The sequence below is a fragment of the Pithys albifrons genome, chromosome 6, assembly GCF_047495875.1.
Source record: "Pithys albifrons albifrons isolate INPA30051 chromosome 6, PitAlb_v1, whole genome shotgun sequence".
NCBI lineage: Eukaryota > Metazoa > Chordata > Aves > Passeriformes > Thamnophilidae > Pithys > Pithys albifrons.
Window position 1 is genome coordinate 35891201 of NC_092463.1, and position 245976 is coordinate 36137176.

At 42.2% G+C, this 245976-nt stretch overlaps 6 protein-coding genes and 1 pseudogene across 11 annotated transcripts; 1 reads left to right on the forward strand and 6 right to left on the reverse strand.

Moving 5' to 3' along the window:
- Nucleotides 1–14617: 14617 nt before the first annotated feature.
- COX16 (cytochrome c oxidase assembly factor COX16) lies at nt 14618–60563 on the reverse strand. 5 transcript variants are annotated; one of them, XM_071558207.1, is made up of 5 exons: nt 60133–60563; nt 48799–48876; nt 29508–29576; nt 17295–17363; nt 14985–15262 (listed from the first exon to the last, which is right to left on the reverse strand). In XM_071558207.1, the coding sequence occupies exons 1-4, from the start codon at nt 60295–60297 to the stop codon at nt 17295–17297; spliced, it is 381 nt and encodes a 126-aa protein (XP_071414308.1). In that variant the 5' UTR covers nt 60298–60563; the 3' UTR covers nt 14985–15262. The 5 variants fall into 5 exon arrangements, with proteins under 5 accessions (XP_071414305.1, XP_071414310.1, XP_071414308.1 ...); XM_071558205.1 differs by having other exon boundaries at nt 14985–15336; XM_071558204.1 differs by lacking the exons at nt 14985–15262; nt 17295–17363 and adding an exon at nt 14618–14978.
- Nucleotides 60564–61800: 1237 nt separating this feature from the next.
- Nucleotides 61801–129248, reverse strand: LOC139673139 (deubiquitinase DESI2-like). Its single transcript, XM_071558210.1, has 6 exons — nt 128755–129248; nt 116502–117849; nt 82540–82612; nt 81090–81183; nt 79950–80091; nt 61801–64816 (listed from the first exon to the last, which is right to left on the reverse strand). Exons 2-6 carry the CDS (start codon nt 116538–116540, stop codon nt 64574–64576), a joined length of 591 nt encoding a protein of 196 aa, XP_071414311.1. The 5' UTR covers nt 116541–117849; nt 128755–129248; the 3' UTR covers nt 61801–64573.
- A 12442-nt stretch (nt 129249–141690) lies between these two features.
- Nucleotides 141691–149501, reverse strand: SYNJ2BP (synaptojanin 2 binding protein). Its single transcript, XM_071558211.1, has 4 exons — nt 149092–149501; nt 145352–145488; nt 143750–143845; nt 141691–142300 (listed from the first exon to the last, which is right to left on the reverse strand). Exons 1-4 carry the CDS (start codon nt 149156–149158, stop codon nt 142160–142162), a joined length of 441 nt encoding a protein of 146 aa, XP_071414312.1. The 5' UTR covers nt 149159–149501; the 3' UTR covers nt 141691–142159.
- A 4370-nt stretch (nt 149502–153871) lies between these two features.
- Nucleotides 153872–156463, reverse strand: LOC139673667 (disintegrin and metalloproteinase domain-containing protein 20-like). Its single transcript, XM_071559446.1, has one exon. The coding sequence runs from the start codon at nt 156448–156450 to the stop codon at nt 154216–154218; it is 2235 nt and encodes a 744-aa protein (XP_071415547.1). The 5' UTR covers nt 156451–156463; the 3' UTR covers nt 153872–154215.
- Nucleotides 156464–162416: 5953 nt separating this feature from the next.
- MED6 (mediator complex subunit 6) lies at nt 162417–176118 on the reverse strand. 2 transcript variants are annotated; one of them, XM_071558213.1, is made up of 8 exons: nt 176074–176118; nt 169650–169809; nt 168527–168618; nt 166275–166357; nt 165451–165559; nt 164255–164370; nt 163476–163503; nt 162417–162923 (listed from the first exon to the last, which is right to left on the reverse strand). In XM_071558213.1, the coding sequence occupies exons 1-8, from the start codon at nt 176093–176095 to the stop codon at nt 162793–162795; spliced, it is 741 nt and encodes a 246-aa protein (XP_071414314.1). In that variant the 5' UTR covers nt 176096–176118; the 3' UTR covers nt 162417–162792. The 2 variants fall into 2 exon arrangements, with proteins under 2 accessions (XP_071414314.1, XP_071414313.1); XM_071558212.1 differs by lacking the exon at nt 176074–176118 and adding an exon at nt 175694–175937.
- Nucleotides 176119–193966: 17848 nt separating this feature from the next.
- TTC9 (tetratricopeptide repeat domain 9) lies at nt 193967–230721 on the forward strand. The gene is made up of 3 exons (XM_071558214.1): nt 193967–194473; nt 220401–220583; nt 225332–230721. Exons 1-3 carry the CDS (start codon nt 194107–194109, stop codon nt 225409–225411), a joined length of 630 nt encoding a protein of 209 aa, XP_071414315.1. The 5' UTR covers nt 193967–194106; the 3' UTR covers nt 225412–230721.
- Nucleotides 198795–198913, reverse strand: LOC139673784 (5S ribosomal RNA; annotated as a pseudogene).
- Nucleotides 230722–245976: the final 15255 nt, after the last annotated feature.

Sequence of the window (245976 nt, forward strand, 5' to 3'; positions counted from 1 at the left end):
TGTCAAAGCTAGGGCCAAAATTTGTACCATGACTCCAAGCCACCAAGAGAACAACTCTGGATGAAAATAACCCACTTGTACTGGGAGCAAAGGAAATGGGGGGACAGATGCAGGCTCAGGAAGCCTATCCAGCCCGATTCATACACTGCTGCAGGCAGCCCTAAAGCCTCCCCAGCAAGTGTGCACCTCTCCAGCTGCCAGCATGGCTCCAGCAGCCAGACAGCTCACCTCTGCTCACCTCAGCACAGTTGTGCTGCTAGAAGGTTGTTGCACAAACACATCTACTTCTTAGTTTCACCATCTATAAAATTAGGTTAAAACCAGATATCCACTGTTGGAAAACTATCTGGAAACCTTTAGGTGAGTGGTGTGCAAATAGAAATTGTTGTCACTAACAACTAGGTAAGATGAAAAAAGAAACAAAATGGAAGACACATGCTGATCCTTCTGATAGGCCTTCTGCCTGGGAAGAAAGAATAAATTAGCCATTAAAGTGACATTTACTGTTTGAAAAATGTCTTCATCCTTCATCAGGCTAAAAAAAACAAAACACCCCACAACTAGGCAGGCAGCCTCTATGTGGCTACCTATGAACCCACATTCCTCCCCAGGGGCCAGTGAAGCATCACCTTACCTTGGGAGACGGGGGCAAAACCACATCTTGACTCAGGAGCTCCAAGGGCAGCACAGTGGCTGCAGGACCATGCTGCTGCTCAGCCCAGTCCAGCTCCTTCCACTGGTGCCCACTTGCTGGACTTGTGGCCTGGCTGCCCTCAGGGAGTCCCCATACTCTTAGCATGAAGCTGTCCATTTCTACCTTCAGTCACATCATGAAGCTGTATATCAAGTGAACATACACAAGAAAGAGGAGAAAGTTAGCACCATAGCTTAATTAAATCATATAGGTGGCTGCCATGCAGCAGGAGGTAGTGTAAACATGAGACCAAAGTCATGGCACACAAAGAAACATCACATTTCTGATGCCAGTACAATGGAGAATGGATTTAATATAATGCTCAAGGGAAGAAGTGGAGGGAGAAAGGAGGAAAAGATGAGGGTTGCCTGACTCTTTTGGGCACATAAAGGAGGGTCTGTGACAACAGAACCTGTTTAAAGGAGTTGAGCACTAATTTCACATCCACATTGTTCAGTAAGGAAGGTCACTTGAGCCCCAGATGACACCTTCATCAAAGCACAGAGAGCTGCAGTGAATGGCCTGGCCATGCAATAGCCAACCCTCCTCAAGCACTTATATCTCTCCTGTTTACCTTCCAGGGGTGAAAGCATCCCACTCAGCACTGAATAATGGGCTAAAACCCAGTGTAAGCTACTCTTCTAATTTTCACAACTGGTACCCACATATCCCTGCAAGAGCTGAGCCAGAGGGCACAGAGCGAACAGCTACAAGTGACCTCTAACCACTTGATCTGCCTGCTAACAGTGCCAAGGAATTTATCCACTGCAGAGGATTGTTGTTTTGGATATTGTGAACTAGGTTTTGCTTTCTTACCAGTGTATGAAGGCAAGGCAAAGGGTAGGAACAATGGGGAATTATTGCCTTTTTCTGGATGTCGCAGAACAATGACATGATGTGTCTGTGATTACAAAGGGAGACACTGATTTTCTACCTCCTTAGAAAGTAAGGGACAATTTCATTCAAGAGCAGCATCAGTAATTTCTCCAAGGCCAATAGTCAGTTCAAACTAGAAACACAAATGCTCATTGACATTTCAGAGGTGAACAGCAAATAAACATTCATAGTTGAACAGATACCCTGCTCTCTTCCTTGTGTTAGATACACTTTCTTCATAGGCAAAAAAAGATAAAAGAAAATGGCATTGCCAAGTGGCTTCCATTAAAGCATGTGACGTCACCTTGTCAGAGCTGCCAACCCTCTGGGCAGGAAACTGGGTGAACATCCCAAAGCATGTTGTATGTGCTGGGTTTTATTCCAGATGATTATAGTTTGGAGGGTAGAATCATCTGAGAAGAGATGTGTGAGGAGACAACCAGCAGAGATGCGTGAAGGAGAAAACCAAATAAAACTGAGGAGATGGGAGGGGGAGGAAGTGTGCAGCAGGGGGAAGATGGGTCTGTCCTGGCCAGCACAAATATCACTCAGACAATGAGTGACTCAGTCAATCCACTCTGAGCATGACATTTGTCTTGGTAGAAGATGTCCTCTCCCCAGTTTCTACACTCCAATGCACTGATGCTTTCATTTCAAAAGGTGACATGATTACAAGGGATGCTAAAAATACACATGGGCTTTCATTCCACTCCCCCGTCCCTGGTGGAACAGAATTTTCAACTTTCCTGATAGTCACAGTGATTTAATCTGAAAGGCATTTGGGGGGACAAGACCTTTGCTTTATTTTCATTATCTCTTCCCCTTATACAACACTAAGAACCAAGGCTCAGTCTTACAGCCCAGTCTAGTTCTTTGGATGACCATTAGTTAGCACTCTCTCAGTCTAGCCAAAGGAAAGAGAGCCTTTTTCCTGCCCATCCTTCATTCTTCCAGCCCTTCGGCATGATTAAAGGTCTAGCCCAGTAGTGCCCAAATTTCCCATGCTATTGTCCACCCTTGCTACTCTCCAAGGTCCTCACAGCCCCTTTCTTGCCATAAAACTGAAGATACAGCAGACACACAGAGCTAGGGGTCATCACTGTGCAGCAGCCAGATATGCCCCAGAAAATACAACCCTCCCAGTAGACAGGCACCACAGAAGTCCTGTCCACTGCCTGCCACTCCTAAGAGGCCCTGGGGACCAGTTCACAGGCTGAGTAAGTTGAGCTTCTTGAAGGAATACAGCTCATGGATGCAGAGATCAGGTGCTCCATTACTCATTCTAGACAAGAGATGAATGCCCAATCAGTCTCTATTGCAAAAAGCCAGCTGAGCATTTAAAACCAAAAGAGTTTAGGAAAACAAGGAGTTAATTATAGGAACATTAAACTTTCCTTGCTCCAAATGCTCAATGAACTTACAATTCTGCTTTAAAAAAAAAAATTAGCCTATGGATGACATCAGACAGACTCCCTACAGGGGAACTCTCCAAAATTATGGGAAAATATTTAATAAAATTACAGTTTATTCATATAACATTAGGTCACTATAAACCTTATGTAGCTTTAAATGCTTTTATGTCACATCAGAAACAAGTTATTTTCTGCTGTGGTTTGAAAGACATATCCAAATACTAAGTTACGGTAATTCCTGCTTATGCACTAGGTATTCAAAATAGAAGCCTTAATTGCAAGTTGTAAATGCTACAAATGGCAGGCAATAAATCTCAACAACAGAGGATCAAAACAAAAGAATGCTCAGTAACATGCTTGCTTTTATCTAAAACCAGGCCGCATTAGTCTGTACAAGACCTCAGTTGTCAGAAGGGAAATTTTCCCTCAAGCGACAGATTCTACAAAATACTTCTGTACTAGGACAATTAAGAAAATACAAACATTTCTACTCAGAATCACTGTCAGTATCCCACAACTCAGGGACTGACATTGGCTTTTGTTTGTCTTTTCAAAAGAAGATGTCTTTATGTCTCCAATTTGTACAGACAAAAGCATGGGACTATTGAAAGACACTTCTTATAATAAGCACTCCAAATTTTTAATTTCAAAATTTCATAGAAGAAATGGATGACTGAAAGCATTCTTACCACACATTTTGTTGTCCCCAAATTTTTGATTCTTTTAAAATCAGACGTTTACTCTTACATATCAGAAAACCCTTTTGAAGTTGACATTTAGTAGCAGCATGCAAGCCTCATATAACTTCATAGCGACGGTAGAGGAAGAGGACATCTTTATGCACAAATTCAGCACATTCACTTTATGTTGTTGTAGTTATTGATCACGAGATGGTTTACATATAGAATTTGTATTAAGGGTTAAGGAATAACTCCTTTGGGAACATGGAAGTGAGTTCCTTACTAAAGTCAGAAACTTGAGTTATCTCTGCATAAAAATGAAGCAGAGGGAAGATGACCTTTTCTTTCAACTACAGTATATGAGACTTCATTATTTTTTTAAGAGATGGCTTTAATTTACTTTTACATGTGCTTGAACTGACTGAAAGAGTTTTTCAGCTCCTATGAAGCAAAGTCAAAAGTCAGTTGCTCATATAATATGTGTGTGCGTGTGTGTAGATGGAGAGATGGAGGAGAGATGAGATTGGAGGAGGGATGGAGGAGGGATGGAGGAGGGATGGAGGAGGGATGGATGAAGAAAATCTATAAGAGTTTCAAAAAGCTCCAAAGGCACTCTGCAGAGCTGCTGCCACAGGGGTAGCACAGCCTGCATCCCCTCCAGCCCCTGAACAGACTGTTTGCTCGTGGAGAAGGATCACAGCCAGGGCCAAGGCACCGAGCTGCAGCACCTGTGAGGGACTGACAGCAAGGCTGCCAGGCTCTTGCTGCATGGTGTATTCAATTTCTGCAGAAATGGAATGTTCCTCTGCCACTGAGCAGCAGCAGGGCTGTGTCAAGCCCACCCACAACACAAGGCCTCTCTGTTCTACCCCCATACCCACTCTGGCCACCCTTGCTTACCCCAGCCAGCCCACAGCTCTACACCAAGCCAGCAGCACAAGGCAGCAGCTTCCCTGCTCAGCACTGATTTCTGACACAAAAACATCCCCAGCTCAAGACTTCAGTAGGAGCAAGAGGGCCAGAGGCTAATGTGACACTTCTCTAGTTCAGCTTCTAATGGGATAATGAAGTGCGATTTCAGGTAGTAACAGCTTCTACTCCACATCACAGGCCTGAGGCCATGTATTCACAGGGAGAAAGAAGATATCCTCAGTAAACAGATTTTACTTGGACTGAAAATTTTCAGTGCTTATTCACCGATTTGTTTCGGGAAAGCTGTTTCAGTGGCTTCCCTGACACTATTGATTCAAATACTTTTGCTAATTATTTGGAACACAGCTGAGATTTGCCCAGCTGCTGCAGTTATCTGGGACACACCTAACAAGAGTCACCAACGGGTAAATGAGGCTCCTCCATGAGAGAACTCATCGGATTACTTACACAGGAGCAAGGCTCGCTGCCATGTACAGAAATGAGGGCTTTGCTGTCCCCTAAGGAGAGTACAAATGCTCCTAGGCCTGTTCAAAGCTCTTCAAAGAGACAGAGATTGCCTTCAAATTAACTGTGGTTTATTATTTATTTCTACCTTTTCCTTTTTTAGTAACAAATCAGTCATAATTATTAATCATGATCGTTTCGAGTGCATCTAATTGCAGTGTTCCCTAAAGCATAGCAACACTACCTCCACACCCGGTCACCCGAAATAGAAAAATCACATCCTGAGAAAAACAGCAAGAGACAGCGAACAAAAACCTGGCCTCCCACAACTTGTGTCGTTAGACCAGACAGCATTTTGAGACAAATTAGATGGGAGACTAACATTTTGGAAGACACTTCTGCCTTCCCATAAAAGCCAGTTAGAGGTTTTCTGCAGCAGAAGTCTCCTACATCCCTCCCAATGGCAAGGGATAGAGAACTGGTTGGTGCTGCCCCAAAATGTGACTTTTAAGGATACATGGCCAGCCCTCTCTAAGTGAAACACAAATTCCCATCATCCTTCATGTACCTCCTCTCCAAAGGACAGCTGAAGAGACAAAGGTGGAGTTTTTGAGTGACCTCTGCCAACACAAAGACTGGAAGATACCCTGTAGTTACTGTGTTTGATGTATGGAGTGGAAGTCCTTTAATTGAGTTACACACCAGGTTCCACTGTATCATTTTATGGTCTCTTCCAGAAATAACACATGATTTCCTGTTCCACAACTGACTTAGGAAAAAAAATCACAAAGCAAAACAAATGACCCAGATCAAGTTAATAGATCTGTGTATAAGCCCCAGGATTAGATAAGATCTTCAGGCAATAAGTCTGGATGGCAGCTATGGTGTCCCTTGTGGATACTTAGCTCTGGATTTATAAAGTTTACAAATCTAGACAAATATAAACATATTATCACAGCATTTTAAGGTCTTCTTATGTCAGATGTTTTTGCCTGGCCCCAGAACCCTATTCATGCAGGGGTGCAAAGCTCTCAGAGGACTTACCAGTATTGTCTTCTTTCAAAAATTTTGGGGTTGTATTTCCTCTAAGCATTACAACAATTTTTAAAAAGTGTGTTTATTGGCTTTCAACAGAAGGGAATCAAGCTACACTGCAATTTCTCCCACTCTAGAACACAGAGTCCCACCTGCCTTTTGAAACAGAAGTAATTCAGGGCAATGCATCTCAGCTGTACTTGCAAGGCATGTTGAACAGGATTTGATTTCTAAAAGCTGCCTGGTCTCTCAAAGAGCAGGAATAATAGTAGTTACAGATGGATAGGAGCTAGGAGGTCACTGAGCCCAGCCTGCTGCCAGGGCAGAATAGAGTCCCCAAAGACAGCACAGGCCAAGACTTCAACTGATACTACACTTGATCTTAGCCAGAAGGTCAAGAAGCGATGATGGGAAGGGGGCTGAGGACAAAAGTGACTGGCAGCTGCCTCTATGTACTCTGCAGAGGAGATTCAGGCAAACCTCTTTGGAATAATACTCAGAATTTATCACATTAGGCAGATGGTATTTGACTTGCTGCTCTCAATACATAATCCTGAAAGGTCTGTGCCAGTTCTCTACTGTAATAATAATGCTGTTTTGCATGTTACAAGAAACCTGAAGCAGCATCAATAAAGTGGTCTCACAGGGCCAGTTTACTGACACTGTTTGTGCCCTTGCTGCACACAAGGTTATCTTTAATGGCAGAAAGTATCTTTTTATTGCTCCCTAATGACTTAGAGGAGACTATGGATCCTTTGACCTTATTGCCCACACAACATGAGCTTTGGCTGAAGGATGGTCAAAGAAAAGCTTCGCTTTTGAAGTAGGAAAGATGTATTTCCTTACATTATTTAATCATTATTTCAGATGGAACTGCGTTCAGTCCTGCCTAAAGGACTTGTCCATGCCATGATTTGCCAGATTTTCTCAGAAACAACTTACATGCATTACCTCTGTAGTAGGCAATGCTGGCATTGCAATTTCTATCTAAACACCACTGTGACATACTCCGATATTTATTGATCTTTGTAATAATAATTTACTGAGAGAATATTTATTTAAGCTGTCAAGAAACTCATCATCTTTTCAAGAGAAAGAAGAAATAATAAATAAAAAAACATGGTAGCATCAGAGCTGCCCTAATTTTCAAGCTCTGTATCAGAGTGTTCAGGGAGAGAGGCCAAGGGCATTTTCAGAGGAACACACAGGTGGTTTGGCAAGCACTCATCACAAGGTTTTGTCTTAACATCCATGAAAGCTTAATAAGACTTCTTGGGATCAAGCTCACTCAAAACTAGACTCACAGAAGCAAAGTGATCAAAACTCATAATCTAAGTGTTTTCCAAGATCAGCGGAAGGGGACAGCAGAGCACAACTCAACACCCACCTTGGCAGACATCTACCTTCAAATGAGATGATTGTTGCATGTGACTGGATGTTAATGTTTGCATAGACACTTGACTTCTCTGGAGATACCATCTGTGTCAGTGAGAAAATTAATTCTCTCCTGTGTAACCTGGGCAGGCAATCACTGTACAGAGCTAGTTCCTGCTAAGGCAACCATCCTCATTCCTCAGAGGTGATCCCTGCATGTCCCCACCTTGGCAGGGCAGTGACTGTGAAGGGCACTATGCTCCAGCTCTCCCCTATGTGTACACAGAGCGGGAAATACAGTCTTTGGGGCTGCCTAAAATATGTGTATTTCTATCTATACCTATGACCCTGAAATTAGCTCAGTTGGTTAGAACATGATGTTAGTAACACCAAGGTCACAGATTTGATCCCTGTACAGACCATTCACTTAAGAGTTGGGCTTGACAATCTTTGTGGGTCCCTTTCAATTTTCAGAATATTCTGTGAAATATTTGGTATATAATGCACACCTCCTAAAATACAGCTTTACAGTCATACAACAACATTTAAGATACCCTAAGGTATTATGTGTTTTCCAGGTTTCAGATTTTCTGCTACATCTCTCATGCAAAGAAAGCAGAGTGGTGAATCCTCTGACAGCAAAAGAGACTTCCCCAAGGACAAAAGAACAAGGCACAGAGATACCTTCATCAACTGCTGCAGCAGTTCCTAGATCACAGCATCTCCATGCAGAGAGCACAGGAGAGAACTAGTATCTGTTCTACTGCTAGTTTCTTGGCATTACCTGAACACACAAAATACTGTACACAATACGTGGCTTTTAAAGTGGACAGTGAATGCCAGTGATAGAACTGTTAAGATCATGTGCAGTACGTGTGAGAAAAATGGACCTGTCAGGTAACATTGCACAATCCTGTGTAGCTTCAAGGGACGAAGACTTCTCAATTTTTAATTTCTGCTGTGAATAATTCATTATAGGGGTAAGAAATCTTCTTGAATAGATGAAAGATAAGAGATAAGGGTCTCCTGCTCCTATTCATATTCAACATCACTGCCTGGCCAACTGGGTCTGTCAATACAAAGTACAAGTTTCCATATCCAGCTTTCTCTTGTTAAATTGGAGTAACTTGGATTAGTCAGAAACGTGTTCTATGCTGGTCATGAAAGTACATTAAAATTCAAACATTCAAGTAAGTATTTAAGACATTTATAGTTCTCAGTATTTAAAATATAGGTGGTTTTACCCAAACTGAAACATACTCTGAATATTCCCAGCTGTTCCTCCCTAAGCCAAGCTGAAAAAAACATAACTCTGTTTTAAATCTTAAACTCAACACCATATCAGGGTGAGGGTGAAATTTTAAAAATTTGATCAATCTGTACTCAAGTTAATCTTGATTTAAAGGATGATAAAAATAAAACATTCAATTTTTGCTGTCTATTATTCCAGCACACTTTACAGGGAGCACTCAGCCCAAAAGGTCTGTTATAAGAAATGTGCAATCTCAGATTTTGGTACTGAAAATATGTTTATCTTTAATCACATCTTTAATCACATTTGAGTCAGGATTGCAAGGCAAGAAAGCATCTGCACTGGTGGGGTGGATAACCAAGTAATGGTAAGACCCAACTCCTAAACTGTAAGGATTATAGTGTTACTTCAAATACATATGAACATGAGTAGGACTGAAGTATTTCCAGCACTGATTGCCAGTTTGTTGCTAGACAGGTAACTTAAAATGATGGAAACTCTGAATCCAGCACTTAAGCAAGGGCGATGCTTTTTTTTAGACTGGGTTTCTTCTTAATATATTATGACAGATGAGCATGCTGTTTGAATATCTAATAAAAGATTATTTAACAAGAACTAAACAGAAGTAAATTTAGGTTGTAGAGTCAGAAAAAGCAAGGAGAAAAAGGAATTAATTTTTTTTTTGAGGAAACTCAATTAGTTCATGTAAATCTTACAGCGTGATTACCTGGGATAGCAGAATATTGGAGGCAGTAAGGGGTAGGTCTTTTCTTACTTGTTACTGAGTAGCAAAATCCTCTGTTAAATTGCAAGCATGCCATTTTCTGAATGCAGGTGTGCACATCTGGTGGGGAGAAGGCTTGACACATGCAGCCACAGAGGTGTGCAGTCATATCATTGCCAGTAAGCAGCATCAGCACTTGTCAATTAATCAGAGGAACTGACCGGTGAACACTTTTTGCAAAAAGACCTTTGACGATTTCTTTTTCTTTTTTTTTTTTTTAATCTGGTTGATTGACATTTTGCAATCTGTTCACTGAGAAAGATATATTTTGGTAGATTTTACTCTTATTGAGAACATTTTTTGTGAAAAGTTTTGGAAACTATGGCAGCATTCTGTGCCCTCAATCTTTTAAGTGAAAACTACACTTTTAAGGTCAGTGGTGGTCTTTCATTTCCAGAGTTAAGGTACCTAAGGAAAAAGAATCAAGAATGGAAAAACATGAAACACAAAATAAAACATTGCACTTCACCCAAATAAAAGTATTTCTAAACCAATTAGCTTGCAAAATATTGATTTTTCCCTCAAACTTGACTATTTTTTGAGCTCAGAAGTTTTTCCTGAGACAGAAACAATTTTCCTTCTTATTCCATTCAGAGAGACCAATCATAAAAAATACCCCATGTCCTAAGACTATTTTTGTCCCTAAGCTTTTTTCTTACCAAAATTTCTTCTCTCATTTCCTTTTTTGTTCCACTTTTCTTCTTTTCCTTAAAATGCCCTATCTACTGCAAAGCAGGAAAGAAACCTGAGTCTGGAACCCAAGATTCTTTACTCTTGCTCTCCTTTTTCCCTCTGTTTATTCTGAAGAAGTAAGAAAAGAGCTATATTAAGCTGAAGTTCTATTCTGCTATCCTCTGTTGAACAAAAGATAGTCCACTAAAGCTACTAAATCACAGATAACACTCCTCTGAGCAACATTATTAGGAACTGACAGCTGAAGATAAATGAAGATCTCATCTTTTAAAGAAATAAGTACATTTAATTTCCTTTGTACATAAAATAGAGAGCATAACATTGCGCATCGAAGACAAAAAGAGACCCAGTGTATGCTGGGTGCCATCCTTAAGGGGATATAACACTGGGTCTGTGTTGCTGAGCTTACATTTACAGGGTATATTCAAATTCATTCAGAAACCACTGTTCTTCAATTCTTGGTAGACAATGACATTTAAAAAAGAGGGTGGCATTTTACAGCCAGCTCCATTAGAAAAGAGCAGCTCAGAGACTGAACTGTTACTTTTCAAGAGGGACACTGGAAGACAGAAGAGAAGGAGGAGGGAGAATGGATCTGTAGAGCAGAGAGATGGGTTTACCCCTGATGGTGCGTGGGATTGACCCACACTGCTGGGAGCCACTGGGCCTCCTTGAGGTTGATACCATAGTGGATTTGGTACTGAACACACAGAAAGGAGCTGGGATCGAACATCAAGGATCTCATCAACTGCCTTGACACAGACATACTAAAATGGTATGATCATTACTGTGAAGGCACATCATGCCAGACTCCAAGGATGCCAGGTGAAAGTGCATAATTTCTTCTATAGAGGCACAGGCAATGCACAGTACTTCCTTATTTCTGGGGGCTTTTTTCGTGGATTTTATTTTTCCTTCTCAAGTGCTTATTGCACACACACTACTCACATTTGCAATGTGTAACCATATTTTACATGTCCGTTCTGCAGCACGACCAGCTGCTGCCTTGGTTGAATTTAAGCAGCATGGAAACAGTGAGGGTGAAACTAATTGCCTGTGTTAGGCAAGACAGCTAAACATGCAGTTAAAGCACATGTTCAACACGACAATATGGTCGGCCTGATTCCAGTGGTATGAAAGACTGCTCTGGGCTCCTAGGGAGAGTACAAGTTTTAAGAAAAACATCAGTATGGAGTTTTTGTTTCTAAGTCTAGAGACTGTTTGTGTGTTGGCTGAGTCTGGTTGCAAGTCCTTGTAGAAAATGAAGGCCTAACAGTCAGCAATTACCTTCCTTTGATTAAAACCTTCTAGTTAGCCAGTCTAACATAAGAGTGGAAATTTTTTTGTGAACCTTACTCCACTGAAGGATGAAAGTGGTTTTCCACTGCAAACACTGACAATAAGCAGCCTTTATAACCACAAAAGCTTAAGGAAAATTCTTTGAACATATTTATGTAAAAATTGTTATTCTACTTTCCTAAGACTTTAGATAATTTCCTTCTTTTCTGTTTCTTCATTCTTTTCTTTTCTTTTTTTCTTTTTCCAAGTGGATGTAAAGTAGTTAGTAGCAAAGGATAATATTAGGCTTTCACATTTCTTGCAGAAATAAACCCCTCTGGAAAATACAGAATATAAAATGAATCTTGTCCTGGACTTGTGCTGGAAATTCAAACACAGCAACACAGAGCAAATGCAAGATCATCAGGAGTGCAAGGGTCTGTGTAGTTATTTCAATTGGTAAAACCTACTGTTTTAAGTTTCACCTACACACATGCATGTACAGTGAAACAAGAAGTGCCTGTGTAAAACATCTAACAAAGTGACCTTTAAATCACTCCAAGTTGCTGCTCCTCTGTGAAGAAATGGATTTCTTCCTCTGCTTTTTGGGACTGGTCCCCAGGTGACAGGATAGGTTTAAGCTGTTTTTCAGACTTTTCTGATTCTATATTCTGGTCTAAGACTCCCATCACTCATGTTCTATTACACCATGACCTACCTTTTTTGGGTAGCTGGACCTGTCTTCAAGACCTTGGAGGATCACTGTTACAGCAAGATTGTTCTCTGCATTTTGGTTCTGTAAGGTTTTAACACTGAACTGCTCATTCATCCAGGTGTATTGAGGAGCCTTGAAATTCAGCTGCTGTGCTATTCAGTAGTTTTGAAACCTTTTGCTCCACAGTAGCTACAGCTTTTGCATCTGTTAGAGATAAATTAAGATACTGAGCATTTTCTCTTTTGGGTCATCCATGCATCTGCACAGTCAGAGTGCCATAGGAAAACCACACTCAATAAGCAGGATCCACAGGGCTGATCTCACACAAACATCTGGCCAGCATTTTGAGTTGCAGACAGCTACCAGTGGGAACCATCCAGACAGACACCCATGTATCTGTGGTGCTATGCTGACCTCTCCCTACCCCTGGGGACAGGTGCTCCAAATTCCCTTCACTTCCATGTCCTACTGCTTTTCTTGTTATGGAAGATCCCAAAGAACAACCTTGCTAGTTTTTTTGAGAGATAAACACTTTTTCTTTTATTGTCAAAACACGGATTTTGGAACTGATTTTACAGCCCACATACATACAGACACCTAGCCAGATTTTCTTACTTTGTTTCTAATTTCAGCAACTCTGATTAGAAGATCTGGCTTCTTCAGTCCTTCTACCCTTGTAATACTTAACACCTCTCACTAAAGCCTTGTTTTCATTCCCCTCAGACCTGTACATGCCAGTTACCAAAGAGAATGCAAAAATGTCAAGCAGTGGCTCAGATTGACAATTGCATTTAATTACCCCTGACACCCTCCAGCCACAGATGTTTAGAATTACAATTCAGGAACTGAACAAGGCTGTCTCTGAGTGCCTTGGAGATAACCAGAATTGCTATAACTGGCTTTCAGAAGGATAATTCAAATAAGCAGCCAAACTAAGCATGAATTTTGAACCCACTGAAGTTTACCTCTTCTGCTAGTGTTATGAACTATAATTGTCCACATTTCTGGAGTGCCTTCTACTCTAGGTTGCATGACAACTTAAGAGACTTAATTGGCTTTCAACAAGCCTTTCAAAAGTATTACTTCCAATTCAACGGCAAAGAAAAGCATAGCATAAAACACGAAGCCGTTGTTCCAAGTGCATGGCAATAAAGATGAATTACTGAAATGGCTCTTCTCATTTTATGAAAAGTACAGCTTCTGTACCAGTTATTGTTGGTTTGTTTGGGGTTTTTAATTCATAAATGAGCCAACAGCATTAATAAAAATGGTGGAATTTTATTTTAGTAGACTATCAGTAGATATGGTTTGTCTTTTAAAAAAGAAGTTGAAGTGAAGGAGAAGTTGGAAAGTTTTCCAACTGCATGTCACTGTTTCTCAGAGGCGCCAAGATAAATCCATCACTTTCCAGAGATGCTGCTTCAAAGATAGATGCAAATATGTCCTCAGAAACTACAAGATTTAGTGCCTATGAAAAAAGGACAGGTGGGGGGACCCCACAATCAGCAAACAATCATCTAAAACTGGGTCCTAAGTTATGACATAAGAAATGTCATTCATGTAAGAAATTTTTTACAATTGTGTTCATAAACTGCTGAAATAAGATGACCATTCCCAAAACAGTCTTTTCAGAGTATCAAATTACTAAAAATACACAAGATATTTCAGTGAATGTTTTGTTCATCAATAAAACTGATAAGCTTAAGGGCTTCATGCAAGAGAATATCTTTGCTTCTTCCCAGAAGTCAATTTGAAAAATTGACTAGATGCTTCTTCATTGAACTCTTTCAGTAGAAGGGTCCTGAATGCTGGCATGATGTCCTCTAATTAACACTTAGCACACAAAGACAAATAGAGAAGCATTTCAGAAGAATCCACTGAAAGATAAAAAAATTCTGTGCCGATGCAAATGCACGTGCAATAATACATTTAAGATAAGCTTTGCTACTATATAGTTGTTCCAGAAGATTCTGCTACAATATTTACTCACAGAGAAACAGCACAGTTCTTAGTGAGGAAGAGTGCTTCCAACTCAAATCGAGAAGTTTCAGTGCAGAGGTCCTGCCTGCACAAAGGTATTGATAAACTAATCACAAAAATCTAACCACAGCTAAACAAATGTTATTAACCAATCACCAGCTGACATGCTGTATATGCCTTTATACAGTCAAGTCCCTGGAAATGAAACACAAGAGTATTATTTAGCCAAAAATGGACTCACTGTTTCAAACAGCTCATATGCCTGTGGAGTCCTTTCCAAGCTTAAGAGCCTGAAGTCATGCAGGGGCTCCCTGAAGCAGCATTTATCTGGTAACACACATCTAGATGACACTGTTGTTCTCATTAGGATGACAACTTCTGGTACTGACAAGTGATTCTTGAAATGTTATTCCTTGCTGAAGCAGTTTTGAATGTTAAGAGATTGAAAAACAATGGGATTTTGCAAGTAGAATAATCAGGTTTTTTTTAATTGAAAATTCACATATACAGCCTGTGGTACTCTGTGCAAATGGATGCAAACATAGAGCTTCATATAATACAGTGCCTTTTTGACCAATCTCACCGTTACTTCTATATACACCAACACGAATTACTCAGTGCAATTGCTCCCATGTCTGTTCCTGACACTTGCGTAAAAACTAAGTCCAACCAGAGACTTTTTTTTTTTGAGGCACCACAAAGGCTTGTTCAGTCACTCTGCTTGAGACGGAGAGCCTCCCGTTGTTGCTTCTGAACAGTTCTGGAATCTTCCCACAGACTGGGGCCTCTGATGTTCTCCCAGTTATTCAAGTCAGATTTTTCCAGCTTCTGCAGACAAACAGCAAAAATAACAGTGTCACCTTGACAGATTCATGATTTTAAGTACTTTCATCTACCTTGCACGAGAAGTTCAACTAGAAGGAAAAAAACACTAGTAATTACCCACACAGCTACATAAATGACTAGGATGGGCATTACAGCATCTGCTTATCAACAGATAAATAATATTTAAGGTCAGGAAGCACAGCAGCATCTGAACACCACTGAAGATACCTTGTATTCCCTTTTTCTCCTCTCACCTTGTTTTCCAGATCTGTTCTTCAACTGCAAGTCTGCCAAGCATTGAAGAGTGATAATCATTAGTATAGCTCAAACAGAAGAATAGTAATTAGTGACCTGAAGTATCCTGTCAGCACAAATACAAAGCAGAGACAAATATGAAGAGAGACAGCAACAGTGCAAATCCCTTCAATCCTTGTGGTTTTAACTTGAGAAAGGTATGCAATGCTTTCTGCTGACTAGTTTCTCATGGTGCCCAGCCATCGCAGAAGGGTCTAAGTCACACATGAGATATGACAACTGACTGAACTGTAAGATACTTAAAAACTCTAGCTTTAATTACCTGCTTGCCTATTACTATCATACCCACTCAGAACTTCCAATAACTGCAGTATTTATCTCCACTTACAGTCACACACAAGCAAAGCACAGGAGCCCTCCTGACCTCACCTACCAAGTGCTGCAGTTGAAGAACACAAACACATTGCATCTTCACAGTCCTACTGGCAGAGGCAGAGAAGTCTCTTCCCAGCAGACAGAGACCTCAAGTCTCACATACCAACCTGTGGCATAGCACACTGGACATCATGGGGAGACTGAGGAGAGGATCTGCCTCACAGAGTGGCAAACACCGAGGGACCTGAATAGTACTTGCAGAAAAATTCAACAGCTATAACAGAATAGACTTGCTGCTATTAGTTCATGTTATGTAAAAGTTTCCTGCCACTTCTACAACTGAGGAAACTGAAATGAGGTTAGTCAGATATCAAAAGAAATTAAGCAACACTCTATAGAAGATATAGGAGGACACATGCCCAAACACAGCAGACTTTCACAAGGTAGGACCAAGTGAGTATTTTGTACAGTAGAGTTGGCATAGGTCTTTCTGAAGAATTGTCTTTGCTACTTCGTGTATTTTGTGTGTAGCTGGTACTTCCATTTCAACTGAAAAGGATCGGAGCTGACATGGAAGGAGGGACAAGGAGAAAGGTACTCATCATCCCATGCAACAGTGACTATCCCTTCTGACTGCAAATTCAGAATTTAAAATCTGAGTCTAATGAAGTTTCAAGGAAACTACACTGAAAATAACACCATGCTTTAACAGAAGGGAAGCATACTGATTTTGTTAAATACAAAGGTATCACACAGCTGTGAGGATCTAAACTATCCCCAAAGGTGTTCAGCTCCCATAGCCCGAACAAGAATCAACTTTTAAAATAAGTACAACAAAACTTGTGGTATCTAAAAATAGGCTACATAAAGAAGTCTATCAAAAAAGACATGCATACTGGAGATCTCTACCAAAAGCTCATATTATTTTGCCTCTGAAACTTCACAAAGGTTTTTCAGAGAGGAGGTTTGTTCAAAACATGAAGCATTTAAAAACTATACTATCTAAACAAACCAGTACCAGAAAGTATCTTGGCAGATTCCAACAGAAACCGTAGAAGTATCTAAAAACCACACTGTGAGATACTGATAAAACAACCAAGGATTATGTACAGTGAATGGCTGTCCTAGTTCAGCAGGAGGGACCAGCTAACACTGTGTGGGGGTGATCAAAGCTGTGTATTCTACCCCCTCTATTCATTCCCCAAGGACAATGGGCCATTAGCAGCAGCTGCCCAGGGAGCCATTATCACCTTCACACCCAGCCTGAGGGGGGCAGAGCTGCTAAGGGGCCATCAACAGTTCAATACCCCCTGGCTCCCAGAGTTAATCACCCACTGTGTGAGTCCCCGCCCAGGGGGAGGGACTGGGTGCTCCCTGAGGGTACATAAGTGGTGGGTAAGAAGACTTTGGTAACTTCTCGTTGGATCCAGAGGAGCAGCAGGACCTCGACAGGAGGAGATCACTGCTCTCACCCAGACCACAGCCCTTGCCTGCACCAACAGGTTTTTCATTTCCTTTTGCTCTGGACTGGGGGGAGCCACAGGGGTCTCAGCACAAGGGCAAACAAACCCCCTTGGGTTTGTGCCCCAGGACACTGGGTTATACTGCTGGGGTTTTGTGAGTTGAAAGCAATTTCCCTTGTGTGTCAGTGTTTTTAGTGTAATATTATTATTAAATTTTAGCTCTGACCTATAATCTCTCTCGTGGTGAGTTCATTTCCCCTGCTGATTCGCCTTTAAACCAGCACAATGGCATTTCCTGAAAAGACAGATAAAACCTATCAATCAATTAAAATATAAAGAAATAAAGATTCCAATGCATACACAGAAAAACTGTGTTTTTATTTTTTATTTTCATTATATTTATAGAGATAATTCAAATTTTGTGTCATGTATAAATGCTGTGTAATGTCTTTCTGTAATTCAAGATGAAAGCAGCTTCCTTACTGGCATGCGGCAGCATCTACAAAAATTAGTATCTTATAGGACAGGTATAAGTCCTATGGCAGAATGATTAGACATTCCAATTTTCTGAACTGGTGCTATCCAATTTTGGAACAATAGAGGACTCTTGTTGTATGTGTTTAAGCTCAAGAAGGAGTATCACTGCTGAAAGAGGACCTGAAATTCTGGTCTGCAATGCTCTCCTACTGTATAGCTATTTTCACATCCATTTGCCTGCAGTGGTTTTGCCTGTAGCAGAGTTAATTTTCTTTATAGTAGCTAGGATGGGGCCATGGTTTGAATTTGTGCTGACAACAGCGTTAGTACCACAGGGATGTTCTCATTACTGTTGAGCAGTGCTCATACAGGGCCGAGGCCTTTTCTGCTTCTCACCTCACCCCATATGCCAGTGTGCCAGGGGTGACAGGAGGGGACACAGCTGACTGGCATTAAACCAGGACAGCACCTCAGTGGAATGAAGTCTTTCTTCCCTGGTCACTGACATGAAAATTCTTACAACAGTATCACTCCAGGAAAAATGGCTTCATTAAATATAGGCTAAAGACATGAGTTGGTACAAAGAAATGAAACGTGAGCAATTCAGATCTATATAGACCCTGTGAGACTGAAGCAGCTACCAGCTAAGAATCAACAAGGCCACAGCTGCTGTTGACTGGTAATGGAGAAATCACTTCCCAGGAGTTCTCAGCGACTCCCCAGAAGTTTCTCATGAGAACACTTCAACTTTCTCACAGGACCCCGGAGATGTACCTGAAAATAGCCAGGATGAGTTCATCAAAACACTGGACTTGTGAGATATGGATTATAACCAATTAGAATGTGTAGTTTGATGGTGTGAGGTTCAATTTAGCCAACAGAATGTAGCCTTAACCCTATATAAACCGTGTGCAGTGTGTAACAAAGGTCTTTCACCATAAACCACAATGGTTTGTCGGGTGAAGTCCTTTTCCTTTGCATAAAATTGTTTACTTTAGACATGTACATAGCTACATTTTAAATTCATCTTAGTGCTGAGAGTAAGACCAGATTGACAGTCCTTCTATCAACGAGGTGCAGCACAAACTGCAAAGTTACACAGCTCCTTCAGATTGCCTAAACTGTACAGTGAGAATTGAGGCAAACAGCTAGTTCTACTCTCGGATGAAGGGAACTTTCATTCTGTCTGGCTTGGACTTTTTAATTTATAGGGTTTTCTTTTTTTCATTTTAGCCACCTGGACTCTGCCTATCTAACTTTATAACAATATCATATAAAGATGTTTAACTACTTCCAGCTTTTACTAAACTGAAATTCATATAAACTGGACGTCTAAAAACCAAAAAACTTTTTCTCTCAATTTAAATGTACTTAATAGTCAATCACTGGAGACTACAATGAAATGTAATCAGGTCAGATCAGCACCACTTTTCCTGCTTGTCTCAAATAGCCCAAAGGTTATTGAAAATTAGCTGTTTAAAGTAAGATCAGTACAGTCCATTAAATCTACTGATTCACTCCTTAAATCAGCTAAACTGCTTCTTAAGAGTACAGGACTGACAGAAGCTGTAAATTCAAGAAAAAAAAATGCAGTTATGCAGACAAGCACCAAGAAAAATATGTTCAACTGTTTGCAGCACTTGACTTTTAAGACTTCTGTTTCACACTTTGACTTGTAGAAAGGTAACAATAAGGACATAAAGAGACCTTCACTTCTTAATTGCTGGTTCAAATGCCTGGCTTAGGTGGAAGTCATAATCCTCTGTCAGCCTTAAAATAAAATAAAATTTACAAAGGAGTTTGAATGCTACTCTTGCAGGATAGCTATTACTGCTCAGGCAGAGTTAATTCAAGGTAGCCACGTGAAAAACACATTTGGCTCTATTCTCAGTTTCTCACATGTGGAAGGAGGGATAAGAGAATCTTACTTACTTTACAGCTTGATGAAATAAATACTGTGATGAGCACCACAGAAAGCAACAGCTCTAATTCAGAGAGACAGTTACTTCCCATCATTATAGTAAGCAAACTTATTTGTAGTCAAAGATGAGCCAGAGAGAAATATCCTCATGGCTGAAAGAGGCAGTGTCCCTTCCAACTCAGAATATTCTGTGATTCTGTAAAGAATTAAAACAATTGTATAGTCTATTTTTGCAAAGCTGTCAAAACAGCTTGAAGAGACTGAGGAGCTCTGTGATGATACATATATATAGATGCAGAGGTACAGAATTAAGGCTAACACTGAATTGGCTGATCTGCTGTCTTGTGCACGACTGAAAATCTTAACTTCATCATCACATTGATATGGTCTTACTGGTTTTTTAATTTTGCAACTCTTTCCAGAGGCACCTTTTTGACATCTCACTTTCTTAATATAAACTTGGTGTTAATGTACTTTGTTTAGGAAATGACTTAATTTAGACTTAATGAGTGATTTAATAATCCGTGATTTAATAGCCCATGATTAGTGATTTAATCCTCAGATTAAAAAGAAGTGTTTTTTTTCAATCAGAAAATGTTTATTTTTTATGATGTTCCTATACAAGCAAGTTAGCAAGCAGCATACTATGACCAGAGTAAGAATTTTTTTTGTTTATTAAGGGAACAAACCGGGGGTGGGGGTTGAATGGAAGCAACCAGGGAGCTGCTTCTCTTTTTGGCTTTGCTGAAGACTGGCAAAAACCACAGCGATGAAACCAACAGAGGTTTTGTTGCTTACTTCAATGGGATCCACTTCCACTCATCTCTATGGCACAATTAATTAACCTGTGATGAACTGGTTTAAGAGATTCTTTCCCCTGGGTTTCTTCCCTTTAATTATGCCAGTTCTACACTATGTGGGGCTGTACTCCAAACATAAAACCAAAATAATTTAGGAAAATAAATTTATATGGTTTATGAACGAATCCAATATAAGGACAGGACTACACAACCACTTGAACTGGCACAGCTGAAGGAATCATGGGGTGGAGAGAGAAGGCAAACATCTTTGAATGACTATGTTGTAAAAGACATGTATCAAAGAACTGCACCACCAGTTTTTCTAGGCAAAGTTTTCCCAACCTGAAGCATGAGAGCAGAACTTGCCTCTGTTTCAGAGGTGTCAAAGTTTGCTTAATGTTTACAGAGTGCTCTCATAGTTTTCTGTGAAGGTGTTATGGTGATACAAATTGCTCAGTAAACTAAACAATTATATCACTCAGTTAAAATGACATGATTATACTGCCTTGAATTTTAAATGTAGCAGAAAATAACAATAGACAGAAAGACTTGCTTTAGGAATTAGGCTTCACTGTGATCTCCTCCTAATTTATAAGCAGTTTTTCTTCTTACAATTAAGAATCTCTTAGAAGTCACATTAAATCTCAGAGAATAACCCAGTGCCATTTACAGATTACACCTGCAGATCACCCAAGATGGATTTCTCAGTCCAAAAGATTCACAAGCTTTATGGGTAAAGTCAGGAGAACTCATGCATGCATCACTTATGTTCAGTGTACCTTGTTTCCTTAAGCAAAAATAACACTCAGGCTATTATATTATATTGGATAGAAAAACTTCAAGATCAAACATCCAAAATTCTGCAAATTCCACTTTTAATTAAGAATTAAGTACATTTTGGATAGTTTCCATTTCCCTTGTAAACAAAAGTTCTAGTAAGCTATGGTTACTGTGCCCCTGAAAGAGAAGTGCTGCTTACTAAGATTTATGTCTAAATTTACAAACTTGGGAGACACAGCCAACTCAACAGGAACAAGGAATTTCCCAAGTCTGACTGCTTGACCTTGGTAACTTTGTATCATACTAAACACTATAAAGGTATGTCCCAGTTACTGCAGCACAACTCTTTAAAAGAGGAGCAGCTAGGGCCAGTCTTTTGGGATGTTTGCAGTATTTTTTTCAACTAGATAAAGGTGAACTTGACTGAAGGAGAGGTGTGATCTTTAACAGTGCAGGAGAGCAGTAAGAGCGAAAAATGGCAGTCCTGTTGCTGCTAGAAAGAGCATAGATTTGCACAGTATGTCCCTTATCTGTAGCCCATAAAAACCCTCCCAAAAACAAGAAAAGGTTTACTTCAAAAGGATACTGGGAAGTGTGGGCAATTTTTTCACTTCCTGTATATAAAATCTGGCACATTGTCCTTCTAAAAAAGATTAAAAGATACTCTAATAAAAAAAAGAATGAGGTGTACCAGGATCAAAAAGTATTAGATCCACGAGTCACACATGGTGTTTTTTCTTCTGAAGAGATCTGAAAAACAAGCTTTTGCAGGTTTCTTACATGAGAGGAAAAAGTTGAGATGAATGCCATAGTGAAGGGCCAAGAATTACTACAATAAGAAATTATCAGTTTCCACTGAGGAATTATTAACAGTATTGTGTGGGTATAAGAAAAGAAACAACTAGAGAAGGTTTTCAACAACAGTGTCAAATTAAACTTAAATCCAGGCCAGTAAATAACCACTTCAAAGTAACCACACCTCTTCAAATCAGCAGTCAACCTTATTAAGCAGCAGATTCTGCTGAATTGGTGAGTTAAATCTTCTGCCTCTCATATGCTTCCCTCTGTCCTGGTCTCAGTTAGTTTAGGTAACACTCACAGAGAGTTAGTGTAGTTTAGGACTTTTGTTTCTCATCTACACTTTCCTGCTGATTTCCCACTCATCTCTTCCAGAACTTGCTTATCAATTTATATGCTGAAACAGAATGCTTTTCCCTGTGGTGGAACTATGATTTTGGCAAAATGTTAACAGGGCAACTTCAAACCTTTCAGCCTTGAGTATTTTTTCACTTACATCAATGCCTACTGCTAGATTTGTGCTGTCAGGCAAATTTCTCATAGGAAAAAATACCCCCCTGTTTCTTCTCTGTGGCTAACATTCCCTGTCCATTTGGTGAGGGTGGTAATAGGAGTGTTAATGCCCCACTATATTGCCAGTGACAGTAAAGCTACTTCTCAGCAATACTGCTGAATGTGCAGTCCACAAATAACTTGTGAATAACTCTACCTTGCATTCTATCAGAACCAAGAGGTCTTCAAGTCAAATTAGAAAGACTTCCATCTGAGAAAGACCTATCTAAATTTTTACAAGAATGAAGAGGAAGTTTTAGAAGGCAAGGTCTGGGTTTTTTCTAGAGTTGGAAGGCATTTTGGTTTTGAACTGTATTGTGCTTGAAGACTGTGTTAAAGCTGTAAAATGGCACAGAGGGACACGGGCTCTCCAGTGACTTAAGGGGAAGATGCTACGAACAAGATGCATTATTACATAGTGAATTGCCAACAGCATTTCCCTCAGCCTTTGAACTGTTCAAGGATGTCTCCCACCTATACCTGGACAAAACTGAAGCCTTACCAGACACATGATGAAGTCTGGGGTTGAATTTGGTAACTTTTCTACTCAATTTTTAAAAGATTGATTATTTAGCTAAAAAGTATGCAAACTCCATGGCCAGACTTCACCAGCATCTTGCACCTTATTTTTCTCTATGATCAGTAAGCCTGTTAGGACAGGCAGCAACCCACTCTCTGACAGTAACTTGCTATAGCAGAGTACAATTTGAATAATGTTAGGTCACAATCATTTGAGAAGCAAGGAACATGCAAGAATTGTATAAGAATCTTTTAAAGCATTTCATATTGAGACTTGATTGTCCATGTGGGCATCATCTGGAACTACACTAGCAGGCACAAAATTTTCCAGCTGGTGTTTATGAAATTGGCCAAGAGAAAAAAAAAGCTAAAAGCCAAAGAAACCAAACAAGGTTTGAAAAAAGGCATTTTGTCTGGTTGCTGAGACAAGACTTTCTTTTAAAACTATCTGTTTTGCTGTTTCCTCTTCAGAGGCAGCCAGTGAGAGGAAAGTATACAGACTCAACTGTGAGTGAAATTCCCACACACTATACTAAAGTTACTTCAGATATTTCACACCAAAGATCCAAAAATTCTCCAGTGGGGACCCATTTGTATGACAGAAGTGCTTAACATTTCCACCTAGTCGGCTGTCTACGATAATGTTCCTCATACTACCTGGAAGAAGCTAGCAACATCCTTTAGGACAATAAATGAAAGAATTCAGCCATCCTGAGTGGATGCAACTCCCTATTCAAACTTTTGGGCTTTTTGTGAATGAGACAACAATGTGTTGGCCCTAACATTGTAACAGTTGATCAGTTCCTCTGGGATTAAAAAAACCCCAAACATACAGGCAACAAAGGTTTCTATTTTGCAGAGAGCAGAAAGGGTGATGAGATTATTTATAACAGGCATTTTTATGTCCTGCCCATGTTTGCTGTCTGACTGCACTGCTAATCACATCACCGTGGGGTTTTTTCCATCTATGAAAAATCAGTCTCTTCTTATGGGGTACGAAAAGTGCAAATGCAACACGTATGAAAGAAACAGCTCACAGTTAAGGAAAATCCTGTGCAAAGAGATGACCAGGAAAGAATTTACAGGACTATTTAATAAAGATGAATTTCAGAAGTAAGAGCAGGAAAAAGCAATACTCTATGAACCTTCCTCTGGAGGATAAGTGTCTTTTTCCATGCAAGAAGGCTTTTCTACCAGAGTTCTTCCTGTGCTATCCCCATCACCAAATTCCACCTTCTTGTCTCTACAAAAATCTATGAACATAGTTTATAGTTCAAACATATTGAACACTACGGCACACAAAACTTTTGAGATGTCAAGATGAAAAGGTCCAAACTGTCTCTTGGCTCTGGATTATACATCTACTCATAATAAAGTGTGTAACACAAACTGTTTTAGCTAAAATCCTTTCCCATGGCAATTTCCATTAACGATACAATAACACCACTTGGTCCTTCTCTACAAAACATTAAGTGTTGAAGACTCAAAGTGAAATAAAAACAATCAAGACCATTTTACATAGGAATAAACTGAAATGCAAGAAACTCAGCTTGTCCCAGACACAACCTGGTGGGCAGTTGGAATCTGACGTCTAGACTGGACAATGCAACAAGAAAGAAGAGAGCAGAGAAGGAACAGAGTGACTAAAGTGGGAAGAACAGTTTCTCAACTTCCTTTAGTGTCCTAACAGGAGAGATGTTTTCCCAACATCTTTGTCAGCTCTCAAACAGCTCAAGGCATTTAGCCACTAATATCTTCACAGACACTGAAGCAAATCAATTCAATACACTAATCTCTTAACAACAAAATCAGTAAACCTCAGTTACTGATAACTACAAGAAGATACTTGCAGATTTCAACTACTGGCATTCAGGAGTTATTTTCTTTCTAGAGTAGTCCTGATGTCCACACACTTGGATGCACCTGTTTGCTAACAAAAATTACTATGTTAATACACTGTCACTCCTTGAAAAAAAAATTCATCCATTCTGCTGGCACCACAATCTCTGGAGTCAAATGAGCATTAAGTGGCTTGAATCTTTTTAAGAAGAGCTTATTTAAATTCTTCTTTTAAGACAGTAAATATAGAGGCTATATTCCTAAGAAACCCCTCCATATACCTGTTTTTAATTTTTTATCTGACCTCAATACATATTTTAACACTGCAATTACAATACTTTTGCTGTAATTCTCAGGACAAACCGTTACAAAGCTTCTGTCCAGAGCTAGTGTTGAACTTTTGTGATGCAACAAATTATAAGGAATAAAACCTGCTCAATATTTATACACTAAGTCAAGAAAGCAGCATTCTCCAGTGTGACCATTCAGAGTCAATTATGTCATTCTGAGTCCAACAGCTTGCAAGTAGTTGAAAGAAAAACTTTAGAACTTTTATGGTCTTGATATTCTGAAAGACAGAGGACCCTTGCTGTTGTGTTCAAATTATGTTCCCATCTATCAATAATGGACCTTACTCCTAATTTTAGTATCATTTCTGCAACAAAAAGTCTTCAAGAGCTAGAACTTTCTTCTTATGAAGGTATTTACATGTAAGCAACATTTTTTTTGGTACCTTTAAAATTATTTAAATATTTAAGCTTCTTTTAAGGCCCTCTCTCTAGCCCTAAGTTAATACAGTCAGCCTGTTCTGCAGCCTAATCCATTCTGAAAGCCCTGTTCAAAGTATGGATACCAAAGTAGAACCAGTGTTTCAGTTCCAGCCTCATCAGTGCCACAATCAGAAGTAAAATCTACAATTCCCTTTTATATTCATACACTGAATTTCACAGGAGAAGATCAAGCTGAATTATCTGTTTAGAGACTCCTAAATATTTTCCATAATTGCTGCTTTTCATAATGCAGTCCAAGCTGGCCTGCATTTTCAGTTTTTAAAATAAATAACTTTGGCTACTTTGCACATTTAATGGGCCCAGCTTACCATGTTATATGAACAACTCAATGTCCCTGCCTTGCCATACTTTTACTGTTGCAATACTTTTGTGTCACTTGCACATTAGCAATGATTTTACAATTTCTTTAATATCTTTATACGGTAAAGAATACTCAATATTGCCTACATATATTGCCGAGATACACCTCAAATCTCACAGAACACTTAATAAAACCTTCCAGCCCAGTAATGATTCCCAGAGCACTACCCTTCCCAGACTGAAATTTTCAGCAGCCACTGAAGCCTTCCAAGCATAGTCTTGGGGACTCTCAGCTATAAACCACCAGATTTTGGTAGATATTAAGTAATATCTTGTTTGGTTATTAAGGGGCTTGGAAGTACATCTGATTAAAATACAAAGGACTTTTTTCTATTAAAAAAAATATAGATACATTTTTTGAATGTTGCTACCTTACCAACATGGTTTACTCATGATTTTACATGCTCATTATTTTATATTTGGTTTGCTGCAACACCATCCTCTTACCCATATCCTTGTCAGCTTACTTATCAGACACCTCTGACTCCCTTAGCATCCTTTGTCGACCTTCTCTGCTTTGTAACTTCTCGTTCACTGTTTCCAAAGCAATCCTTTGCATGGTTATTTACTGTGATATTTTCTCTTCTACTTTCACTTGCTACTGGTTCCCACCAGATAGCACATATTTGATTCAAACTTAAATGATTTTTCCATTGTAAAATGTTAATCAATTCTTAAGGATGTTTTTGTTTGCTAGAAAACCCTTAAACAACAGGTGTGTATTTTGGGGTTGGATGGAACTGAGGACAGATTTTCTAGTGTTCACCCCATTAATTTCACAGAAGTACAGAAACTAAGTGCTAGAATAAAGAATGTTATTTTAAGGCTGCATTAAACTAATGAAGAGGAAGGTATTGTGATTGTTAAACAACTACAAGAATGTTTTTCACTCATTAATCGGCTTCTCTATCTCCCTTTTTCAAATAGTGGGTTTGTGTTTTCAAATAAAATACTCTATGCTTTTGTCATAGGTCAAACACCTGACATTTTTTCAGTGTCTTCTACAAGACCCAGCTCAGAAGCAGAACTACATTTACATTAGTACTAGTGTCGCTACTGGACAGAGCCATGATTTATTGGGCAAAGGGAAGCAGCAAGGGCTAATTGGTCATCTGAGGACACATTTATCTGTGAAAGGAATGCATAAACAATGGAGAATGCATGCAAAGATGCTCTGCTCCTCTGGCATGTCCCAATGCACAAGATCAATGGCATCATTAACAGATCTGAGATACAAGAAATGCAGTATGAATTACACATGTAAATTCTTCCTTCCTCAAAATAGTATCCTGAGCAGAAACACTCCTGTATGAAGTAAGGTGAATTTTATACTTATCTCTTGAGAAGAGATAACTCAATAAATCAGAAGGTAAGAAAATATCTTTCTGTTGATTTCCTCACAGTAAACTGATTAAATCTGTGATTACAACTTTTTGCATCACCACCACCACCACACTGGGGACAAAAAGTAGACTTCAGCATGTCTGAAATATTGGAAATATCTTTGTCTTTTGCAATACACCCATTAGAGCATATGCACATACAAGAAATTATGACATGTTAGAGAAATTCAGTATGTAATCAATATGCACTTTTCTGTAAGGACAGTAAGATATTTTAAGAAGTCTTAGGGCCAAAGGACATTTGCATGTATCTGGCAACCAAGATTCAAAAGAGCTGGTGTGGTATCCTCAGTAACACTTGCAGATAAAATGCTAATAATATTTTAAAATAAGGCTTTACATATCAAAACAGGGACTTCTTTTTTAACTGTCCTTGATCTCTTATCACACCATATTTAGTAACAGCCACCAGCGTAACCCTTCAGTGTGACCTATATATTGAATTAGATGTTCTTAAGAAGCGGACAAGTCAAAAAAATAAAGAAAGGAGAAAGAGTCCACTCCAAGCCCCCTTGTCTGGAACAGGTGGAGTCCACAAAAAACTACCCTCCTAAATGTCTGCTGTAATTCAGAGATTGGTTAGATTTGACTGAAGCTAGAAATTAATATGCCTAGTGCTTGCAAGTTGGTTCCCATAGTATATATTGATAATAAGAGTTCAAAACAAAAATCCAAATGTATTTTCATTATGGGGAAATGCAAATCCAATTGATTTGTTGAACTGGTCTGCTCTCTATAACATCCAAGCACTACTCTAGCAGAATCTCAGTCTGCAAACTCTCAGCAGTTTAGATTAAGAAAAAAATATGATTGTTTCTCTTATTTCTGTCTATCAGAAAGGACTCTCATTATCCAAGTAGGCTTGTAATATATTGTTATGTCAGATCTCTTTTATTACCATTGATTTATCCCTAAAGCTAATGCAATTATGGCTATTTAAATATTATCCTTCAACTATTATCTTCTGAAGAGAAAGTAAGGCATATCTGAATACAGATCGGTTGATTTTGATGTGAAGTATTGAGTTTGAGATGTGCTTCTTTTTACTGCTTGTAGTTGTATTTTACTTTTTCTTCCACATAAATAAATCAGAGCAGCCTTACAGTATACTGACTGGGAAGTGAGAGACACAATAATCCCAGAGGCAATCACAACGTAATGGATTTGTAAGATTTTCATATCCATTGGATCTTTCAATCTTTTTATTCCCTACACCACGAACCATAGTTCTTCATAGCAGGGGGACAGCCCAAAACTGTTTGCAATAATGGTAAAAACTAGCAAGTGGGCAGATATTTTGTGAAATTAGGCATGTGAAAATACAAAAGGTAACTTTTATTTTTACTTCAGACAAATCACAAAAGAGTAATATAATAGAAAAGTTTTATTATCAAGACCATGTTCTGCCATTTGGACACCTAAGTACAAGAGCAATGGGTGCAATCAAGATCTTCAAAGGCTTGTGACAAGAATGTGGTATGTGAAGAAAACAAAAACCTGTGCTCAGCATAAAGACCATAGAGATAGATGAAGTGTTATTAGAACATTAAAAATTATCTTAAATAGCTTTATCCTTTGTTTCTGGTTTAAGGGAGGCTTTTTCCAGTTTTTCTAACATTGCTTTTTGTAGGCCTGATTATTTATGGAACTCTGGATATTAAACCGGTCAGAACAGCCATTCTGGAGTTCAGTAATGTTTGAAGAAAAATCAGTGTTAAGGAAAGAGTGAAATATTTCTCTATAAAATTTTCTGAAACCATATAAAAGGAATGACAGTTGTTTGAAAGACACACATAAACATCAAAGAAGTATCAGGAAGCACATCATGCACATTGTTCTGTAATTTGGTCTAAAGATCACCCCAACTCATGCAGTACAAGTGTTCCCGTATGCGCACACACATTCCATCTAAGGCAAACACCAGCTCTACATTTATAAACCAGGTTAACCACAGAAGTAGTGGAATTTATTTGTACCACTGTACTTGGCATCTGGACATCAAAGTAAAGCTCTGTTCAGAAAGAAGCACTGTGTGTTCAAAAACCTTTCTTTACATAAAAACCTTGTTTTTATTGAACATCAGTGAGTCAAAGGCAGATGGCTGATCTAATTTTAGTTAGGGACAGATACAACCCACCAGCGGCCAGGGTAACCAAGGGTAGCCAAGGTTATAAGCCCCAAGGAACAAATTTATTTTACCTCATATTCAGATTCCAGTGTCACAGTGTTCTGTTTTAATTTTAATTTTTCTTTCAAAGCTGGATCAACCTGAAAGACAAACAAAAACACAGCAAAAATGCTTGATTTTGAGAATATTTTTTAAAGAAATCTTAAAAGAACTAAATATTGGTACATGCAAACCCTCCTCTTCTCTAAATGAGTTTATGTGCCATTTGTTCAGATACCAGGATAATGAACAGAGCACACGAATTGGGCTGAAAAGAGACAGGTCAACAGCGAAACTTTTAAACTCAAAAAGGAAGCACATTTTAAACTATAGCCCTGCACTTACCTTACCTTAGATACTCAAATTTGTATTTGTTTACTTTGAAACTCAAAGTAAACAAAGCTTAAATAAATTAAACAAGTGCAAGAAAGAGAAAATTGTGATCACATTATAGATTTTACTCCTGAATGCTGAGTTCAGTGAATAGATATAAAATATATTCTGGTTTTCAAAGTCCAAGCATGAGTTGAATTTCCAGTTTTCTGGTGAACGCACAGCTCTTTCCTCGTTTTGATTCTGTCCCGCCCGTGCTGGTGACTCCTGCCATCTTCCAGAGAAGTTTATTCAAACAACAAATCTAAGGACAGATATGTCAGTGAACCACAGTACATGCATTTCCTGGTTTAACTTCTGAGCCCAGAAGAAGTGATGTTCATCCCTCCCTCTGTGCTCAGTAACATCTGTCTCCCACAGGCCCAAGAGTAGAAGCAAAGAGAAAAAAAATAATCAGCATCTTCACGCTTAGAGAAAGTGTTTTATGTTCTTTTCGAAGAGACATCAGCCACATACACAGTATTCAGATATAGTCTTTAGGCAAATTAATTAAAATACTGAATAAATCCACCATGAGAGAACAATCTCATTTTTAGACCTTAAAAACCAAAATAGATGTTTAAGGAGATTGGTAATTTGTGTAGTTGTACATCCCTGGTACACTAGTCCAACTATGACTAATTCAGTGAAGAAAAGTTATGATTATTAATTTGCTGCTTCTTGACTTAAATGAAAAGGGCTCAGTTACCCTCATCACAACCAACATCTATAAGCAGTCTAGAAAATAGAAAGGAGGGAATACACGCAACAGAATCTGCCTGGTCAGAATCTGCCTAGTCAGTGAGAAGATTCACCTACAGAGTCTCCCCTAACACAAGCTCCTAATCATCAGAGGTACTTAAAATACACACCTACTATCTGTGTTGATGGGAACTGCTCTGAAATTTCCGTAGGCCATAACGTTCCCCTTGATCACAGACACTGCCTGCTGGTTAGCATGCAGCCGGTGAGACCTCAGTTCCTAAGGATGGATGCTCAGATAAGCAAGTCTAACACCATCTGTGCATGGCCAGAGGTTTGATTTCCCCATCTCATCAGTGATCTGGCCATAGAAATATACACATTTGCAACCTCCAGACTTATTACACTTAGGAAGTAAGCCAAAATATCTAAAATGGTTAATGTTTGTACCAGATACAGCTCCCACCTTCTTTGTAATTAAAAAAAATTGTAAAGCAAGATAAGTGTCTCTGCACTGGCCCTCTACATCAAATAAAAACCCGAAACGCTACATCCTCTGTCTTGGCATTCAAGGCCTCTGTAGAACTTCCCCTCTTTAAAGATGGACTGTCTTTCTACTGTGACCATGAACTCCAACAACAGCCATGCTTCATTAGAACAATGAACCCAACCATCACAAGTTCAGGAATGCAAAGTCTTTGGGCAGCCAGAAGATAGGCTTTGAAGCTTGCTTTCTAAGAGAAGAGGGATTGTGGACCTCACTATGTTCAGAACTAAATGCAAACACTATTTGTTCTGCTTCGTGTTCTCGCAATACACATATGAAAAGGGGAAATAAATGCTTCAGCAAGTAAAGGAGCAAAAGGGTTTGATTTCATCCTACATCTTCATTTTGAAATGAAGCATCCCAAACTAACATGGTTGGAGCAGCATATTTAGCTAATTAACCACAGCCAGAACTCAACTTACAAAGACAGTTCAATATCCCCATTATCAAGCTTTGTTTTAGCAATTTTTAGTGTGTTTGTTTCATGTGTAGTGTTTGCATGGCCACATTTGCGCAAGGTAAAGGCAAACAAGCAGTGAAGTTACTGCTGCTTCTCCCAGTCCCTTCTGTCCTCAGACATTCTCATGTCTTCATTCTCCTCTGCCTGCACAAAGGGACAAGACTAGCAAAACTCAGACACTGCATTCCAGTTTGATGCTGTAGGTTTAGTATTAATAAAAATGCAGAAATGAAGGAGGCCTGCTGAATTTTCCTTTAAAAATGCCCTGTAAATGCGAAAGGAACAGAAACCGCTGCTTCTGTAGAAGCAAGAATTGTATTCAGCAAATTAACTTACCAAAGACTCGTTAAACCCTGATTTGAGGGCAAACTATATACACATCTTAAGTACACTCTGCAGAACATGTTCTTTTGTTCCAAGTTCACAAAAAAAAAAAGAGCAAGTATGTATTTTCTCTTACTTTTACCTTTTTAGTTCCCTCCATACATACTTCACCAAACAGAGTAATTCAAACATACTTGACTCTGCACACCCATTGAGTCACCTGCACATTCTAATGCCTTCATTGCAAATCCATGCTTTTCAGCCACCAAATTGAGATAGATGGATTACAAACTGTTTCAGGAACCACTATAGCAGTGAAGAAAAAAATGCATTATAAAGTTCTATTTCCACTGTGTTTGTAAGATGCTGCACTATCTTTGAAACATCACAAGAACAAAAAAAAGGAAAGGGGAATGATATTATTTTCATTCTGAAAAGGCAGATAAAAATCAGTATGAGCTACAATCACAGATTATAACCAGGGAACACTTAAATAGGGGCAGAGCCAGTAAACTGCTCATGCCAAAGCTCCTTTGTATTACACATCTGCCACAAGGTCCAAATACAAACACACACATTTTGCTGCCATGATGACTGCTATGCCAACACACATGGCCAAATGAGCTACAAGTATTCACCTATGTACTGGCAAATGAATCATAAACTAAATTATGGATACAAATCCCTATTAGTGAATATGACAGCAGCAGACAAAGCCCAAACACTGAAACAGCCTGACAGTGTCCTCTGCACCGTTATTTAGGAGGCAGGAAGGAACAGAAAACATCCCTTTAGAGGACTCCTCCTTGTTCAGCAAAATCTCAGATGGTCCTTAAAGATCCATTTCAATTCAAACTTTGCCTCAAAATATAGATTTCGAAGATGCATGCAACTGTGATTATAGCATAACTTCACATTAAATTCTTACTGAAAGACTACTGAAATACTTGATGCAAGTATTTAGACAGCTTTCAAGAGATGCTGCCTGCAAGGCTTTGAAAACAATACTGTACATACAATTATTCAACTTTTTTTTCCTGAGGTGAAGGTTTGGTTTTTTTCCTTTGTATCACCTGTATCAAAAATGAATGAAACACTCTCCAAGTTATTTTGCATTATACAGCCTTATTTCATATTACATCAACTGAAAGGGCAAGGGCAAGTTCAATATAGAAAAATCTCAAAAAGAGTTTAAGAATACAGCTTTCACATTAGAATTTTGTCCCATTTCACACTGCCATTGCTCCTTCAGACCTACCCTTACTTAACTTCAAAAAGTTCCCAAAGAAACAGACTTTAAAAAAATTCTTAGATGGCAGAAAGTAATAGAGGCTAAGCACAGGTACTTTCTTAGAGATCTTAGCAGGCAGCTACTTGAGGCTGTAACTACCTAAAAACCTTCTAAAATGTGGCTGCTGCTTCATTTTAGGGCTGACATTTCAGTTTTTCAATTAGAACTTGGACAGAATTTCTCGGTGGAAAAAATGGTGCACCTTGGGGTGCAGACAATGGGCATCGTTACACAGCAAAGCAGAAATACTTGGTGCTCGCAGCCCCTACCAAACCAGGTACTCCTGCAGTGCACTGGGAGGAAGTATGCACACATTTCAAAAAAGGGAATTTTTTGTCTGTGACACAAGTATTTCTGGCACAGTTATAAACCTAAATGTGCTGCTACTAAGAAAAATTCTCCAACTGACATTTTTTGTCGATTCTCAGCGACCACAGTTCATTTTGTCTCAGAAGCAAATAATACAGTCAGAGAGTGACTGTGAAATTTGTAAGTGTCACTAACTTTACTTCCAGGATAAGGAAAGGATAGCTCTTCCACAGGGGAACACAAAGAATGCCATCACTATTCCTTTTTGAAGTTTAGAGGGATGGAATACCTCTCCTTACAGAGATGGACTGAGGGCACTGGGCTTGATTCAGCCTAGAGAAGAGAAAGCTCTGGGGAAACCCACTGTAGCCTTTCAATACTTAAAGTGGTCTTACAAGAACGACAGGGACAAACTTCTTAGCAAAGTCTGCAGCAATAGGACAGGGGCTAATGGTTTTAAACTAAAAGAGATTTAGACTAGGGATAAGAAACAAATTTTTTACAGTGAAGATTGTGAGATACTGGCACCGGTTGCCCCGAGAGGTGGTGGGTGCTCCAGACCTGAAAACATTCAAGTCATGTTGGACTGAGCTCTGAGCACCCTGATCTAGTTGAAGATGTCCCTGCTCACTGCAGAGGGTTGATCTAGATGACCTTTAGAAGTCTATTCCAACTCAAATTATTCTGTGAAACACAGGAATACAAAGCAGATTAGCAGTGTCACTCCTGTTCAGCACTCAGAGAGGAGGAGCAAGTTGGTTCACATTCTCATTTTCAGGGTAACATACCAGTTGTCCACACACGTATGCCTGGACCTGTAACTTAAGCAGCCCACTTTCACAAGCAGTCTTTCTGTGCTGTAGCCATCATTGTTTATTCATCCATGTACTATTTGTGGCCATGGGCTTTAGAGCAAACCACGTCTTGAATATATCTTCTAAAATTATGGCCTCAGTTACTACACAAGGAAACTGTCAGGACACAACCACATAATGAGAAGAGGATTGTGCTTTTAACAGTCTCCTCTCACACAAGTCTGAGCAGTACCTTGTACACTTGTGTCCAGAGACTTGCATGTACTGACCAAATATTTGTATGCCAAAGTCTTACAGAACTTTCCCTCTAGTAAGCATTTCCAGTAGATGTTTCTATTTTAAAACTAAAACATGAGTTTCTGTTTCTACTCTATCCTCCACAAAATAATAACCCACTGAGAAAGATTTCAGCTTTCACTTTGGAAATGGGAGAAGATGATGGCTTAAATTTAATGAACATGAATTAAGCTTTTTTTCTTTTTTTCATCTGTTCCCACCAGCATAAATACATGGGACACAATTTTCCTGCAGTATTCACAATACAGAGTAGACAAAATGACTGCTACACGAAATTCTTCAATTTGTTCTCCCCACTCATTTTTTAAACTTTGAGTAAACCAGAATCACAAGTTCTAGCTCTCCCAATAGAGTATCTTACTTGAAAACATTTATCATATGCCTAACTCCTCTAAATGGAAAATCAGCAACCTTGCGTGGATCAGTCAACTTTAATCTTCCTTGAGAAGACTTCCATAAATTGCTACAAAAGTCTGTGTCATAAATATTCTAAGCTGTGGTTTATGAACAGAGTGAGAAGCTGTAGACTGGAGAGGATAAATCCCAGGACTCAGGAAATGCAGTATAAACTAGAGCCAAACTGAGTGTGGTTCTACTTAAGAAATTAAAGGAACGAAGCTTGCAAAGGTTGTAGTATACAATGAAGACTGTACTTATGCCAAGCTCTTCGGCATACAGTCTTAGATGACAGAGAACAAACCATTTTTGTGCAAATTCATTCACAATAACTCATTAACTACATTACTTAAAATATATAATACACCAAACTCACTTACATAGGACTACCTTCTTCCCTGTGAGGGTGGTGAGACACTGGAACAGGTCGCCCAGAGAAGTTGTGCATGCCCCATTCCTGCAAGTGTTTTCAAAGCCAGGTTGGATGGGACTTTGAGTGACCTGGTCTAACAGAAACTGTTCCTGCCCATGGCAGGGGCTTGGAACGGGATGAACCGTAAGGTCCCTTTCAGCCCAAATGATTCTATGACTGTGATTCTGTATCACAGAGAATAGAACCAAAGGATATCACCTGGATAGGAATACTTATGAAGAGTGGAGAGACAGCTCAGTCTACATGTAAACCCTAGCTTTGCATCCTTTTACCCCTTCCTGTGATCTGCATAGAATACAGACAGTTAAACAAAATATTTCATCCAGCCTCTGACAGAAATCGATGCAGACATTTCCAAAGGAACAATATAAAATGTTGTTATAGCAGCAGTTCCCAGAGTTACAGTACACGGTGCACCACTGACCTCTCAAAATCCAAATCTTGTACTAGCTTCCAGATTGACCAAAAAAAGACCTACACTCCAAAACTCTGGACCATCCTTTTTCACATAATAATGCCATGGGAAATCCAAGGAAGTTAAAGCCTATTATGATGAACTAACTATCCCATACTTCAGCAAGTATTCAAGAAGATCTAGATTTCTCACATATAAGATCATCAAAACTAACAAGGATTCTAGAATTTTAAGTTCTCAGAAGAAAGTACTCAATCATTTAATCAATTTGCTTATGTTTCCACATCCACCTTGATTTTCAGGTACACATTTATTTATTTGATTCATAAAACATAAATTAGTGCCATAAACCTTGGCTCTAAGTATGCTAGCATAAATTTAATTTCACAGTAAAATTCAGTACCAAAAAAATTCCTTTTCATATTAAAAAGATGTGAATTTGTGATGCCAGTATTTAGAAAAAAAAACAAACACCTTTTTGCCTCTAAGTAGAAGATACTTAATAGCTAGAAATAATCTAAAATACAACTTTTGAATGCAACTCCAGCAGAGTCAACACTTTTTTTATCATCGTTTTCAAAGATTGCTTTTTTAATGGCTATGCACCTATTATGCAAGCTAAAGCTGGAAAATTAGTTCAAATACACTTTAACATTTCCTTATGGCTCCCTTAGTGCTATCCTAACTTTGCACAGAATCAACCTCTTTGTGTTAACTCTAAAAAACAGAAAGGTCACTTAAATGTCTGTTCAAAGCAAGTAACTTCAAGAGAGAAATGGTGAATTGGCAGCTGAAGCTCCAGCACGCAAGCAGCCTGTGCTCCTCTCCTCCACATTCCTTCACTGCTGTACCAGCACACAGAAGAGCACTGGAGAGGGTGTTTCCTTTAGTTCTGTACTGCAGCAGAAATACCTGTGCTCAGGTGCTCACTGACTGTTCAATTAGGCTTGTCTGCAAACTCTTCCTCCCTGCAGCCTCCCTTTAACAACACAGTGAAAGCAAAGGCACCGCCCAGCAGCTACACCAGCATCTTTCACTTGGTGTGTCAGTTCAGGAACACAAAGAAATTCATTTGAAGGGAAAGGTCTAACCATCTCATAGGAGGCTAAACCTTCAATAAAAGCATTGATGATTCAATAAAATAACACCAAAAAATGCTAAAAAAACCCCTAAACAATCAACTTTCTCAAGCAGGAACAGAATAGTCTGATTCTTCAAATTCAGTATAAAAGAATGCGCAAGCACACTTACAGATTAGGAATGCTTTCCTTAATCAAACATATATAAATATAGATGCACTTTTTTCTTCTCTAAGTATGTAAGTTAATGCCTAAGCCCTGTCTTGAGCCATGCAAATATATACCTGCTACTCTTATAAAAACAACCTCAGTTTCCACAAACCAACTGGAAGAAAATATACACTACACCATCTTTTCTCACTAACATTTTTTCTCACTGAAAATATAAAACAAAAAGCAAATGTCTTCTGCTTTTAACCCTAAAAATTATTTATGTTTTAAAATTTGATTTTGATTTACAGTATATATCTCAGAAATTTACTGAATACTGAAACAATTTTGACTTTTTAATTGCTTTTTGAACAGCAACAGTTTTTAGAATTCAGTGTAAACTTATTAAAATTGTTTTCAGTGCTCGGAAACTGCATTTCTACAAATAAATTACTACCAAAATCTAGCAAGTTTCATCCTAAATCTGCATGTGTCAAAGAAATTAACACTTGTTATTCTACAGTTCACAACACATTTAAGAAAAAATACTTTCCACACTGACATCTAGTGAAGTTTTACAGCAAGAAGAAAAAGCTTATTCTACTACTTTGTACTTACAGAAAGCTTTTAATCTTCCAAATTACTTGTATTTTAAATTACTAGAGTTTGCAACACACTTGTGCATCATGCACTACTTTCTTTTGAAAAATATTTTGCCAATATTTTTAATAAATAATGTGTTTACCTGCCAAAGGATCAGACATTCTGATGGGTATATTAGAGAAATTTATAATGGTAAGATCTGGTGTAAATAAGTTTAAAACATGAATATAAAAGTTACTGTTTTCCTTATAAGGGCTAAACAGCCAACATGAACAAAACAATTCTACTAAAATCAGTGGGAATTATGAAGGCAAAATATTTCAATTCATACATTTTAGGTACTAAAAGACAAGTCACCTCTCTTCTCAATGCAGTAGGCAGAAAGCTTATATCCTACATTCTCCCTGTAATCAGTGAAGAAAGAAAGGTTCCTCTGGGAACACCTAATTAGCCCCTACTCTGAATTATCCCAGAGCTCGTGCTCGATAGGTTTTATGGCAGCACACACTGTTTGACAGTGCAGAAGTGGAGAGGCTGTTTGGAAGTGTGTGGGAATGTCCTGACCCCACAGCTGCCCATCTCACACAGGGACAACATCCAACACCAGACACCATCCACCCTCCTTGAGCTGCGTTCCAGGGGGCAAGACATGATATGGTACCAGCTCCAACATTCATTTCAGAACTCATTAACATTCTAAAGGCAAAGTTTCCATTTTATGCCTCATCAAAAAAAAGCAGTTAAGCACTGCTTGATTCAACATACAGGAGGTTCAGTGCCAACTCTGGGGAAAATGCATCACCTACTGAATGACAAGCAAACCTAGAAATGCATTCGGTAGTGACAGATGTCTGAAGAGAGCCTTTCACCCCTCCCATACGAGTTTGGACTCGGCTTTTTCAGACTGCCCCATAACTGTAGTTTGCAACAGCACCAGTTGATTTGAGTCTTTTAAGCCTCAAAACATAAGGGAGAAGAAAGGGAAGGTACATTTAGACAAAGATTGCACTTAGAATGGTCTGGGCAAAAGGTTTTCCAACACTTTCATGGTAAAAATGGTAGTGGATATTAAATCATGTTTCGGCTAAAAGCTGCTTGAAGCAAAGTTACACACTTGTAACCACTTCAACTGCAAGGCACAAATACCACTAAATTAATTGTGGCAATGTGACAGGATTTAAATAAACCAAACAGAATTCTTGGTAGTATATAAAATGTAAATATCTGAAAGCTATCAACATTTTATAGACTGAAATTAGTTCCACTTGCAATGGCATCAGAATGAGTTTCTCCAGTTAATACCCTTCTCTTCATCTGAATCTGATCTTGACAACAGAAACACCATAAAGAATTAAAAAGGGGGAAACCGGCTTCTTTTTAAAACATGCAACTCAATACTTGAACTCTATTTTGTGTTTCATCACAGAGAAGCTCAATAATCTGAGGTAAAGCTGCCAGATATTCAGATTTCTCCAGACAAATCCCTACTTCCTCCCTGCACTCCTCCTACCCTCCTCAAAATTCTGCCCTGGAAAAAGGAAAAAAAACCAAAGAGGACAAATTTGGCCATTTGCCTGCAATTTCCAGATGCTGGGCAACATAGTCAGGTGGTAGCTCTAATGTGGCTGCTTGATGCTTGGAAATCCTGGACAATGTATATCCACCATTTAGGACTGATCGTCTTCAGCCATCTCAGAGTGAGGTGGACCAAGTTTTGTTTGTTTGTTTTAAAGAAAAAGAACAAGTCTTACAAGTTGTACTCAACAGCTCACTCGGCAACACTCACATCCCAGCTAACACAAATTGAGGAACACTCATTTCAGGGGGCCTAAAAGACTCTCTGTGTATTTAACAGATGCCAAGCTATGCAGCACCATGAACACCATCGTACTAGAGAGCTTGGCCAAATGCAGAAACTTAGGTACACAAAGGACTTTCAGTCCAAAAGCAATACACATCCAGGTAGTTGCAGAATGAAAGTTTTTAAGAATGAAAACTCTGGGATCTAGTCAGCTATTAAGCTCATAAAACTTTAAGTCAGTTTTCCCAATCTTTATAAAAGGCACAACACCTCTCTGCCTCTTAGAGGCATGACATTTTTGATTATTATTATTAATTCATCCTCACAGAGAATAGAGCATGACATCCCAGCACAGATGGCAAAAACCCCTGTGATTTCTACAGTAGTTGTAACCACTGCATGCAGGGAAACTGATAGGAAAGGGCTTTTCTTCATTAGATCTCAAACTCATTAAAAAAGCTTCACAGGGATTCAGTGAAACACTTACCAATGGAAACCCTGAATATTGTTATGGTCTCTAGGCAAACTTAGTACCATTAACAATACATGTTCATATTTATTGCCAAAAATTATGCCGGCACACTATTACAAGATTGAAAGTCAAGGTTCATTTAAAAACCAGATATTGCAAAGTTAAAAACTAGTACAGCCTTAATCCTTCATCAGTGAACAAACAGATTACCAAAATAATCTGTATTAATAACATCATCACATCCTGATTTAATGAGACTGTCCCAACTATTGTGATTTTGAGAGTCCAAACCTGTTTCAGGTTATTAATAGAGATCTTTTGCTACTGACAGGTTTCCCTGGTTTCATCAGAACGGGCTAGATGGCCTCAGTCTCATTTTTTTCAACTTCATACAGGATGGTATGAAAGAGCACATACAGTCAATTCCTTAACTCCAAGTTGTCCTACAGTGCGCTAAGAAGTTTGTGGTGACAGTAAGAAGTGGATCTAGGTGGATCCAATCACTAGAAACCACCCAAAGGTATACACAGTGTCAGCCTCAGAATCAGGCAACAAAAATCTGACTGAATCCAAGACTGAATCTGTTTGCCTTCTACAGAAAAATGGTGGTTTATATGCTAAACAGAAAGCATGTCTGAAAAATGAAAACATACACCTTTGAGTGGTATCATAGCAAATTCAATAATCAACTCTTCACAGACAAAGGGGAGAAGTCATTTGAGCTCAAGTAAAATGGGTTAGTTTTTGCTGAAATCAATGCAAAAACATGAACTGAACACTAGAGCAGCTGAACCTCAAAATCTTCAAGAGTAGCAAGGATAAAGAGCTCATTTCCATATAATCCCTCTGGACTAAACAAAAAAAAGAAAGAAAACTGACATCTGATCATCTGGTACCACCACCACAATACAGAGATTGAAAAGCTCTTGATACCCTTTCATTTCTGTGCCTCATTTTGCAGGACTGAAATTACTACCTGGATTAGTTCTGAACCATGGTCAAAAGATATAAAAAGTTCCAAATCCCCCGTGCCAATAGAAACAAAGACACTGTAAGGGTACCTTAGCCATGAATCAGCCAAGCTGTCTCACTTACCATACAATTCCAAAACCCTGCACTGAGCAGGCCACACTTGAAAGCAAGCAGGGTGTGCTTTAATCTAGTAAAATGTACTTCGTGACATAAAGAAAATTGACTGACAAAGATCTTTTTGTTTCTCCTACGAGCTCTCATAAATGTACGTGTTTCACATTCTCTAAGCACCAAATGACAGTCAGTGTATTATTTTCTTAATTTTTCGAGGACCTAGGGCCAAGCTCATTAATGAGTTTAGTCTTTGAAAATCAACTAAATCTACTTACACATGGAAATTAGCCGAAGTTTGTCATTAGACTTGAGACTCAGGCCAATCTGACCTGCTTAAGGAAAATAAAAAGAAAACAATAATTATCAACATCAATTCCTTGAGATATTGTGCTTGTGTAATTAGCTTCCTGAAGCCAATTAAAGACATGAAGATGCATTTATAAATAAATAGATAAATAAATGCTAAAATGCTAGATGAGAAGACTTAATTATTCTGCCAAACTCAGTGAGAGACACTAAAATAATTCCACATTCCCTTGGCTGACAGGTTTAGAAAGGAGACCTTTCGCATCCAAAATATTCCACCAGACAGCAACTAAAGATATTCTGATTTAGTTCACACTCTCATCAAGCAGGATGTTTGTAATATAAACTCCTATGAAATCAGATTCTCCAGAATACAAGAACACCTCAGGCACAAACAACAGATTAAATAAGAATTCCTCTCCCTTCAAGCCATCTGCTAGTTTGCCAATGAAGCTCTAGGGAAAGAATATTTAGGGCAGGCTTCATCTCACCTAATTTTACTCATCTAAACTTTTGACTTGGAACATAAAAGTCTCTATTTAGTATCTTCCTATAGTCAGCTGTAGACAGGCATTCCTAGCGAAAATAAATCCCACTACAAAATACATATCCAAAAATCTAACTTGTCTGTACCTTGAAGTTACATAGAGGTTTATCTCCCCTATCATTCATTGGTCAAATTTAATATAAATATATTCATACAGTAAGGAAGGTAAAGTAATCATCTCACTGCAATAGGGTAATAATAAAATGTTGAGCACAATCTCTCTACTTCTCAATCCATCAAAAGAGAATAACATACTTCTCAATCATCTATTTTAATATTTAATGAAGCCTATTACGGGGGCATTTCCTCTCAAACCACCTTTATGGACTATCTGGATAGCTATCTCAAAGTAGGCATTTCAGACAATGGAAAAATGAGCAAGACAAAAAGCCGACTTAGTGGACACCACAAACATACATTTAGATTTAGCTGAGCAGATACTGAAATTTCACTTCCCTAGCTTTAATAACACAAATAACCCATTTAGAGTCTTTTGAGTATTAACAGTGTTAATTTAAATTGCCCTCAGCATTGGTAGGGGGTGTTGGCTAAATCCATCTAACTCCATTTGGAATAAAATGAAACAGAAAGCATGCAGAACACAGAGGATAACTGAGCACACAGAACAACCTGGGCTGGCAGCAGTAGCGTTAAGTCCATTAGTTGTCATTAGAACAAACCACACCACGTGGACTTTGCCAGCCCAGTCCAATCACAATGACTTGGCCCATACAGATTACTCCTTGAAGTGATAAAGTCGGTCAGATTTTGGTCAGACTTTGGGAACATCAAGGAGTAATATGATTTCAAGAATGGATGTTTACCCTCTAAGAACTGTAATAAAAACGCTGAGCAGTTTTCAGTCAATTCAACAGTTTGTGGAAGAAAATTAAAACCAAGTATTTCCATCCTGTGACCTATGTCAGTTAAATTCTTACTATCTTTGATAGCTTTGCAAATAGAAAAAATACTGGTTTCTAACACAGACGCAGGTCCTCAAATAAGTCAAACTAGTCAGCTTGCAGTAAAGCAGCTTTATCTATTAGCTCGCAGCATGTTTAGTGATGGGGACAATCTGGTGACATTCCATAACTCTAGGTAAAAAGTTGCATTATTTGTGTAGTTTTAAATGCTACAGACATATCCAGAGGTTTAAACAAATTTGTTTTAAAATATTCACCTCATACGAAATACATTATTTAAAAGGGAAAAAAAGATGGGAGATATAGAAATATGACAGACTGTTCATAAACCACATGAAAACTACCCTAACCTTTTAAATTCCATTTGATTCTATAACACTTCGTTTTTTGGAAAAAAAAATAAACAACAGAACAAACCAAAGAAAGAAATCAGGCTTCTTCTGGGGCACAGATATCTCAACCAGGTGGAGTTCATAGGGAGGTAAAATAGAAGCAATAACCAATAGACAAATTTTGTTGCAATACTTCAGGACATACCCATGTGTGCAACTGCTGCAGACATACCTGAGGTATCTTACATAAGGACAGCAGTATGAATGTACCAGCTAGCAACGAGGCACAGTCCTCTCCAGTCACTCACAGCTGTATTCCCTTGCTAGGTGGATGTTTAACCTCATTTAAACACTGTGCTCCTGCAGTTGCAACCATCTCAACTGTTTGAAACACACTATGGTTCGTGTATGAACCAGAGCAATGTTTTGACAGCAGAACAAAAGCATTCCAATAGGCAGATACCACTCACTTCTCATCTATCCACTTATAACAACGGGACAATGCTGGACTGACTTCCTAGACCTTTCTGAAGCAAATGTCAGATATGCCCCTGGTCACAATGGCCTCACAGAAACTGGTCATTCTTTGTCCCTATTTCTTCCTAGCTATTTCACCCTGACCCAGAACACTTGAATTAATGGATCTCATCTGAGGACACTTTTTTAAAATACTCATATGAATTTAAATAACTCCCTTTATTTGAATTAATTAATTTTCCTATTTCCTATGTAAAGTAGAGCAGCATTAGTTACCTACCTTTTACAGACTAAGACAGGCAGAGGAGAGCTCTGTGGTAGAGAAGGTAAAAGATGCAAGATGAAAATAAAATTTCCAATGAGAGCAGTGGGGGCTATTTAAATCACATGCTGCTGTGGGTCTCCTGACAGCCATTCACGAGCTTCAAGACACGATGTTAAACACTAGGGACCAACTAACAACATTCTAAAACTGTAATAATTAGTACAACCAACCCGTCAATGCACTTAAATCATTACCAAGCCCAATCATGAGAACCACTGTAAACCAGTAAAAGTCAGAGTATCCTAAGTGATCACATTAGTCTTCTTGTCTCTTCCACTCCTCATTCTTTCATTTTTCAAAGAACAGCAAGGTTTCCAGAATAATCCTCTACATATCATATGTGCTCTTCTTCCCAGTTCCAAGGTTTAGGATTATAAAATGAAAGCTGAGATCCCCACAGTTATAAGATTTCATGAGTTAGGACCTCAAGATACCAATTAAATGCAATAAATGAGAAATGACAATGGCAACACTAACATCCTGCAGGTGTCTTTAAGCAATGTTTCATGTGTAATTACATGCCAGTCAATCAGTCAAAAACATTAGCTAAGGAGCTCAAAATCCTGCCATTCCCTTTAAAGACTTTTTAAAGACAATCTAATTGGTCTGCATAAAGCAGACTTTACACTCTTAGTACACTTACTAATGTTTCCAACTACCACCATCACTCCTTTAATGCTCTGAGTTTACAGTTTTGTTGCTCATAGAGGATGGTGAAAGAACAGGTCAGGTATTTTCATTTTCTTCTGGATTTTAACTCCTGAAATGCCATACAACAGTCATGCATATCTTAAGGTACAACAACTGATTCAAGAGTGACACTCATGGAAGAGAAAAGACTGAAATTCTGTCATTTTGACTCTTTACTACCTCTACTTTCTGTCTCCATAAGACAGAAAACTCTGTTATTATTTCTTAGCATTCTACCTTTGGGGTACAATCACTTCATATAGCACAAAAGAAACCTAAACAGGATCCACACAGTTTGTAAACACTACAGGGGTCAGTATATAACACTGCCATAGGCAATCCACAGTAGGAAATATTTGCAATTTCAAAGGCTAATTGATGTTTTGTTTCCTGACAAAATTACATACATTTCATGTCTCCTGGAAGTGCTTTTGCTGCACTGAGGAAGAACTCAGTCTTATCCCATCCCAACAGTTTGAGAACCTGACTCGCAATAGTACTTCTTCAACAGTCAGTTTTGACCTTAAAAACTCTCTTACTCTAAAAAGTTTGCTGATGGGGGAAGCCTAGATTTTTCCAGGTAGTTCATATGTTGCTTCCTTTCAACTCTCCACAGCAGCTATTAGCCAACAGTACAGATCATACCCTATGTTCCAATATCCTTATATCCAAAACTAAATCTGAACCAACATGTCTCTACTACACCTTGGCACAGAGTAAATAAAATAATTAATTGTTATATAGTTGAAAAAACATTTTCTATATATTTAATACAAGTCACATTTACTTAAAAAATACTTAAGCATCTCCAATTACATACGCAATCAAGAAATAAAACAAAGAAAAGGTCTAGTTTATCACTGAGAATAAAAACATTTGGAACAATGCCTTTACAAACCTATTCGTTTCTTCTCTGTTAATTCTACATGATTTTCCTGTAAGCATACCTGGTTTTCTGTAACCAATTTTGATTTCCATAAATTCTTCCCAGAAAAGAAACAATTATCTACCTGAATGATTCTTCATTAATGGACATTTTGGCAACAAGAGATAATGGAGAAATCCTCGATTAGTTTCTGACTAGCATAAACACGCATTACATCAGTAAGAGCCTCAGTGCAAGTTTCCTTTAAATGTAGGACATTAAGCATGCTGAGAGTTTATGACTGATCTGGGTATCCTGAGAACACAGAAGTGTAGCCAAAATGGTTTTTTGCTTTTTCAAGTGAGAGGCATATCCAAGGTCTTATATCCAAATATGTTATACTAAATGGATGAAGTATTTTGTCTTGAGAAGCTAATAACCCCTCTTCAACTGCAGCTCTAGGCTCTGTCTCTCTATCCCATACAGGGGCTGAGCCACAGTCTGAGATACAGCCCAAATTAACAGAGGGACATAATTCCTTCTGCGGCCTCTTCCCAGCCCCACTCCATCTACAGCTCTAGGCTCTGTCTCTCTCCCAACCCTAATGCCTAAAGCCCCAGCCCAATGCATCACCATCAAACCATACTCCCTCAAGACTGCAAACCACGATCTTCTCTTGAATTTTAATTCCTTGATCAGGGAATGTTCTTCAAACACCAGTTCGACATTAGTAACACAATCATTATTAGTAATGCAGCTTTTAGTCATTAAGGCACAAGAACACAAAGTGGCAGTTAACCCCTTAGTCACTGAAACATGACTATAAAGCAGCAGTTCTACCATAATGCTGCCTTTGAAATATCACTGCTGACTGAGAACTGGCTTACTATTGCATTTTCCCTCTCAGCACAATGAGAAGTTAGAGTGTAAAAGGACAAATACTCTTCAAGGGAAAGGATCACAGTTTAACATTTGAAATGTATTACAGACTTACCATAAAAGGATTGTCTAAGTTCTGTCTTTTTAGCAGCTGAATTAGCAAGAAAACAAGTTCAGGAGTCATACTTACAAAACAGGACATACTGGAGTTTGCACATCCTTAAAACAGAATCAGAAAAGATAGGCACTTGGGTGTTATGAATCCCAGACTAGTTTTGGATGGGTTGCTTAAATTTTTGCAACCTCCATTTTTTTCAGCAGTAAAATGTAAACAATCCTAGGTTTTCAAACAATAGGACTATGAAGCTTAATTAATTTAAATTCTGTGGAAGTCTTTTGAGCTCCTTGGATGGAAAGTGTTATTTAATTAAATATTCATGTTATTCCAGAGGAGCAGCTGTAACAAAAAAAAATCCTGTTTATTTTATTGTTTATTTCCATTTGCATATAACTGTACAAGCCCCTGAAAGGAGCACTTGTCCATTTGTCCCAGTTCTGATAGGGACCTACAGCAGTCAAATTGTGTCATATTAGAAAAGCATATTCTAGCCCAACACAAAAACATTTTCACCAGTGTCAGAAAACCCCAGATGTTCTGACCATCAGGATTTTAACAACACTTTTAAATTACTTCATGTTCTTTTCCTGCATTTTATTTACATCTTAAAATAGATTTGTGTATCCATTAAAATACATTCTAATCTCTTTTACTGTCTTATTTATGAATTAGAAAGGCTTTCAGCTCTTTTCTTGAACATAGAAACAGAAATTAATGGAAAACATTGCTTTGATTTGTCCACTTACAAATAAGTCCAGAGCTGTTGCTAGTTCTCAGCCACTACTGTACCATCTTCATTTAAGTTTCATCTACTCCTTAATAAAATGCCAATAAACAGAAGAAAAAACCACAGGAGAAATTCTGCAGTCTTAAGCAATACCAGTTAGAGCAGAACTCTTCTAGCTTTTCAGAGTTTAAAAACTCCAGGGTGAGGTAGATTCCACTGAGCTTTCATGTAGCACTGACTAATTCAGTGATGTTTGCCTTGAGTACAAATGCTGGGGCAAAGAGCCTCATAGATCCGAAGGAGCACAACAGAGTTTTCATCAGGTTGTGGTCACAGTGCAGATCATGGAGTCAAATGCAATTCACTGAGTATGAATCTGACCACAAAACTGACCAAAACACAAGTGGCAAATTCTTGTCCCTGTTGTGTTCCTCATCTGGCTGGAGAAAAACTTAAAGGCTCCAACCGGTCCTAGAAGACTGGAACTGATAGAAAATAGTTACCCAAAAGACAACGCTGGAGAAAAGACTTGTAAGATTACTCTCCCCTGTCTACAGGCTACGTCACACACAGGACTGAGCAGGAGCAGGCCGCATGGTGCAGGCAAGGCCACAGTCTGTAAGGCATGCAACACAAGGATCAATGAGGAATGATTAAAGTAATTTAGATGGCCCACAACAAGAGTCTAAGACAAAACAAAGCAGTCTCCAAACTTTCAGCATCTCAGGATCCCACAAAAAAGCCACAGCATCTGGAGTCCTGCACAATTTTTTTTATATAAAGTACCATACAGTCTTTAAAAAGGCTTCATGCAACCTGCAAGTCAGCAGCACTGAGACCAGAAAGTCTTTCTGTCTTGCAAAGGCAGTCCTGTGCATTACCAAGCTATGGAAATCAAGCCAATAATTACTTTCTGCTGAACCAACATGCTCCTTTCAGATCATTTCCTATGCAATTTGGAACTAGTGTTAACACTTGGAGGTGTAAGTAGCACTAGTAAACATGCTATTTCCTTCAGACAGAAGGTTTCAGGATCGTTTAAAGGAAGGCTTCTCCTATATAGTATATTCTGACATACTGGGTAAAGAGTAGCTCCTGTTTCTTTCACAGAGCTTAAAGAGCAGGATGTAGAACAATGTCAAAGGTATCTGCTTCTCTCAGTCAACACAAAGTCAAGCCCCGGAAACCATCTAACATTATATACTCACTGTTAAGTACTGTTTGAAAACTGAACCTTTTAAAATATCGTTTTCTTAGTCTAAATTGGATACAGTATCTTTGTAATAACCTCCTTCCAGATCTGCTACACTTCTTTCTGAGAATTCAGAACTGCCACTTAAAATCAACGAAAGGAACAAAATGCTTCTATTACTTAGGTTGATTCTTTTCATGGACAGTAAAAGGACTCAACAACATGTCAGCCCCTTTATTCTACCAACTCTGCCTACCACCTGAAAGCCTCAGCTGTACCCCAGCGGACAAAAGCAAATCCCCCACACCAAGTTTGTTTGTCCTAGCAACTCTTTAGAAAACAGTATGTGGGCAAAATGAAATGAAAAGCAAATAAAACCATTTCAAGTACCTTGCCATGTAGGTTGTGGACATCATATCTTATTTGAGCAAATTCGCGGAGTCCAAAAGATCCTCCAATGAGATACAGCTGAAAACAAAATGTAAACACGTGTGTTAGGACTATTATGAAAGGGATCACTTTGCATACTGACCCGAATCATTTACCAAGGGACCCTACTATTCTTCCACCAGAAACACCAGGAGCTGAAGAAAATAATATATTGGAAGACAAGTATAGGAGCAGGAGCCTTCTTCCAGGCTCTGGGCCTGGATTTCACACATTTCCTCCTTCTTAGAGACACCTGCTACATGATTCACACTTTCTAGGGACTTACTCTCCTTTTAACCCTTCCTTTCCCTCCCCATGTGGTTTCCCGACATAACTGTAGCAAAGGAACCTTTACCTCACTGCCACAGGATTTATTCTCATACATCTTCAAACTCTACTGGGAAGTAACAATGTCACATTGACTTACTCTGGTATCTGTGGGTAAGAGATCTAATTAAGCTTCTGAACAGACCATGATGGTAACTGAAGTTCAATAATATATTATCACACATGCTAAAAAATTATATCCAGCACACCTGCCCTTTTATTATTGCTTTCTTAGTTGCCCTGCCATTCCCTTCACACCTGTGAAGCTTATGAATAAAAATAATGAAGGGAGAAATGGGGGGAGGCTTCATACCCACATATGAAATCATTAAATTATTCTTTCCTATGACAGAGTGATATCACAAAACTGTCTATATATTTTTACCACTAAAAACAAACAGACCAACCAAAGACCAAGTACTGTCAAACAAAAAAAAAAAAAAAAAAAAGAAAAATACCCTTGAAAATTATCTTAGAAATCTAGCTCCTTGGTGGAAAAATTGCTATTGCTCTGACCTGACAGACTCTCTGCTATTCTCTGTTCAAGGCAGATGCACAGGAAGACAAAAGGCTTCACAGCTAGTCTAAGGAAGGTGGAAGCATGAGGAAGATCTAAGAACCTGAGCAAAAGGAAAAAAAACCCAAACCAAACCCATCACCACATTCAGCTGCAAGGCCAAAGAACTCTGATTTCAGAAAATCATCAGAAGGTAGCAAGTTAACTTCCAGCAACTAGAAATATAAATGACCAAAACCTGCATGGCACTATACTTATGTCATAACTGTTTCAAAGAATTAATGGTGATCTTGCAAATATTGACTCATCAAAACAGTCAATGGAAAAAAAGACAGGAAAAAAGTCTTCCTCGTGTCAGTATTTTGGTAAGAAATAATAAAAGGAAGTAGAAAATAGTGTTCAAAATCATTAAAAAGAACCTGAACATTATTCAGTATTTATTCAATCAAATCAGAAGATTTGTCAGCTGAAGATATGGTAACACATAATGCTGAAAGTCTTAAGGATCAGACTATAATCGAATTCTAACATGGCTGACACCTCAGCATAACTTTTCATTAGCTGATCTTCTTTAAGTCCTAACCAGCATTATGTTAATTAACAGCCAATGAGTTAAGCGAATAAACTTTAAGTCCTAATAAACAGAAATCAGAAATGCTATAGACAAGTTTATGGCTGTTACAAACCACAATGTATTGCCTTTATGTATATAAGTATGTTGTCAAAGAGAGTCTGTGGCAGGGTAAAAGCAACTGCATTAGAAATGGTTCAGTCGTTAAAACAGGCAGAAAGTAGCAAATACTTGTGACATCAATTAAAAATTAATTTGCCTAACAATAAACTTGCATGGAGTATACACCATTATGAGATGCAATAAAAACAAGCAGAACACTTTCAACTGGAATGTTCCTCATAACCTGACTGTTATTTAACATAATGAAAAGGTACCCTATGGCTTACAAGGGTGCTTCAAGACAAAAAAAGAAATATCACATTCTTTAGCTTTGATCATTTAAAACTATGTAATGGACACCACAACTAAGGGAACTCAAGTAGAAAGTTCTAGCACAAAGTCATGTGCTACTCCTTTTCTCTCATCACGTTCTATCACTTGTTTGACAGCAACCATCCATTACACAGTGCACCTTACATGTGTAGCAATACATGATAAAGAAGTTCATACACACACACCTCTCGGTTCCTGCAGACAGGTTTTGGCCTGACACTGCAGTTTGACTCACACCACTTTTATACTATTAAGGGGAAAAAGCCCACTTGTTTCCTGATGTCCTTTTGCTCTTCATCCAGCATAAGCAGCATAACTAGCCTGGCAAACTGGCACATTTCCCTTATCAGGTATTACCACTACAGTCACCTTTACATTTCCAATACTGCAGTGGTTGATGCATCTTCTGCTGAAACATCAGTTAAGCTGCATCAGAGATAAAGCACATTGATGCTGTAAGGAAGTACAAATGCTGCTCAAATATTACATAATGCAGTGCTGGAAGATTAGAATTATGATTGAATAATTTTGCAAAGCACAGAATTATTCACACAAAAAATATAAAATAGTATGTCTGTAAGTTTACTCGACCAATGCTCTAAATAATCAAATATGATGTCTGACTTCATTGCAAAACCAGACCAGAATCAGTCATATTTAACATTTACTTAATCAACAGACAGCATGTCCATATAGTCAGCTGAGAGATGCAGGAAGTGTCACAAGTCAAAATAATTATAAGTGGGATAAGACTCAAGTTAAAATTTCCAGAAATATTATCAGCTTGTTAGCCTTGCATATTCTGTACGTCTCACACACATTTCCAGTTCCCCACTCTGTAAAACAGATAATCTCTACATTCCTTGCAAAACACTCTTCAGGTAAAAAAGCACCCCAAAGGACAAATCTCTTCAATGTAAGCCAAGGGCAACAGCGAAGTCCGGCATATTCCATCCACTAGTCCAGGCATAAAGACAACAGTAGAAGCTATTCAGGATGCCACATAAATAAAAAAGTTAGGCTGGCAACATCCTAATGAAGTCAAGCTCAAGTTCACTCTCCAGTTAATTGAAAGGGAAAAATGCCACATATAATGAAAATATGTATTTTTCTTCATTACAATTTTAGAATCATACAGATACTTAATGTACATCATAAAATATTAAGGCACTGGCACCTGAAAGATACTCAAGCTGGAAAGTTCATATATACTTGCATTCTTTTATGTAAAGGAACTATTAATTTTATTTGCTTCACAATGCAGAGGAAAAACAATGTTTTGTGAACATCATCTAATTACTTGACTGCTTTCAGAAGATGAAGTAATTTCTCACTTTTTCCTTTACACCTAAAGTTTAACGTAGGAAGCCAAAATTACAAACCATGCTAGTTAGCCAGCACTTAACACCAAAGCAAACAGCTTAACAGCACTGCTACCACAACCTCCCAGTAAAGATACCACATTGGATTAATCCTTTATGTTTCAGTGAGTACACAAAGAACCCCCTACAATGTTGTAATGCAATTATGCATGCATGGAAGACTTGCATGTTCCAAAACAAAACGAAAGATAGGATGTGACATAAGAGCACCATCTGTCACATACACTCAGCAACCTCAATAAACATTTTATGTAAAAAAATGACACAAAATTCTCTTTAATAACATTCTTTTACAAATTCTGTTTGTTCACTGCTCCATTGGGAAGCATGTTATGCAATCAGTTACGGATGGCATCAGACTGATCCCTTGAACTACATCTTAGAATGGGAAATACTTTTATTTGTCACCAACTACAATGGACGGTCACTGAGGGCTCATAACAGCAGAACTCAGGATTTACAACAGATCCCCACTTTTTTAGTTTCCTACATAATCTAAAGCAGTCCACTTCACTGGGTTAACAAAGTAACAATAAACTATTTCTCTGGCAGCACCAGTAATTTGCCATGTTATAGACAGCTCCGTTGTTGGACAAGGCCATTCCTACTACAATACCAATTGTGAAAGTCAGATTATTACTAAATCATAAATCCCTAAATTAACCAAATCATCATGTTTAGTGCTGGCAACACTGATCATGTAGTAGAAATGTTATGATACATATTACTGGAGAAAGAACATAGAAATTTTCAATCCCTTTCTTCAAGACTGCTGCTGTAACACTCTCCAGCTATTCATCAGGAGCTTCAAAAGTAGAGAAGTGGTGAATTATTTTAATTTAGTTTGCAGTGATTGCCGCAAAAGAGTTTTGGGGCTTCCTTTTTAAAGAACTGTAATATATGCAGTGGAAGACTGGTGAAATATGGCAATCTGGCAGTCCAGAAGACTGAAGCCTCTACTGTTCCCTAAAGTAAAAGGGCAAACTGCCAGTCCCAGAATAGATCCAGGCAAGTCATCCTAACCTGAAGCGCCCCCCTCTGCCAGCTCTAGCTCTCTAGAATGTATTTCCCGCAACCATTCCTGCACTTGGGTCTAACACTGAAAGTACAAAGATTGAGAGGAAGCCAGTGCAAATTCTCAGAAACGTACCAAATCCTCTCCACACCCTCAATGGAAGCAGAAGTGGGCCTACCTTTACTTCTTGTCTACAAAAAATGGAAATAATCCTTAGTTCACATCAGAGGCCTCCTTTGGGGGAAAACAGAAACCAAAACTATGCATCCATTAGTAGTTATTTCATTAAAAAGCACATCAAGTAGAGAATGTTCTGACTTAATGTACGTACTAAAATTCACAATCTGTAGAAAGACTGAACTGCACTACGTTCCAAAATGGATGAACTATGCCAGTAGATGACCACATGGACACCAGGCTGGCAATGCAGGACAGCAGCTAGTGGAAACTGGAGCCAATTGTAACTGATGGATAAATCAGAAGAGTGTAGTTTTCACCGCATGCAGAACATGTGCAGAGTACTAAACTCGGCCCAAGGTATCAGGTTAATTGGCTCAGTGTAAGACCATGTTCAAAGCAATGATTTTGAAGATTGCAAATATGAATGGCTACAGGCCAGAGTACAAAACCAGAAAAAACTGTTCATAACCTTTCAATGTTACTATTCAATGTCTTGGGAGAAAACAAAGCCTTTTTTTATTAGAATGTTTGACTAATAACAGGTTTTAAAACACAGAAAATGCAAGTAATAGAAACCAATTTAAGAATAATGCAGAAGAGATACAAACACTTCTGTTCCTTAAAGTGACCATGAGCAAAAAAAGGCATTTTTGCCCACAGCATTGTCATTTTGCAATATACACATTGCTTGGGCTGGTCAGATAACAAGGGAATTTCACTCTGCAGCCGTGTGAAACCAAGTCTGCCCTGGTGGTCAATCTACAGTTTCTGAACACCACCTTCATTTTCTCCATAAGCTTCTAAAACCCCAAATTTCAACTCCTTGTTAAAATTATCCTTCCCACTACTCCCAGGTTCAAATCTAGCCAAGGTAACGATGCACAACAAGGAACTGTTTACATCTCATGGCAAGCTGGTGCTCCTGTGATGTCTTAGGCCCAGCTCAAAACAGCAATGCACTGAAACTTGCATTAAAGAACATAAAAGGCAACCACAACTAGTAATATTTCCCTAAGGACAATCCTGGACAGGGAATGAAGATTAAATGTTCTATAGAGTAAAAATTAATCATATATTGTTACCATCATCACCCTTGAAGAAGTTGGGAGACTTAGAGCAGAACTAAACACACGAAGTGAAAACAGGTAAGCCTGTACTTGTGTTTCTGTCCCGAGGCTCCATAGATAACCTCCATTCCCCTAAGTGCCAGATTAGACCATTCTAACATCATTAAACAATGCAAATAAACTGTGTTTTCAAATGAAACAGAGGGGAAATCTCAAGTACTAACAAGTATTTTATCTGTTTGCACATATCTGGAAAATAGTTCTCAAATATTAAGAATGAAAAGTTTACTGTGGTGATTCAAAAGGTGAACTCAGAAGTTCTAAGACCAGACAAGTCAGCTGAAAGATTGAAGTCAACTAATTCAGACTGCACAAACTGCAGTCCACAGAAGCCCACTCAGCTTGAACATCTGCACAAACAGTTTCAGCGGGTGGTTTTGTCTCAAACAGCTCCACACTGTGGATTTAAACACACATAGATGAACAGGAGATGCTAAGCAGAAGCACAGTAGAAGTTGAAGACATATCATAGGCTCAGAGACCCAATATTTATAATATGAGTCACTGAAGCACAAAGGCAACACTTTATTATTCCCTGACTGGGGGCAACCACTTGAAAATTCTAAAAACAGTTTTGTATTTATTGCTTTTCTAGGCTGCAAATGTAATAATGGTGATAATTTATCTACAAATATTAGAAATCAGAATTATCTTCTCACAGGGAAATGTTAACCTCTATTCATCTATCAAAAGTGCATTAACATTTAAATCAACTGGTCCATGTATGTCACGTTTTATTGTAAAGTTACATGAAGTAATAGATATTAATAAAACTCCTGCAATTCAGCATTATGAATTGTTCAAGGCAAAATGTGAAAGATGTTAACAATAACAGTGACATTATCTAAAAGTGAAAAATGCTGATTGCAGTAATGCTTCTTCAAACAGTATCAGAAGATAACGCAATACAGTTTCTACTCATAGACACCAATAGCAGTGATAGATCTCAGAAACATCATTACTCCTGAGAGGAATTTTCCATATATCTCAGTATTCATAACATCTTTTTACAGGCAGATCCTCCAGAATCTGTGGGGGAAAGTGTGCCTTGCATTCATTCAGTGTACCCCAGGACTCAGAATTCAACAGTTTTTTATGAAATGAACTAGGAATGCTGTAGCTAAAGAAATCTTTGAAAACTTAGCTATTTAAATTATAAAAACACCATTTCCCTACCCAGTAATGCTGTAAAACATTCACTGACTCACAGCACAATAAAATATAATTTCACAGTATTTGCAAAACATTTCTGGGCATCAATCCTTGCTCCCAGATGACTCTGACTTCACCAGTGAACAGAACTAATCCATAGACATGTAATTTCATGTCCTGGTATCTCAAAAGGTGTTTTGTCAAAACAATTGGCTCATCAACAACAGCCTGAGATGCCACTGACCTTCTCCTCTGGTGCCTGAAAGCACTGACATTGCTGCAGCATCATTAGGGACTCGCTCAAATCTGACCTTTTTTCTTGTCCTGTACATGACATGCATTCTTGGTGTCTCTTGACATAGTGTTTATCAAAGTAAACTTGCACTGTTCAAGGCAGCAATGTAGATGGCATTGTGGTACAGTCTGTGTTCATCAACACTGATGAAAGTAGATTTTAGATATGTATTTATTCATAGAAAAATCTTCCACTATTCCAAGCTACCCTACCTTCTCCTTTGGCAACACGAGACACATCATGTAAAATGCCCAAAGACACGATCCAGAAGGAGAAACAAAGTACTTGTAGAAGTAGTCATGAAAGGATGAGGGCAAAAAAAACAAACCCCAAAGAGAAAAATGAAGACAAAATCTACAGCTATACATAATGGAGAATGTTGCAACACAATGCAAATCTGAAAATATGCCTTACTACATACATAGTGTAATATACTTATTTTAGATGTGCAATACAAATCACCAAATGAGCCATGGACTATAATTTTCTTTCTGCTTAGATGTCACTTCACATACTCAAATGGAATTTGTCCCTTGCAACATGTTGACAGAACTGGAACTGCATCTATGCATTCATTTTGCAAATTAGAGGATTTGAAAAATCCTTGCCTGGAATCACATGGAGACACATGGGGAGACAGAACCACAAAGGTAAGCCTTGGGAAGGGGTGTAAGCACATGAAACAATGGGGGTTTTAAACATGTGTTTTACATTTGTTACTGCTGTGCAACTTTGAGATCCAAACATGTTTCCTCAATGATCTAGAATCACCAGAAAAAACAGAAAAACAACTGTCAGAAAAAACAACTGTCAATAACCTTCAAATGTTCTAAGTGCACTAAAGAAGGCATCGTACATACATGTTTGGTGTCTCAAGAGAAAGGTCTGACACCAGATCTACTGGCTGTAAGACCCAAGAGCCTCACACTCTCAGGATCTTACAGAAGCATCACTGCAGCAATACAACATTGGCAGACACATCCTTTGTTTTGGTCAGGTAGAGCTGGCTGTGGAATCTAAAGCAGCAGAGACTGAAGCTCTTCCTGTGTAATAGAACTACACTGAAGACTTGTAAGTTAAGCTTCATGCAATAAGGAAAGTGTTCTCATTACCATGAGAGGAAACAGAGATGACAATATAGGTGACAAAGATGTTTAAGTTACCACAGAGGTAGCACAGCCCTCCATCATCATAACAACAAATTTGACCTGTGAGGTCACTGGAGTTCATCCCAACATCTACACACATGCGTCTTCAGAAATGCTTTGGGACTACATACTTGGTAGCACTGAAGCTGTTAAAATATTCCAGACTAGGTTACATCACTCTCCCTACATGCTTACTGTTTTATACCATGCAGAGATATTTTATTCACAAAGTTTACAGAGTTAAGGAAAATTCACAAATCAAGGTTTCCTACAGGTTTAAGTCCTACCCCCTACAGTCCTGTTGGTGCTCACAAAGAAACACTTTTAGCTACTGAGAAAGTATAACTGAAAACCGTGATTTACACATTTTACTCTGAAATCTGCTGTCATTATGGGGTTTAAAGATCAACCAAGAGAATTCCTTCTCCACCAAATATTCCAACAGTCCCAAGCCCAAAAGAACAAATGAAAAACTATCAAGATAATTTACACTAAAAAGAAACATTTAAAAGATATATTTGTGTGCGTAGGCGTACACTGAGACACTCATCTGTCTTTGAATTATGATTCCCTCACCCTAGAAGCCTTTAGAAAAACTGGCACAGGGATTTTTCATTCAAATATGCAGTGCAAAAAGGCAATATATGAAAGCCATTTGGTTATTTTTTTCCCATCAAAAAAGCAAATATGGTACTGATGAAAACTCTGGTAGTACTGAAGAACAGTCCTGCATCCTGTCTAGTGAAAAAAAAATTATGTATAGAATGCAAGAATCTAACAGAAACCTTTGGTTTCAGTATTATTAACAAATTCAGCATAATTAAAAGAGCTGCAAAGGCATGCTCCTTCTAATTCTGTGCCTAGATTCACTGCCATTTTTGCTGTAATTCATCTTTTAGCACAATTCGGTTTAGCTTCAGAAATGCCTTCAGAGTTCAGTAGATAGCTGGGGAACTGACAATTGCATGGATTTTTCCTTTCTCTTACTTTCTGGGAAGTCTTTGGGCAGCAATACAGAAACATTCTGAAATATTCACAAGGGAGAAGAATTTTAAGGCAGTGAGACATGAAACCCTGGAATGAAATATAATAGAATATTTTTCTATATAATATTGTGTCTGGAGGAAAGAGCTCTGTGGTAACAGGAAAGGAAGGAAATTAGGCAGCACAAAGTCAAAGGAACCAGTCTAAACAATTTCTGCTATGACCTATTGCAAATCATGAAAAACACTAGGATGGCCAGGACAACCACGGGCTACCTTGGCCTGGTAAGCTGAAGTCCTGGCTCTGGCTCTGAAGCAGAACTGAGACAATCTACACCACTGCAGCCAGATGGTTGTTCAACCTCTTCTTGAAAACGCAAGTATCACAAGTGCTTTTTCCTAACAAAGAGTAACATCTGATTATTTCCCAAATTATGAAAAAACAATAACCACTCTCAATATATGATGTAAGAACTTCTCAGACTTTTCTAAAATAAAGCCAATTCCTTCAAGCATTCCTTAAAGATGGAATGTCTGCTTTCCATTCTACATGGCTCTCCTCTGTGAAGGAGATGAACTCATCTTCAATATCTCCAGCCTTTCAGAATTACATGCATGTAGCAGGATATCTAAACAGCTTAACACTGTGCTTGACCACTTTAAGAAAGGTGCTATAGGAAGAGGTTGCCTGCAACAACAGGGAGTGGAGTTGCTGATGCTGATGATTCACAGCTGTAGTATTATCACACTATGTTGTTGGTTTGTTTAACTGCTTCCATTTCTTAAAATGCCTTCACCAATATTTTGAGAAAAGATACTTCAGTGTATTTAACTGCATTAATAATTTCCACTAAAAGTCCTTACTCTAGAGCCTGTAAAATAAATGGCCTTAAACTTTAACTCTAACAAATGTCACTGACCACTCCATTTTTCTTAGGCACGCTGCTGAGTATTTGGGAAAAATGACACATTTCTCTAGCAGCATTATAAGAGTTTTGGAATAATCCTTTGCCGTATTCTTTATCCACTTTGAAATGCACTTACTTCTTCCAAACCAACTGCATACTTGGGAAATGAAACCTGAATTGCACAGATGGAAATCACACTGGCCTTGGTGCTGCTTTTGTCTTCCTTCCTGGGTTCTTATCCATAAGTGATATGAACTGTTTCATTTTTCCTTTAATGAACACAGGTAGTTTGGACAGGCAAGTGCCACCTAATGTTCACTAATTACAGAAGTAATGTGTGTAAGAGAGTCTTGTAATTCTGTTTTATTCCTTTGACATTGATTTTCGTCTAACCTCGACTACTCCAAAAAGTTAAGCCTCACTTACCACTTTCAGCACAATTTTAACTATAATCCACCAACTCATTTCACTCAATTCTTTCCATTCATTTAGATGTACAAATTATCAGACCTACAGTGACGCTGCAGGGTAAAACCCACTGAAAAGCTAAGGAGAGAAAAAACACCCATAAGCGATGTTTGAAATCTAAAACAAAACAAACACAATAACCCAAAACAAACAAAAAACACCAAAACAAAACACAAAACTACAAAACCAACACCAGGATCCATTCTTCTCAGCTTCCAGTTAAAAAAATCCTTAGGGGTACACTTTACAACCCTTTCCCTGAGCTCCGCAGGCACAGCCTGTCCCGCACAAGGCGGGGACCGCAGCAGGGCCATCAGCCGCACGCCATCTCCTCCTCCTCCTCCATAGCAGGGATCCACCGGCGCCCCGCGGTGCCCCCGCACCGGCAGCGCCCTCCCCGCGCCGTGCCGGCTCCGCCGCCCCCGGCGCGGCGCTCACCAGCAGGGGCAGCCCGAAGGTCACGGTACGGCCCCTCCACAGCCTGCGCAGCCGCTCCATCCCCATCCCCATGCCGCTCCCGCCCCGCGGGCCGTACCGACCTCCCGCTTCCGGCGGGGCGCGGCCCTCACAGCGGCCCGTCCGCTGGCAGAGCCCAGGGACGGTGGTTCCGCTGCGGAGTGCGGGGGGTGTACGGGGTGCGGGTTGTGCGGGGTGCGGGGTCTGCGGGGGGTGCGCGATCCTGGGAGTGCACGGGGTGCAGACTGCGGGGGGTGCGCGGTGCGGGGCTCGCCGCGGGAGCTGCGCTGGCAGAGCCGCCACAGCGCTGCGGGCGTCGGGCACGGCTCACCTCTCTTCCTCCGCACACACCCCCGTACAGCCCCGCACGCTTTCCACGGAAGGCCATGGATCGGAGCAGCTGTGAAGGCCTCGCCACTGGCCGTGTCGTCCCTTCTGTAAAATGGTTTCCTAAGGAAGGAACATTGCCGTGGTCACGTTGTCTGTTTTTCTGCATTGTTATCCCTTAGCCCAGTCAAAGTGAACAAAAAACCCGTTTTTGTAGCCTTCTCAAAATAAAGGTGGCTGCAGCAGCGCTGATGGACAGCCTCACTCAGAGGAGATTTAGAGACAATAGTCAGTGATTCGTCCCTGACGGGAATTAACTGTGCCCTGCCATCCGCTCAGACACCCCTCGGATACAGCCACAGGGACACCGGTGCTGCAGCGCTGCTCGGGGACAAGAACTCGTGTTCTCCAGGCACAGGCTGCAATGCTTTCATGTTACCACAGCCAGAGGTTCTGCCGTGTTGTGGTAGCCTGTGGTAATGGCACAGTGGAGATAGAATGACAGCTCCTCTTTTTCATGCTCCCTGAGTCACACTGCACAGCCTTTTCACAACCCAAGGCATTGCCTGATGGCAAGCAGGGCAAGGACAAAGTGGAACAGGGCACCTGCTGCCTCGACTCATAAAGTAATTTAAAAACATTCGAAAATGAAACTCTGATGATCACTTCTTTGGTTTCCTCCATTAATCACATCAAGGAATTGGTGGAGATACTTAAGTTTTCTGAACATGTCAATGACAGAATATGTATACAAACTAAAATGAGAAGAAAATCAAATAAATATAAGAAGAAGATAAACTAATATTATTGCAATCCTGTGTCCACTAGCCTTATCAGCCTATAGACAAATAAAAGAACTGAAGAATAAAAAAAAATAGCAGAAAATGATTGCTTCTTGAGTACCTTCATAACACAACGGCAACCTGGTCTGAATTCCAGAGATGCTTACTGTCATCTGGGAGCAATGAGAGCAAGAGAACAGGTCTGTGTCCATGGCACGTTATGCTGAGCTTGTGATGAACTCGTCACAGAGCAGTTTCGGTGCTGGGGAACCAGCTCACCTAGGGCCTCACAACTGTCCCTTCTAAAACTTCCTAAGAGTTTGAGACATACAGGCCTCAAATCACAGACTCAAGAAGAAGGGCGCAGTTAACCAAAAAGAAATCAGTAAAAATAATCTGAAATTTGGAAAGTTGCTCCTATAGATAAAGACATGTTGAGAAAAGAGGTTATTACTTACTTCCCTCCTCTCTTACTTTCCCTAGAAACAGTTTGTTTTGTACCTCTAATATTCCAGTGTTAGAGTAACCTCACCTTCAGTCTTAGTGAAGTCCCACCTGAATACTATTCGGTCACTGCTAGAGACATAACCCACAGCTGCTGATGTCCATGTGCAGAATTAGTGGCCTCTCATCCCAACTTTTAAAAGGGCATCAAAAGTTCTGACAGTAAGAAGGAGGGTTAAGGGTTTGTTACAGTGTCATGGGGTACTCTTGTTAAGATTCATATGATGTTCTTTTGTTTTCCTTGATAACTGTTGGTATCTAAAATTCTCCCATGATGTTATGCAGAGAAAGCAACAAGAGAAAGCAAGTGTGTAACTAAATACAAATATGATATATAGTAACAGCACTACTTTTGTAAAAATTGGAACAGTAAATTAGGATTTTAAAATGTCTTCATGTTTAATAATCTAAAATGCTGTTAAATTACAGAGGTAAAACTATCATCGATATATATTTTATTTCCACAGTGTCCCTTTGTTCTTGTCATTGTTGGTTTGTTGATCACCTTGAACAGAGAGGGGTGGAGAGAAACACTTTTGAAGATTGTAATATATTCTGGTTTTGATTTACAGCAGAGGTTTGTTGCCTCCTTAATATGACCCTTACTGTCATACAAAGACAAACATAAAAGTAGGTAAACAAACATCTGGGGGTTTTATGACATTCACAGCTCTCCCCAGGTGTTGTTCCCAGTACCTCAAGCACATATTCATGTCCCCAAGAAGGCTGAATGCAGTTTTCTTGTCCAGGTTACCATACAGCCAGTTAAGCATTTTTTTGCTTTGTTAAATGCTGTGAGAGGGTTTTATGTGTGAAATGTGCCTCTGGAGCCCTAGTTCTCTCAAAGATGTATACATATCTGGAGCTTAGGTGCAGAGCAGAAACACAAGGGTGATGGATGGATGGATGGTTTCTGTCACAACAGCTGGCCTAGACAAAAGCTCTGGGGAAGCCACTTCTCACTTTCCCCACCTGGAGAAAGACCTTTAAAATTCATTGCACATAATGTGCTGCTGGCTATTGGCAGAAACTCAGGGAATTTCAGATAAATGAACCTTACACTGCTGGTTTAGGCTGCAATGACCACGACTGCAGGGGAATAGAGAGTGAAACAGTACATTGTGTAATATGGTTTCTGGGCAGTGGCATGGAGATCAGAATGGAAATCTTATTAAACACCCCTGGACACACCAGAGTAATCAAGATTGGTGTTGGACTGGTTCCTAGGAGCTGCAAAATTGCTCACAATGCAGCATTGGCTGTGAGCAGCCAAGGTTAATAGGGAACATGACTTTTGTTCAGTATAGAACTTGCAGCAATTTGTACAGAGGACAAAAGGGAGAGAGGCATGTTGTAACAGTTTTGTTTTCCAAACATGCATCACTTCAGGAGGCAGTGGCATGAGACCATCCTGTGAGTTACATTGCCATACAGCAAATCTCTTCAGAGCCTCCTACTTCACTAAGGCCATGCACATGTAACAAACCATTAAGCACTGTCTGTGATGTACATCATAGCCAAGACCTTCAGCCCTGAAAGCGCACACTTCTATATACCTGAGCTAAAGAAACAGCTGATTGGACTTAGCATGCTATTTCGTCAAAAAAAGAGCCTGTAGTTCCTTCTTGGTGGAGAGTGGAAGTCCTGACTTGTCAGTAGCTGTTGAGAACAACATTTCTAAAATGGCAACCCCCTCTCAACATGGTGCCTGTTCATTTTTCATCCTTCCTTGTGTAGTCAAGAGTAGATGCAAGGGAGAGAGGGGCCTTGGATTTCCCCTTTGATTCTTTCCTACACCTCCTGTCTAGAATTTTTAGTGAGGTAATTGAGTGGAAGAGTTAAGAGTACTTGTCCTCTGCTCCTCTGCTTTCTCATTAGTTCTCAGAATTAGCATAAATACATGCAAGGACCAGATTCTTGTCAGGAGCCAGCCTGGAGAGGCCAGTGAGCCAGCTGTGCCCATTTTTATGCCACTGAAATTGTGCACACAATGGAAGGCACCATGGTGGCCCATGCATTGGAAGGGTCATCTGTGCTTTCCAGATGTGGCCTTGAGTTTCCCCCTCCACCTTCAAAAAGGAAGGAGAAAGGAACAGGCTGACATTCTTTGGGTTCACCACTTATTTTTTACCTTTTGGGTTGCCTCAAAAATAGGCCAGAGAAGGATGGCTCTGAAGCCATGTTTTAGGGCTGTGAGCACAGGAGGAAAATCTGAAGAAAATACTGACTCTCCCAACAGATTTACTCCCCTTTTTGTTGTGCTCAGGAGGGCCATTCCCCAAAATACAGCCAGCAAATGTCAGCTAGGAGAGAGATTCCCCAGGGAATTGGGAAAAAAAGGAAACCAGGCACTTTGCCTAGAATTAGGAGAACTGAGAGGGGTCTGTGCCAAAAAGCACGAACGTGGTCAACAGTCATCTCTGCATCTACTTAGCAGCTGTCTCTAACCACCACAGCCCCATCCTCTTTTTGACCCCAAAGAAAAGCCACAGTAACACATTCATTTTCTAAGTTCTTTGTTATTATTTTCAAGAGCCGGACAATCATTTGAGCTCTTAAATTTGTGTACTGAAAATCAGTGGTTGTAGAACAGAAGCACCTTTCACTTGTCCTTCACATGAGTTAGAAACCTGATAATTACAAAAGGGATGGGGCTGACTGGAGTTTGTTGCTGGTCTAAGAAATGAGAAGGTTGAGTTCTGGCTCTGGTTCCTTCACTGGGTGTGGGCAGAAGATTTGTCGTAGGGGAAGGGGAAACCCAGCCAAAATGGAGAAGAAACTGCTGGGCTTACATGGGTGGGGGAAGAGATAAAAAGATAAAACAGTTCCAGAGAAGGAACATCACAGTTATGTGCACTCTGCTCATACACATGCTCTCATGCCTGAGAGAGTCAGCAGTTCTCTGTGGATCGAGGCCCATGGGGGCTCTGGAAGGAGCATCCATTTTAGTCATCACACTCCTCAGTTCCATGCTGGGGTTCACAGTCATTTTGCCAAGCAACTGTAGTGCAGCCCTTGGAAAAGGGACTGATGTAGAAAGGGTCCTCCCTCCCCTGTGTTGTTCATTGAAGAAGAGAGAAACCAATGTGTGCAAAAAGCTGTGAGAAATAAACAGAACAAGAGAGTGTGGATGTTATTTGGGGGCAAACTGGGCACAGTTTAGACCCGGGTATGTCTACAGGATCGTGATGTGCCTGAAGCTGAGGGGGCTGCAGAGGTGGAGGGTGATTCCTCATCTGTTGTGTCCCCTTGCTCTTCCTTGTGAAGGCCAAGGCTGATGTGGCTCTGCAGGGCTGCTGGGGTCAGCCATTCCTTGGGGAGGCAGCTCTGGAGAAAGGGGATGCATGAGCTGAAGTAGGCCAGGCGGTTTACCCAACGGGGTATCTCTCTCCCACATAATATCTGTGGAGCAAACCAAAAAGGAACATGGTTAATAGTACCAGGACGTATGCATAGAGGCCATGTCATCCCCATCCTTACCACCACCATAACGGAGAATTCTCCGTTGCTCAGAAGAGAAGTATTTCCTGCAGTCAGAAGCAGCTATAACTGCAAATGTCTACACAACTGCTGCTCAACATGCACAGTGACCTCTGTCAACCATAGCCCTCGTCAGCAGCACAGCAGAGACCAGGGAAAACAGTTCATGGCTCAATGGCTTTAGTAACACTGTTCTCCTGTCAGTCCCTGGGTAAAGGGTCTGGCCTGCTGGTGCGTCTTGACCAAAACAATGACATTCATTTTCCAAGTAGCTCAAAAAGTTTGGAGAAATATTTTGGCTGTTGCTGGCCAGACCTTGAGGAGCCCAGAAGCTGAGCCTGACTAGGGGGATAAAGATGCTGAGAAGCTGTTTTTGCTGTTCCCTTTTTCTCCTTGGGCTGACACATTGGATCAGTCAAATTACAGTGTTTGGGGGACCTTTCCCTATCCCAGTACACCATTCTTTAATTTCTCCTCACACCTCTTTTCTAAATATAGGAAAAAAGCAACAAACAAAGAATACTGGGTTCTCACTACGTCTGTTCCATCATTGATGCTCTTGGCACTCATCTGGGTTACATTTTGCTAACACAGGTATTGTTTTCCAAGGTCATATCCAATTCAGCATAATCAAACAACTTCCTGCATGCAGCAGATCATTTCTTCTGTAGCATTTAACCACACATACGAACTGGTGCCAGATTTTAATAGCTGTATCTGGCTTAGACCACATAAAGAATGTTTGCCTTTACATTTTACCATATCCCTTACCGGACACAAAAGATGCACATAGAACCGATCGGCAGGCAGGCCTTGAGAGCCTGTCTTTAGCAAATATAATGCCTGTGTGGCCCTACACCAATATACTAGAGCCTGAAGTCTGTGGCAGGTTCAGTAGTCATAATATCCAAATTCTCCTTCCCTTCCTTTGTTGTCTCCCATGGAGCAAGAGAGACAAAGAAGAAACTCCACTCTGCAGATCTTATTCCACAATTCACATAGATTAGTGCTTGCAGGGTTGTCCATACAGCACCTTTTGCCAATACAAAATTCCTCTGCTGACCTCCCACCCTCTTTCTGACTAAAACTACACTTAATTTAATACTAATTACTGCAAAAAACAAGAGGGTGATTGGGACAGGGCAACCATGGTTGTGTGTACAGTCTGGGAAACGAGGGGCTGGAAAGCAGTGCCACAGAATCCTGGTCCACGGCAAGTTGAATATGAGCTAGCAAGTGCCCTGGCAGCCAGGGGTGCCAACCATGTCCTGGGGGGCATCAGGCACAGCATCACCAGCCGGTTGAGGAAGTGGATTGTCCCACTCTGCTCTGCACTGGGGTGGCCTCACCTTGAACATTGTGTGCAGTTTTGGGCACTGCAATATGAAAAAGATGTTAAGCCATTAGATAGTGTCCAAAGGAGGGCCATGAAGATGGTGAAGGATCTTGAGGGGAAGCCGTATGAAGAGCAGCTGAGATCACATGGTCTGTTGAGCCTGGAGAAGAGAAGACTGAGGAGAGACCTCGCTGCGGTCTTCAGTACCCTCACTAGGGCGAGTAGAGGGGTAGGCACCAATCTCTTTACTCTTTTGACCAGGACTCAAGGAAACAGTGTGAAGCTGAGTAAGGAAAGGTTTAGGTTGGATATTAGAAAAAGGTTCTTCACCCAGAGGGTGGTTGGGCTGGAACAGGCTCCCCAGGGAAATGGTGACAGCACCAAGTCTGACAGAGTTCAAGAAGTGATTGGACAACACTCTCAGGCACATGCTGTGACTCTTGGGGTGTCCTATGCAGGGCCAGGGGTTGGACTCAATGATCCCGATGTGTCCCTTCCAACTTGGCATATTCTACGATTCTATTCATAAGGGAGTTACCGTGCTTAGAATTTTCAAGAAATTGTCAGGGAGAATGACTGAAACATTTTCCAAGGATGGGCTGTACCACATTAGAGCTGTTATGGCTGATGAGCAGAGCTGGTTCTTCATGTGTAAGGCCAGGGCAGAATGATCTAAGCCCCACTCCAATAGTCACCTTGAGCATAAGGGAATTGCTTGCTCCAACAGCATGGAGTTTACAATGAGGTGTGGAGAAGGCAGCAAACCTGTGACTGTGCTAATTTGACTATGGAACTCACTTGATTTTGAGATGCATTTTTAAAAAATCAATATGTGAAATTGGAGACATCATCATTAAGTATCAGAGAATGAGCAGAGCCATTTAGCTGCTAAAATTACTTGCAAGCATAGACTGTTCTTTACCTAATACACTCCAAGGACTATTATTGCAGTTCTTACCAATGCTGCATTCTACTTAACCTCAGATACAGCTATTTGAATCTGTATTTTTGAAATTTTTAATCTGGGAACAATTACTTTATTAGCAATTTTTTATTTCCATCCAGATTCCCTGGTGTCTCTTGCTAGAGCTATTGCCTGAGCCTGTAAGTGGATGTCCTTTGCACATGTGCTTAAAACTCATTCATAGAAAAAATCTGCTGATCTGTTTCATTTTCTTACCAGACATATCTGACCACTTGTACAAGAATACTGTTGAATTTTTAAAACTGTATTCAATATGTTCTACTCGAACACTTTGACCTACACTACACTACTTTGACCATGAGTCAAAGTCACAAACTGTAGTACAATTACCTCTAGATTTTGTAGCATTTCTCTTTCTTCCTCTCCAGCAACTTAGGCAACATATTGCCAAGTGTAAAAAGTGACTCAGTTTAGGCTCCTTGTGATGTATGCACACATGTGAGTTTAGTTCTGAAGCAGTTTTAAGTTTTAATAAAGACTTCCTCCCAGATATTAATAGAAGAACTAAACCATGCTATGATTCTTCAGAAAAATAGCTGAAACAACAGAACAGCATAAGGTAAGATGCCCTAAAACAGAAATACTATTTTTTAAGAGTTGGCTTTATTTTCTAAGCAGATTCCCTAGCAACTGAAATAGAACTTCCCAATGCAGAAGCAATGCTGCGGTATTTGTCTTTTGGTTATGGGAGCTTCCTCACCCAGAATGAATCAGAGAATGGAGATGTGTGGGCATCAGGCCATCAAGCAACAAAGGGCAAGTTGTGATCTTAAGGGTAATTATAAAGTCAAAGTGGTTTCCCTTTCCTCAGCTATGCTTGTCAAGTCACCTCATTACTGTTGTAGTGTAGCCTCATTACTATTCCACAGAACACAATAGGAGCAAAATGGCAGTGCCAGGGAATGCCACCAACACTACATTCTGCTTCTGTGTTTCTCACTACTTGCCATAAAGCATATTGTGCTGGAACATCCAGCAGTCCTTCGGTAATGGAGAAGCATCAAATAAGCCTGGTTGTTATGGGATTAAGTCAATTGAGTTTAAATTAAACAGCACAAGCAAGATGAAGTGGGTGTTTTCCAATTGTGGGTGAGGTTACAGAAAAATCTACCTACTGAAGCTCTTCAGGACAATTCTTCACTGAAAACCACACACTGAAATGAAAAACTTACAGAACCCTGTTACCTTCCATTATTTCCAACATCCTTTTTCAGATGTTTTTAGAGTTTAAGATTTCCTATGTTTGTTTTTTTCTTCCTTACCAAGCAAGTGGGGTTTTCTCTTTTGAAAGGAGCAAACTTCTCTGTGATAGGTCAGGTGCTGACTCTGACAGGAGTTGTAAATAAGTAATAAACTGTTATGGGTCAGAAATGCTGGTTCTGACTATCATCCAAATCGTCCTGCTACCTTTCCTTTAGGAAACTTAACACATCTGTAGTGGACCCTGAGCTTGACATTGGACAAGAAAGCAGCTGAGCCTTTTGATACGTAGCTGACCAGAAAGGGGCTAAGAAACATAACAGTCACAGAAGGGCTAAACCTACATGAGATACAAGCTCGCTTGTCTGAGGCATAAAAGTGTTTGGGATGGAAACCCTGTGGAGCACATGAGAGGCTGGACAACTGGCATGCCTGAAACACCTCAGCTCACATATGGCTTCGCTAAGCTTTGCAGACCTTCAGTGAACAGTAGCCAGCTCTGATGGCCAATCACATCCCTTTCTCATCTTTTCCTCACTTTCAGGTCCTGAAGGTGTGAGTTATTCTCAACCCTCAGAAATGCCCAGTCCCTATCACAGACAGAAATCCACTGAGAGGGACAGCGAGCACAACTTCTGATTGCGCACCGAGACCAGTCCCCACTTCAGGAAGAAACCTGGGAGAAGGCTGCATGTACTTGCAACTTCCACTGAGTGGCACCTGGTGACAGAAAGCCAAGTGAGTCTCCCATAGCTGCTGGGGACTCAGTAAGAACTGGGAATGACCCGTTGGCATCTGAAGAAACAGCTGTTCAAAGTGTGTGGCTGAAGCCAAATGCACAGGAGAAATGGGACCCGACAGTTCTGGTGCTATTTCTAGGCAACTGTCAAATCCACACCAGGATTTCAACTCATCAAGGAACAACTCATTTGGGATACAAAAATATCCTCTAAGCATCTTAAGCTGTATCATTTTGCACTATTATCACTGTTTAAAATGTACAAACTGCCCTGCACCCCTTTCCTCCATGCTAAGCATCCTAAGAGATAGGTGTCCCTGCTGGGCAAGCCTTAACACCTCCCTGTACAGCTTTCCTGTGGGCAGGGGAACAGCCTTGAGCTGGGAAACATGGGCTGAAATGCCATTCAGTAATTGACGATCCTGCCTTCTAGAACACAGTGGTGTCAATGTGCTGCATTTTGAGAGGGCTTGAGTATATGGGCATATGACAGACACTATCTGAGATAGTGACATGCTGAGCCCCTTTCAAAACAAAGAGAAGGGCTGATCAGTTGTAGATCCTAAGAGAGTGCTCTCAAATGTAATAGGTTATATGCTGTGCTGCATGATACAATTGGGGTGATTCAGGTCATGCATAGAATTATAACTCAAGGCACTGAGGATTTTTTTTAAGCAAACCCTCCCAAAGGCACCATGTAGTGCTCCAATCCATGAAAACCAGGATGAACAGAGGCAACATAACGTTCCTCAAACAATACAAACTAATCACTTCAATTCTTGTTTTCAAACTGAAGCTTGCAGAGTTCAGCACTGAACACCTGCTGAACCACCCACTGCCTCTTCCACTTAGCAGCCTTGCTAAAAATGAGGTGGCATCCATATGGGACATGTATCCATTTGAGCTACTGTACAGTATTCCCCTTGGTGTCTCTTAAAGAATGCAAAGGGCTTTTATTGGCACCCAAGAACTCTAACACACACCCCAAAGCAATTTAAGAGAAAAGCCTTTAGAGCCCAAGGGGAACCATTGCAGTGTTTGCATGAGCTGGCTCATAAAAGGCTTACACAATATAACATAGATGATGCCTATCAGAATTTCAGAACAAGGCCATTAGATACAAACAAGCACAGCTGCCCAGGCAAAGCCCGCAGGCTATGTTAGGACAGCCAAAACCATATATAGAAAGAGAAATCTGGCAATTTGATTGAAGCAGTTCTTGGACACATCCAGAATAAACCATGCATCCAATGCACAGAGACATCTTTTTTGCCACCTCACAAAAACCAACCTAGTAGCATAACTGCCCAGTGCTGGCAGGGCTAAGGGAGTTTGGGTGCCTCATCAGGGAACTCCTGATTGGCTGTTGCACATAGTGTGTATGCTGAAAATAATATTTCTGATGAAGAATGGACATACAGCCTTCACAAAACACCTGAAGGCACAGTCTCACATTGGGGGAGTTGGCATGCTAAGTGCAATTGCTTGAAACAGACTTATTGTATAGTTACTGTTTAAAAATGACAATTTCTACTCTAGGGAATATAACTAGCCTGTGGGGATCAACAGAACACCTGAGGTGTCACAGGGCCATGAGGCTGCATGCAGCCCACATTCAGCAGAGCCAGGAATGGCCTGTGACTTAGAAAGGAAAGAGTATAGCTGAGAAACTGTAGATGAGGATAAATGAGCTCAGTAATGAGGCTGTGTTCTGGGAGGTAGCAACCTGAGTCAAAGGCAGGAAGGTAGAAGCCAAGTCAAAAGTATTTAAAATTATTTTAAGCAACTGTCTGAAATGCCCCCATTCTCCTGTGCAACGTTTTTTTGTTCCAGAGCAGGCAGTGAACTGCAACTCCTATGCGACTTCCCTAAGGCTGCAGGTGTTGTAAAGCACCTGCACTGTCTGCCTGAGACTAATCAGGAGTGAAGAAAAAATGAAAATATTGAAAGGAGAGCCTAACATCTACAGTCTTGCTCACCTTATGATGCTAGCTGGAACATGTTGGTCACCTCTGTGGACGTGTGGTAGAAGCAGAGAGTTGCCTTTATGCAGAAGCGTGCAAGCAGAAGACGATGGAGTAGGTAGCTCTGGGTCAAATGAGACATCTGGCTTTATAGCACCTCAGCACGGAACTGTTTCAGCTTCATGGGATAGGCCACGAGTGGAGACACAGTGGCTGCAAATGTGACATCTTGTTCAGCCATATTCGGAGTTGAGTTCTGAGTGGCATCAGTGATTAGTCATGTACCAACACATGGCAATACCCTCTTGAGCATGAAGGTCCCTGTCACAAGCACTTACAAGTACAGACAACAGCTGCAGGGTGATAGGGCAGGCAGCAAGTTGCCTCATAACAGATGACCGTTTGGTGAAAGCTGAGTATAATTAACTCTGGGCTTGTTAATGGCATTTAAAATAAAGAACCTCCTACCAAATGAATTAACAACTGCAATTCATTCATATTATCATGATGCCATGAAGAGGAGTTTTGTTCTTCTAGCAGGTGCTGCTTTGGCCAGTGGCTGAGAAGAGCTGTTGCCTAATGGAGTCATCCTTTCAAATGTTATGGATACGCTGAACATGACCAGGCCAATCCATATGCATGGAGAGGTGGGGATCAAGGACACCTATTTTTCCTGCACAGCTAACCATAAAATTCCTGTGTTTCAGTCTCAAGCCTTGTTTCCTAATATTAGCGAGAGGCAGGTGGCTGCAGATGGACATACAGTGAGAAGGGAGAATACAAGAACTCATAGGAACAGGGAAAGACCTTCTGTTTGACAGTGTTGGCAGGACTCCTAAGCGAAAAGTGCCAGTCTCAAAAGCCTATCAACACACTCAGGCAGTTCATTTGCACTGCTGGCACTTTTCATTTATCAACAGGCAGTGGTGAAAAGGGCAAGTGTTTTTCTTGCCATCTTCATTTGTGGAAATGAGGCATGCTTGGAAGGCCTTTGCACAGAGACTCGAAGGTTCCATGATGGTGTGACTAGAAATTAATTCCCCTGATAGCGTCAACTAACTTAGCTCCAAGGTATCATGCTTATTTATAACAGGCAAGAAACACTGATTTCAGTTTGCTAAGGCAAATGCAAAAGGCAGAGAAAATAAATTAGATGGATAAAACCACCCACATTTACAAGAATGTTTTTAAAATTTCTTAAAATATATTCAGTTTTAATCTTTTTTGCTAGATAGATCCCATTAAAAGGAAAACCTAAAGTAACTGCAGAGGTATATGTGGCAAAATGAGCCCTTTTTCAAAAAATTGAAATGTGCTAAAAACTTGCCACTTAGGAGGCATTGATTTCTGTTTCAAATTACTTGCCTCCTCATATTGTTCCCCTGCAAAAGTAGATAGACAGGGGAAAGAAGATGAACTGAGAGCTGAAAGGCCCATGTAAGAGTTATTCCAGTAATAATTTTTGTTGGGCTAGAGGACTCATTCTTGATAGCAAGGCTAGAGAGGTTAATGATGGGGGGAAATATTTTTATAGCAGCCTTCATTCTAAAAAATTCCCCAAAACTTCATAAATCTCATCTAATAGACAAACTACACATAGAAATGTCATTTTACCATAGAGACACCACATTGGGAATGCAATATAGCAGTTAATTAACTCCATGCAGTCAAAATTCTGCATACATACAGGAAGAATCAATAGGAAAAATCTAAAACCATGAGGATAAATTTATGGGAGCAGGACATCTTTATAAATAAGCTTCTTCTAAACACACATGGCAGCTAAAAAACAGAAAACAAACACAGCCTGTTCTCCATAGAGCTAACAGTGTTCAAAGACTGCTGCAATGAAGCAAGGCTTTCCATCAGATTCAGTGAGGACTGGCTTGGGCACCAGGAAATAAAGCTTTCCTAATGTTCTTTCACGACCTGTATCTAAGGTGACTCAAACCACTGCCTCTCAATTAATTTCCTAATTATGATAAGCATCAACTTCATATATTAGCAAAAGAGCCCATAAGACCCACTGACTTGATTGCTATTCCATCACTAGCAAGGCTGTTGGGAACTAAAAAGGGATGCCTTCCCTGGTGCTCAGAAGCCACCCTTCTTCGGTAATTATGTGCAATATGTCCTGTAGCAAGGTGCTGAAGAGTTTCCTTAAACAGGGATCATTCCATTTGCTTGGCAGTAATCACATTAATGAAAGGAGAAGGAGTGGTTTCCTTGAAGCATTCCACTTATCTTTCAGTCATGGTTCTGATTCACAGGTGTTTTTCTCACTTCCCATGGCAGTTTGTCCTTTTCTGAAATGTGCTGCAGCAACTGTCATCAGTCTGGGAAGAACAGAGCTCCATAGTTTATTTAGGAAACTTGAGAAGCATAGAAAATTGCTGGTGGGAAGTCAAATGAGTTGTCTTCTGTTCATGAATGGGCTAAGCAGCAAAAGGTTTATTAGAGTCTAAGATTCAGTGACACAGTGTGATCCTTACACTTAACACTGAGGAAAACTGTCAGACTGGAAAAGAACCTCACAGCAGAAAATCTTCATCCTCCCTCTGATCCCCTAGTTACTGCTATCTCCTCTACAGAAGCTGTCTTCAGGCACTGTAAACTCACCATATGCCCACGCGTCAGCAGGGCTCGGATCCCCATATCATAGGCCCACATTTGAACCCTGTCAATCAACTTTTCACCTTTTTGTGTGTTCAGAAGCACAAGATGTGCCAAGTATGCCTTTCCCTCACCAAACATCTGCCTTCTACAAGTCTAAATTGTATTGTATATTTGCAAGGAACTCATGAGCCACGCTCTTGCACTGAAAAAAAGAGCCGTCTGACAGCAATTTCACAATTCCTGGTATCTGCGTGTTCCTACCCATATCTATACCCAAAGAACAGTTTTGGTAACAAAGTCTATAACTGCAAGTCTTTCTTGGCACCTCACATCATACTTCCTCGTGGTTCACTGCTGCAGTGATGACTGCTTCTGCAAAGCAGTGGCAAGACTGTGACCTCAGACTTGTAGGTCCTTGCAGGGGAACTTATAATCCAGGAATTTCTTTGAGTTTGGCTTTTCCCTGAAACCACAAATGTATTCCTCTTCCTTTATGTCTGCTTTACAGCAGTTTGTAACTTCTGTCCTTTTGCTATATCTCACATCTCCATAATCTGAAAGAATCTGGAAAACCAACAACTCACATTATGAAAGAAATAATTATTTTAGCCTTTGTTTTTGTTTTGTAGTGGTTTTCTAATGCTCAAAACCCAATATTTCTTTCCATCTGGAAGAGTTTAAATAGCCTTTTTCATCAGCCAGGACAACTCATAAAAAACATAAATATTTTGCAATTCTTTGAAAGGCCTTTTGATAATATTGAACATATTGCTCTAACTATACATGGGGGCTTGTTTGGAACAAAGTGACTTAAAAACACATGATCAAAGAGAAGGGTTTTATCCAGTGCTGATGTGTCCTAACTGAATTCCCCATTAATGTATAACTTCATCAGAATGAAATGCCACTGGAGCACCGTAACACAGAAAGGTACATAAGCTCACAACAGAATGGGAAGTTTCGGATCTGCTGCTGATGGTTTGACTGATTTTAATTTGCAGAAATTGCAAGTGTAAGTCCTCCATAAGGATTGCCATACTGTTGGACAGTTTATTTAGGGAGTATGGTATGGTTACTACTTGATTTTTGAGACTGTCAGCATAAGCAACATGAAAGTAGTAAGCTTCTTGTAGGCAAATTGTTAATCCCAGTTTAATGAACTTTAACCCACAAACAATTTGCTTAAGTGGTTTATAAATACAGGTATCATGACTCCATGTTGCACGAGTCAGAGTGGCTGAGGCAACCCTGTCTAGATTGTCACTGCTTAAAACAAACTCCTCTTCGTCTTTCCTCAGTGACACAGATGGTCAGGGTAAAGGGAGAATGCAAAGGGATATTACGTTATATGTGTACCAGTGACCTTAAATTGAAGCTGGGCAAATGCACAGGGAGTGCATCTGATTTCTTTCTCATGATTATGCACTAGGAAATTCTGCCCTGCTTTACATCAGAACTTCTTTCAAAATTAATTAGCATGGTGTATGGCACTTACTAGGCAGACACGCTTTCTGGTAGTTCTTCACTTCTTAAATAACCCACAGTTCCTGATGAAGAATAATCCACAGGAAGAGACTCCTATGCAACATATTCACTGAATCACTTACTGAGAAGGCTGCCATGAAATGGCATTGGAGAAGATGGAAGCCTGAACTGCTGCTGCTGAAACTGGAGCATTCTGTTTTCTTTCCAGAGGATCTGCCTTGTGAGCAGACCCAGTCATGCTTCTTTGATCCAGTCACTGCTCATTAGAAGTCCATAGGGAACTGGCAAAGCAGGGAGAGAGCTAAGTCTTGAGTAAGTGGAATATGCCTGGCAGTCTGCAGTAGGGAGTAAGGAAAAGTCAGAGCTAAGTGTCAATTAGAAAGTAACAAAGCCCCTCACAGCTTACAAGTGAATGTGGGCAGGAAGATCAGAAGGCTCAGAAGAGATGCATGGCATTGCAGGGAGAGGCTCAATGCCACAGCAGCACAAAGTGTGCAACACAGCTGCACTGCAAAGTGAGTTTTCCAGTAGGTCAAATGCATGCCCAGTGATTAAGCAGAGTTTATCTGCATGTTCTGGACTTCCTATAGTCTATGGATTTTTCAAGATGCATGGCCAAATGGCAGAGTCATGATCATAGGTTTAGACATGCCCCTAACCATTAGCAGGCAGCCTGCACATAACTGTTACAGGTTACAGGTAGCAGTTACCATGGTGGGACCCAAAGCATCATTGTATTAAATGGGAATTTCACAGAAAAATCTTTCTTAAACAGACATAGATGGAGAATTTCTGAATGGGTGTTTTATTTGCTGAGAAAACACTGGTAAAGGAAAGGAAAATAAAAAATCTGAAAATAAAGCCTGACTCCTGTGGTTCAGCAGTCCTTCTGAGGATGAGGAACCTGTCCTACAGTCCTGGCAATTGGACATGTGACTGTTGTCTCACAGTGTGATCCTGAGGAAGCTTACACAGCAAGGAGAGCCAATCTTACACCTCCTTTCCCCTCTCTCTGACAAATCATGACCTCAGCCAGAAGCACATATGGCAACATTTACCCTCAGTCTATGTCACCAGATGGTATTATCCTCTCAGCCCATGGCCCTTTCACCAGGGTAACATCTGTATGGACTAATTAGCAAGCCCAAAGCCAGATGATGAAATTAAGGTTACTGAACAGAGCTACCTAGCACAGGCCTACAACCAAATCTCAAGTCCTGCCAGATGGATTTGTGTAAACATGCATTAACTCATACATCACCACTTGGCTATAAAGCTTTATCTCTGGTTTTGCATGCTGAAAACAGAACAATACAAACCATAAATCAGATAATTAACATTGGCAGATGAGAGAGCTGTAATCAAAAGATTTCAGAGCCCTTTCTGAAGGCAGAAAATAACTCAGTATACAAGAGGGGGATACTTAGCTGCAGAGTAGGAAAGTGACCTGCCTGGCATCATCCACAAAGGCTCAGAACAACCATCTCTTTGACTGCTCACAACTGCCTACGCCTGTGAGCAGAAAAGCCTAAGAGACTGTTTGGAAGCACAGCGTCATTCTCTCCTTCCAACTAAAAAGTATCCTCCACCCTGACCCCTCTCTGGGGTGAAAGGGCACTGCAGTACAGATTGCATCACCTTTCAGTTGAGCTACAGCAACAGGGAGACCAAGAATTTACACTTCCTTAAAATTCTTGGCTGCTTTTATTCATGGCTTGATTTAAATTCCAGTTCCTGTGCACAACTCTATTATGTTGAGTAAAATTTCTATATATTTTCTTTAAATTATTTGCATACTTTTCCCATTTACTGTCTTTAACTGCCAAATATGGAGGACCTGAAAAAAAGAGCAATACAAACACTAAAGAGACTCATCTCAGAATTAATTTTAGGGCACAAGTATCATTCTTGCTTTTTGCCCTCTGTGGTGACACATATCTACACAGGCTTGTGGGTCAGTCATCATCTGGCCAGCATGTTCTGCACACATGAGGCTGCATCTTATAGCTCTACATGGAAGGGACTGGAGCTTCCCAGTGAGGTGAGTTTTGGTTTGTTTAGTTTTAATGGAAACTACAGCAAGAAGAAAAAAAAAATCACTTAAGCTGTAAAGTTAAGCAAGCAATCAGATGTTGTGAAATGAGAATAGAAACTCCTATTGCTTTCAGTTCAAGCAGGTTCTGCCTCAACAGATTTCAAGTAGTCTTTCCTCCAAGAGGTCAGCAAAATCCCAAGATAAGCAGTGCTACTTCTCACTCAGCTCTGAAACACGGTGATTGCCAAATTACTGTGTTTACCAGAACGGATGGAGATATCTACTGTAAGGCTGCCACACGTTCCTCATGCTGACTGAGGCATATTGAATGGCTAGAACTTTTGCTTAGTGTCTTACCACCAGCAACTTTTATAACAATTTCAGCTAACATTTTCTGTATCCCCATAGTAGTGACTATCTAGGCCACTCGACTCCTGGCCCTGCTGTTCAGTTCCTCTGGGTTTGCATTTGTAATGCTTTAGAGAGGGTTGATAAACACAGGCATATGTGAAGAGCAACAGCAACAAAAAGTCCTGCTTGCCTATGAAGAGTTTATTTAAACTGACATAAATCCTGAATAAATTCTGCTTCTGGGAGCAGAAGTGTCAGAACTAGCCATTTAGGCTTTTGTTTATTATCTAGACAGGTTATGGAGCAGTGAATGAGCACTCAGAATCCACCAAGAAAACTCTTGCAGGAAAACTTAACCCTGAATTCCTCTTCTAGAAAGATGGTCACTGAAGATATATTGAAAGCAAAATTTAAAATACCTTACTATTTTTTTTATAAGATCTCTTACTTGACTTGTGTTTGGAAGGCTGGACAAGGAAGGGGTGGTGAGGGATTCACTGATATGTAGCAGTAGAATCAAGGAAAAGTGGCTTTGAACTTATGGCTTGGACACAGAAACACAAAATATGCTGAGTTGGAAGGGACCCACAACGATCATTGACTCCAGCTCTCAGCCCTGCACAGATCCAGCCCCCAGCGTCACACCAGGTGCCTGAGAGTATCCTCCAAATGGTTCTTGAACTCTGTCAGGTTTGGCACTGTGACCACTTTCCTGAGGAGTCTGTTCCAGTGCCCAACTTTCACCAAGGGTGAAGAACCTTTATCTAACATCCAACCCAAACCTCCCCTGAGACAACTTCAGACCATTCCCTCAGGTCCTGTCACTGGTCACCACAGAGAAGAGATCAGTGTCTGCCCCTCTTCTTCCCCTCACAAGGAAGTTTTATCTATCAAAGCACATAATAAGCAATGACTTAATTTCATGGCTGCAGGTAAAGGGTTTTTTTAATCTTTTCCTGATAATCACATACGTTTCTCCTGGGTTTCGTTCATAATTTTTACAATTTCTGCTTTCTGTTGTAGTAATTTGATTGACTACAAATTAGTGTGGCTAAGACTGATTTGCTCTGTATTGCTTGAAACTTCATTCTCTGTTTGTACCAATTCAATTCCTTCCTGTTTGTTTTAATTTGCTAACATTTACAGAAAGGACTAAGTAATTTTCTCTATATATAATTAGTAAGGATGAAACCAATGGAGAATTGGTGTCCCTAAGAGCCTAATCAGATCACTTGTAAATTAATTGATGATTTTTAGATTCACTAGGGAATTTCTTACAAAATCATATAGTATTTTTTCTACACATCTCAGTTGGGATCCATGATGGGCTTGTTTGGGGCTGAATGGACACTTGTGGCAAAAGAAGTTATTGGCATAGGACTCTTGCTCCATATGATGAAGAGAGGCAAGAGATGCGTAATGAATGAGAACGGGGACTCCAAAAGGAGAAATGAAAGTTTCACTGTCACAGCAGTCATACTCTATTGTGACAAATGATACTGTCTCCTTGTGTTTGCTGTAAAACAACTATGGAAAGCACCGAAACAGTTTTTATGGAGGGTCACTTGTGCTTTTCCCACCTTTTTCTGGCACTGGATCAAGATCTGGAATTCAGATTTACAGAAATGCTGAATACTCACACATTAATTGAAATACACTTCAAACATCTCATCTACGGTGTGAGGAGGAAGGCAGCTTTTCCCCAAAATAATCAGAACTTTGGGAATAAAAGATCAGATACCCCAAATCAGCAGATAGGTAGGGAAAATTTATGCTTCTCTGTGCTTCAATTGTCTCTGAAGAGAAATAACAGCTCTGTTTTAACAAACAGTAGTTTTGAGAACATGGAAATGAATAAGCACCAAAGATGTCTATGATAAAATCATTTTTGTTTATAACAGGTTTTGGATGGTACACATTAAATGAACAAAAAGGACACCTGCTTCCTGAATTCTGCCGATTTTTGTTTCCAGAACACTAATAAACCAGTTTTATGCCTTTGCAGATCATGAAAGGTTATTTATGTTACTAAAAGGCACATTTGCATGCTAACCAGGTTTGTCCTTCCAATTCCTTCTCAGTGCCTGTTCAGTGAACCAAATTACAGGCACTCCTAATTTCTCATAAAGTTTAAACCAAACATGTGATAAACCTGCCACATCTCCACCTCCTGATCCCATCCCTTTCAACAGCAAAGGCTTCAAAAACATGAAGGGCAGAGACAGGAGGTTTGACTATGTACTCCAACCTGGCAGCCTGTGCTGACCCCGGTTCCCTTTCTGTGAGCATTACTACAGAAATGAAGCAATAAAAAATAAATAAACCCCCCCCCATCTGTGCCCACCTCAGCCAGAGCAGCAGAAAAGTGATTACAGTTCTTGTGCATCAAGTGGTATGCGTTTCCTTTGTATTCCTTGCCCAGCTCTTCCATAATCTTATCCACATCCTCTTCTGTGAAGTCTGTGGTGCCCAAGGCAATGGATTCTCTAGTTAAAAACAAAACACACAACAGGAAACATGGAAAGGTACAGCGAAGACTGTGATACATACCAAGGGAAAAGGAAATTATTAGACACTGGCAAGAAGGACAGGCTTAAAACATTATGGACATGCATATCTGAGGCTATCAGAGACTCTCACTAACAGAATTGCAGAACAGTATTCTCAGTTTTTCCACAAAGCAGGTTATTGCACAGGCAACAGCCCTGAGAACTTCCTACTCACCACCTGGGAAGTCTCAGCTCTGGGGGTCTGCTCCCACTGCCTATCACCTCACAACAGAAATTTCCATTATGACAGAGGAGATTCTTTTTTTCACAATTGAGAGGGTTCCCCCAGGGTAGGCCAGGAAGGATCAGACTGAAAACATGCAGAAACCTATTGCTTCTCCCAATAGTCACTCAATAGTGCTTATTCTAAAAGTCCCCAACAACCTTCAGCATAAACTGGTGGCCTGGGAAGGTCAAGCCCCATGTGCCATGGGCATTTCCTTGACTCACAGTCCCACAGACTGAGCACCTTGAACAACATATGCAGCATTCTCCCAGACTCCTCCAGCAGCCAGTCTATCTCTTGTGACAGAGCAGCAACAAACACAGGAGATGACTTCAGGTAACTCTTTGCAGTATCCACAAATAGGTGGTACTCATACAAAGACAAGTTTTATTTTTTTTTCCTGTGCATTGGCTCTCTGTGTTAGGTGAAACTGGGAGCACAGAAAACAAAAAAAATGGGAAAAGAGAACTGCATTCATTTGTAAACATGCTTTTAATTCCTGACAAACACATTTCAGTACTGTTCCCTGTCTGATGTACATGCTCTTTTTATCCACCTCCAAAATCCCTGCAGGGCTGCCTTTGTATTGGGATCTTGTAAAGGATGCAGTGAGGGAGCTAAAGGGGGACCCAGAGGACAGGACTTCCCTGTTCCTCCTACATTGATGGCTACCAGGGACAGAGGAGAGGATGTAGAGAAGAGCCCTTACTTGAATTTAAAGGTCTCGCCAAGTTCTACCGCACTGCCAGGTGTGATCTCGAATATCCCACTGAAAGGGTAGGGATGCCCTCCATAGGCAAACTCTGACAAGGAAAGAAACAGACCGTGAGTAATTGAATTAATGTCATGTCAGGATAAAGTCTATGGCAGCTGTCTGCACAGCTCAACATCAGCACCAGGGGCTTGGCTGTTGCCAAAATCTGTTTAAGTCAGACTCTGAAAGCCGTTTTCACTCTCTGGTTACCTACCAAACTGAGGATGCCCTCACAGCCTCCCTCCATGCTAACACTGCTGCTTTCCTTCAGCACCAGGAAAGCTCTCCAGTCTGCCTCTGTGCCCATCCAGGTGGCTTCTCCTCAGTGCAAAGTTCTGCACTGAAGGCATCTGGATAAACTATGAGAGGCTGCCAATGGTGCCACTGAGCTGGAAGTCTTTTCTAGAGTAGGAAGAAGTCAAATCTTATGGAGGGATTTACAGGTAGTGAGTGGGAAGTCTTTGCAAAAAGCCAGGCTGATTGCACATTGCTGCCTCAGCACACAGGTCAGGCCAGGGAGTCCCTCTGTGTCATACAGGCCACCTTGTATGGCCTGTGAAACACAGTTTGTGGTACTCGTAGTATCACACAGGCCATCTCACAGGGCCTGTGAAAGCCTCTGTGCTTGAGATGGAAATGGCACCTCAGGGGTTCTGCCTACTGCATGGCACTGACTACAAACACCCTGACTGAGTAGCCCAAGTCATTCCCATTTAATGCTGAAGAAGGGAACAAGAAGTCTGTGCTGTTAGTCCATCCTTTGCTGCATTACAGCTGTTTCCCCAGATCCATTGGCTGTGCCTTTTGCAATGGGTGGCTCTAATCAGCTTTAGCCCCATCCAGACAATTTCAAAAGTCTCACAAGACATTTTTTTTCTCTGTATGTAACTCTGCTGTTTCAAATGAACAGTTTCCAAAATCTGGAAATCCAGATTCCAAGATTTCTACACCATAGGCATTCATTAAAACAAAATGGAAAACAGATTTACTCTGACAGGAAATTAGCACAAGCACATATGCAGGTATTAAAACAGCACTGCTCTTGAAACATCACTGATCTGCCGGTCTTCCCCCTCCTTCATTTCTCTCATTCTCTATGCCCTCCTTCACTACTGTCAGAATGGCTTTCCAGCATTCCTCCTCCTATCTGCCACCCTGCTACAAACCTGCACAAGCTATAGAGGCTGCAGTTACATGCTGAAAATAAGGGCTACAGGGTTCATAACAGAACTGCACAAGTTCTTCTTGGACTGCACAATGGACTCTAAAAAGAGAACTGGCTGAGTTTTTCATTCCTCAAAACATTCCTTGCCAAAAGCTGTAAGTTTGGAGTGCTTTTCCGTGTCAGGCTAGCCATACACTTGTCCCCATGTTCTGCAAGTAGCGAAAAGGAAATACTTCGTACCTCTGCCGTAGATCTCGATGCCAGAGTGGAAAACACCAATCCCCAAGGTGGAGGTGTATTCATTTATCCAGTACTACAGTAAGAGAAAAGCCACATTGGGAAGGATTAGTGGAAAAGAAACACATGATCTTGGTCTAGGGTATTTCCCCCATCTCCCCAACTCCTCTTAAGGGGAAGAGTGATTCTGAAGTTATCTAGAGACAAACAAATTTAGGCTCCTTACAGACCAACAGAAGTGGGCACTGTGTTTATACAGCTAGCTAGGATTAGGTCTCAAAAATTGCTCATCTAATCCTTTCCACAAAAGGCACTAACCTGTATTAAGACAAAACTGGACCTGAACCTGCCTAAACCCAGCTGCTACAGGATGTGTGGTCATCTTCTCCCTTAAGTACCTGACACTGAGCCAGTTTTATCAATTCACTTGTCTTATTTGATTTTCAAAATCTGGAGTAAGAGAATCCCCAATTATTTTCCACACACCTTTTTACATCACCTCCCAACATCTACTTATTATTATTTTGGTTTTAGGCAAAAAGATCATAAAGACAGAGGTCTGTTCCCCAAACAGGTCAGAGGAGCACCATTTAGTAACGATCTAACATTGATAACTGCTCTAAAGAAAAAAACAGAAATTCAGAGCATGCTAGACAACATTTTGCTCAGAGGCATCATAACTATCAAGCACTGATCTCAGAAGAGACAAGTGCTTGATGTTCCAAAATTAGGTCCAAGATACTAACAGTTCACTCAAGCCAAAGACAAATTTTCAAAAGAAGCTCTTAGGTGACTTTGTTGCTCTGGAGCCCAGCACTTCCCCATTCCATTTAGAGCAGAGGAATACTGCAGTCCAGTGCATGCATGTGACGCTCCTCCACCAAGCACTGCGCAGGCCCATTCCCACCATGCCGTGAAGGACAGTGCAGACACCCAGAAAAGTCCCTGCTAAGCTAATTCTGGAGTGGGAAGCTGTACAGCAGCAGGGCAATGCTGCACTGGAGATAATTAGTCCTGCCCAGCACCAGTATTTATTAGGTCAGCTGCAGAGCTCTGGTGCTACAGAAATGATGTTTCCAGGCTCTGAAAAAACTGCCTATGCCTGGTATATTTACAGTTCACTTATGGCTGCTGTGCAGTGAAGATACATCTCTAGTAACTCAGAGCAACTGAGTTCTTGTTTTAATAAAGCACTGCAAGGAAAGTGGGTGTTGTTCACTTGTTCCTGTACAAGGACATGACAGATTCATTAAACTAAAACTCTCTTTTGGGTCTGGTGGCAGCTTCTCGTGGAGCCAGAGTAAGCTGCACCTTCTCTGTGTCTGGTGTCACTGAGCTGTCATGGTATGAGTAAGAACCCCTCTGCTGTCAAGTAACCAGAGGTCTGGCATACTCCAACTACTGTGCCCACATTGCTTGCTTATGTATTTATGATGGCTGCAGTAGTTCTGTAAATCACCTGAAAATTTTTCTACAAGACCACTGCTACTGTGAAAAAACACAGTAGCTTTAATATGAAAAGTGTAGTTCTGGGCTTGACTGAATGTATGGCCAGTCTTGATACCTTAAACCATGTCCCCAAAAATGCTTGCCTCTGGCAGTACAGCATTTCCCTCCAAAAAATGCTACAATGCTACTTGTTCTTTGTGAGTTTTGTTATTACAAATGATGTATATGCTGCTGGAGGGCAGTAAACCACCTGACCCCAGCTGGACCCCTGCCCATTGCTCTCTGCAGACCTTGTATAACTTCTATTCACCTCTTCACTTGAATCATGCAAGCTCTTGTTTTTAGAATACATCAGAGTATTAGACTGGAGCTGGGTCAGGTATAGCTCTCAGCCTCTGCCAGCTGGGACAGCACATCAGCAGTGACCCCTCTGGTGAACACCTGGCTTAGTATTTAGGTGCCCTTGCCTTCTGCTGCCCTCCTCCACAGTTCTCTGCTGCCCTGTCCACCTCACCAGGAATATCCATACTCCAACTAGAGAAGAACATACAGAGATGAAGGTCACACATGACACCAGGGGACAAAAGCCTGTCACTCCTGAACACATAACTCTGAGTTCAGTTCTTTGATATCCCAGTTCTCATAGAATCATGAAATTGTTAAGATTGGAAAATGCCTCTAAGATGATCAAGTCCAGCCATGAACCTATCACCCCGCCATGTTCACCACTAAACCATGTCCTCAGGTGCCATACCCACACATTTTTTAATATTTCCAGGGATGGTGACTCCATCACTTCCTTGTCAACACATTCCAATGCTTGACAACCCTTTCTGTGAGGATATTTTTCCTAATATCTGTTCTAAACCTCCCTTGACACAACTTGAGACAATTTCCCCTTGTTCTGTCACTTGTTACCTGGAGAAGAGGCCAACTGTCACCTCACTACAACTTTTAGGTAGTTGTAGAGAGCAATGAAGTCTCCCCTCAACCTCCTTCTCTCCAGGTTAGACAACCCCAGTTCCTTCAGCTGCTACTCATAAGATTTGTGCTCCAGACCCTTCACCAGCTTCATTGCCCTTCTCTGGACATGCTCCAGCACTTCAATGTCTTTTTTGTAGTGAGGGGTCCAAAACTGAACACAGGATTTGAGGTCTCACCTTACCAGCACCCACGTACAGGAGAATAGTCATCTCCCTGGTCCTGCTGGTCACACTATTACTGATGCAAGCCAAGACTCCATTGGCCTTCTTGGCTTCCTGGGAACATTGCTGGCTAATGTTCAGCTGCTGTTGACCAACACCCCTGTGTCCTTTACTCCTGGACAGCTTTCCAGCCAGTCTTCCCTAAGCCTGTAGCACTGCATTGGGTTGTTGTGACTCAAGTGCAGGACTCAGCACTTCTCCCCACTGCACCTCATACAGTTTGCCTCAGTCCATCAATCCAGCCTCCCCAGATCCCTCTGCAGAGCTTTTCTACCCTCAAGCACATCAACACTCCTGCCCATCTTGGTGTTGCCTGCAAACTGACTGAGGATGCAGTTTTAACTATCTGGGTTAACTCCTCAGGTAGTCTCAGGCAGTCTCAGCAAGCTTCAGAGAAACACTGGTTTCTCAAGTCCTGCTGAAACAACTCCCAGATGATATGGTAAGTAGGTTGTCTTCTTACCTCAGGCTAAGCTACTGTCTCACAGCAACAATACAAGCAAAACATGTCCAGGTCCCGCCAGCAGCTTTGCTTAGAGAGGTAACTAATAGGAAGAGAAGGGACACTTTTTAAATTAGAAATGCTCTTTCTAGTCACCAAAATCAAGGCTATCTGCAGAGCCTCATCTCCACCAGGCTTTGTATCTCTTAGAGTAATGTGCTGAGACCTGATCACCTCACACATGCAGAACACTAGCAGACCACAAGCCTGCCCTGTGCCTTGATCACTGTAGTTCCCAGCACAAAACTTCAATCCCTGGAACCCACCTGCCCCAATTGCAGGAGCAGAGAGCCAGGCTGTGGGACAGTCCTGGAAGCACAAGTGATGAGGAGGATCCACCAGAGTTAAAGGAGTGTTTCTCTGGCTGATTCCTGGTGTTGCAAGATTACAACCATCACATGACATCTCTGTATTTAAATCGTGTATTTTTCAGTATTAATTCCTTTAATAAACTATGCACTACTATGGCAAGAACCTCAGCCATACCTAAATTCGAACTGAAGCTACTCTGATTTAGAACTTTCTTTCAAATCATTTCAATAACACAAGGGTGAAACTGAAAAGGGGTCTGATTTACATCTTGGTTCTTTTGATATGATACTGATACGACCTACTAGCAAGACCAAAGTGCAAGGCAGCTCTGAATCATGACTGTACTGTCCTCATCTCACCCATGCCTCCAGGGTGCTGTAGAATCTCCCTCCGGTGTGTCACTGAACACACAGTGAACGCCTCACAGCACTTCAGCACAGCCCCCAGCTTGTCTTGGAAGCAAGCTATGCCAAAGTGAACATGTCAGTCACTTGATGATTCGGAAGAGAGAATCCCAGCCAGATTTGAAACCAGGCTGGTACACACATGCACGAGCTGGCCTCATTTTTCCAAGGGGTTTGCAGTTCTGAGAATAATAACAGCACCAACAGTCAACAAATACTCATCTCTGGAGTAAACTGGTTATTGCTTAGATTAAAAACAAAAATCTGCGGCCTGTTCAGTCAGATGAAAAGAGCCAGGAAATTGAATACAGCAATATCTTCAACGGAGTTGTGATTCATGTCTTCATTTCACAGTGCCTGGAAAATCATGCCCTAAACCCTACACAGAGGGACTTGGAGCATTCTGTCTCATTTCCATCTTCAGCAGAGACAGAGAGCTGCTCAGAAGATAAGAGAGGCAGGGAGGAAAGCTAACCAGACTGTAATAGCTTCATAAAGGTAGCAGATAGCCCAGGACTCAAAATTCAAACCCAGAAATGAAATTCTGCATTTACAGTTTGTAGTGTATCAGTTAATAGCTTTTAGTGAAGATCCCTGATGAAGTAGAATTTGAAAATTTTGAGGTTTTATTCAAGTTTTCCCTGATTTCCTGCTGGTTTGGAGATCAGAATATCTGGTGAGATGGTTTAGATTCTGGGAGATACTCTCAGTCAGTTTCTTGTGTTATTCATTTATTCATCACACAGTTATAAGTGAGAATCTTACTGGAACAGTGAACCATGTCCTAACTTCACAGAAAGGACAGAAACTAAGAAGCTTTATTATACTGATATGCTTCTGTTAGGTCTAGGATGGAGAAGTAAATGATATGACACTAGCAGATTATATCAGCCTGGGACTTTTCAGAGCAGGAGTTACTAGGAACTCTTACCAGGTAGAAGAGGCCCATCCATGTAACCACTAACTTCTACAATCAGTTATGATCATACTGTAACACTGAAATTTGTGTCACTAAGTTTCTCTTTAGTTCCCTACTTCAGACCTTTATTTTCCACAGTGTGTCACCAAAGTCTTCCCTGCATCAATGTGCTAAGCAGTTTAACTAAACAGCTCCCTCAATGCAGGAGACAAGAGCTCTTCTGTATCTCTGATACTACTTTCTCTGAACAGACAACACACTAAGCAATATTACATTTATCATGCCAGTACAGACTGGATATTCCACTCTGCCTATTCCATCCACTCCTGAACAGACACTAAGCCATCCTTTCTTATGGTCTGTATGAACATATAGAAAGAAGTCCACCAGAAATTGCTAAATAAATCTGATTTCAGCAAATAGCTACAAACTCAGAGTACTGAGTGTCGTAGATCCTTGCTGTGAGTTTCTTCTCAAAGCATCATCTGCAAATAATTCAACAGGATTACTTCCTTTTCTCTGCGAGTTCACTGGCAGATCTTAACTTCTAGGAGAAAGAAGAAAAGAACAGTAAAGGAGGATGAGACATATTCTGACATTGTTAGCAAGCAAGGAGCATTTTAAGAGACTTCTTGTCAACACAGGTCCAATAACAGACTGCCTGTCCTACTACTTGGGCTTGATTTTAACCCTTTCCACTTTGAGGACCAAGTCACACAGTGTAGCATGAAGCTTTCCTTTGCAAAGATGTCTCCTGCCTGTAGGATGGGGAACTGGCTCACTGCAGAAGAGCCCCTTGGCTCAGCAAATACAAGTGGAGGACACTCAGGGCAGTGCTTGGTCCCTGCAGTCAACTTACATAAGCAGCCTCGTGAAAATATGCAAAGAAGTGTGTGCACTAATAAATGCACTGATCAGTCATATGTCAAATACCAGGAGAATCCTCTACAGTGTTAAAGCTCAATACAAAAGCCATTCTTGTAAAGGCAATGTCAGACTGATGCAGGAGACCAGCCAGGGAACATTAAAGTAATATCTCATTATATAATTCTATTACATTTATATTTATAATTTTTAATATATATATAATATGTATGAAGTAATATATGCTCGTATCAGTGTTGTGTCCTGAGATGTGTTGATCCAGATGTGAAATTTGAGAGTACAAAAGACAAAACCTGAGGGAAAAGCGAGAGGACAGCATTTCAGGAAATCAGTGAGTAAAATCCAAGCTCTATATGGTCAGCAAGTTCAGAAGACTTTCAGTTTCCCCCCATACAAGATCACCAAGACCCAGAATCTTGGGCCCATAAAGGTGGAAGGAGAGAGCCCCAAAAAGATCACATATTCCCCAAGTAATGCTTGCAGAGGTGAAGGAAGCATTATTTCAACTACAGACTTGCAGGACAGGGAGCTTCCTGCAGATTTTTGCCAAGGGGCTTCAGTCATATTGCAGCAGCACTCACTTCTGTTCCACGGCCCCAGGCATGCACACAGTTCTGCCAGTATGTCTCAGTCCTCTGCTGTTCACCCCTTCTGGCCTGGAGTTCTAGTATTAAAAACTCACGATCATGTGGGATGACATCAAATTATACATCATGACTACTATTAGGAAGTTTTCTTTAGCAACTGAATGAGACTCAAGCTCACTTGAGTGTTACCTGTGTCTCTTACACTTAATTCTCCAGAGGTCCAAGGCTTGTATATTCACCAAGTCTAAAATGCTATTTTCCTAGTATACTGTAAATACAGATTAACCAGGTAAGGATTTAAATGCATGTCAGCAGAACAGCAAGAAAATAAAGAAGCTTAACAGAGTATTGAGAAGAGGACTGATGACACAGACCTGTCTTTGGTACTTCACATCTGGGAAAAACTACCTGGGTTGGTTCTCATGCCAGTACACAGAGGACATGACTCTTTCTGCCTGGACGATCACCTCCTGTCAGGTCCTCATCACTGTTGACAAAAGCTGCAACTCATGGACCAGGGTGTGACAGGCCAGCAGATCACTCGAAATCCAACTAGCCAAAAGCGCTGCTTTAGTCAGGTATGCTAACTTTCACCTAAAATGCCAGACAGCGTTAAAGAAACAAAATCCTGCAGTAAGCAGGTCTGTGTTTACAAACAAGCTCAGCCTCCAGCTGCAATAGGCAATAACTTTCAAGTCTCAAGAAAAACAGTTCCCAGAGTGTAGGCACTGGCCTGTTTGCAAATAACCCAACTACCAGAACTGATCAAAGCTTGGGAACTACAGGTTTTCTTCTGGGAGAGCATTCGAGTACTGAGAAATCTGCAGCTTAAATGCAGCCAGACAGCTTGACATAGCTCTGGCGAAGGAGGGATACAGGGCTAAGCAAGGACCCCATGCAAGGACCCCACTTCACATTTGGACTGAGACAGGAGCATTGGCTGAAGAATAGGCATCTGAGGAGCAGTTACATTAGAGAAAGAAGAAAAAGACCCAGCATCCTTTGGCCTCTTCCCTGCTGTTTTCTGAACAAAAGGAGTTCCATTCCTCAGGTTAACACTCTCATAGAGAAGGAATTTCCTGGGAAATGACAGCCTGATGCTTAAAACTTAGACTGCTAAACATATTCCCTCGTGCAAACCCACAGATTCCAAGAGACACAAGACAAGATGCTCAACTTCACCCTTTAAAGCAATGATAGGCCAATCCCCTGTGGGACTGCAACAACAAACTCTGTTTCAGCAGCTCTTCTATTTCAGACAAGTTCTGCTCTTTTCTTTTCCTTTCAGGTTGGGCTAGATACATTCCTTAGCTGTCTCTTTAGGAGGAATTTCTTTGGAGTTTACTTTGGCTTTTCAAACATTATAATATGCTTCTGAATTGCCTGATGCATGAGCCAACATTAAAACCTTTACAATCATGGAGCATAAAGAGCTTATTTCAGAGGCTTCTAAAATGCTGCATGTGGATTAAAAACTGATGCTGCTGCTGAAAGAGATTGGAAATCTACTTACGCTTCAATGTTGTGACGCAATGCGATTTTACTGGAAGAATAGCAGGACAGAAGAAAGTATTAATCATGCTATGGAAAGGAAACAGCAAGCACTTCAGCAGTTAACTTTTGGGTGTATCCAGAATATTTTAAATTAAAAATCACAAACAAGATTTAGCTGTGAGAATGGGATACCTCCAGTGTTTCCACTTACAGCCTCACTCTATAAATGTGAAGGCACAGTTCTGGCTCAGTATGCTGGTATTACTTGAAGTCTCTTACAATTTCCTGCTTTCTCCATTACTATTCCACCTGCTACCCTGTTACACTGATGGCAGGAGTCCTGAGCAGAGCTTCCTTCTTGCAGCTACACCCATGAGAAAGTTTACACTTTACCACTGTGTACCTTTGGCCTCAAGCCACGCACATTTGTAGCTGTTGTTCAGAAGGTGGCTGACCCAGTGTGCTCTACATCAAATACAGTTAACTCTTCTTGAGAACAGTGAACACCCATCCAACTTACATTTCAGCGCTTGAGTGGGAACCTGCCTTACCAATGGAAACACAGGGCAACTAGCTGGATAAATAAAGCAACTATCTTCTGTCCCTGCAGAAGGACCATCCCTGTGTCTCCTGTTTGAAGGTTCACACAAAACAGAAATCACTGAGGGGAAGTTGCTGGAGCATATGCCAGTGCCAAGAGCCTGTCTCACACAGTGGTCTCATAAGCAGCCTTGAAGAAGGACTACCCATGCTATTTCACACCACTTCACAGGCTGTATCTCTTTAGTTTTGACAACTTTCATGTACAATCCTAATCTCAAATATATGAAGCCAGAAGAAAGCAGGTCCATTGCAGGATTACATTGAAATGTACCTGAGAAACCTCATGGAATATACTTGAGAAACTCACAGATGTTAGAAACTTAGGAAAGGGATAATACTTTTGCCTTAAATGCATTCACAATGACAAATTGAGAGGTATTCAGAAAGAACAGCAGCAAAATAATCAGGGCAATGACGAGACTGACATAAAAGATTTAATTCAGAAGAGCTAATACCTTGGCAAAGCAATGAGTGCAGATGACAAATTTGCAACATCTTAAGGGCTGACATGAATTATGGGTAGAAGACTTAAGAACGACACAAAATACTCAAGCAGGAGCAACATACTCAGCTTAAAAATAGGATGGACTTTGACTAAGTGCTTAGAAGTTTCCTGGCAGCAAAAAAGAAAAAGAAAACATTTGTAAGACTGAAAGTCAGATATTGAGAAAGCCTTAGTGTGCCTGTGCATGACAGAGTCTGAAATGTTTTCCTCTGCTAAAGTCAAGCACGGTGTTAACATCCTCAGCTGAGTGTATTTCAGACCCTGCACACCTATCTGCATTGTGAGCCCTGAGCGCAGACTTCAAAGTGTGTCAGGAAGTAAGCTTCGCATTAAAGAGGATTCAGGTGACTTGGAAAACAAAACCCAAAATGAAAGGAAGGTAAATACCCTATACCTTGGCTCACTGGGAGGTATCTAAAGCACAGTGCAGGTGCTTTGGCTCTGGAACTAGCTTGGCCCTGACATAAGCTGGTCAGCGACACGGCCTCAGGGCTCTCTTTCCTTCATCTTGCAGGAAGAATGTAACTTAGAACTGTAATAAAAAATAGGGCTGTTAAATGATTTCTCAGATGTGGAGTAATGCTGTGGCTAAGCCCTGCTCAGACCAAGAAACACTAACATCTCCTTTTCCTTGTTGGTAAGGATACTTTGCTGTCTTCTATGGCCCTCTACCAGTCTTTATCTCCTAAGAAGAGACTAGCCCCATCCTGGTGAGAAAACAAGATATTCAGTGCATCCTTTGAAAATGCACTCCAGTCTATGTATCAATCTTGCCTTGGCCAAAGTGGTAAGACAAGGGAGGATCATGTCCAAAATTTCCAGGCTGTCACCACTCTGAAGGGTTGGGATGCAATAGGCTAACAAAAAAGCCCCTTTTGTCAGATATACAACCTTGAAAATTTTGGTCAGTTGCACATAGGCCACTTCCAGCTTTCCTTTGGCAGGAACATTCTCTTAAGTGACTGTGATAGACTGAAATGTTGTTAATGTCTCAAACACTGTCAAAATCATAGAAAGACTTTCTGTCAAACTGCAGAGAACCACTGAAGCACACCCCACCTTCCCATCCCCACCCCAACTATGCCTCCTAACTGGAATTTGGGCAGTGATAGGAACTTGAGGTAAGACTATTGTCCGGTTATCTCAGGTCTAAGGAGAAGTAAACAAGGCTCAGGGAAGAAGAATTTATCCACAAAGAAAGCCAAACCCAGCAGCTGTGCTAAGAATCAGCTCTACCTGGGCTCAGTGGGTGGAGAAGGAGCAGGAGAAGGATTTGGCGGGGGGGGGGGCGGTGATGGCTAAATCTCTCCATACAGAAGAAAAGGAGTAAACTCCCCCTCCAGGCAGACTGCATACATACAGGACATTCAAGTGAGAGGCAGCTGAGAAGGGCTCATAAAACATCAAAGACCCCCCAAAACACTTCCACACTCATTCCTGAGGCCTTCCACCACCAGAGGACTGCACGTGATCCGAGTGATGCAACAAATCCAGAGTCTGTCACAAGAGACTGTAAAAATTCGTTCCCACAGAAGGTGTCTGGACATCTTCTGAACCTATCTTAGTCCACTGGACAGTGTTTTGTGGGACCTTCACCACTAAGAAGACCAGAAGAGAACTCATGGGACCCTGTGGGGTTCCATGGAATGGTGACATATTTTCTATTTCATCTCTCTGTCACTCTCTTTCTCCCTGACCCCTCCTTTTTCCTATTTCTTTCTCTCTCTCTCTGCCTCACATTTACTGTTAAATAAAATCCATACTATTTACTTTGGCAGGTGGCCTCATTTGCACCTTAATTCAGTGTCCTGGGGTTGAGCTGGCAAAACGCCAACTGTCCAACACAGAGTGAAAAGTGTTCCTCCTCCCCCCAACCAGCTAAGGGCAAAAGAAGAGGAAGAGGAAAGAAAAACTTTCAAACCAGGTTTATGCTGAAACTAACTACATGTATTTATACAGAAAAGAGAAAATTAAGAGGATACTACAATATAACACACACTTACACAAGTTACATATATATAACAAGGAATAACTTCCCACTCCCCAATTAATACAAAGCCCATTACTCCAAATTCATAAGCACTCCAAAAGACACTCAGCAAGAAAGAGAAAGTATAACAGCAAAATATTTCTACTTCCCTGAATGCAAACAAAATGCAAGCAGAGGCAACAGGAGCAGAGCCTAGCATAGTAGAGGAGCTGCTAGATGTCTTCCTCTTAGTGCAGCCATGATGGAACTAACCAAGCCACTCCCACACACTGGATTTTACACCCTTTGAGATGATGTAGTATGGTATGGAATACAATATTATTGGCTGGAAGAAGTCAGCTGTTAGCTAGCTCAGCCCAGCTTAAATCAGCTGACAATCCTAGGCCTAGTTGAACTTTGAAACCTAAGTTTAGGCCCACCTGGCTAAACCCATAACATTCAGGCAGAGGCATCTCTAATAATTTTAATAACCATGCCATAACAGGAATACCATCTGAAGGCATCTAAGGTAGGAGTGAGGAGAAAAACTCTCAGAGATGGCTACCAAGTGGAAGGAATACCCATATTTGCATTAGAATCCAATTCATTAATGCTTTCACCAAGGACAACAGCCTGCTAGATACACGAGGCATAAACATCTACTCTCTTTATACCAAAAAAGTACAAGAAAGTGGTTAAACCAAATTCTGACTTCTGTCAAGTTTCTGCATGCATAACTACTTGGAGAAGACTGAAGTAACAGCAAAGTAATTGAAACTATTGCCGTCAGAAAGGGATAAGAAGTCCCTTTATGATATCACAGAAGGACCATGAACACCACAGGCAATGGAATAAATAGTTCCTTTTGTTCCATTCCATTAATGCAAAGCACAATAACATATTGAACATATTGTTTTCAGCCTGTTGTATAGAGACCCAAGGGAGACAGCAAAAGACTTCAAAGGAATCTGCAGGCTGGCAGGGTTACATTTGTTAGACAAAAGCTGACATCTTCAGTAGGAACAAAAAAGAGGCATACTGACGTTAAAGGAAATAAAATTACTGCCTGGAAAAAAAAATCTTGTGTTCAAACAAGAGGTAAAAGCAAATTTGAACAACTATAGAAAAACCAATGAAGGATAGTCCTCTAGCCAGGATGTCAAACAAGGACTTGAGAGGTTCATATTCCCTGCTCTGCTATGGACATACTACAGATTTACTCCAGACTAGGTCAAAACTAAAATTTCACCTGCATGATACTAGATTCAAAATCAAAACTGTGATCCTACATATTCTTCTTCAAATTCCCATTTACCCTTAAGTGTTTAACACCATCATTATCAGCAAATCTGAATGGAAGACCTTCCCACTCCACTGCAGTGTGAGCTTTATATTCAGATAAAGAGAATCCCAGAGAGAGATGGAGACCCCAGCTCTCCTTTCAAACACTGAATGTTTGCTGCTGGAAGTCCACAAACTTAGGCCTCACCCTGAGATTCCTAATGGCAGCATTAGCACCTCAGAGCCGGGAGTTAAACCTACCCACAGGTGAATCTGAGTCCTTACAGAAAAATAAAAATAGAATGTAATATCCTTCAGATCTCTTCTTCAGACAAGGGCTATATAAGGTCAAAATTACATGTTGAATCATTCCCATTCACTTGCCAAAAACAGTTGTGCCTGTCCTGCGAGCCAAGAACAGATCAGAAAAGATCAGGAAAGAGCAGGGTGGGGGCTGTTTGCACCTAAGGAATCTATATCCCATACTGACTTTAGTGGTGTTCAAAATACCTCATAGCGCCCATGACAGAAATTGACTGTGTGCCACTAACATTAGTTTGTTATTGCAAAAAAAATCAATATTTACCTCTAAGCTTCTGAGAAGGGAATCTTATTCTCCAGCATAGATGGGGGAAATCCTTTCACAATGTGAGTGCAGTTTTTTCCTGGAGATGTTCCAGAGGCCATGCCTGGCTGGCAGGGTGCCTAACCGGCTTAGCTTAGAAAAATACTGGGAAAAACAAATTCCTGCAGCTAGCTGCTTGTCATTTTACCCTACAGTGCTTTGTCCTGTCTTGGATAAAATGCTTAAAATACAGTTCCAATTTCATACAATGCCTCATCTCTCTTCATTATCTTTTCCTATAAGTAAAAGGATATGTGTGCATTTTCCATAATTTCTCTCTCTGCTCTTCCAGCACAACTACTGAAGAATCGCATTGCAGTGGTATCTCCAGATTAGAATTTAAGGGATAAAACAGAAAGGAAGGAGCTTGAACATAGCAATGATAAAATGCTGCATCTTCCCTCAAAACCCTAGTTTCTGCTGGTTTGAAGAAGAAAAAAAAATAGAACAGTAAAGCAATGAATATTTCCTTGAGAAGGGAACTGTCTCAAGAGGGGGTAGCTCTGTAATCTAGTCCAATGCCAAACTGGGTTTTTGGAATATACTATCTTCTACAAAGCATAAAACTGATACAGAAAAGGTGATCAGGGAAGTTCAGATAAAAACTTGTTTATAACCCATGATCTGAGGGCTTTTATGCTGAGAGATTATAGCCCTGTTTAAAAAGATACTAGACATTAATAGCTTTGGAAATGAGTAACCATTTCTTACTGTTTGCATTGACCTATTAGATGCTGACAAAGTGCTGTAAGGATACTTTTGCCCCATCCCTCCCCCCCACTTCAAATGAAGATGCAACAGAATGATTAATACATGCAGCACACCACTATGGCTGAGAAAAAAAATTAAAAAGCTGTAGGAGTATTTTAACAACTCTGATGTAATGTGCTCTGCTTTGGTTTGTCTGGGGGCTACAGGGATTTTATTATTTTTTCCCAAGGATTCCCTTTGTCTTTATTTAACAAGCAAGTTTGGACGTGCAACTCTAAAAGCATTTAATAGCCATGCCTTGCTGACAGAGTTCACTCTTAGCAGCAGTGCCTGGCAACAAATCATCAGTGTTTAGTACTATGAAAACACTGGTTTGGGTGAAAATCATTTCAGCTTAAAGTGTGGGTGTTTGTTCCTTCAAAGGAACAGCCTCTGTGCTTGCTTCTCCCAGGAGTCACACACACACCATTGCAAAGGGAGGGGCACAAACATGGCAGGGAAGCTGCTCTGGAAAACACTAAATTATCCTTTCTTCTCCTTGCCTCCACCTCCTAAACAGTACCGTATGTGTTGCACTAGCATTCAAGCTGCCCTATTTCCTTTCTGTTGGGCACAATAATAATTTTACACTTGTGCTAAAGCAAATCTTCTCTGCTAGTCTGCTGTGTGTTGAAACAGACCTGAAATGAGCTGAGTGATTCAGGCAACTGCTTCCTTCGTGGACTTGCATCTTAAGATATCTCTGCATCTAAAATGTACCCAGTAAGATCAGGGACTGAAGGGAAAGAGGGAAATTAAGGAAATACTTCAGTAAGACCAAGGAGGAGATATTGCAGGTTTCCCTGGAAATATTCCTCCCTCTCCCTTCACCCCACTGTCCCCAGCTCCATTTGCAATTATTTCTGTCAAAATCCATTAGATACTGCAACTATATCTTGGCTCCTATTTATTTTAGTGAAAAGAGAAAGGGTTGTATATTTGTACCATGGTGGGCAAACGATGTTGTCTGTCAGATCCTTCAGAGAACTGCCAAAATGTTTTCCAGCATGTACAGCAGGCCTCTAATTAGAATTGTGGCCAGGCTGAACTGTAATGTAGGAGAAAGAGGTAAGGACTGTAATGCCTCATCTGGCTCCCAACATCTAATATAAAAGACATCTGCTCTCGGATTAAATTATCTCTCTAGACTGGCCCATTTAAGAAGCTTCTAGATGTCCAGGTATCTGGGCATCAGTCTTATTCAGCATTAGCTGAAAATGTCCCACCACCCTTCTCAAAAGCAGACTGTAATTCATTTCTAGGAGTGAAGAAGCACACCCCCATTTTGATTAGCATCTAAAACAAGAGCTCACACTCTTAATAGGACGATATACACAACCCGTATTCCATATTGACCTAAAATGCTCCCTAGAGAACCAGAGAGGTAAAAAAAATCACCACACTATTTCCAGAGTGATCCATAGGGCAGGAGAACAAGGGCATGACCCCATACAGCTGGGCTTAGCTTGGATAGGGACATGATTTGCACAAGATGTGAAGGGCATTGTACAAGAGATGTGGGTTTCAGTTCTCCTGAGCTGCCTTTTCTTTAATTTCACTCATGCAAACTGGGGAATTCGAGTGGTCATAAACCTATAAATTAAGCTAATTATCCAGTAAACAAAGAGAAAAAAGGTTTCTATTTCTATATAACAGGGAAGTAATCCTGACACTCTAGCCATGAAAGTCATGCATCATGCAGGTGATGAATGAATAGGTCTGAGAAGTTCAGTACCCACTCTGTATATCTGCCTTCTTCTGAGTTAGATGGATGCATGCAAGAAGTAAACAAATTCATCAAACAAATAAGATCAGCAGCTCAACCAGATATATTTCATCCTATGTGAAAGTTCCAATTACTCTATGAAGTACGAGTTCCATAGGATATATATAATTCATTTTACTGTGCTTCCCTTTAACACCACAATAACCTTACTTAGTCTTTCTCACTGAAAGGGACCAAAAAAGGGATAAAACCCTCAAAATATTCAGTATTAAACTGGGCATCATAACCAAAGGAATGCTTGCATGATTTGGAGATCTCATCTTTGGAGGTGTTAGTGTCACCAGATAGAGTCCATAAACCAAATTCTGTTTGCATGCTTCCTATCAGATCTAGACGAAAAGTAGCTTGTAATCTCATTGGAGCCAGAACTCTTTCTCTGGTTCCCATTTATAAAGTGTCTTCATGAAATATGGTGGAATCCCAGTTCATATCTGAGGTTCATGTTTGGTATCACAAATAAAACATTCACAGCACAACAAGGCAAATATCAGCATGCTGTAAGCAGAAGAGCATTACTTCCTTCTGGAGAACATAGATAAAACTTTCACAAGCAAATACGACATATTTGCTCATGAATCACATGTGCAAATATAAGTATAGTCTGTATGTAAGTAATGAGACCTTAGAGAACATGGTCACTTGCACAGTTGTGCTATGAATCCCTAGGAATATCTTTGCTTTCTGTAGCACTAGCTGTCAGCCTGCTCAGAGGACAGCCTTCTTCAGCAATAAACTACAGAAGGTGCAAATATTTTAACTCTCAGCTTACTTTATCCTCCAAGGTGCATTTGCACATTGTGAACAATGAGAGTAAATACACAGCTGTGTTTGGTACCCTGCAGCAGCAATAATGTCCAGGTAACCAAGCATGAAAACAGTGCTGGATAGAGAAATACTACCCACCAATGCATCTTGCTTCCTCTCTTTTTGAAAAAACGACCACCCACTGTGACATGAGCTTCATTCTTACTTTGTATAATTGCATAGCCATGGTTTCTACCTCACTTGAACACTTAATACCATCGGGGTTTGTACGTCCATGTTTGCAAATACCTTCTTTGTTTTCCCTTCCAACTCAGTCCTAGGAAGGCACATGTTCCTTTTCATTCATTTGATCAGATGGCAATACACAACGGATGTGAGCAAGACCAGCGTGATGCTGAATCGCTGTGTTGATGCCAGTTCTAAAGAAAAACACTCTGAGAGAAGGAACACCAGCTAGGTTCAGCAGAGATATGGGATGGAGAAAAACGTGCTTCACATCACAAGTGAGCCTTTGGAAGGCAGTTGAAGAAAACAGGAATCAGTCTTGAGTCTTAAAGCCTTAAGAATAGCCAAGACTTTTGAAGCATCCAGATGGTCTGTAACTTTGGAGTATGGAACTGCTTGGCATTGTGGCACTCAATCTTAGCTCAGGAGCAGTCAAATAAAAGATTTAGAAACATGAACACAAAAATTAGCAGTGGGAAAGCCACAAGGTATCCAGCAGAGAGCACTCTGATTGATCATTCCTCATTCAAATGGCCTCAGCACCCTGTGCTTTCAAAAGCAGACGAAAACATTGCCACTTCTAGCTTCTAGCTAGACCAAAAAAAATATAAGTATATCCTCCCCAGTAACAATCCTTCCTCCAACATGTCAGCAGAAAAGTCTTTAGGGGCAAGTGATAAGCAAAGCTGTAGAAGGAGAACTCAAACCTGACACCCACTATTGCAGAGAAAAGAAATTCAATCTTTTCATCAGAGGTTTCTTGTTTCCACCATAATAAAATTGCTGAGATTCTCATGCCTGAACCTCCCACTTTTATTTTTGTAGAAGGAGTAGGAAGAGTGAGGAAATCAGAAGAGGCTGTATTAAATGTTGACACGGATGGGTGTACAACACAGACTGAATTGGCCCTGGAGGATTCCAGGGGCGGAACGACACTTACCCAAGAGGAACCACAGGGACAGAATAGCTGAATTACTGATGATTGTGGGCAGCCTTTCATGTAAAATGTCCCTGGGACCTGAACACCAGAATATAGCAACCATAATGCTAATCTTCAGAGGTCCAAGTGAGAGCCAAGGAAAAACAAGTCTGCAAACCTGGAATCCAAACTGGATTAATTAGTAGAAGCATAACTAACTACAGCATTAATGGGCAATAAATTTGACCTTTTGGGTAAGGATCAACATGACTTCTTCAAGGGGATGTTCTGTGCCACTCACTTCTTGATATTTTTTTGAGAAACCAGTGATTTCATTGACATAGATAACATATTTAAAAAATAGATTTGATTACAATTTTCAGAAAATGTCTGTAAGGATTGAACTAGTCATGAGACAAAGAGTTATGGTGAGGTTCTGCAGGTGGTGTGAAAAAAACAGATAAGAATTAAGTATTCTGTCAGATCCCAAACCTATCAAAATGAAACCATTATTAAAAAAAACCCAAACAAAATAACAAAGGCAAAACAAAACAACAAAAACAAGTAAACAAACAAAACACCAAAAAACCTCACCAAACACAACAACAAGCAGAAAAGGACTTAGCTCTTCACTATAAAGTACACCAGGAAACTCCCGGCAAAGCTGTTGATACAGAAGGTTACAGTTATACAGGAAACTGAATGGAAGAAAGAGCCATAGCTGGCTAAAGAGCCAAAGGTCAAGCTCAGAGAAGCCCCAGAAAATGTGTGAACGTGTTAGAAAGAAGTCATATATCCTTGTACTGCTCCATCTCCACAAGCAGGCATGGAGGGAAGAATAATCAGATTGGACTAGATGGATCCTTGGTCTCAGCCAGAATTAGAAAGAGGGGAGCTGTTTCAAAGATGAGCTTTCACCCATCTGAAAGACTCTGGGCAAGCCTTATGAACCCCTGAAAGAGAATCTGCCTCATGCTTTGATAGTCAGGATACAGTTTAGGTAAAAGTTTTCAGATTATGCTGTAATTGCCCAATTAGCTCTTGCGTGCAAAAGGGATTCTCTTCCATTTATCCATATCCAGCAGGGCAGAAATCCAAAGCTTTCTGCCCACTGTGGATTTGCTCTTCCAATTCATTAGGATTAATTTCTTCACCACCCACACAATTCTCTGAATCTCTTCCTCCTCTCCTGCCCCATTGCCACCTGTCAAAGTTAGAGATGATTGGTGCTTCTTAAAAACAGCACAGGGCATCTTTATCCATCTATTTACTGGCAGATGCTTTCCCCCCTCACCCCACCCTTTGCTAGACTATTTCTTTCCAAAAGCCTTCAGTCTGTCAAGCTGTCCCCAGAGCACATATGTGCATGCAGTGTTTAACCACATCACCTCCTGTAACCCCAGTGTGTAACATCCTCCTATCCACCCAAAATCCTAGGTAGAATTTTATTCTGACAAATACAAAGTAAAACACAAGAATACTTTACAAATCTATTGGCCACCAAATTAAATTATAACCTGTGTAGACTGGTCAGCATAAAGACTTCAGGCTGGTCCAGAGCAATTGTTTTTATTTCTAAAGCAGAGGATAAATTTTGGTGGATTAACATGTATATAATCCTGTTGCTGAGTCATTGGGCAGAACTAGGACTGACTGTTACTCCTCCTTTACCTCTTCCTACCTCAGTCCAAAGCTTATACAGTGTCAGGGGAAACAAGGGAGGCATTAATCATTCATGTTCTGACTCATCTACCCCTATTTACACCCCTGTTTACTGAGTGACATATTTTCAGAAAGCCTTTTGAATTATATTAGCAGTGACACTCTGTAAATAAACTGGTTTGGGAAGAACCATCTCTGATCCTGCTGGCATCACAGTATGACAGGAAATCCGAGTTTTCTTTCAAACTGGAAATCATGATAGCAAGAGAATGCCTGCACTTTCATTTTGAAAAGACTGAGTGCTGGAAGAGTGCTTCTGACCCACAGTTCCTTTCAGTACTGGAAGCCATGGGAACTCCATCAAAGGGGAGCACAGGTAAACTGGGAAGCCTCAATTAAGCACTTTGAAAAATCTATCACAGTCCTTAAAAAGAAACCAGAGCATTTTCAGTAGTCACAGCTGGAGAAGAGTAAGAACAGTCTCACAGTTGTAACTCCACTTCAAAACCCAAGGGACTGCATAGCAACAAGTCACCTAATCACAGTGTCATAGAATACCTGAAGCTGGGTGGGACCCATAAGGATCATTAAGTCCAACTCCCTGCTTCTCCCAGGACTACCTAAAGTAAACTCCAGAAACTCCTTGAACTGTGTCAGGTTCATGCTGTGACCACTTCCCTGGAAGCCTGTTCCAATGATCAACCACCAACTCAGTAAAAAACCTTTTCTAACATCCAATCTGAACTTCTCCTGACACACTTTCATTCCATTTCCTCATGTCCTAGAACCAGACAAGTCAGCCTCCTGCATGCCAGTGCCTCAGCTGCAGAGTGAGAATAACAACCTTTTCCTTCTCCAGGGAAATACTGGGAAATACACTAGAGAAGACTAAGAAAGCATCATGCACTGGAGTGGAGAAGGCTAAGCAGATCCCTTGGGTATTCTGTTCCAGCACCTGCAACGTCAGCACAACATGGAGATAATCACATTTGCTTTAAACTGTCAGGTACCATCAGCAGGGTACAGAGTACAGAACTGCTCAGTGGGAGCTAATGTATCCTGTCAGAAAGCACAGCCCCCTCATGCTGCATTGTTTTCTCACCCACTGCTTCTGCATCTTCAATCCCTTGAACAATATCCACCACACTGCAGCATGTGGGTCTGCAATTTGTGTGCCGTCATCTTGAGTTGCTTGGGCTTTCCTGAATTAAATCAATAGCAAATTGAGCACTGTCTTTTCCTCCCCCTTACTTCACTCTCCCTTTGCTTTTGTACATACTGAAGTAAAAAGCTTCCTCTGACTCAGATTTCAGCTGTCACAGATTTCAGCAGTTTTCTCCTAGGAAGTCTGGATGCTAATGACAGAAATAGCAGCTGTCTCTAAATATTTCATCTGCTATCTATGGTCAAAGAGGAATAAAGGCCAAGGCCAGGAGCAGGGGTAGTGGCTGACTATGTGTAGAAAATCCCCATCCTTGCGAGGCAGACTCTGGTGAGAAGGGAGTGGAACCACCACCCCTGACTGACAGGAGTGCCAGGAGCAGTTGCCAATGTAACCAGGAGCGAGGTGGCAACAGGGCATGTGCTCACCTGGGCACAGATCAGGCAGCCAGCAAGATGCAGGGCTGCTGCCCCCAGCTCACTGCCCAGAAACCCTGCTGTTGCCTACCATTCCTATGCAAGTCACATCAACCTAGGCAGCTACATCCTGATGCCAAAAAGCAGCTAGCGTTTTAACCTCCCAAACATCCCACAAGTATCTCCTCCCACCCCAACGAGAGCATCTTACAGGTGAGATGTATGTATGGCTCAGCTTCGCAAAGAAGATTTGGGAAGGGCTCTCCCCACGTGGGTGTGCCCTTCCAGCCTGCGCAGTGTATTTTTTAGGTGAGGCACAGCGTGCACAGAACTGGCCCCACCCTTTAAGTCCTCAGGTTCATCTGCCACGGCCGAGCGAGCTTGGATGGTGACAGTGAAGTCCTCAGGAGTAGAACCTACAGCACTCAAGGCAAAGAGATTGAAGTGACATGACAGAAATGCAATTGAGATGGGAACCAAGACTAAAGCTCTGGTATTTCTTTCTCAACATCCAGTGCTTTACTCAAAATGAAGGTTTGGTTGTTCTCGGCTAGGGTCCAAGGATACACTTTGTTGGCAGCACGACACAATCTGTTTAGAGCTTTTTGATTCCCACATGTTCAAAGCACTTGTACTTTCCACAAAACATTGTGGTGTCATTGAACACAATGTTATGTTTGAACTGAAAGGAGATAAAAACATCTTCATCTATTATTACATGTGAATGAGAGTTGGTGTTCTACAATCACAGTATCTTAGTAGACAATGAAGTGAGTTTGACCCCTGCTGTGCTAACAAGTGACAATCTACCATCAATTTTCTGAGATAAAAAAGCACCCTGTCAGATCCACCACAATTTCTTTCACTCTGCATGAAGGCATCCTGGGACAGAAGGAAGGGTGGAGGAAAACACAGAAGTACCTGATCATGTCCTAGAGATCCTAAAGAGCACAATTTAAGCCATATGTATCATCCTGTCTTAATGGGTTCACTTATCTGCAACATCCAAGACTTCCCACACCAGGATTTTAAATGGTGGCAGGAAAGCGCAATGTTGCCTGAACTAGAAATAAAGTGCTGATGCCATTCCATTTCCACTAGAATTGTCCCTGCTAGAAGGAGTCGGGCATCAGGTTCTCACGTCTGAATATTCCAATCAGTAAGAAGTACCTTGAAACAAGCTTAGTGATTTTCTTCTTCTTTCATGCCTACTCTTTGGTCTGTCTGCTCTCAACCTCTCTTTAAAATAGCATATAAGCTGAGTCAGAAAGCAGGAAAGCCCTAAAGCTCCACAAAACCTCATGTGTCTCTCTGTTTCTAGAGTAATGGTAAGCATCAGCATACCAAAGAGAGGCACAACAGCCAGCCAAGTCACAGAAAACTAGTTGTTCCCCTCACAGGATTTACTAGCCTGTAAAGTATCTTTCAATGGAGCTAAATACTGAGGTTTTTGTCCTAGCAGGTGGGTGGTCATACAGGACAATATACCTATAACTGCAGTAGCATTACAGTTCTAAACATATCCAATGGTACAGCACCAGTTCTGTTGCAGGATCCATAATACAAGTTTAACTTTTTCCTCTGGTTTCCCAATTCACACATTTATTGCCCTTGCTAGTACCAGGTCATCTGGTGTGGGACTCAGGTAAGATAATTCTGAGTGCTTAAGTTCTTTGACAGAACAACACCTTTACAATAATGAGTGGCAGAACAGTAAAACCATTCTGACTTGACTGAGAAAACAGTTCTCCATGCTTCATGGGTAGTGCAGATGCTTGACATACGGGATATTGTGATGATTAATAATTAACTGGCTGCAGGGACTGAGAGCTCAAGGACAGATGTCTCCCATCTGCAATCTTCGGGAGCTGAGACTGCACTTTTCAGGAGGGAAGGAAGGAAGCTGGTAGGGTGAGAAGGTGACAAGGTTGGTGTGCCCCTGAAACTCAACAGCCTTTTCAAGACACTTTGCCTTTTATCTCCCAACATAGAAGGGATTATGCTGTATTTCTCTTGGTGGCTTTTGCTATCCCAGCCCCTGGGGGACCAGAGCAGCAAAGATCCCTGCAAATTCCTGGTGCCAACTCACCAAAATGAGATGCATTAGTGGGAGTTACATTCATGTAGCTTTAATGACATCAGCTTTAATGAGACACCTCTGAGACCTCAAGAGAGGCAACAGACAGTTAGAAACATGCTTCAAAGTCCTGTGGTTATGAGAAGCAGAATTCAAGTTCAGAGGTACCAAGTACAGGAATTTTAAGTACCTGATGTGTTAGAGACTATTAATTTTGTTCTTTACACTAGCTTTAAAATTTCATCTGCATAAATTTCTTTGATCCACCAACAGCTTTAACTGTATTAAAATTAGCTAGAACAGCAGCTGCAATAGGCACTGAACTGCATATCTCAGAGTAATTACACATTACAAAGGAAATCCTTGAAGCATTTCAATAACATACCATATTACAAATAGCACTTAAAAAGCCACAGATGGGTAGCATAACTTTACTGCAGAGATAGATTTGCAAGGTAGGATGTCGCTTTTACTTGCTTCCTGCTTCTTTGCCTTTCTCTCAGAGGGTGTTTCAAAGAGCATTGAAAAAGTTTGCGTTCATCCTGTGGGGGTGAAAACTGTGAGAGAGAGATATGCAAGGAGTCTTTCCCTTCCCATCCCCCTTTTCTCTTACCTCGCAATTCAGCTCTCAGGTGATGTGTCCCTTCCTATTAGCTCTGCCTGAATACAAGCGACAGAAGAGTACACACTCAGCAGTCAGAGGGATGTATGACCAACCCAATTAACAGGGTGCTGGGATGAACACCCTTCTGTCCTCCCTTGCCCCCCAGGGGGTGTCCTGCCTGCTTGCCAAGACCTCTAAATACCATGATGCAGAGCCTCTCCTGCCAGCAGCATTCTGCCCCAGGCAGGAGACAGTTTGACCCAGACAATAAAAACAACTGAAATTTTCATGGATTCCATGTGCTTTGCATTTTTTTTATCCTTCCAGAGGCTTTTGCTCAGCAGAAATCACAGCTCTTTTTCTTATTATGAGACACATAAGGAAAAAAGGATTTGTAGTACTTCTTTTTTTCTGGTCCCAAGAACACCTGAGCTTGAAATGGACCCATTTCATTTGCCCCTGTTTCTTCTTAGCTTACACTGGATTTAATCTGTTCTCTTTCAATTTAGTACAACCCATTTCTCAATGTCCTGGCCCCAGATTTTCTTCCAGTAGCAAGCACAAGAGGCACAGTGCTCCAGCAGCACAAAGTAGGTCTATTCCACATCCCAAAGAACTGCCAAAAGAGAAGATAGCCAGCTGTCTTGGATAACGAGCAGCCATAGAAATTAGAGTGAACTAAAGTACAGCAAATGGCAATGCAATCAAGAACAATGAATGTTAGAACTGGGGACAGGTGGTGGGTGGATTTCAGCTTGGGACATGCATTTTTAGCTCTGGCCTCCACAGGTATGGAAACCTCCAACACTGCCTTCCCACCTTTCCACAATGTCTCCAGGTTACTCTAAAAATGTACTAGCCTGCTGGGACAGACTCAGAAAAAAAGCTGTACAGGCAACTGACTCTCCAGGTGAAGTAGACAGGTAAGGAGGAAAGGGCAGAAGAGATCCTCTCAGGGCAACAAAGGCTGACATCTGTCTCAAAATGCCCTGATTGAAAACAAGCCAATAGGAGGAGGAAAGAGAAAGGTTGTCCTCTATTTCCCAGAAAGAACAAGTGCTTTCTGATAACCAGGAGCCTAAACACTTGCCTGGGAGGGTACAGACCAAATTTCTAACCACCTCAGCCTACCAGAGGGGATTTGACTCTTCACCTGCCTCAGAGGGAAGCAATCTGACCATCCCATCATAATGTGTCTGGAGTCAGGCTTTCTCATTCCTTCATGCAGAAGTAGTTTTAGAATCATATAAAGTAGAGAATAGATTTCTTTCATATAAAATATATGTTCAGTGGGCCAGAGAACAAGTGTGAGTAGCACTATTGTTTGGCTCCAGCCTGGACAACCCCCTGGAACAGCCAGGATCCACTGGAAACATCCACTTTTCTGCTAAGTGAGAATTTCAAACAAAACCTAAATGTTTTCACACAGAACCCAGAACAATCAAATCCAAAATTTCCTGCTGTCTGCTTCTCTGGCAGACCTGTGTGAAGGGTCAGTTGTGTTTGAGTTCCTCAAGGATTTTAACCTGGTTTCTGTCACTCCAGATGCATCAGCACACTAAGTGGTAGCAGTCAGATGCAGAACTAGTACTGTTATTCCCTCAGCATATAAGCAGCACTCATGTCAGAACCTCTGGGTATGTCATGCCATCTCAAATGCCCTAAAATAATCAAGACATCTCTACAAAGTCAATAGATATGAAACAGGATCAATGAGGGAAAATACCTTGACCTTTCATGAGAGGAATCCAGAGATCAGATGGATACTCTAAAATGTCTTTTGAGATCTGTGTTTAGGCAGCTAGTAGAGCCTTTCATTTTTTAGTTAAGTGATTTGCTAAGAAAGCACCTCAGCCTTGCCTTAAAATACCTATAAACCTTGGCCTCTTATGCAACTCAAAGAAGACTGTTTTGCCCCAGGTGCTGCCCAAGAGTACAGGTTACCGACAGAGGTAATGACTTCTCAGATTAGTCCCATGCTTAACCTCAGTCCCCTCTTTTTGTCACCTCTCACATTCACCAGGCTAAGGCAGAGCTGGGGGAAATGACAAATATGGGGCAATTATAAAATCACCAGCTCCAAGCAGTCCCAAACAGATCAAGACACACAGATGAACCAAGAATGGATGCCTAGAACATTGTGTACTCAGGGAAAGCTAACCTATGGCAAAGCCTGTAGTTCACTCTGGAAGTCTACAATGCACTCCTCAGGCACTCTAAACCCTGAGGCAGCAATCAGCATCTAGGAAGCCTTTTTTCTTACATCAGTATCCAGTATAAATAAAACACTAGTAGAAGATATTGAAGAGAACAGGAAAGGAGTTGACAGTTTCTTGTGGGTTAAGTATGACCGTATAGAAAGCACAATAACAGATCCATAGTTGAAGTTTCAGCAAACCATGTTATCAACAGAGCTTATACTGTGCCAGGTCTTCCCTTTCCCAGAGATGTGGATCTATCAGGAGTCACATGGCTCTTGACCCATGTGTTGACACATGCACTGAAGGCACTAAAGAATCTGAAAGGCTTTCAGCATTTCTAGGATTAGACACTTGTTTTTGAAGAACACCATTGTTACCTATTAGAGATCATTTGTAACTCCCACCATTTCTTCTTCTCTTATGATTACTTTTCCAGATACCTTAAGATTAGTTGCTTAAAAATTAAGCTACCAATTAAACCCATTTTCCAATCTTAGGATGTAGCCTCATGTTTTTGTCTGAGATGAGAAGTCTCACAGATTCTCATGCTGATAGATAAAGCTCTGAGGTGAGGAAATAACTACTTTCTCTGCTCTGGATCTTTCACACTCAAGAACATCCAGTGGTTTTTTTCTTTCCTAACAGTTTGAGTTCATTTGTTAGAGAAAGAACCATTAGACTTGTGAATTTTGTTTCTTTTCTTCCCCAACAGAAATATAAATGTTAGGTATTGATTGGTCTCTGCCTCCCTCCCCAGCTTCATCTATGTCATCTTGGCATAATGACAGGAACAAGAGAAACTGAAACAAACAGAGAATTAGAATAAGGGCAACTCAGGTCACTAACACAGCTTTCAGCCCTAAGACACCCATTTAAATTCAGTTCATTGCACTAATGCACAACTATATACCTGTCTATCACCACACTTAGAAATGGATCTGACATCTGCTCCAACTTAGTAGCTCTGCTTCTACTGCTAATGCTCAGCTCTCCCCCGCAGAAGTGCTCACTGCATGTATAACTTAGTCCCTGTGGGCTGTCTGAGTAGGACACTGGATGACCAGCTGAGCCACAACACCAGAGCAGCTCAATCTATACAGCAGGGATGAAGTACAAAAGCTAGAAGGGTCTGCTTTGCTACTGCTAGCATAAACTTATTTGTTAGGAGTGTGACAGTCTCCAGTTCTGTCAATATATCAGCCTTCATTAATCCTAAAAGGGGTTTGTTTGCTTTTTTTTAAAGAATAGACAAGTAACATTAGGAACCTTGACAGGCAAGGGAGCCACAGGCTAAGTCTTACTGACAGAAGTGTCATGTACTAAAAGGAGTCTGCCTTGCTGTAAGGGGAAAGCCCAAAAAGCACCACAGAAAAATCTCTGGAAACCAGCTTCCATATGCTTTCAAGAGGAAACAATCATTTCTCTCAATGCTGCTCAGAGCCAGGCCAGGGCATTGTGACTTTACCTGTAGATGGGGTTAAAGGACAACCTCCAGGAGAAGCAGAAGTATCTCTGTATCTTCTGTATCTCTGGGTTAGAGCTGACCTTACTTTGAGCAGCTAGGCTTATAACCTGAAATCCTGCCCATAAGACTTCTGACTCCACAGGAGTTCAGGCTGCCTTGAAATGAGTGCTTTAGAGACATCAAGTCAGATTGTCATTTGCAGGAACCAACTCAAGAGTACTGATGTGGGAACTGTGAGCTAATGACAGGATCTGTGAAGTTTTGCCCCAGAAGCACAGTTCACGCATTTTCTTACACTGTGTTAGCTTCCCTAGGTTCTCCTCACTCTTACAGGCTTCTTGTATTTCCTAAAGTAAAGGAGAGCACGTTGTGGAGCAGTTTTCTTAAGCCATGCAGGACCAGCAGAAGTGACAACTCCTGTGTTGCCCTGAATGAGTCAGTTCAACTCAGTCTACTGGACAAGAGAGCACTGGTTCAGTGAGCTCACTGAGAGGATAAATGCCACAGCTGGAGATAGCAATGCCCTGTGTACAGTCAAGAGACAGCTCTTAAAACATCTCATGCGTAAGCACAGAGTAGCCAGCTACAGGACTGCAGTGCTGGAGAAGATCTGCAGTAACACGGACAGGTAGCCAGCTTGTCACCCTGACAACATCAAAACAGACTGTTTGCTGATGGATAGTACATCTCCAGGCTGTTGCTAAGACAACAAAAATCCACTTATTATACATAAATGAGCACAATTCATTGCAGGATTTATTAAGAGAGGCCATGCCACTTACTCTTTAGCTTCTTAGTTTAAATCAGTTGGCATATTTGGATTCTTTTTTCTTGAAGGAATGGACTCAGCTACAGCTCAGTGTATTAGTTTTTTTTAATCTTTCCTTCCTCCAATTGATTTCCTCTGTCCAAAGACACAAGAGAAGAGGGTTGTCTAGTTGCATTTCATCATCTTCTCACAGGCTTGAAGCAGCCACTGATGATAACAAAGTTCACCAAACAGCATCACCAAACTGCTCTCCTTTTCCTTCTGCTCCTGACTTCAAGCAGGGCAAGGGAGCAATCCCTATCTATGACTAGCCTGCCTGAGGTCAGCCTGTTGTGACTCCAAATTAATTGATGCAGTCTAGGAGGAAAAGAGAAGCACAAACAAAGCCTAGTTTTCCTCACTGGAACACACTGCCAGGCATCTCACTCTGACTTATTTCAAACTTCTAATGTACTGCCATCAGATTCGCCATAACACCTTTTTCTTTCAATTATTCATATTTTTTTTCCAAAGTCTAGAGCATTTGCACCCAGAAATGTTGCATTCAAGAAAACTGAATCAGTCTGGACAGACCCCTTATATCTTGGGCTCAGGACTCTGTTAACATCCAGTGAAATCAGCTTTCTGTCTCCTCTTTCATTTGCAGCAGTGGTCTATGTAGTCCCTCTGACCTTTAACCAAGAGTTTTCTCAGAGAATTTTTGGGCCCACAAGAGAAAGTATCATAGTATGATACCTGAGTGATTATGAATCCTGAACTGATTGTGCAACATATGCATAGTTGAACAGTCTAAACTCAGTCCTTCAAACAAACAAACTCAACAAAACAAAATACACCACAGAAGGCCAACTCAAAGCTCTAGAAGGTGCATAAAACCAGCATTTGAGGTCCACCTGATCACCTACCCCTACCACCTTTGAGTAGCACTATGTTTGACTACTCTTAGAAAAAAAGACTGTTTAGCACTCATGTAGGACATGCTACAGCACTGTGGGGAACACATTTCTCGACACCAGGCACCTGTTATCTCACCATTCTGTTTTGTTATCAGTACCATGTACTTGATGTGCCTTGCAGACAGCAGAATGAATAAGGTTCTGGATAAATGAAGAGTCAGTGATGTAGCAAAACTCCAAGGACAAAGTCTTCCCCTTTTCTTTCAGGAATTTAAGGATTTATCTTTGAGCTTACACCCACAACAAGTCTGTGAAGAAGATTAAAACACCCCAGATCTTCCTTAGCCAGTTCTCATTCATGGAAAAGGAAACTCTTGAGTTTTGTGACTGGCCACAGAATAAATGAGAATGTAATACACTTACCAAGCCCTTCCAAGAACATGACAAACTTTTGAGTGAACAGTGTGTTTTGGAGAACTAAAATGATTCAGGTTTGGCAAATAATTTTGTCCAGGGATGACTGGCAAATATTTTAAGGAGATCCAAAACATTTCATTTAATGTGTATACATGTATATACACATTTATTTATTTACTTATATAAAAGGAGTTGCCAGACTTCAATTAAAATCTCCCAAAAGCATTATTTTGGTTTTTGCTCTCTATTTGTAAAACACATTCACTTCAGCCAACATATGAAGAAAGAAAAAGAAAGAAGAAATCCTAGTGATGCTTGATAACCTAATCTTTCAAGACCAAAAGTTCTTATATTGACTTAGAGCATCTCTTCAGCTCATCACAGCAAGAAACTTCACAGCTACCAACCTACTTGACAAAATAATCCCCTGTTTTTCCATGTGGCTTCTTGGAATACCAGAGAGTCAGGTGATGTTGTGCTTCTCCACAAACAGCAGCTCACTAACAAGTAGCACAGAGATGGGGCGACCACCTGCACTAGGATTTTTCACTCTTCTGACTAAGCCAGCTGAGAGCATCTGAGAGCTTTACCTACAGTAATCACAAACATGTTGACATTTTGCTGAGTAACTAGACTTACTCTTTGCTTCAGAGAGATAATAACATACTCTATGATCTAGTCAGTGCTTAAAACAATAATTTCACAGACTGAAGTGCTATTGCTTGCAATTCTGTTGCTGCTTCTATAACAGACTCAAAGGTTCCTTATATAGTGAAGCAAGAGGTACAAAACATTTCTATTCCTTCAGTCCCAAAGCATTTTGCTATAGAGGCCAAGTCTCACTCTCTCTTTTCCACTGCATAGGAAGCCCTAAAGGGATGCTAAGATGTAGGTCTGATCTGCTTTTCAGTGGCACATACAGGTCATTACCTCAAATCACCTATGACCAAAGTCTCAAAATGATAGAGCAAAAAAGTGCAAAGGGAAAAGTAACTCCTACCACCATAATACTATTTTGTATCAAACAAGTTGGCTTTAAATACTGAAGTTTTATGCAATTATTCTGTGGCCATACAGACCCTCTAGTTTTATGCCTTTCCTCACAGACAGCTAGTGTGTCCTCTTCTCTGCAGAAACTATATGCATACCTTTTAGCTTTTACATCCTCAGCCCAAAATGTTACCCCTACTTCAAACACAGGCTGCTTGCCATAATATCACAAAACCAAAACAGAGGCCTTTATCATTGCTGTGGGTTTAAGAATGCAATTGTGTTTGTTTTTCTGTCAAGGACACTTGGATGATCCACTCAGTGGTGAGATGGAGAAATCAAGTCAATGGCACCATCACCCACTGATCAGTGAAGCAAGAGACCCACCAGTCAGTCACCTGCAGGGCCATCCTTTGCCATCAGCCACCAGGCTTTGGCCATTTAGGTGACAAATGATATACAAAACAAACTGGAAAAACATGAGAGGACCACTAAAAATATTTACATCTTCGTTACCTTTCTTAAATTGGAAGTGACAGGTGAAAATCTCAGAGCTAGTCCATCTACAGTGACCTGAATCTTATTTTCTTCTCATTCCCTTCAGAGGGGATGACAAGTAATGTCAGTGGAATCAACGGAATAGCAGTGGGACAAAGCTGAGAAAGATATCCTACATTATTGCTCCCTGCTGACCAGGGCTCTCATTCTCATCTACAGCACATCTCAGGGGCTAATTTTCCCCAGCAGAAAGAGTAAGCAAAAAAAATACCAGTAGATGAAAACAGCAGTTTTGTATGTTATCAGCTGCAAAGACAGTGGAAATTCAGGACAACCTCAGCTGTAATAAGAGAGGGACATCAGTGATATATCTTTGCTTTTAATATGATAGCATAAATGTGCTATGCAATAAGCTGAAAATATTATGAGAGCCCCCAACCTGAATCTCTGCCAAGCATGCTATTTTTAGTGGAATATGTTTAGCTTGCTTGTTAAAGATTTCAACCCAGGCAATAGTTGCAGTTACTCTTCTGCCAGATTAAATAGGCAACATTTACTAATGGACAGTGATTAAGACAAATATTTCAAAGTAAGCCACAAAGACTTAAAGTGATGAGGATATAAAATGATATCCTGACTAAAGGAAGTCAGCTCTGTAATCTAAGTAAGATCTGTTCCTTGATTAACAGCTTATTGATGCAGACTGGAGAGAAGAAAGCTGCAAGTTAAGAAAGGGAATTTGATTTGTCCTTCTGAAGGCAAAGTGATAACTGATCAGAGCAAGCTCTGCCACAATTTTTATAGATTCAGTTTTTTCTTGCAGATCTCCAACCAGCAATTGTCTTAGAGTAAGTCCACGCAAGAGCTGGATTCAGATTAGGAAAGAGACTCATCCATGATCAAACCCCTGATACATATTATGTGTTCACACTGACACCTTAAATCAGAGTTCAGCATCCTGCACATCTGCTCTTTAAAATGTTCTAGTTGAGCAGCAAAGTTCTCCTGCCCTCTCCGTTTTGCAAGTGTACAAGTGACAAGTGAGTACAAGCTTGTACAAGATCTTTGGCAAGAGACAGAACAGGATCTAACCACCCAGCATGCTGGGGGGGAGAGAAGTCTGGTTTTGATGACAATATTCTGAACACTAGGAATACTCAGTGATTTTTTCTCTATTATTTTATGCTGAAGAAAATAAGTCCACAAACAGATCTACCTGCTTCAGCTATTTGTGCAAAACAGCTCATTAAATAGCAGCACTTTTTTCCCTAAAGAAGCCTAGTACATATCCAATGAGTAAAAGGATAAATGGCTATGATCTTTGAATACACAAGGCTACACAGAGTGGGTATTTCAGAGCTGCACAAAGTCCATAATTGAATTTCTGCCCTAGGGATACGCTTTCCTGCAGTGTAAGTGCTTCCAGATCCCATAGAGGGGTCCTGTTCTTTGTCAGGAATGTAGAGCTTTACATCAAGTTAATTGTTGTCTCCAGCTGTCTTTTTCATTGTTGTTGGTTTTTCTCCCATCGAGGCCAGTTTTCCAACAGTCATTCAAGCAAATGTGATCATTTCCCAAATTCGCTGTAACTCCCCACCACAGTGTAATAAAGTGCAGATTTTGCATGGTTATATTCCACACTTCATGGTGTTAAAATCATAGCACCAATGCAAAAGTATGTCACCTCAATAATCATAATGTAGAACTTGAGCTACAGGTGATTCGGTGATAGTCAAACATACGCTATATGAAAATAGAAGAGTTTCTGTGTACAGACTGGTTAACCCAAGGGGTAAGTACTCACACATTAAGGTTTTCATGGTTTGCTAAGCAGCAAAAATTATGACCACAATTCAGTTCATTGTGTCCCATCTCAGAACACAGTAACCATGAGCAGCAAGTCCCTTCTCCCATAATTCTTTTGGGCTTCATCTTTGGCATCAATCAAACATAAAAAGGCAAAAATTATGTCCATCCAGTATTTCAGTCTCTTCAGCTCAGTGGTGAATATTCACTGACTTGGGACAGATCAACCATGGCTGAGAAAGGAAAGTTCAGACCATAGTCTGTTGCAGAACAAACTAAAAAAACTGCAAAGAAAACAGAGGACGTTGTAGAAGGACAATAAAACTCCTTTATTTTCCTCGAAGTATTAACAATACACTCATGTCAGTGTATTTGTAATGTCAGTGCCTTGTTACCAAGTACTAGCTACCACCTACTAGGGTTACCAGACCTGTTGGTTGAAGAACAACCTGGGGGAGTTCACAGTTCAGGCTGCCAAGCAACAGATCTTTAAACACTTAAGACCAAATTCTAGGGAAGGATTTTGTACCAGCTTGCTTGATTTTGCCAATAATAGCGCTAGAAGAGGTAGCTTCAGTACACTGTGCTTGTGCTTTTTGGACTGTCCATCAATGCACATACAGTCTTACTTTAATAGGCCTTACCACTCACTCTCTCCCCTCAGAAAACAACCCACCTGTTTTAGACCACAAAAGATCCCTTAATCTTTGTGATAAGAGGTTTGACTTTTACAGCAACCCACTCTTAATCTCTTTGGTATCTATTCCCCCCAGAAGGAAACCCACACTATTCTGTGGGCTTCTTGATAAAAGTTGTCACTGCCTGATGGTAAAAAGCAAGTGTATGCTGTAATCTTAAAGGTCTGAAGCTGTATCTTTAGAGCTCAGTCAACACTTGGGCCTTTTAAGTTGTATTTTCCCCAGAAAAGTTCACTAAATTTGTGGAAGATCTGAAAACTACTTTTTTTTACTTTTAAAATCATTAGTTGGTAAACAAAAAACAAAGGTGAAGTACATGACCATCAAAACACTCCTCATCTGAACATGTCTCTCCTGAACTTCTGTTAGACCAGCAAGAAAATAGGTTGTGCCCAGCCTTCTTCTCTTTGGAGTCTTACACCAAGATTTGAACCTTCTGGTTTGTTAGCACAGATAACACCCACTCACATTCACCCTTGCAGGGAGAGGTCATGAAAAACCACTTGCTACCTTCTGAACTTTCAGGAAATATTGCTGAGGAGCATGTGCCCATGCTTCTCCCTGTGCTGAAACTTTACCAGGTAATTTTTTACTCCTGTTGTTGCAATTAACCTTCAGAGAAAATTATTAACTAGAATGTCACACATTTGAGGGATTGATACAGATTATTAGCCTAGAAATTATGTCCTTACTGCAATTCTACAGCTATTTCTCCTCCCTAGATGAAATCCTGACCCCTTCCCCACAGCCTGGTACTGCTTGCTCATTCAAAGTCAAAGGACAATTATCTCAACGACAAAGGTGATCACACTTCCTGCCTTAACTGGGGCATTGAAAATTAAAAAGTCCTCTCCTCACCCAGTGCTGTTCCTGAAAGATTCTGCAGGAAATCGGGCCCATTATGCTAAACACTTAAAAAACCCAGAAAAACTGGTGTCAGCATCATCTCTGATATGATATGCTTGGATGAGGAGTTTGGGCCAGGAGAGGGGAAGGGGAGGCAGGGAATCAGCTCTCTGGGGATTGGTGCTTGGCTACTCTTTGTACAATGCCTGCCTCCAAGCATGAACTTCCACCCGGCCCCACTGTCCCTTCAACCAGTAACAGTTTCATACTCACCATGTCATAAACATTCAGAATCACTGGTTCATTTGCCATTGTTGACTGCAGTAGAGGCTGGATTAAAACCTTTCAGTCCCTGCCAGTTGTGTGTTGATGCCTCCAGGGTATGCTTTTACCCTGAGTCAGACAGAGGGAAATGCCTCATCCCACAGCTGCTGAAGGAAGAAGACTGGAGAAAGGAGAAAAGAAGAGAATTCTCGTGGTTGAGTGTGAGTGTGTGTGTGTGTAAAGTTGACTGCAGGGAGGCAGGAAAGGTTGAGTTGGGTTTTCTGGCTGTGTAGTGCTTATTTTAGCTCTCCACAGCAGGACAGATCCAATGTTTCTTTCTAACCCCGTAGCGCACTTTGGGGTCTGTAAACTCATTCACCACTGTAGCCAGGCACCGTCCAAGCTTGTATATCCCGATCCACAGAAGACAGGTTCTGAGCCCAAAGGTAAGCCCTCTTCTGGCACCGCGAGCAAGGCGGGTGGCAGTGTGTGCGGGAGGATTCCCCGGCGGACGCTACCGCAGAGGGCTGCCGGCACTACGCAACCAAGCGGAGCTCCAAGGCACGGAGCGGGGCCGGAGAGGGCGCCGAGGTCGCTCCCTCCCGCCGGCGGAGCCCGGAGGCACCCCGGGATCTGTCCGAGGTGCTGGGGTCGGGCCGTCTGGGGCCGGGATCTGTCCGCGGTGCTGGGCTGAGTCTCCCGGAGCCGGGATCTGTTCAAGGCGCAGAGGGTCGGTCCCTGCTCAGACTCTCCGTTGTGGTCTCTCCGCCCCCGGCAGGACATGGTGAAGAGATTGTGCCAAAGGGGCTCCAGCGCGGGGCTCGGCGGTGGGAGGAGGGAGAGGAGGGGGCTGGCTGCCCTCGGGGCAGAGAGGGGATGCCGCAACCCCCATCCTGCCCTCGCCGTGCAGGCAAACCTGGCGTCGGCGCCGAAGTTAGCAAGCAGCTCTCCCCGGGAGATGACGCGGGATTACCCGGCGCTGGGGTTGTAGGAAGGAAGACACCGAGCGGGCGATGCTTCCAGGCAGGCTGCGAGAGCGGGGCTGGGCACTCCAGCTCTGTGTGCCCTGCTCTCCGCAGGCCAGTCCTTATTTCGCGATCAGCTCGTCCCGAGCCGGACAGTCCCTACTGACTGACAGCCGAGGAGACCTACCCCGTCCTCTGCTGGCTGGATGCATGGATGCATGGCTGCATGGTACACGGTGGGAGGGCGGGGAAGGGACGAGACGACTGGGCAGGGAGAGAGTCACTTCTGGCAACAGCAGGATCTGGAGTTTCTTCCGTCCTGGGGCTCCTTTACACTCGTGTTAGGACCGGGCAACTCTGCAATGTCGTGCCAGCAAACACTCCCCTCTGACCTGGATGCGAGAATGAATTATAAAATGCACTGCGGTAAATTCATCTTCCATTTGCTCCTCCTCTCTCTTTAAAGGGAGAACAGGGTTTGTGATGGTGCTGGGAAAGGGTGTAGCACAGAGGGAGACAAGGGGGTTCCTGCATCCAGAGATTTGCAGTGGTGTGAAAATGAACACTGTGACCTTAAACGTTCATACACCAGACTTCTGAAGCAGGAAAAAAAAAAAAAGGCAGGGATGACCTCATCAGAGTTGGAGGCGTATCTGAGGCTGAGGCTCTCTGCCAGCTCACAGCCAACCAGATCTGAATGAAAATTGCAGGGAGCCCGTTACATCAGCAATGCCCAGCATGCCTCAGCCCTGTCTTCAGCCACATGGGAACCATCCCAGTCCGGAGCAGGGCTCACCTGCCTTTGTCAGGAGTGGAAGGACAAGACCATAGAGCTGCAGTCTTGTAAAAAAGACTTGTTATACAGTGCACAGGAGGATTTCTTGTGAAGGCAGGCAGCATAAACGGGAAGTGAGTCCATGTTCTGCAAGGCTGAGTTCCAGCCCAACAGTCAGACATAAAACTTTTCCTCCAGACAGTGCCAAAGGAGATCCAGAACTGCTTTGCCCTAACAGTATGGATTTGCATTTTGAAAGAGCATAGCCACAGCTCAGGCCTGGGCATGAAGGCATGCAGGGTGGCAGGGATTCCAGCACAGTAATTTCATCTGGACTAGTCATTCCATGATTGGGTTAGGGCAATTCCACACACATGACACAGGAGACGGACCAAAACCCTGACTTTCACACACACACCCCCACCCCCCCACACTGCCCCCAGCTCTCCAGTCCACTAACTCAAACTGTTGGGTGCCATTAACCATCTGATTCAGCAGCCTGGGGCTGATGGAGCAGTTTGTGCAGGTGGGAAAAGGTGCTTCCTCCTCCCTACCATCTCAGAGCCCAGATATTCCTCAGAGGACAGACTGAGCCCCCAATTCTTTTCACAGATTATGGAACAATGAAAAGCTCCTTCTGCAAGAGGATCAGCACCATCATTCAAGCCCTAACTTGTAAGACAAACCTCCTACTGAATCCCAGAGGATTCTTGCTAAACTCTCACACATACCCTGACATTGTCACTTTGGGGTATGTGTCCTGCTCTAGTGATTATAATGCTTTAAGTAGACTTGAAAGAAGAGGGAATGGCTGATACTAGACCAAGTGATGTAACTGGAAAAGCAGCACTACAACCTCTTTCCACACTTGACAACATACTTACTCACTAAATTAACTCCAGTGACTGCTGTGCCCAGAGTTCACTAAAATTAATTAGAGATTTAAACCAGATACACCTACCAGATACAGACACTTATAAATATTTAGGATTTGAGAAAGGTGACAGGCAGCCACAAGCTTAGATGTTTTACCTATAGATATTTCAAAAATAAGCACCTGGGGGGGAAAACAAACAAATAGATAAACAAACAAATAAATGATGACGAGAATTCCACTTTGAAATTTTAGAGATAGAAGAGGGGGTGTGGAAATTAAAGCCAGAGCATGTCTTTAAACTAATTATATTGCTTCAAGAGATCAAAGCCACTCTAAATATGCATTTGTTATTTAAAGGACTTTTGCTGTAGGAGAGACAGTAAATGTCACTTGCACATTAAGATCTGGATTCACTCCCTCTGTCTTGAAACAACTGGAAGAGTTACATACCAAATGTCATTGCTCCAGGCTCTCTTTTCTTCCCCTTCACAAAAAGAAGTTGTTCCACATGGTCACTTAGCCTCACCAACATTTCAGTGATCCACTGAAAATTCCTTTTTTACCCCATTCTATTCTAGGTGACTTATTCTAACTCCAGATAGAAGGGATCAGCTCATTAATATTAGTTCTTTAATGGTCACATACACTCCACAAGTCTTGGTTTGCTTTGGGCTCTGTTGAAGCATTTCATCAACAGCTCAGGCTGATACCAGTCAAGAACGTGAACAGCTCTATTTCAGGTGCAGTACAGTTCTGCAGATAACCCCACTGTCTACAGGCACCAGAGTCTATATGTCTTGCCCTGTAAAAACTTTAAAATTTAAATGAATTGCAAATACAGAGGAAAAGGGAGATACTTCTTACTACTGGTTAAAGCAGCTGAAACTAGAGCTTTGGATTCTGCTTTGAATTCCTCTTTTAACTACTTATGCTGCTTTTAGGACATAGGAGACACATACACTTTTTCCATACATATGCCTAAAGCTAGACAAGACCCTTATTCACATTTAAGCAGCCTATTGCAAGCCTGAATTTTCTCAAAGTCTCCACATTCTTAGCCCTCCCTTAAAAGGGATTTATGTATTTAACTGTGGTCATCCCCACTTACTAATTGTAGCATGTGTGAATCATCAAGGATCGATGTCTAAAGGAGATAAAGTGATCTTACATGAGTTCTCTGTAAGAGAACCACCCAACATGGACTAAAAAAAAACAAGAATCAGGTACAACCTTCAGGAATTACCCGGCACATTAACCAAGGCAGTCAGTAGCTGTAAACTTCAGCCACCTCCTCCAGGTCCCAGTCACAAAAGTAGCATCGCTGGGCACTGTAAACAGAGCTGTGACATTCCACTGGGGGCAAGAACAAAAGAACAGCAGTGCAAGAGAAATAATGCCTGGATTAGAGGTGATGGTCTATCTTTGAGTTTGTCTATCTGTGCTGCTATTCAGGAATTCTAGTTTAAATAAACACCTTTCCTTAATTTACTCTCATGCGCTTTCAAAGGCTCAGTGGGAACCCAGCAGACAACAGGGCTTTCAAGCATGTTTCACAGCAGGGCTGTCCAGTTTAAACTTCAAGACACTTAATGGTCTTGTCTCCACATTAGGTACACCACCTCTGGGTGTCCATTATATTTTTTGACAACTTGTCGTTTTGAATTGTATAAAGCGCTTCTACCCATGTCAAGTTATTATTATCCCATTCTGAGTACATTACTCAAGACTATCGTTTTTAAAGGAAATATAAAATTGCCTTTTAAAAACTAGAGACAATATTTTTTCAGGTCCTCGAGAATGGTGGAGAGTATTCAAGAATGTAAAGGGAGTTACAATGCCCTTTTTCCATCTACAGCACTAAATCACCTTCTAGACAGGTGCTGGAGCTTTGTAGCCTCATTCTGAGAGTGTGATAGGAGGTATTTTGATTGAAAGAGTTTTATTTCACTTCTATCCAAGACACTTGCATATACCAAGACCTGACTGATTCTGGTCTGACTTGAGTGTGGGCTATGGGAAAAAATGGGGAGAGAAAATCAGCACAGGATGCCAGCAATGTGCTTTGCCCTATGTAAGGCAATATGTGAGATATTTAACTTTATATTGCACCAAAAAGGAAAAGAACAACAGTCAAATTGGATGATTTCAATAATTTAAAAGATTTCATGCAAGATTGTAGGACTTTGTAGCTGAAAGCTGGGTGTGCGTTAGCAGATGGAATAATTAATATTTCCATTGAATTCCTCATTGAGTCGATCCTAACTTTGCATTTCATCTTCCTTCTCATTGCAGCTACACTTCTCAACATTTTAATATAAAGCCATTTGTCAGGAAGCAACAAAGACTGACAGCTCCTAGCATGGTTGGCAACGCAGGGACTTCACTATCCAGGGCTCTGTCCTACAGCAAGGTGTGCAGGGCAGGCCTGGAGATGGCCACCAAATTCAGCCAAGAGTCCAGATCATGAGGCAAATTCATATGATAAGGCAAGACTAAGGACAAAGCAGGACATCAGCCCATGGGTTGGGCCCAGCAGGACAGAGCTGGAGACCAACATCTGACCTGCATCACCAGGGCAGGAACTTACAGCCCCAGGCTGAGCTGAAATGGTGCTCCTGAGACATGGAGAGGCCCCAGCAGAGTACAGGACTATCCCCTCTGTTTACATAAAGCAACACTCTCAACTGAGAGCCAAGCAATGTACATGGAAACTTTCAAAATAGAAACTGAGATTAAAAAGCTGTTCATGTTCATTCTTATGCTAAGGGTTAGACAAGTAGTTGTTATTATCACTATTAAAAATTCACAGCACAAACAATCATGGGTCAAAAGCAGCCAACAGATGCAGCTAAAAGGGACAGAATGCAGTAACAGGAATTTGGGGTTTATATCTGAGGAGCAAAGCAGGCTTAGTTTCAGAGGGTTTTTCAACCAGCAACATCTTCAGGTTATTTATTTGCACTATATTATACTAATGTTCAGAAGCCGCAGGGCAGGGGACAAGGACCCATGTATCTGACACTATAGGAACACATAAGAGGCCAGTGCACCTACTCAGTGAAAGGTGGTAGTTTAAGAGATGTGATAAGTGTAATAGATGAATTAATTAATTTGCTAGAAACCAAATCAAATAGTATTTTTAATTTTGTTTTAAATGTAAAATTAAATATGCCTGAAAATTTGGAGGATTGTAAAAACCAGAAAGACAGCTTCCCAGCAGAAAGAACAATGCCTTATCGGAGAATGGCTCGGTGCTTAACAAGGAATGTAGAGTACTCACTCTAGAGAAAAGGAAAGATTCCCCAGTTTCGATACCTCTCAGCCCGGTGCCTTCCCCCCTCCTTCCCCTACAGGTTTTTCTAGCCCCAAACAGTTTCGCCCTGCTAAGAAAAATACCTCCCTGCCTTTTTTTACCGTTTCTAGCCCTAAGAATTCCCTTCTTCTCCTCAGCCACATTGTCACACCGAGACCCTGCTAGCCAAAACCCCCCCCACTGAATCTCCGGGGAAGACCCGTGCCCTGCAAACCCCCCCGGTTCATCCCATTCCCCTCCTAAGCCAGCACCCGGGAAAAACTCCCACTTCCTCTCAGCCTCTCCATCTTTCCCGGTACAAGCCTTTCCTGGCCATACATGCCCGGTTTCACTCCCAAAACACCCAAAACTCAGAGCCACCAGTTTTTCTCTTTTCCCCTACGGCCCCGGTCAATCCCGACTCCCACGCCAGCCGTGCTAGAAAGCCCTGGCTGTCTCCATATTCTGCCAAGGTGCCTGCCAGCCGTGTCGCTGGAAACCAGGTCCCACAGAGCACCCCCAAAAGTCCCAGTACCACGGTCACCCACAGCGCAAGCCCTGCCAAGCTCCCCGCCAGTCCCCCCCCCAAAGGAAGGCTGTGCAGCCCCCACACCTGGCCCCAGCTACCCCATGCCAAGGCAGGAGCACAGTGGAGATGGACCACCGGGGAAGTCCCGCCGCCCATGCTAAAAGCTGAACCAGCGTGGGGAGCCTGCGACCAAGCATGCCAGCGGGCGCCGGCTCGGCACGAGCCGACCCCCGTCTGAACGTACAGCATTGCAACCCTTCCTGCTGTGTACGACCGAACAGGACATCATGCCAAAGCCTGCAGTTTGTCCCTTGCCAAGTACCCCGGACTGTACAGCCACATGGAAACCCCCCCACTCCTGGGCACCATGAAGCAAAAGGTATTGCGAAACACAGCCGGACCTGGTTGAGGACTGCAACTGTTACAACGCACAGAACTGAGCCTGCGCAAACGAGAAGCAATTGCGAAACTGTTATGTAACACATGGAAACTGCGCCTGCGCAAAGGGGGCGTGGCCTACGCCAGAAAAAGTGAATATAAGCAGAGCCCTGGACGAGAGCCAGATGTGAACCTTTGGGAGCTGGTCTCCTGAGTCACCCGGTGCTCTGCTATCCTGCAAGCACTGTGTTGCTCCTCTCCTTGCCTTCACAAAGAGCTGTAATCACTGAGGCTAAGGCCTACAGAGCTGGACGCTGCAATCACTGAGGCTAAGGCCTACAGAGCTGGATACTGAAATCACTTAATAAAATCACTACCTTTTTTTAATAAATGCTATTAACCTTTTTTTCCTTATAAAATAAAATAAACGTTGATTTATCTAGCCAACGCCTCGGTATCTATAACAATAAGTAAGTGGTAAGAGAAAAGATACATCATTTAACCCCATGTCACAGAGATATGGTGAAAAAAGTGACCAGAGTTCAGCCAAACAGCATATCTGCTGTACGGCAAGGACTAAAGAGAACTCGAGGTGCAATGTCACACTTGTAAAGAAGATAGGAACCTACATCATAAGATGGGATCCAAAAAAACAGGTATTACTTAATCCTGCACGTGTCTATGGGGCCTCCCTCTTGGACCAGGACAATATTTGTCCCACTGCTCAGTATGCCCAAAACTACCCCAAACAAGGTACTGTGGTTCTTCACTCCTGCTGCAGTCTGACAGAGATCCAGTCTGGGTGAAGATAATCCACATAAAAGGAGATGGGAGCTCCAGCACTTGTACCTAAACATGTTCCCTAGCTACTAAGCTACACTTTTCCAGCACTCTCAAGCTGCCTATTGATTAGTGTCCAGGGTCTCTTTCTCAGTAAAGCTGAGTATTATATTCTGCAGCTGCATCATAGTTGCATTCCAGTCATTCTAGAAAAATTATCAAAGCCTGTGGTACAGGACATTGACTAATGAGATGCATATACACATCACAACTTATTCACAGAATTTAGGTATTCCTTATTCTATATCTGAACCTTTCTTTGCAGTCCTTTCATAGAACCTGAATATAAAGAAAATTTAAAAAATCACAAAAACTATTGAAAGGTGTGTCAAAACTGGTCCAAATTTTTAATTCTTGCATCAATTTTTTAAAGTTGTATGTTCAAAGTAGGATAAAATGCAATTTGCAAGCTAGTCTTTACAGCTTGATAACAGTGGCTAGTAATTACAGGTGTTCTACTGTCTTCTTTGTGCAAAATTTCCCTACAAATTGTTGTGGTTGGTTGCTTTTGTTTTTTTTCCCCCTGAATACTAAAATTTAATCCCTTTTCTTATTTTGCCATTCATGTCAGATGGTTAGCCAGCAGATACAATAAGTATGCTGCGCTTCTCTGGGGCTATTATAGAACCCCAACAATACAAGGAAACTTTCAGCTTCTAGAATAACACACCAAACACCACACCTGATGGCAGGTGCATCCACAAATACCTTTTGATAGCTTCAAGACTACTTATTAGCACCATAGGTACCACCATACCAGTGCTGTTGATTTTTAAGAGTGAGCCATTGATCTATGCCTAAGCAAATATGTAGTTCTCTAGCTCTCCAGGAGTACCTCATCCCTTGTTTGATTAGATACAGAGACTGGGCAGCTCATTCCCTCAGAACAACAAGAGGGTAGCTGTTACTGTTAGATGTTTCAGTCGATTCATTGGATCCCTGAATCTGGATAGCCTTTCACAGCTTTACAAAGCTTAGTGATGTGTTTTGTTTAACCCATTATATTCTGCAAGACATACCTGGAGGGCTCTAATAGGTCCCTTCATGTAATCTCTACAAACAAACAGGCTGTGCCTAACCATTAGACGTGTAGACTGCTCAAATGACTCTTTCAGTCAAGCCAAAGTCCACTGCAGTGCATTCTCAAACAAAACTGTTCATGTATAAAAGGATAATCAAACAGTGAAGAAAAGTCCTCTGAAAAAGAAAAAACCTGTCAGGATTTGGAGATGAAAAATTTTTTCCTCTCATTACTCCCACCCTCAAATTATCATCAGCCTTCTGTGGTACACACAGCATAATCTGGCTACCAATGTTTTTGAATACTGTTGTAATGTAAGCTGAAATCCATAACAAAGAAGACCAATAGCAGCATCCCATCCCACCTACATTCGTTGAGCTTAGCTGGTACTCTTACTTGGCAATGCCAAATGAGCCCACCACACAAAGGCAGCCCGTGGCAGTGCACGCTTTCCATTTTCTGCCTATTTTTGTTATCATCATGAGAGTGGCTCCATGTTTAGTTACCATTTGCAGATTTTCACAAAGGATATGTCTGCTAATCTTTTTGAAGTCTAATGAAGCGAGGTTCTGTTTAACTGTGCCAAAGCAAAAAGCTGTGTTTGTTTCTACAGAGCTACTGAAATCCAAAGATTCAGATTAAATACATTTGTTATTTAGGAAGGCAGAAGTTATCACAGATGTCTTGGAAGTGTATTGGTCAGAAATGGATTATTTTAATATATTTTCCCCATCTTACATTTATTAACAATCCTGTAACACAGAATTCAGATCATCTGAACAGCAAGCAAACCATGAGGAGAAAACAATTCTGTTCTGCAACAGTGATGGAGAAGATTCAGCTGGCAGGTAGAGCAGAGAGGCTGGGAGAGGCACAAAGGCCTCTTGCAAAGTTCATGGAGTTCATGGATGTAAGGACATGTTTCTTACCCTTCACTAAGCTGCTTCATCCAACTGAATTTTGGGATGCTGTTCCCACTCTGCATCCTTGCTAATGTCTCAATCTCTTCCTCCAGTTCCAGGAAGATGGCTCCCCATGAAACACAGCCAAATGGCTATCCTGCAGTAGCCACTCTCCAAACCCAAACCCCTCTCGCTCAGTAAAGAATCAGGGAGGGAGGAACGGGAAAGCAGCAGCCCTGGCTCCTCAAGGCATTCATGGGCAGGGTAGGCAGCAGCCTTGGTTCCCCTTTCCCAGGGCCATTTTTCTTCTCATCAATCTGCCCTGTGACCCACCCATGGAGAGAAGACAACTCTGCATGACTTCTTCAGGTAGCAGAGATGCTAACCCCAGCATTCCAGCAGAACTCCATCTGCTGCCTTCATTACTCCACATACTTTTAACTCGTGAATGCTATGAAATGTCACAAAGCACTAGTGATATGTCACTAACCACTCCAACTTCACCACTGAGAAGGCAACTCCTGACAGGATTACTATCAATAGTCTCTGAATCATTTTGAGATGAATCAGACTGCTAAAAAATTTAATAGTCATGCACCAGCTTTCTGCTTCCTTACCAAGCTCAAACCTTACAAATTGTGAGTAATACTTGCATTTTGAAGAGAAAGAATCTCTAATTCTCCCCTCACTGGCTAATGTCAGGACAGCAATTTTCAGACTGCTGATTAAAATCTTCTGATGAGATTAAATTATTATATCTTAAAATGAAGGGGGGGAAAAGATCATTACATGTATGTTTTCTAAGCAGTTTTTATCTCTCTAAATATTCATGCCATACTGCTTGCTCCCCAAGAGAGGGGAAGGCTAGGTGGCACTGCAGGCTAATGGACTAATTTATTATTATGGTAATTAATTACATGAATTTGGTGATGTTCTCAACAAGCTTCATAGCTAACATAGATTTCTTCAATGCTCAATCACTGAAAAATTCAAAGGCAATGGGCCTAAGTACATAATTTTGCAAGGTCAGTCCAGGAATGAGCAGCCAATGGGAGAAAATCCCCTGATCATCCTCAATAACTTCACTCGAAATAATGGAATAAGTATATAAAATTCTCAATATTGCTTCAGACCTATATCAGAGTTCACCTGTTCTGCCAGTTCCTCACACAGATATCATGAACACTAAAACACACACATTCCCACCTTCAGCCACAACCTAGCCTAACAGACAGTGATATCTGCTTCTTTCTAGTTAAAAAATACCATTAAAAAGGTAAAATAACCTTAAATAAAGTTAAAATAATTAGTAAGCAGCATGCCAGTATCAGAGGACTATCTATGTTCCTATTAGGAGAAAACCTATTCTATCAGTAAAGGTTATGCATGTATGGTCCTGCTGGCTCACAAAAATATACACAAGGTCCTATTTCCACCAACAAAGTAAAAACCCATAGCAGGCTTGGTCCTCCCAGTGAACTCTGTGCCTTTCTCTGACAGGTAATTTCTAACACCTTCTCTCTCAGTGTCACATCCTCTGTGCACACACCTACCTGTGCCTCTTCGGTTCTCTGCATTTTCAAACTCCTCCAGACCACATATATTAGCTTTGTTCAGGCCCTATCCTGGAGTCCATTTCCCGTTCACTCCCACTGTCTCTGATTATTTTATTTCACCAAGATATTTCACTTGTCTTTCTGTGTGTCTTGAAAAAATACAGAGTGGTGGCCTTGCCCTTACTTGCATCTTTGCACAGCAGTAATCACAGTCACCTTCTATAACAACAATAATATTCATGTATAAAATATCAGCAAGAAAGGATCTCCAGATCTTAATTAGAGTGAAAACACTGATTTGAAGGACAGGCATTTCCAGAATAAAAGCTCCTACATGATTATTCCTTAGAAAATTACTCCTTATTGAAAAGTAAAAAACACCCTTAGCAGGGTGTATTTTTTCTTCCCTGCTTTATGACTTACATTTTGTTTGTCGCTTGTTAAACTGAACATTATGACATGTCTTACAATTATATGAGGATTGTACCTTTCAGTCTTCAATAGACCTTCTCTGAAGAACCTGGGGACTTAAATTATGCCATCTGCTCTTTCATCTTCTCCAACAGGGTAATGCCATGATCCTTACAGCACATCACACCTGCTACCTTGATTTCATATGCACTTTTGTTGCAGAGACACCAGCACTCCAGAATACATAGCAAAAACTTAGAATCATTGCACTTAACTAAAGAGATAAAATGTCCTTATGCTGAGACTCCAAAGATTCCAGTTATACTCAGTCTACACTTGTGTAATTCATATGTCTTACTGGAGCAGAAAGGTACTAATATCCACATCAGCCCTCTCCCTTTGTCCTACCAGGGGTCGGTGAATTCCCAGACCAGTACCTCTCTTCCTTTCTAACTCCTAATCACACCCACCAGATGTTGGGAATGGCAGAAAAAAGTGACAGTGCTGGGGCAGGTAAAAGGCAGTGAGCAAAACACCCTTCACATACAGAATTTGCAGGGTAGGAGACAGGCTAATGTGGCTCCCACAGAGTCAGTAAGAATCCTGTGGTAAGAAGTGTGCAGTAAGAAATAGCCTCTACATATCATCCCTGTCCCCAGCCAGTACCACTGTCCTTTCTCACCAAGAGGACAATATCTTATGCCTTCTAGTCTTACCCATTTTCCTCCCAGGTTCCTCTTGCCATAGAAGATGTCTTTGAGTCCAAAAGGAAATACTGGCCAGGGAGCTCATGCTGACATGATGATCTCAACATCTTCTCGGCAAGGACAGAAAGCAGCCCCTCTGCTTCAGTAACCCTGAAAGAGCCAGAAGAGGGAGATGATTTAGACATAAGCTGATGGGAAAAGCAGAAGAGGGAAAACAGGGAAGGCAGCTGCTAAAAACTGACCCTTTTTGAACCCATCCTATCAGAGTTTTTGCACCTGTGTGTCACAGGTTTTCAGAGGCAACGACACACCTGGCTCAGCTTCTGGTCTGTTCACAACCTCTCTCTTGATTTGCATTAAGAACTCCACTTAGTCCTTGTTATCTACTATTTGATGAAGGGCCGGGAATTAACCAAGTTGCTGGCAGAATTTCTTTTTATTTTTAGAAGTGGTAAAAAATTTGGTAACAAAATAAACTGTGATGCAAATCAATTGAGCTAAATGGACAGTCTTTGCTGATCTAGAAACCAAGCATGTCAAAATAGTCATAGAAATGGCAACTGCTTTTGGTACTCTTCTACAGCTAAAAATCTCAGTTAAAGCACTGCAGCACCTTTTCCATGCTCTGTGAAAATAAAGCTTTATGGGATACATAGACTCAAATGTTGAACCTATAGATTTCCTTCCCACCATTAAATGAGAAAGATGACAATGGCTGGCAGGCAGCAATGGCCCAGCACAAACCCTCTTTTGGCTAAGACATGTCAAAGTAGTAGACGAGAACTACACCAACTTGGCACTACCATCCGAGGGCCCTGGCAGGCAGACACACCAGCCTGCTATTGCATGGGACACAGCTCTTCAAGTGGGAATCAATAAAGACTGCAATTAATCTATTTATTCCAAGGGGAAACTTTATTATCTGAGTGAAAAAGAAGAGACAGTTCTCCCAGTGCCAAAGCAGCATAACTAAGCAATGCAAGCTCTGCTGTAACACAGACATGCTTCTGGCACAGAATGCACTGTGGAGTGACTAAGCCAAGGCTATGGCCTCAATAAAAAGAAAACAAAGGAAAAGTTTTAAAAGATACCATGGGAAGATATGTGGAATAGGTGCATGCAGGGTAATGAAAGAGAAGCATGTGATTAAAATTCATCAGGCCTCCCCATCCTGTCCTGGAGTTACCATCTGTAATGCTCTGGAGGTCCCTCTGGGATGCCTGAGACTGTACCAATTGCAACACACAAGGATGTAGAGACTACAGACCCAATGCATCACAGGAAAATAAGGGAGAGGGCAGTTAGATGATAATTGAGTTTAATCCAATACAGAGACTAAAGCTAACTGAAGGGTAAAGTCACAGGTACAGACTTTGATCATCCTCAAAGCAACCTGGATTATTAGAACTGAAAAACAAAGTCTAATGAAACTGAAAATATTGGTATGGACATTTTTCCACAAAGGTGCTCAGGGTTTCATTAAATATATATGGTGTATATTCATGTGCACACATAGAATCACATACATATAACAAAGCTAACTTTTGACAAGAGTTCAGTGCATCATTATTCTCCCTTCACTGAAATCCCTTTACTCACTCCCCCGAGTGTCTCCCTAGAAAATGGAGAAGAAGGGAATTAGCTTCTTTGGTAAATCCCACTGAAGCGGAGTGGAAAATCAGTGTTGTCTGGAAAAGAAAAACAAACAAGAAAAAACCCCCCAAACAACTAGACTTTTGGATAAAAAGACAGTTTTTGATAAAAACACATTGCAGTAGAACAACTCCTGTCAATATAAAGAAAGCAACTGCTTGCAAAATACAATTTCAGTAGGAGCTCAACCTTTCTCCTTCCCCAGCTTAAAAGCATCCCAGCCTCATCAAGCATCAAGGTGTCAATGAATTAATCCTTAGAAATTTAAGCAGTGCAACTCCACTTTTAGCCACCAAGTCACACACATCCACATCACCCGCTCAGGGAGACATCATGCTAATAAATGCAAGGGTTTTGGCTGTATTCTTTATTCTGGGCATACTCCAGAGGGGCTCTTGAAATCTCAGATGCTAATGGAATTCAGCTTGGCCTCATTTTCAGCTGCTATGGAGATCCTAGATAGAATTAGATACAGGTCAGGTGTTGAAGTGCATCACTTTTGAAATCTCTCTGCTAATCACATCTCTTGTACCTAGTATGAGAAGAGATTCAGAAGCCAGATTCCAAAAATTGTTTAAATGAAAATTCTTAAAACCTGGTTAGTATAATCCCCTGTCTCTGCCACTCAGTTAAACTCACCCAACCCAAAAATTGATTCAGACCCCATCCTTTGCACCAGTTCAGCTCTGTATTATCCCATCACATTTCTAGGAATCCGTGAGTGAGGCAGCATCCAGAAAGTATAAAGTAGGATAGTTCAAAATCACCATTCAGCACAGTGCCTCAGTTTACAGAGATCAGCTCAGGACCACAACTTCATTGTGGTACACAACAGCAGAGAAGTGGCAATTAGTGACTTAAAGTAGAGTAAATAGGCAAGTGGTGAGGATCTAGGAGAAAGAGACAGAATTTGGAGCTACAGGAATCAAGGTGCAGCCATCAGTTTAGCTCAGATGGTTAAAACTTGGTTGTAATAATGCCAAGGTCATGGGTTCAATCCCCTATGTGGGCCATTGACTTAAAAGTTAGACTCAGTGATCCTTGTGGGTCCCTTCCAACTCAGAATAGTCTGATTCTGTGATCAGAGGCATGCTTCATATGTACACAATGGCATCTCCAACCACCCAGGACTAGTGGGGACACACCTTTGTACAGGTGCTTGACACAACTTGAAGCTCCACTCTTCTTTCGTGTGTGTTCTACTGGAACACTTACAGAGTTAAAATACTTTTTTAGTCTCACCTTTAAATATACTCAAAAAGAGTCATACCCTATCCAATGTCTGACTTGCTCAAGCTAAGCTATAAGGAGACCAACACAATTGCTCTCATTCATACCAGCCATGTCCTTCCATCATGCTGGCCCAAAGCACACCTTGTTTTTTCATAGAGTCAGTAAAACGCTAGATGGTCCCTGTATTTGGAGTCTCCCAATCTCACTGAGTTACACTAGTTTCTCAGGTGAAGGGAGAACATGCATAGACTCAACAGGAAACACTCTGCTGTGTTTCTGGTGGATATAGGATATGCCTTGGAAAGTGCTCCACTATCAGCGCTGGAAGCATGATGCTATTTTCCATCATCTTTACATTTCCCCTTAGGCCAGCTCACACTCACACAAACACTTCTGGAGAAGAACAGAACTCATTTTTGAGCAAAGTCTGCAGATTGCAACTGTTGCTGCCCAAAAGTGGAGAGGGAGGCACTTCCCTCCTCTCTTAAAAGTCAGCACCAGAGCAGCTAAATTTATCCCCAGAATAAGCTGAGTCGATAAAAGTGAAGAAGCTAGAAGAGACCAGATGTGAAAACTCTCCAGGGAACCTTTCCAAGAGCCAGGTCTTCCAGGAAAGCTTTCAGCTCTCTCAGAGAAGCCTGGGAAGGTCAGGAGAAATAAGCTTTGCATCAGATGTCCTTTGCTCAGCATGAATGTCTGAAGCCTCTTGTGTTTGCTGGAAAAAGGCCAGGCCAGAGCTCTGAACACTGGTGGGAGAAACCTGATCCCACTCAGGCAGGAAGACAAAGTCATCAAGAGCAGAGGACACGGCCACAAATGTTTTGCCTTATGGCAACTCAATTCCAACCCAGCTCACATTGTGTCTCCAGACCACAGAGGTGACAGATGTGTTCCACTTACTAGAAGAGTGCCAAAGAGAAAGGAGTAACTTTCTCCACTATCAAAGAAAATTCTATTTACCTACATGAGGAGGTATTCAGACACACAAGACAGCTACAGGATGGGTGTTCAAAGAACTGATACACTCAACTGAGCAATGTAGAGTATGTACACAACAGAAGCCTATTTCCTGAATAAGCCATACCTGCCAAGCAAAATATCTTGTTCTAACACATGGTGTCTTTGACATTTACCTTCATTCATGACAAGACTTACAATGCACAAGTACCACAACCCTGTATAATTCATGAACTGTCTCCACAAGGACTGAAAAATAAATCATATCAAAACCATAATCAATTTCATAGATGCTTATTAATATGTTATATAATGTGACTAATTTGTTTTGCTTAGTGTAATTGAAGGATCTTTTTTTAGGGTTTTTCTTTGTTTTCAAAAGCACTTTGCCACGAAATAAATTACATCTTTGTTGAAAGATGGCTAGGGGTAAAAATTAAGAGGAAATTAAGAAGTTATATTCACATCATAACAGAAGTTACAACAGTACAGAAATTACAGGGTAAAATGCAGCTGGTACTCCCTGGATGGAATGCAGTTGGCAGCGCCACAATGATTCCCATACAACAGTAAGCAACTGCTATGGGGAATGGAACAGAGGGTAGAGCAGAGTGGAGACGCTGTGGCCAGGCCCTGTGGAAATCCTTGCGAGGAGGGGAATTCAGTGATACTTTTTCAAATATACTGGCACCACACCTGGCAACCAAGGAAGACAGGAGATGTTCTGCTGCTGAGGCAGCAACTGTGGCAGAATCTCTCTCCTCAGATGATCATGGCTCATTAAAGCCTAGTTGCAATATTAACACACACTTCCATCCCAAAGTTACATGCCTCCAAGGTACAAGCACCCCACACTGGGCATGCGCTCTGTAATTTTTTTACTGTCTTTTTAAAAGTGAGAGAATTTTACACCAAACAGCAACAAAGGTATGTATGACTAAAGTCACTCAAGCTCCACCTAAAGTATAAAGGTAAGTCAAGAATAGGGGAAAAGTTAGGGAATATTTCATCATAATGGCTGGGATCAGTTGATGGGCTGAACCTGTCTTCTCTCCCATAGAGACGGCTGGTGGATAAGAGCCATGCTCTGTGTACACTTCATAATTTTACTGGGATTAGACCTTGTCTGTGTATTGCTTTAAATACGTTTTTGCAGTAAGATACTGTCACTGACAATCCTCAAACCCTACCCTGTCACAATTTTATATTAATAAAGAGTGTTATTCCGTAAACTGTTAGTGGTGGTCCTCCCTGTGTGCTGGCTGTTGCCAGCAATGGGTTACACACTCGAATAAAGTGGAAAAACCTGCTGAGGGCCTCCCTTATGCTGTTGGTGTAGTTCCCTGAAAAGGACAGTTGAATCACCCTCCAATGCAGCAGGACAGAGCAGTGGAGAGCTCCCATAAAAGGAAACTGATTGACTGGTCAGGCACAAGGGTCTCAGCTTTCCTGGGGCACTGACAGACAATCAAACACTAAGGGCTGAGGAAATCTTCCTTTCTCACATGACAACCTTAAAAAGCCCTTCCTGCTCAGAATTCATGTTGTTTGCTTTGCTTTCTAAAAACAGTGTCCCTCTCCCAATATATTGAAATTATGGAAAAAAGCCTCACTTAATTCAGGAGCAAAATTAGACCCAAAAGACACAGGGAGTAAACCAGATTTCAGTGCTAAAATCACAGGTTTAGAAATCATGGCATGGGGAAAAAGGAAGTGTCCTACCACACTCAGAGAGCAAGGCAAGTTGTAGGGAAAGAAGCAAGAGTCCATGTGCCAGTCCAACGTGGGTGATAAAGGGCAGTCTAATTCTGCAAAGTGCTGAGGGCCTCAGACAGTGATGAGAACTTGTGGTGCTTAGTCTCTGATCACTGAAGCCTAAATGGCCCTCTAATATAATGCTCTTAAAACAGGAATTGCCAATTATTCCTCTCAGAAAAAAAAAAGGATACTCCTCCTCTTCCTGCTACTGGGCTTTCTTACAGTTTTCAGCATATGCCCACTGGCCGGTGCCCACTTGGTCTAGATGAACTCACTCTGCTCTTTATAGACAGTAGCAAAGTCCGGATGAGTAGGCCCTGGGCAGCAGCCCCTCTGACGTGAAACAAAGACTGCATCACTGCACGTGCTGCTACATAGAGGAGATCCCTGTCACTGCCTCTACCAATCCCCAAATTGCAAACATGCTTCCCATGAGGCTTAGATTCACAGGCTGTATGTGAGCAGCACGACTACACTTTCTAGATGAGTTTGTAAAGACTGTAATTCCTTTTCATGTCCTGAAAAGCTGGGGCACAGTGACAACCTGCTCTGAGCACTGCAAAAATTCATGTAGTACATTTTCACTGGCACATGGTTCCAGACAGCCCCAGGCTCTGCTTCCTCTGCTCTTCCAACCCCTTAGTGCTGTAATGACTCTGATTCCTTCTGCTCAGCTTCAAGATGGCTGGGTACCAAGACCCAGGGGCCACAGATGTCATTGGCATTGCATGGCCATTGCATCATAGGGGAGGAATAAGAGATCCCAGGAGCAGAATCTAGCAGAGGCCAAAGTAAAGCTTTAAGCATCTCAGTGCAAGAGGCCGCAGCTGCAGTATTCTGGGATGTCCCAGCATTAAAAATAGTTATGACTGCAGAAGAGCTGTTGATACATACCACCATATAACTTGACACAAGCTGAGCTGGCCATACCCACTTACAACAGTTGTGTTTATACATACAACCTGGAAGGTATTTTAGGATTAAATCCAAAATCTGCCACAAAATGCAGACACAGACACACACTCTCATACCTTGCATAGGTAAACATTGACTTTTGAATAGTTCTCAAACAAATGGATTTTGTAGGTGGCTCAAATACAATACAGGCATGCAGAAGTCTGGATGTTTAAGCTGTACCTTTGCCAGGGATGTTTATAAACATAAAGCTGAGAACATGAAAAAGGAGATGGAGTAGTTGTCAGTTAGAAGTGACAGCCTTCAAATACTATCACTCCTGGTTTAACTTCCATTAAAGATGGCAAGATAAAAAGGCTCTCACAACTGTGGTGCCATGAGAAGGAACCACTGCCAGTGTAGGTATCTCCTAATAGACAGCATTAGTCTCAAGAGGAACTCAGATTATCAAACTTGTCTAGCTCTACTCCACTTAATTAAAACACTGCTAGTAATTAAGGAACCCCACTGGCTTTCCTCCTGTCTACCTCCTTGATGCTTCCACTCCTTGATGCTTCCACTCTTTGAAATTCAAATTGGTTTTGCAACCCAAATCACATTCTACCATTTTGTTCTGACTCTTTCTCAGTGCTGTTGTCTGTAGAGGACTGACTGACCACTATACCACTCCAGAGCTTGTGGGAGTCAGAAAAACCCACTCAGTGACTCTTAAACGAGCTGAGCACTGACAGCTGCCCAGATGACTCCTTAAAGAGAAACTTCTTCCAGAGGGCGTCTTTTGGGTTGGCACTCTTATGACCTGAAAAATAGCAGCAAAAGGACTAGAGAGTTAATGTAGTTTTCCTTTGGCATTCAATTAAAAGTCAGACTAGCTGTAAAGATCAGCCTCGCTCTGAAGGACAGGAGCATAGAAAACACCGTAGTGATGTTCCAAAAAGGCACAGGAAATTATCTGAAGAACTGTAAGCATAAAGAATCTCACTTTTCCTTCTGGTAAATTTGAGTGGTGAAAGAATAGGAAAAACTGAAGCTCATGGAGGAGTGAAGCAACTACAAGTCCCTGCCCAGAGCTCACCTGCAGAAGGAGAGACTGGAGTTCTCTCTTTGGAACAATCTTTGCATCCAATGACACGTCACCAGCCACATCAGCACCCTGAAGTCTATCTCCATGTGTGAAAGGTTAGCTGACTTGAAGTTTGATAAGAAGGGTAAGAATCTAACATAATCAACATAATACATACTGAAACTAGTATTATGTAATAAATTATTATGTACATAGGAACTAAAAATATAATGTATTAAATTATTATGTATGAAACCAGTATTAAAAACTTGGGACTTATTATTTAATATTCTATCTGAAAGACTTTAGCAGTCTTCACTCCAAACATGACTGTCCAAAACAAAGGCATTCCTGGGGTTGCCCAGGGGCTCTAGAAAAGGGCTAAGGCATACATTACTTTTGGTAGAGGGCTGCACATACACAGCTGCCAAAGAGCGAGAGAGTCATGAGAAACATGAGGAACCAGCACACAGTACAAGAGAGCAAAAACCCTGACAGAACAAGCTGACCTGGCCTGGAGAACAATTCAGGAAGGAAGTTTTGGGGTGAGATCTGAGTAGCTCCTTGAAAAAGACAAGGAGAAAGCACAGATGCTACCACTCTAGATGACAAAATGACCTTGAACAAATTTTTTAAACTGGAAGGTAACATCAAAGATTCCTCATTCTATCATCACCTTCTTTAGTATAAACAATCTGAAGGAAACTGGGCTGTGTGCAGCAAAGCATGAGGCCTAGATTTTGAACTTTCAAATGACTCGATACAGTGTAAAAACATGAAGCCTTATTAGCAACTCTTCCACAGCAGTGCACTGGGGAGCTGGTAACAAGAAAACTTTTAGAATTAAGTGGAAAAAGGTCACACAGGTTTCATTTACAGCCCATCAAAAAAGCAATATATTTCAGACATTGAAAAAAAATCCAGACCATATTCTGATGTCATCTCAACCATAAAAAGAATGGGGAGGAGGAGCCTCTCTCTCTCCTGACCATGGCCGTAGTACTGACAGGACGCTGCTGCCATCCTCTTCACTGCTATGTTATCTACAGGAAAGTAAAATGTTTATTCTTAGTTTTCTCTCTGCTTGGGTCTGTCCCTTGGGGGGTTGAGTTCTCTTGGGTGATTGTGTAGCCGTGTGTTTGGAGAGGTTCAGTTTTCTGTTGGGTGGGGAGGTGAAGGAATTATTTGGTATATTGTGTGGGTGTGTGTTACATTGTAGTCTACTCTTAACTTTCCCTTTTTCATGTAAATACATAACCCAGTTTTCTGTTTCACGTTTTAGGGATTTTTATTTCTTTCCCTTTTCCCTTGGGTGGGGGGAACTTCTGACTGCGTTTGGGTAGTTGGCATTTTGCCAACTCAGTGGAACACACCATGCTAACAACTTTTAAAACCAGATTGCAGGTGTCAGACACTCTAGATTTACAAAACATCTTAAGGATACTGAGAGGTGGTGAAGAGAGATGAGAAGAAAGAAAACATTACCAAATGGAAACATAGCTGGAAGGCTTGGACACAAAAACAAGAATGAAAGCTTGGTGAATTATCCTAAATCATTCACATACCACTTTGAACAATTACCCTGCATACTCAGCACAGTTACTCTTCTTTACTAAAAGTTTCAGCACAGGAAAGTTGGGTTTGGCAGTCAGGTAAGAGATATATAGTCACTCTACAGTGAATTTTGCCTGTGACCAGTTACAACTGCATCAGCAAGCACAAAAGCTTTCAAATTTGAAAGGGAAAGCCATTTTGAGCCTGCACAACACTGCTCTTCATTTAAACCTGTATATAATCTATTTAGCACTATGCAACATGCTGATAAATGTATTGGTAAAAAGTCAATTATCAAAATGCATTCATTAAACAAAGAATCCAACAATCAGGAGATACCAAACATTACTGAAAAATTGTAATGATTTGGGGAAGGTGCCCCTGTACCAAACTCTATTTGGTATTTTTCCAGATGATTGAGAAGAATGCAAAACCAGTACTGCTGAAGGTAGTGGACTAGTAAGTAATACAGCAGACAAGGCACAGAGAGTCATCTGGGCTGGTCAGTGCACACAGCCAATGCAAACAGGAGGTTCAGTCTTTCAACAAAATGCAAAGTCAGACACCTTCCCCCACACCGTGCAGGTCACATCAGGTACTGGCAAGCATTTAGAAGCTGGAAGACACAGACACTTAACACTCATGACAAAGCAGAATTGCTCTTTTGACCTACGAACTGGAATTAGGAGAATTTACCCCTCATTTTGCAATGGTGTTTTTCCTGTGGTTTACAGATTCCTTAGGGCACTTGAGACAGCAAATGAAGAATAGGAAAGCTGTATGCCACTTCTAAGAGACTTGCAAAAGTTATTTAAGAAAAGCAAGCTCTTAAGAATTGGTGTCTAAATTTGCTTTGCACTTATCTGTACCTTAAAATGCTTCTAAAGGTTTGCAGATAAAAATTATATTAAAAACATATTAGAAACTCCTAGTATAGGGCACTGGCATGGTGAATAGTTGTTGGGGTGTCTGGGTTTCACAAAGCAATACAGAAACTGGAAACAGTACCCAGACACAGGAAATAGTACCCTACACTGAGAATCTTTAAGGGCTCAGATGGCTTCATTTCTTAAAATACTGTGAGAGGTAAGGCAACTACAGCACACGAATCCTCTCAAAGGGAGGGACTCAGTTATTAGAGGCCTCTTTAATCTAGCACAGAACAACCTAACAAACCAGTTGTTGGAACCTAAAGGCAAACTGAAAGCAAGGCACCACTCCCTCCCACACACTCCTTTCTAGTCTGTGTTAATTAAAAAGTGCCAGAAGTAATGCATCTACCAATCTTCAGATCAAGTCTGCTGCTTTTTCTCACTGTTATGCCCTAGTAAAATATGTATTACTAGCACATACAGTTATGAAGACTCAGACAAATGCCTAGAATGAACTAGACAGATTTGCCTTTAAACTATGGATATGAAAATCCAGTCTTCGGAAGGTCTGTAAGTTCACAATACGTTTGAGAGACCCAGATGTGACTGGATGAGAAACATGGGAATTTAAGAGTTTCAGCTGCCCTCAGTATTCATGGCAAATGAGTTCTTAAAAAAGCCCAAATTACAGTGAGGATGCTTTTCACATTTGTCTTAAAGATCTAAACTTACCTTTCTTTCAAAAGCCAGAGATTTAAGTTGCAACAAAAGCTAAAACTCTCTCTGATCAGTCACAAGCTGCCCTCACTAGATTGCTTTTGTAATTCACTTCTTCCACAATGATAAAAAAATGTATATACAGCATTTTGTACAAAGATTAAACTCAAGGCTACAGAAACCACATGGTGGAAAAGAATGGAAAAAATGAAAGTTTAGATGACACTGTCAAGCTGATGAGAGAAAGTAAAAGGTGCCACAGTTCCATAGGAGAGTTTGCAGCTGAGATATTTTCCACTTTGATTTTGTCAATAAATGGGACAAGACATGGCTGGGCATTGGAAGAGCGATTATTTGGTACTCCTTAGGCACTCGTTTGAGAAGGCAGACACAGAAAGGTGTTCCTGACTGTTAGACTGGATGGTTTAAATTCTGAGTAAAAACTACTATTCAAATTTCTGGAAAAGTTACTGAGTGAACACTGTGGTACTAAAATTATTCAGTAATTGTGAAAAGAAATCCAAAGGAACGCTATGCACTGGAAGTGTCTTTTCTTTTTCAATAAGCCACGTCAATCATCTGGGCATTGGATATAACCCTCTCACTATAATAAATTGCTGCAACACAGAGGGCAATCATGTCTGAACAGTAGCGAAGTCCCAAAGCTGAAAGGGCAAACAAAACAAATAAACAAACAATAAAAAACCAAAACCAAACAAACAAAACAAAGACTGTGCTTTCTCTTAATCAGTAAAGCTAACAACTCCCTTCTGCAAATTCTTATCCTCCTACGCCTGTTCCACATACTCCTTCTTATCACAAAAACTCAAATCAGGGTTAACAAGACATTTGTTTCCTTACTGTCTGCATCTTTATTCTGAAGGCTGTGACAAAACACCATCAACTGCTAAACACATGCCTTAATATGCACGTGTGCTCCACATGGACACCATAGCCAAATATTCAGAGCAGGTCACAGACAAATAAGCTGGTTCACGCTGTATCTGCAATGATCTGTCTGAACAGCAGCCCTGCTGCTATCAGGCATAACTGGTTTGCAGGCCAATACAAGTCACTGCTTGCACCAGCCCAGGCCATCCAACACCAATATACATTCACCCAGTCACCTCAAGTCTGTTCCCAAGGTCCCCTAAGAACATGGAGCAAAAGTCCCCCCATTTCCTCGTCCTGTTACACTAGAGCAGTTTATAAACCAAAGCAGAATTTCATGAGGTCTAAATGCACTGAGACTCCACCATGATTTAGGAATGCCATGCATAACAACATACTGATTCTATGGCCACAAGACAGAAGGACAAGCCTTGAGCAAACATCACAATTTCAAGCACATCAGCAATGTCCTGCTAGAATAATAGAGATAATTAAAGCACCAAGACACCTTTTTTTTTTGTTTGAACACATATATTGCATACGTGATTCTTTTTTGGCATCATATAGACCAGATCATGCATTTGCTTTTCTTTTACAAAAACAACAAAATATGTTGATTTCTTGGAGACAAATGAAAAAGGTCTTATCCCACAGAGCTCATATCAACTGGGGCATTTAAAACTATTCAAATCACAGTGAGATGAGACTCTGCAGATAAATTCAGCAATGTGTTTTCCAGAGCGAGTTTTACCTGCCAAGCTTTACCCTGACTTAAAGCTGTCAGTCTATTTCCCGAACATCGTATAACACAAACAGGCAATAGCCAGCATGAGCCCAATCTGCTCTCAGTTTGTTTCTCCCTTTCAACCATCATGAGATGTTCTGACTGCAGAGAGCTTTATCTGAAGTATTCCCCATGAAAAAAATAACCCCCAAAACAGACCTTCGACCTGATGAATGGAGGGACTGTTGCTTCATTACTAATTTAAAGGCTCCTCTGCAGTTTCAGCATACCCAAATCTCTTGCCTCCACTTACCCTTGTGAATCAATTGTCTGCCTGTCTCTTGCTCCAGTATGCTATCCTTTTGTGGAAAGCTTTCCCTTACAACCCTGACCCAAGAATGAGCAGTAATTCTGACAAACAAACCATTTTCCTAGTGGCAAGCTATCTTCTATCTTTCCACAACTGGCAAAACAACCCACCAATGTGCATTACTACAGTTAAATCAGCAGCTACACCGATGATTTTACCTGCAAAGCCATGTATTAGATTTTACACATTTTTCTTAAGGCATTTATTTAGCAACAACCAACAAAAATTCAATGGAAAAAATATTATACCCTCTGCATTGTTTCTCTTTATTCATGGTTCAGACAAGGGATCATTAGATTCAAGAAACCGTTCTGTGGAAACAAGGCAAAGCCTCTAGTAAATGTCTTTGATTTAAAACCACCCTCACTCCCATGCCCTTTAACCAATAGTTACATCTTAAAACGTGGAACAGATGAGTGTGTTTTAAAGTTCATGGTGCAAAATAGAGGAGGATAGCAAAACCTCCTCAATTTGTCCAAAAAACAGCTATCCCACTCTTAACATAAATGCAGTCTTCTCCCTTCCCCTTCTCCTCTCTGTTTCCATCCACCCTGCAACAAAATCAATATATAAGAACAACAGCAGCAGTTTTGATGATCGGCAATGATCCTTTTTGACATCAGTCTGTGATAGAATCGTCGATTCTCTATCTTTAAATTACATCATAGCTGTGTAAAATACGCAGTGATAGGCCAGACGTGAACTCTTCACATCCGCTGTCGATACCTCAGCAAGATCCAGACTGCTGTTGCAGCAAGCGCCAGGCCTGGCACAAGAATGGCTGCTAGAGGAAGCCCACCTGATTCTCCATCGCCTTGATGATCCACAGGGCCATTTTGTGGCTGCAACTACAAGGAAAAAAAAAGTTATTTGTGTCAGAATCCATCACAGGAGAGCCCTCAGTTGTCTGGACCAGGTGGTTCTGTAAGGATGTTTAAGATAGTTTCCCCAGTACCTGACAACTCCATGTACAGAAGGGACAAAATAGCTTTGGATAGACTGAGATTAACTGCAGAGTGCCCAGCCACTACCAAGCATCTTCATGTTTCTCTGCCACTTTGTAAACTAGGACTCTTAACAACTGAAGTAGGATACAGCAGATGCAATGACACACACATACCCAGTCATCCAATTATGCACTTCCAATCACACTACTTCCTGCTCTCACTATCAGGAAAAGGTTATCTATCACATTCTCTCTGTTTTTCCTATCTGCCTTGTGCACCGGTCCTAAAGACTCACTCCTCTCCCCACCAACATGCTTCAGGTTGATCAGCATTTCCTTTGTCAATTTCAATGCTAGCCAGTAATTAAGGATTCAATACTAACAGAGGATTAACGATGCCTCTCTTTTTATATCTCAAATGTTGCCAGTATATTTAAACTACAGCAGTTCACATTTCATATTATTTAAAATCATTTAGGTTGGAAAAGACCTCTAAGATCACCAACTCCAGCCACTAAACCAGCACTGCCAAGTCCACCATTAAATTAAGGCCCACACTGACACATTTTTTAAATGCCTCCAGGGATTGTGATTCAACCACATCCTTCAACAGTCTGTTCCAATGTTTGACAATCTTTTCGGTGAAGAAATGCTTCCTAAGAGCTAATCTAAACTTCCCCTGGTGCAACTTGAGGACATCTCCTGTTATCCCACCATTTCTTATTTGGAAGAAGAGACTGATACCCACCTCCCTACAACCTCCTTTCAGGTAGCTGTCAAATTCATTAAGGCTATTATAGGGTTATTTCTCCAGGCTAAACGACCCCAGCATCCCCAGCCACATCTCATAAGACTTGTACTCCAGACTCTTCACCAGCTTCACTGCCCTTCTCTGGACACACTCCAGCACCTCAATGTCTTTGCTGTAGTAGTGGGCTGCACACATCTCAATACTAACATGAGTGATGACCTCTGAAACAACAGAGGAGTTCTGTCTCCAGGAAGATTTTGGACACTGAAACAAAACTGGAGAACTTGAGATTCTGTCTTCACAGACAAACCTTTATCTCTGAGAGAGGAGATCTGTGAGCAAACACACCACACTCCAGAAAAACAAAGACCTGAGGATGTCTCCAAACTCGTCTCTTCACTGACACTGTTAAAAAGCAATGCACAGACAATTACAGCCATGGCAACTAGAGAAGGCCATAGGTCAAAGAAGATCTTTTATGCACGTCATACTGAGCACCTGGACATAGTACTTTTCTCCCTTTTGAAACAGACAGCTACCAGTCATAAAGCCCAGTCTAAACTGAGCCAGAAATAACCCTAAGAAACAGGTAAAACATACCCTGTGCTGAACTTTCAGAGACACGTCATAGCCTGCGTTCCTGAACAGTTCCACAGCATCCTTGTGCCGCAAATCCTTCAAGTCTTTGCCATTGATCTAGCAAAAAAGGAAAAGGAGAACCAGATGCTGAAGGCAAAAAAAATAAATTTTTAATGATGCAGGCTAACATAGCAAGGATAAGACATAAAAATCTTAATCTTTCACAAAATTCTGCATTTGGGGCATGACCCATGATCAGCAATATCCATATTCATCCATTCATATTATAGACAATTTTTATATGTTAAGGCAGAACATGAGAAACTCCAAGTCAAAACATTGAAAGTACCAGAAAAAACTACCTAGAAGCAAAATCAGAATATAAGATGACAGTTGTGTCAGTAGCAGCTTCTGATGCTGTTGCTTTACTAGAAACAAATCAAAGATATGATTCTGACAGATAATGAAAACAAAAGAGCAGCTACAGCACAATCATTATTATGAATCTCTTCTCCACATTGTTCCCTCTACTGGTGTACCTTTGAAACCCCACTGTTTGAGAGAGTGTTGTCAACACACATTTAAAGGTACATCGATGTAACAAAACAAAAATCAAATCACTTCTTGGCATCCACTTGAAAGTAGCAGCATTTTTCTTAATTTGAAATAATGTATCATCACAGAAGGTTTTATAACCTCCTTGATTTCATTCACGAACTGATTGTATTAATCCTAATTTTGTTTTCATCTCTATTACCCATAATTGTATCCCCTAAAATCACATCCAGTGCTTCCCTTCTCTTCATATTTAGACACTCCAAACACAAGTATATAAATATTAAACTGTCAAGAAAAGATAGGATAATATTCTCTGTTTAACTTAATGTCACTTTCTGGATCAATAATAGGCTCCAACTAGTGCAAGACAGGCTATAGAGGCTAAAAAGATTGCATGTGGAACATAATAAGCAAGTGCAAAATAAAATCAGCAAGTATTAAGACTGTGTACCACACTAGAAGAGACTACTTCACCTATCACTTTGCAAAACATATTGTCTTGTATGACTGCCAGCTGTCTGAAGAACCAGTGGGACTGAACATCAGTATTTTTATAATATTTTCCTAAAAGGAGAAGCAGTCTGTATTACTCCTGAGGAGCTGAAATGAAGAGAAGAATTTTATGGCCTATAGATTTTATAGTCTAAAAATCCCCCTGAGCAAATGGATCAGTAATCATGGATTACCAGTTAAAAAATGGAAATTTACAGGTGGAAAACCTTTGTTTACACGTGTGTCAATGATGATCCACTGTGAGCAAAAGAAGGTCTGATGGATTCTATAACCTTAGGGAGGCAAGTCACAGAGGAAACAGAAATGCAGCACCATACAGTGCTTCTGAGACAAATTAAGAAGGCCAAAGAGATGAGCCCATGTGTAGAGGCAGCACTCAAAGCTCTCCCCAGGTGTCCAAGGTAGCTCCTCCATGGAGATGGGTGGGCGTCATCTAGTTGCATTCACCGCATCATTCCCCTCTGTGCACTGTGATGACAAACCTGCTTCTCACATCACATCACCCATCATGGCACTTCAAGAACACACAGGATGACAGAGGAAAGGACTTACCGCTAAAATTTTATCTCCTTCTTGCAATCGGCCATCAAGGTAAGCTGCCCCATCCTTTTTGATCCGGCTGACATAGATGCTGCTGTCATTGGAAATGTACTGCTGATCTGTCCCACCAACAATGTTGAAGCCCAGCCCTAAGGTAAGCCAAAGAGAAAACTGATGAGAAAAAGCTCAAAGCTTCAGACATTCTTGCTGTCTTGCTTGTTGGAACTGCATCTTTCCATGCTGTCCTCTTTCTCCACCATACTAAAACTCATAGCACACGAATCTACATCATCCTTTTCAACTATTACTGTCTAGAAATGTTACTCTCATGAAACTGGTCTTGAAAGCGGAGTAGAGACACTAAATGACTGAGGACCCCAAACATTTGTGAGCCATATTCAGGCAGTGTTGGGGAATAGGACATGCCATCATTTCTGAGATGCCGATTCGGCCTCAGCAGGAATTCTCTTCTTCAGCACAGCACGAATCCTGCATTTCACATGGGGCTATAGTAACTCAGCACCACTGAGCAACAGGAAATCGTGCCAGATGAGTGTTTTGTGAGCTAGGAAACAGTGTAAGGAAAGGCAAGAAACATCAGACCCTGTCTACAGATGAGGAAACAGGAAAGGAGAACTGTGATAGGGCTCAGAAGGCTCCCCTTCCACATCCCAGGAGATGCAACTGGTGTGCTTCACCTCCAAGAATAAGACTAGTCTGCATGAAGCTACTTCAAATTGTAAGGAATCACTTTGCTCTGTTTCAAAACATGACAGGAAATAAACACAAAGTTCACAGATTTGAAGCCAAACAAAAAAGAATTGCACATACATTAAACAGAACTAATGTCCACATCATATTTTTGCCATTTTGGGTTGTTCTTTAAAGTAAGCCTCAGTTACAGATATCTAGCTGGATCCAGCTTCTGGATTGAAGTTAAAATTTCTTGTTGCATCAAAACCCAGAAGAAGAAACTGAATTCAGAATCTGGAAAACCAGAGGTTACAAGAGCACATTCCTTACTGCACACAGAGCTAAGTTTCTCTATAGATAATACCGTACGACAGGAAAGATTCCCTATGAAGACACTTGAAATGAAAAAAGGGAAAGAAAAACCAAGGAAAAATAAGGAAAATCAAATACACAATCAAAGTAAATGAAAAAAACACAACTTGTTTTTTTTTCATCCAAAAGCTATTGTCAAGAACAGCTGAAGGTAAATTCTGCCCATGTTCAACTAGGCTGATTTACTTGTTTTCACTTTCTTTCTTATCTTCTCTCAAAGTTGGGATTAGAAACCTGGAGAAGGGGAGCTGCAAATGAAAGTGAAACCACTTGTGCCTGCTGGGAAGCAGAATTTTAAATCAGCCATAGGAGATCAAAGGACTTACAAAATGAGTAGTTATTTCAAGTGTGCATCCACAGCTGGGAAGTAAAAAAATATTAACTGAAATCTTGCCACACTTTTTTTTTTGACTTCTCTTCCTTGCAGCTTCAGACGAGTGAGGAAGAAAATGAAAGTGAGAGTAAATTGAATAAACACTGACATTTTAACTAGACTAATATCTGTTCCAAGAAGGGCAGTTGAGCAAAATAACACAGCCTTCAATGGAAATTAAAAAAAATAAAAAAATAAAAATACACAAACCTGAAAATTATTTGCCGTAAAGCCAATAACCTGGGAACAGTCAATACTACAGAAAGCATAAGGTTTAATCAGCACTTATTAAAAAGCCAGAAAGAAGTAGTCAGTTTCAGAACACACTAATTTCTTTCACACATACAAAAACACCCAAATACATATATATGAAAAAAACGTGTATTTTGCAACTTTTCGTTCATGATCGGAGAAATAATCAAAAGTCACAGCTTCCCTCCAGCACTTAAAACTTCCACTCTGGCTAAAAATATCTTCCCTATCATTCCTTGTGCTCTCTGCTATTCTGTCTCTTCCAGTTCACGCAGCCATAGAAAGAGACACAGCACAGACAGAAGAAAAGGAGGTAGGGGAGGAAGGGAGCACATGGCACTAATTCTCTTGTGTACAAGGCACCAGAAGCAGCAAGGGAAAGCTTTAAAAGCATGCTCTGGGGTAAGCTGCTGACCCTCCCTGAGGCTGCAGACCTCCCTATGCCTCATTTACCCTCCCTGAAACTAAAGAAGTCCCTCAAAAAGACATTAAAAAATTCTGATTGCCAGGATTAGGAAAAGAGAAAGTGAATACCAAAAAAAAAGAAAAAAAAAAAAGAAAAAGAGATATATACATAGTGTTTTGGCACTGGAAATACATTCAACACCTCAGCAAACTTTTGCCAGAGATGTTTAGCATCAGACCCAGTTTAACAAGTTACAGTCAAAATTCTGACTATTCAGGAGACAACAGTATTACATTGTGATTCACAGATTTTGTGTTTTGTTCCTTCCCCAGAAATGAATAATATTTCATATGGTAACTGTATCAAGGCTGTAAGGACCTTCAAATCAAGTAACAGAGTAGCCCATCTTAATAAGCACACAAATACTGTTCATGGTAATCAGACTCAAATCACCGTGGCCACACTGAAGACCATTCGCAACTCTGCCCTTCAACATTCCCTTCCACCTCCTTCAAAACTTTAGGTTCCCAAATGTATAGCAACAGTTTTCCCACTAGAACCGGCTTTGTTTAGCAAATAGTTTTCCCTGACAAGCATGACTTCATCAGCTTGAGCTCACGGCTGTACAGGCAGGGCTATGCAGCTTTCAGAGCAGTGGTCGTTCTGGCGAGCAGGTGAGGCAGAGGGCTGCACCAGGGGCTCACTCTCTGGGTTCTGACTACCAGCATGGGGGCCAGGGCCAACTCCAGCCCTGCACGGGAACTACCTTCCCCCAGCGAAAGGAAAACGGCACATATGCCAGCACGGTGTGTGCTGCGGGTCCCTGGGGTCCCATGGAGGCAGGGACGGCCAGCAGCCGCACCCAGCACTTGTGCAGACAGACAGAAGGGCTGCCGCCTTTTCTTTCGTGCTCATTTTAATTAAAGAGAAGGCCTCATGTACAGAAGTACTGCTCCGCCTCCAAAACCTCCCTGGAGCCTACGGTTCTTTAGAGCCAGCATTTTGCTCCAGAGCTGTACACTTGGTGCCAACTTGTCTCACTTCTGAAAGTATGATTTGAATGGCACCATAAATCTTGTAAAATATAAGGTTTCCAGGAGAGCACACGCTACTTTGACAAGAAAAGTAAAGCTAAAACACTGCTCCACGGCCTGCCCAGCTCCCTGTCCCATCCAGCCTGTGCTCCACTCCCTCCGCACCCCGCAGCCCCTCAGCTGCGCCGCACGAGGCGGCCACGCTGACACTGCAGGGCATGGTCACCGGGACACACGACTTTGAAATGGCCCCTGACTCAGGGTACCCGGCGCGGCTGGACGCTCAGCGCCTGCCCCTCACTCGGCAGCAACAGGCGCTCCACCGGAGATGGCAGCTTCCCGGCAAAACCAAAGACGTGTTGTGTTATTCGCAGGGACACCGGACGGGGCTTCCACAGAGGAACAAGCCTGACCCTGGCAGGGCTCTCACGGGCCGCCCTCCCTCCCGTCCTCGCCGGCCGCTCTTCTCCGGGACCCTCCCGCCTCCGTCCGGTGCCCTCCGCGGCGGCGCCGCCACCCCGCGCTCCGCTCCGGCCTCCCGGGGGCTGCGCGGGCCTCGACGCGGCTGCCCCGGCTCAGAAGGCGCCGCGGGCCCAACGCGGAGCGGCCGCCCCTGCCTTACCTGAGGGTCTGCGGGTGAGGGTGATTATCTCCTCGATGTAGCCGCCGCCCGTCACACTGCCGTTCATGCTGCGGCCTGAAGGAGAACTTGGCTCCCGGGACAGCCCTCTCGTGTCCTCGGCCGCCGCCGGGCCGCGCCGCGGGAGCGCTGGGAGTTGTAGTCCGGCGGGGAGCGGAGCCAGCGCGTCCCACCCGCCGCGGGCCCGGGAGCTCCGGCCGCTCCCGCCGGGCCCCTCGGGCCGCCCGCCCGCCACTGGCGGGAGCGGAACGCGCCCTGGGGAGCCCAGCACGGCGTCCTCCTGCACCCCGCACCTGCCCGTCTCCTACGGGCCTGGCCCTGCTTTGCTCCTCAGGCTGGGGCAGCTTCCTCGGAAAGGCTAAGGAGTAGGTGATAGCCCTGGGAGGTCACCGTAGCACAGGAAGAGAGAGATGTGTGACCTGTTCCCAGCCCTTTTAACTGGCCTCTCAGCAAACTGAAAAGCAGATCAGACAGTTATGGGCAGGAGCAAAAGCCCAATGCAGGCAAGTTGCAGAAAGTGTCCATGCTAATGCCTCGTTATCCTGTGATGTAATAAAGTGGTGATCTAGATTCAGAAACACAAAGGGTACATATAATTACCCTGCTGACTGCCACTGCTGGGACAGTAAGTATCTAATTATGCCCTGTAGAAGGCGTTTGGTTTGAGGATTTGAGAAATTGACTCAAAACTCAACAGATAATTACCTAGCAATAAAGGGCAAAATAGTGCAACTTGCTGTCTAACAGAGAAGCCACTTGAACTTGGCACTCTGTACCACAGAGATTTCCTGAACCAACACATTATTGGGAAGTAAACAGCAAGGCAAATTTGTCCTTACTTATTTCCTTGTTAAACATTATCCTTATCGATTTCAGCACATGCTACAATTGTGTCAATACAGACAATGACAACAGGGAACAATGAATAGGCCTGATCCAATTTAATTGCCTGCCTGCTTGGAACTATGAGGACAGTTACATGGACATGCTGCAGGAAGTTCTCTGATAAAAATGAGAACAAACTGCTCTGGTCTTCAGTGTTACACTACCAATTGGTTTGTTTGGTATTCCAGTACAGGTAACAAATATTTCTGATCGCATTCATTCCCAGATGATCTGCACTTTTGGATTCCTAAATTTAATAGGGAGATGCAATCTGGGTGATGAATCTCTGAACTAGAGAAAGAGTGTGCTACATACCTTAATGCTACAACATGAATGCTTAATGCCAAACTGAGTGTTAGAATACCTGCCTCAGAGGTGGGAGACAAGCATTCAAGGTCCAATTACACCTGTAATGATGAGAAAAAGCATAACTTGTCTATCACAGGAAGACTTCTTAAACCACTGAGCACAGTATTCAGTTTCACATCTGTTTCAGTCCAGTTCCCAGAGATATGTTGTCCTGCATGTCTTTATTTACTTGTTGCCATTGAATAAGAACACTGGAAAACAAAACTTGCACAATAGCCATAAATTATTTTTCCCTGTGTCCGGTTTCAGTGGGGACAGAGTTCATTTTCTCCTCGGTAGCTGGCACTGTGCTATGTTTTTTGGATTTAGTATGAGAATAATGTTGATATCACAGTGATGGTTTTGTTCTTGCTAAGTAGTGTTAACTCAAAGTGTAGGAGTACAGGACTTTTCAGCATCTCATGCTCTGCCAGTGAGGAGGTGCACAAAAGCTGGAAGGGAGCAGAGCCAGAACAGGTAACCTAAACTGGACAAAGGCATAGTCCATACCATAGAACAGTCTAGTTCTAGACATATACGTGATAAAATGAGGGAGTTACGTGGAAGGGGGCCAATCACATTCTGTGATGGGATGAGTACCGGTTAGCAGGTGGTCAGCAATTTTATTGTGCATCACTTGTTTCTCTTACGTTCTGTTACTCTCGCCTTTTTTTGGTTTGGGTTTGTTTTGTTTCAACTATTAAACTGTTTTTATCTCAACCTACAAGGTTTACCTTTTCTCAATCTCCTTCCCACTGGGGAGGGGTGGAAGGAGAGTGAGTGAGCAGCTGCGAGGTATTTGGCAAACCCCTTGAAGATACATTCTGTTCCTTAGCAGCAGTTTAATGTATTTTAGAGATGACAGTCCAATTTTATCTTGATCTAACTGCAATATTAAGTGTTTTTAAAAGTCTTCTTCAGCCAGTAAGAAATTTCAAACAAGAAACATGGGTATATGTTGTATGTTTTATAGATATATGTTGTATATTATTGCAGTAACTTACTCCTAGGCAGCTCCAGGCTTCACTTATCACTAGTAGTCTGCCACATGTTAACACCTATCTAAGACTTAATACCTTACTGCACTGACACAGACCATTTCACAGAACCATAGAATGGTCTGGGTTGGGAGGAACCTTAAAGAGCATCTGTTTCCAACCCCCCTGCCACAAGCAGGGACACCTTCCACTGCACGAGGTTGTGTCTTCCTATTTCCTCTGGCACCATTTCATCTGCTCCACTGACCCATGTCTCCTGGGAGATGGTGCAGCAGCATTTGTAGGCTGCCTCTTCCATCTTCAAGTGACTTATACATTAACCAAATTCTACCATCCATTTAAAGCATTTTAAAAGGCAATTAAAACTATGAGGGGAACCAGAAATATTAGGACTGAACTTAGATTTGCACCTTCCTAGCACCTTCAGAGTAGTGGGACATTTCTAACAAACTACCACAAGAATCAAGTTATTCATTGCTATGTCAAAATCAGAAACAACAGTATTTTCAAGAAGAAAACCTTAGCAAGGCAGCTCACACTTTTTATAAAACATAGACTAGGTTTGCTGGGATATGTGTTTGTCTTGCTCATATAGCCTGAGCAAAAATAGGAGAAGAGTGTACAGAAATACTCCTGTCCAAAGCTCATGGAAAGCCTCCTCCCAATTCAGTCATGTTTTTTTTAGATTAATCTTTAACCATAGAGAAAAATGGAAACTACAGTATTTTATTGCTTTGTCTTTTCCAAAACTATATTTGCAAGTAGCCTAAATTGTGGTTTTGTTTACACTTCTGTATCTTCCGTATGCAGATCTGTAACTAAGAACTCCCTGACTCTCTAAGTGTTTCTCTGGTCTCAGCATGGATCTATACTTGGCAATTTATGGTATGGTATCAATCAGCAATAGGCAGCCATCAAGGTGGCAGCCTGAAACTTCTGCCACTCTTTATCTATTTAAAAAGCAAAATATAAAAAAGTCTGCCAGTACTTAACACTTGTGCATAGCTATTTAGAAGGTGCTAGGTGTAGTGCTTGTATTACTTTTTATCTCTGTCTGTCAACTAATCCATACCCCCTTTGTTTGTCAAGTATCCCTCGTTTGCAACACCTGCATCATGATGGTTATTTCTCAGAGGACACCTCCCCCATGTTCCCCCAGAAAAAGGTCTCTGTTACAAGGAATAAATTTGGGGTCTTAGTCAAGAGGCAGTTGTCTTGTCTTTTGACATACATGCAGAATTCAATTTTCTTTATCTAATCAAAACCATCCACATTTTATCAGTACAATAAGCAGAGCCTGCTGACCAGGTAACAATGTGTTACCTCATCTCCCCAGATAAATACAGATAACTATTTAAGGATCCATTTGCTCTAGACGAAAGACCATGAAAAACTATGAATCACATCCTTTGTATTTCACATCCAATCATAATGTAACCATCCTTTTTTGGATACAGAACACAATCAAGGAAAGAAAAAGTATTACAGGAAAATGTGTATTCTGAAAATGCAAATGTCCTACTTGGGAAGCAGCAAGAGTTGACCATCATCTTTTGTAGAGTCACCAACATTTCTTCCCAAGTGTTGCAAGTGTTGGGGTACTTATCCTGTTTTTATAGAATGTTTCCTAAAAACATCATCTTTGCTTTCTAAATATAAATAATTGTTTTGTTAGCAGACAAGTGCATTGTAGCCCTTACTCCAGAAACACTAGACCTTTAGGAAAAAGCTTTCACTGTAATCTGGACTACAGAATCCTATTCACGCTGATCTGATAGAAAAATCTAGTCACTGATATAATAAAAATAATAAAAATAAAATGTACTGAATGGCATTTCCATGTCCCTCATATTTTTTCAGAAATTAAAAAAGTGAAAAATACAGTGATTCCGTGTGGCACTCCATAGAGCTGCAAGGACACATTCAGTTATAGCTTAAAAAACAATCACATAGTAGACCAAGAGAAATTCTCTGAGAAAGTCAGATAAAATATCTATCAAATATTGCAGGAATTCTGCATGGGGGAGACTTGCAGATAGTTCCAAATACTTCAAAAATTCAGTTAACTTGTGCAACCCCACAGACAGATCCTCTTAGTGACAATAAAATACAGAGCACAACTCAGAAGAAGCCATCAGTCAAGGCACTGGAACATTTCCAGAAAATAAAGCCAATTTGTTCTCATGCAATGTCAGATTTGGTGTCACGACACTGTTGATGGTGGTTCAAAAACTTAATGCTTACTGGTGTGATCTGGATAATACTTTCTCTACTGTCTCACAAAATGAAGACCATGCTCCCTCTGATCTACCTCCCTCCTGAAGGGCTGCTCCCTGTAAACAGTTGGAAACACTTATGAAACAGACATCTGCATCTCACTGCAATCCCTGTTTCTTGCCTGTTTCCGTGTCACAGATGTGAATTAAATCACAGAATCACAGAATGGTTTGTGCTGGAAGGAACCCAGTGGAGACTGTGAAAGCAATTTTTTCACTTTGTTTTTTAATGAATGATAGAAGCAAGACATTCACAAATCTCTCTCCCCGGATCAAAGAAAACATTAGATGGAGTAAATCAAAGCAAATAATTTATCTACACCTGTTTTAAGAAGTTTGCATTTTTAAACTGTTGATATGAAGCATAAACACTGTACCAACAGTTTACCTGATGATGTCAGTTTAAGAGCTTGGGGTACAAAGAATAGCATACCTTACTGCCTACATTTACTAACTTAAAATAAAATAAACAAAGGTAATGTTTACTCTGCATTTAATGGTATCACATGAGATTAGAGCTATTCAGAACATGTTGAACTATTTTGGTGAGTTACCAGATGGGTCTGCTAAAGGGGAGCTTTCTGCAGGAGCATCCAAAGCTACTGTTGTTGGTCTTCGGTGGATTTAGGAACTTCTGTGGTTTTCAGTCTTTGAAAGAACTGCAATATTCTGTGGAATTGAGCCTTTATCCTGCTAAGCCATCCCGCTATTTCCTGTCTATAATGCTTGGTAAGGTGTACTCCAAGGACACAGAGACAAAAGAAGATAAGTAGTCTTAGTCTTACGTGTGCTCTCTGAGAAGTCTTCCTGGCTGGAGGGGGTCCACTGTCAATGCTACCTCCAAACCCTTCCAAATCACAATATGGAGGAGCCCAGCCATACTCGCAGTGACAGTTCTTACGATTGTTACACACTCCTCTGTCATGACACTTTGTCATGTTACAGTCATAGTTCAGCACTGATACATTCATACATGTCCTGTTGATACAAAGCATATCACCGCCACAGGGTGTGCCATCTTCCACAGCTCCCACATCAGCTCCCGGCATCCCTATGTGATAGTCAAGACCCCAACAAGTTTCATCTCCAACAGGAGTTTGGATTAGTGTTACATGGTTCTGCAAGGGAGGTAATTTGACTATGTTTTCACATTGAATCCTACCACATAAGATATTCTCAGTACTGCACTTTGTAAAATGGATACTGTTAAGAATACCACAATTCCCAAATCGATCACCTTGAGTATTCACTGCTTTGAAGCAATCTAAAGGAGCAGCCCTGGCTTGTTTGCCAAAGAGATCCTGACACTGTTTATTGTGGGAAGAACATTTTCCTTGATAGCAGTAAGCACCATCAAGGCAAGAGGTTCCATCTTGTAGGTACACATCCAGTGGGCACTGAGGGGAAATCCCATTGCAATACTCTGGCAGGTCACAGCTCCCAGTACTTTCTCTGCAGAGTGTTCCTGCTGGAAGGATCTTACAGTTCTTGCAACATTTTCCAGATGCACAGGCTGAACCTGTAGTAAGTGTACAGTTTGGGTGGCAACAAGGATCGCTTCTGCAGATTGACTCTGAACCACAGTCACATTGCTCTCCACTTTCTACGATCTTATTCCCACAGTATTCATGCTTTGAGGTGTAGAAAGTGCCAAGTGCTGGTGGTTGACGAAGGCAGTCAGCGCCCCTTCCCATCAGGTCAAAGAAGTTTTTGTAACTGCAGTCACTGAACGAATCAGTGTCAGTATTGCTTTCGTACATAATGCAATGCTTTCGTTTGCATTTACAGTCTGGTTTATCATGGCTCATCCCAAGATTATGGCCTAGCTCATGGACAAATGTGATAAAAAATGTTGACAACTTTCTCTCAGTGAAGGAATCGACAGCTGCTGACCAGTGTTTATCGCATGCTGTCCCTAAATATGCCAATCCCAGTATGCTTCCAAAGCTCTGAAATGCAAATAAGTGAGCAACATCATGGCTTATCCGTTGCAACAGGTTTGCCTTTCGCCACTTGTTAAAGTCACTAAGTGTCTTGCCGATAGAACGAGTAATATTTATAAGGTTCCTTTTGGTCCAAATCTCCAATCCCATAAGAAACAGCCGGACAGAAAGCTGTTTGTACAGAATGTCCCCGATGTTGATGACTTCCATGACTTGCCTCAAGACTTCAGATTCGTTCCTGTCCGACCTCACAAACCTCACGTTGTCCACAACCACTACTATCTTCAGATACCTGATGTGTGTCCACCAGCCCTCCACCAGTTCCTCGTTCTCCTCCTCTGCCCTGGGAGCCTTGAACCAGGGCAGCACAGCCTTTTGGTGCTGCAGCACCTCAGGGGTCAGTCCGCAGGTGGGGCCCACGGGGCTGTTGGCCTCCTGCATGTGGTGGAGGATGTGCCGAAAGGCCGGATCGTTGGGGATGGGCTCTATCTGGAAGGTGTCGTGCTCCACCCAGAGCACGCCGTGGAGGCCCCTGTCGCAGGCGCTGAGGGCCACCAGGGAGCCGGGGCTCCCCAGCACCTCGCCCTGGTAGAAGCAGTTGTCCCGCACGAAGGGGTGCTGCTCCCGGCGGGTCCCGTCCTTGCCGTAGGTGACCAAGGTGAAGGGCCGGGACACCAGGCCCCGCCGGGACTGCAGGCGCAGCACCCGCGGCCGCCCCGCCACCTTCAGCCAGTAGGTCAGAGCCGGGGGGTCGGTGCCGGCCCGGGGGCTCAGCTGCCGCGGTACCGTCACCCACGAGGCGCGGGGCTCTGCGGGCCGGGCCCCCTGTGCCGCAGGGCACCCCGACAGCCCCAGACCCAGCAGCAGCAGCAGCCCCGGCAGCGTCCTCATCGCTGCCGCCCGGCACCGGCCGCGCCCGCCCGAGCGGGCATGGAACCCGGCACGGCGCGGGGAACCGCCCGAGCTGCAACTGACGCCGTGCGGCCCCGTGGAACGGCACCGGCACGGCACCCCCGGGCACGGCCACCCTGCCCTCTGAGCACCGACACAGGCTCTTGTCGGGAGGAACCCGTGAATTATCCTTCCACAAGCACGTTCCCAGCTTTTTATAAGCTTCATCTCAAATTAATTGGTGCTCCTCCTTCTAAGAAGACAGAGCGAGGCAGGCCCCCGGCTCAGCTTCGCACTCCTTGTCACAGGTGTTTGAGTTGAGCAAAGGGATTGTTTGGATAGACCACAGGTGGGAAAATCTGTTTTAAAATCTCGAAGGCTGGCTTTTGCTTTTTTCACTGTTTCTGCTAAAGAATAACTTGTATCAGAAACTGGTTATTTCAGCTCAAAAGAATACCTGGAAAAGCTGAGAGTCTGAAATGAAAAAGTACAGAAATACTCTGTGTTAACCTTTCTTACTGTAGCTACTACAGCTATACACACCCCTCCAAAAAAAAGACAGAACACGGGGTAATTCACTTCCACTACATTCAATAATATAGAGGCAAACTAATAGCACCAAGTATATAACCTCAAGCCTATCTGCACCACAGGTTTTGTAGGTGATAGATACCTATAACAATATGCTTTAATTACAGACATAGCTGATGCAGCAGCTGTTTCCTGCATCATTTCTGAAGGCTTGTGCTTGCACAGCACTGGAAAGAGAATGCTTACAGTTACATCTACCACTTGGCTGCCATCCCCGTTTTGGGATACAGCTCCATCAAGGCACAGCTAGAAGACAGTGATCTGGATTGTGGTAAGACAGGATGTCCTGTGCAACAGATTTATGCACACTGGGGTTTTTGGCATATAGTGCTGGGATTCAGCATAGCCACAGCTGTTATCTTTTGGGAATTATTCACAACTTTCATTTCAGCACTGAAAGCACAGCTGGGATAAAGTCCAACCTGCTATGGCCCTTACCTTTCTCAGCTGCAGGAGGTGCACCCTCCCACTACCCCCTATCTATCTCAGCAATCCTGCTTTTTGGCACCAGTTTCTGCATGCTGGCCATCACTCTGGTTGAGGCAACAACATTTAAATCTCAAACTACCAAAGACAGGCACTGCCCCTCAGAAGGCTGAGCAGTGAAATAAGCAGCTGGCAGAATGCTCAGAGCCTCCTCCTGCTGCCTCATGCTCCAGGGTCCCCGGAGGGCTGGTCCACTAACCTGGACACATGGCAGGCCTAACCAACAGCTGTGGAGGTTACCAACAGCTGATCAAAGGAACCTCAGGTTCTGTGAATTGGCACCTTGCTCACTCCTTGGCAGCATAGCAGCACACACCTTGTAATACAGGACCTCAAATTAAAGAAAACAAGATGCCTGCTTCTATTAGGATCCATCTAGAAGAATCTTTCAAGATATACATCCAAACTCATGACCTGTGTTAGCCTTAGATTTATTTTCTTAGTTTTAAAATTATAGAAACTGGGGGTGTTTGTGAAGTCTTTTATGTGCAGCTAGTTGCTAAATAATTGTCCACTATTTTTCAATTATTTATTTTGCATTCCAGCACTGTGAACTAGATCAGATTATATCTTTTGAAACAGATATAACTCAGACCACAATAATAGAAAAATCCTGTTACATAATCTGCGTGCCGTCTGTAGTGCTATTTTTAAATACGCACTTCTGCTGTGTGATCACTCCTTAAGTTATACAAAAGGCCCTATTAAATCCCTCTGCCAATTTGCTAGAGCCATCTCTTGCCACCTGTACAACCCCCTGATCTGAAGTTGCCTAATACTTTCTTTCTCTTTTAATATAAACACAGCTATATAGTTAGGACTAAAAAATACACTGGTTCCATTGTTGAGCTCACAGCAGATTATCCTCGTGGGCTAGTGTGAATGTAAGTTGTGAGACTGCATTTAGTACCTAAGCAAGTCATTCAGCATTGAGGTTACATAAAAAGGGATCACACTGTTACGTTCAAGTTAGCAGAACCTTGCACTTCTGTATTCTGACCACACAAACATCAAAGGGCAGAGAGGGAAAGATTCCCATTGTATGACAATCAAGAGGTTGGAAGCTAAAAATTACAGACCTTAGAGTAGAGCAGGGAAAAAAATATCACCACAATCTTTGCTAGTTCAACTGCAGAAACATTTGTTTGGCAGGTGTCATCGGATTTTCATGAGCAATTTTAAATTTTTTTTCAATTTTGTAGCCCCTTAAATTTCCAGTGAAGGTCCAAGTACCCAGGAAATTGAATCCTATCAACAAGATGTCTTTAGGAACAAAACCTCAGCAGCCCTGTGGACCACAGGTTGAAATCCCCTGTCCTGCCAGAAAGAAATTAACCCTTCTGATTGCTGGGAAATCAATAATACATCATAACTCATCTCACTGGGAAAATTACTCCCCACTACCCATTCATCTATGATCCACATTAGGTTACAGAAGGACACTTGTCATGTAAGTGACCATTTGTTTGGTCCGTGCATGATTACAGGACCAATAATTCACCTTCCTCTGTCTTGAATCTTGAATTCCTAGTTATCATTTTCTTTGCTATTGAAAAAAATATTTAAAACGACCCTGAAAAAGTGTATCACATCAGCTTTTGTTCAGAAACCATCTGTTGGTTCAGTGAAACCACAATGTATTTGCATAACGTATCTTCACCATTTTTCTCAGAGGAAACCTCTATGTCTCAAAATAAAGCTCATCTACCCCCTTTGCCTTGTCACTCCTTTTGCCTATACCCTTCTAACCTGTCTGCAAGCACAGCTTGCTTTGGCAAACAACACGTACTGACTGTCCAGATGGCAGCTAACTTTCTTTGCTGGGAAAAGGTTACCAAAATATGAAGTAGGGGCAGAGTAGCAAAGAATGGGCAAGAGCAACACAGAGCCTGGTCAGACCTTACTTAGTGAAAAGTTTAAAAAGACAGTATTTTCTGCTGCACCTGAGACACCATTAGCTTTACAAAGTAAATTGAGGTAGCTAGACAGCCCCTCTTTCTACAGTCTGGCTGAATTTTTACATGTATGTGTATATATACACACATACATACAATACATGCAGAACTTCATGGGCATACATGCACTTATATGTACTTTCAGACTCTAAGAAGAATTGTTTCTATTAGAGTTCAAGGTAATTTTTAGCTCCTGCTACCCCGTGACTTAGGCCACAAAAAGCCCTTTTGAAGTCTGCATGGTTATTATCTAAGAGCAAAAAATAGATACAATTCTCTTGTACAACCAAATCTCTTCTTCATGCAAAAGAAAGTGACACATGGGAAAGTTTCAGAACTGCTTATTTCCCCTTCATCCATAAGCTTTACAAATATTGAAGGTCCTTTAGAAGGACTTTGGACTTTGGCAGTCAGGCTCTAAACCAGAAGTGTATAAATACCAGAGAATGCATATAAACACCAGAGAGAAAAGGCTTAGATTTTCATGCACTGAAAAAAAATACTGACTACAAGATAGCTGTTTAACATCTTTTTGACAGTAAATTACTTGGAGTTTAACAGTAATATGTGATATAATGTCACTTCAGTAAGTAAATATAGCTCACTTAAGTGATAAAATTATTTTAGAATATCTGGTCAGCAATTAACAGGATCAGAAGATATTTCAGTCCCTTCTAAGGCAAACGTTCAGCATGGACAGCTACTAAGAAATTGACACACTCACTGGTAACATCCCTTACTGCTTTCTAATCTAATTCTGTTGGGAAAAGATCATTTCCCTGGAAGAGGCTTAACACCTTCAAAGGCATTGTTTCCTGAATGGAAGCCATTTTCTGTCTTCTCTACAGTTTAGATGCTGGTCCTTTAACTCAGAAGCGATAAGATTAGAAGTCCATCCTTTTTAACACCCTTTAACACCAGCCTGTACCAGACAGTTCTGCAGAAAGCAAAAAGGCTGCTAAGAGATGTAGATGTGAGAACAGTCTGCCTCCCTTCAGGTTTCCAACCTTATCTCTGAATTGGCTTGAATTCTGAGCATGGAATATAATGATTCAGTCTAAATGTAACTCCAATTCAGCTTCATTGTCTCTCTATTCCTTACTTTCCTACTTGCTTCACTGCTCAGTTTTACAGACTCAATATTGTCTTTTCTTTCCTAAGACATTAAAGTCTTGGTCCTCCCAGTGCCATCACAGAAGAAACTTTCTCCTCCTCATTTTACTGGCCTTCTTCAAATCCCTCAACTTTAGAGGAATTCTCTTTCAGCCACTGAGCTGTACAATATATTTTAGTTCAGGTGAAGTCCAGTGACTGGTAGAATACTTTGCTCATACTATGCTATAGCATCCATTTCTTACCACAGGTGTATGTATCTTCATCAATAAGCAAGATACCTTTCCTCTGCTAGTAGCATTAAGTATTTCTTTGGTGTACGAATAGATGATTTTTCTCCATTTAAACCAAACCAAAAAAACCACCCAAACCCAAAACAACCAAAACCACCCACACAACCAAAGCCCAATACCCTAGATCTTCGTTACAGTACATTCTTTCTTAAGTTTTTCCAAATTACATACAGGTTTCTCAGCTCCTTAAATGGACATTTCCAAGGACTTTATTCTGAACATCAACAGCAAGGGCTCCTGAGGTTCCTCACCATTCATGTCTCATTTCTGGAAATCACCCCCTTTCCATCACGGGGGTGGATAAGACAATGGCTTGGGTGCTTCTTCAGCTACTTGCTTTCAGAGGAATTTCTTTAATAAAAGGAATCAACACCCTTTTGTTCTAACAATATTCACATCACCTTGTAATTATTCAGTTCTGAATTAATAGCTGTCTTTTTTTAAGCATCCCAGGTTTTTTTTAAGCTTTATATTTTCCCTCGATCTAACAGTTTACACTAATTTATTATCTACTCCTATCAACACTTGAAGAAATACCTGTTCAAACCTGACCCATGTATGAAATAAACCTAATACACACTTAGGTACACCAATTTATGAATTTCAGATCTGTATCTACTTCAACAGAGAACAGCTATTGGCTTATCTACATCTTCAACATTACAGCTTTGGATTACAGGACAAAAATTACATAGGTCTATCATTCAATAATAAATAGTTCTGATAGGGCTTTCTATTATTCAGTAATAAACAGCTCTGACTGGGTATCTAAGTTACGGAAATAGAAAAAGAGCGTCTTGTAACCTGAAAATAAATTTAGCAGAGCTATCTATGTGTGTCTTAGTCTTTCATCCTGTCTGCATTTTGGTTGCTATGTACAAACCTTCTTCTTGTGTACTACAGTTTACTGCAGGAAAGCAGGTAACAGTTGTGGAAAGAAAGCACACTATTTCAAGGATTGCTCCATTACTTCAATGGGAAAAAAAAGTTTGTGTAATAAACACGCTTCAGTAAGCATAAAGCTGTCAGTGATGTTTCTCTTTCACTGCTCTGCCTCCTCAGGTCTAAAAGGCTGATGTCTAATCAAGGATTAAGGAAGTGCTAGGAGCACAGAGGACGAGATGCAAGTGATATATTTGAGTTACAGTGAAAAATTAGAAATATAAACAGCTTCACTAAATGTGCAACAGTAAGAAATCTTACCCTGTTTTATGTTCTAAACCTCTCTCACTAACTTTTATAATAAAGTATCAGTTTAGCCATTAGGTAAAATGAGTGCTCAAGAACATATAGAGATTGAGAGCAGTCTGAAACCTAATTACATGGATTTGAGACTCCAGTTATCAAATCTTTTATCTTTATCCCAAGGATACTAAAGACATAACAATGTATAGCAGGCAGCCTCAATCCTTTAGATGAACCTTTCCTCCTCAAAACAGAACACAGTTTATTCCAATAGTCAAGCAAAAATGCTGCCCACATGATAAGGCATATTGGCTTCTAACAAAGTATGCATTTAAGAAAGGCATTCCAGCAGCCAGAAGTTTTATTTGCCAAGAATTTCTATTTTTATATATACATATATTTATAAAGTTTTTTCTTTTCACATAGGAAACCTAGACACAAAGGATGCTAGAGTTTGTAAAGTTTTCAAAAGGCTACTAAATATGTCCATGTAAAAACCTGGACTGAAAACCAGACAAGGACTGAAAACACCTTCTTTGAGGCAGCTCACATCCTGACAGTGACATCTGCATGAGGGGTCTCTACAGAAAAAGCTGTTACAGGGACTTCAGTTCCTGAATTGTCAGTCTCAGTGGAAGAGCTTAAATATACAGAAAGGGGAACAAGAATCTCCTGTTTTCCAGGTAATGACTAATCCAAAACCGCAACAACTTCTCCCTTCACTGGAGTCTCATGCGTTTCTCGGGTGGTCCTTTAGCAGCAGCACTCTGCTGAGCATTCTTTACAGTCTCTTTTTCCTCTGGCTTGACAGCTTCGGGGGCTGGTTCTGGTTCCTTCTTGATTTGATCCACTAAAGATGTACCAGCAAAAAGAAAGTTAAACCTCTGATTTTTATTGCTAAAATATTGTTCGGAGTATGCAGAAAATACTGTTGATGCTAGAGGAACAAAACTGATTTCAAATGTGTAAGAATAAGCAGGGAGTAAATTCAGACTTACATGGGTTAAAAAGTGGAATAGATTGAAGAGATATAGTACATGCCTTTCCTGCTTTGAGGTTGCTTAAGATCAAGTCAAAGTCTTCAGAGGCTTTCCAGAGCTTGTAGTACAGTGCACAATCACTAATGTGCTGGATGGACTAAACTGTTCCCTCATTCACCTTTTCACCCTTCTACTTTCAAAGACCATTTCCCGCATTTGGACCTTCTGGCAATCCAGATTTACAGTGAGAGCATTTTCACTCTGGCTCTCACAGAGAGCTCTTATCCAGTATTTTGCACAACTAGGCAATGCCACAATTCCAAACCACCTCAGTAGCAGCAGCAAGGACCTTACATGGCAACTGGAAGATACTGCCCTATAGAGCTTATTTTTTATGTCTTTTGAGACTATTAGAGTTTTACCTGGGACAGGCTTTTCTCCGGGTTTTTGCTGTGGGGGAAGAAGAAAAAATAAAATAACACATCAGTGGAACCAAAGTCATAATTCTTAACCCTTCCAACTATTCATTTAGGAATAAAATCCAGGCAATGTATTCTTATACATAAGAATGGAGGGTAGAATGGATCACTAAATACACATATTAAACAAAATTCAATTAACATTTTATAACATCAAGTTTTAACTCTTACAACTGAAAAACACTAAAGCAAAAAATATGTAGTTAGCCAGTCCTTTCCACATCTGAGGAGCAAATGATTTTGTGAGATGCTGTAAACATAATTTCCTTTGCTCCCCAGGAGACCACACGGTGGAACAAATGGCTACACCAAAACCAATCAGAGGTAATCACAACAACTTCACAGAATGCCAAGAATTCCATGCTAATTAATGAGTCTCCAGAACAATGGAGTAACTAAAACAAAATCTTGTGGTGGCTTGATTGAGCTCACAAAGCAGGAAAAGGGAAGCAGCAGCAAAATCTGATAGCTGAGACTCTCTGAGATTAAATAAGGAATTTGTATAATAAAATTCGCTCTGATAGTTTTGCCAAGGTCTTAATGACTCCTGCAATTACAAAGGCAAATGCTTCACTCCAATCAGACCCTTCCATTTCAAATTTATTATCTAATCCATGTTACCATTGCAGAAATATACAAAATTCCCATTCGGTTTCAGCTATTCAAGTACTTATGACTGTCTTTTAATTTCTAAGTTATATTGCGGCTTATAAGTGTCATACCTGAACAAATCTGGGTGGAAACTTTTGTCTTAGGTCTAAAAGCAAAGCATCTACTCGTTGCCTTTGGAAAATAGAACTTGGTTCTTCTTTCTTCTTGGCTTTTGGTTTAGCTTTCTCTGCAAGTCACAGAAATGTTAGAGAAAGATGTATTAAAAATTCTTTTAGCATTTCTTTGTTGTATGACACACTGGTATTTCTCTCATCTCTATAAACTTCACTTGTATTTTCTCACTGACATCAGTTATTTTTTTTGTGGAAGATCAGTTAGAGAGAATTTTTACCACTTGACAAACTAGTTTGGCTTCTGAAAATGCACTTTTGTCTCCAGTGGGCTGAAGAGTTGCCCATTTTGTTGAAACACAGCTCACCATTTTTATCTCACACCTATTCCTTGATGTTCATCCCCACCAGCAGAGAAGAACAAGATTCCTTTCCCCTGGTAGAAAGCTCTCACTCACCCTTCAGTCTTCACCTCACCTCTACACCATCACTGTGCATTGCCTCAAGCTTTTCCTTACATAACCTTTTGTCCTAGTTGAGCAAGAGGGACCAGTTGACACTGTGTGGGGGATGATCAAAGCTGTGTATTCTACCCCCTCTATTCATTCCCCAAGGACAATGGGCCATTAGCAGCAGCTGCCCAGGGAGCCATTATCACTTCACACTCAGCCTGAGGGGGCGGAGCTGCTAATGGGCCATCAACAGTTCAATACCCCCTGGCTCCCAGAGTTAATCACCCACTGTGTGAGTCCCCGCCCAGGGGGAGGGACTGGGTGGTCCCTGAGGGTACATAAGTGGTGGGTAAGAAGACTTTGGTAATTTCTCGTCGGATCCAGAGGAGCAGCAGGACCTTGACAGGAGGAGATTACCACTCTCCCCCAGACCACAGCCCTCGCCTGCACCAACAGGTTTTTCATTTCCTTTTGCTCTGGACTTGGGGGAGCCACAGGGGTCTCAGCACAAGGGCAAACAAACCCCCTTGGGTTTGTGCCCCAGGACACTGGGTTATACTGCTGGGGTTTTGTGAGTTGAAAAAATTTCCCTTTTGTGTCAGTGTTTTTATTGTAATATTATTATTAAATTTTAGGTCTGACTTTTAATCTCTCTCGTAGTGAGTTCATTTCCCCTGCTGGTTTACCTTTAAACCAGCACACCTTTCCTCTTCCAAAATACACAGGAGCAACTGGGCATCATACCTCGTTCTTCTTGATCTTTAAAATGCCACCAGTAGCCCTTGGATGGGTGATAGCGACAGTAAGACATAGCTTCCTCAAAAGCAGACTGAATTCCATGCACTGCAGTGAGCTGTCAGGACAGAATATAAGGCAGTGTTCAGAATTTAAGGACAAAACGCAGTACAAATTTTGGAAAGTGGGGATGTTAAAAGTATTATTTTATATTCATTTTTATTCTGGGAAGGGAATTTGGAACATCTACTTTTGGACGAAAAATAAACTTTCTTTAACAGTTTCTCACAAGGCATTTTCTGAAGTGCTTTTCTAAAGTGACAAACTTGCAAAAGCAGTAGTTTACAAGGACAGAAGGAATCAAAGCAAACCCAAGCATTCAATTTTAAAAGAAGTACTGCTACATCAGCTTCAAAACCTAAGCCTCATTTAAAAAATAAACATTACGTTAGTTTAACGTTAACATTCACATTCCAAAGCAAGCTTCAATGAATATGTATTAGTTACTATTTCACATGTATTTGTCAAGTAATTTTTCCTTAGATTATTCAAACCTCATGCTGTTTTGGAAATTGTGTAGCTTCAGTTATTCTGATCCTTCATCCTTAAACAATGTATCCCACTTTTGGGGCAATACTGCACTATCACACCATCTTTCATTTCCATGTGGGATGCACCCAATATTAACCAGTGGGGTTTGTTTGAACATATTGCACTGTTACTACAGAGAATCTTTCCTCAAAACAGTGAAGGACAGATTTAAATAGCTTGGGGAACAAGCAAAAGTACAATCAGATACAAATCAGGATGCATTAAATGCACAGAACACTTACAACTCTGGAGTTAATGACAGACCCTAAGTCAGGTGCTTGATAAATCACTCCTGCAATAATATAGTAGTCAGCCAATGGAATAACTGTGGGGGGAAAAAAGATAAAAAAGCAGGGTCAATTTAAAGCTCTGGCTAAAGACTATGTATTCAGTAGTAACAGTAGAAATTGCAATATTTATCTTACCATAAAATTTTCTATTAACCTTTTCCTTCAAGGTGCTTTATTTGCACCTTAGCCACACACTGATAAGGAGAAAAAAACCCCAAAGAGAAGAGCATGAGCATTAAGTGTCATCCTGCTGCAAACAGATAATTGGCCTCACAAGAGCTGGGGTTTTCAGAGCTACACTAGTGGAGTCAAGTGAACTGCACTGGAAGTAATTTCACTTGCCTTGGCTACCAGTAGAAACACAACAATGTAAGATCTCATTCTTCTGGTCTCAGCTTTCTCCAACTTGCACAGTCCTCTCAGATAAACTTCCCAGACCCAACGGAGTTAAGCACACACAGAGCATGCCTTTCTAAATTAATAACACTTTGCCAAAAAAAGACTACCTTGAAAAGGCATTTGCTAAATCAGATTTGTAACCTGTACTGAAGGTTCATTAGAGCTTCAGTGCAGCAGAACGTGCAATTGCCTCCATAATACTGTGCCAAACATTCTTCAATTGAGCAACAATCACAATGCTATCAGCTCTGCATTCCTAAGGACTTTACCTTTGCACACCTTTGTTCCAGTTCCTCCATCTGTATTAACAATTCATCCAGTACTTACATTCTCTGAAGCTTAGACACCCCCCTAAATTAACAGTCCAAGACAGCTGGATGCATAGTACAGCCAGTACCCATTTATCCTCAAAAGAAAAAAGATTTTCAGCACTTCCTTACAAGGGAAGCAAGATACGGAAAAGCAGCTTCACTGTCTCAGAGCTCTGTACCAGAACAGCCTACTTTCTTAGGCAGGTAACTCTCCCTCACCATTGGATCCAAATATTTTTCTAAAATCACATCAAACAGGGAAAAACTTGTCTTAAAGAATTTAAAATATAAATACATGTTTTTTAAAAACACACAGAAGTCATAAGATAGGCCTGCACCAGTTCTATTTCAGTACTCTACACCAGCAGTGAACTCATTAAATTTTAGTTTTCCATCCCTGTTCCCACATCTTAAATACACTAATATTTGTACCATTGTAAAGTGGAACACATGGGTAACATCTGAGCTGGGGAACTATGTGACTCAGTCAAGGTACCCAGCACAAACCACAGGCACAGGGAGAAAAAATGTTACCAAACAAGTCCCAGTTAAATTCTACCAAACACACATTTGCCTTTCAGCACAAGTCTGAACATGCATACTATAGAAGTTTCAACTCCACTCTTGATCTAAAAAGTGTCACACCCAGAAATTAAGGGCTGCATGGTATTTCCACACTCACCTTTTGGGAGCTAGATTCAAAACTTTTAATAAGGAAATAACTCCAAAAATCTACTAAAGAATCAATCATATGTGTACTTTTTCAATACAGAACTGCAACATAGAGGCCATTACGTGATATAAGAAAATAAGAAGGACTGCAAGACAAGGCAAATCCTGTAAAGACCAAAATGCACATGCAGAGCCTAAATCCCTAACGAAAGAAGTTAAGAAATAACTAGCACTAACCCTGCCTTTCTTTTCTGTAAAGCTTACCCTGAGATAACCTATATTATTTTATATAAACATCCAGTAAACAGAGAAGACAGTCCAATTATTGAATTGTGACTATTTTTTGATTAATCACACACAAACAAATTCAAGGTTAAAAAGGAATAATTATGTCAGTTGCATGCAGATGGGGGAAAAAAAGCTAAGGTAATTTATTTAAAACTTAGATCATCAGTGAGACTGTAAGACAGAGTGGTGCTGTTGTCGTAAGACTCCATCCCGATAAGAAATCAACATGTCTGCATAGCCTAACAGAGAAATGCGACATGGAATGGATGCTATCACCAATTTCCCGTAGCAAAATGTACCACAGAGCAGCACTTTCTCATTCCTCTTCTCCTTTCACCACCAGGTGGCAGTCCCTACTGCTGGCACACCGCAAATCGTGCTGGAGAAGGACCTCCCCCCCACCACAAAGCCCCACACCCTTCCGGGTACATTTGCGATAACGACAGAAGAATGGAAACAGAAGTGCTTAGACACAAATCAAGAATTGATAAACTCATTGGACTTCTCAACAGTGCAAGAACTGAGTGACTGTACCTTGTGTTGGAGATTGCCTTTGCTGCTTTCGGATAATGAAGAGAATGGGCTCTTGAGCATGAAGAAGGATGTACTCCACTCCAACCATCTGGCTGAAAAAGAAGCAGAGTAAGTATCTTCCTCTAAGTAAAATCTATAGGACGTGAAGAGCAGCCAATCAGTCCAGCAGTAAAGTGAGGAAGGTCTGATGATTTGAAAGCTCTTCTATATAACGTGCAGTAAATAAAGGCATAAGATTTCCTGAGTTAGCTATCAAACCCTGGGTGCATACACAAAGGGAGTTACAACAATCTGACACAATATCAAGGCAGAACATATTAGCAACAAAGAAATGGCACGAAAGATAACAATCTACCATCACCGAAAAGTCATTTAAACACAGCAACAAAGAATCACTGTATGATGGAACCAACTGCATGGCTGGTGTAAAAGCCTCTCCTCAAGCACAACTGAGCACAAGGGACTTTTTCAATGAACTTGTAGCTCTGCTTGCACACTCTCTATCATACCGTGGAGTCTTTAAATAGTTCTCAAACAACTCACTTGTGCTCAGCGTTAACAGATGGAGAACTGCAAAGAAAGTTAACTTCCACATGCTGCAATCTCATTACACAACCATATGCAATCAGTTTATTTACAACACTTGCTACTCCTATTATCCATACTAAAAAGCCAGCTCTTCTGAGGAATTATGTACAGATTATGGCATAAAGTCAGCAGGATATGGAAACACAAACTAGTTATGAACTCAAAGTATTCCCTAACATAAACCCTATTCTCCACAGAGGAACATTTAAACTCCATTGCCATTACTCAGGTTTTGTCCAGCTGGGAGGATGAGAGAAGACAGCTCTTCTATCTCAAAGAAATATCTAAAAGGTGATTTACTGGAACCTCAAAAGATACACAGAATTTTTCACGCTTAACACCTCCTTGAAATAGCACAAAACCAAGTAGAAGAAATCTAAATATAAAAAAAGCTGGGTTTCCTGGCTAGTGGTGGGACTGAAAAGCACCGAACAGAAGAACAGAAGGTTTCCAGCATCCTTCCACTCAACCATCAAACCTGTGGATGGAGGGACAAGAGACACTGCACAGGAAGCAGCTGCAAATTACAACTTACTTCAAATGGTCCAAGGTCATCCGCTGCATTTTGACAACTTCATTGTTACACGTTCGGTCATAGAATGGGTTACTTCGCTCTGAGAAATAGTCCAACACGCTCCCATTGTTTAATATTGGAATCCATGAGCTGTCAACCCAGGAAATTCCTAAGAGGTTATCTGGGAAGATAAATCTACACTGAGTACCAAAGCAGTCAGAAACACTACAAATACATCCAAGAGTAAATTGCCACCAGTTAATGATTATAGCAGAGAAAGGAGATGGAAAACAGCCTCACAGAAGCCAGTTATAATTCAAAGTGTCTCACAGCATACAAATAATAATTGATAACCTTTAACCTCCAGCAGTTCTCTTGGAAATACACAAAAGAAACAGTCTCTTTTTATGAGTGCATTTTTCTTTCCTTGACCATTAGCTGTTGGTAACTTTGTATCTCAAGAATGCGAGCAGGGTGTGTGTGCACATGTGTGTGCCCCGTGCTGCGGCTGGGAGTTAATTGGCTCTGTATGCAGTACTATCACACTACATCCACTCACCAGTGTTACACACAAGGTTACTTTCTGAACACAGCATTAGCTGAGTAGAAAGCCAATAAAAGCAGGGTTCCTTTTGAATACTAGGTCTCTGCTAACCTAGTTGAATTTACTAAACTAAGGTAGAATCAGTTAAGGAGGAGGGGGTGAAGACGAAGTGATGCAGTGCACACTAAATCTGAAACTGGTCATGTTTAGAACAATTTATTTCTTACAAAAGTCGTTTACAAGGTGTAAGCTGTGATACTGAAAAACAGGTAAACAGTACAGATTAAACCAAGAGTTTTCTATTGATAAAGCCAATGTTTAAACTACTGAGTGAAACAAAATAGTGTTATTAGAAACAGGTCTAATATGTTTTGTTACTAAAACATGTATGACCATGATGTTTCAAAGATTTTTATTACACATAAAAAGAAAACCAACCCCAAAAAACAACAGCAGATAAAAGATGTTGTCTTTGGGCAGATGTTGTCCAGTCGTCTTGAACAAGAGATGCTATTCCTGGTTATGTAATTAATCTGCCATATTGCCTGCAGAAAATTATTATTCCATAGCTCAGTGGATATTACAGAAATCAAATTACAGAACATTAACAATTATATAAAAACTCCAAGCTTTTAAAATGAAACATATTCAATAAGCCACAAGTCATTATATGCCAGTTAAATTCCTACAGATATAGGGAAATTTGCATTACAGTCCCTGGATTTTACTACCACACGCAGCAAAACAATATTCCTCAAGCAGACCAAAGAAATCAGTGTCAACAATCAGTTCCAGAGCCAACAAATCTGCTAACAGTGGAAATCCATGAGACACCTTGAAAAACACACTCAGATTCAACCATTTTAAATCGCAGAAGCAGCAAACAGAATTTCCAAGACACAAGAAAGCAGAAAGACATGCACTGATTATATTTAAAACAATGTAAGTGATGAGAAGTCATCAAAGACTGACTGAAGAACAGAAATTCCCTCCTCACAGGAACCACTCCCTAAAGTTCACACATTATATACATGCAGAGAACTCCCACTTATCTTTTTACTTCTGTGCAATTCTGTGACAATTCAGCACACTCAAGGATGACTGGATCAGTTCCAAAAATGTCAATTCATACACTATTAGCAGCTTCTCTGAGGAACAGTTAATTAACACTACCTGCTTAGCAAACCAGGAAAAATGCAGCATAAATAGCTACATATAAACCATTTTTCCTCTTTAATCTCCGAATTACCAGCCTAATTACTCTTTTTTTTGGGGGGGGGGGGGCAGGGAGAAGTCTAGAGGCATTCATGTTACTTCATATATGCTCCCTCCTCACTATAAAAAAGGAAATCTCAGAAACACAGCACTAAGATCCATTACTAAGCACTTAAGTTGTGGTAGTGCTGATTATTCCAAATGCCTTTTAAAACCAAAAAAGCTTTCATTTCAAAAAAACCCGCTTAAGTACTTGCATTCTTGTCATAATAAATTCTCACATTATATTTCAAATACAAACTTTTCTTGTTTGTATGATTCACAGTAACTGTATTTCTCAGGGGAATGTCAGGTGAGATTTTTATATACATATATAGCTATAATGCTGTGTATGGACTGATAAATGAATCGTAAAATGGAATTGAGCTCTAAGGCTCAATTATCCATAGATGTTTAGTGCCAGTATTTATAATCGCCTCTATAACTAGCAAGATTGTTTTCCTAAACTATTCTTGGAAAGGGGAGGAAGAATAAAACCAACCATGAACCTGACATGCCTGTTATATCGAAAGGAGTACTGTTTATTTTGGGTGTGAGAAAGAAAGGATGGTGTTCCTGCTTCCCTGTTCCTTTCAAAAATAGGACATCTTGTTCAAAGCATTTCTTGTGAAATTTGCATCACAGATGCAAAAGTAAAGTGCTTGTGACAATACTGCCAACCTGTCACGAATTTCAAGACAATTTGGGAGACAAACCAGCAAACCATAGCAAAAAAGAAGAGAAATTCACACAGGGGGTAGGTTGTACTTGGCCTTGTTGGCTGGATAGCACAGCACGAGGCTTTGACAAACCAAGAGAACAGCAAAATAGCCTGATAGGGTATTGGATTTGCGTGACCAGGTTTTGATAGCGGGGGTGCTACAGGGGTGGCTTCTGTGAGAAGCCGCCAGAAGCTTCCCCCATGTCCCACAGAACCAATGCCAGCTGGCTCAAAGGCAGGCCTGCCACAGGCCAAGGCCGAGCCAGTCAGCAATGCTGGTTGCACCTCTGCAATAATGTATTTTAAGAAAAGGGGAAAAAGCTGCACAACAGCAATTTCATCTGGAGAGCACAGAGAGAAACAACTCTGGAGTCAGTGAAGAAGGAGGAGCAGGAGGTGCTCCAGGCACCAGAGTAGAGATTCTCCTGCAGTCTGTGGTGCAGACCATGGTGAGGCAGCTGTCCCCATGCAGCCCATGCAGATCCACAGTGCAGCAGAGATCCACTTGCAGCCCCTGGAGGATCCCACACCAGAGCAGGTGGATGCCTAAAGGAGGCTGCAACCCCACTGGGAAACCAGGACTGAAGCAGCTCCTGGCAGGACCTGTGGCCCCTGGAGAGAGGAGCCCAGGACGGAGCAGGTTTGCTGGCAGGACTTGTGACCCTGTGGAGGACCCAGCTGGAGCACTTGGTTCACATTTCTCCAGAGGGCAATACAAGCCATGCCAAGCAGCTCCATGGGTTGCCAGGTCTTGCAGAACTTGCAGGTCCTGTACACCTCACTCCCAAATCAGGCCCAGAGGACAGCACAGGTCAGAGGTCATGCTCTCTGTGACAACTGGCTGTTGCTTCAGTCCCTCAGGGGGTGATGTCCATGACCCAGCTCTGGGGGCTGCAAAGGTCTTGGTCATTTTGGAAAACCGAGGGAGCACTTAGTGTAACCAGGCTACCCATACTGCATAAGTAGTACTTAAAACTGTGAGCAGGTTGGTTCAAGTGCAGAATGCTAATCTGCATTATTAATTCCACTAGTTTAAGAGACCCAGCTGGATTAAGCAATTCATTGCTGACCTGTATTTTAGATGACACATGGTTCAATTTCAAAAACTCATGGAGATAAAACTTTTCTCATTCTCCATGATTGGTGAAAACACAGTTGTTTTAGTGTCAGCAACATCTATTTTAAATTTAAATGATACTCCCACATTATGGTGGGCCCAAAGGCATACCATAGAAGCAAACATGTGTTAGCTAAGGTAAAATTATACCAACATATCCATTTTCAGAGGTGCAAAATTTCAGATTTTTTAATGCTGGTTTTGCTGTATTATGCACAGAAATCTGGGATGCCTTTTTATAAGTAGACCCATTGATCATCCAGCATCCTACCTTAATTTCTAACCTTTCATCCTGAATTCAGGGAATATCATTATCAGCTTCACCCTTATCTCAGCTCCATTCATTTTTCAAATATATAACCAGTGGCTAGACTTAGATTTGTTTTCCTGGAATGTATCAGCTTTTGGAAACTACCCTGCTGATAGATAACCCTAACTGGGGAGTTATGCAGGCTGGCTATACCGAATACCTTTTTGCTGTGAAAGACAACAGACTGGTATTAAAGAAGATGAAAGGAGAGCAACAGGCAGGCAGCTTAGGCTCTGAAAGGGCTCCCTCTTTCGGCCTGAAGCAATGTAGTCTTTGTAGGCAGGAAGGGTCAATTAGAAGATGCAAACATTATGATGCTAGACAACTTCTGACGATGAAGGGGACCAAGGGAAAATATCAGGACATTTCCAGCATATTTCCTGGTTCCAGTACAATCAGAGAATGAAATAATATATTTCTGATCGACAGCAGAGCCACACATTCAGTAATAAGTAGCTGCAAGGGTCTGCTAAGTAAAGTTACAATATTGATTGTTGGTGCAATGGCAAAAAGAGCTTTTCTACCATTCTTGATATGCACAGAATGTTCAGTTGGACTAAACTGACTCACACCAGAATGTTCCCTTCTACTGTTGTTGAGCTAAATGCTCAAATAACTGTTTTTGAGAACTGTACAGCTGTACATTGCACAGGAAAAGCCATGGAAAGCTCAAATCTGTTTACCACGAACAAGACTTCAGAGGAACGCGAAAATGCCATCCCAGATGCAGTACTGAATGCTACTTACAGAGTGCCACTCTGAATTTAACCAGTAAAGAAACCTCATTCTCAGGAGTATAGGCTGGTACAGGACTTATGAGCAATCAATCTATACCTCGGCTCTGTGTGTGGATGGGCTTCTTGCACACTGGGTGAAAGAACCCATTTTGGGACAACATTGGAGAAGTTCATGGAGGGCATTCTCCTGTGGGAGGGACCACACACTGGAGCAGGGGCAGAATGTGAGGGATCCCCCTACCGAGGAGGACGGAGTGGCAGCGACACATGTGTGAACTGATCACAACCCCATTCCCTGTCCCCCTTTGCTGCTCGGGGGAGAGGAGGTAGAGAGTTTGGAAGTAAAGTCCAGAAAGAAGGGAGGGGTAGAGGGGAGATTTGGTTTTATTTCTTGTTACCCTCTTCTGATTTGATAGGTAATAAACTCAATTCATTTTCCCAAGCTGAGTCTGTTTTTCCCATGAGAGTAACTGGTGAGGGATCTTTCCCTGTCCTGTATCTTGACCTACAAGCCTCTCATTATAATCCCTCTGCCCTGTCCTGTTGAGGAGAAGGGTGACAGAGTGGCTTTGGTGGGCACTTGTCATTCAGCCAGGGTTAACCCACAGCAGACACCATAAAACCAGAAGTATGCCTCAAAGTCTACTTAATATATTGAACCATATCAGATAAAAGACTCTGATGGAGCTTAAATGATCTGGATTAAGACAGAAGGTCCTCACACCAGCTAATAACACAGCACTCACCCATTAATTGTCCATATAGTTCCTTTCTGTAATCTCAAACAAGACAGTCAGAAAAACACACAGGACTACACATATCATTAAGAATTTGAAGAAAAAAGGAGAGAACCTCTGTGGCATTATCCAAATTGACTCTTCACAAGCTTTCCACAAATATCTGCTCTTGATCACTCTGAGACTCCACCACACTGGCTGCTGATGTGATTCCACTCAGACACCCTTACAGAGAAAAGCAATTCCCTTTCTTGGGCCCTCTCAATCCCTGAGTCCTCTCTCAAAGTTCAAATTCTTCACACTAATTTAATTTACATTTTGTTTAAAATGTAAACATTCTTTAATGCTTTATTCAAATACCACCCCTTCTTCAAAACATCATTTCTTTTTATCTCTGAAATCTCATGCACATGTTTCTTGACCTGTTACTTCAGCTTGCTTCCGGTCTCTGTAACACCTGGCCTGCCTCACAACACCCACCTGAAGTGCTTTTAAGAGTACCAGCCTCCCTCACTGCTCTGGTCTCATGCAAGTCCCATACAGGCGCCAATGATTCCCACTTTCCTCCACACTTCAGAGCTGAAATTCTCTTTTGTTGGCTATTCCATTATGTCACCCTCTCACCCCAGGACCTTCTCAACACACCTGAAAGGGCAGAGGGAGGCTTGTTTTCCCCAGGCCTGGGGCACACCCTTCCAGCCTGCCGCATAGCCAAGAGGGCTGTTTTTCTGGACAGCTTTTCATCCCAGCGGTTCCATCCCATTACACGGACAGGCGGACGCACTGGCAACGCCACTTGTGCACAGTTTCCAAGGACTGTCACATCATCACACCGACCCCCGCCTCAGGTCGCCCCGCTGCGCTCTGCCCCACGGAGAGGAGGGACGGCTCTGCCCCGCGGAGGGCCTGCTCTGCCCCACGGAGGGCGCTCCTCGCCCACGGGCGGAGCGCGGCCCAGGGCGGCGGGCAGCGCCCCCGGAGCCGTGGGGAGCGAGCCCCGAGCGGCCACGATCGGCCGGGCCTACCTCTGATATCCACAGCTGCCATGGCCGCGCCGCGCTCTTCCTGGGCGGGGCACCCGCAGGAAGCGGGTCTGGAGCGGGGAGGTGGCACCGGGGGGACGGGATGGGATGGGACGGGACGGGGTAGGGTGAGATGAGATCGGATCGGATCGGGTCGGATCGGATCGGAGGAGGTTCCTCGCTGGCCAGGGCAGCACCCGCGTGAAGCGAAGGGTCGTGCTGCCCCAGCGTCCCAGCGCAAGCCAAAGTGACCTGCGCTTCACCCATGAGTGATGCATAACCAGAGCGGCGGCACCAGTGCCGAAAATCGGAATGTTAATTCCGGGCTGTTTGTTCAAAAACGGAGTTACAAGTGTTTTGCGGTCGTTTTCTCCTGATGTTGACCTTGTGGTAGTTGCCGGTCAGTTGCAAAGTGAAGGATAGGACTGCAGGTGCTGCTCAGCTGCACCCTCGTCCTGGTTGAGCTGGCGGAGCATCTCTGGTTCTGCCATGTGGGAATAATACGGGATGTTTGAGATCACATTGTCAGGAACACTGCATGGTTCCTGTCCTGAGGTTTGGTCCTTGGCATTTCGGCTCTAAAGTGACACCGGTCATTTATTTACAGGGTAAAGAACAACACTCAGCGGGTGGAAGAATATACATACACTAAAGATTAGCGAGGGTTTTGTTTAGATTGACAACTACAATCTACCAATCTGCTGTCCAGTGTCCAACACCCCTGCGTCCCCCTAGCGTGGTTCCAGGCGCTAATCCTGCCAAGCCCTTGCGGGATCAGCACTTCCCTTTCTGGCAGCAGCGGGACCCGAGTGAGTCGGGGCGTTACCAGCTTGGTAATTGCTCATGGAATTTCTTCGTCTTCCATTAGAGACCTGTGTGAATAAAGTACCAAAGCAATTCAAAAGTTAGACCGAACAAGAGCTGATGCTGTTTATTTACTCTTTGTTCAGTCCTCTCACACCAATGCATTAGGAGACAGACTGGAACTGCAAAATCACACACTCTTCCCCCCAACCCCTCTAGTTTCCTGTCTCATTTAATATGTCAAAGTCATTATCTGGCTTGTGAATATTCTAGGCTTGTTTTCTGGGAGGGAGAGCTGCCTGCAGAACACTTGCTTTATGTGTTTCAGGTGTTGAAAGATGAGAAGGTACCAAGAGAAGGTTACAGAAAGTGAGAAGATGAGGCAGAATAATGCTGCTTTGGACAACTGGACTCTAGACTTGCCAGTGATGTAGTCATACATTACATTAATGAAGGTTTTTTTCAGCCTAACATCTGATGTATAGATGTGCTGAGCCCTTGATGCAAATACAGTATAGGTGGTCATGCTTCGTGTGTTCTATAATTCTTTGCACACTGAGAAGTTGAGTTCTCTGAAATCTCTCACAGTTTAATAACCCCAAATAAGATTTTTGTAATCTCAGTGCCTCAAGCTGGCATCTTTAAAAGGGGGTGATAACAGGCCTCAGCTCAGAGTGATTCATAAAAATAAATTTAATAATTGTCTGCAAAATTATGAGGCTGGGGTGGTAAGTATTCTGAATAAATTGATCTCCTCTTCAAAAAAGGTCTTCTTACTGTGCAAAATATAAGTAAAAAAAGATTGAAGAGTGGAAAAAAACAGACTACTGAACAGAATAGCACTTTGCAACTGTAACACTGAATTCAGAAGAAAGCTATAAAAACATGACAGTTGGTAGTCTTTATTGGCACAAATACGTTAGAAATTGAATCTAACATTAATTTTTCAATTTTATGATACCCGAGTGTTCATTTCTGTTACTGAGATAATATTCCGTGTAACATATACTTTGCCATGGAGTAATTCCCATGTGTGTATACTCCAGAACTCCATTCATTAGGTAGCTGCTACTTGGCAGCAATTTCTACCTTTGCCAAACACATCTCTCTAGTGTTGTCTGCAACAGAGCATTTCCAAATAACACTATGATAGGTTGCCATTCTAAGCCAAATACTTCAATATTCCTGTCATGAACAATCCTTCTGAAGGGCAAAAATGCCAACAGACATAACAGCCACCCTTCTGGCGCATCTCTGATGCCCTGTCTCATTCTATTTTTGTGCAAACCATTTCTCTTCAGTAGTAAATGGGAACTCAACCTCTATTTTAATTATTCATGTTGTCCATCTTTCCTGCTGACTCTGCACCTCTTCTCAGCAAGTATGTATGTCTTTGGATGAGTAAGGGACTGGAAAGTAAAGATTGCTGGATGGGAAATAATGGGGTTTGATGGTTTATAATAAATTTTCAATTACATGTGAGACTAGCCAAAACACTGCTGGAGAGAATTGTTCATGTGGTAACATTTTCACCCTCTGCTGTAGCATAAAAGACTAGGGCTTTTTCACTCGACTTCCTCTAAAGGGAGAGTCCTAATGAGCATTGCGGTTCTGTCCTTCTCAGCAGGAGGTGTGGATTACAGATGGAGAGCTAATGAAAGCTATCAGGTAAAATGAGAAATTTATGCGGACTGCTTTTGATGCCAAAGAAAGGCACCTTAAGCAATGACTGTTTAGACATAATCATTCCATTTGTGTGCTTTAAAAATGCATAAAATACTTGGATAAAAAGTGACACATTTTCAAGCCTCAGTGTTTAGATGTTATTTAGTGTCAGTGGAATTATTTTGTATATTTCTCTGGTCAGAGTTAATGAGGAATCTCATCCTACTATGCCCTCCTCTACACATATATATAAAACAGAAGAGACTGCCTCTAATTTACAATGTTATCTCCAGTGGATGCAAGATTTGTAAACCACATTATGGGTACAGCAGGGAGACTACCAAGGAGTCCCTTTATAGTCTCACATAAACACAACTAAATTGAGAGGACTACCTCTAAAAAAGGATGAAAGACTATCACTGTGCATATCTCTAGCAGTGCACAGGGACTGAACAATAAACTAGCTATATGCCATCAGGTGAAAAGTAATGTACATATATCCTTATCATTATACTCTGGGCAGTTTCCAAAACATATTAGAGGCTGTTGAAGAAGCAGATCATCACGGCACTTTGGATTCTGTCAACTTGCATTTGAACTCACAGATTAGTAGTAAAAGGCTCCAAGTCCCATTCTGTGGTCTAGTAAATCCAGTTCTGCAGTGAAGCACAAGGGAAATTTAAATTCCTGTGCTAATGAAAAATTGCTGGGCTTGAATTACTTGGGAAATTGGCAATTTGCTACTGGTTTTGTAGTAAATAGGAATGGGCAAATCTTCTTTTAAATCCTTATCTTATGGTTTAAGGGAAAGATAACAACAAGGCACTGACAGAAAGTTATGGGCAAAGCAAGGAAAATGCTGAAATCACAAAATTTGAAAGGGACAAAAAGGAATGTTTGAGTGGGATACCATGAGTTCATCCCCCGCATTTTGTTTTAACATTTTTGCTGGTGAAGTTTCTTTCCACCCTGAAAACAATCACGTTGCCACTATCTTCAGATGGCATTACACATGCAGTCATTTACAGAATAGCTTCCAGTAGGCCTCAAAAGCTATCACTGAATTGTGCTTTAGAAACCCATAGCACAGCCACATTGCAAATTTCTGGTTTTTAAATCCTTAATCAGGCCCTTTTGCTGACTTCAAAGTCTGTTAATTTCTCCTTTTGCTCAGTGCATCTGCATGTACTTTTCCTATTCCTGAGATGCTGTTTTCTGCACAGTTTTTATAAATACTGCTAATCACATGCATTGACTATAAAAAAAAATAGCCCGGCTTGTAAGCTCTTTTTACCTCCTGGAAAAATGCCACTGGGAAGATCTAACTAAAGTGGCTGCAATGATGGCTGCAGCTGGTACTCTTCTCAAAACTGGGTCCCCCCTTGTTGCCCTTGACTCTGGACTGCAGAGAGCAGAAGAGCTGAGGGACACTGAAAAGTGATGCTCCTGGCCTTCTCAGATCACAGTGCTTTATTAGGCTCTCCTGTTTGAGGGGATGGATAAAGAAAAGATGAAACCTTGCTAGCAGTCTAAAAGCTTCCTGAAAACAATTAATCTCCCAATAAACCCCCAAAGGCTATCTGTCAAGAAGTTAATAAAGATGAAATGTCAGGATGCCACATGGCTGCTAACAACTGCAGGCAGGAGGGGAAATGAGCTTCCAAGCAAAGAAGCACCTGCTATGTCATCCTGCATATGATCATGTATTAAAACCACACAAACTCCAGATGCTGACTTTAGTTTCTCTGCAGACATCTCTGACCTTAGCAACTCTGCACTGCATTGGCATTATCAACACAAAACCCATGACAAAGAAGGATGCAGAAAGTACAGTCTGCAGGTATTGGATAATCCAGAGGGGACTGGTGGGAGAAACAGAAGCTGCCCCCTGTCCCAGGAGCTGCGTGGGTCAGACACAGACCAACGGCCACCAAGAGGCAGATTGCACTGTCCGGCAGCCTTGGAGTATGGCCTCCATCTGTTTCAGCTCCACTAGTCTGCATTTGCTTGCTGGATTGGGAGTCAACCAATGTTTTACTTCCTCCCAGTTTCCAAAGGGCAGATCAGAGCCCTGGAGAAGAGCCCTGGCCGTGCTCGCTGCCAACAAACAAAGAGTGTCTGCTGACAGCCAAGGCTTGTCCATGACAGGGAGGGGGAGAAAAGCAAAGCAATCTTCTCACCATGCACCCTGTTTATTGCACAAGTCTAATAATTCCCAATCTCTGGACTGCACTACAGAGTTAACATTTGAAGGATACCTCTCAGTAAGCTTTGAATACCATTATTTTACTGTGCATTATAATGCCTAGTTTGGCCAAATTGCAAAGTCCCTTATTTTTATGTCTTTAAGTCAGGCACTTGGCTGATCTAAAAGAGGATTTTAATAAAATAAAACCTCTCTAGTCTGATGAAGAAATCATGATTTGTTTTCCTGATCTACTATATTTTCTGTTAAAGAACAGGGCTTTGGTTTGATAGTGAGCTTTCTGCTACCCAGTGGGAGGAGGAAAACATGGACAGGCTGACCAGATCAGGAAGCCAAACAAAAAGAAATTCGATGCTTTGAGATTACAGAGAGCTACAAAATCCTGCAAGCAGCACTGGGGGCAGAACAGTAAGGAAACCCTCTTAGCATTCTCTCTACCTCAGGCCTCATAATGCTAAAAGGGTTCTATTTCACTTCAGTGAAGAAGTTTCATGTCTGCTCCACCCATTTTCACATATGTTTTTCCTTGCACCTTCTGTCTACCTAAAACAGATATCCTCACCTACTATGAGATCTTATGGTGCATACTTCATCACTGTCTCAGATACCTAATGGGCCAGGCAGGTGTTTGATTGCAGTCCATCTTCCCTGCTCTCCTTTTACATTATTTTTTACTGGTGTTGGTTGCCTGGTAACTCTAACACCTTTGCTTCCTTCACAGGAATTTTACGTGTCCCTGCCTCAACAGGTACTGAAAAAAAACACATTATTTCCATTCTGGCTGCTATATTCTTTTTCATCTGTACTTCCACACTGCAAAGTTGAAGTCAGACAAATTGCTCAAGCATTGACCCCAGGAAATAGCAGCATAGCCAGGGCTACTCATCCCTGGGACCAGAGCAAGTGGGAGTTGAGACTAACCTCTGAGTTAAGCTGTGGTGGGAAACCTGGCCTATTTGCTGGGCCTGTGTACAATGATCTATAGCAAAGAGTTCCTTCTGTGCCAGGTAATGCTGCATTATCAAAGGTTATTTGTGAGGTAATTGGACACTGTTTTGGAGAGCAGAAAGGTCGAGTTTGGTAGAAGTGACATGAGTTTATGGGGGCCTTTCATCTCAGCAGCACCATGGGGCTTTTGGCTGCTTAGTCTAAACAATGTATTTGCAGAGAGGAGATTTCCTTGGTCACTGCAAATACATCTGAGAAGATAGGGGTTCCTCTTCCTTTCCATTCAGAACTGGCTGCAGGGTGTCATTAGAGGCTTCACCTTGTAGCCTCTAAGCTGTAAGGTCCTCTGTGGGGTAGAAATCAGTGTTCAGCATGGGCTCTGGGATCTGCAATTTAGAGAGAAATCCCATTCTCAGGAGCATCCATTCCTTCTCAGGATTAACAAAATTCTTATCACAGGCTGTGTTAAAAAATTACAGGGTTTTCCTACCCAAATACGGATTATCTTATATTTGACCTCAGTATGGTCCCACAGAAGCAAAGTTGATCCCCTGTGTATCAGAAAAATATCAGTCCATCATGCTGGTGCTGTACTCTCCATCATTAGAGACTGAGATTAGTCTTGCTGTGCCACTCCACAGGAACTTACAGAGGCTTTACTTGTCACCCTGAACTCACAGTGTACAAAGATGAAAACAATGTGGGTTTGCAGGAGGGCATTGTCCAGTAAAGGTTTGCACATGAGAGAACCATCCATTTGGGGATATTATCTCAACCACATCAGTTAAGAGTGGGCCAGTTGATGTGAATATTTTACACTAGGCTTTGATAGGAAAGAGCACGTTGCAGGAAAGCTCACGTTGCAGAGGTTCAGCATCTGCTCCAGACAAGTGATGGACCTGCGCCGATACCAGAGCTTCGTCTGTATAATGGAAAGCACCACAGCACCCCTCTGCTTTGCAGATCATACTGAAGTCAGTAGGTATGTGGTAACTTACAGTACATCATTGGATAGTTGCACATCCATCAAAAAACTAGTCATGTTTTTCTATCAGCGCAATGGAAAGTGGAGCCCATGATGCTTACGGATTAACAAGCAAATGATTTTGTTTGATCATTCCCCGCCCCCCCCTCCCCCCCCCCCAGTGTTTTAAATATCCTTTTGTTGAACAGGAAAAAAATAGAAAAGCTAGGCAGGAGATACATGAATATATCTGGTCTACTGGAGTGAGGCCAAGCCAGCAAAGCCAGGCATGTGTTTCTATAGTACTTAGCACAGGGGGGCTCCGTTGAGACTCAGAAGCTATCATGATGCACTGATAAATAATAATAGGAACATCAGGAGGTGAATACAGACAAGCTATATGTCCTACAAATCTGTCAAAAATTAACATTTACCATCAGCATACACCACATGACTGACCTTAATAGCTTGATTCAGTGCCATGAAGTGTAGACTTTTGTTTGAGAGGAAAAAGCGCGAGGCAGGGCAGTAGAGCTGCTTTTCCAGGACAGGCTTCCCCAGTATGGGACAAATCAGCAGCAAAGTGTTTCATTCACATATAGAGCACTGCATCTGTAAAAAAAATTGCATTTCTGCCCAGCAGGAAATATTCTCACATAATCAGCTTGAGCTCTGTACTAAAAAAGGACATCATTACTGAGCTATACAGTCTGATACAGCCATACAGCCCCCAAATAATTATTTTTGGTGTCTGACACTGTATCAAGTCTCTCAATCATGTTAATTTTTTACTTTATTATTCCAAGTTATAGCAAGATTTGGATTTAAGGAAGTGTAGGTTAAATGAGTTTCCATGCCATTGTAAATCCAGCATCAAGCCTGTGGCAAAATCAGTATCTTTCAGACTTTAGCTCCAGGATGACTGAAGTATCTTTTCCATCCATATTATCCATCTATTCAACTCCCTATTGTTCCTCCCTAAATGGGAAAGGTGAGCGGATAGGAACATTATGTGGCTTATGACTTACTAGCCTTTGAGATGAAACCTTGGACTCTATTCTGGGCAGAAAAATGGATCACTTCAAACTGATCATCAGGTGAGTATCAGGGATACAGAAGGAGGAGGCTGAATTTTTGTATTGCTCATGGGTTTTCTACTTTCTCATCCATACTGGGTTTTATGACAGATCCAATGTTTCCTCTGTCTTTGAACATTTACATAAGTGGACAGGGAAAGCTGTATTCATCCTGTATGAATCTCATTTGTTAAAATGCACGTTTGTCTGTTTTATAGTAATTTCTAATAAAATTTATCAGTACATTTTACAAAATACACAATCCATTACGTGTTGTAAATTCTTGGATTTCACCACAATAATCTCAGGTAATGCAAGTCAGGAGACATTGACATTCCATTTGTGAATACCAAGTTTCCGAAGCCCTACTGCCTTTCAGTGCTGATGGAGTGGAAGTGACTACATATGTGATTTATTTTCCAGATTGTAACTCATCTCCCATACCCATTTTCTGTGCAACAGCTTGTCTCAATAACTCCAGAATCTGGTTCTTTCTAGAAGCCGTGTGTCTCATTTCTGTAACCCTGAGGCCTCAGTCAGATGAGCAGATAAAGACTGGGTTTTATGAGTGCAAGTGTATGTCAGGAAATCACCTCTAAACCAGAAGAAAAAAATCATCAGTGAAGCTACAAAGATGTTCCTACTTATCCAGTCAACATATATGAACCTTTATATAGAATACTTGCTATGATATAAAAATGGCCTGTTTGCCTTCAATCTCTGGACCACTGTAGTGTTATACAATGATCTGATTTGTAACACAAACATGATACTAAGTGAGTCTATAAATTCTTATATACCTAATAGAGCTCAAATATCTCATTTCAGCATCTATATTAATTTTAAAGCATTCTTAAGGCAGATGGTAAATAATTAAAAGCAAATTTATTTATAATTATTTTGTCCATGTCTATCTTCTCTTTGTTCTCTCATTCAATAGGAAAATGCCAAAAACACATCATACATTTCTCTAAGATGGCTTGACAAATACACTGGCACTGGCCCTAATCACCAGCCCCCTAGAAGAGATGCAGCTGAGAAGGTCCCAGCACGAGGTGCTGTGGGACACGGCAGAGAGGCTGGGTCATTGGGAGAAGTGGGAGAGACTCAGGGAAGAGAGGTGAGAAAGTAATTTGGCTGAGATGCTTGAAGGTGTTTTTAAGGAGTTGGACCACCTATCCTGGGTCACACTGCCAAAGGTTAATGCCCTGGCATGCCATAGGGGTCAGTCCTTCAGCAGCTTTGAGACCCCTATGCTGCTCATGAGCATGTGTTCACCCATTTTGTGTTGTCAGCTGATGGGTTTGTGGCAGTATCCCTGTTCTCATGGGTACCTTTCTACAGACGGTATTACCTAGGAGTAATTTGAGTAAACTGTATAAGTTGCACAGAGCCCTTCATATTTATTAACATAAGATGTATGTATGAGACCTGTAGGAAGGACCCTTTAAAGACAATGAAAAAAGAATAATCAATAAACTAAACCAAACTAAACCCAAAGTGCGTTAGCAAGCAAACAACATGAGGACAATTGTGATATACCCCACTTCTTCCACCAGAGTGGACCAGTTCCCACCATCCTCAAAGCCTTCCATACAGAATGAGTGATCTTGCTAATAAGGTCAAGCATAGCTTATTCTTCTAATGGCTCTGCATTTTTTAGCACTGGTATTTCTAAGCCTAGCACTGTGATGAAAACAGTCATATAATTGTACAACTCCATGAAGGAAGGAAACAGCCCAATGAGAGGTTTATCTCAACTGATCCTCGTGCACAAACCATCCTTAACTGAAAACCAAATGGGCTAAGAATTAAATGAAGTCTGGATACTGAAGTAAGTGGGTAGTTGACAGGACATGCAAACAGAGGCATGGTCAATGAGTAATTTAATAAATCTATTTTAATACAGGTATTTCCATTTTGGAGGAAAATAGTTCATTTTCTTTCTATTCAGTCTCCTCAACACCAGGAAGCCTTCCTTTCCTGAGCTACCAGGACACTCCTGCTCAGGGCTAAGAAATTATTGTGACAGCTGTGCACCCACAAGTAGGTCCATAAGGACTGCTCATCTGACTCTCCTCAGGGCAATTTTGTTAATATAAGCTGTGCATGGCAGCTTATGGGGAAAGAAATACCTTTTGCAAAGAGTGTACCAATGCAACAATAGGGTGTTGCAGGAACAGCAAAATAAATTTTCTACAGTGAAATCCTCAGTGAGCTTCCATTAAATAGTGATAGTGCTAATCTCTACATGTCCACACTTGGGACTTTACATTTACAATATCACATGGACCCACTAAATGAGTTTAAAAGGCTTTCATAGATCAAGGGCCATTAGCATTTCTGTGCTCTTTGCAGGATGAAGCAATGATGTTTCCTCAGTTAAAGTTTATTTAAGCTTCCAGAATACATAGAGTTATACTGATACCAGACAATAGGGGCCACCTTCCACCACTGCAGTGTCCTAGGAGACGAGGTGTGGCCTGGAAAGCTGACTGGATGGGAAACAGAACCATTTTTGCACCAAAAGAAGAAAGCTGAGAACCTTACATGTGAACTGCAGGCCTGATGCTACTGGGATCACACACAGCTGGTAAGTTCATGACCACACTGCCTGGGGCTTTGTGCCCACCGGGCCTCACAAATTTCTTTGTAGCAAATCTGGGAATGCACACCCTCAGGAAAATGTCACATGTTGCACAATGATGAATGTTGGGGATGCAGCAATAAATGTTCTTCTTTCAGAGCTTTTCTTCCTTTTTCTGCTTTTCTGTGAGCAGATACATGTGGTAAATGAGCTTAAAGATCTCCAGTTTTCACTGCAGATTTTTCTCAAGTGGTTTCACTTGAGCACTTCTTTAGACATAAGAATCCCCATGCTCATAAATGGATCTGTCTCTAGGATGAAGCGAGCCATCTGCTTAGCTGTGCACTGCAGCACCCTCAGCATGTTAGGAAAGAGAGAAAAGCAAGCAGAATAACTACATCCAACTGCAAAAGCAAGTGCAAATGCATTTACAATGAAATTTGACCCAGGCCCTGCAGTTTACACTTCAAACTCAGTAACAGCACAAGCATATTAGAGGTCAAGAGCATAAAACACCTTCATCTCACTTCTCTTCCAAAGATAGCATAGCTAACCGAGCTGCAGGGCCTGCCAGTCTGCTGACACGGTGGCTAAGTGCTCTCTTAGGGGCGTACCATTACTATATCATCAGCCACACTTCCTGAAATAGCCTGTTTCTCCTTGGAGGCCACTCATTTCACCACCATCAACAGCTTGCAGGTACTTTTGAAACTGGACAGGAAAACAGTACAGACTTTGACATCAGCCCAGTCAGGTATGTCTAGCACAGCAAAAGCCTTCCCAGAGGCTGGGGTTTGGTACCCCTCAGGCATGACAAAGTTAGTAGGCATAGCAAAGACTGTGCCATGACAGGAGACAATGAAAATGGATGCACTGTGTAAGACAATGCATGTAAGCCCTCGCTTTCAAAGACATTGCCAAACTAGGAACTTTCCAAACAACTTTGCTTGTTGTGAGATCTGAACTCCTTCACTCAGATATTGAAAGTGCAGCCACTCCTCTAGAAGGTCTGCTTGCTCTGTAAAATTAGTGCTCATGTTTTCCTCTTGCAGTTCAGCTGTAAGGAGGGTTGGGAATAGCTGTGCCTCGCACTATCTGGCAGTTGCACCAAGTAAGCAATTAGAAGCACAAGCGTCCCCATTTGCTCCCACATGTCATTTTAAGTCTCATAAACAGAGACAAGACACAAAACTGAGAGTGTTGTTTTCTCAAGTTTAGAGGTAGTTAGATGCACATTTGATGTGTATCTATATGTTACCATGGAAGAACTCAACTGAATGAGAGTTACAGCCATATATGTGAGTTCAATCCAAGAGTGCTGCTTCTAGCTCTGTAGGTAATGGACAAGTAATGATAAATATGCACTCATCCTGAAGTGCAGTTGCAATCATTGCTTGATCCTGAAGCTGTAAGCATGCCATAAAGACTAGGCAACAGTTCTAGTGTGGACACACAAACTGAGCAGGTTTTACTGCTGGTGGTCATTGGATGGCATTTCTATTCTGACTGCCAACAATTCAGAGGAGTCAGTGCATTTTAGGATTCTTTGTATATTGTTCAGTAATTCAGTTTCCAGTTACACTCACATACTGTCTCATTAGACACAAACCCAAGTGACTTACTCCATGCTCCTGTACAGATCTGAATACCAAGTGTTGCCAAGTGTCACCAAGTGTCACCTGGTCACTCCTGGAGTTAAGTGACCTTTACTAACCTTGAACTACTTGGCATTTGCCTGGACAGTAAAAAGATGCCAGACACTAGCAGATCTGCAGTAAGTGCTTCTATGCAGCCTCTTATTCTGCACTAATGCCCCACAACATGCAGTCTCCCAGCATTATTGGGAATGAGTGTCTTCACCTTCATGAAGAGTCAGAATAGGCACCCTGCCAGTCACGGTGGAACAGCTGATGCCCAGTAACTTGAGCCCAAACTGCTGTGACATAGTATTAGGCAGTTCTGCAGGTCTCCCAGGGGCAGTACTAACTGTGACAGTGGAGCGAGGGTCTGCTTCCTTAGGGTCTCAGTAAAAGCATTGTTCTCCAGTCAGATCTAGGTCACTGCTAACTCAAAAGCCTCACACCAGGCTTCTTTGTCTGGTGTAGATATGTCTTCAGAATTAGGACAGCCTTGGATTCTGGAAGATAAGATAGAGAAAAAATGAGGGCTGAAAGATATAGGAGTGCATACTCTGCAGTTCCAAATACCTGTCTGATAAGTGAGATGTGGGTGTGGCTTTTTTCCAAATCTACTCTCTTGACACACAATGGAGGAATCAACCTTGCTGCTCTTTAGTCCAGCCTGAGTGAAGTGCAAGAGTTGCCCAGAACACTGGAGTTCAGCTGAGAGATTATTGCTGCAGCTTGCAGATGGGCTGTCAATAACTGATTTTAAGAGACCAAAAGTATTTCTCAATCTTTGTTGGCAGCATTCCCTTCCAGTGTGATTGCTCCATAAATCAGAGTACTCATTTTTAATAGAGGTGCAAAAAGAAACACTAGGAGTATGTGAGATGGTTTTGATTTGAACTGTCCTGGGTCCGTGGCTAAGCCTCCTGGTTAGCAATTTATTATTACCTTTATCGAAAAGAAAGAAAGAATTCAGAATGCTAAAAACCTAATTTGAAACAGTCATTTTAACTCTGAACAGCTCATCTGTTTAACCATGCACCTCTTAGTATTGTCAGCAAACATTTCTGTGACAAAGGTGCTGCTTATATACACACCCAGGGAATGGCTTTTCATAGAGACTCTCTCATTTGCCTGCAAACATTTCTGTTGACCATTTTTCCTTGATTGTATAATGTTCCTCAGAGATTCATTGTAGTCCTGATTAACCATTCTCAACCAGGCAATCAGCAGGCATCAAACAGCCCAGCAGGACCAACTGACCTATCAGAACGCAGACTGTAGAAGAAAACACATGCATGGTACTCTTTAAGTGGTGCGTTGCATTTGATGAACACTTGTAAACAGAGAATCTTTTGTGCTAAAAAGGAATAGCTGACTGCAACAAGTGATGTGGAAAGATCAAAGGAATTTGTGCCAATGTGACATCTTCTGTTGCACGTGATTTTATTTCTCTTTCCTCTCTTCCTTGGATATAACTACATAAGACAATCTCCCAAGCAATGGATTTTGGAGGCTTGTCTGTTTTTGTTTTCCTGGGTCTTTCAGAAGCTCTTTCTCTTCTTTTCCCTGTATATGGAAAAAAGGCTAGAGCTTTACATACAATTTGGAAATAAATAATGGATGACTGACTAAGCTGGTGACAGACTGTAGCAGCAGCAGCTGTGTATGCTGGAAGCTCACTGCTGCTTGGGAATTCTGCAGCTGAGTGGAGTCAATGAGGGATCTCTCCTGTTCACAAGGGATTGACACCATTTTCATAACAATCAGAAATGGATGAGGCTTGTGCTTTGGCCTGAAGGACTTGATAAAATAACACACACATGACCAACAGTCCCATCGACATGAATGAAGGAACAAGAACTGGACTGAAACCTTGCAAGCTATACCGCATTCCAAATGGATATCTGATTTTGAATATATATAGACTTGCATGCCCACAGTGGTCCTTAAAGTTCCAATTTCTAAAAATCTCACCTAACAGCATAAGTGCCACAGTGGATTCACATCCATAGAGTAGAATCATAGAATGGTTAGGCTTGGAAGGGACCTAAGAGATGATCTAGTTTGAACCCGCCTGCTGTGGGCAGGGACACCTTCCACTAGACCAGGTTGCTCAAAGCTCCACACAGCCTGGCCTTGAACACTTCCAGAGATGTGTTCTCTAGAAGCTTTTCTGGGCAACTTGTTCCGGTGCTCCCCATTCTCATCATAAACAAGTATCTTCTTTATGTCCAATAAACCTATCCTCTTTCACTTTAAAGGCATTTCCCCTTGTCTTATCAGTACATACCCTTGTAAACAGTCCCTCTCCAGCCCTCTTGTAGCCCTCTTTAGGTACTGGAAGACTGCTATAAGGTCTTCTCTTTTGCAGGTTGAACAATCCCAGCTCTCTCAGCCTGTCTTTGTAGGAAAGTTTCTCCAGCCCTCCCATGTTCCACCAGAGCCCAAGTGCCCAGCCTCCTCAGCTGTTTCAGAACCCTTTCCAGTTTTCTTACAGCAGTATCGTGAAATGCAGGGAATCTGACCCATATGCCTGTAAATTAATCGTCCTATGGGTAGGTAGGAACAATTGCAGCTAGAGGAAGGCTGGAAGAGCTCACAGCTATGGGGGATCCAGTACATTTCTCAATATTTACCATTTCACCCAAGAACACATCTCTCAGCCACAAATGTGACTCCACAAGGACAATTTTCTTCAGGGAACCTGTGAACAGGAAATTATGGTTTAATGAGTCACAGATCCTAAAATATCTCTATGAAGCATGTGACCACTGCATAATACTACTACTAATAATAATTGAGCAGTGCAAGTGTATGCTTTTGGAACATGTTAAGGAAATCTCAGTGTGGAGGAGGAAATACAGGTGCACCCAAGCAGCTTTAGAAACTCACAGCACCTGGGGGCATCCAGACAGACAGGCACACCCCATCTATTACAGTATGAGACAGATAAGCACGTTCTGCTTCTATGGACAAAACTCTCTCACTGTTGGATAGAAGTCAGGCACAATAACTAATACTGACCAATACCATGACCTCATCTCATGACACACAGATAATGACTGCAAACTGGGCTAATTTTATCTGAATGTATGTATGCCTTATTCCACAGTTCAGTGTATTGGTATAATAAATAAACTTACTCTTTCTGATGCTTTCAGGTTCCTGTCATGTTTTCAAGCTGGGTATTGCTAGAGGTGTTGACCACTGGCAAGCTTGTATGGGGAGTCTCGGACTCCAGGCACCTGAAACCTAGACCTGAATATCACGTCATATGTTAAATGAAATGTGAGGTATCTCTCAAGTACAAATCTTGTCTGACTCAGAAAGGTGATAGCTTCTCGTGTTTTCCCCCAAGCACTATGTTCCCCTTGAAAAAGAAACGAGCAAAAGCAGTCCCTTACAAGAAGAGTCAATGTGGTGACCCTGTGACTGGTGCGATGTTTCATAAATATTTTAATGCAGCCAACACACTACTTAACTCCTCTCCAGGAGGAAGGATCTGATGGGCTAAACAGATCTTCACCCATCATCCTGCACATCTTACAGCATCTTTGAATTCTCTGGCTGGGAGATCCAGCTCTCAGCTGAGAGATACTGTTTGCTATCAACAAAAAGTCTAAGTTGGCCAACAACAGCAATCATTCAGACACTTCTGTTATGGTCTGTCTTGGGATTTACACAGTTGTGGCATTTCTCTTCACAGGCACCAGCTATGTCAGGAAGCAAGCTTGGACATTTCTGGAAGAACTAAAAGATGGAAAGCTTGTTGGGGTGCTTAGGCAACCTTTGACACTAAGTCACATTTTGGTATATTCAGTATAGTTCATTATGTGAGGAGCATCCAGTTCTATCAATATTTTGTGACCATTTCTGATCACATCTGCACCATATTGGTAAGAAAATTCCACTTTTCATAGCTCATTTCAGACTTCCGCTGTTGACCAGTAAACAGAGGAAGACATCTCAAACATTCTTTAAGCAGAAGAGGGAGAGAGAAGGAAAAATCACTTATTTCTCAGTGCCCTTTATACCATGTATATCCATGCGCTCAGGCAAACTCTGAAAAATGGAAGCAACAATAACTTGCAATGTCACTTTGCTACACCACCCTCCAAGAAAACAGTCCCTTCTTTGATATCTTCTGCAGCTGCTCAGATCTGAGCAATTAATCCTCTGTGGCAATCTCCTTTCCTCTGGCAAAGTCAGTATTCCAGCACAAGAGATATACATTGTCCTTGTGATTTCTCTCGAGCACTTATCAATAATGGTACAATGAAACCTCTGAAATTATTTAAACTTTGTGCAATATGACTAGCAAACAGATTAAAAATGTCCCCAAGGGAATTTTCCTTCCTCAATATTTAGGTTCCACACACAAATTCCACTCTAGCTCCTCTGGCTAATATCCACCACTGCCACACCCACCCCGCAGGATTTCCTGATTTTAGATCACATGTACTTTGAGCAAGATTTGTAAGTAATTTATCTCATGCTTGGCTTGAAGTACCTGAAAAGTACTGAGCATCTATTTTGCATAAAGTAAGATTTCTTGAAGATGTGTCTAGTAGAGCACTTGGAAATGAAAGCACTGAAAAGCACGTAATCATTGCTAAATATCTTAGCTCTAATTTTTCTCATGCAACTATTTACAAAACTGTACTTCTATCACACTAAGTATGGTGGTATTTGCTTCTCCGTGAGGCTCTGGCTCTTGGATTCAAGTGAGTAGATGTATGACTGTCCCACACTGTGATCACAACCTTGACAACGTTCAAAAACCTAGCGGCAGCGGTTCACATTACCAATGCATAAAGCACTGGTAATAATAACTGGGAATAATTGGTAAGCAACTTCTTTGCCCTCCTAAGAAGGAATTACGCAGGCACCAGTCCGAGACCTGCATTAATACCTTTACATGGAGCTGTGCTACACAGTTTGCCCAGCACTGCAGCACCACATGTCATCTCAGTAGGCTGAACATATCTCAAAGACAAACTCAAATCTCCATTTTCAAATGTCCTCCTAGTTGCAGAGAGAAGATTAAACACATTGCACCACAGCTGCATCTTTACCATGTACAAGTTGCATGGGTAATGAAAGATGCCTCCCAATATATTCTTGAGGAAAAAAAAATCTCACCATGTTTTCATCCGTCCTCTAATTTTTAAGCATGAGGTACAACCTACAAAATCTCTTGGTACAACAATGCACCCAAATATATCAAACTGGTCTAATATTCAATGCAGACATGGTGCTTGGCCTAACAAAGCAATGCCTGGTGCTGAATACAGTTCTGCTGTTTGTCGGCAGGATAAGAGTCTCTCCCCATTGGTACCCCCAAAGCAGATGTTCCAGGCATCAGTGAGCACCAACCCATTTATCAGCAGCACATGGGAAAATGCATTTTAGGAAAATCAAAGTCCCTGAGTGGCTGGTGCCAGGGCAGTTACTGGGCCTTGGGTTTTGCTGTCCTAATGCAGAGGACGCAGGAGGCTTCATTGCCTGGCACTCGTTTGCCCAGTGATAAGGAATACACACATCAAAACATCTTAAGGGACCATGAGCAGGTGTTGGTGGTGGATGGCCACTGATGGGGATCTGGGAGAAGCGAGGGAGATGGGGAAACGGGTGAGAAGGAAAAAGGAGGAGGTGGGTTCCCAGTCCGCTGACAGGGAGGCGAGACCCTCAGGTACAGGAGGGCAAGGCACAGGGTGCAGCAAGCACTCGGCTGTGGGGTCTGGAGGGAGCCCAGCCGGAGGGAGAGCGGGAGGCTGGGCGGGGGTCTGTGGGGCCGGCCAGTTTGGGGAACTGCGGGGCTGGAGGTACCCCCGCCCCTCGCCGGGGCAGCGTGGGGAGCAGGGCGCGGAGCCGGCGCCCCACACGCCCCAGGCTCGCCCCCGCCGCCCCGCCAGCGCCGGGCGGGGGTCGCGGCGGTGCGGGGCGCGGCGGTGCCCGCGAGGGCGGCTGGCGGCGGGGGCGGGCGGGGGCGGGCGCCCCGCGGGCGGCGGGGCGAGGAAGGAGGAGCGGCGGCCGCCGGAGGATGGGAGTGAGCGGCGGAGCCGGGCAGCGGCGCGGGGGCAAGGCCGGGAGCGCGGCGGGCGCCGCGGCATCGCCCGCGTAGGGCGGCGTGGGAGCCGCGCGGCGCCGCGGCCATGGAGAGGGCGAGCCCGGCGGCGGGGAAGCTGAACGCTGGCGGCCGCGGGGCGGGCGATGGGCACGGCCCTGCCGGGGGTGCCCAGCCGCGGGCGGCGGCCGCAGGCAGCGCGGAGCCGGGCGAGCTCATCGGGCGGGCGCTGGATTTCAAGAGCGAAGGGGCACAGTGCTACAAGGACAAAAAATTCCGGGAGGCCATCGGCAAGTACCACCGCGCTCTGCTGGAGCTGAAGGCGCTGCTGCTGCTGCTGAGCCAGGAGCCGGCCGGGCAGCGCCCTCCCGCCGCCGCCGCCGCGGTGGGGCTGAGCGAGGAGCAGCGGCAGGCGGTTGAGGCCATCGAAGTCGACTGCTACAACAGCCTGGCAGGTGAGCGCGGCCGCGGCCGGGGGTCCCCACCTGCGCCGTGCACACCTCCCTTCCCCCTCGCACAGCAGCGCTGCCGCGCCGCTCCGCACCCGCATCCCCTTCCCTTCCGCCGCCTTCCATGTTCCGCGCTGGCGCTCCCGCCGGGCACGGCGGAGCTGCACGGTCGGGTGCTTCCCGCTGCCCCGGGCAGCGCTGCGGAGGGCGCTCGGCCGCACCGCTCCCGCCCGTCGGGCTCGCCCGCGGCCCCGGCGCTTCCCCCGGCGGCTCCATCCCGTGCCCTCCTCCCCCTCTGTGCAGGTGGCGGGGCGGCCGTGCGTGCGTGGGGCGCTCCGCTGAGAGAAATCGTGGCTCGTGAAGTGGCCGAGATTGTCTGTGCGCTGTGCCCTCGGCCCCAGATGTCCTTCAGTCCCTTCACCACAGCCCCGGTTCTGGTGCCTGTAATTAGCGGTACAACAGAGAGAGACTCCCACCACATCTGATGTAAGGAAGTGGAAGGGTTTGGGCGCTACTGCAGTAGTTCCAAATAGTTCTACCCGATATAACAAGAATTTTTTGGTCTCTTAGGACTTAAAGCTGAAAGGAAACACAGCCTTGGCTTTTCGCTGGCTGCCAGTCATCACTGTAGTCGTAGACATTTGATCATCCCTCTCTTTGCTCCCTGCCATCTGTTTAGAAGTGCTGCAGGAAGATGGAGGGGACGGGCAGGGGGTTTAACTACTTTGTAGTCAGATTCTGAAGTCCTTACAGAAACAGAACTCCTGTTGACTTCAAAAAGATTTACTCAAACAAGAACTGCAGGATCAGAGGTTATTTTTGGTCTGCAGCAGCACATGGCATTCTTCTTTCCAAGCATCTCTGAAACAAAAACTTATGCCTAGGTATGTACAGGGAAGAAAGCATTCATAATGTGGACAAGGTGCACAAAATAACAACATTAATAATTGCTGTTTTCCAGAAGGATGAAGGGTTGCTCATTACCCTTTGTATCCTTAGGTCTAAAAAATGGCGAAAATCAGGACATTAGCTCTTGGCTTCCCAGACAGAGTTGGTGATCTTTGTTTCCTGTTCTCTAGTGCTAAAAAAGATGCAGAATTAAGCTAATAGTTTGAAACACCAAGCCAGCACCCTCTCTTGTCTTAATGCATGCCAATCTCTTACATTCAACATGCCTTTTGGGATCTAATAGGGAGCACAATTTAGCTCCCTTTCATCATGTTTCCAAATACTGTTCCTTCAAAAGCCTATTGAAATTGCATAGAGGAAGAGGCAAGTGAGATTTCAGAGTGATACCATAATTGCACAGCTGTAATTTTGTCTCTACAAATTTCTCTTCACAAGTTTATTAAAATCCATTGTATTTGGCAAGGATCATTTAGATTGGCAGGGTTATATAAAGAGCCTATAATGCTCTGAACAATGTGGCTTGGTGAGTTCCTGGGCTTGAAAAAGGGCTCTTAGACAATAGCTAGATACAAATGAGACATCGTAGGTAGAAGGTAAATGAAGTGGAAGGGAAGGAGGGAATTTGCCTCTGTGGCACTTTCTGCCGAGTACACAAGTTCCACTTGCTAGAAACGTGTCAGCTCCTGCTGACAAAGTTGTCCTGTGTAATGGTCATTGTCCAGCTTGTTTATTTACCATTTTGGGTTTGTGCAAGGAATTTCTGTCTTTGTTGATTGTATTTGATCTTGTCAGCAGTAGCAATTGGTGTGAGAAACATGCTTTATTCTTTAACCTAGATATGAACAGATTTTTTCCTAAATTTAACCAGTATGAACACAGGAGGAGATGAGTATAATTAATCCTGGAATTACAAACAGTGGTTTTCTTGGGATAACCTCACAGTAGGTTCAACTGTCATTTTGCACAGACGGTTGTCACATGTTTTCAGTAGATGGCATGCACAGAGCAGAGAACAGCATTTATATTGGAAATGCATAGCTTCATGTGGGTCTGCTGGGCTGTCTGCAAGCAATTTTGAAGAAATGCCCTTCATGTTGGAGAGGGCAGTGTGCAGTTAAACTGGAATTGCAGTTACTTCTAGCCCAGTTCCAGAGCTCCCATTTTAGCAGGAGGATCTGTGAATTCATGGCTGAAGTGGAGAGTGGGAGTTTCCCCAGAAATGTAACAATGGTTAGTATACCTTTCTAATAACAACTTCAAGAGGCGCAACCATGGGACTTTTGTTTTCTAAGTGTGATGCAGCAGACAGCACCAGTTTCTTTACACAGTGAGCTCTAGCAGAGGCACCAGCACATACTGTTAGAGTTGAAGTCAGTGTTACTTGACCTGGGGAGGAGATGCAGAGAGCTTTGCTTCTGAGCACTACTGGGTGCCTAGAGCTGTTTCTAAAATAAATAAATCTATAGTGCAGAAAGCATAACAGCAGTGCATATTGACTCTAGAGAAGGCAGTTTTTCACTTAGCTCTGAAGTATGCCCGGTAGCATTAGCAGCTGTCATTTCAGTGGCCTTATTACCAAGTTCTTTTAGCACCTCCGCTTACTCCCTAAGCTTGGCATTCAAGAAGCCCACCTCGCTTTTGCACTGTCATTTTTCATGTGGCCACCACACATCCACCTGTCAGAGATGCTTTGCATCACAACTGTGGATGCACACACACTTGTTTAGATGCAGCGTAACAGAGGAGAGAGGCAACTACAGGTAAATATGCACGTAGGTGAGAAATATACCCAGAAGGGATTTGGGGCAATCTCATGGGTAAGAGCTGGGGTGATTTGTTTGTTATTCTTTTAAATCTGAGGGATTACATGAGTAGGAGCATGTGGGCAAAGACTAAACTGTTGTCAGTGCCTGTCATTGCCTGCAGAAGGTGAATGTAGGCACAAACGTGCACAGAGATTCTTGTTTAGCTTTACTTCTTTTGCAGAGTAGCTTCAACAGGCAATTCTACTGTAAGGTGTGGTGGCCAGCTCTCATATTTGATCAAAGTCCCACAATATTTGGTGTGTTTTCTAAGGTCCCCTGTTCTGGAGCTTTGTGGCACCTTCACAGCCTAAACTATTTAGCCCATTTCAAAGGATCACAGATCTTCTGGGTTTTAAATTCTTGAGATTTTAAAAAATTATTATTTAAATCAGCTTAGGATTTTCACCCCATGCCATTGGCAGAGCTGCTTGTGTTTCTTTCACTGAGCTACCAGCTGGGCTTCAGTTTAAACTCCAAAAGTTTTCCCTTAAAGGAACTCCCCCTCACATCCGCAAAATCCAAGGCTGCTGCATTCGTATGCGGGCCTTGCCAATGCCCCTTCATTTTACCACAAGTCATTCTGATGAATGTCACCAGAGGCAAGAGCAGCAGCATGGTCAAGGCTCCCAGAAATTGCTAGGGTAGGCAAAGAAAAAGCCTACCAGCAGCACAGAGCCTTGCGGAATGAATGCAGGGTTGTAAGGCAAACAGTCCTTTCTTTATGACTCACTGGTGGTCTCTGACCTTGAGGGAGTCACTTGACCTCTTTTTGCCTCTTTCAGCCCTGTTGAAAAATAACAGGGACCACGATCTCATCCTGATGGCTCATTAACTGGGTTTTCTCCAAGTTAGTGGTTTATGTTTTTAAAAAACAGAGGAATGTACAAAGAATGCTTGGAGAAAAGCAAACTGGCCAAATACACCTCAGGTCTTGGTCTCCTTTTTGCTCCCACAGCATCTTTGATCTGGAAGAAGCTTAAATGCTTTAGATACTGAATGCAGATAGGGAATCATTTACCACCTACAAATGCAACCGTTAAATGCAATGATTATTTTGTTCTGCATTACTGCCTGAAAGTTTACAATATGCAAAGGACTGTGACTGCTCTGTAGAGAGGAACAAGTCCTAGTCATTCCAGAGCAGGAAAATGCTAAGGGTAGGCATAGTTTTAAGCATTTCTGGTGAGGGAATGTTGCAGTGTGATAAGCAAGCCTGTGTTGATTTTCCTAAGCATGCAGAAATACTAGAGCTAATCCTGGCAGGAGAAATGGAACCAGAGAGAAATCTGGGGATGCTGAGTGGTGCTAGGGGATCTGGTTTCCAATCCTCCCCCTCTGTGCTAATCAGTTGTATTATCTTCACCAAATCTTTCCTAAACTTCAGTTTATCCATCTGCATTTATGACCTCTTGGGAGTACTGTGTGTGTGGCTCAGCTTCGCAAACGAAGATTTGGGAAGGGCTCTCCCCACGTGGGTGTGCCCTTCCAGCCTGCGCAGTGGATTTTTAGGTGAGGCTCAGCGTGCGCAGAACTGGCCCCACCGTTTCAGTCCTGAGATTCATCTGCCATGGCTGAGTGAGCTTGGACAGTGACAGAGAAGTCCTCAGGACTAGAACCTACAGCACCCGGCATTTCCCAGGAGGTCTCCCATCCAAGTACTAATCTGGGGCTGACCCTGCTTAGCTTCCGAGATCTGACGGGATTGGATGTCAGGGAGGCATTTACTGTAAGGCTTTGCTAATTACATGAGTGTAAATTAAATGTAGCATGTTTATATTCTCATTCAGCTATCTTTAGTTTACTATTCAAATCTTGGCAAGGGGGTACACATACTTGTACAGAGTATTAAAAATGCAGCCCTCCAAGATAAACCTCATCCTGGATAATGAGGTTTGGTGTCCTGCATTGGCAGAAATGAGCACTGGTACCAATCACATGACTATGTGAATGTCATAGTGATGGTCCCACAAAGCATAGCACTTTCAGCAGCATGGGGACCTTCAGGCACCCTCGGGCTGGGGTAGGTACTACTTCCAGTTCTTAGCAGTTGCATGGACTTTGATCGGTGGTTCCACTGAGAAATCCAAGTAAAAATACTTGTAATACTTAATCCAAGTAAAAATTAACTAAAGATGAGAAAAGCTGGTAAAACTTTCCACCGACCACCCACTAGGACACGTCATAAGGAGTTCTTTGCTGAAAGCCCATTCCAGCATATAGCCGTTAGCAAGTACAGACTCTACTAGGACACATGGTGCTGTGGGTGTTAAAGCAGTCTTGGATTGTTGCTTGATGTGATTTTTTTTTAATGTGCTGCATCAACAAAAAACCCCACCCTCTGAAAGGATGCCATGCAGTGGGAAGGAGGGACAGCAGCAAACAGAGCAGCTGGATGTGGTCTGCATTCTCCCTGATCTGTGTTGGGGGCATTTCCTGACACTTGTGGTTTAGATACATCTGCCCAGCCCAGAGTGCATGGAAACATCTTCTTTTACAGGACTGATGCAATTACTGCCCCAGGTAGGTGCAGCTGCAGTGGAGAGTAAACACAGATGACTTTGTGTGGTTTTTTAGTGACAGGCCCCAACTCTGACATATATTTAAGAAAGATGTGGGATTTCAAGCCGTTGTCATTAATTACTCTTTAGATATACTCAGTATTTACCTTTCCCCTTTTATTTAGAGGTAATTCTCCCTATTCAGGCAGTTTCTTGTGCATTGAAAGGATGGGATGGAAATGCATCCAGATGACGGAGGGGGAGAAGGAGAGAAAGGGAAGCAAGCAGCCACCAAACTTGATTTAAGTGATGTATGTCTGACAGCATCTCTCTTGCTGAGGCAGATGTTTTCCTCTGTATGTGTCACTATTCATCCTAAGCCTTTTAAAAATTTGATGCTCTGTGGGTTAGTTTGTTTTTTGCAGCCACTTCTACCACATGTTTAATTCCCTTTGCATGAGGAGAAGCCTGTCCCTGCTGACCTTGTCACCATTTGCCTGAAACAGAGTACTGAGAGTGTATATATCTCCACTCCAGACTGTCCAGAGGATATGTAGTCTTAGCTGAGATCCCACAAAGCTTCTCCAAGAACAGAGCAGTGGGTAATTTGTTTACCTAAGAGTACTGGTTGTTCTCCACCTTGAGAATACCACTCTTTCCTCAGAGTTCTGCAGTAGCACATCCTTCCCACTTTATTCTTCTGATATGCTGTCCTAAATTTTCCTCCAGCAAAAGCTATGCAGTGAGTCACAGCCTCTTAGACCTTCACAGGTTTCCATCAGTCCTGTGCTGAAGATGTTTCAGCTGCTTCAATAAACACCAGTATTAAAATCAATTATGGGTCAATTCTATTGCTAAATACACTCATGAGCTCCACAGTTACCGCCTTTTCTGGGAGCTGGCCACCTCTGCATGGTTCAGCAGGTGGAGATCTTTCTCGCTGTTCACTGTGGCTCACGCCCAGAAATTTCCATACAACTCCAGATCTCTTTCTCCAGCTTTTCTCCTAAACTGCTTATCAGTTCAGCAGCATGTCCCAAGTTCCTCATCAGTGTCCTCTAGCATGGCAATTGATGCTTCAAGAAGGGAGGATCATCAGCAGTTCTCACATTAGGATTTTAGGATGGTAAAGAAGTTTTTGTGAGGAAAGGAACAATAAATAGTATAAATAAAAGGGAAGGTGTAAATGTTGCCAGTTTGTTCTGGACATTGTGCCATCTCACAGAAAATAACTTACAAAGGACTATGAAACTGAGGAAACAAAATGAAGAAAAGTAGAAAATACATAATAAACTTTTGAGACAAATTACTGGCAATTTATTTTCTTCTTTGTTCTCTCACTTAATGGATGAGAAATTGATACAGAAGGAAGACAGCTGTTTATTAATTCTGGTTTCAGCTTAGTCAGGCACCATTCCAGTGACTAATATCAAGGGTTAAAAATGCTTTGAAAAGGAGTCAATACTAACTATCATTAACAAGAATGTTATTACTAATGGTTGCTCAGGAATCTGTCTTCTTTTTTTTTTTTATTTCTGCACTGCACTGTGGATGGGAAACTAAGATTAGGACATTGATGAATGAATGCAGGTAAAAGCTTCTTGAGGTGGCACAGAGTGTTACTGTTCTGTTCTCTGTAACAAAGACTGTAGAGTCAATGCAGTTCCTGAAAGCTTTGCTGGAATTGCTGAAGGGAACTTCAGCTGGGGCACACTTTGCTTGTGTGTGTAGTAGTAGGGAGGTGGTAGTAGTGTTCTTTTACACTTGCCTAGGCAGCTGCAGATGGTGTCCCTTAAAGGTGGGGCTGGAACAGAAAAATCAGTCTCAGTATAGCCTTTCAGACTTTAGGACACCACTAGAAACAGTTCATGGAAATGAATTAGGCACAGTTACTTTTTCTCTCTGATAACCTATGGCAAAAGTGACAGTTGGGAGCAGTGATCTTTAGTCATCATAGCTTGACATTCCAGAGCTCATCTGTTACTATCCCAATGCAATAGCTAATGTCATGATCTTTACTTCAAAATCCACTCCATTTTCCCCACTTTCCAAAATTCTTGTCACACCATTGCCCTGAGGCTCATAGGCTGGATAGCACCATCTGCTTCTCCTTGTCTTTGTCCTGCGTACTCAGTTCTCCCATTTTATTTCTAGCCACAGAATTTGAGACTCTTTACACAGTGCATGCCTCTACCCTTTGAATTTCTTTACTCCCTCTCCCAGTTGCAACGCAGCTTTGTCAGACTTTATGATCTCCCACACCAAGCTTTGTCCCATCCCAGATGCCCCATCTCTGTTCTGCCAGCGAGGTCCTCTCACCCCTCTGTGGGTGCTGTGACTCTTGCAGGAAGGCAGTCAGCTGGTGCTGGTTACCTACTCAGTGTAACAAGGAAGAGCACCTCTCAGCAAGAGAGTGCATGTGTGCGAGCGTGAGACTGTTCCATTATGCACTTTGTCATTCACCTTGATAAAATTACCAGCTCTTCCAGTCAGGGGCATGAATTTTAACCCATGCTTGTCCTGTGTAGCCATGATCACAGCTTTGCCCATCAGATTAGCACATAGTTACCTTGAAAGCTTTAGGAAGTGTGAGTCCCCACCACTGAGTAGTTCTGCAACAGCTTCCCAAAAGGAGTGTGGGTAAAAAAAAAAAAAATCAGGCTGTTTCCACCTCTAGGAGTTGTGGATGTTTGCCAGTAAAACCATAATTGCCTGACAAGTCCTGTGTCCCAAGCTCCTGACTATCATGACAGCTCCGTCCTGTTCACTCACATGTACCATCAGCAAGGCAGGAACTGCAGCCCTTTACATGTCCCTAGAGGCAGAGAACAAACCCATCTTTACATTGCTGCATAAGCTTTTCAGGATGCAGGATGCTGGTTGCTTGCAAGGCTACAACACTTTTCCTTCTCCAACACGTTCATGTTTGACAGGTCAAATCTCTGCCTTACTAAAGCAGATACTTTTACAGCCACTGGTCAGTAGTCCCTTTCTTTCTTTAGTAGGAGCACTGCCCACTGCATTTACTTGCTGCCAGTTTAGGGGGCTGTCATATAGATTGTTCTGCATTGGTGGCAACAGCAACTCCTTTCATATCGGAGTGGCAGACAGCAAAACTCTGCTAATGTAGCCATCCATGTAGTTGCCTGGGAGCTGCTGGAAAGAAGCAGCTGGGTCAGCCAGCACAGCACCACCAAATTAGTGTTCCTCAAATTTTGATTCCAAGGCTCCTTTGATGCCCTGATTACAACTGTCATGTTCCATGCCTCTGGCCTGACCACAGCAGTGACATTTAAAGAGCTCATTTCCTACCTGTTGAAACTGAACTGAGGTACCTGGAGTGTAAGTCACCTTACTCTTGCTATAAGTCAACTTATTCTGTAAAGCAAGAGGGTTCAGGACCCTCTTGGTAGAACCTACTCAGGCAATGGTGGAAATTTCCTACGCATCTGATGTTTCCATAAAGCTTAGCTTAGAATGTAAAGACAGATATCAAATCTGCCTGTTTGGATGCTGCTTATCTTCGGCCTTTTCAAGCTTGAGAGGATGAACTCCAGACAGTTTACTGCTACTTGAAGCAAGAGAGGAGAATACAAAACAAGCACTGGGGTATTCCTGCCCTGCATATTCCTCAGTGTAGTGTATGGGAGAGGAAATTTACTCCTGGAAGCAAATTAAAAGCAGAGGAAGTGGCTGGGATTTGAAAATTGACGTCAGACTTTTAGTGCTTCCTTTGTCTATTCCTGGAGCAATGTGACTAACAAACATCTACCTCCAGTGTGCTGTTATCCCTACAGTGATCATATAATCCAGGAATTCACCCTGAAATGAAAAGTATCTTTAAGATGTAAAGAACAAGCTTTTAACCAGCTGCAGGGAAGAAGCTGTGAGAATTCACATTCCTGTGCTTCAGTCCTGCTCCCAGAGAGGGAGAGGGAAGAAAGATGATGTTTCATCCGCACCTTCAGAGAATAAATCCATGCAATGGCCACAGCCTCTCCCAAACAGGAGCTGCCCAGCGAGGTCATTACCCCACTCAGTTGATCTTGTAGAAGCAGAACTGCAAGGTCAGTTGAAAGAATGAGAGCAGGAATCTGTCAGGATGCTCTGGAAATCCATCATAAGTCAGCCCTAGCCATTGTTCTGCAAAGACACATTTTTCTTGTCTAGCGATTCAAAGAGAGTCAAATCAGAATCTCTACACCATGCCTGTAGCAGTGATTCTCTCAACAAACAGTGTGATGCAAAGTTAAGCCTCAACTCAGTTACCATATATTTTTAATACTAGCGTAATTTAAATCCCAGATTACTATCTTAGATGCTTTTCAGTGATTAATTGCTTAAGACACAATAGTTGTGTTCATGTTGCAAGGAAACCAGAGCAGCATAAGATCCTCACCTATATTGGAAATACAAAGCAAATGGGTTCATTTTCCTTCTTACATTCTCTAACTGCTGTGATGGAGCTCAAACTAAGGCAGTTTAGGAACTTTGCTCATGGGTTAGGGTGGTAAATTAAATTAATAGATTAATACAAAATAATTTTTAAACCCCAGGTCTGATTAACTTGGAGTACAGCGCCAGAAGGTATCATGTATTTCAAGAATGTAAAAAGGTTAGAAAAGAAGGCTTAGACATACAACTAATTGAAACAATTCTGTCCAATTAAATAGGATAAAATCTGTAAAGCAAATATTAAATTTTTCATGCTTCAGAACCACTGCTAACTGGTTTGATTTTTTTGAATAAACTTCTCTGAGACTTTCATTTTCCTGTCCACAGCCATGTCACATAAGTGACACAGTCATTCTGTGATCAACTGGCATATTCACATCCTTTTCCTCTCCAGTTGTTTCCTCACAGATTCTAGCAAAAATTCTTAGTAATCCCAAAGTGCATAGTCTTAAATTTTGTATCACCAAATTCCATCCGGAATAAAGTTACTGCTGTGTACCAGGTCATGCAGTTCTTTTTATATCACATTGTCATCCTCATCCCTTTTGACAGTACCTTTCAACTTGACAGTCAGTAGGTCACTCTGACTTTTACATAGGGGCATTAATAAAACACTAAGCAAGCTCCATTCTGAAATGAATTCCTGAGGTATTCTACTAGTGATCTCTTTGCAGACCAAAATGCTTATCAGCAGGACCCATTTCAGCCTCTTTACCCATCATATAATTCTTATACTGTATCTTCACCTTCCTTAGCTTAACCAAAAGGGTACCGTCAAGACAGAGAATTGTATTGATTCAGTATAATGATTCTAGTGTTCATGGTGCCAGGAAGCAGCCTCTCTACTTGGGGTGGGAGTTACCCCAGGTAAGACACACACTCCTACCTTGTTCTTCTGGTGCCAGCCATGCATTGCATGGACATGGTTTATGAATGCTTTGGGAGTGACCTGAGATCTTTACCTGAAGCACTTTGCCACAGCTAATATTAAAGAGTAGACATCTTATTAGAGGATTGGTTTATGCTCCTGCACAGTTCAAACCATGACTTTTTCAAGGAAATAATATACTGCATCATCCCTCTGGTCTTCAATTTATTAATTTTCAGCCTGATTTTGAAAGGAAATGAGTCATAAGCACGTATGTTTTCTGCAGTCTGCCTGTCAGTTCCCTCTCAATAACTTTCAAACCTGTTGGCAAATTAGATTTGATGGAGACACAGATGTAGTAATGATACTAAGATTGTATGGTATAAATGGAGGGCAGGGAAGAAGTAAGGACACTAGAGGCCCAATTATGTGAAAGGGTGACACTTAAACTCCCTTTACGTGGTCTGTCAAAGCTCAGGAAGGTGACAGCCTGGCACAGCCAGAATTAGTTCACTGTTCCTGACAAACCACTCTCCTCTGCAATGGTTCATGCATTTTTAATGAAAATAAGGTTGAAGGCTTTGTTTTATACCTTTCCCACTTCAGTTAAAAAATAGTTGACTTGAGCATCCTCTGCCTTTTTGATTCTGTCAGTTCTCTCCATCCCTCCCACAGAGGCCATAAAGGTTTCTCTCTGTTTCAAAACATCATTAAAATAGAAAGGCTTTAGGCTACACTAGACCTGGATAAAGCATGTGAACGAGTAATTAATTTAATGAAGGAAATACTCCTCCTCATTTGACATCTCCATCTTATCAGATGATTCTTTTCAGCTAGGAAGAGTTCAGGGAAAACCCAACAGCATTTCAGTCCCTACCAATTATACATGGTATGAAAATACAAGGAGGTGGCCCCAGAGCAAGCCTGCTCTCCATGCCTTGGCAGATTCTGCAATGGCCAACTCTTCCACATGTCCTGGGAGGTGAACTGTGAGCCACCACAGGGCACAGCACACAGATGTTATGCAGCCACATCTTCACAGTTTGTAGTACTGAGCATGCTGCAGTAAGCCAGGCTTGAGGCAATCAGGGCATGCACAACTGTCTGTGACTTCATTGAGAGCCTTCAGGCAGTTCCAGCTGCATTTCCCAGTACTGTTGTCAGTTGTCTGAACAACTCTGAGCACTTCTCAGTAGAGAAGGCAGCTTGAAATCCACCACTTCCTCCAAAGTGTTTACAGAAATCCCCTCCTTGTCTCAGATTAGTTTTTAAAAAATACCATCATTCCATTAAGACTTAAATTTCACTGTTTAATATATTCTTGTAAGAATCACAGAGTATTTGATAGCACATGTTGGAGTTGGCCTGCTGTTGAACACCAGCCACTTACTAGGTGGTTGTCTGGTGTTGCTGCTCTCTTACAAAAGTCTGTGTACTTTTGCCTTGTGAAGACAACTCAGAGAGACAAGATTCCTTCAGTGGGTACCAATAGCAACGGGAGGCCAGAGGAGGAAAGGGTGAGACATAGAGAAGGTGCCACAGTGAGAGAGTAAAGCAACACAAGGTGAACAAAAGCAAACGGCAAGGAAGAGGCAGTGGAATAAAAAGCAACTGGAACAGATCTGAAGGCCAAGCATATCTGATTGACTGGACTAGATTGGACTAGATGAGTACTGATTTCAAAAGATAAAGACAGGTCAAAGATTACTAGATAAAGTCAGAGAGGAGGAAACCTCCAGGGTGTTTAACCTGAGAGACCAACAATAATAGCCTTGGCTAAAACAAACAGAAGGAACTTCCATCTCCTCTAATGTGGTTGCAGTAGGAACTAGTATTTATAGCATCAAAATTATCCAGTAGTTAAAAGCTGACTGAAGCTCTTGCTGCACCAGTGCTTTGATAAGACTTTGCTCCTACCTCTGGGAAAAAACAAAGACATGCATATTAGAAGATGCAATATGAAGATCATCTCCACATGAAGCTCTTTATTTTGGTAGAATAAAGATTTTCTGGTACACAGCTGAAGACAGAGTTTGGCTTCAAACAATTCTTGTTTGCTTGACATTTAGGTTTCAATTACTGCTTTAATATTACCACAACTAAGAATTTTCAGTTAACCTCTGGTTTTGACTTGAAGGACTGATAACTACAGGAAGTGGTAGGTCAAAATACTCGTTCAAAACAGAAGCTATGGGTATCAGGTGAAAAGCTGGCTGAAATTCCTTGTTTCTCAAAGCTTTGGCCCTTTCAAGGAAAACTGCAATATTATATCATTGCATTTGTGACAAAACAGAAGCACAAATCACCACAAACTTACCTTAAAGTAGCTTAAGAAACATAATTTAGAAATCATGGACACTTTTAAATAACTGTGCTCTTCAAAACTACACAAATCTGAAATACAGAAACAGAAACACAAATCAAAAGCTAGCAGTCATGCCAGCTGTGCCCTAAATGCTTACCTGTTCACATGTCCTGCTAGAGTGTTGGTCTGACATGCTCCAGCAGGACTTTCTGACAGGAATTAGCACTAAGTGGCTGCTGTCAAGGACAACTCAGGATTTTTCATGCTCTGAGTGTCACAGGACAATCAAGAATGGGACTGAAGAGCTGTCAAGAGCCTTCTATCCATATGCAGGTGTGGTACAAGTGTACAGATAAGATAATATCCGAGATAACTTCTGCTTGAGCTGTTCTTAAACATTGGGAAATCTAGGAACCTTAACAACTTTCTTAAGCAGTCTTTTTCAAAGCTTCTCTCTCTTTACTGCTATAAAGTTTTTCCTAGCTGAAATGTAAGCTCTCTTCTTAGTTCCTGAGTACAAGAAGAACAGATGGTATCCTGGTTATGCCTTTCTTTGCATTAGAGTTGGATTTTTTCCTTTTTTATGGGGATGAGCAGGGTTAGCCTTTCTTCCCTCACTGTCTCCTTGAGGACTTAAATTGTGTCCTCTCTGGACCATTTGTTTTTGTCAGGGTACTCTGTGGATTTTCAGCAGAATTGTTCTCCAAGCAGCTGTTCCCCTGCTGTACTTACACAGCAGGAGGGTTTCCTGCCTAAATGTAGGACCTTTAACTTGCCCCTGTCAAATTGCATCCTGTTTTTATCAGGACACCACCAATTTGTGGGGATCTTTGGAATTTTACCCCTACCTTCCACCACACACTGTTTCCTCATATCTTGGTGTTATCTGCAAATTGACAAGACAGTCTGCAGTCTGTCATTTAGGTCTTTATTGACAATATCAAATACCATGGGGCCTGGGACAGATCAGTGCAGAACTCTACTTAATGTTGCCTTTCATTTTGTTAGCAGAATTAAGTCTATTCATTTAGACTGTGCTCCTCCAGCTTGCTTAAGAAAATGAAGCCAAAATTTGTCATTTGACAGCATAAAAGCCAAGATACCTATTCCTTGTCTTTTGTCTTCAAGATTGATCACTCTATCACGGACTGAATTTAAACTGATCAGTTCTGACAGCTCATATTAGCTGTTACTTACCTCCTTGTTACCGGCCCTGTGCATTCCAAGGGGAGTCAGTAGGCAGAGTCCTAAGGCAGGCTGTCAGCCACAGAAAGCCTGACACACAGGCTCAGCTGCTCCTTTGAGAACTACTGAGTAACTTTTAGTGTGTTCCACGGTGGAAGTATCAGCATACTTCAATCACTACTATTGCCTCTCTCTCCCTTTCTCCTAGAAAAGCTAATTGGAATGGTGAAGTCAGGGTCCTTCTTCTGGAGGAGGCATGAAGGGCTCAGGAGCAGCAGAGAACTGAAAGAGACCATGCCACATATTTTAAGGAAAGCATGGCCAGGATGGCAGGATGGGGAGGAACAGTTGGTATGTGTTTACAAATTGAGAGTCAGGCTGGGAAGAAGGGGAAGGCAGTTTGGAAGAGGTGGCCCACTTTGGGCTCTCCAAATATTTGTGGATCCACACTTCATTTAGTATTAATCCTTCCCTATGGAGAGAGACAACCTGTCATACAATTTGGATTTTAGTTTTCTACATGCTTCCCTGCAAGCAGAAGCATACGGGCATGTTTAGGCCTTTTTGGTACTTGGAGAGGAATAAATGAGAGCCAGTGGCTGGAAAGTTGTACTGTCATTGTGATATTCCCTTTTCATCCCTTTAAGGTTGTCTGGAAACTAGGAGTCAGATGATTAGATTATTGTCAGACATTATCAAGCGGTCTATAATTAGCTTTTTATTAGGGAGAAGCCAGAAAATCCTCTTTGTTTGCAAGCTTGGACTATAGAGAAAGAAGAAAAATATTTGATGGAAGAGATTGTTTGGAAACTGTAGATCCTAGTTAGTGTCTCAGTCTAGTAGTGAAACTGCATGCTGCATCTCCCTGAAAAAAAAAGATACTCTTTTGAGGAATGCTGAGTTGTATTCTTGAAAGGCATGGCACATGTGGAGCTCTGTGCAGATATGGATGCTTTATTCCTCTGGTACAGGCTTCTTATGTTTGGCATGTTATATGGCTCCTTTTAGTGCCAGTCCATATTGAAAATCTAGTGCAAGATAAAACATAGGTTAAAAATTGGGCTGTGCCTTTTACATGTAGCCTCTGCAGTTTGCAGACTCAGGATCAGTAGCTTCAACTTCAGAGAAATTTGGATAAGCATTCAAGTAGACAGTTCTTTTTATGCTGTACATTAAAATTACAGTAGTTTAAGTCCAAAATGACTTTTAAACTAAGATAATCTTTTACATTTTCAGCATCATCTTATGAGTCACATGTTACCTGATTTATTTTAGAAGTTAGTTATATTCAAATTACTAAGACATGGCTGTCATTGTCAGTCTTCTGTAGTAATGGTATCCCTTTTATTTCTTCCATTGGACACTGTAAGCTCCATGTGCTTTTTTAAATGCCACGTACAGTCTGCAGCATGCAGAGATTAATGCTACATCCATTAGTGGCATGGTTAGATGGTTGCTGTCTATTCCAAGATAAATATTTTTTTCTTTTTTCCCCTCCTGGTTTGTTGTTGTTGTTATATTCCAATAATTTCTCTTCACAAATGCTTAAACCAGAACTTATCTCCACCATGTTTTCTCTGTTCTGAGGAAGAGCATCACCACGAAGGATGCCAAGCCTTCTGCAGTACTGGACTATGCTAGGCTGCCCTATTACTTTGAGTCTTACATATGAAAACAAAGCCTGTTCAGTGATATGTAAAGGTCTTAATGACATGTCTGAATAAAACCCTGAAGCAATAATATCAAAGTATCAATCATGTTTCCTGAGGTAGAACCAGAGCAAGAATATGCACCATCTTGCTGCAATTTAAACAGATTTTAAGTGAGTTGCTGGCTGCTATACTGAAGGTGAGATCATATCCGAAAGCGCAGTATTTTGCAGAGTTTAATTGTGGTTATTTTGGAGCATGATGCTGTCAGTTTGTGAAATACAGGTTGAGTTTGTAGTGGCTGGAGTACCTAGCACTTGCTGAAGAGTAACAATCCAACAGAGGTTGTTAAACTCCAGTGATGGAGTCAAGAATAAATACAGTAAAGAGGGACAATCCACTTCAGGTTTAAGCAGTAATATGTTTAGCTGCTTCTCTCTACATTGCAACCAAGCAAATCAATACAGGCTGTTTTTTTCGTTCCAAGGAGTGGATAAAAAACAAAGGTCATTTGGATTCAGACCCTTTTCCATAGGTGTATGAGAGGGGTTCAACCACATGATTTACCATTACCTCTTGTATAGGACGCCTGTTCGTCTCCAGGGAATATTTCCAGGGCGAGCTTGCGGCACTGCAGGTTACTACTATCCCTTGGTGAGTGTAGCCAGCACGAATATGATTATGGTTAAGTGATCTGCTAGAGGAGCTGCTGCCATACAGAGCTAGAGAGGCTGGTTTCCTTTGCCTGAATTTCAGTGCTATAAGTGCTCCTCTCTTCTCTGGGGACACCCCCTTGTCGCGGGGGAGAAGCTTGCATGCCCTCATGAGGTTGAGAGCTATGCTCGAGGTGGTTTGTGCCGCCGGTAGGGTCTCCCATGCCAGACAGGTCTCAGCTGAAGGGTCAGACAAAGTGTGTCCACAGTCAGGATGGGCTCGCTAGCCATCTGGCAACCATCCTAGGAGAAGGACAACTCCAACCCCAAACCCAGGCAGATGGAGCTCGCTCAGCCCTGTAAGGCCATCCATCTAAGAGAAGGATACTCTAACCAAACCTACGTCCTGAGGTATTGGCTGTCACTGTCCAAGCTCGCTAGGCCGTGGCAGATGAACCTTAGGAGTAAAGGGTGGGGCCAGTTCTGCGCACGCTGTGCCTCACCTAAAAAATCCATTGCGCAGGCTTGAAGGGATCGCCCACATTGCAAAGCCCTGTAGCGACAGGTGAGGGTCGAAAACGGCAGGTGATAGGAAGCAGCTGGAAGCCGCAGACCCAACCCTGCATGCAGGCGGTTCAGGATATGGGTCATTAGAGACTTGACCCCGGAGATGACAGTCTCTTGCAGCAGCATCCTGAATGACCAAGCAGCCTTTTCTAGGGACAGCACTGCGTGCTCCACACAGAGAGGGGCCTAGCAAAGGTGGCCTAAACAAAGCTCATCTCCACACCCGGTTGGATAACCGCGGCCAACCGGCATCTTCCATGCAGTCAAACAAAAACAAAGAGATTTCAAAGGCATACACCTGCCTGCAAAGGTGTGCTCAAACTAACACTCGCATGTTGGAACATCAGAACCATGCTTGATACGGCGATAGTGGACGTCCTGAGCGTCGTTCTGCTCTAATTGCCCACGAACTGTCATGGCTCAACATTGACATTGCTGCTCTCAGTGAAGTTCGTCTTCATGATCAAGGCAGCCTTAAAGAACATGGTGCTGGCTACACACTCTACTGGTCAGGCAAACCCAAAACCGAAAGACACCTTTCAGGAGTTGGCTTCATGATTAAAAACTCCATTGCCTCCAAACTTGAAAATCTGCTGACAGGTCATTCCGATCGCATTATGTCCTGACGCCTCCCTCTACACAACAAGCAACATGTTGTTCTTTTTAGCGTATATGCCCCAACTCTGCAAGCTGACGCAGCAGAAAAAGACAAATTCTACACAGACCTGCGCCGCCTCACCCAAAATGTTCCTGCAGATGATAAGATCATAATCCTTGGTGACTTCAACGCCAGAGTAGGTAAGAATTCTGAAGCCTGGAAAGGAGTCCTGGGCAAGCATGGCATTGGAAACTGCAACGACAACGGACGCCTCCTGCTAGAGTTTTGCACAGAACAGCAGCTCACCATCACCAACACTATCTTTCAAGAGAAAGACAGCCTGAAGACAACCTGGATGCATCCTCGATCCAAGCACTGGCACCTCATTGACTATATCTTAGTACAACAGAGAAATATCAGTGATGTCCGTCATACTCGAGTGATGCCGAGTGCAGAATGTCAAACAGACCACCGCCTAGTGCGCTGCAAACTTAACCTCCACTTCAAGCCCAAACCTAAGAGAGGCGGCATTCCGAGGAGGAGGCTCCAAGTCAGCAATCTTCAAACAGCCACAGTGAGAGACAGCTTCCAGGGAAACCTTCAAACTAGACTTAAAGATAATCCCATAGATCCCTCTCCTGAAGTGCTTTGGCAACATATTAAAAGTTGCATCCTGCAGTCCTCTGAAGAGTCCCTAGGGTTCTCCTCCAAGAAAAACAAAGACTGGTTTGATGAGAACAATCAAGAGATCCAGGAATTGCTGAAGAAGAGAACTGCTCACCAAGCACACCTTGCTCAGCCATCTTGCCGTATAAAAAAAGCTGCCTTTCGTCTTGCATGCAGTAAGCTCCAACAGAAACTTCGAGACATCCAGAACAAATGGTGGCTTGACCTAGCAGAAAAGACACAACTATGCGCAGATTTGGGTGACCAAAGAGGATTCTATGAGGCCCTGAAAGCAGTGTATGGACCCACACACCAGGTTCAAAGCCCCCTACTCAGTGCAGATGGTCAACTGCTTCTAACGGATAAAACCTCCATCCTGAACCGATGGTCTGAGCACTTTCAGACTCTCTTCAGTGCCAGCCATGTAGTCCAAGGCTCAGCAATTCAGCACATTACACAACAACCGGTGAAACATGAATTGGATGCAGCCCCTACTATGGGAGAGGTACTCAAGGCCATACAACAGGTGAAAACTGGCAAGGCAGCTGGGGTTGATGGAATTCCACCTGAAATCTGGAAGCATGGAGGTCAAGCACTCCATGCCAAATTCCACGAGCTTGTTGTGCGTTGCTGGGAACAAGGGGAACTACCACCAGATCTCTGTGATGCAGTCATTATCACCCTGTACAAGAAGAAAGGAGAAAAATCAGACTGCTCAAATTACCAAGGTATTACTTTGCTCTCCATTGCTGGTAAAATCCTTGCAAGAATACTTCTGAACAGATTAGTACCCACTATTGCAGAAGAACTTCTACCTGAAAGCCAGTGTGGTTTCAGAGCCAATAGGAGCACCACAGACATGGTGTTTGTTCTCAGACAACTGCAAGAGAAGTGTAGGGAACAGAACAAAGGTCTCTATGTAACCTTTGTTGAGCTCACCAAAGCTTTCGACACTGTGAGCAGAAAAGGCCTGTGGCAGATCTTGGAACGTTTAGGATGTCCCCCCAAGTTCCTCAAAATGATCATCCTGCTACCTGAGGATCAGCGTGGACAAGTCAGATATGGCGATGCACTCTCTGAGCCCTTTCCAATAACCAATGGTGTGAAACAAGGTTGCGTTCTTGCACCAACTCTATTCACAATCTTCTTCAGCATGATGCTCCAAAGAGCCACAGCAGACCTCGATGAAGAAAATGGCATCTACATCCGATATCGTACCGATGGAAGCCTATTCAACCTAAGGCGACTGAAGGCCCACACCAAGACCCTGAATCACCTTGTCCGCGAGCTGCTTTTTGCTGATGATGCCGCCCTCGTTGCTCACACAGAAGCAGCTCTGCAGCGCTTAACATCCTGCTTTGCAGAGGCTGCTGAGCTTTTTGGGCTGGAAGTCAGCCTGAAGAAGACAGAAGTTCTCTACCAACCTACACCTCAGGAAATCTTTCATCATCCTCACATCACCATAGGCAATTCAGAGCTTAAGTCAGTCCAGCAGTTCACCTATCTGGGAAGTATAATTTCCTCAGATGGTAAGATCGACAAAGAGATAGACAACAGGCTAGCAAAGGCATACAGAGCCTTTGGAAAACTCCATAAAAGAGTCTGGTCCAATAAACACCTGAAGAAAAGTACAAAGATCAGTGTCTACAGAGCCATTGTACTCTCTACTCTTTTATATGGGTCTGAATCCTGGGTCATCTACCGCCACCACCTGCGGCTTCTCAAATGCTTCCATCAGCGCTGCCTCCGTTCAATCCTAAACATCCACTGGTCTGATTACGTGACCAATGTGTCTGTTCTTGAACAGGCAGGGGTCACCAGTATTGAGGCCATGCTGATGAGAACGCAGCTGCGCTGGGCAGGGCACGTCTCCAGGATGGAGGATCACCGCCTCCCAAAGATTGTGCTCTATAGTGAACTCGCCACCGGCTGCCGCAAGAGAGGAGCCCCAAAGAAGAAATACAAGGACTGCCTGAAACAACACCTCAGCCTTGGCCATATTGACTGCCACCAATGGTCCACTCTGGCCTCCAATTGGGATTCATGGAGACACACCATTCACAACGCTGCTGCTTCCTTTGAGAATGCACGGAGAGTCAGTCTTGAGGAGAAAAGACAACACAGAAAGAACCGTTCCTTGCCAGTGTCACCCAGGGAGACGTTCCGCTGTGCCTTTTGTGACCGGACCTGCCTATCCCGTATCAGCCTTTTTAGCCACCAGCACGCTTGCAGCAAGCGTGGGTAGTGCCCTTCTCAAATCTTCGTTCGCGAAGCCAAGCCATGATGAAGTGCTCCTCTTGGTCTCCAAGCTGACTGCTGCACTGTGTCTCTTTAGCACATCGTCCCAAACTCACTGCTCTGACCAGACTTTGCCTCCTCAATAGACCTCAGCTCCCGATTCATACACCTTTTCACCACCTTCCTTTCTGTACCTCTGTCCCCACACTACTCTCAGTGGTATTCTTCTCCCCTTGCAAGCATCTGCCTCCCTGTCTTTCTGTCATAACTGAAACAGCACTTCTCATCTTGATTTCCACTTTCTGCTCTGCTTTGTTCCTGTGACTGTTAAGCCAATAGGAGGATTTTTGTGTTCTCAAAGTTTCCAAATCCCCACTTTTTCTAAATCAGATTCTGCCCTGGGTGGACTGAATATTCAAAGGATTTGGGTACCAAATTCTAAACTGCGGCTCTGTACAGAGTACTATATGCATCCCGTACTAGGTTTTATTTTCAGAAGGTTATTAGTTGGCCAGCTATAGGTTACCTTGGGGACAACAGAAGGCACCTGCTTGACACAAATGATATCTGCCAGATTTCTGTTTGCAAAGCCAAACGATGAGGGAACAAGACGCATCCAAAGAGATAGTCACCAGAGATCTTTAACAAGGGAAAAATTAGGTATGTTTCCCTACCCTGTTTTTAAAAAATACCTGAACAGTCTTGGCTGACATTTTAGAAAAGCAGACACCAAAGGCAGATATTGCAAATGGAATATTTTAGTCCATAAACTTAAAAGAACAACAAAGTCATAAGCAGCTGACCCTCTCTTACAATGGAAGGCACAAGGCAATCTTAAAAATAATAGGTGTGACCACCTTACCTAAGTGACAGCAAATGGAAAACAAGACAGGAGTTTGTGAAACATGAACTTGCAACCCAAGATTCTCCTGCAGGGCAAAGGCATTTTCATCTCCCAGGACAACAGCAAATGGATTCCTGTTATGACTAACACAGTGTGCTGAACCTAAGGAACATGCCAAAGGGTAGGGATATGCTAATGCTGCTTGCACAGTGATTCGTCCCACTCTTTTAATTGTTCTGCAACATGGATGGGTTTTGAGCCTTGCCCACAATGGAAATTTAGCCACTGGTATAGGAAGTGTCTGGAGGATTGTTCTGTTACAAATATATTTGTAAATCTAACTGTGGAAGTAGTTATGCTAAGGTTTACGGGGTTTAACTGGGCCTGTGGTGAGGTAACTTGAAACAGTAGTGGGGGCCCAGAAACTATTGGGAACTTGCTAGGAACAGCAGGACAATAATTAAAGCGATCAGTGAAGTAAATAGAACCTGAGGAAGAAAACAAACTGTTGCTTAAAGATAAGATTAGAATCAACATATGTAAAAGGTTTGGTGATGGGGGCCTAATTAACCAGAATCCTGTGTTAGACGAGCGTGGTAGATTTTTAACCCTTGGAGACGGACATCAATTGTATACATATAACCCATGTAACTGATTTATGAACGAGACCGTGTGTCTTTGTGCACGTATAACGCTGTAGAAAAAGTATAGAAGCTGTCTTCAAGAATGGCTCGTTGGAATCCTGGCTTAGGACACTAGTCCCCAGGTTTCCCGGGCCCAGCAAATAAAGCACCGCATAAACTGATACTCTGTCGGTTTGTGTTTCTGTGAACGGGCAACAGTTCTAGTGTGCAGATTTACCCTTTGGTGAAGATTGCCATGTAATCAAGGTTTTTGATATTGTTGTTCAAAATCTCCATGTTAAAAATTGGATGTGTTACTCACAGACTTTGCTCTTAGCTCAGCCAAAATGAGAAGCCAAAAGTTTGGGCCAAACTGAGCTATTTGCATAACCTGCAGGGGTATGGACACAGGACAGGTTTCTGTGGTAAGATGGTAAATGACAGCACTTTCAGCTGAACTCATTTTGAGGGTTCAGAGAACAGCTATAAACATGAGGAAAGCTGAAAAATAAGGCTTTTTTTTAAGTTAAGAGACTCTAGTCACCTCTTTATAAGGACTAATAAAGGGAAGATGAAGGAGTGATTTGATCAGAATCTCAAGAGTAACAATGAAACAAGAAAACACAAACTTTTCTGGGTAACAAAGATGTGGGTAGTCAATTGCAGCTAAACAAAAAAAATCAGTATAGAAATGTAGTGATGCTTCTTAAACAATTAAAGTAGTTAGCCTTTGGAAGAAAAGTGCTGCCATGGACCTTTGCTCACTGGCACTGGTTAAGCCTAGAGAGTTTCCTGAAAGATATTCTGGAATTCAGAATTATTTGAGGGTGGAATAAAGTAGACTTCAAACCCCTCAACTGCCAAGATTTTAGTTACAACTTCCCACCATTGCTAACCACAGCTGTTGGTAAAGGTTAAAGGTGTAGATGTGTTTTGGCACTACAGGTGCTTAATCTTTGTTTTGCCCAACCTTGTGCTTAGCATAGATATACAAACTATCTTAGTTGTCTACTGGCACCATATCTGTACTGCACCTCTCAGATTATTGCAGCTCATGGAGCTGGCAGGCATAGATTTGAATCCACAAATTAAATATACAAATCTAGGCTTACCATTCCTCTTGTGAAGAAAAACAGCCAAATTTTCTATTTCCTTGCTAAACATCAGCAGCCAGTTGGGAATTGTGATGGACAGGGCCCCTCCTGTGGAGCTAATAGCATTAACCTTCTCCCTGTTCCCATGGCACATTTCACTTGGTAGCTATTTAATTTTAATTTAATTTAATTTTTTCTGTTTCGTTCTATTTTTTTTTTATAGTAGATAGGGAGTCTTCATCACTATGTGACATAAATGGTTTTAGAAGTTGAGTTACTTATTGCTTAACTTGACACAATAAATCAGCTGCCAAATTGAGAATGATAACCAAATAGGGTGGATAACCACCACATGCTGCAGGAAGCAGGACAAGCAGTGTTTCTGAGCTGGGGATATGTACCCACCAGATGCTGTATTACAATGATGATGAGACGTGCAGGAAATGGGTGACTACAGGTTTGCATCTGCAAGTTAAGGGCACCCTTCTAATGGCCAAAGAGCTACTAGAGCTGGTGCTGTGTGGGATCAAGCCCACTGAGTTTTGAGAAAGCAGGAGGAGGATCTGGATAAACCTCTAGATGCGGTCTCTCTCTGAGTGAGCTCTGTTCCTCTGAGGAATTCACTGGAGGCCTATTATGAACATAGAAGGAGGGTGATGAGGTGTTTGATGTGGTAAACAAACACTCCCAGGCAGAGTTGCACGTGTCTGTTTGGGAAAACAACAAATTTTCAAAATAATTCTCCCCTACTGAATTAGGTAGGAAGTACAAGAATTCAATGTCTCTTCCATTTATGAATGTTGAATTACTAACAACCTTAATATTTACATTGGTTCACAGTTGATTAAGATCATTTCAGTCCACCAAGAACTGAAAACACGCATGTCTAAATATTTATAATGGAGATGCTCCCTCCAGGTTCATTTCCAACAGCCGCTTCCAATGCTGGGTCTCCAAATGGCCAGCTCTTCCAGCAGAACTGTTTCCTGCACATCCATCTGCTTGCTCTCTCAGATAAACACACATCTCTTCTTCTAGCTATGTGGTACTGACTTCTCTTCACCACATGCATGGTTAGTGGTGATGCCCTGCAGAAGCTTTACTGTGAGTATGAGTCACAGAAAGAACCCAGCTGGGTATGTGGAAACCCATTTGGGTTTGTGAATTAGCAAGATGTGAGAGAGTTTGTCTTTTCTTTTAAACCAATCCATGAAGCAAGTCCAATATGGAATTACTGAGTTAATATATATGAATAGACTGCCTGTCATTTTTCACAGAGTCATTTCTATGACATTAACTGGAAACAGCAAGTAACAAACAGAGAGACTGAAATCCACTCCCTAGTTGCTCTGAAAGGCAGTTTCACAGAACGTGTAAGGCTGGCTCTGATTGGCAGTGTGCAGAAAGCTACTGCCACTGCTGTACATGCTACTGGTCAGCAGATAAACAAAGCAATCCTGTTTCCAGGGCGGTGAAGCCAGTAGTAAATTTACACAGCCATCTTTTTAATAGCTTTGGAGAATAAAGGAAAACAAAGCACAGTCATTTCAAGCTCCATTAGAAACAGATTGAGAAAAATCAATGTGTGACAAACAAGAAGGGACAAACTCTGGATAAGGAAATGCCGCTAAGCTTTTAGAAACATACATACATGTTTTTCTAACTAGCAAACAAATAGCAAGCAACCAGAATCTTTTGAAATACCTGTACACATTAATGGGAGGAACTTTTAAAATATTGACATTCCATTATTAAAATAAATGGGACAAAGATCTGGTTAGTAATGGCTGCGTCACTCAAAAAAACGTACCAGCAGTGGGGCTAGTTCTGCAGTCCTTGTTCAACACATATGCACCATCAGCACTCTGCTGGTAACAGCCTGTTTGTGATTGTTCCTAGGAAGCTGCTTAAGCTTTAAGTGTGTACTTGGGTTAGGAATGTATTCTGTCCATGTTAAGTGAACATGGACTTGGACTAACTCAGATTGGAAGGAATCTCTGGAGCTCATCTAGCCAACCTCCTGCTCATGAAATGTAAGGTGAGATACAGAGAGGGTGTAGGCTTACTACAGGGGCACAGGGGGAGGGGATCAAGAAGTGCATCATGTTCTTGACCCAGCATCATATCCTCTCAGCTACAGTTACCATGCAAGAAATGAAATCTGGCTGTTCATTTGTGACACCTGAACTTGGATTTCCAGGAGCAGTGAGACCCCTCCTTGCCAGAGACACACTGAGAAACACCATCTGCCCATGGAAATTTCTCTCCATTGCCCTGGCACTTGACACTGCCAGCCTCGGAACTAATTCTTGTTGTGGCATTCTGCCTTCCTTCTCCAAATTGTGTCATTCCTGAAGTTGCCTTGGAATGCAGCACTGGATGGGCTTACGTTTTGCTGGCAGTGCATTCCAACAGGGCAGAGCCCCTTGTTTCCTATAGCAAAACACCACACAGGATCTCCTGGATAAAAGGAGCCTCGGATTAAGCCGAATACAAAATTTGATCCAATTTATCTGCCTTTTTCCTTGTCACAGAATGGTTAGACTGCCTTTTTGTACTTTTTGAGATGCACCCTCAGTCTGAGAAGCAGTGTCACTACAAATGAAGCCAGCCACTGCCATGAGATAGTATGGCATTCCAGAGCTGTGGAGGGGCATTTATGTTCTCTGTCTTTGCCCCAGTGCTCCATGTGTGTGCGCGCACGTGTGTGCGTGTATGTGTGTCCCAGGAGTAAACACAATCCCTTTGCTTTGCAATGCCAAAAGTAGAAGCATTGGTATTTAAATTGTGAACAATTGGGTTTGGCAAACAACCCATATGACTGCACCCTTTCTGAATCACGGGGTTGAGTCATTTCCCTCACCTAAGCTGCTCTCTTCTTCTGTGCAGATTGCAGGACCAGGGAGATATAAGGCACTAATGTTTTCTGTCTGTCTGTCTGTCTGTCTGTCTCCCTGCCACACCGATCCCCTGCAGCGTGCCTGCTCCAGGCCGAGCTGGTGAATTATGAGCGGGTCAAGGAGTACTGCCTCAAAGTGCTTCAGAAGGAGGGTGAGAACTTCAAGGCGCTCTATCGATCGGGAGTGGCGTTTTACCACCTGGGTGACTTCAACAAGGCCCTCTACTACCTGAAAGAGGCAAGATCCCGCCAGCCAACAGGTATGGGCAGGGGAGCAGGGGACCTTTGCACTGAGTGCTTTTGTAATTCTTTTCATGAGACTTAGTCTGTCCCTGACTTGATTGCATTGATTTCCACAGGGATGAGCATGACTCACTGTGTATCCTTTGCTGTACTCCCCTTCAAGCACTCTTGGATAGTGCAGCAAGGTTGCAGCTCCCAAAGATTAACCACTGCCAAGGCTGCAGCATGACCTGGAAGATGACAGCATTGCTGGAATGCTGGTGGTCTGTAGGGGATCCTGCCTCTCTTTCCCTTTCTAGTTTATTTTTGAAGAAGAAAGGATGGGGGAAGAGTATATCCCAACCATTACATTTTCTGACTCTGAGAAAAAGCTTTTTCCCCTTAGCAATGCCAGGAGACTATTTGTAATCCTCAATAGCTCTGCCTTCCACCATCTCAGTAAAGGGTTAGTACTTTGCTTTGATCAAGGAGACAGACATTTACCCACAAAGCATTCATCAGGATGCTTCAACTTTTGCCATGAGATCAGCCAATTGCCTGTTAAGTATCTGCCATCCATCTGTCAAAACCATACAGTTCATTTGGGGACAGCAGTGACATTGTATATCCAAACAACTTAGCATTGCTAGAGCCACCATCTTGATGTTAAACTGCCCTGCCTCAGAAGGCAGGTGGAAGGCCATGAGGCAGAGATGATGCTTTTATTTCCTAGATAGTACTAGGGAGATAAAAGAGCACTATGGTTTTAAACATAAAGGAATTTTGTAATACTCAAAGAAAAATTAAAGCATCACAAGAAAGCAAAATGGAAGCCATGTGCAAAGAAAACCTCATAGAGCAGCTCTTCAGCTGAACTTGAGAGTGAAGAGGGAAAACTGGATGTGAAACAGGAGTGACCCTGGGTCCTGGCAGAGCATGATGGAGCTGATATTGATTGAACTAGAGGAGGCTGTCAGTGCTGGCTGTGCTTGATGTTCTCCAGGCATTGGCTCTGCTGGGCTCCTGCAGTGGCTGTGCCCTGGAGGAGCATCAGGGAGGGTGCACTTGGGAGTGTGCTGGGATCTCCTTCCTCTTCCCCTTCCCATAAGGGTGCTTGGTCCCATCTGCCGCGCTTGGCCATGGGCTCTGGGCAGTCTGACAGCACAGCTGTGCATCCCACACTCCCAGAGCAAATGTGTTTATAAGCTCAGTTTAGCCTATTTTAGTTTACAGTGTGCCCTTCTGTTTTCAGCCCTTGCCAAAAGGACAATGGAGAAGCATAAGCAGGAGAAAAATAGTCAGTGGAAAATAAAGAGTTATCCTAACCTTGAGGTTTTGACTAGGTTCAGACGTGAAAAATTCCTTTTACCTGTACCACTTTGCTTCCATTTGTAAAATATATGTTTCTGTGCTCTCCTACCCACCTGTCTTCATGGTACCATTTATTTGGTATTCCTCATTGCTTCTTGAAATAAATACTAATTTATTCAACAGCAACAACTTCAAATACCACAGCTTGCTACAAAAACAAACCAGAAAGTGTCCCTAAAGGCCCTTTATGTATATAAAACCAGTTCTGGCCTTCAGCTCTGCATCAGAGACTCCTTCCTGTTATTTGTAGACCATTCAAGGCTGTTGTTCCACTGTTTTATTTATGATTATGGAAAACTTGAAGGGCATTTGGGGGGAAAAATTGAGCACGTACAGTAAGAAAGGATGTGGCTGTTAAAACACAGCAGTAGGAATCAGTGAACACTATCAAGAATTACGTGACTGGCAATAAGTCAGTGTCTCCACTTTCAGTGTCTCCATCTGCAAAGTGTGATTGCTTTCCTTTTTCTGAGGTTTCACCAGGCTCACTGGGAAAAGCACTTGTTTATTATTACAGTCATGTTCTGTGTGTTCTTCCTTTTTTTTTTCAATAAGGAGTATTTTTGGCACAAATCACTGGCAGTTATTCTCTTTGGTGGGAGAGATTTTGAATGGAAACAAGGAATTAGTTAGCAAAGGGGTTTACTGTTGTAAAGGGCTGTCAGCACAGCAGATCCCTTATGGCTGTTTCCTCTCTATCCAGGGTGAAGGAAGGTTGGGTTTGGCTTGATTTCTTGTTCTACCTCCAAATAAAAACCACAAAAGCAGATGAAACTAACACAAGATAATTGTACAACCCTCCTTACTCAGGAAGAGGGAAGCTACTGTTAAGGCCTGTAAAGTATGTGTGGAGCCCTCCATGATCTTTGTGTCCACAGGCTGGCGCAAGATGGGCAGCCAGACATGCACCTTGCTGGGAGCCTTGCTCAGCCCTCTCCCACTGGGGCTGATTGTCAGGGCAGCCCATCAGCTGGTAACGGCCTGCGATACCAAACCCAGGTGTCTGCTTGTCTGTGCTCAGAGCCCACCTTCAGACATCCCATGGGCTGCCGCTATGAGATGGTTTCCTGTGCTGTGTGGGGAGGGTCACAGCTGCACTCGGGCACTACTTCCCTGGACTCCTGTGACTCAGAAGTCCTGGGAACAAAACCCAGGCCATGGTGTCTGCACAGAAGATAAGCAACTGGGCTCTGAAGTTACAGGAGAAGCAGAAATTACCTTTAAAATTGCATTAGGCCACACTGCAGAGGGTCAGAGGCACAGTCCTAAGAGCCAGGAGGCATGTTGCTGTTGCAACTTTGCCAGCGTCTCTTTGCATGGGCGTGACCCCTTATCTGAGTTGTCCTTACCTGCTATTTCCACACCAGCAGGAGGGGGTCACTTCTTCACTGAGAGATTAGTCTTCATCTCAGTAACATTTACATGTAGCTTTGAAATACTTATGTAGGCAGAGCTAGTATGGTGCAATACATTTGGTAGAAAAAACTTGACAAAGTCTAGGCTCCACTTCTACAAACAGAGTGCTGTTTTCATTATTTTTCTCCTTGGTAAAATAGTGGCCCTCAAAAATGAAGCAAAGCATGCCAAAACCTGCCAGAGATTTGTATCTTGCAACAGGAGCATCTCCTGCCCTCTATCAGCTACACCTGGTTTTGCCCCAGGCTTTCCAGGCATGTGGAATTCTCCCAGGTGAGTGCAGCTATGCCATCAACAGTCACTACCTTGTCTGAAGGCCAAAGGGGGCTGGCAGCCTTTCCTTTCCCACTTATGCACTGAGCCCACCTCCACCTCCTCAGCTAGGTGCCGAGTCCCTGCCTGCCCAGGCAGGTGGGATTTCCTGTCATGCCCATGCAGTTATCCCTTTTCACCTGCACCAGGCAGGTGTTTAAATTGTGCACCTTGGTGGCAGGGATGTGTGCCCAGAGCGCAGTCCAGCAGAGCCTAGAAGGGCACAGAGCAGAGAGTTTGCAGTGAGGTGTGGGCACCACAGCAGAACCCTGGCCGGGCTGTGTGCCCTGTGTCTTGGCACTGCTGGGAGTGAGTCAGGCACCTGCCACCTGCACCCGTTTCATTTTAAGCCTAAAATTCAGGGCTGCCCCTTCAACTGAATTTCTTCATTCCAGGAGGCTGTGCAGCTAAAATCTAATGCATGAACTGCCCAGGATGCTGGTGCGTCTTGTTTGACACAAGTAACAACAGGACTTCTTACCTCATTAAGAATGCCCCAAACAGGGCAAGTAGCTTAGTCACTGAATCCCAGCCTCTGGAATGCCCAGAATGATGCAGGTGAACCTGCAGAACACTCAGTAGGGAGACCCATCTCACCAGAGGCAGCTTGAGAAGTCACACCAGGACCACAGTGCCACAGCGCACTACACCTTTGTGGATAGCTGTGTGTGAAGGGAAACCCATCCACCTCCCACTGATTCAGTGCTAGTAGAGGGCACAGCAGAGATGCCCCTTTCTCATATTTCAAGGAAGCTTTGCTCCCACAGCTGCTCTAGTGCTGGTGCTGGTCATGTTCCCGGTAATTTGTTCATTGCTTTGAAAGCTCAGGCACTTCTCATTTCCCTTACTGGTGTGGAGCACATTGCTGTTTGGATGAGGAGGAGACAAGATTGCCCTCTGACTGGACTGCAGTGCACTTCAGATTGGTTTCTGAGGATCTGATAAATGGACCAAGCTGGCCCTGGTTGGCTGTCTGAGCAGGGCTTTGAGCAAAGAACAATTTTTCACTCAATGCAGAAGGGAAAGTGGCTATGTTTTATCAATCAGTGGTTCTCTGCCCCTAGGAACTTCATTAGCCAGGACAGACACAAGGCAGTATGCAGCATACAGCATATGACAAAAATGCTGAGAGTGTCATGGTGGAAGGACTTCCAAACAGAAAATAAAAGGAAACCAAGGGTACAAAGAGGATGTGAAGGATGCTCTTCCCAATTCTACTCATCATGAAATAATGTGAAGAGAGTGAAATAGGCTGTAAATGGAATAGGAGGGAGAAAAGGCAGAGCATAACTGTACACAAAATACCTTTAAGGGGCTTGCGTGCAGACACTGCAGGAAGGGAAGCCAGTGGACGTGCCGTTCCACAGGTACAGGCCAGGACAACCTGGATAGTTTGAACTGTGTGAGTTCAATTGTGCTGACTAGGAGTAATCAGAAGGTAAAAACTAGCTGAGGCAAGACTGTGATCAACAAGGATGGTAATTATGCACAACTCAGACCAGGTTCTCCAAAACCAAAGCTTCAAGGTTTGTTTCACAGCCCTTTTCAGCTGATAATGTTCCAGCTCACAGTGCTGGAGCTGTACTGCTCCCCAGGTGATGCACCAAGGATGAAGATTTATCCTGTCTGTCTTCCACAGGGAGTTGTGTAACCACTGTACCTGTATGTGTGTGTTCTTTCCCTGTAGATACCAATGTCATACGATACATCCAGCTGACAGAGATGAAGCTCAGCAGATGTTCCCAGAGAGAGAAGGAAGCCTTGTGAAAATGAAGCAACTTCAGTTGAAGTGCCCAAGGGGGAACATTTCCTCCTAGAAGTTCATTTGGTGGATTTTCCTGTTTGCTCTGCCTCGTCCTCATCTCCTCATCCATCCACTCTCCCTTGCTCTTCATTGAATACCAGTTTTGAAAAAAGAGACTAAGTTGCTGGATATGGCTGCTTGCCAACCATGGTAATACCCCTTCCCTGTGGCAAAAGAGCACAACTACAGCCAGCCTTGTTCCCAGACTGTCACACACCAGGAGTAGGCAATGCTGGGGGACCTGTCTGATTCTGAACTGACTATTACCTATCAGGGAAGCAACCCCGAGAACAACAACTCCCGACCAGGCCAGGTTGGAGACAAAGAGTTTCTGATCTGAGTGGTCACTGGAGCTTGGAAGAGCTAAGAAACCAAGAGAGTCACTGGTCATTTCACAGGGGACAGCAAATAAAAGCCTTTTTACCATCAGTTCCATCTGCCTGCTTCTCCAGTGTGTGTTACTGGTCTCCAGTGAGAGCTCACATGCTCCCAGTCTAACGTCAGTGGAAACTGTTTCTAAACATCCTCTTGATGAAAGCACAGAACACCCTATGAACCCCTGCAGAGCTGTCCCGGTGCCGGAGGAGAAGGCTGTGGGCTACCACAGAGCGCTGAGCAGACTGTGAAAGCATGGTGTACAGTGTGAGGGAAAAACTGTGAAATAATTCATTAAAGGCAAATAAAAATTATTCATAGGCAACAAGTCCAGGCATTGCTTTTCAAAGGGACCCCTTGGGTTCCCCATGTCCAGACAGACAACATTGTCTAGTGGGGAGGCAGCATGGTGTGGGGAACAAGGAATGTCTCCATTCTTACCTTGGCTCTGCCAATGCCTTGATGTGTGATCCTGGGCAAGTCACTTAACCTCTTGGTGCCTCAGTTTCCCTGTCTGTACACTAGGGATAATAATACTTCCCTACCTCGCAGGGGTGTTGTGAGGATGTATTAGTTAATGTTTGTAAGTAACAGTACAGTGATGTACAGTGCTAAGTATTATCAGTACATTGGTTTGAGGTCTTGATTCTCCCACCTTGTCTTGGTGCTTCCTGTGTCCTGTTTTTTTCTCTTGTAGGATATGGTGCTGACAAACAGGGGAGTACCAACAGCTTTGGAGCCTATTTCAGCAGCCCATAGGGCCTGTTTAGACCTCCTGCAGTAGTCTGTTTCTAAGAGCTCAGGCCCCTTGGCTCAAAGGTCCTTTTCCTGAAATTGCCAGTAATGGGATCACTAAGTGCCACAAACACATTTCCAGTGTGACTGGCAGCAGCAGTGGCCCACAGAGGCTTGTTTCCAGTTGCAGGATGTACATGTGTGGTTTCATCCCATGGTGGTCAGTGTCGAGTGAGTATACCCAGAGTTACTTCACTCAGTCCTCAGCTGAAACAGGGAAACTGGAACAGAGAGCTGAGCAAAGTTCAGCTAAGTGCTGTGTGCGTTTGCCCCAGCGGATGTGGTATCAGCAGACAGTTAGCGATGGCAACTGTGGTATCTAGTCACATTTTTCTCCAGCCAAAATTTGGAGGAGTTATTAGAGAAACATCAAGAGAAAAGGCAAATTGAATATAAGCTGGCAGTGTGCCCTGGCAGCCCAGAGGGCTGACCATATCCTGGGGTGTATCAGGCAGAGCATCACCAGGCCATCGAGAGAGAGGATTGTCCTGCTCTGCTCTGCACTGAGGTGGCCTCACCTTGGATATTGTGTGCAGTTTAGGGTGCCACAATGTAAGAAGGATACAGAGCTATTAGGGAGTGTCCAAAGGAGGGCTGCAAAGATGGTGAAGGGTCTTGTGGGGAAGCTGTATGAGAAGCAGCTGAGGGCACTTGATCTGTTCAGCCTGGAGAAGAGGAGACTGAGGGGAGACCTCATTGCAGTTACAACTTCCTCATGAAGGGAAGAGGAGAGGCAGGCACTGATCTCTTCTCTGTGGTGACCAGTGACAGCACCCAAGGGAATGGCCTGAAGTTGTGTCAGGGGAGGTTTAAGTTGGGTATTAAGAAAAGGTTTTCCACTCAGAGAGTGGTTGGGCACTGGAACAGGCTCCCCAGGGAAGTGGTCATGGCATCAGCCTGCCAGAGTTCAAGAAGCGCTTGGACAATGCTCTTAGGCACATGGTGTGACTTTTGGGGCTGTCCTGTACAGGGCCAGGAGTTGGACTTCAAAAATCCTCAGGATATTCTATGATTTTATGAAATCTCTGTCATTGTCTCTGAAAAAACTGAAGTCATATGCTTTCATATCAGGTTGTATCCACCTCATACTGGAGGTGAGGAAGAGATCATCTTAAAGTGGCAAGTAAGTCTCTGAAATAAGGCAGATCTACATCAGTTGTGTAAAACTTGTATCAGCCAAGATGGCTCCAGAAGTTCATCTTTCTCTGGTGGGTGGTGGAAGGCAGCTGCTTCCCAAAATTTGGAACACAGTGTGCAGGTACTGCATCCTGGAGGCTGCACAGTCACCTTCTTCAGATGGCCCACAGGTCATACCTCTGGGCCAGAAATAGTAAGCACCCCTGCCCATCACTACAGATGTCTAAGCAATAAATGGCACTACAACTGCTGCTAGGAAAACAATTGATTTAAAGACAAAGAGGACAAATGAGGTAAATTCTGTAAGTGGTTGCTAACTAGTCCAGAAAATAAAGGTTGGGTGGAAATGTGCTTGCCTTGCATGTAAGGTGTACCCAATACTGTATAAGACATAGAGTTAATAAGATTCTGATTCTCAGGCGCAGTCTCTATTATCCAAAATACATCACAGCACACAAAAAAATTCAAATAGAGGTGACTCCCCCCTGCTCTCTATTGCTCATGACATTTCATCCCACAGCCCCATGTGTCTTTTCACTGAGAGTGAAATGAGGATTCATCCTGCAGGCCATGCAGGAGGAGAGGACACCACCTATGCAAACAGTCTCTGCCCCAGGAAAGCTCAGACAAGCAGAGGCAGGCTTGTTACTCATGACCTTAATGCAAGAGAAAGGGCATTCTGCAGCCACTGGAGATATAGGTCCACAACCGTCATTTTGTCTGGAAACAATTTTAGTCTTTACACTGGCTTCACTGACATCCTGTCACTGCATCAGTTCCATGTATATATTAGTATAAAAAGGGCACAGCAGGCGTCAGTCTCCTCACTTTGCAGCATCTTTCTCTCCAGGAGCACTGCAAAGGATGAGGGAAAGAGGGAAGTTTGCGAATGTGCATAAGGAAAATATCTGAGAGCCTTCAGGGGCTACACAACAACCTATTTTCTGAAGAAAGCTGCTATTGACACCCAGAGGCCCTGCAAGCAGTGCACACTTAAAACAGAACCCGGAAGAAGTCACCAAATAAAAAAGAGTCCAGGACTGTTTTGACACTATGTAGCACCTGTGTGTTTCCACAGTAACACTGAGCTTGAGTGAAATGTGGACAAAACTCCAGGTTGGGGGCCCTGTACATGCAAGAAGAGACATGGCAGCAATGCCACCAACTCCTCTGGGCTGCACGCTCCCAATAGGAGCCAGTTCTGTCTTGCAGTCTAATTAGAAAGATGTGCAAACACATCACTTCTACTGTGTGTGTCAGGGGAGTAAGAAGGAGCCTTTGAAACTTCCTAAAATGCTTTGTCTTCTGCAGAAAGAAAGAGAAGGCATATTTGACATCCAGCACAACAAGAGGCTCTTCAGCTCGAGAGAAGCAAGGCCCTAAAGGGGCCTAAAGGACCATAGGCAAGTTTATGTCATGGCACCTGCTGAATGTAAGAATACCTAAGGGAGAACCTTGTGTTTTTGTCCAAGAACTGTCTTTAACAGGAAACAAAAGAGTGAAATAAGGGTTGGCTGTAAAGGGGAGAAACCAGTATCAGCCCCCAAGAAAGAGGTCTACATATACAAGACCCTCTAGAGTCCATAGTTAAACAGCATTACACACCTTTTCCACTGAGTGGTCTCTAGCAGTCAGATGTAGAGGTGTGGGCAAAGGCCATGCTAGTTATTCAGGGAGCTGGAGAGACAGAGAAGGAGCTGTCTCTGTTGGAGGTAGCCTTGTCCACTGCAAGTTGGTGGTATGTTTCTGTGGAGCAGTCAAATGGCAATGTGAAGATACACATCCTAGAACCCCAAAAAAGCAAACAAAGCTTTAGCTCATCCAGGGGTTTGCCATCAACATGCAGCACATAAGGGAATGAACACAGACCTCTACATGTACCCAGCAGGGCTAAAATCTTTCCAATGCATTGAGAAGTGAGTACATTCACCCATCATATGTGAAAACAGCAGGCACAAGATGGCAGGTGCCAGGCAGACCAGTAGGACAGCAAACAGGAACTGAGGCTGAAAGCAGAGGGATGAAATGGATATGAGCCAAACCCAGGTTCATAGGCAGAATGAGAATTGATTTTTTTTTAAAAAAAGCAAAACCAAACCACGCTGATAAAGGGCTACCCACACTATTTGCAGTTCATAACAACACCCAATTTTGGCAGGATACACAGCAGGAAAAATAGGCAGCAAGATTAGATGTGATTTTCCCAGCTGGAGGGGACAAAAGAGGGGGAGGCTTCCTTCCTCCAGCACATTTTTGAAAATGTGAGGAGAAGACAAAACAGGTGCTGGCCACAGAATTCTTCCAAATACATGTTAACAGTTGCCATTGGTGGAAGTGGCCTAAACAGGGTGAAGTCCTTGTTTAAATTAGCAAGAAGGGATGACTGGTTTCCAGAACTGATGTGAAGGCAAAGGTCTCACTATTCTTGCTTCAGACCTGCTGATTAACTCTATTGTCTGCCAGTTTATTCACCTTCCCTTCTGCACCTTGAAGCACGCTGATGTTCCTCCCAAGTTTCTATGGCAAAACTTCTGCATCTGCACAGTAGTTTGGAGGCTTGGGCAGGTGTTACTTAAATGAGGTGTTACTTAAATGTGCTGTGACACCCAGATGGGATGGTTGGGAGAATGCAGTAAATTATCAGGTTTCTTAGTACTGTCCATGTGTTTACATAACTAATTAGTACGATTTTGTATCACTGCAGCTGGTAAGAGGTGGATTCCAGAGATTGTTCTGATTTGATCTTCTAAGTAGTTCTTCAGTTACTAAGTGCTGCAGGAGGCTGTACCACCACACCAACAACAGCCCCATTGCTGGTTCAGTGAAGGTGATGAAAAGACATGACACCCTCTTGGCTCCTCTCACACCTGCAATTGAAGGCAGGTAAATTCATAGATACTTGATGAGAACATGAGAGGATACCTTTGCAACGTGTGACTTGGAGGCAGTTAGCAGCTTGTGAGGTGGAAGGCACAGATGTAGAGAGAGAGGGGTAAAAACCCTCTCCTTTGCTTCACAGAGACAGATGCTCTCTCTGTCACAGCAAGGGACCAGCTCAAACTCTCTTCAGCTCAGAGAACTCTGTTTAGAGCAACTGTTTTCGGTGGCAGTTGTAGTCAGGAATCAGGAAATAGACTGTGTATTGCCCAGGAAATTACCTTGTTACTCTACTTCCTTGCTCTCTCTTTATCCTATGGAAAGCACCTGTTGTTACATGGACAGGTAAGGAGGCACATATGGCACTATTTAACCATGGCCATGGTGAATGAAGCTGCTCTCCTGGAGAGGCTTCACAGGCCCTACCCACAGTCTTTCCTTTCCCTTTCCCTTCCCTTTCCCTTCCCTTTCCCTTCCCTTTCCCTTCCCTTCCCGGGGGCTCCCTTTTTGCCTGCAGGGAGTGTGAACCTGTGCCAGCTGGTAGCTACCTCTGGTGACTCCCCATCACTGGTGAGGAAAGAATTTGTAACACAGCCAGGTGGAATTGGCAAGGGCATCAGGAAGTAAGAATTTGGCTGGAGCTTTGAGGCCAACACAGATTCTCGTCACAAGTAGTGCCACCAGACCTTCAGTGATTCCACATGCCCAGGCTCCTGTATACATGTGTACAGGAACACTGTATATGGGTACATGTGGCACTCAGGAGAGCTCCCTTTTGCCCACCATGGCCTACAGAGATTACCTCAGAGGAAGGGTGAATCACCGGTATACTCTCTCTTTGTACTATGTTCTCTCCAGAGATGAGCAAACAGAAGCATATGAGCATATGTTCTCTTGTCTATTGTCAGAGCTTTAAATCAAAACTGTGATTAATCTGAAACTGTATTTTATGTATTAGACCCCAGCTTACCTCAGTACTGTAAAGGTTTGGTGTTAACTATTGTGTAACATTGACATCCAAAATGCAAAATATGAGCACTGAAGATGACAGAACAGCTTTCTATAAAGAACTCTGCCGAGAGAAAAAATCACTTTGCAATAAAAGGAAAAAGATCTAGTTACTAGTAACAGAACAAAGATTTAATATTAAATCTCCATCAGTGACTTTTTCCCCAGCACTTATGGAGGCAACTCCTCAGTCTATGTGCAAGTGGGTGGGTGCACAAGGGGGTTGGTGCAGCCCTGAGGGCAGAAATGTACAAGACAGAGCTGGACCAGACCACACCCTGCTGCCTAGTCCATCCCACAGGACCTGCCCCAGCTCAGCCAGTCCTGACACATTGTACTGACTGCTTGACTCTTGAAATGAGAGCAGGGCAAAAGTTTGGTTACCAATTATTGCTGTTATGAGGTCCCAGTTCTGCAGGCCATGACTCTGCAGTGAACATAACTGCTTACACATGCGCCCCAGGAAGAGAGAGGAAGGGGAAGATATTCCAAGGGAAGCAAGAGCTTCACTGAATGTGAAAACCAGCCTGAGTGAAAACTCCCATGACCAATCAAATCAAAGTAGATGCTATTCAGAGTCTGTGCTCCTGTTTGAGTGAGAAAGGAGAGTAAGGCTATCTCAAAGAACAGTTCAGGTGGGAAAAGGAACAAAAGAAAAAGAGACATAGATGCCCATAGCTGCAAGTCTAAAGGGCCTGGCAGGAGCTCTGACTCCAGGACAGAGGAGGGGGGTTTGGAATGGGGGACACAAGGAGTGAAACACAAGAGAAAGAGGAAATACAAAAATGGAAGATAGTAGAAAAATCAAAAGATAGAGCTGATAACAAGTCTTCCAGTAGGACATGGACATCTGAGTGACCAGACCCTACCATAGCTCTGACTCTGAAGAATGAGGGAAGAAGAGTGAGATCAATATTGTCTGAGAACAAGAGGAGATCTCAGGCAATGGCTGTCTGCTGGACTTTTAAATGCTGATCCCTTCATTTTGCCTTTGTATTGCTTTCAATATGGTGAACCGAGATAGAGATCAAATGCTTTGTCCTGATTTATTTTTTTAACTTGTGGACAGCAGTGGCTGGGGGAGACAGGGGCAACGTGCACAGGGTCATTGTTTTGAGACCTGTATTAGCTGGAAGCACTAAGCCACCTTCATTATGTGTTTTGAGGACAGAGTTATTTTGAGACCTGAAATAAAACAAATGAGAGCTTTTTTCCAAGGCTTATATATTCTTGACTTCAGATTCCAGCCCTTCTGCCGAAGTTGTCCATAAAGCAGGCTGCTGTTCCAGTTTGGTGGGAGGAGCTTTTGCTGTCAATGCCTCTGCTTCAGCAGTGGTCCAAACTCAGATGTAGCTGCACCTGGTTCCTCCTGCAGCAGCATCAAGTTCTAGACAGAAACCGTTACCGAGCATGTGATACTAAAATTGAAATGTATTTTAATGGCCACTAGAAAAAAGTGGCCAATATTCAGGTTACCCAGAACGAAACAGATGGACTAAGCGTTTCTCTGATTTTGCTTAGCAAAGAGAGCTGGGGAATTTACAGTTGGGAAGAAAGGATTTTCACTTTCTTAACCAACAACGGATGGTTTGCAGCCAGTCTTGCTGCCAGTGTTATTCTTATTTGGTGATGACAGCCCAAAGAAAGAAGTTTAGTGTGGCCTGGAACAGCCTCAGGGGGAAAGTCACATGCTGGGTGGACTGTGTTATCAGCTCCCTGAAATGGGCTGGTGATAGAGCTACAGACTCTGCAGACTTCCTCCACTTCACACAGCAGCAGTACTGGGTTACAGCGGGTCTCTTGGCAGCAGATAAAATCCCAGCTGTTTCATATTACCTCCTACAAACTTCTGGTTAGAGAAATAGCCACATGCAAATGGCATATTCCTCACTCAAGAGGGGGTCTCCAGCATCTTGCTGGGGCTGAATTAGATCCAACCAACAGCTTGCTGAATTCAGTAGGTTGTCTTTGAGGCTCAGCTGCCTCCTGGCAGGCTCTGAGCACTGACTCAGGGAGAGTATATAAGCCCAAGGACACAAGCCAAGATGCAAGGCCTTTCATGGGGTCCTTTAGATGGCCTCTGGCTGAGTGAGGTATGGGGGCTGAGCCAGGATGCTCAGTAAAGGCCAGGTCTCAGCATCAGCTGAGCAGAACAAACGTGTGACCCTTTTGTAGTCCAGAGGCCAGGCTTTCACATCAGCTCCACAAACTGCAGGGGTGGGTCACAAAGCCAGGGCTGACCTCTGACTGGCATATCCACACTGCTAACAACCCCTATGGGTTTTGACTATCCCAGTCTTTGATGCTGGGACTGCACTGTCATGCTGAGGTAGAGGTAGCCTAAAAAAAACCTTTAAAAACCCTTTAAAACCCGAGTAGTAAGGACTCCAAACATCAACAAGCAAACTGTAAAAATCCATGAGGATTTTGGAGCTCACATGGCTCAGAAAGGCTCAGCTTATCACTTCTTCATGTTTGTGACCAGCAAACCTGCCTGCTGTTGTATCACACAGGCCTGGGCTTGCATATAAGTGCAGAAAAATAGTTATCTAGTCATTGTGCCAGCAAAATGGAAAGGCTGAGCAAGAGAAAAGCCTGCCTTGAGCATCACCAAACCCACACGTCACAACACCAACTCAAACTTAACTTTTCACCTTAACCTCAAGTTGCTGTTCAACAGGCTGTCAGTCTGGGAGATTTGAGTGAGGTGTGGAAAACTATTTCCATGTAAGAGAAGATGAAAAGGTGTGAACAGGACTAGGGTCTGAATCTGCAGATTACAGGCAACTGCATAGCTTGACTTTCAGATCAGTGGCTGGGAATACAACACTCTCAGTTAGGAAAATCCTGTTATTTATAGCATACACAGTCAAAAATCAAATCAACAGAAAAATGAAGAACCCCATATTGTCATTAGTACTGATTCCCATTTTAAAATTAGCTCCATTTTTCTTTCCAAGTAATGCATCATCTTCTATGACATATGCTGTTGTTGAGAGACATCCCTCTTATTTTCAGTGTTCTGGGACAGCTATTTCCCACTCCACCTATTATTAGTCTGGAGTCTGATGTGGAGCTCTAGGGATCCTGGATGTTTACATCTCTGTGATGTCAGATGGACTCACATAACTAATGCAAGATGGCTGTCTAATAAACGATGAGATCTCTCCTTTTCACTCATCATCAGTATAAACACAAAGTCCCTGCAGGGACTTCACAGTTCTGTTCATGATGAGCAAGTCAAGGCAAGCCATGTCATCTCACACCATAAATCTGAGGAAGTATCAACTCTGAAAACAGGACTTGAAAAAATCCTCAAGAGAGGATGTACATCACCCATTACCTCAAGGCAATTAGGTCAGATCAAGTTAAACTGCTTCTGAGAGATGTTTATCTAACCTGTTCTTAAAGGCCTTCTATGATAGAACACCACTGCCTTTTTAAATGAAAAGTTAGGAGACCTTTTACTAAAGCTTAAACTGTCTCCTTTGTAACTTAAACCAATTCCTTCTTCTTTCAGCTACAGTAGATATGACCAAGTTAGTCTCTCTCTTGGCAGCAATTCATAATTTTTGTGAAAGGCTCTTCTCTAGGACTGATCTTTCAGCTTCCATCAATATTTCTGCAACTCAGCAAGTCTTCTGGCTCCTTGTTCTTCTCATTCTTCTCTGGATTTCTTCCAGGTGGTTTACATCTTTACTGGAGTGCAATGCTGAAAGCAGGACAGTTCCCTAGCCACAGCCTTCCAGTGCAAGACAGAGCAGAAGTACTATTTCAGAGGTCCTGTATAAGATAGACCTCCTATTTGCTGCACTAACAAGACATTGTTGACTCATGTTCAAGTCTCACCCGACTGCTTTGATTCACCCCAGGTTTTTTTTCTGCTATGTCATCATTAGGTTCTTTTGTACTTGTGCAGACAAAACTCCTTACTGAGTTGCATCCCATGAGATTGGAAACAGTCAGTTTCCACAAAATCAGACATCACAATTCTTTTTCCACAGAAAGAACAGATCTGCATCTCTCTGCTTTTTAAAGGACACAGGTGGCCAAATTTTAAGAAGCAGCAAAAGTGAGATTCAGCATAACGTACCAGTTCTTAGAATCAATATACCTGTTCAACTTTTGTAATATTGTTAACAAGTTCTACAGCTGCACAAGCTCTTCAGTGCTTTAGCAGCTAAGATAAACACTGGCAGTTGAGAGGGACAGTTTCTTGGGAGCATCACTCACAGCTGTCTTTCATCATGCAAAGCAACTTCTGCTCTTTTAGATTACCTTGCAGAGTCAGGCACATTCAGATCATCCATAATAAGCACGATTAAAAATGCCTGAGCAAGATAGGAACAGTGAAGAACAATGGCACAAAAATCAAGTGCTTTAATTGAATGTCTGTTAAAGAGGGCAGTTTTATATTAGATACAAGGAAGAAACTCCGTAACGTGAGGGTGGCGAGACTCTGGAACTTGTTGCCCCAAGAAATTGTGGGTGCCTCATTCCTGAAAGTGTCCAGGACCAGGTTGAATGGGGCTTTGACCAACCTGCTCAACTGGAAGGTGTCTCTAAAGCTATATCCTTTGCTCACACTTGGTCACAATCATTGGCTTGAAAATGAATACGAAGCCTCAAAATTTGCTGAAAACAGTATTGTCATTTATGCACACAGAGCTGTGGTGCCCTGATTCTTGTTCAGGGACACTGAAATCCTTCAGTGTACCAGCAAAAAAGTGGCATTAAATCAAAAACTAAACCGGAAACTAAGATGTACTTCAGACAACAAGTTAAAAACTTCCAGACAGTACTGACAGATTCAAGCATGGCTTAAAAGACTGAAAGACAAAAGTCCCTCCTCCCCGGTCTCTGGCTATTTCTGGCCTGTGAACCAGATTCAAGGTATGGGGGAGCCTGGAAGATCTCTTTGGAGCCAGAGAGAGAAAGCAGAACATGAGAAGAGGCTTTATCATGCATTTCCGTTATAATAGCCAAAATACCCTTCTGTTCTTTCTCATATATCCTACAGAGAGCACAACTGAAGTGTGAAGAACTGTTAAATGGATTTAGTAATAGTATTGATCTTCCGTCATTTAAGAAGGGACTCAGCTTAATCAGATCTGTTAGAAGTGTCTCATTATTTACTTTGCCAAAGGAAAGGATTAGATATCAGAGTAAGAAAAGGCCCTTCTGCAGGCATGGGTTTGCTCTGCAGGATGAAAATCTATCCATTTACTCTTACCTGCATAGGTATTTAAATAGGAAAGAATCCAAACAAATCTCCATGAGACTCTGCCTGGAGGAATTAGTAGAGCAGCAATAAAGAGAGGTAGACTCAGCAACACAGCAAACCAGTCCTTAGTATTCCAACACCCTGATTTAGCTCCATAATCTGGTCACATAAGCATTGATGGCAGAAATTGTATTGTTGGTGACAGTCAGAGACAGACTGAAAAGTTTTCACCTGCTGAAGTGTGATCCTGCTACTGAGATACAAAGTGATGTTTACTTGCAGGCTGAACACATCTGACTGGGAAGCAACACTGAGAAAGAATAAATCAGAAACCCTCTAATGATATTTTTCCAGTCACCTCTGAGACAACTGAAAATTGTCTTATCACAGCATTGCCTGTAATGCCCCTGCCTCAGGAAATACTGAGATAGTTTAATTTCCTTGACACTTAAAGCCGTAACTTCCCAATTGTAGCAACTGTACAATTGGATACTCAGCATGAGCTGGGTCTACCAGCAGAGCAATGTATTTCAGGCTGAACATAACCAGTGACTTTGCAGTGAGATTTCTTTTGCAGTGAGAATTTTTCTTGTTAAAGTCTCAGAAATTAACAATATATTCTAGGATAGGCACACTCACACACATATATACTTGCATGATAACCATGATGAATAATCTGGTTTGATTTGGCTTGCAGGAGATACATTAAACAGCTAATCCAATTCTATGCAAACTATACCAGTTTCTACTGCTGAATTCCACAAACAATAGAGAGAATTCAAGAACCTCTGTATTTTTCATCAATGGAAAGATTTCTTATTAGTTCTTTTTTAAGTACGTCTTTTTGGAGACTTTTACTTAAAACACCTTGTTTAAAACAGGAAGCTTGCAGGCAGCTTACATTTTTGGATCAATATTGGTCTGCCTTGCTCAGCACTGTCATTGTATTTACACATCCTTACCCACAGCTGCATTTAGTCATGGCTTTGCCATGTCTCTGGCAGATTTGTAGCAAAATCAATGGAACGTTATTTGGGACATGAAGGTTTTGGACATCCCCTATGTCCTAAGTACTTATGTGAGAAAAAGAAAGTACACAAAACCAAATGACCAACAAAGGGTTAATTCTTTCATTTTCTAACCATAAGAAACCTTCTTCCAGGACAGAGATGGGTTAGCATGCGAGCAGGGTTTCTGCTTGGAACAGCACAGGCAGCCAATGTAGCGTTCAAAGCACAAGGACATCGCTCTCTGAATCAGAGACAGCTTCAGCATGGCAAGAAAAGACACTGCTAAATTCTAACAGAAACCTGAAAGCCACTGACAAGGCCACAGCTTGTGCCAAAGTGGCATAGAGCAGCAGAGGGTGTGCCCTTCTGCCATGGCAGCTCCAGCACTGGAGAAATGCCCCAGGCTGGGGGCTGCTCCCAGGGCTGGCAGCGATGGCTGGGGGCGTGGAGGGTGAAGAGGAAGAGGAGTGGGAATGTAAATTCTCACTCCTTGTACAACCAGTGGATTTCACCTGGCAGTCACTACCAGATGATAAATCTGGCAGAAAAGGAACACAGGTTTTTTTAGTGTTCCTATTAAGAAGGTGACAGCATTGGAAAGCTGCTATTTATTATTTACCTATGCTGCAGTATGTTATATACTTTAGTCTGACATTAGAGTCCAGTATCTCAGAGATTTTTAAGAAACCTGTACTTTTGAAATTCTGATGTAGATTCAAAAAGCTTGCAGAGGCAGGAGTAGCCAGCTTCTACAAATACCTTTTCTGATTACAGGAATTCTATGTGGAGAGTAGCTTGGTCTAAAAAGAGAACTTTCCCTTTATGCTCAACTATCCATTTTGTACAATAATTAAATGTCTGCTGAAAAACTGTCTTGTGATCTGTTGCAATAAAAGGAATATGTTTGATCACAGCTTGGTTGTGCCCACTGAAATGCTGCAGGCCACAGCCTCAAGGGCTGAAAGCCTGACAATGTTCCTTCTTCGAGCACCCCTCATTCATTTAGAAATGTTTTGGGCCCCTTGGACATTTTGTCTCCAGTGCCAGAGCCCTTTCCTTTCTGAAGTAAAAGCCTTCAAGCTTCCACTGCTGGAATATTTTTACAGGGAGGGGTACCTTGCGCTTTCTATGAAGTTTGTAACCTCCTTCCCAGATTTCATGCTCTCTATTATATCCACACCCAATCACAAAAATAGGCAGCAGGTTTGATTTCACAAGTTCAGTCTAAACCCAACTGACATGGCAGGAGCGGGGGAGATGCTTCTATCATATCCTCTCTGCACTGCACCTTTGCATCTGAGGGAGGACCAGGCATTTTTTGAAAGCAATCTACTTCAGCACGATCCAAACAGCAATTAAATGCTCTACTTTCCTCATTTGTCATCACATTTAATCTAAATCAAGTCTTACAGCCTAAAAACAGATATTCCTTAGAAGTGCAGATAATTAAGCACAAGTAAACTGCCATTTTTAGAACTGTATTTTATAATAAGCAACTGTTATTCAGATTGTTAATATCATCAGAAGTGAGGAGGTAATTTTGGTTTGGTTTTAAAAACCCCAATTTTTTTAGTGATGCTGAGAAGCAAACCACAGTTGTTCTGGGTTGTACTCCAGTGACTGCTGCAATGGCAGCTGTAACACCCTCTTGGGAACTACAAAGAAAGAATGTGCTGTTCAGAGCTGGGTGTGGGTGTCTCTCCCAGCTCACTCATGCTTGGGTGAACGTGTGAGAAAGGACATGAACGCACAGGCACATATACACTGTAGAGGTATTTTATATTGCCCTCAACCTTATCCCACCTGCTAAAGGAGATTGTTGAAAAATGGCCTCAGAAGCTCAACGCGTAGCTCTTACAGCCTTTCCTTGGCTATTTGCTTCCCCACTGAAACTGATTTTAGTTCTACATCAGACTTGCTCTCATGTCAATTAACTGCATCAACTTCTCTTTAGAAATGGGTGACCCAATGACATCAGTAGATCCCTGGTCTCTCCCATGGCCCCTGCTCTTCAGCTCAGAGAAGCATGTGTCTCATTGGCTCCTCACCAGTTCAGCTACTCACACCCTGCCCTCAGCCTTACCCATGGGCAATATGACTGGCATGCCAAACCTTTTACATTTCACTGTTCATTGGCACAAAGAGGTTGTTTATTGGAGTGATGCCCAGAATATCATCTGTCTTTGTTGAACACACATAAGTAAGAGAGGGCAAGGGCATAAGGAGAGAAGAAATTTAAACTTGTGTCGAAGTCTTGCCTCTCTCTCTCTTATCTGTGCAGGAGACTGTTATCTATGTTATCTATCCCACCTACCTGTTAGCAGAGGTCAGACATTACCTTCCTCTCCTTGTCCCTCACTGGAGCTAGAACAACAAAAGGACTGGGTATGAGAAGGATGTGTTCAGTCCATAATGCCAATCAGAGGGTCATTAAATGAGATCAAGACTCAGGAATTAACACTGAGTAGCTACTAGGAACACCTGGTACTTGACAAAGTGAAATGTGCAGAAGAGCATCAAAGAAAGCTTCCAGGGTAAAGGCAGTACCAGGATATAGGATGCACAAAGGCTCCTGTCCCCTCACTCATTTCCCCATCAGTGGAGAACAGAAACATACAATGACAGCTCAGGACTGAAGTCCATCTCTCCTGTATCATTCACCTCCTTTAGCTGCTATGCTGGGTCCTAAGCAGTGTAGAGAAGACAGGACTTTCTTCCTTAGGTTATGAGGAAAGCCTTGTTCCTTTCCCCACCAAAAGGTATTTTGCCATTTTGGGGGTTTTTTGATAGCATTTGATGTTAAGCCACAGGCAACTCTATTTCCAGTCTCAGATCCTTTTCTGACCTTCTGCTCTCAACCAGCATTTCCCTGCTCCTTTCATGTTGATAAAACATATTCCTTTTCTTCGAATCAATAAAGCTTTATTTGGGATGGCATCTTTATATAAACTGTATTCTCAAATGCCTGTGAATACCTCCAGATCATGGCCTATATCTCGGACAAAGTACTGCAAGCAGTAAATATTGTATGGAATGAAAACATTCAATCACACTTTATTTGTTTCACCGAACCTCATGTTATTGATTCCTTACCTTTTCTGCAGCTCACAGATTTTGTATCTGCATACTTTTCCTCTCCCCTCAAATGCTAATGTTGCCCAGCTCTGTCTTTTATGTGCGTCTGATTATAGAAGCATGAAATCCTCAGGAAGGAAGATTTTCTCAATTAAAATACGTGCCCAGCCTATATGTGCAATGGGCATTTGAGACGCTCAGCTAGATAGATAGCTCCTTACCTCCCTGTATATCTAATCTCATTAGTTCTACCTCATTTATACCTCATTTATCTAAAATATTGCTTATTCAGAATTGGTTCTGAGTGTTGACTTCAAATTATCAGCACTCGTGTACCATGCTACTGTAAGAGGTACAAGAAGCATACACTGAAGGACTGGTACCTGACCCAAAAAGGACATTTTAAGGCCAGACTTGACAATGTCTCAGGTCAGTAACATCATGAAAATGGCCACTCTGTAGTAGGAAGAGGATGAAAGGCACAGGTGGCCTCCTGGGGACACTAAAAGGGAAAATGATAGATAGTTCTTCCCCAGCAAAGCTTCAGACCCTCTATGTCCTATTCCTATGACAACCTCCCAGCCCCTGCTTCCCTGTCTCCACACCCACTGATGCAGGGGTACCAATACTGACTTTTCCAGAAGCACCTCCTGTGTGCTCAGGATTGTCCCCCTGAAATGTGAGCTAAATAGGGGGCAAAATGGGAAGAACAGCTTCTGGAATTAAGATTTGGTTGTTTTTATATGACCAGAGAGTGTGGGAACAGGGATTTAAAAGTAGGAGCACATGCAGTGAAAACTAAAAGCAGCAAAGAGTCCAAACAATTTGGTTCCCCTCAGGACTCACTGATGTTAAGGCCAAGTTGCTAGACTGTGTAGCAGATAGCCACCAATTGCCAGTCCCTGGCTGAATCCCTGGATTGGGTGGACTCAGGAAGCCCAGCGCACATCTCTGAGGGGCTGGGACACTGCCACCCCAACACCTCAGGGCTCAGCAAACAGCACAGAGATCATCTCTGGTGGTGTGCATAAGGGAACCCACGGCTCAGACTGCGTGGGCTCAGCACTGCAGTTCAGAGATGCTTCATGTAACACAGCACTGCCGAGGGCTGCTGACACTCACTGTGTATTTTAAGTTTCAACCAAGAGAAGTGCTTTATCATTCTGCACTCACACACTGATCAGTAACCTTCCTTTATTAGCTAAAGTCTGCCCTGCAACACTCACAACAAAATGTTTGACTGATCCCTTGGGTAGAATGCAACATTTTCTTAGGAAACAATGATCAGCCCCAAAAAGTAGCCTCAACTTCTATATGTCATTATTCTTAATGGGCCATTAAAAGGCTCCTTCTTGTGCTACATTACTCAGTACCTAGCTATAGCATTTATCTCTTTCCTGCTAGTGCTGCTCTTAGAGCATCCCGTGCTTCCCTTAGACCTCTAGAGACATCCAGCCATTTTGTTTTAATATTATTCTCCTTGCTAACAGCTGAATCTCTTGTCAAAGAGAGCCAGCTAAATTATACCTCAAGTGAAAAACATTAGCAGAAAATCGAAGAAGGGAGCTGTGGCCAGAGAAGGGAATTAAGAGGCAGGACTCCTAGGCTCTACTTCCAGTTCTGCTTAGAGCTTGCATCTTGGGAAAGATTTTTTACCTCCTTTTGCCTCAGTTTCTAAACTGTAAAATGATCCATGGAAAAGGTTTGTTTGAAATATTAAACAGTATTTGCAAAGATTCTGGATTTAAGGTACTAAATGCACTCACAAAAACGTCAATCTGCACTTTGGTACCCTTTAATCACACCACTTTCATCTAAAAATGGCAATTCTACGAATTTCCTTTCCCACACTCCATCCTCAACTTTTTCTCCCATTAAGTTACGTGCACTAATTTAAATCGCAGACAGAAACATCAGTAGTGGATGTTAGGAAAGCAATTCTAACAGGAGAGATAGCAAGGTGATGATCATTTCCCCTGTAATGTATTTAGAGGAAAGAAATGCCTGCCCCACAATTACTCTGTGTAGCTGCCAAGCACTGCTGATCCTCAGGCCACACGGCTAGAAAGGAGGTCACAGCAGTGCACTGCTGTGGTTCCACGTCCTTCCTGCCAGAGTGGCTTTGCTGCTGTCTCTCACCCACCCTGCCTGCAGCACACCAGTTACCTCTCATCCTTCAGTAAGTGGCTTTGCCTTGCCTCCACAAGCTCCTGCACCCAAGGCCAGGAACAAGGACATGCTGCATGGCCTTGCTGAGTCAGGGGCTTCGTTCCAGTGTTGATGATGTGCACAGGCACTTCCCTTCCTTGGAGGAACACAACTTGTATCAGCAATCTTCACTTATCTGGCTCCCTCCTTGAATCTAGAGAAAGTAAAAGTTGTTGGGTTTGAGATATGCTATGGCTCTAACCACCCACAAGATGAGTAAGGGTAGCCAAAACACAATTCTCAGCTCACCGAGGAAATGTAGCCAGTGAACAACTTATAAAGAACAGGAGGTCTAGGAAGAAATTTTGGGGAAGTGGAAGCACATGATTTGCACATAATTTTGCATTTGAATCATGATGTTCACTGCCAGACAAAATCAGCGAAAGCCTTAACTGGTGACTGGCACAAAAATGACAAAAGGTTGATGAGCCTTGATAGAGAGGAAAAGAAGAAAAAACCTGAAAAGCTATTGGAATCAAAAACGAGCATCTGCAAGAACAAAGCCCAGTTCTGTGATAGTCATATGCTCACCTTGGTTATTATTTTGCACCTCATTACTAGCCTGTTATTTGTGACTATAAATGCAGGAAGTCAGCTCAGCTGGAAATAAATGCAATCTACACCAATTAGCAACTCATCTGCTCAAAAATGCAGAAAAAGGCATAGCTACATAAGCTGTAAAACTGAGTGCTGGTGGATGAGGCTCTGGAAACACATCCAAGAAGGTCAGGTGGGAACTGGGAAACAGAATGGGTACACATGGCAGCAAGAGGAGGTGGAGAAGGGTATGTAGGGGGTCATCACTCCCAGAGTTAGCAACAGGCGACAGGGTTTCATGGAGCTCAGTCAGAAGACTGGGATGTGCAGGCATCCTTATGTCAGATGACTCACTCTTGACTGAGGTGTAAGGCTGCTTGGCAAAAAACACTGAAATCCCAGGGACTCCTGAGAAAGCCAGCATTTTGCAGCTTCTGAAGGCATTAGCTGAGTGCTGGTAAGTCATTGAATGTGTGCTGTGAAATTCAAGTCCTTGGTGAAATGCAGTTTCTGCACAAACAGCATGCTGGATGAGGGGAGGGCAGCAAGGGGCAGGAACACAGCACAGCCCTGCTGCCCACAGATGCACAGCTCCCCACCCTGCCCACCAAAGCCAAACCAATCTATCCCACAGATCCCTGACAGCATCATCTCTTCTCTGCAGAGCCCTCCTCCAGTGCGGTTCAGGCTGCAGAACCCAGATGGGAGTTGTGGATGTTTTCCTTTCTATCCACAGAAGCACTTTCATCTTTCAGCTGCCAAAGAGGCATGTGGATCCTGACAGCAAAACAATGAGCAAGTCTATCAGCCAGACATATCAAGGACACACACATGTTTAAGCCTCACTCTAATTCCCAGTCCTTATCTGACCATATGCAGCTGTACAGTCCGTTGAAGAGTCTGAACTGCTCCCCGACCCTGTTTGTGTCCAGGGTGATGATCATCGACCTGCCTGGGTCTGCTGTGAGCTGCCTGGCCCAACACCCTGGCAGCAGCCCTGCCCTTTCAGCAGCTACCTCAGACTAATGACAAGGGGTGTTGAATGGAAAGGGAGTTGTGACAACGCATGGGGACCCTTGTGACTTGTCATCTGCTGTTGTGGTTCTTCCCACTTCCCCTTCATCTGCTCTGAACTGGCACCAAGTGTGCAACATCAGAGACTGCTTCTTGCCTAATAATAATGCAAGAAACCTATAAGCTATTTTAAAATAAAGACTGAGTACTCTGAAAGATGAGGGACTGGGGCAAGGAATATAACTAAAAAAATAAAACAGGAAAGAAAATACACACATATTCCCAGGCTCTTTCAATACAAGCTCCAGAAAGGTTATGAAAGATGGTGTTCACATCCACTTCCTGCTGCTGTTTGGAGCTTGTGCATAGTCCTGGAGATAAGAAGCTTCAAACCCTGGGATAGATGCCCTCAGCCTCTCTGGGCAGTGTCCTTCTGTTCTGCCCAGGAGAAAACCAACCAGCAATAAAAAGAGCATGCAATCAGCTGTAATTAAAACCCACCACCATTCCACCTACCAGCAAAGGGAAGGGCTTCATACAAAATGTCCCCTACTCCCACAGAGAGGTCTCTGTCCTCATGAGCCTCCTGAGAAGCAGGAGTCCTAGTCTCGCAGGGAGGGAAACTGAAGGGTGCTCATGCTAACCAAAGGTTGCCAAGTCATTGTGTGGCTGGGTTGGGAGCAGATACGTGCCATGTCATTTGTATTGCCCACAAAATACATCCTTTAAGTGTACAACAGGTCTTGAATAGGGTAGTGTCTTCCATGTTGTGACTGAGCAAGGGCACCCATAATCTACACAGCACAGGGCTGCACAGCACTTGGTGTGCTAGAGTGGCTGATGGCTACCACAGGACCTGAGCAAATCAAACCTAATGACCTCTCTGAGAAAGGCTTCTTTACCACAATGTCCAGTGCCTGTGCAATAAGAGAAACTCTTTTATTTTTGGCCTGTCAGTGACACAGCATAGCATGGAGCTGTAGATACGGGAAATTTTCTTGGGCTTTAAAGTGCTGAAATTAAACAGTCATTGCAGCAAATTTTGTCCTTCAAATTCTTGAAGCTGGACACAGACCATCACATCATGAGTCATACAGCAGCACAAACTTGCTGTCTATATCCTGGGTTGCCTTTTTACAGTAAATCCACCTCCTTACCAGCCTGTCACAGCACAAAGCATTTAGCAATGAATAATATTTCTGCACCAGTAGGAACATCCCCTACAGTATGAGGATGCAAACAGTTTCTTCCTGGCAATCCGTAGCACA

What these genes read in the sequence shown, in the direction of transcription:
- TTC9 (XM_071558214.1), top strand. Translation starts at nt 194,107, where the DNA reads ATGGAGAGGGCGAGCCCGGCGGCGGGGAAGCTGAACGCTGGCGGCCGC. An exon ending in CTGCTACAACAGCCTGGCAG is followed by an intron (nt 194,474 to 220,400) that starts GTGAGCGCGGCC and finishes GATCCCCTGCAG; the next exon opens with CGTGCCTGCTCCAGGCCGAG. An exon ending in AAGATCCCGCCAGCCAACAG is followed by an intron (nt 220,584 to 225,331) that starts GTATGGGCAGGG and finishes CTTTCCCTGTAG; the next exon opens with ATACCAATGTCATACGATAC.
- COX16 (XM_071558204.1), bottom strand. Translation starts at nt 60,297, where the DNA reads ATGCAGAAAAACAGACAACGTGACCACGGCAATGTTCCTTCCTTAGGA. An exon ending in GTGTGTGCGGAGGAAGAGAG is followed by an intron (nt 48,877 to 60,132) that starts GTGAGCCGTGCC and finishes TTTTGTTTTCAG; the next exon opens with CTGTATCTCATTGGAGGATC. An exon ending in CACTGGAATCTGAATATGAG is followed by an intron (nt 14,979 to 29,507) that starts GTAAAATAAATT and finishes GTTTGTCTGCAG; the next exon opens with AAGCTGGAAAAATCTGACTT.
- SYNJ2BP (XM_071558211.1), bottom strand. Translation starts at nt 149,158, where the DNA reads ATGAACGGCAGTGTGACGGGCGGCGGCTACATCGAGGAGATAATCACC. An exon ending in CCTCACCCGCAGACCCTCAG is followed by an intron (nt 145,489 to 149,091) that starts GTAAGGCAGGGG and finishes GGCTTACCTTAG; the next exon opens with GGCTGGGCTTCAACATTGTT. An exon ending in AAGGAGATAAAATTTTAGCG is followed by an intron (nt 143,846 to 145,351) that starts GTAAGTCCTTTC and finishes CTTTTTTGCTAG; the next exon opens with ATCAATGGCAAAGACTTGAA.
- MED6 (XM_071558212.1), bottom strand. Translation starts at nt 175,811, where the DNA reads ATGGGATGGAACCGCTGGGATGAAAAGCTGTCCAGAAAAACAGCCCTC. An exon ending in GCCTCCCTCTGCCCTTTCAG is followed by an intron (nt 169,810 to 175,693) that starts GTGTGTTGAGAA and finishes TTATCTTCCCAG; the next exon opens with ATAACCTCTTAGGAATTTCC. An exon ending in AAGGCAATCTCCAACACAAG is followed by an intron (nt 166,358 to 168,526) that starts GTACAGTCACTC and finishes TTCCCCCCACAG; the next exon opens with TTATTCCATTGGCTGACTAC.
- LOC139673667 (XM_071559446.1), bottom strand. Translation starts at nt 156,450, where the DNA reads ATGAGGACGCTGCCGGGGCTGCTGCTGCTGCTGGGTCTGGGGCTGTCG.
- LOC139673139 (XM_071558210.1), bottom strand. Translation starts at nt 116,540, where the DNA reads ATGGCAAATGAACCAGTGATTCTGAATGTTTATGACATG. An exon ending in CATCGAGATCTACGGCAGAG is followed by an intron (nt 81,184 to 82,539) that starts GTACGAAGTATT and finishes TTTCCTTGTCAG; the next exon opens with AGTTTGCCTATGGAGGGCAT. An exon ending in GGCGAGACCTTTAAATTCAA is followed by an intron (nt 80,092 to 81,089) that starts GTAAGGGCTCTT and finishes GTTTTTAACTAG; the next exon opens with AGAATCCATTGCCTTGGGCA.